A 288,358-nucleotide genomic window follows, 5' to 3' on the forward strand; every position below is an offset into this window, starting at 1 on the left:
CTCTCTCTCTCTCTGTTTGTTTGTTTGTTTTGTTTTTTGTTTGTTTGGTTGGTTTTTTAATTAGCAGAGACCCATGCTAGTAATTGAAGGTCTTAAGCTTGATGACAGGCTGGAAAGCATTTCTATATACTTAGAATATTGAAGGCTGAGAAACACAGTAGCATCTGTACATGTATCTTTTAAGATCTTTGTACCATTTTCAGTGACAAAGTGAAAATTACAATGACTGAACTTTCATTTTAGAGAGTAGAAAGTATACTTTGGTAAAATCCACTTTGCAACACATACCAAAGAAGAATGAAATCACCTTACAACCATGACATAAAAAATAAATGCATCCATCTCACAACATGGGGGAGCTCTGCCAGACCATCTTCTCTGCCTTATTCACCACCAAGAGCAGACATAGTCTCATTTCAGTCAGTCCACAGCAGGAACAAGTGGAAGGGGCAATGAAGCATCCTTTCCTTCCCAAGAAGCATCAGGAAATACTTTTCTATGGCTGGGGGACACAGCTCTTCTTCCTAAAGGCAGACAGCAACCCTATATGCTCTGCTACCAGCAAGCTCCCTCAGCCATGAAGGCTTCACATTTCTCCCAGTCACGCCCTGCTGGAAGGACTAGGATAGGTGGGGTATCTGCAGACTGCTGTTTCAGAGCATCTCCAGGCCTCTACTGGCACCAATTGTGCTCAGGTGTTATGTTTCCCCTTCCCTCCTAAACCCTGAGGAAAAAATACTTTCTTTTGAGGTGGAAGATGATGATGTAGTTACACAGCTACTGAAGGTGAAGACATTGTGCTGGGTGATAGCTGGGTCCTGAGAATGAGAATCTTTAAAAATACTGCCCTATATTTACCTCAAAGGGAAATCAGTAAACCCTAAATTGTAGCTGTGGATCTAGCTTGTGGGTTTGGGGCTGGTCAGCCAGCTCCTTGATTTTTCTCTGAGCTGGGAGCATCCATGAGATTTTACACATTGCAAATATTTCTCATTGATAGTTTCCACTAATTGTGTTTTATCTTTACAAAATGCAAAACTGTGCACCCATGGTCAAAATCAGCAGAAGCTGGCAAGAGGAGAACATGGCATTCAACGCTGTGAGAAACTAAGTTGTGTTTTTGCACTAGAAAACTAATTTTCTGTATTCCAAGGTAGGCGTGTAGTCATAACAAGGAGAAATGCTAAGTAGGTAAGTAGACAGTAGAAGGCCTCGCTGTTCTAAAATAAGGTAGAAGCTTGAGGAAAACAGGATGAGCAGTGTGAGAACAGCAAAACAAAGATCACAAGTTCTCAAAACATAAGAAAGGAGAAATTAAAGGGTTGAAGAAAAAAAAATCTACATATATGGTATAGAGGAGCACTGAGTAACTTGTGAACCTGTAGTACTCAGGCAATGAGGAAACAGGGGAGGTGATCATGTATTGGGTAATAGGGAATAAAAGGTTTACTAAAATTTTGTTTACTAAATTTGTTTACTAGAATTTGTTTACCAAAATGCACTCCTATTTGCAGTATGCCTACCTTTGCAATTGTGAATAAAATAGCTTCACAGAAGATCCTGTCTGAAGAAAATTATTTGAGATTTTTTTCTCACAACATTTGCTGGGCAGGAAACCGATTGCTCTACTCTCTCTGGTACAACACTGTTTGTTGCCAGTAGACATAATTCATTCTTTTATGAGTTTTGCAGACAAAGGGACATTTTCCTGTGCAAGATTTACTATGACAGGTTTTTTTCCCTCATCCCCATACACTTGCTTCCAGTGGGCCAGCAGCGATGCTCACTGCCACAGCAATCACAACCACAGTCACTCATCTTTTTCCCAAAGAGGACTTTCAAAATGTGTCCCTGAAGGGGATATCTTCAAATAGCTTAGTCAGAATTGAATTTAGCAACTCACTTTTTGACCCTGGGACATGGAGAATGAAAGACTTGAGTCAGCAAGTCTTCTGACCATGTTCCTACAGACTTCTCCACTTAAAGGAACATCATTGACAGCACGAGGTTGGAGAGGGCTACTGAATAGTGACATTAGAGCATCTCCCCTCAAGTATCAGCAAACAGACTGGCAAGGACCACAGCTGATATAGAAATTGCCTTATTTAATTTCTATAGAGTTAAAACAGATATTTAGACCTTCTTTTATTTTTTTTTTCCTTTTTTTTTTTTTTTTTTTTTTTTTATTAGATGTAGTGGCATATTAGAAAAGATGTTCCTTCCCTGGCAGAAGCACAGTATATCAATAGATCAATGTGTTTTCCACTGTGGTTTCTGTTACATCTAATCTAAAGCAGCGTTTTTGCAGATAAAATATCTTTCTGGAGCAAGGGGAGGAGGGCCTTTGGTGTAAGGGCCTTTTCTCCTCTGTTGTTATTCCCTGCAGCCCAGCAATGGAAGCTCACTGCAGCCAAGCCCAAATGCTGCAGCCAAGCACAAGCTGTCCCTTTGTTGGTGCTGTGCCCCAGCAGGGTTTGGAGCTGAGCTGCTGCCCAGCGCTGCAGGACACGTGCCCGCACAGCTGCCGCCAGCGCCCGACTGACCGGGAAATTAAAGACAAGGCTGTGACTCAGCAAAATGCCAGTCAAGCCAGAACAGGCAAAATAATAGGCAAAACAAAGAGCAAACCTCAAGTAAACTCAAAGCCCAGGGGACAACAAACATCCGAGAAAAAAACACCACTTTTCTCTGGAAAGTTATTCTCCATTAAAAAATCATCATTCATCACCAGCTGTTATAGCAACGAAAATAAAAACGGTTATGAATGCATTAATATCTGAGAGGCTACTGCTTATTTCTGTCTTCTTACATGCATAACAATATTTAGATAATAGATAATAAATGTATTAGCACTTGACTTTTAGTGCTATGGTTCCTGCCAGCCCAAGATCCCCTAAAGTGTCTCCATAAAAGCTTTTCTGTGTGTATGCTTCACTAAAGCCTGGCTTTGCCCAGACCACCAGCTACCCTGTGAAATCCCAAGGCCAGAAAGTTTGGCTCATTCCTGATTTGAGATTTGCTTCCAGCTAGCAGAAAAAAATTAAACTTCCCTATGTTGGGTCACCTTATCCAAACAGGAGGGACAGAAATGGCAGGGAGCATGTGGTTTGTCCTTCCTCTCACAGGTTGGTTAATAAATCTGTGAGCCCACTGCAGGGCTAGAAGGCAGCAAGGTGTAAACATGGGTGATATTTGGGAGCTTCACATCCAAGGACCAGCAGAAGCCAAAGACATGTCCATGCACGCAGGGAGGGTGTCTGGCCAGAGCAGTCTGGCTGTTAGCTTCCACCAAGAGCCAAAAGGCACACGGGCTTCACCCCATGCAGCAAAACATGTGAGCTTACTCCCATGCAGCACATAATTAGTCTCAGTGGAGGGCAAATTTCAAAATGTCATTTCCTGCAAGCCACACTGACCTATACTGGTTCAGAATCTGCCTTCTAGAGGCTCTCAAGCGAATATTAATGAATCAGCATACAACATCCTCTGTCACAGATGTTCTAGGTTATTTGTTTCAGCAGTACTCAAATAAGGAGCTGGGAGCCCACTGCAAAACATGATTGTTTCCCACCTGGGTACAGGGCAGCCTGTAACACTGACCACACAAATCTGGCTTTTGCTTGCTTTTTTTTTTTTTTTTTGAGCTAATAAATCTTGTTTAGAGTATCAAGTAATGAACTCTAAGATGAGAGGAAGCACCTAGGCTACCGAGAAAGAGCAAAGAAAAAATAAATCATGAGGAAAGCATTAACAGGATTGTTTCTTTTTGTTATTTTTAGAGTCTCATCTCAACCCTTCTCCTTGTCACATCTTGGTGACACATGGCTTGCATCAGCCTCCATTTCACATTACCAGTGGACAAAGCCAGATGCCCATGCCAACAGCAATCACTGAAAGCTACCACCTGGCTTTAGTACCCCCTACCCAGCAGCAGCTTGTTGGAAAACATCTCTTCAGAGCTTGGCAGTCTGTTGTGCTCAGAAGCATTAAAAAAGGGCACTGTTGCTTCTGTCCTCTCCTAGCACAGACACCTTGCCAGGAGGTGGTGCTGTCAACGATACATGCATGGTAGCATCTTTCACTTTTCCAGCTGCTGACTAGTGCCAAGAGTTTTCCTACATCTTCTCCAAAATGTAGGCAGCAGGGCTGAGCTGTCCCTGCCTCTCTGCTCATCATCTACCCTAAGTGATAGGATGGAGAGAAGGGAAAAAAACCCTGCACATCCCCCCCCCCCCCCCCCCCCCCCCCATTTTCATGTCTGCATTAGGTCCCTGCTGTGGTGCTCAGCTGGCAAGTTAAGGCCAGAAAGGTTGGCAAGCCCCATCCTGCTTCTGAGATCAGCTAACTTTGCAGGTGTGGCTGGTCTCCTGCTTGACTGCAGAAATGAAGGGAAAGCTGCAAAGCAAAGAGGGAACTTCAGTGCCGTAGGCAGCAGAGCTAAAACAGATGGTGGGATACGGAGTGGTGGGAGGTAGAGATAACCATAAGGATTACAGCAGCAAACCACAAGCCCTGACTGCTATCGAATAACCAATGAAGCAGAAGGACCGGTCTAAACCCAAGCGACACACTGGCTAAGGCAGAGGTTCATAAAAGCAGCGCTTTGTCGACACTTCCGTAAGGAGCACAGAGAGGTCAAAGAAAAGAGGTGGCTGGGTGCTTCCGATAGCCTACATTTAAAAAGGATTTGTGGTGTCAGTTTCCAACCACCAGTTTAAAAAGCAGAGGCCTATTACCTCACCAGTGTGTGGGAAATTAGCCTGGATAATAGCCATTTATGCTAATAGATGCACAAATTCCCTCACGAAAGAGATGCCCACCCAAAAAACGCCTGCACACCCGGGGCAGGGAGCAGCAGCAGATGCTTTATTCTCAGAGACCTGAAATTTAAGCGCGTTAACAACTGTGCATTGCTTGGGTCCCATTGACAGTAAGAGTCGTGGTGATTTTTATGGGAATCCTGCCCTCTGTTGACGCCGGTGAAACACTTCACCGAGGCGCTGGCGTGGCTCGCTGGGGTAGCTGCTTTTGTAAGGCATTCTCGTTTAGAAAAGGTTTGTTTGGTTTCTTTTTTAAAGACAGGTTTTGAGTGAACCTGTAACAGACATCTGACAAGGCTTGGGAAGGAATGAACTAACCTGAAAAAGCTTTCCTGGTCACTACTTACAAATAGAGGAAGATTTTTATGATAAGTTTAAACTTCACAAAGCATCCGGATTTCATCATTGTTCTTTCAGATATTTGTCTTCTCCACATCAGGATTATAACGGGTATTTTCTCCCGCCAAAAAAATCAGAGGATGCAATGAAATCATACTTGTTTTACCAAATGAAATACTCCACATGGCAATACAGAATAGCTGCAGCTTTTCTATTCAGTGGTGTTCTTTACACAAGGACCTCTAAGCAGGCTTGCCGTCTCTCAAGCATTTTTCGTTCTGCTAATCAGGTGTGCAAGGCTCTGTCTTGCCTTCTATCAGACACAGCACTACAACACCTGGGCAGCTCCTCCAAGCACTCTTTCAGGCTCCCTGACCTCTGGCCTTTTATGTCTAGACACTAGTGTTGTTTTCTTCAGAGAGATTTTTAGTATTAAAGCCTTTAGTATTAAAGCCTCAAGCCTTTTCTGAAGTCTCACTGCTTAGAGCCAACATTCTCTTATACAGACTTTCTGGATCCCTTTCTTCTACTTACTTTACAGCACCGTTTTCTTTCCAGCTTTTTTCCTAGCTTGTCACACTCACAGCTGTAAAACACCCTTCCCAACATTCAGTCATAGATGTGTTATTTAATATCATCTGATTAACAGAAGTCATTATTTCAGGCACCAAGCTGAAATTTTGATGTGTTTCTTGGATTTGAGCTCCAAGCAGATTGGCAGCACTGTATGCACACAGACACATACTTGCATGGATAAAATTTGAGGAGTTCTATACAGTCTTGCTATTTCTGTCTTATATGTGAATAAGATATTTGTTATGAGCTTGAGACATACAACTTGAAATAAAGATAATGTGGTTCAAACTCACATACTTTAAAGCCAAGACTCTGACATCTGCCCAGTAACAATACTGACTGATGCTCAACAGAAAGAGAAAAGTCCTACAAGTATCCAAGAAACTTTTGAAATGTTAATTAAATGTTGAAGTGAAGATTTTAAGTTGATGCACTTAGTCTGACCCCTTGTGTGCACTGCTGCCAGTGCCAGGCAAGTGACAAAGCAGTCTGTCACGCAGACGCACTGGCTTTCCCAAGCCTCACATTTTTGTCCACCCAGTGAAAACTGTTAACACCTAATGGCCAAAAGGAGAGTCCCTGGAAGGAGAATAACAGTGAAGGCTAATGCTTTCACCTCCTTCCCTTCTTCCCCCCTCATCCTGGGGCAGCTGTGGCTGCTGTTAAGTAGCCTGGGGCTCATCCTGCTCAGACAAGAAACACCAGGCATGAGTAACATGAAGGGAGCCAGCCTCAGATCATATTCCTGCAGATTCATCATAGCCCAAAGGGAAAATGAATATTGATTCCCAATCCTTAGAGACTGAAATGCATGCATATTTATGCTAGATCACCAAGTTACAACCTGACAACAGCTTCATCTGGCACATACAGTGAAATCCAAAAAAAAAAAAAAAAGGATCCTAAATGGTCACCACTGCAATAACATACTGCAGTGCCACCAATAAAACCACTGGGAAGGGACCATCTCTCTGCTCTAATGGAAGAAATCTATTTATGGTATCACAAATATTTGTCAGCAGTGGCACAGGAACTCTGCATTAAGGGGCCTGCTCATAGGAAACAATATTAGAAACAACTTCTTGGCTTCTTGCTTGGCTTATCTTGAAAGTTCATGTAGAAAAGGATATAATCAAACAATATATAATCAAACAATATAAATGACCAATTATTATTGCAGAGCTCATATAATTATTTAAAATAGATAACTACAGCACATCATGCTATATTGTACACCATTAAATATATCAACTGTATATTTATACACTATATATATCTGTAGTAATACTTCACAAATACACATACTGCTTTATTTACAAGATTATGACACGAGAATAATATTTTGGGAGAAGGTATAATAGAGATAAAACAGACTTCCCTTATGACTTTACTTGAGAATATTATGTGCTTTCCCATACTGTGTAATATCTGTCTGATTTCTGCAAACTCAGATTTTCTTTGGAGGTCTAAAGATCTCATAGAATAATTTATCATAAATTATCAATTTACCTCATAGATTAATTCACTAGACTCATAGATTGGAAGAAAAGCCTTGAGGTCTCTAATCCAGTCTACTGAACTCAGTTCTCTGTCTCACCACCCAGGGGAGGCAAATTTGGGCATATTTAGGTGAAGTCCTCATTGAGATGAGAGGAAATACATTTTCATTCACCTAAAACTGCATTTTCAGTCACAAGTTCTGATTACTGTTGACTTTTAGGAATTTTGATTTTAAATATCAAATCAATTAATTTGATTAAACATTGGTTATGTTCACCTCTTCCTATTCTGGGCCCAAAATGGGAGCACGAGCACCTGCAGGGCACCAAACACTGTGATCTGTGTTGCTTCCAGTTCAGTCAAACCCAGGAAAAAGTGATTTTCTCTGAGGATGAGACTTCTCCCTGAGGCTAGAGAAGTCAGCCTCAGTAACATCCATCAAGAAGATACAGCTACAGTCTGAAAAACAGGATTCTTTCAAGTTCTGTGTTTCTTCAGCAGAACTTGCACATTCTCTACATCTGTAGTGCCCCTAGTCCTGCATTTCCGTGCCTCAATGGGGAAATACACTTGGGGGAAAGAAATGGGCACTTGATTTATAACCTTTTTGGAGAAAGAACTGCCTTTCTTGTACTTTCCATATACCACCAAGCAGTCTGTCAGCTCTTATACTAGAGGCAGTTGTATTTCTAGGCATATATGATAAAGTCCTCTTGCCTTACACCAACAGCAAGCAGTGGTTCAACCCTCCTTTAAAATAAATCTCACTAATTTTAACATTGAGTTATTAGTTTGGGCCTTTTCCCTTGTTTCCTCTAGAACAGAAACTGCTACAGCATTTCTCCATCAACTGTACGTCTGCTCCTTGTGTTGTAAATGCCACAAATGTACATTCAGATTTCTGTAGAATTTTAGATATCTACATTGTGATTCTTTAAAAGGGAAAAAAATATCCCATGCAGTATTAATAGTGGTCATTACTGCAATGAGGAATTGATCAGAGTTTACTTTTAAAAATGTTGTTTTGCAGATTTTGGACCAAGTGCTGTGACAGTACAGATCCTTGGGGCTAGGCACAGGAGTCCATCACCTCCCATGTTCATGGGACCACACTGGCTTCTTGGGTCTGTAGGCTCCTGGAAAGGGTGTGGAACAGCCAGATTTCCCCCTTACATCTATATCAAGCACTTCCCAGTCTCTCATCCCTGAAAAAATAGTTGTGCTTTTCCTTGTAAAACTCTGATGGCTCTTGGATATGACAGTGATATGCAGCCAAGCATTCACACATATCTTTGGCATGTGACAGACCAATTAAAGTACCACCAGTCCTCTCAAAATAGGCATTATTTCACCCAGGTCTCCTTTTAGTTCCTTCTTTTACTTAAACTTCATTAAAGGCATAGGTGAATATCAAAATAGGTGAATATCAAAATTGCCCACAACACAGCAATGCAGCATAGACAGTATGTCAGGGAGTGCAGTGATAGGACAAGGAGACTAATGGTTTTGAATTTAAAAAGGGCAGATTTAAGTTAGATATAAGGAAGAAATTCTTCACTTGGAGGGTGGTGAGACACTGGCACAGGTTGACCAGAGAAGTTGTGGATGCCTAATCCCTGTAACTGTTCAAGACTCGGTTGGATGTAGCTTTGAGAAACTTGGTAAAGTGTGAGGTGTCCCTGCTCATGGCAGAGAGAGTGGAATTAGCTGGTCTTTAGTGTCCCTTCCAACCCAAACCATTCTATGTTTCTACAATTCTAATGTAACCATCTACTAATATTTTGCATTGCAAGTGCCCTATTAAATAGCACACAGACATGTCAGGTCTTGGTCTGTCTGCTGTCAGTTTTTCAATCAACAGCCACTAGATAAACTTCAGGGCTGATGGTCAGGATTAAGGAAACTTCTAACTTTTTGTTTGTTTGTTTGTTGTTGTTGTTTTTTAAGTTTGGGAGATGTTGGTTGTTTGGTAGGTTTTATGGAAAAAAAAAAAAAAAAAGAGAAAAAAAAAAAAAAGAAAAAAAAGTTTCACTGACAGGATTTGAAGCTGTTAGATTCTAAAGAAAGAAAATACTATCTCTTGTAACAGCCCAGCAACTGAGCTTGCTCGTTGCTCTCATCAGAGCCCAGCCTGGGGATGAGGGCAGGGACCCACATCCTGCTGGGGCCCAGGAACCTCCTGTTCCCATGGCTCTCTGCCTGTGATTATCCTTCTTTCTCCTTTGTTCACCTTCAGGCACTCTTGCATTCTCATTGCTGAAATTGCTAAAGTTTCTAAAATACCCACTTCCTTCCTAACCACTTCTGTCTTTTCCTCTTTCTACCACTCTATTGTGTTCTCTCAGCAAGTTTGCAGATGACACCAAGCTAAGTGGTGCATTTGATACAACAGAAGGAAGGGATGCCACCCAAAGGGACCTGGACAAGTGAGATAAGCAGGCCCATGAGAACCTAATGAGGTTCAACAATTCTAAGTGCAAGGTGCTGCACCTGGGCCAGGACAATCCCAGCCATGAGCACAGGCTGGGTGAAGAACTCACTGAGAGCAACCCTGCGGAGAAAGACTTGGGGGTTCTAGTGGACAATGTATTCTTTTGGGGGGTTTGGTTGTTTCTGTGTTTTGTTTGTTTGATTGTTAGTTTGGTTTTGGTTTTGCTTTGGTTTTAATTTTGGGGCAATGCAAATGCCTGTAACTCTGTTTTGTCTTATTTTGTATCAGACGCGTATCACTAATGCTATCTTTATATGCTTCTAGCAATTATACAGTTCACAATTACTATTTGAAAAAACATATTTTGTATTTTGATAGTTGTAACACCCAGGAGGCATTTTAATTTGGTTTATAAAGGCCAAGTATTAAGATATATTTTTAAATGAAGTGTTACAATTCAGTAAACCTGTGTGCAGCTGGTAGCAGTCACATCAGCAAAAATCACCTCTAACACATAAGCTAACTTACAAAATTGCTGGTGAATCCCTTCCTTCCTTCCTTCCTTCCTTCCTTCCTTCCTTCCTTCCTTCCTTCCTTCCTTCCTTCCTTCCTTCCTTCCTTCCTTCCTTCCTTCCTTCCTTCCCTCCTTCCCTCCTTCCCTCCTTCCCTCCTTCCTTCCTTCCTTCCTTCCTTCCTTCCTTCCTTCCTTCCTTCCTTCCTTCCTTCCTTCCTTCCTTCCTTCCTTCCTTCCTTCCTTCCTTCCTTCCTTCCTTCCTTCCTTCCTTCCAGAGATGCTTATTTAGCTACCTTCCAGCAGTGATGTTTCTACATGTATGTGATTAAACTGGACTTATAGTTCCCCTTGACTTCTTTGGTTGTCTGGCTTCAGGGCTAAAATCTGTAAGACCCAAAATTAATTTACGGTGTTTTTATTGCCTGAAATCTCATCAGTAAAGGAGTCCGAATAAGACTCCAGAACTGCTGGATATGTCAGCTCTGTTAAATAAACAGCATGTGGCTGGAGAGCAAGTATATCTCAAGATTGCAATTTGAGCAGAGGTATCTCAGTGAAGATCTACGTTACCTCAGAATACTGTACAAGCCAAAAAAGAAGTTTACATACTGGGAAGGCACCAGTGACATCAGGGGGTATTGCTCCAAAATTCTTCAGCCTAATTGGAGGTGGTAAATTCTGTCCCTTGATTTAAGTGAAGCAATTTCCATAAGTAAGTGTGGGAACAACAGAAAAACAGAATCTTTGCACATCTACAATAAATGACCATGAGAGTACAAGGTAGTAAGTTTCAGTTTCATCAGCTTAATCTATCATAATCTATCACCATTTGCATGGATTTATTTTAAACACTTGATTTGTGAGCTGGTATTTTAAGCAGTGATGGCAGAATCATTTGATAAGGCTACTGCTGCCCTTCAATGGGAGTTACTAATATAACACTGGAATATAATTATTTTTCTTCATTATTAGAAACAGATTATTGGGGGGGGGGAGGGAAGGGGGAGAAAAGGAGAGGGGTGAAGAAGGTACTACAAAACAGAACAAAACTGTAGTGAAAAGTCTGCTGCCAAAAAGTAAAAAACCAGTAGAGCTTGAAAACATTCCTCCCCAAGCATTCCTCCATGCAGCGCTTGACAAAACAAACCACGCAGTTAGAAATACTGAACTTCCCTCTGTAAAGACCTTATATGGCAAATGATAACAGAAGGGTGGTTTTGGTAGTACCAATGAAGAAAAACTTTGGAAACTTAAAGCATTTTGGGTACTTGCTGAAGTATTGCAGCACTTTTCAATAGTGTTACAAAGCAGAATCTATTCTTTTGGGTGTAGGCTTTTGTTTATTTTCTACAATAGAAGATTTATTACATTCATTTATTGTACTGGTCACTTTCTGAGGCTCTCAGGATTACAGCAGAAAACCCAAAGCCTTCTCAGCTTTTTCTTGGCAAACACAGAGGAATGGGAAACATGAGCAGATGAGGCACAAACGGATTTCTCAGAGCATGTGTGTAGAAGAATATATGGCCACAGAGTCTGACAAGTAACACACACATAAAAACACTCAGTGTTACCAAGCTCATACTTTGGAGGGCATATTTGCCCAAAGGCTTACTGTATAAGCCAGTTATACTCATTTATTAAGGGGACAGGGGTAAATATTTAAACAATAGCCTCAGTAGTGTTAATTGTAGAAAAATATGGGACATATTAGGACATCCATTGAAGGTAAACACCCCACATGATGTTGAAATGAGGTTCACTAAATTGTCACAGTTGTTGAGTTTTCAGAGACTCCAGAAGTACAAATTGCTGTTGCTGGCAGCAGAGAACATCCCCTTGAGAAGAAGCAACATCTTGAACCTGGATGAAGAGGAACCACATCGTGACTGCACAAAGGTCACCCAAAACCTAGAAGAGGTAAGAGCAGACCTTACAGACATAACCCTGTCAACTCCAGATTTGACTCAGAGAAGGGGAGCTGCTTCACAGCTCAGGTTTTTAGAAGTGATGTTACTTATATGAAACATCAGGTATCACCCAACAACTGCGTAACTCTATCACGTATAATCATCAGGGAAAATTGAAAGAATGAAACAGGGCCTGAACCGTGCTGTATCTAAAATTTGTGTAGAAACCAGTCTGACGTGGCCAGATGTCTCACCAGTCACTTCAATGCACAGAAGACAGAGGCCAAACCAGATAGCATTAATGCCAGCTGAGGTACTATTTGGGAGAAATCTGGAGATTCTGAATACTTATGTTGTGGCAAAGACCAGCTTGTTGGAACGGGATGAAAGGTTAACTCGATGCGGTGGAGCTCCAGAGGAAGATAAAACCCTCCCAACACCAAGTTCAGCTACAGCAACCAGTGCTGTCAGAAGGGCAAATACACCTCTGTGAACCAGCAGATTACATGCAGGTGAAAGTACATGAAAGGAAAAGCCAGGTAAGCCCTAGATGGGAAAGCCTCTTTTTTGGTATTAACTTCCTTTTTCTGCAGTACATGTGAAAGGGAAAAACACTTGAATACATCACTCTCACATGACATTTGCCAGAACTGAAGACATGAAGGATCTGTTAAAAATTGGATTGGGAAAAAAAAAAAAAAAAAAAAAAAAAAAAAAAAAAAAAAACAAGCATGTTTCAAGGTAAGTGAAATAGACCCAACATTAATTGTAATACTGTTAAGACTGTATCTACTATTAGAAATGCTATTGATCATTCTTAATTTTTGCTGAGAATTAAGGCAAAGGGAGAGATAAATGCTACTTGTTTATGAAAACAGACAAAAACAAACACAAAAAGAAGCAAAAAAAAATAACAAAGAAAAAATATTTTTCTGTAATCAAGAGCTGGCAAAGCACCATCTAAAATGCTGTTTGGAAATGGGAAATTCGATTCAAAACTGCTTGTAAATCAAGCAATTTTTACAAAACACCACAGCTATATTATCTTTAAGAAATATTCAAACAAGGCCACTGTAATGTTGCATTTAGCAATACATTTAACTCTGTTCATTTTAAGAACAGAATTACAACAATGAAAGGGTGAAACTCTCCCTCTCATTTCCCTAATGGAAGAAGGGTCTCATGATGAGGACTAACCTTTAGCAACAACTTTGCAAATCTTCTCTTGGGTCCTGTTTCTTCCTTGGTCATAGAACCTCGTGAGTCATTTTTGCCTGTCCTGGATGAATATATCGGCCCATCCATGGTAATAATGTTCTGCCCCACACTCCACTCTTCACAGGTTTTAAACAGCTTGGCTCCAGGGGCATAGGGATGCTCAAACCTCTGTCCTTTTCAAGGATGGAATTTTTGTTTTCTCTTTCTTCCAGAGTGTCTTCTTGATGCTGAGATACAAGCCTGCTTTGTCCTCACAGCTTCACTTGTGCTGCAAACACTGTGCACTGTCTGGAGGGGAGCATGGTGCACAATGGCAGAGGTGCAAAAAGCCAGATGAGGACTACAGAGGGTCAGCTGAATGGAAACAAATCCCAGGAAACTTCTTAAGAGCTTACAGTGATACAAAACATACGTGATACAAAAGTGGTGCCCAGAGGCAAGCTCTGGCACAAGAGCAAGGCACTCCCCGATAGACATGGGTATGGGCCCTAGCACAAAAACATCAGTGGGATGAAGCAGAAAGCACACTGCACACTTATCCCAAGGCACAAGCACCCAGCTGTGAGTTTTGCTGCAGCTCTTTGGTGACCATTGCTATGGGTGGGAGTGCAACAAGGACAGCAAAAAAAATGCACCCAGGGATATTCTAAACAGCATATTGTTTAAGCAGGTTCCTGTCTATTTGCTTTCCTGATATTCAGCCAGGAAAACCTGAGCTTAAGCAAACTTTTGTAGGCAGCATTTTTCAAACTACTCGTTCATTTGATTATGGAATAAAAATTGGATTTCCATGGAAATGATGTCAGAGCAGACGAAAAGAGGACGTCATTGAGCAGCATACAGGATGCCAAAACTGACAAGTAAATATTAATAATAATAATAAATAATAATAATAAAAAGATCCCATGAGAGATGTCTGCATCTATTTTAGGGTCTTAAATGAGATTAAAACATGAATCAAATGAAGTGTGTGATCAGAATCTTCCACCCTGGGCCCCACTCCTGCTGTTTAAAAGCAGGCAATGGCAAGCAAAAAGCAAGTCCTACCACAAAGAGTTTTTTCTTGTCCCAAGCCTTCCCTGCCAGAGGATGACAGTTGCCTGAGCTCACAGACCCTCACCTGCCAAAGGCCATGTGGCTGCATAGATCTTTGGTGGTAAGGCTCTCCATTTCATTTTTATTAGTCCCAAGAAAATCCCCCTTCATGGTAAAAGATCTGCATATTTCTTCTCTTATTCCCAGTGATGCTGGAGATAAGGCACTACTTACACACACAGAGGTCACTTCAGCACTTAATAAAATGGTTTAGAAAAGTTAGTTTGCCCAGCCAGCAAACAGAAGCCCGACCACATGACACAGAGGTAGGAATGAGCTTGTTCAAACACCTATTGCACTAAGAAACTTTGCAATCAAGAGTTTACAAATCAAGCCTTTAGTGAAGCATGCAAGGTTCACTAGAAGCTGCACAAGAAGGACAAGGATTGGGCATCCCTGACGTGGGGGAAGGCAGTCCTGTGGTTCATCTGTGGGGTCACTCTGGCCCCAAATGAGACCCAAATGACTGTCACCATTTTCAAGGTTCAGCTTCAAACAGAGCTAATCTTAGTGCAGAGCTTTCTATGAGAGGCAAAGCTGATATTACAAGAGCTGCTGTATCAAGAAAATCAAGATACCTGCAGAGGACAGAAGTAAGGAAACTAGAAATGTTTCCATCTGAGCATATATTACATACAAGTACAGCAAAACACTGCACGCCATAAGTTCTGATACCTCGCACTGGTGGTTAATGCACCTGCTCACGTATTCTTTTAAATCCAGCAAGTCAGTGCCTGTAGAGTGGCTCTCGCTTGTCAGAGACATAGGATGGTGGCAGCTGGTTCTTCTCCTTTCTTTTTAAATATTTTATAATGTTGTGCTAGGTGAACTTCTATCAGCTTCTGCATGCACACAGCTATTGCATGGCAATATTTATAAAAATAAGTGTATATGGTACTGAAATCATCCCAGTTTGAGGTCACCTTGCCCTAGCTCTGAAACCAAGTTTTCATATAAGCAGTAACTTCACTTCTGCAAGCCAGTAACTTACTCAGAAAACCAGCTAATGTCCCCTGCCACAGCCCCTCTGTCCCAAGGAAGCCACTGGTGTGTACTCTCAGGGCAGCTTATTAGTGGCAGCAGTGCCTCAAGTCTTCTTGCTCTGCCTGCCAGGCACACCACTTTACCCTGTTTTTGTTCTTGCAAAATGCATCACTAGGTATGTGCCCAGAAAAAGCAAAAAACCTGAGTCAATTTGCATGGAGAATTGCCCCAGGGAAAGAGCAATGTACTGACAAATGTTAATCTTGAGGGTAACGTGCAACTTAGCCTTCATCACTGCTGTATCATGAACCTGTTGTAGAACCAAGCCCTCCTCAGGCCAAGGTCCTTGGGAGGCAGGATACCCTCACCCAGCACGCTGCAGAGATAAAATTCACGGCTTCTGGAGTATGAGAGCCTGTGTGTAATTCTGTCTTATATCCACAGGTGTCAGTGAAAGACCAATACTTCTGAGATGTCTGCAGAAAAAAAATAAGAGAAATGAGTGGAGTTACAGATTAACACAGATAATTCCAAGGTCATAGGCCCATTGCTGAGAAAACATGCAAGATAAGAAGGATTTCAAAAGGCACAGCTCCCTGACAACTCAGGGAAGGCCATTCCTGAAATGTGCAGGGCTGCACACACCAGCAGAGCAGTTCCTTACCACACCAGCTCTGGTGCCACAAAACCCTGTCTGATTTCTCTTTATTCCTCAGGCAAGACACCTCCAGTTTTCCCATCCCGCAGCTCCTTTCAGGCATTAACACAGTGCGTTTTCTCTTCCCTCCACTGGGCCTTGCAGGGAACCAGCCTCCTCCAAGTTCACCTTACCCATCCGTGATGGGTAACTCCTGCCTCACTTGTGCTTTTCCACATCAACCCCACCAAGCTTGTAGCTAGTAACTACAACAACCTCAGGAATGGGCAGGAGGTACTGCTGTCTGCTGCCAGTACCAAAGTGAGCTCTCTGTAGCAATGTGCTATGGCCTGGCATGATTCACCCCAGAGCTATGTGGAAGAAACCTATGGGGCATGCCCAGGGGCAGCTGGTGGTGAGGTAGGTGTGTGGGCTCCCGGGGAAGACCCTGCTCATGTGGACTTAGGTACAGCAGGAGAGGGTGTGACCCATGATGAAATATGGTAAGTTTCCAAAGAAAAGTAACGTTTGTGAAATGGCTCCATTTTCCATCAAATGTAAGCAAGGGAAGAATTACACCATGCCAACTGCAGTATGTTTTGAAAACTTTACATCCAACTGCTCAGAACTACTTAGGGAGCCTCTGGAAAAGCCACCAGAGACTCAGCTGACATTACAGTCTGCACTAGTCTGTGCTATTTACTGGTAGTGAAGCTTTGCCGTGTTTTGCAATTTACTGGTTACAACTATTTTGCTGGTTAGAACACCTAACTTCATTGAAATCTATACTAATCGGTTTAGTTTACCCAGTGATAAAGGTTTCTTCCGTTTCTGAAACTGGCATAAGCTACAATTATTCTGTGCTGTTCCACTGAGTTGATTTGGTTTGGGGTGATTTTTTTTTTTTTTTTTTTTGAGGGAAAATGTTGTCAAATCTAGCCATACTCCATCAACCTTGCAGACTGGTCCTATCACACGGGAAGAGGTATTTGGTGCTCAGATTTGCATTAAAGACAACGAAACACAATCCCTGTAGCATACATGTGAAGGGGGGAAGACTCATCACCAAAGCCATCTTACTTCCATTCTGTGTCCCAGGCAAACTTTCAGAGGACCTTGAGTGGGTATGCAGTGTGTGACCATGCGTAGGCAGTGGTAGCTCCCATCTGCTTAAGGTTGTTCTTGAGCCAGCCCTGGATTTGTGGGATTTCAGGAAGCTGGTTTAATTTCAAAGGTGTTATTGCTGGAAATTTTACAGCTCCTTTTCTGGTGTGATTGGTTCAGGCACCATTAGGTAAGTATGAGAAAACCCCACACAAAAGTACAGATATTGGAGAAGCACAAAGCCTACTGCTTATGGGTTGTGAAGAGGAGGTAAGGTATGAGAGTATGGGAGGCTGAACACTAGGGAGCTCTCCAGCCTGGAAATTACAGTCACTCTTGCCTGTGTGGCAAATGGCCCTTGTAGTTGCTGGTGCTTGCTGATATTTGGGAAACTCAGTTCCAGCTAAATAATAAGTATTTAAGGAGTTATAATTAGATTTGTTTTACCTCTAGCAAATTTCCTGCATAATGAATCTTGAAGAGAAAACAAGCCTAAGTCATGCAGGAACAGGTAAGTACTGTGCAGCTTCACTCATGGAAAGAGTGAGTGTTGAATTTTCATGTTTTACTTTGAGAGGTTTGCTAAAGGGCTTATGGACTCTGCACTTAATCAGACAAGGTTTCTGATGAAGCGAGGACTGAGTTAGGATTCATGGATTGCCTGTGTTTAGGATAAACAAATAGTAGAGAATCTGTCAGCTACTGCTGGCTCTTGCAATCTGTGAACATATGCCAAGCCCTTAGCAGGGAAAAGTCACCTCTGTGCATGCAAACAAACATGCATGCCAGGAGACATATAAGCAAACTACATTATTTTGCAACAATAGGGGGTGATTTATTTTGCATCCGTGTTTTGGAAAATTACACATGCATGTACCTGAATGAGCTGCACGCACTCTCTCACCCAGCATCCACCCTCCATGTATGTGTCATGATATTTGGACTTGAAAGGGTTCCTAGCACAACCACTGCTAACAGTGCTGCTATTTACAAATCCACCACCAACAAGCTCTGGCAGCTCTCCCAGACGCTTTGGCTGCTGACACGACTGGCAGATGGTGTGCCGAGCTTGCTGATGCCCACCCTCTCCACACCCAGCAGTTGGTGGACAAGGGGAGCCCCACCATGACCACCTGCCCACTCTGTCTGACACCTACCTTGGGTGTCAGACAGAGGTACCCCAAGGTCACAACTGTACCTTTGGGTACAGTTTGTGATTCATTGGCACATGGGCTGGTTCTTCTCCTTTGTGTGTTCCTGTTTGGAAAATAGTGTTTTCTGACTCAGTAGTTCACTGTTGGGTCCATGCCCAGCCAGCAGGAATAACTGACACCACCCGACTCACAAGTTTCTCCAAAACCCCAAGTGAAAACTACCTGCTAATAACATCTCCCTCATGTGTCAGACTCAGTCTGTGAGAAGTGGGTAGGATACAAGCTGGTGATGTTCAGCTGTAGGATCAGCCCCAAAGCTCTGCAGGCAAACAAACACATCCAGCACATGATCTTTACGACATCTCTGCTGTAAGGGTGCAAGTGGAGACTATATTCTACACAGACCTTGAGGGTACACTCTAGGGACATTTACAAGAAGGTCATTATAAATGGCTTGACCCAATGCCTGCTGAGCTGACAAGAGTCTCTCCTTGTGCTTCAGAGATTTTAAAATCAGCATCCTCACACACATCCTAAGCAACCCTGATACAAAGACTCACACACTTGTAATGCACCGCTAACATCTGCCTCATTTCATATGAAGGAATTTTGCCAACAGAGATCCACAGACAGGATCCTTGCTAGCTAAAATATACATGAAGTCAACCAGAGGGGAGAAAAAAATAAAAATTTTTTCTTTGAACCCAAAAGCTTGTTCAGAGACACATTTTATAACAGTCATTTATCAATCACATACAAATAAAGACATTTCTCAGACAACTATGCACAACTTACGTGACCCAAACATCATCTGTCTAATTATTGTGAACTGATGGGAAAGCAAAATAGAGTCCTTTTGTAACCTGGCTTTATTCTTTTGCATATTACATAAACAGCATATGGAATTTCTCTTAATTCTTCTGTTTTTCAAGCTTTTTTCTTTCTTAGTTTCAAAACCAAAGCTAAGGCCAACCTTTGCCTGACTTCATCTTCCTTCCTACCTATCTATGTCCTGTAACTCAAACATGCATTCTCCCTTTCAGCTAATGAGCACAAATGTATCAATATGTGTGTGCAAAAGCTGCATTGCATCTACCAATAATCCATTATCAAAGATTCATTGATTATCAAGGTTAAAATCTTCCTCATAGAGAGCAGAAGAGAATTACAATTTAGCTAGACTGCATATTAGGACTATTGCTTATAACTCCGTTTGTGAAGGTGTTAGCCTCCATTATGTGTTGCACATAGCTAATGTCTTTCATCCTGTATTTAGACAGACATTTCTCTGGTTCAAGAACATTTTCTTTACCTCATGTTTATGCAGTGCCTCACGGCATTCACATGAGGCCAGAGTTGTTACATTGGAAACTGCATGGAGTGAAAAGAGGCTAGCACTGTATGGAAATATGGATTGAGAAAACACAATTTCAGGTTAGTGGGAAAAGTGATTGAAAAATTGCAAGGTAACATATTGTCAAGAACATTGCTTTCAAGTTGCTATTGAAAAGGTGATGATTAAGAAAGAGAGATGAAACTCTTGAAATGGGCATACACTTCTATAAATGACATTAAACAATTTAATTCTCAATTTATTTTGCTCACTGCAGAAGATAAAATACTCTCATGATTATGTTTTTCCAAAGCAATGGCTCTAGGCACACTAAAACAGCCCTTTTTTTTTTTTTTTCCCTTTGCCTCAACTTGAAACATTTAGATTAATTTCCATCCACCATGTTAAAAAAAATAATCTTAATTAAAACAAGAAATGTGAGGTGGGTGAGGAGGAAGCTTGGTTTAGAAGGCCATATCCTGCATACAGATGAGTAAATAGGCTGCAGCAGATGTGGTTTGCCTTTATCGCTGCAAGATGACTAACTCTCTTCAGATAAATATGCACACATAACACAACAGAGCCTTAACACTAAAGTTGTCATGAGCAGCTCAAGATGTTTTGAGTTACATGAAAGGAAATAGATCTCACAGTGACATCAGAAGTTGCACAGTCCAAAGATTGGATTTGTCATTGCACAGTTGTGAGGGAAAAAATAAAAAAATAAAAAAATAAAAAATAAATAAATAAAAAATTATTAAAGTTGCATTACAAGAAAAGAGACAAAAAATAAAAATTTCTCTTCTATTCCATCCTTACCCCAGCTGCCACCCAAGGAAAAAGACTTAAACAGCAACAAACGTTCTTTGAACGAATATGTTTGTGCTGTACATAGTACTGTGTGAGTGATAGAGCACTAGACTAGGTTGCCCAGAGAGGCTATTCTTCTCCTTGAAGAACTTCAAAACCCATGTGGGCATGGTCTTGGTCCACCTGCTCTGGGTGTCCTGGCTTGGCAGGGGGTTGTAACAGATGGCCTCCAGAGGTCCCTTCCAGCCTCAGCCAATCTGTGATTCTGTGGTTCTGTTTTTTTCAGAGATAAAAATAGAATAGGGTATATTGAAATTAAAATCAAGGTGTGAAGAAGAAGACACATTGGACAGGGGAACCCATGCTATTTATGTACTGCAGTGACCCCATCTCTATTTCTCATGATACATAGCCAGATTGGAGGATGTCAGAGAGACAACCATCTCCCTTTGGCACCACAGAGTTGAGACACAAGGAAGCAACACGCTTGTCAGTGTCATGAAAAGCTGGATAGTCCCTGGTTCTGGTCTGTGCTCACAGATTTACTCTTTACTTGTATCTGGCTGTTTTACTGTGAGATTCAGGCAGGTTGCATGTGGAGCCTCCCTCCAGGCCCTTTGAACCAGTGGACAGAAGGAGGCAGAAATACAGTGATCTCTATGAAAGGTCATGGTTGTCTAAAAAGGCAGAAGAAACTCATAGAAAAGAGGGAGGGAAGAGAATAAAGGCAGAAATGTACGACCAGAAGGAAGGGGGAGGAAGGTAAGAGACAAAAGGCAGTGATATGGGTCTGGAAACAGCAAAGCAGATAAGGAAAAAGGTACCTACTTTCTAAAAGTAGTAACACTTGCACCTAGCTCACTAAATATGTAGCAAACAATCCCAATGCATAGCAAAAGCTATATTTTTAGAAGACTTTCACAGCATTTAATAAAGCAAACTCCAACTGGCTTGCAGTCTTTGGCTGGCACCTTCCAGCATGAGCTGGGATATCTGAGCTGCCTGCAGCGTGGTCTGAATTAGATGGAAGAGGGCATTTGGGTTCAGACTGCAGGTCATTTCCTGCTCTGGATGCTTGGCAGGCTTATCTTGCTTGCTCTGCAGTCTTATTACTCATGAGAAGTGCGGCCAAACCCCAGGTAATGCACTGGTAGCAAGGTTTGTTTTACTCATAGCTAGTAGCAGACTTACAGAAGTGAGTCATGATAATCATCAACATTTTAAAAACGGGGTGCCACTGGCAGAATGCAATATTGTATTTATGGTGAAAAGGCAGTCCTCTGTGTTCTTCCCTTCTCACCAATTCATCTCATCTGCTCATGTCTGTGGCTTCTGGGATCTGCACCCACACCTGTGCTTGAATACTTTGATCCAAGGAGCAGCTTTAGAAAGAGAGGCAACTAGAGACTTGTCACTGTGCTAACTGGTACGGCACTTTGAATCATGGTACGTGTTCAAGATAAGAAATATCTATGGACATCTCTTCCTTCAGTCAGACCTTACACTATTTTCCTTCTAAGTAAAAAAACACATGAACAAGCTTCCATTGTGAAGTGACTTGGAGGATCCAAACCCAGTCCCTATTAGGCAGATTTCAGAAGTTCATCACCAACTGATAATCATCTCAAGTCTGTAGCACAGCCTTCAAAGCTCTGTTATGTCAGCAAGTGGATTGTTATGATCGTGTGAGCACCATCTCCTAAACTAGTGCTTCATGGCTGCCCATTTTACTCAGGCAGTACAGTGATTTGATTTCAGTTCACTTTTCAGTTTTAAAAATAATTCTACCAAAACACAGTATTAGGAACTTCCTGTTTTGAAAATTATGGGGACAGAGGTAAGAGCAAAAATGTAGATGGGTCATGACTCTGTATTTCTTTAATTGCAGAGAAAAGACACCAAGTCAAAAGACTGAAGGTGGAAATATTGAAGTACAACTGGGAAATAAGTTGTATGTTCTTATCAATAGAACAAATAATTATCATGTTTCTTAAAGAAAAGTAAATCAATCATCACTTCAGTTTTCTAAAATTAGAGTAGAATATATGTTTGAGATACATAGTATAGCTTCATCTTTTTCTATTAGAATCTTAGAATCATAGAGTGGTTTGGGTTGGAAAGGACCTTAAAATCATCTAGCTCCTAACCCCCGCCATAAGCAGGGATGTTACTCAGTAAAACTGCACCAAAGAATAACTGAAGCTAGAAGGTGCCTCCTTGGATCATGTCCCCCATGTCCCCTGTTCAGAGCAGCATCAGCTAGAGCAGTTTGTATAAGACTGTGTCCAGCTGGGTTTTTAACATCTCCACTTATGGAGAATTCACAATATGCTTGGGCAACCTATGTCAGTGACCTCATCTACTCGGTCTTCCTGATCGGAAGGTCTATAGCAGATACCCACAACATCACTGATATTTGTCTGTCTGCTCATTTTGACTTAGAAGCTCTCAACTAGCTCCTCACCACTCCCAAGGCTCTATGCATCCCTGCTCCTAACACACATAAAGGGCAGATCCTTCTCCTCACCTTCCCAGCCTGCCCTTCTGAATGGGTGTCTATCTATCTATTGCAGTGCTCTGACCATATTAGCCACTCCCCGACACCTCTGTTAACCCAGTAAAGTCAGACCCATGTAACTCATACAGATTCCTAATTAATTCCTCCTTCATTCCCTATGCTACATGCATTGGTGTAGAGACACTTCAGAAGGGCACCCAAGTGTGATGACTCCCAGGAAAGGTCATGGGAGTGCTGCCCATAAGGCTGTTCCCTAGGTACTTCCTTCTGTACATGCTTATGCTTGAGGTGATTGTAACGTCCTTTCTGTTTAAATTCTACAGCTTTTTGAATATAGACTATATTGGATTAAATAGATGTTTTCTGGCTTGTTTGGGCTACTTCCAGTTTGTATTTCTATCACATTGATATGCATTTTTGTGTAGTTCATGATGACAATGATCTCCACAACCACATTTTCCAGTTTTATTTTACAAGGGAGCATGAGACGTTAAAAAACAAAACAAAACAAAACAAAAACAAAAACAAACAAACAAACAAACAAAAACCAGCTGTTTGGTATGTGCTACAACTTCCTTGAGTTCAGCTCATTCCTCTGAAGAGATCACTAAAAATCTACAAACCACTTGCATCCATCACTGTGGTGCGTGCCTCTGTGAGGAGCTGCACTAGTGCTGGTGCTATTGTGGCTGTGGGTAGCATGGATCAGTGGTGGTGGGAACTTACTTACGCCTGTGTTGCTGCTGAAAAGCTGTTTGTGAAACCAGACCATCACATGTGGCAGCAGAGATGCTTTGCTCTGCCTTTCTAGCTGTTTTTCAGCTGGCTCAGCTTAGCTAGTTAATGTCCTCTATGCATGAATAGGTGTGCTGGCATGCTGGAGAATAGTGGGGTGGGAGGGCAGCAGTGTGCTGCCAGAGGGATGGGAAAGCTGCAACCACTCAGGTTGCTTCTGCAGACACAGACATATGCTGCAATAAGAGTGTACTGCCAAAAAAAAAAAAAAAAAAAAAAAAAAAAAAAAAAAAAAAAAACAAAACAAAACAAACTTCCCAAGTGCTGGCAGAAGTGCAGATTTTTAGTTTTTGTATCCTGTAAGACATTTCACAAATGCTTATGTATCATCAACCCCCACATATGTATACACATTTACATCATAAAAATCTCTGTGTTCAAACATGTTTTTTCATCCTTTGTGCCTCATAGAAGAGGATTTTTTGTACTACTTGCAATGTGAATAACTCATTAAATTGATCAGTATTTTATCACTTTCACTCAGAAGCCTGAAATAGCTCTGAATGGAAAGCTTTCATTTTCAGCTATTTTTTTACTAGAGCTGGGATATTTGTACTGTGGCCATTGTACTGAAATCCGATTAGCATACAATTCTCTAACTTCTTCACATCCTTCACATTCCCAGAAAAAAAAAAAAAAACAAAAAAAAAAAAAAAACAAAAAAAACCAAAAAAAAAAAAAAAAAAAAAAAAAAAAAGAAACGTAATTTAAAAAAACACCAAAGTTTATCATTTGTTTGTGAGTATGAAATCTAGGGTATTAGGTGCAGACTTAGTGCTGAGGCTGTGATACATTTTTGACTGCAATGACCAGTAAAGTCTTTTGAAGGGTTTGAGCATTTTTCCTTTTCTCTCTTCTTTACTGCTCATTGTTTTATTCATGTACTTTGCAGAAACTGGAATGCAGCCAGTTTGTTACAGATAGTGCTATATTATTACTCTTCTCACTGTTTCACAAATTATATGTTTTTTTCTTCAGAAAGGAGGGAGGCAGGAGGAGTCTTTCTGGCACACTTTGATTCTAATATTCTTTTTTTTTTTTTTCTCCTCCATTTGTGTGGGAAGGACACATGATCCTCAACCTCACAGGCCTTGTGAATCTCACAGTACCTCACTCTGTGGGGAGAAGCATCATATATTACTCTGACTGTACACAAACCAGAACCATTGCAATGCCTATACAAATGTACGCATATCGTGTATAAAATAATTGTTGACAAAAACAGCTGTTAATAGTGGTCTTAAAAAAAATAAAAATGAAAAAGAGAAAATACCATCAATAGAGAGTGGCACTCAGCAAGCATCACAAAGTTGGAAAGTTGGAATAATATAGGGAGCTATCAAACAATCACCCTTCCCCTAGCTTTTTCTGATACGACATAAACCCCAACTACTACTATTTGAGTCATGCATAGCTAAACTTATTCAACATCTTTGACATGTGTTATAAAGGAGGGAACCAAACTGAACACTATTTTTGACAGACTTGAAATTTTATTATTTTCAAAGAGCAATGCATCAGTGATAAAGGAAGAAGTTGATTTTGCAAAGAGAATTGGGTAATAGGGAGGAAAACTTCAGAGATCTGAAAAAAAAAAAAAAAGAAAAAAAGAAAACAAAAGTGGGGGAAAAAAAAGAGAAGCAAGCAAGAATGAGAGGTAGAGAGTAGCAATTATGTCTAAGAAATAATTAAACAAACAAACAAACAAACAAACAAAAACCTTACACATCATTACGCACTGTTTCTCCTGTGGGTTTATATTCAACACATATCCAGCAGCCAAAAAGTAAAGTTCAGCCTTTTTTTCTGCCTCATCTGCACAGATCTAGCTGTTTCTTCATTTGAATCCAGGAGCTGAGCAGCTGAACTACATAAGGGGAAAAAAAGAGAAAAAAGTAGTTCACATTGTGGCCATTTGAACATGATTGCTGCAGCAAATGGGAGGGAGAGGTAGAGGATCTGAGAAGTACACAGGCAGTGATTGTGACCCAGGAGGTACAAATATAATTTCCTGAGGGAGGATTATGAAGTTTATGCTGGCTGAAGAGACATACTATTATCCTGGAAGCCAAGTTCCTTCTGCACAATATTTAAGAGGAGCCAGGGAGTAAACATGCAGGATTTCAATTCCGCTTCTCATCCAAGGTTGTATCATTAACAACTCTGAAGGATACCCAAACCTGCAAGTTCGAGGTGCTGAGTTGCAGAACCACAGAATAGTTAGGGCTTGGAATGAGGAACCTCTGGAGGCCATCTGGTCCAAACCCCAGGCCAAGCACAGACACACAGAGCAGGTTGCCCAGGACCATGTCGAGGCAGCTTTTGAAGAATGTGAATGAATGGATTGGGATATGATAGTAAAGGTAACATGTCAGGTGTCAAGGACAACCTACTTAAACGACCTAGGACAGGTCAGATGGATAAAAACTGTTATCGGTTCTGGAGAAGGGTGCTAGCTGGAATTGTCATCTGGGGAGAGGGAACTGGGGACAGAGCTCCCAAGTTAGCTGGGAAAAGGAAGCATTATCTGGGAAGCTCATGGGAAGAGTTATGCAAGTATACAGCTACAGGCCTGTATTTTTCTCAGCAAAAGAGAATGAAAATTCTGACACAATGAGTTGGAAACCAGGTTCACCTTAAACTTTTCAGGTAAAATTCTTCTAATAAAGCTTCTCATCTTCCTGCTTTGGAGGAAACTTGCTGAGAAGGAAAGAGGAAAATGGACATTATTTTTCTCAAAGACAACACTTGTTTTATTTAGAGTACATTATATGAGTTTACAAGACAGTAAACTGTAGTTTGGGTTCATCTATTAATACCAATGAGTGAACTTCCTAATTATTTACACAAACTGTCTTGGGAATACTGGACATGGAAACTAGTCACTGCGGATGAGCATTCCCTCCCTTTTAAGATACTTTAATGACTGTTACTTTTTTTTTCCCCGCTTCTGATTGTGAAATTAATATGGGATTTCCCTCGTCTAAGCCTACCCATTTCCAGACTAATTTCTTCCTGTCTATTTTTGTGTATTTTTTTCTTGTGTTTCCATCACTTATAGCTTTATTTGTCCTTTATTCCCCCTTAGTTCTCACTTGATGATGATTAATAGACAGCAATGATGTTGCCTCTCAGCCTTCATTTTGGCAAGTACAATATGTCCAGCACTTCCATTTGCTTCCTGTGCAATGGGCTCTTGAGTCTCCTATTTGTTTAGAAATGCATCTGTGCACCTACTCCAGGCTCAAAGGATACATGACTGGGATAATGTAAGATATAAATGGTATTATAGTTGAGGCCATTATTGCCTTTAAGTACACATGTTAATGCTTTTCTGCCCCTGCAGGAGAGATCTTTCCTGATGCCTCCTACAGTCCTATCTTGTTTGTATTGTGGCTGTACCACCATTCTATGACTATCTTCACCAGTACCCCAGGTTTATTCCCTCCCCTCTGGTGAAGCCATATATATTCTCTTTGAATTGTTTATCTTGTCCTGTATAGAGCTGTTACTTCCTTGAGACAACACATTCAGAAAACTTGAGACAACACATTCAGTACAACACATTCCTTGCCTCTTCTGCTCCCCACTAAAAGCACTTTTTGATACTGTCTGTATTTACTCTTTAGTTCCTTTTAAATCATAAGGTCAAGGTGGAGTCATTGTTGTCTCATCCAGGCATTGCTTTTGGTAGAGATTTATTTTCCCATAAAAGCTCCTTTTCCTTAACTCACTCTTTCTTCCCCATTTTCTGTTGCTACTTCTTTCTGTGATTGTGTTCTCAATCAAAAGTAGTGGCTCTCTAACCTTGTTCTTGAGCATCATTGTATCATCCACAAGATCAACACCTTGAAAAAATTCTCCCCTCTTCCTGCCTTCCCCCAAATAAATAAATAAATGAATATTTGGTTGCACACTGGAACAGGCTCCCCAGGGAAGTGGTCACTGCACCGAGCCTGTCTGAATTTAAGAAGAGATTGGACTGTGAACTTAGGCACATGGTCTGAACTTTTGGGTAGACCTGTGCGGTGTCGAGAGTTGGACTTGATGATCCTTAAGGGTCCCTTCCAACTCAGGATATTCTATGATTCTATGATTCTATGAATAAATAAATTGTGTAACACGTTATGGTCTCACTGCTACTGGTTCTACTTTCATCATCACAAAGAGCTCTGATCCTACCCAGGTTTTCTAGTAGTAGGCTCATCAGCTATACTGTTTAAAATCTACAGGAATTTTATCTCCAAAAGAACAATGGTGGAAGAGGAAAGCAGAGGGCTGCTGGACCACAAGCACAGTTGCTACCTGTCTAGAAAGTCATCAAGGTCAAAGAAATAGCAACTGGAGTTAGTGATCCATTTCAACCCTATGACATACCTGCACCTCCATGCTGTTGCATAACAGGTTGTATCTTAGATATGCGTAGATCAGTCTGTACCATCTCCCTTTCCAGAGACAGTATTCACTTGTTATCTAGCTTCTCTCCCACAAGTGATGGAAGAGTTCAGCCAATGCTTACAAAACAGCCCCACCTCTTTCCTGCAGACAGTGGTGACCATTTTAACTGACCCCTTTGCATCATACATTATACATGGTGCAAAGTGCTCATTAATCTTCTCTAAGTTAGCATCTGTGGTCTACAAAGGAGGTAGAGTTTGCATGTGAATTCAGTGGCACTGGAGATGTTACTGCATCCTACATATGTGAGAGCATCAAATTATGATAAGTGATGCCAGTATAACATTCTGTATCAGCCTGCAAAGAGAAGGGCAATCCTTCCTGCAGGCATGGGGTTAGCTGGCTTTTGCAGTTGGAGCATCATCCAACATGTGCATCCATCATGTGCATCTGCTTGTGGTGCATTTCAGATCCTGCAGTCAGCTAAGACATTTCTCCTTCAAAATTCAAGAGTATACCAGAACTTGTATTCCATTTTCTCATATAGGAGCCATCACTGTTTATTTTTTTTATTATTTTATTTTATTTTTTTTTTCCTTAAGCTCCCCTTCTTTTCATGCTTTCTGAAAAGAACATAGAGCAAACTCTTGCTCTGACTTTTGATAGCATTGATTTCACTAATTGCAAATGTCAGTACACAGATTATCCATTGTGGATTATATGTGAATTCACAGATTATCCTATGAATTATCCACTAACCTGCTCTCAGTCCTTCCTGACAACTCTCTGAGGTAGCAGTCTTGCTTTTACCTGTACCTCCTTCCATTGAAATGGCTTGGATCAAAAGGTTGAGGTTCCCCCACGGCCAGGAAATCTGTATGCATATTTCTCTTCAGCTAGCTTCATGTGGTTTGGAATTTTTCAGTATACTATTCTAGACCACAGATAGAGATAAAGAGCTATTAACAATACCACTTCTTGTTCTTCTTTTGTAGGTGTCTCATCACAAGTCATTCCATTGTGGCTAATATTCTTCATAACCTCTTCAACTAATCAAACCTCCTTCATCTCCAAGCTTGTGGATCTGCAACAATTTTATATTTTCTTGTGATTTTTCACATCTTACATTTGCTTTGTCAAATCAAGGATGCACCAAGTGTTGAAAATCTGCTCCTTCATAAATGACAGACAGTCATTCCTTCCTCAAACTCCTAAGAATCCAATCGATTCAATACAGAGATATCCAATACAGAACCATTTCAAACAAACGTACACATCAAAACATGGACTGTAGTTATGAAAACAAACATAGATAATTGTCATTTCTGAGACCATGTTCACTCTTGAAAATGATTACTACAAATGTTTTGAAGGTTTTGTACCTAGGACCATTTGCTGTTTTTCTGAAACTCAGAATATTTTCATCATTTCTAGGGCAAGTTAAGATTACTTAAAATTCTAAAAAGTCACAGTTACAACAATTAATTTCTAATGACCTGTTTCTTTCTGACATTAAATTGTAGAGTTTAGCCAATCTGTTTGAATGACGTCAAATGAGAAGGATTTCAGGAGGTTCATGCTAATCACATTGTAATATTTAACCTCATTTGAAAGCAAATAGGAACTCTTGCTTTAATATTAAACTTTCCAGCATAGACAAACAGCTGGTTGTAAGCTCTTTGTGCTTTGTTAGAACAAGAGGTCTCAGCTGTTCCTCTAAAGTTCACTTTTAAATTGCTTTTGATAAAACTGATGAAGTCTTACAGCCAAGCCTGAAGACCTGACTTTGCTCCTGCTGCCAATGACTAGTAAGCATCTGTGGGAACACAATGCGCTTCCCTGTCTTCCTCAGCATAAAATTAAAGATTTAGAAAAAGGTAAATTACACAAGTGAACAGAGTAATCCTCACTTTTACTGAAGGAGTGCAACACCTTTCACACAGACTATGTCATACATCATATGTCTGAGCCTTGTTTTGAAGGACTTGTGTCAAGGCATATGTCTTGCTTTAATTCCTTGCTCAAAAACATATTTAAATCTCAACTTAAAGCAAGGAAGCTTAACCTTAAGAAAGCTGTTTTCTGTGTGAATAAAATTATGTAGTAGGAGTGGAATTTTTTATTTTTTTTTTTAAATTGAATATAGGCTTTGAAAGGAAAAATAATGTTTTCACTTTTTCTCCCCTAGAACATTTTATCTCTGTGTTGTTTTGAAGTGTCATGAAACAATAATCAGCTAATTATATGTGATAGTACTGCTTTCTTTTCTTACCTGTTGATTACCTATCAATACCTGATTAGAGGTCAGCCATATCTTGTGTATGTAATGATGAATCCTTGAGACAAACCTGTCAGTTGGCATACCATCTCTGGTTTCACCACATGAAGAAGAGGAAGCTTCTCTCCCATGCCATGGATCTTTGTTAAGCAGAGCTGTAAAAGAGTTTCCTACTAAGAAGACATGCAAGTGCTGCCCCCAGGACGCCATGATGTAGCAGAGTTGGTAAAGATCAAAATGGAAATGGTCGCTCTACAAACCCTTTGACTCACACCACACGTTCAGTCACCATTTTACCTGTGGCTGTAGCCCTGAGTTTGGTGAGGTCTTGGTGTTTTATAAGCTTTCCTTTTTAGTGTGCATGTGACAATTTTTAACCCTTAATTCTACAGAAAGGGACATGATATCTCTGGCTTGATAATAGTGTGTATGCTGTTCACAGCTTTCCCAGGCTCTTGGGTATCATGGAAGATGTGATATTTTAAAGACGTGAACATTGGACAAACACAGCATGCCTGTATTTCCACTGGTACATTCTTTCTTTGTAATTTTTCCTGACAGAAGAACATAAACCTACATATTATCTTTATATATATACTTCTGTATGTATGTGTATATATATATATATATGTATATATTTATTACTTTAACATACTATATATGTATATGGAAGTCGAGTTTTGTGGGTTTTTTTTGGCAGCAATAAATGGAAAAAGAAACCACCACATAGGCTGAGAAGTCCTCTTCTCTTCTCTTCTCTTCTCTTCTCTTCTCTTCTCTTCTCTTCTCTTCTCTTCTCTTCTCTTCTCTTCTCTTCTCTTCTCTTCTCTTCTCTTCTCTTCTCTTCTCTTCTCTTCTCTTCTCTTCTCTTCTCTTCTCTTCTCTTCTCTTCTCTTCTCTTCTCTTCTCTTCTCTTCTCTTCTCTTCTCTTCTCTTCTCTTCTCTTCTCTTCTCTCCTCTCCTCTCCTCTCCTCTCCTCTCCTCTCCTCTCCTCTCCTCTCCTCTCCTCTCCTCTCCTCTCCTCTCCTCTCCTCTCCTCTCCTCTCCTCTCCTCTCCTCTCCTCTCCTCTCCTCTCCTCTCCTCTCCTCTCCTCTCCTCTCCTCTCCTCTCCTCTCCTCTCCTCTCCTCTCCTCTCCTCTCCTCTCCTCTCCTCTCCTCTCCTCTCCTCTCCTCTCCTCTCCTCTCCTCTCCTCTCCTCTCCTCTCCTCTCCTCTCCTCTCCTCTCCTCTCCTCTCCTCTCCTCTCCTCCTCTCCTCTCCTCTCCTCTCCTCTCCTCTCCTCTCCTCTCCTCTCCTCTCCTCTCCTCTCCTCTCCTCTCCTCTCCTCTCCTCTCCTCTCCTCTCCTCTCCTCTCCTCTCCTCTCCTCTCCTCTCCTCTCCTCTCCTCTCCTCTCCTCTCCTCTCCTCTCCTCTCCTCTCCTCTCCTCTTCTCTTCTCTTCTCTTCTCTTCTCTTCTTTTTTTTTTAAAGAAATTTTGCTAAATTTATTAACAGTGAGTTAAGGCAGAGATACTTTCACATTATTTAGGAAACTATCTCCTCTTGTGTGTGATCTTCCTGACTAAGCACCCCAAAACAACACTGTAAACTATTAAAATGTTATCACAACTATGTATTGCTTGAAATTTTTGCACCAATTCTTCCACAGGATTTGGAGTCTGGTAAGTAGGTAAGTAATCTCAATTTTCATTCTTTCGGTAAATAATCAAAACAGAATTTCTGACCGTAAAATTTGGGAAGAATATCTGGAAAATCTAAATACATGAGTTACAAGAAAATAACAACAACAAAAAAAATGGAGTATAAGTTAAAACTCAAGATTTCTCGGTGTCTTAAAACTTTGTGTCTAACTTCTGCTTATTAGTCACCCTATTGTTCTGCCCCATTCTGGTGTAGGCTATTTTCAACAGTTTTAGGAAATTTCTCAGTAAAAATCCTGCACTTGCTACTCTCAATCAAATCATTTCATGCCTGCTTCTTTAGATTTTTTTGTAGAATAAATTTAACTCAATTACTTCAGTTCAGTCATATGTTCATGATTAACATCTCGATCTCATAAGGCTACAATATCTTCAAAGAAAAAAAGTAGCCCTGATTGGGTTCACAATTCTAGGTTTGCACAGATATCATCAAATTCACAGGCTAGGAACAGGTCTGTGAAATCTGATTTTGACGTTCGAATTGCCTCTGCTCTCATTCACTCTTAAACTTTCATATGTTCTCAAAGCCATTGTAATTAGTTGCAGGTATGATTTGGAAAGGAGACAGCATCTGCAGAGGTTGAAGTCATTTCCCATGCCCTAAAATGTAAATTTTAATCAAAACTAGAACTGATAAATAAAGGTCTATTGGCAAAATTGCACTGAATTACTGATAAGGATGTGCAATGTTCCTTGAGTCATTCCTTACCAATACATCATGTCAGCCAAGGTTAATAGAAGGGGAAGAATAAAACTGGTTTGAATTCTGAGCTTTCACTTCATAAAAAATAACACATTTAAGACTAGAACAAAACTGATAGTTTTGAAGTTTCTGGTAAAATATCACTATTTACTAGCAGCACTATATGTGACTTGTAATGTGATATTATCTTTGTGGAGAATAGTCAGAGTTGTTAGTGTCACTGATAATCATCAGCCTTGGGCAAAGGGGGAGTTGAGCAGCTTTCTCCTGCTCATCTCTAGAAAGACCTTAGGGTGTCTTCCAAACCAGGCCATTCTATGATTCTATGATTCCACGATTCTAAGATAATGAGCTTAGTGAAGCACATGCTAAACATATGACTATAGTTCTCAACTCTCCACCCAAATCAAGATAAATGCTACACAATGGGAGGGAACAGAAAAGGCTAGGATATAAAGGAAAAGAGGAAAGTGTAGAAACTGTTAGTGTTAGGAAAAGAGAATTAGAAAAAAAGAAGAATGGGGGGTAGAAAGAATAAATTTGAGACCTAGAAGACACAGCCAATGCTCTGTGCTCTTTATCCTCCACCAAGACAGAGATACCTTCTTGGTAAGCTTTGTGCCTTCACTTTTTGGTAAGGAGTACCCAGGACAGCATTTTTCTAGTGTTATTATCATATATCAGCACTATTGTAGTAATGTATTTATTTATCAACAGTAATTTTCAATCTGCTATATCTGTTGCCTTATTAAATACTCACAACTTTGCAAAACTGTCTTAGCAAAAGTCGTTAGCAGGGCTCTGAAAAAGGTAGATGTTTGACTCTGATAAGCCATTTATCATGAAGTATTTTTATCATACAGTATCATTTCATATACAACTGCTTCTGCTGTATTCTACATATTTCAATTAAAATTTCCATATAAGTTTTCCTTTTAAAAATTTCTGTTATAAAGAAAGTCCATTTAAGAATATTAATAACAATTATGTTCGTGTTACACAAGTTTTATTAAAATCTGTATGATTTCATAACTTTCTTTTTGAGTAGCACAATTCTAGCAACTGGTTTATGTGAAAACTGCCTTACAGGTTTCAACAGGATACAGGATAAGCATTGACCTTTCAAGTGAAATACTGATTGCAAAACAGACACAGTGGTCAAACCGCCCAGTGGAACATCCATTAAGTTCATTCTCAGTTGGACTTCCTAAGAAATGCTTTTTCTGTGTGTGGACTGCTACCTTTTGACCTTGGTCTTCAGCCAGTTCTACTCTGCAACCTTTATGCTGTGTTAGTTATTCCCTTTTCCCACCTGACCCTCATTAACAGCAACTTTCTTCCTGTTTTGTAAGAGAAAAAGGAAATCTGTTCATCCAGCCTGATGCAGCCTAAGGTACTCATTGCCAATAAAACAGCCTAGCTGCAAAACAGTAGGGGAATAGAAAAAGACCAAGAACAACATAGAAGAAAATTTCAAGTGACAGAAAATTAGAAAATATAACAGAACACTGACTATTAAACTTATATGCATAAATTCCAGCCTCTCATCCTCTCTTCCTTCTTCCTTATATGCCTGCTATGTAAGATGCAGTACTTTGGAGTACAGTGTTATGTTCAGGGACAAGATAGCCACAGCTTGCAGACACTGAGTTGACTGATCCCTTGCAGAAACCTCCGAACTTCTACAGCTTGCAAAAATATGAAGACCTGTAAATGTGGAACAACTGGCGGATCTGCAGATTCCCCTGGCCAAGAGCTCCTTTACTACTCCTCCTTTCCCTGCTGCTCCAAGTTTATCAAGCAAAGCAGTTCTTCCCCTCTGTGCAATGTGCATAGATTAGCCCCTGCCTTTGGTTCTTTTGGCAGCTATAGAGATTATTTTAACCTTTGTAACTTCTTCATTAGACATCTTTCAGAATATTTCTTCTTGACTCTAGTATAGAAAGGGCATATATCTGAACTCTTAACAGGCTTCATATAGAGCCAGAGTATTACTTCTTGACCAGCTTTTTCTATAGCAATTAACCTAGCTTATGTCCACACAGATAAGATGCTATCGTGCTCAAGTTATAAAATTAAAACATACAGATTAAAAAAAAAAAAAAAAAAAAAAAAAGCAAGAAGTAAGGGCTGTTTTCATCAACAGTTATTTCAGTGTGTACTATGTGGAAGATGAAAGAAAGTGTTACAGAAGATATGAATTGCAGTAATTACATAAGCTTTGGATAGCAATCATGAATAGCTAAGTGTTTCTACATGTGGATAGTCTGCAAGATCTGAAATTTCAAAAAACAACAAAAGTAAGGATGATGATTTTGCAAAGTGTGTTTAACACATTGGGAGAAAGTAAAAATTATACTCGAAAAATACCATTGTAAATTCATCTGGATCTGCTAGCCTGTGGGGGAAAACAAATTGAAGGAAGAACATCCATTAGTATTTGGAACAAGGAAGTACGAAGTAAAGGCGGTCCGGGAAATGGCCCTGAGCATGGTTTGGCCCCTCCTGGGCGAGGCGACCTCTGCTTTCATCTGTCACAACTGCTGGAATGCTTTTGGGAGAATTGAGTCTGTACAACCAGTGGCTGAAAAAGAAAGATACAAATGAAGAGCTCTAAAGATGGAGAGCCTAGTTTTTGTCTCCATTACGATGCTGAGCCTTAAGGATGAAGCATTACCTCAATAGTTTCACTAGTGAAGCACAGCAAAGCACCATGACACATATCTATTATGTTTTGAAGGTGTTTAATTGCCTAAATAAGATGTTTAATTAATTAAAGTGTTTAATTAAACAACTGGATTATATAATTAACCTTGCAACAACAAATGGCTCAGTTTCTTTTATAGATGAAAGGTGTCTAGAATCCTAAGCTCCAATTTTATTGAAAATTATGCTCTCATGAGAGAAAATAACTAAAATGAAGATTGAAATGATACAAATTCTTGATTGTTCAGCCTTTTATATACCCTTTCAAAATAGAGGCCACGTCTCTGGAAATTTTTTTAAGGTGGTTTATTAGCTGGGACAGATAACAATACTGATGCAATAGCTTCTATCTTACTGCTTGATATAAAGTACTGCATCCTGAACATGATGTTCATTTCGTGAAGTTTTTACCACATTGCAGTGGAACTTTCTTGTCCTTCCCCACACAGTGTGAACCAACTTTCACAGCCACGAGAGAGTACCTGTGTGATAACTGTGGCTGTGGTGGTGGGCACTGACAGCTCTGCAAGGGAGGCACAGTCTTCTGAAAGCAACTGGAGCAGGGATAAGCTTTCACCTTACAAATCCTAGCCAGATGTGTCTGCAGAAAGACATCAAGTCAGTAGTTCTTGAGTCTTACGTGATGGCAACTCCTGCCTGGGCACATGGCTGAATGTGAAAGGTGCACACATCTGTGCAAGTTATCTAGGCACCACCTCCCAGCTGAGCATGCAGCTGCAAGCAATGCATGCTTGCGTAACCCACCCTTTCCTCCTGGTGTACCAGTTCGAGGAGATGCTCAGACCTGTAGTAGAAACACAGAGCATACAGGTGCTCAGTTAGCTTCTCCATCCCTATGTGCTGTCAGTTTGACAAACCACAGCAACTCCATGACATCCTTCAGTGTCGCCTTGTCTTGATAAGACCAAGGCAGCAAGCAAGGTGATAGCTTCTCTTTGTGTAGCTCCGCAGACAGAACAGAGTGCAGCAGGTGTTGTCTCGGAATGTCTATTTCCCTCTCATGTCAAAGTCTGGATAAATATGGCATGAGTATGTCCAGATATGGATCTGTCACACAACCTCTCTATCATGGAATTAAAGAATGGCTTGGGCTGGAAGGGTCCTTAAAGATAATTTAGTTCCTATCCCCCTGCCATAGGCAGGGACACCTTCCACTAGGCCAGGTTGCTCAGGACCTTGTCCAACATGGTCTTGGGCACCCCCAAGGATGGGGCATCCACAGCTTCTCTGGCAACTTGTTCCAGTGCCTCACCACCTTCTGAGTGAATAATTTCCTCCTAACATCTGATCTAAATCTCCCCTCTTTTAGTTTAAAACCATTCTCCTTTAATATCTTAAGGAGCAAAAAGTTACTCTCTATCTTTTTTATAAGCCCCTTTTAAGTACTGAAAAGCTGCAATGAGGTCACCCCTGAGCCTTCTCTTCTTTAGGCTAGACAGTCCCAACTTTCTCAGCCTTTTTTCACAGGAGAGGTGCTCCAACTTCTGATCATCTTTGTGGCCCTCCTCTGGACCCACTCTAACACCCCACAACCTTCTTATACTGGGGACCCCAGACCTGGGTGCAGCACTGCAGGTGGGGCCTCACAAGGGCAGAGCAGAGGGGTGCAATTCCCTCCCTCAACCTTCTGGCCACCCCTCCGTTAGTGCAACCCAGGATGCAGCTGGCCTTCTGGGCTGCAAGCACACACTGCTGGCTCATGTCGAGCTTTTCATCCACCAGAACACCCAGGTGCTTCTCCGCAGGGCAGCTCTCAGTGAGTTCTTCTCCCCATCTGTGCTCATGGCTGGGATTGACCCGACCACGGTGCAGCACCTTGCACTTGGCCTTGTTAAACCTCATTAGGTTCACATGGGCCCAGTTATGCAGCTCATCCAGCTCCCTTTAGATAGCATCCCTTCCTTCTGTTTTACCAACTGCTCCACTCAGCTTGGTGTCGTCTGTAAACTTGCTGAGGGTGTACATGATCCTATGGTCTATATTGTTGATGAAAATATTAAACAGTAACCGTCCCAGGACAGAACCCTGAGGGACACCACTTGTCACCAGCTTCCACCTCAACAGTCATTGACTGCTACTCTTTGGGTGTGAACCCCCAAGCCAATTCCTTATCCAGCTAATGGCCCACCCATCAAATCCATATCTCCCCAATTTGGAGATCAGGACGTCATTAAAGACCTTGCAGAAGTCCAGGTAGATGACATCGGTTGGTCTTACCTTGACACCTGAAGCAGTCACTCCATCATAGAAGGTTACCAGATTGGTCAGGCACTGTTTACCCACGGTGAAGCCATGCTGGCTGTCTTGGATCACCCCCTTGTCCTGCATGTGCCTTAACATTGCCTCCAGGAGGATTCATTCCATGCCCTTGCCAGGCACAGAGGCAAGGCTCACTGGTCTTTAGTTCTCTGGCTCCTCCTTTCTACACTTTACACTTTTTAAAAATGGGAGTGATATTTCCCTTTTTCCAGTGTTCTCCATGTCTGTCATTACCAGTTCACACTTCTAATCTGTCAGAGGGGGGACACTCTCCTTGGTCCTTCTTTTCTGAGCATTGTACCTATAGAAACCCTTCTTGTTATTCATTGCATCCCTTGCCAAGCTCAGTTCCATCTGTGTATGCCCATCCTAGCTTTGAAAAAACTTTAAGATCAGGCTTGTGAGTTTATCTCCAAGGGCTGCTGGAACACAGCTTCCAGAAACTGTGCCGGCTCACAGCATGGATGGTGAGGGGCTGGGGAGCCTCCCCACAGTGGTGCAGGCAGATGAACAGAGAGTATGTGGAAAATGGAATTACTATTATTATTATTATTATTATTACAGAATAGCTCAGCAAGGGCTAGCACACAGTGCAGAACCCCTTAGATGAATGCACAGGCACAGCTCCCCTGTGTATCTATCAGTGTTCTGCTAAAATGCTGCCCCAACACAATGAAGGGCCTTGCTGTGAGCTGTAGGGTGGATCTCTGTCCTTACTGTGTTCCCAGGAACGTGGGATAAGATAGGAAAAGGATAGGATAAGATAATGGATGAGAAAAGATGCAGACTTTACATCCACAGGCGGGGATTTTAGCCATAGCAGGTGCGGATCACTAAGGGCAGGTGGAGGCTGGAGCAAGCTGCCAGTTTTGAAGCAGGATCAGAGCTCCTGACCAGCACGGTGACACAGCCTTGGATCCGGGACAACTGGGTGAGGACAAGTGCATTCCTGGAGAGGCAACAGGATCTTAGTTTGACCTTTCAGGGACATGCCAAGCATGCAGCACTGAGAACCAGGTTGCTATTGCTATACAAAATCTGCTAACCACTTCCCCAGCTGAAAGGAATTACTAGAAACCTGCAGCAGTGGCACTGAATGAAGCACAAGCTTCAGAGAGGGAGCTTTACTGAGCAGTTATCATTTCTATCCATCCATGAGCAGGCAAGACAATTAATTTCCCAAAATACCAGAAGTTTTCTTGCAAGATAACCGAAGCCAGAGAGATAAGCAGACAAACAATATCTGATTCCTGAATTGCATTAAATTAAAATATAAGAAGGAAAGATTTAACATTGTACAGATAGAGATCAGAGGCTCAAGATACCTAGGTGGAACTGTACAACAGTTTTGTGCATTCAAGGCACTCTGGAGATTTGGTGCATTTGAGCACGTCTGTGAATTGCTACTGCATAAGCTGATCCTGAGATATTAGTCTGTGATGTCCTCACACCAGAGATTCGAAAGAGCATTATCAGCCTAAAAAATCACTGGGGAAATAATTTCCTTGTCAGCATAATTAAACAGAGAAAACACAGTACATGAAACTATGTGTGGCCATGAGTTTCAGGAAACTATGTGCAAAAATGAGTTTTGAACACCCAGATCATAAAAAAAAAAATCAACTGGCAATAGAAAATATATCCAGAAGGACTTGTGAGAAGGCACTGGAGAGTGGGAAGCACTTGGCTCACTTCACCTGGTTTATCACATCAGCCCCAGGATCGTTGGCACTTGCTCATGCCCTTATTGGCTTTGGAGGAGGCACTGCTCTTTTCCAGAGCTGTGCAGGTGGCTGCAGCACGCTGTCCAGGGTATGGGATTATTTCAGCTTTGGCACAGCTGTGCTCTGAAAGGAAGGCTGCCCCAAGTGACTTTTCACTTTTGTTGTGATTTAAGAGTGGTCCACCCCAGAAAAATCCTGTCCAGTGATGACTTTTTTACAGGGTTCGTTCTTTGTGTTGACCTTTTGATAGACCCTCAAGCTAGAAAGTCTTCACAGACCTTCTGAAAACTAAAGAAACACTGATGGTAGTTGGAGCTCTAATTAATTGCAACTTATCAGAATGCATGGCAGCTTTGCACCAGCTGCTGTTCCTTGTGGTTTGTTGTAAATGACATTTGGACAAAGCTAGGGTAGAAAATTGCAGTGCTAGTAGAGTAGACATGAAATGCCACATGAGATACCGTAGAGCTTTTATGAGAGGTAATGTGAGGCTTCGTGCCATGGTGAGACAAAGATGACCGGGTATTTCCAGAACTCCTGGATGGACAGAAATATCCTCAGAGGCCAGTCTCCTCCTGGCCAGTAGAAGAAAGGGATCTTGAGTGCCCCCCTGGAAGAGCCTGTGAAGAGCTCCCCCACCAGACCTGCAGGAATCTCACCAGCAGCAGGAGCTGGAGCCCTTCTTGTCTTGACAAAATTCTTGTAATTAGCTTTCATTACCCATACATAACCTGTTGCATGGTTTATCATGCAGCAGGTCTTGCATTAAACTCAGTAATACCATAAAGATTTTAGTCTGAGACTATTTTTTTGGACCAGTCCTCTGCTCTGCTTTGCTCACTGACTGCAATAGAGATTTTACTACACAGCTGGGCGTGGTCAGATTAATCTCTCCACCGAGGAAAATATTTAAAATGATAATTGATAATGTTACAACTAAGGTAGCATTAATAGATGAGTGAGGTTCTGATTATGGAGTTTGTTATTTCCTGTCAAAAATTAGTAAGTATACTCTCCAGGGGAGAATCCATGGATTCGGCTAATTCCAAAAACTAATTTTTGTATTGGAGGTAGCAGTACTTAGACCTAAAATCTGTGTTGGCATTTCTGACATATATATATATATATATACACACACACACATATACACATATATACATATACATGTATATGTATATGTATATATATATATCAGTAAGCATCTCTATGAATTTTAGATGTTTAATTATACTCAGAAAATAAGTCTAGGTGTTTCTGTACAGGTTTAAGAACGGAACATTTTGAAAATCAGTTAGAAAGTCAATAAAAATTGATGGAAGAAAGAAGACAAGCCAATGAAAAGGAATGATCTTATGATTTAAATTACAAACAAAGTATGAGATTTTCTGTATGCCTATGTCATTTTTTTACATTATACAGTCTGTTTTTTCTATTTTCATTTTATATGATAAATTCATTGATGATATCAGGTTGCAAACTAGAAATCTATCCTTTTTTTCAAAGGACTGCTAAAAATATCAAGGCAGTTGAATAACCTGTCAAAGACAAAAAAAAAAAAAAAAAAGATCAAATTCCACTGGGATATGAAAATGCATGATTATGAAAGAAGTATGTTTTCCCTTCAAACTTTTAAGGTGAAGTTATGAGCAGAGTTTTGTGTTGCTTTCTTCTTCATTAGGACAGATGGATACGGAGGTTGTCCTTCATAAGCCAGCAAAGTGTATAAACCACTGCAAATTGTAGCATGTAATGAACGCAGCAGTCCAGTAAGCGCTCCAGAGATAACAGTGGCAAAGAAGTGGTGCTGGAAGTTTCTGTTTCTTTCCTGTTAGTAGGTTTCAGATAACAAATTAATCTCAAAAGAGATTATGAGTATCTTAAAGAGTTAATGAGTATCTTAAAATTGTCTGCTTCTTGTAATTGTCCAAAGGCCAATTGATCCTGAAGTGTATAAAACACTGATGCGTGAAGATGAGAAGCAGAGCTGAGACAGCCAGCAAACAAACAACATACAGGAGCTCAGTGCTGTGTCTGTGGGCAAAGATGAAGTTCGTTTTTTGCTTCATTCGTGTTTCTGTGCTTTTGCTCAGTTTCTCCATCATTTGTCTGGGAGTCCTTTGCATTTACACCAGTTCCTCTGTGTGCAGATGCGGGAACAACAAGCTGGTTGTTTATTTCCTGCTAGCTGTGGGGCTCTTGCTCCTCGTGGCTGGTGTTTTCTGGAGCACAGTCCATGAAGCCATGAAATACAGGGGCCTCAGCAGCATCTTCATGAGAAATCCCAGCCTTAGAGACCTCCGTGTCAGCACCATAGACAGGTATGTGTTACATGTGTTACAATACAAAGTTTTCATCCAAAATAATAATAATTAAAAAAAAATCCATTGAGGACAATTTTACTTTGCTTTTTTTTTTTTTTTTTTTTTTTTTTTTTTTTTTTTTTTTTTTTTAACAGACATCAATCTGTATAATACACACCAGTGCATAATGTAAGGCTTATTTTTGAAAACAGGACAGGTTGCCCAGCATGGTGCAAATCCGTTCATGGGGAGAGCAGGTGCAACTGCATTGACATCTGTGGAGAGCCTGCGGGAGCATCTCTAGTTTCACCCCACGAGACAGCTCAGGATGTGCTGCTGCAGGCTGTGTTCTCACAGTGCTTGTTCCAGCCACATTGCTCCATGGTGTGTGCAACAAGCTCCCCATATGGCCCCAGCTAATGTTTTCTTGCATAACTGTCCCTGCTATTTCTGAGCAGAGTCTGGTGCTCTGAGAGAGAGAGTTTCTTAAACTGGTTGGTGTGAGGCCTGACAAAGTTTTTAACAGGGTCACTGCATACACATTACTTTCCCCAGACTGTTGTGGAAACCACATCAGAAACACTGGCAATGGGTGCTCTGAAAGCACTCAGGGTACAACATTTGGCACATTTTGGTGAGATAAGCAGGAACACACAATGCATACTTTAAAAGTGTGGAAAACAATGATTATTGTAATAATAAATAAGTTACTAATTTAACCTACTCCAGACAGTGACCTCTTTTTTTTTTTTTTTTTTTTTCTATTTTTTTTTTCCGAATCAAGCTTTTCTCTGGCACTTGCTGAAATACTTACGTGTGTAAGAGTCTGTATGCCAGGGGTGGGAACTCGCATGGTGAAGGTTCTTCTTTCTCTAAATTTTGTGCTTTAATAAAAGATTTTGGAGAAGGACATAGGTAATGACCCCAGCTCTTTTGTGCTTACATATTGCACTGATCCAGCCCTGCTTAGGTTTCTACTTACAGCTTAAGCTTCAGCTAAACTCTGGAAATATGGCAGACCTCACCAAGCTCCCTGAGACAAATCGTGTTTCACCTCAGTGTACTTCATGTTGGCTTGCTGTGTTTTCAGGCCGGACTTCTACCCCCCGTCCTATGAGGACAGCACAGATCCTGCAAAGCAGACCTTCCCGTTGCCAGCAGTCCCCACTCCTAAGGAGCAAGAAGTCATCAACATCCCCCCGCCGCTGTACAGCGAGTGCAGTGCAGCATCCTCCAGTGAAAATATCGAGGGAGAGCAGCCCCCACCCTATGAATTGGCTGCTGGCCAGGACTCGAGCCCAGGGAGGGAGCCAAATCCTGGTGCACCAACACAAGAATGTGTTTGCTGACAGCGTGGAAGCTGCCAAGGGACCTTGGAGAGAGCGGGGGAAACCTGGACAGAGCTATGTGTTGGTGCTGCCTGACACCATACCACAAAGCTGCCCCGGAAAAGCGCTGACCATCCATCCTGGTGTTTGGGTGAATTTGGAGGGGTTTCAAAGCAGCAGGAGGGTCTCTGTCCTGCAGGGGTTTGCTGAGTGAGGAGGTGCCTCCTGTCATGGTCATGGTGCTCATTCAGCTGGGAACAGACACCAGAGCATGATGCCCTGTGTGGCCACTCGGCCTGCCTGCAGGACTCAGAGCTGCCACAGCGCTTATAAGAGCAAACAAGCTGTCCACAGCATTCAGAAAACCAGGCAATAAGGTGCACATGAGAGTTGTGTTCACTGTTACTGCACAGCCTGAGGGAAGCCTCTGCTGGGGGCTGCTGCTCCCCTGGTGCATCAAGGAGAGACCCCATCCCTCCCCCTAGGCATGAGGGTTTGCAGCTCTGATGATCTGTGCCTTAAAATGCTGCGTGAAATTGCAGATTCTTTGGGAAGAAATGTAACAGTAAATGGGTCTGAGAGCCAGAGTTTGTCCCTGTAAAGGTCAGTTGGAAATCATCTGTCGGTTTCATAACAGTGCCGTTTTAATAACAGTGCCGTTTTAAAGCTTGATACCAAAGCAGTTCTACCCAAAAGGCACAATGGGCTTTGCTGATGAATCTCTGATGTCTGATATTTTCAGCCTGATACAGAACTATGCATGCAAGACTACTAAACTTACAAAATCAAATGATATACTGTGTTGCTCCATTGAGAATCATACTCAACAGGAAAATAAATAAATACATAAATAAATAAATAAAGATCCCACTGCTTACTATTTTTTTTAAATGGCCAGAAATGAAAAGCCCAACTAGCAATTGCCATTTTCATAAAAAGTCCTAATGTTTTTCTGCCTCTCAAACAACAGAGGTAGTCTTGAGATAGAAACTGTTGCACTGTATCTTAGAAAAGTCAACCTCACAGGTAATACAAGTCATTTCCTATGCTGCTAGGTGGGTGCTAGTGATGGAACTTTGTGCTGCTATCAATCTTAAAATGTCTTCTGCCTCACGAGGAGTTTTGGCTGAAAGTCCTCATCTGTGTTTTTATAACATTAGCTGACTTGCAAAATGTATTAACTCCTGAGCTTTTGTCTGGAATTTTTAACATTTGCAGTAATTGAGTATTTTTGTAGCATATGTCTTTGAAGCTACTTGTTTTATCTCTAGGTAATAATAGCAGGTATTTTACTACTGAATTCATGAATAAATTTTGTATTTAAAACTAACAATGTCATGTATTTGCCTATAAGATACAAGGTGTTCATGGTTCAAGAAAACCACACAGTAGGAAACCTTAGTACACATCCTAACTGCTACAGGGACAACACTCATTACGCCCACAGCTCCTCAAATGGAATGGACAGTTGTGGCAGGAAAATCTGTTCAGGCTCATTCCTCTGAGCTGTCTCTAAACACAGTTGCTTCCACTGCTGCTTACTCAAGAGCTGAGAGAGCTAGAAAGAGGGTCCTGTATCCTGTTTCTGATAAAAGTGGCCTTGTGGTTAGAAAAAGAGTACCGGATAGAGGACAGGCTTGGACTCATCCTTCCTCTGCTACATGGTTCCTTCCTTCCGCAAAATCACAGACAAAAGCTTGCATCCAGTCCGCTGTAGTCTGTAATGCCAGATACAAGAAAAATGTTACAGAGGTTCACCCATTTGGACCTTCAACAGTGACTATAACCAGAGCCTTGTTTTTGGTTGCAAAAGCAGCAAATCAGAAGAGCTTCCAGATGCCCGGATGCCACAAGATAAGAAGTTTAACATTATGTTTGCATTTATATTAGAAATGCAAACCATGTTGGTGGTGGTGATAATGGCTAAGTCCAGAGAAGTGAGGAATTTTTTCTTCCAAAGAACTTCATCTCTTATGGGAAGGGCCTGTAAACCTCCACTTGATGTAAGGAGAAAGGAAATCAGGACAAAATGATGTGGAGAAACTGCAGGGAGAGGAAAATCCATGCAAGGCACGTGGAGGAAAAGGAATGTGTTAAAACAAACAGATATTTTTAAATAGTCTCTGAGATAGATAAAAGCAGACAAAAAATTCTATCATTATGTAGAGACTTTGCAAAGTTACTGAGAAGCTGCACAGCACAGTAAAAGCTAGAACACTGCATGTTATTTCCAAAACATCTGGAGTGAGGGTGTCATGTGTCAAGTGACCTTGATAAAGTCAGTCCGACATTCAGTTTACATCCTATAAAAACTCAGACACTAAAAGGAAGTGCACAAGAGGTGGAAGCAGGGACAGGTAACCACATGGAATAAGAAATGCTGTCTGATCATGGGATGTATGTACTGTGCTGAAAAAGTTGGGCCATGCCTTTACAAGGCCAGTCTTTGTTATCTTTCGGAAGGTTGTGGTGGCTGGGAGAGCTTCCTGAGGACTGGAAGAGATCAAAGGTCACTCCTGCCTTCAGAAATGGACAGGCTGGAGAACTGGCCTGACAGAAACCTCAAGAACTTCCGTGAAGGGAAATTCAAAGTCCTCCCTTTAGCGAAGAATGATCCCTGGCACCAGTACATGCTGGGGCCAGTGGACTGCAATGCAGCTTTACAGACCTGTGGGTCATGATGGACAAGTTGACCACTCATCAGTAATTCACCCTCATAGCAAGGATGACCAATGGCACTCTGAGCAGCATTAGGAAAAGCATCACCAGCAGGTCAAGGTTAGTGACCTTTCCTCTCTGCTCAGCACTGATGAGACACATCCCGGAGTGCTAGATCCAGATGGGCTCCTCAGTGCAATGGAAACATGGACGTACTGGAGTATATCCAGCAAAAAGGCCACAAATATCATTAAGAGATTGGAGCATTTGTCTTATGAAGAGAGACTGAGTGAGCTGGGAGTGTTCAGCCTGGAGAAAGTTTAGGGGGATCTTGTCGATATTTATAAGTACCTGATGGGAGACGAAGAAAATGGAGCTCTTCTCAGTGATGCCTGGTGACAGCATGAAGCAATAGTCACAAATTAAAACACACAGAACTCCATCACAACAGTCAAGAAAGTTTCTGTTTGCCTGTTTTACTGTGGCAGTGGTCAAACACTTGAACAGGTTGCCAAGAGAGGTTGTGGAGTCTCCTCCTTTGGAGACAGTCAACACTGGACTGGACACAGCTCTGGGCAACCTGCTCCTCCTGGCCCTGTGCTGAGCCAAGGGGTGGAGTGGGTGATCCTAGTTCTGATGGACTTGATAGTCCCTACCAACCTCAATGATTCTGTGAGTCTAATGAGCACTGCTGCCATCCAAGTTGTCTCTGAACACCACGTGCTTTTCATCCTGCCACTAACTTTTACATTGCTCCCAAGGAAAAATGCAACAACCATTCAGCCGTGCTAGGTAGTAAATCTGCTTGTATTTTATGACTTAGCTCATACCACATGATGCTGAAGAGCAGATGCTAGTACAGCAAACAGCTACGACCGTGCTCATCCCTTGAAACTGCTCGAAACAATCTGTTGCTTCCAGTCACATGTGCACTACACTCTCCTATTGTTTTCAGTAATTCATTCTTAGCTATTGTGATTTGTAAACTGTTAAAGTTATGTCAGCCACCATTTTATACTGTTCCAAGGTTGGCTTTATTTCCCCCCCCGTAGACTATTTATCATAGATCATGACAGTAATTACTACAATACACTGTCAATAAATGGATGAGATTACAGACAATTTTCTTTAATATTGTATATTATTATATAATTCTTAAATTATGCTCCCTTGTATCTATTTCCTTTCTCTCTCTTTCCATCCCTCAAGCCCATTGTTGTGCTATTAACATTTTTCATCATCTCTCTGTTTTCAGTGGAATCCAGCAATCTGTGCTTTCTTAGTCCTCTCCTTCTACCTGCTGCCTCTTTATTCATGGGACCCACCCAAGCCCCATCTTGGTTAGCCCTCTACTAATATACCTTGAAATAGTTTTTCTCACTGATGTCTGTGAACTCCTCCCTCTCTATTGTGTTGCCAGTATATCTTCCTATCAATGGATACAGAAAAAATCTTGTTTTTGAAGACTGAATTACTGTACGTCAGTGCTAACACAATCACAGTCAAACAACATGGAAACCTTGCAATTTCCAGACCTGATAAAACTGCTAATTCAATAATAGCAACAGAGGGGTCTAGGTCTCCATCAAAAACCTCAGACACTGTGATAAGGCAGATATAATTAATAATAGTTTTCTTTCTACTAGATTTATACATGTATACTGTTTTAGGAGCCTTGCATCTTTGTATAAACACATGTATGTTGCTCCTTTTCCTCATAACAACATCCAACCATTCATCTCTTACATGAATAAGTAAAAGACCTGAGCAAACACAGCACACTTTGAGATAATGGCTACAGTCCTTCCCCAGAGACATTAAAGATATACACTGTACTTCAACCTTACAAAGTTTTATGCATCTTCTTGCCCAGAAAAGCAATTTGTTACATTTTATCAACATTGCCAATCATCATTAAAAAGGGGCGGTGAGTGGATTTGGGGTTAGGCTGGTTTTGCTCAACAGTTATTCCAAGTCACACACAGTCTTTTTCTCCATTTCAGTACTGAGGCAAAACTGTTTCAGAACAAAGTCAGTACTGAACTTTTGAAACATACCCTTTGTTCACAAAGGCAGCCTTCACAAAAGCAGACTGCCATCTACTGCAGCTAGTGCTCCAGTAACTTTCTGATAAAAGCATAAGTATGATCAGACCACCATGTGATCAAAAATGATTACATTTTCAGAGAACATGTAAGAGATTTTAGAAGTTCTTGGACTGTCCCTGTCAGAACATCCATCCACACAGCACAGTAATTTGAATTTAAGTGTCATAATCTTGAGTATGTCTATGCTTGACCACCTGTAATACACTACAGTTAGGAACTCACTAGCCCACACCTAGAGGATTTTGATTTATAGGAAAACTGAAAGAATAGTTAAACAATTCTTCTCTAAAGATGACGATTCTTACATTCAAAAGATGTCCAAAGTATGTGAGAATGCCATGGTCTTCTCCAAAAAAAGGTCTGTAGAAAAAGAACTGAAGCCTTACAATTTCTTTTGGCTTATCGGAACACTTAATAGTAAGGTGAGATGCTTTGTGAAAACATGAGTGCCTCATCTGTTTAGAGTCAATTAAGTAGATAGCATATTTGTATTAAAGACAGTTTTATTAGGATGCTTGAAAGTGCAGTGTGTCTTGTTAACAATTGCATATTAAGACAGAAATACAGCATACCTCTTTATTGTGTACTCAGTGTCATAGAAATTTTTTGACAGAAGTGTTGAAAGAAATCAAAACAATTTCATTTGCTGCAATGTCATATAAATTGCACTAAAATTTGACAACCACAATGAATTGAAACACACTGCAAAGAGGCAAGTTGCACAAAGCCACCTTGACAAATGATACAAGTGACCACACTGTTCCCAAGGAAGCAAAGCTTTCAAACAAGTCACATGCATAAAGTGTTTGTGTTCTTATTCAGAGCACAGTACTGTAGCTAGAACTGCCATATCACTTCACAAGCAGAAAAATGCTGATGTCTGTATCCCCAGTGTCCTTCTCAGATTTATGCCAGGTCATCTCTTCTCTCTTTGTGCTCCCCAACATTTTATTTCATAATCCACTGGAACACAGAATCTAACAAAAGCTGAGTCCAGCTGGTGTATCAAACAAGTTATTTCTATTTAATTCATTAGTGTTTGTTTTCATTTCCTCTTCACTACACAATTGACTTACCACTTTGTGGTAAGTAGAATGTCACTGCTCCAAAGACTTAAAAAACTTCCGTAATAACTTCTTCATGAAAAACTGCTGAACTTTCAATGTTTATCTTTCAAAAACAGTAAGCACCAATATCATCTGCTGACATGAGGAATACTGCAAAAGACAGCCAAAATTCCACACCCAACATATTGCTGGAAGGACACAATCAGCTTCCATAGCACAACTGCCTCCCTCTGGAGGTAAAAAAAGAGTCTCAAAATTCAGGAGGATGTAAAGGCACAGGTCACATTGATATGCTTTAAAAGAAGGGTAAAAAAATATATAGGATGACCCTTTCTTTAGGAGCATGTGCAAGTGTGTACACAGCACTGCTGCCAGCGTGTATTTGTGAGCAATGGGAGAGACTGGTGAGGAGAAGTGGTGTCAGGTTAGTAAACACACCCTTTGCAAAGTTTAATATAAAGCTCTTAAGCCCCAGACTTGCTTTGTATGTCTCCATAAAGCAACCATAAGATGACAAGGTTCACAAACAATATTCACCAAACATGTCTGTGCTTTGCAACCTCTCCTCCTCTCTCCTTAACTGAAATTCCCCCAACCTTTACAATAGCATTCAAAAATAAGCAGTTTGTCTTTTCTGTAACATTGCTGGCAACATTTGAGAGTTAAGGCCTTTTCTGTGGTTATATTGCTATCTGAAATAAAGATATTGCAGGTAAAACAAAGAAGTCAATACACGACTGTCTTTGGAGATCGATGCAACTGAATATGCTCAATATCATATTGATTTTTTCTTCCCACCTCCCTCTATCCCCACAAAAAGTTTTAAAATCATACAAGGCACAAACAGCTAAAATGTTTCAGCAAGGTCCCGTCTCTTCCTTGCTGTTCCTCCTTTGGCCCTGGTTTAACAATCCTCTGTGGCTTCAGGTGATGACAGTGGGTCCCTTTCGCCCTGTCCTCTCATGAATCTGAGATATTTTCAGTGCGATTGCTATAAGAGGACTCAGCACAGCCTGAAGAGGAAGAAATGCAATGGATTACATAGAGAAGAAATATCAAGAGACAACTTGTATTTATGCATTCCCCTCTTTACTGTAACATTATATAATAGTAAATTATTAAGTGCAATTATAACAAAAAACCTTATGCATTTACTCTGTGTTGTACTTGATACACCACAATATCATGTCATTTAGTGAAGTGTTACACTGTAAATACCTAAGAGGCGCATAAAAGAGAAACCAGTATATATACCAAAATGGCAATGTCTCAGTGTGACAGGAATCTTGGAGCTCTTCTGAAATCTGCTGTACAAAACAGTTTAGAAATAACATATGTTGAATTATTTCTGTTCTGACGAGTGATGTATTAAACAGGATAAAAGCCACAGAAGCAGCATGAACTCTCAAGTTTCAGGCTACTGACCTTACTAAATGGCTTTATGTATGAAACTGCCCATATGAGTAAGTGCAGATAACAGCTGTGATAGTACAATATGAAAACCAAGTAAAATACAATTTTTCAAATGACAACTGAATCTTCTCTCAGTTAATTATATGGTATGGAAAGTTAAAGAGCTGAGTTTTGGCAGAGCTGAGTTTTGTACAAAAACATATTTTAAGAGAATAATACATTTTATTGCTGAACTAGGATTTTAATTTTCTGACCCTCAAAAATCATTTTTCCCCTGTCTCAAATAAACTACTTTCAGGTTTAAAAATCAAATCAAATCTGTGGCTCTGAAGAGCTTAACAGATATCTTTTTGCAAGCTTAATATAATTAATTCTTTAAATCAGTTTTTCACCTAACAATTTCTGATAGTATGATTTGCTTTATTGATGCAAATGATCAGATGGTTAAATGGTAGTGGGGAGACAAACTAAGTGTGCAGGCAGAGTCATGATACAACACCAACCATGCCATTATCAAGAGAGTTGATGATCAAACTTATTTGTGTACAAGTGTGAGTGGTCTGACGTTATTATTCAACAACCTCCACATTTGTAGATATCTATCAACTGAAAAATTATTAAACAATATACAAGCCCATTAAACTCAAACTTGCTTAGACAGTTTAACACATGGAGCATGAATTTGCCTCGTGGACAAATCATGCAGAAATAAATAGTAAAATGTGCCAACGTATAGGGTCTGGATCATGTTATTCCTTCTTTCTTGCACCATGAATTAAGGAAAACTGAAAGAATGAAGCATCTGAACACTCTGGCACTCTCCTGAGAACCTTCTTCCATATCTATACTAAAAAGCATGGGAAAATTTAACAAAAAAACCTACTGAACTAGCTTTACTTGACTCTCATGTCTCAATCAACTAATTCACTCTGAAGAAACAAGAAGAAAAACAAAGCTCTACCCAGTGCTTTGAACAAAAAAAAAAAAAAAAAAATCAAATCAGTTTATGTGACACCCATTTACATAAACATTTTAGCTGCTGTTGTTTTGCCAAGTGGTTCCAATTACCATTAAAATATTCTGTTTCTTATATCACACTTGTCAAAAGAGAAAAGCCTATTTTAGTTTTGTCCTCTCATACTTAATTTAGCTACACTTTCTTCATCCTGCAGATGTTAAAAAAGTGCATTCTTTTTGGAATACCAAAAGCAGAGCAGAACAAGGAAGAAGAGCTGTATATGCCTTTTAAAAACTCCTTATCTCTGCAATGACCAGTTTACATTTCAGTTGCAAAATATAAATCTCAGACAGCAGTCATTTATAGTTAATATTAACCTATAAAGACTTCTTAAAGGTACTATCTTAAAGAGATCTTGATTTTAAAATACTTTCCAAATGCTCATTTTACTTGAGAAGTTCTAAAACCTTTCTGTTATCAGGTCAACTTGCAATTGCAATCACTCTCTAACTTTAGAACATATTTATTCTTTATAAACTATTTGTAAGGTATAAAATGTCATCCTCATGTCATCCTCTATGTAATATTTAAGAAGAGAACTGCAAATTAGCAGAACTAGTGGCTTTAATCAGAAAAAAAAATAAAAAATAAAAAAAATTAAAAAAAATTTGTTTTGTAAGAACAAATAGAAGTTATACCTTTTAAAAAAAGTAACTAGGATAATTAAGGATAATTATTCATATGAGAAAATGCTTCAAACATGCAGCTATCTAACGTAAGGCAAAACATTATTCAAAGCATTTTGCATGGGAATAGGCAGCAGCAGGACTGTGTGAGGTGTGTTATTCCTGCTTGGCTGATGCAGTATTTTGGCTCTCTGTGACCTTGTAAAAAAATTCTGTTCAACTACCTTTCTCGTAGTCAAACTAGATAAGATTTGTCCCATGATGCAGCTAGTTTATTAAAAGCTCAGGCAGGGCTGAAGTGTACCTGATTGCATGCTAAAAGGTCAGCAGGTGCCTGGACTTCGGCTTTAGACAAAAAAATTTCTCAGTGTGGTCAAGCATCAAGAAACACCTTGTTAAAACCTTTGTAGCACATGTTACAACTTGCCAACTTTCATCAAAAAATCATGCAGTTCTGATGCCAAATTCATAATCTGTTCAGACTTTGCCTGGAAAGCTCACAAGTCTTTTCTCTCAAGTCTCTTGCTTAGTCTGTGCTGAATTTCAGTCTTGCTAGGGAAAACCACATATAGATGAGTTTTACATAGTCTAGGCATGGACATTTTCCGTAAGGTCTTAAAATCACATTTGTCAATCCACTACAAGTCTCAAAAACAAGTTGCCTGAGCAGTTGTATCAGTTAAAAGAATTCTGCAGAACCTATCTGTGAAAAATAAAGCAGAAAACGCTCAGAGAATGGTAATAATCTCAGCAGGACCCAAAGCATTTTAATGAACACAAGTAACTACAACTCTCTTTGATGGTTCTCAAATTTTTGCTATGTCTTCTCTTCCTGCATTGATCTGCATTTTGCACACAGCATCATGTCTATCAGCATTATTTTGGGCTCTCTCAGCTTTAAACGTACCCAAGCAAATAAGCAAGGTGTAATAATAAAAACATGGGGTAGAGTTATTTGTTTACATATTGGCATTTGTAAAACATGAAGCACTATCCCATTTGTTCCTTATATTCTGGGACCACAGAGAGAGATAATGGAAAGCCACTTGAATTAGCCACTCATTAAAAGAATGCCCTGCTGGAGGCAAAGATCCAGCATCAATCAGCTAATCCTTGTGTGACTATTACATGGTATACATGTATAAGCATTTAGGCACCTGAATTACTAATAACCAAAAGGACACTCTGGACAGTAATTATTTCAAAACAAATGCTCATGCCTTGCTACAGATTTCTAAGCAGAACTGGCACAAAAAGAATTCACTTTCCTGGAACAATTTTTAATGCCTCAAAATTAAAGAGATTTAAACAAGTCAGTACAGTATGAAGTCATCAAAGAAGGGCTATAGTTTAACATTTGGAGCTCTGCCAAGATAGCAGATGTGCCAAGTGTTTTCCATCTTTGCATTCTCCCTTTCTAAAAACTGCTGTCAAATCCAAAATTCTACCTCTTCAGCTGCTTGTCTATCAGATTTGATATCAATTAAAGTAGTTTTCTAATTCCTCAAGGTAGCATTCAGAAAAACATGCTTGCAGATTGTTTTGAAGTCACCAAAAGCTGTTCTTGCTAGGTGTTGCTGTTATTGTTTTATAAATTATGGTAAACCTTGAAGCTTCATAGGAATCCTTTTTACTTATAACACTTAAATTCATTCTAAGTCCTTCTCATCATTTACACATTATACAGAAGACAGCTCAGAGATCAGGGTAACTGAAATAGCTCTAAGTCCAAGAACAAGGACACAGAGGAATTATGAAATAACTCCTTCCTTTTTTACCTGTCCCTGCTCCCATGTCATTTCCCTTGTTTCATGTGACTGCTTACAGCTGCTGTTACCCCTTTTCAACCTGGGGCAGCAAAATCAGTCTTACTTGAACTCAGGGAAGAGAAAAAGAAAGGCAGAAGAGAGTGGGGAATCCCCCAAACATGTTTTGATGGCCTTACTTGCCAGAAGGATCTTTTCCTTTGGCTGTAATGTATTTTGAAAATCAAACCAATATGCTTACAAAGCAACACTTAAGTGACGGAAGAGACATATGGAATGGACTAAAACAGCTGCAAAGTGAGCTCAGCATTAGCAAGCACTCAGCACTAACCACATAGCCTGGCACCATATTGTATATCCTGCATATGGGGTAAATACACAGCTCATCTCAGAATGCCTGCCTGGTGGACAGATAGCTGTTGGGTCTTGTATTGCAAAAAAAGCAGAATTATTTGGAAAAGTTTATGCTACAGCCACCATTCTTAGAAGATCTAAGCAATGTGGATAACCTGGTTAATCATGGAACAGGCTGACTGGGTCTCTAACATCCACAGCACTGGTCGTGGTCATCTCATTACAATGAAGCTACATGTGATATGGGAAAAGGGAACTGCCATCTCTAACTAACTACTTCTACTGACTACTAACTACTGCTTGCTAACTCAAATAAAGCAACAGAAAGGGCCAAGAGGCCAGCTGTTCTGCCCTGGGCAGTAGAGGAGGGCATGCATGAGGCATGAAAAAGACAGGAGGAAAACGTATCCTGAGTGGTGCTTGGAAATATGTATGTTTGCAACAGATCGGTTCTTTTCTAGCATATCCAAAGAGCTCAGATTGAAGCTTAGGTTTAATGAACTCATTTCCTTGATTCAGGAAATATTTTATTATTACTATCACATGATTTATTTTTCCAAGATAACATGAAAACAAACTAGCCCTTCTAGTTCCAACTTAGAGTGAATGTTGTTCACTCTAAAGCTTCAGGCAGAACTTGACGTTAAATTATTTGAATAGCATACACAAAGAATTTTGATCAAACTGATAGAAATCTCCACTTCCCACATTCCTTCAAAGAAAATCTATGAACAGTAAAAGCAAAACTTTATATGAACTCTTTGACCCATACTGTACATTTAATAGCCAACCAGAGGCATGTTAAAAGACCCAATGCTTCAAAAATAAATGAAGAGGCAATCACTCTCAAGTAAACTGCACTTGTGCAAAGGCGTTGTTAAGAACATTTTGATAGAACCATATAGAAACTTTTCAATTTATCTCTGTTAAATAATATTGAGCAAAAGGGCTTCCACGTTATTGATTCCAGTTCCATGCTCTGAGACAAACTTAGGTTTCTGAGTGATAAACAATCCCTTTATACAATCACCACATATATATAATCATACATAATCCCAATTTTTTTATATAGGTCCTTACAAAGGTCCACCTGAAAATGAGTTTCTGTTTTCCTCTCCTATTTGCTATTCAAAAATTTTTTCAGAAATTCAGTCTTTGATGGTGAAGAAACTTTTTATGTCAATGACTTTTTTAGTTGGCATGTCTTTTTGGACAAAGCACAATGAAACAACTCTTGCTCCAAAATCACTGTGTGGTTGCTGTTAATCTACTGATTCTTTAGGTAACTTGCACCTAATTCAGCAGACTCTGGCTATAGTAATTGTAGCATTTGTGATTCACTGTATCCCAGTTAAGGAGTACTTCATATGGACTGAATGGATGTATGACAACACCTATTTATTTCTATTGCAATTCAAGTAATGAATAATAACATACTGTAAACAAAGCTGGTTAGTTAATACATAGAACAATCCAAATTATTCACTACACTCCTTCCGAGATGTTTAGCCTGCAACAACAGCAAAATCATGTTGTTGGAGAGAACACTGTTTTCACGAATAAAACAACTGAAAGCAATTCTGCATAATGAGTCATTTCATTTTTGGTCTTTGTATATGAATCTTCCTGTTTGGATTTTATCCAAGTTCAATAATGTATCCAGGTGGCTAGAAAAAGGACAAGTAGATATTAACCATCTGTTGGGATCCATAAATCGGGAACAACTAGTTGATCTGTAAAGCAAAGCTATAAATGAATTTAAAGGTCAAAAACCTCATATTTTAATTCTTTGTGCCCATTCATCTATTCATCTCTAGATTTTTCATCTGTGTTTGATTTAGCATAGCTATTAACTCTATTAAATTTATACAAAGAACTATTCCAATGCATAAAGGTCCAAGACTTTACATAAAGAAGTTTGTTGTGTATTATAAAGCAATAAAACTCCAGAAATTGTTAGTTGAATGCCTATTTGACTGATGACAGCCCACGAAATCATCTTTTTTAAGAATATGTTCCAAGGTAGCTAGAAAGCAGCCTTCTAATGTACAGTGATGTAGTGCATCACCAGTGATAAGAAGCAGCAACAGACTGTTATTCCATTTTAAGGTGAGCATTCACATTTTAGAAAAGTGTTGGGCATTGTTTTAAATACTTGGTTTTAGCCCGCATAGAACCAGATGCCATCATAATTATAAACTGTGATTTTAAAATGCTGACAGCAAATTGCTTTTAATGTACTTTTGCACAGAACTTGATAGTCATTTACCATTAATCACTCCTGATTTTTATTCCTGTTGATACTGGCTTGTAGGAGGAACTGAACTAGTCATGGAAATGGAGTAACCATTCCTTAATTCCCAGGTGATCATAAAGCTGCTCCTGCCAATTTCCTTGAACTGATCATAGAGCAGGCAGTGACCACAGCTATTCACACTTACCCATGACTTTGGACTTCTAATCACTAGCATGTTTTACTACTTTCCCTTGGACTTTTATGTTGTTGATCAAGCAGTTGGCTATGCTTTATTTGTTCCAAGGTGGAAAGTATTAACCAATTAATTGTATGAAGATGCTACTAAAATAACATTTGGGTGACCCTTACATTCATTAATAGCTACTGTTTGGCCCACACATGAATTGGAACAAAAGGCCCTTATGAGCCTTGCTTCTCTCTAGTTACAAGAATGCTCTTACAGAAGCTCTGAGGGTGGAAAGTAAACACTTACAGGCCATGAGACCTGAAAATCAGCTCTTAGTCTGAGAGTCGTGGAGACATAGATAGAATTGAAGCACAATGAGGTATGAAGAAAGCCTCACTTGAGCACAAGTCATTAAAGTGGCCCCATGGTGCAAAAATTGTGCCAAACAAAAGTCACAAGTTCAAGCATCCTAAACAGTACTTCAGAGTATGTCAGGTTTTGAAACCAAACACATTCTGGCACTCTCCAATTAGTTGAATCTTGATGATATCAAGTTGAATCTTGATATCATCAAGATTCAAGATTCAACTTGATATCATCAAGATACAATACACTTTTTTCAAATTGTATTCCGGACAAGTGTTGCTCATACAGCACCCTTGCTTCTTATGCAGCAATGGCTGCTCCACAAGCAAATGATAGGTACTGCAAATGAGGGAAAAAGAGTCACAGTGGAATGAGAACAAAGACATTCAAGCAATGCTATGACTGGTTAGCTATATACCATGTATATACAAGGTTATGCTAAAACATCACAAGCATTTCTATTTACTGCTGATTCTACACCTAGAACTGAATATTCTAGTCTGTCCAAATTGCAAATTTGTCTACCCAAGAAATCAGATGAAATGTGAGGTAACTAGGTCTGCCCCTTGCCTTCATTCAGAAGATATGAACAAACACACCAAGAAAAGCATATAAAACTTTTTCATGCACAATCTTCTAACATTTCGCACACAGAATCATTATACTTGGCTGAATAAGTAAGGCTACTGAGCTGTCCTAAAAGTTTAACAAGCTTGTTGATTTTATGGCATAAATCATATCCTACTTTCACAATAAGAACTGAGAAAAAGTTCACAGAAGAGGTTTCTTTTTTTTTTTTTTTTTGAGAAGTTTTCCCAAATTCCCATTATTTGACTTTTAAAATTACAAAGAAAAATAAATTCAATTGTAATGGTGCAGATGTACTAAATATGGGTGATTTCATTCACATTTAGAGAAACAATTTATACTAAACATGGGAATGTTTTCAATCACACCCTGTGGATAGCCACCTTGCTTATGAAGGGCATTTCTTACAGAATCACAGAATTTCTAGGTTGGAAGAGACCTCAAGATCATCGAGTCCAACCTCTGACCTAACGCTAGCAGTCCCCACTAAACCATATCCCTAAGCTCTACATCTAAATGTCTTTTGAAGACTTCCAGGGATGGTGACTCCACCACTTCCCTGGGCAGCCTGTTCCAATGCCTCACAACCCTTTCAGTGAAGAAGTTCTTCCTAACATCTAACCTAAAACTCCCCTGGCTCAACTTAAGCCCATTCCCCCTCATCCTGTCACCAGGCAGGTGGGAGAACAGGCCAACCCCCACCTCGCTACAGCCTCCCTTGAGGTACCTATAGAGAGCGATAAGGTCGCCCCTGAGCCTCCTCTTCTCCAGGCTGAACAAGCCCAGCTCCCTCAGCTGCTCCTCGTAGGACTTGTTCTCCAGGCCCCTCACCAGCTTCGTCGCCCTTCTCTGCACCCGCTCAAGCACCTCGATGTCCTTCTTGTAGCGAGGGGCCCAAAACTGAACACAGTACTCGAGGTGCGGCCTCACCAGAGCCGAGTACAGGGGGACGATCACCTCCCTAGCCCCCCGGTCACACTGTTTCTTATGCAAGCCAGGATGCCGTTGGCCTTCTTGGCCACCTGAGCACACTGCTGGCTCATATTCAGCTGACTATCAACCATCACTCCCAGGTCCTTCTCTGCCTGGCAGCTCTCCAACCATTCCTCTCCCAGCCTATAGCTCTGCTTGGGGTTATTGCGCCCCAGGTGCAGGACCCGGCACTTGGCCTTGTTGAACTTCATGCAGTTGACCTCAGCCCATCGGTGCAGCCTATCCAGATCCTCCTGCAGAGCCTTCCTACCCTCAAGCAGATCGACACACGCACCTAGTTGATTTGTGAAAATCAACTTACAAAAAACAAGAAAAGATTTCTGCTTGAGCTTGCCGGATTTTTGAACAATAATTTTAAGATCAGATATACATGGTAAATTAACACTCAAACATCAGAACCACACAAGGGCAAAACTCATCAATTTCACAGAGGTTTGGTTTTAGTTCAGAGAACCATGTAACTTCTCCATCACCTGGCCAGCAGAGCTGGTCCTAAACACAGTTACTGTGGGCAGAGCCCAGAACAGTAAGGCAAACCTGACATTGACTAAAAAACTTGAATTGTCACAAAGCTTGATCTGTTGCCAGATTTCTACCGCATTCTTTAATTTTAAAAATCCCCTCGCTCTTTAATCAGTACAGTGTAATTATAACTAAAAACAATTAAAATAATTAATTGAGAAATACTGCTGATACAGAAAACATTTTTATTTCTTCCCAGCTGATTCAGAATCAAGACTGAGCTTATGTTTGTATTCAACATGTTTAGATTCAGGTGGAAGAAACTCAGACTTGAAAGAAGAGGCCATAAAATGGCACTGTTATTTGAGACAATTAGTTGAAATGCATATGTGTTGCGTAGCATGAAACAGATTGTCACATACCCAAAGAACTGCAAACTGTCCTAAAATGAGTTATAGCTTTAATGGGTTATAGTTTTAATGCATGGGTTTTTTATTTTAAGAGAAGTGAGATGATACTCTCCCTGGAACATGAAAATAAAGGTGAGATTCATCTCTCCATAAAATATAGCATCTGTTTTGAGTTACCTCCTTCCACCCCCTCCTAGTGGCAGTGGAGATAAAACCACTTAAAGGGAGCAATTTGTCTCAGTCTAACACAGGGGGCTATGTAAGGTTAGATACTGAAGGATATGTAGAACTGTCTTCTAGATATGCTTTCACTCACTGGGGACAGAGTACTAAAGACTAAATTAGATGAATACAGTTAACTGAGATTAATCTCACTCTAACAATACAGTATAACAATTTCACAGGAAAGCCTGCTTTTCTTTTGACACTGTCAGTTACTAAAATGTGTTAAATTACTGATCTAAAAAAAGCAAATGTCAAGCTGAAGAGAAAGTACTAATTCATACTAAATTATTTGTTGGATATAAAGATTTGTGTATCTTAATTATTGGGCAATAAAAATGCCTAGTTCTTGTAAAAACATATTAAATACTTTTATGTTGCTCTACATCCCACAGCAGATTTCACCAATTCAAGTTTTGTCAAGTCAGTAGTAAGTGTCCATGTTTGAACATCAGTTTTAGTGGGATCTGAGTACCCTCAGAACAGTTTCACTATACAGACTCACTCTAAGGATAACATATCAGTGAACACTGAATAAGACTTTCACAGATACTTTCTCTTACAGAAAAATACCAGCACTTGGAAGTTGTACTTTTGTTTTTATCTGTAATAGCAACTGAAACTTGGGGGGGGGGGGGGAGAGGTTAGCAACCTGATGTTACAATCCTATTTTTGAAAATTTTGATTAATTTGCTTGTTTGCTGTAGTCAAATGAAAACTGAATAGTATCCCAGGAATTATGATTATCCAAAGAAGTAGAATCAACTGGAATTTTCAACAGGCAAAAAGGTGATCGAGTGCACCCTCGGTAAGTTTGAAGACAACACCAAGTTAGGTGCATGTGTTGATCTGCTTAAGGGTAGGAAGGCTCTGCAGGAGGATCTGGATAGGCTGAACCAATGGGCTGAGGCCAACTGTATGAAGTTCAACAAAGCCAAGTGCCGGGTCCTGCACCTGAGGCACAACAACCCCACACAATGCTGTAGGCTGGGCAAAGAGTCGCTGGAAAGCTGCCTGGCAGAAAGGAACCCAGGGGTATTTGTTGATAGTCAGCTGAACATGAGCCAGCAGTGTGCTCAGGTGGCCAAGAAGGCCAACAGCATCCTGGCTTGTATCAGAAGTAGTGTGTCCAGCAGGACTAGAGAAGTGATTGTCCCTCTGTACTTGGCTCTGGTGAGGTCTCACCTTGAGCACTGTGCTCAGTGTTGGGCCCCTCACTACAAGAAGGACATCGAGGTGCTGGAGTATGTCTAAAGAAGAGCAACAAGGCTGGTGAGGGGTCTAGAGAACAGGTCTTATGAGGAGCAGCTGAGGAGCTGAGAGAGCTGGGATTGTTTAGCCTGAAGAAAAAGAGGCTCGGGAGAGACCTTATCATGCTCTACAGTTACCTGAAAGGAGGCTATAGCGAGGTGGGGATCAGTCTCTTCTCCCAAGCACCAAATGATAAGACAAGACGAAATGACCTTAGGTTGCACCAGGGGAGGTTTAGGTTGGATATTAGGAAATATTTCTTCACTGAAAGTGTTGTGAAGTATTGGAACAGGCTGCCCACAAAAGTAGTTGAGTCCTTGAGGTCTTCAAAAAACATGTGGATGTACTTGATGACCTTTGGAGGTCCCTTCCAACCTCAACTGTTCTGTGATTCTGTAATAATTCCTTTTAATTTTATGACAAGATGAGATGTAGAGCTTAATGACATGGTTTAATGATGGACTTGGCAGTGCAAGGATAAAGGTTGGACTAGATCATCTTAGATGTCTTTTCGAAACTTAATGATTCTACAGTTCTATGATTCTATATAGCAAATATATTCTATATATTCGCGATTCTATATGCCTGTGGGATACAACCTATGACCCTGAAGTTCATAATGTCCCACTGCTGGCGGCAATGTAACCAGAGGGAAAGGAAAGAGGAGTAGTGGGAACTGTGCTATATACAATAGGAAACTAGATGAAGAATTCATTGCATTAATCAATCTGAAATGACCATCTGTCCCTGCGTTTTGCACATGGCAAGAGATAAGAAGGATGTCTACAAGACTTATTTCTTAAGGCTGTCCGAATGTTAAAACACCTACCTGTCTTCACTGTGCAGTAAAGTTCCTGCAGCAAGTTTCAAGATAATGCCATTTCTTCCCCTGGAATTACCTACACTAGTGAATATCACTATCACAATTACACTAGTGAATATCTTGGATAAACAGACAGAAATATAACAATCAGAAAATCTCTGGCACATGTATATAAAAAGACGTACAGCCTTTTTTCTGTTTCTAGGAGTAACAGACACTTTTGATGTTTTGAAAAAAAGAAGACCAGACTCTAAAATCCCTGAGGACCCTGATAAGGCTTACTGGTCCTGACCATCTCCCCTGAGGACTTCCCCTGTACCCTTTCCATGGGCACACAAGGCCCATTTCAGCTCACTCCAGTGGTGCTAGTTCCTGCCTGAGCAACTCCATGGATGTGCGCAGCTCCAGACCCATCTCTGGATCTGCAAAATTTCTGGGGAAACTGAAGCACTTTTACAAGTCTGATAGACAATTGTTTAATAACATAAAAATAAACTCACTAAATTTATGGTAGGAATTTGATGAAGAAACAATGTGAAACATTCCCCTAGGGTTCAAAATTATTTCACAACACTTATCATAGAATCATGGAATGGCTTGGGTTGGAAGGAACCTTACAGATCATCTAACTCCAACTTCACTGCCATAAGCAGGGATACACTTCTGTTTGGTGAAATTTGCATTTGCATTCTACTCATGAATACAAAACTACATATACAAAAATACAGGGGGTTTATTTATTACAAACGAAATGCTTATCCATTCTTCCATTGAACATCCTTAGCCCTCTCTTGTTTTATTTCACAACATGTGTTTGAGATGGAAAAACCTTAGAGGTGGATATATAATTTATATTATTAATTGGTTTATCTGTCTTCTGAATTGTACTGTAACTTATTCACAACCTTCTGTCTTCCTAGGAAAGTGTCTGGTTATGATGTAAGATAATTCTTGGACAGCTGAAAGTCTTTCCCTTACAAGGAATCCCTACACTGTTTAGACTCAGGCATCCATGCTTCCTAAGTTTACTCTCATCACAAAGAATCGCTGGTATACCCTAAGTAAGCGATCACCAGACAACCTGCCTGAAAATTAATTACATTTTTAAAATATAGTTTAAAAACTCAGAATACAACATTTACAAAATCTGAGTGAAAAAATAAAAAATCTCTTGAAGGACTACAACTTATTCTGCAGCTCTTATCACTCAGACATCTCAGCCCTTGACATTCCTGTTGTGTTAGATATTACATAAACATGTACTAAAACTGCTAGTCCTGCCTCGGAATGTTGTCACACACTTAGGAAAATTATCCACAAGCACAAAAAACAGAGGTTGGAGTGTTGAGTGTTCCTTGTGATTCAGGATGAAAATCTGTGGTGATTGCTACAGTTGGGAAGCGTGTTACATATACACTCACTTCAAATGAATTAAATATATATTTAAAAAAAAAAAAAAAAACAAAAACATTCCATTAATGCAATGTGTAAAGTTTCTTCTTCCCCATTCCAGCAGTTATGAGCAGAGGGGGACTGTCCTCTCCAGAAGCCTGTCAGAAGGTCATCAGTTTGCTCTGACAGCACCCATGATAAAACTAACCTTCAGCCCGTACTGCAAAGAAGTATCCCTAATGTCCCAATGGATTCAGAGAGCTGCACCTAGGGTAGAATCGGGCATAGATTGATTACCCATATGGCAGGGCTGAAAGAAGACTATGGAAGAGTCAAGCTGGGGGTGACAGAAGGAGATGGAAGCATCGCAAACAAGACAGATACTGTCAGGAGGTTGCAAGGCTGGCTGCTCCCTCAGTGCCAGGGACTGCAACATAGGCTGGCAGGGCAGGGCTAAGGTCCACATTACCCAAGTCAGGCAAGCATGACAGACACAGAAATTGTACCAAGGTTCAACTAACAGTCCAGATCAACAGACAAGCTCATGGCAATGAGACAGGTCCAAGGTCAAACTGGGAATTCAATCCACAAGTCAGGTCCAGTGATTGCCAACAGGACCACAGCAACAAGTTCTAGTTCAAGCCAGGAGGCACTTGGATAGAAGCTTTTCTTGGACAGAAAATCTGTAAATGCTGGATTAACGCTTCTTTATCTGGAAGATGGACCTCACACCAGAGGAGCTACACAGGAAGCAAGGCACATCCAGTTCTACAGGCTGAGGTGATGCATGAAATTGTTTGGAATTGTATGAAAACAAGTAGTTGTCAAGGAAAAAGCTGAGATGCAGAACACATGCCCTCTCCTCTCCAAGAGCCCTGAAACTGCACTCGAGGTACCTGAAGCTTCACTACTATTCCCACCAGCATAAAATGGCTGCATCTAAACCAGTATCCTGTCTGAGAGTGGCACACTGGATACTTAGAGAAAGAGTACAGGAACAGAACGAGTATAAAGCAACCCTTCCACAGCACATATTCAAGTATCTAACAATCACTTGCTAGGAACCGACTTGGCAGTTACATCTGCAGCTCTGCTTCATGTCCCAGTAAATCAGTCTTATTCATCGTCCCAACCTGCTTATTCTTTTTCTTGACCATTTCCAGATGTGAGCAGCCTATCACTGGTTGCAATGCAACTAAGTAGGCCTGCAAAACCTTCCAGAGTAAAAAGGACACCCTCTGTGCTTCTTCCACAGGCCATGAATGAGTGTCTAGTCATGCTAGCACAAGTGACAGTATATAGTAAAAGCCAGGACTAATCCAGGACTCCTTATGAGTCTAGTAAATTCCATAGATGTGAAAAGATAGCGTTAAAAAAACTTGAACAAAGCCAACATACCCTTCAAAGTTAAGGCAATATTTGGTGCTTTAGATGTCACTGTCTTTCTGGCATTCCACTTACACCACTAACATCTGCATTTTATACAAAAAATGGGCTTTCTCTGGGTGTGATATTTTCTAGTGTTGTCTGGACTGATTGACTGAATGCATGAATATTCACATAGCACTTCTTTCCTTTTTACCCTTTGGCTCTCTGCTTCAATGTTCCTCACTGAATTGATGATTTCCAAATTATCTTCTTTGCAAATTATCCTATTTTCAAAACATCCTTTTACACTTTCAATCCACATCATTCCAACTAATGTAAATTCTTCAGCCTCTTATTGTATCCCTGATATTTCCTTTCCAAGATCAAGAAGCAGCTTTCCCAAACCAAGCACAGATCTAGTGATGCTTCCTGAGCACTTTTAGCAGTTTTGGCACGGCGCTCAGGTATTCTACATTTAGCACTTCACAAAACAATACTGATAGTGTATTTCAGGCTAAGAGCATCTGCTGAAATCTGACTTCCAGACAATTACAAATGGCTGATTTTTACAGGTCTTAATACAATGTTATTACATTACCTGTGGTTCCTTATTGTGTTGGCTAGGATCCTTCTCATAACTCTCTGCATAGATCCGGAGAGTAGCTCTCACATGGCTAGAAGCACTCATTCTGAAGATAAGCCTGGAAGCATCTGAAAAAATAATCCGCAGGCCCTATGGGAGAATAATAAGTGGCATATATGTAAGTTGGCAATACCTTTTACAGATGTACTGTGTTTACTTGGCAAGGTTTCAGTAGCAGGGGACTTCTGTGAGAAGAGTCCAGAACATGTTCCATGTTAGATAAGGGTCGGTTTCATCCAGCTCCAAAGGGACCCAGTGCTGGCCAGAACTGAGCCAGTAAGTGATGTTTATGCCTCTGTGAGAGCAGATTTAAGAAAGGGGAAAAAACAAAAAACACTGGGCATTAGCAGCTGGGAGAGAGGAGTGAGAAGCTGCCCTGCAGCCCCCCAGGTGAGTGCAGCAGGAGGGCAGGAGGTGCTCCAGGCAGGCAGCAGCACTTCCCCTGTGGCCTGTGCAGGGAGAGGCCCCTGGTGGAGCAGGCTGTCCCCCTGCAGCCCATGGGTCCCACATGGAGCAGATCTCCACACTGCAGCCCCCCCATGGGTGGAGGAGCCCCCAGTGGAGCAGGTGGATGTTACTGTGAAGGAGTGACAGAGACAAAGCATTAGGGACACAGCCACCATTCCCCATCCTCCTGTGCCACTTGTCAGGAGGAGGTAGAGAGTGTGGATGGGGGGAAGGTGTTTGAAGTTTGTTTTGTTTCTCACTTCTCCAGCTTGTTTATAATAGGCAATACATTTCCCTAATCTCCCTGTGCTGAATCTGTTTTGCCCGTGACAAAAAGATTGTTGAGCAATCTCCCCTTGAGCCCTTGTATTGTATTTTCTCCCCCTTTCCCTTTGGGAACAGGAAGTGAGAGAGTGGCTGTGGTGGAACTCAGCTGCCCACCTGAGTATAACCACCACAACAAATCACAGCTTACTGCCCTAAAATAAAACACAAAAGGAAGAGTCATTTGGATGCAATTCCACTTTCTCTATAACTTTGGACAACTCATTTATTACCTTCTTCCCTTCTCAAGACCAGAAATGATCTTGTCTTTTCCCTCCCACTCGTAACAAGGGCTTTTTTTACTGTTGTTTTTAATTTCTTTCAATGATTTGTTCTTGTTCTGTTTGTTAGAGCAAAAAATCAATGGCCTGAGAAATATTTATGAGATCAGCAAAGTGTTAGAAGCAACTACAGAAGCAAAAAAACGTTGTTGGTAGTGAGAACAAAAGACAGCATCAGTTCTCTTATAGACCACACATATAGATTTGATTACAAAGATTTCAACAAGTATGTGAAACAATTCAGGAACTTAACCTATGGAGTTAATTTCAATATACTAATTAACACACAATAAATGCATGTAGAATAAAAATGATTTATTATTATTAAACTGGAATTTGCTTTTTGCCTCCATCTTCATCTCTTTTTCTTTACTCCTTCCTGCTTTCATACTGTATGTATGAACACATTCTTCCACAGACTACAGTCAATGTACCCAGTTCCACAGTCAACAGATTTTCTGTACAGGAAGGCCATAAAGTAAGCAAGAAGGTCAGACAGATAAACTTGCTCCCATTAAAACTAAAGGACTAAATTGAACAGTTAAATAGTTGCAGTGTTTAATACTCTACTAATTCTGCACTAACACACATCCTAGTTCCCTTTCTGTAAATAGCACTCCTAGGCCAAATGCCACCCCTGTTCTACTACTGAACTTTATTTCCCATTTTAGTCCTGCTGTTGAAAAATGCCTAGTGCATAAATTGAGATCCTTGCTAATTTTAATGGGCAGCAAACTATTCAAAAATGAGAGAAGAGAATTAAGGGAGAAGTATTTTATTCTTCCATTTTTATCAGCAGCTTGAGAAGACTCTGTTATTGACACAGTGCTTCAGCATTCTGAAATACAGGTGGAAAACCTTTGTTTTCTCAGGTAGACGTCAAAATATCTTCAGCCCTGAGTAAAGAACTGTCTGGATGATACTATCCATTAACACTAGGAAATACGAAAATATCACACATGGATAAAGGGTTGGATCAGATGGCCTAAGAAATATTATCCATCTCTAACTTTGGTGATAACATGAACCTCTATTTCACTGGTATGAGAGTAATACAAATTAATTTTAACATGCACCAACACTTTGAATGGTAATCAAACATAGGACCAGCATCTCAAGTATGTAACATTAACGTCAAACAGGTTTAAGAAGGAAGGGAGTATAACATGCACAAAATGAAACCATAACTATCATGAGCATGAGCATGAGCTTGTCTTCCTATTCAATTACGAAGTGGACATTCTGTATGTTCCTGGTAGGCCAAACCACCCCCGCAACGACATGACTAGCAGCACCAACTTGAACACTCTTCTGCATACTCCCTGTTTATCTGTCAATAATAACAATAACACATTGCTACTTCTCCTAGAATATTAGATTCTGAAATCTCATCACTCACTAACTTAAGGTCTTTTGGAACAAAAAAGCCTTATAAACACTCCCCATAACTCTGCCTTCAACTTTATGATGCCAAAATATTCTACCAAACTACAGCATCTGTAGCCACTTTGATGGTTTTATGGTACATGGGATTTTTGTGTAACATACACACACACACAACCAGCATTCAGACAGTTCACTGTACTATTTCTGAGCTTGTTATTTTCTCCATTTCACATTTCTCAGGGACACATGACCAACGGTATTGATTTTTACACAAGAGTGATGACAGCTGATATTTGTCTATAAGACTACAAGTCCTGCCATACAACTTACAATAGTCTGGCAAAAGGGAATTACAGAAACACAGAGGCTGTACCCATTAAAAACAATAATCTCCTAAGTGCCAGGCAGAAATTGTATGGTAGGGAAAAAAAGAAAGAGTAGCACACTGACAAGTACACAGGAGAGAAACTTGCACTTTTAATAAGACAGGGCACACTATTTGTCACAAACATATTTTCTTGTGGGAACTGATAAGTCGTTTTTCCAGGAGAAAGCATATGAGAATGTTCTGTACAGCTCCCACACTGGACATCTGCAGATATTTATGCTAGGCAAATTAGGCCTGCTAATGGATATTAATGAGTTGTGTGGAAACTCTGAAAATTCTGTTCCATGGTTAACTCACTGGCTTGGGAGGTAGTATGACAGACAGAGCTTCACAGGGATTTCTCCCTTCTGCATTATAATCTGGTTAAGCTGCAAATTTACTAGGATCTGTGAAGCACCCAGAAAACTAAACTTAATGCATATTGTACTATGCAAATTTGGTTTCTAGCAGTTTTGTTGTGTGCTTTTTTTTTTTTTTTTTTTTTTCAGTTAACATATTAATATTTAATGAGTAGGAATTAACCAGCATAGTAAGTTAGGATGAACAAGGCTACATAGCCAACTTAAAGCAAAATGGCTTAGGATTTTGAAAACCATTATTAAAGTATAGCAGCAGAGTATGCAATACCAGTAGAAAATATAGCCTATCAGTAATATATTAAACAGAGACACGTACATAAATTAAGTACATGTAAAATAGCTACATCTTTCTTCATAATACTGTGGTTATCATAATTTCTATTCATCCCTCTATGGACCCTTGAGTGTCTCCAAGGCATAGCAGACCACTGTTCTGACAGGAAATACCTTATTGCTTGTACAGGATTGAAACAATCGTTCTGAATAGAAAAGAATTTTTGCCTTATCTCTGGAGTTATATGAAAAAACTTTCTTCCAGCTTGTCCAATGCCTTTTTCCTGACTCTTGCTTAAACTAAAAAAAAAAAAGAAACAAAACCAAAAAGCCACCAGACCATATGCAGAGCCTCTTGAATCTTAAATCTAAAAAAAGGAGCAAGAAAACGTTAAAATTTAAATAATAAAGCTCAGGAGTTTTATTCTGTGAATCTCAGAATATGATAGGTCTTACAATGGTCAATTTCTGGTCCTTCTAATTCAAATTCCATAGACAAATGCAAATGGTCCTGTTTCTAGATTGCAGGATCCTCAGGAGCATCACTGTTATGTGCTAATGTTTGTGCAAAAGCTAGCACAATAAGACTTCAGAAATGAAAACAGTCTTCAAGAACAGCAGAATGTTTAATTTTATACCTTATTGCACTGTGATAAACAATATTCATGGGTTTCAATAGTCAGAATAAATTAGAACGTACAGTCTGGGTGTATTGTTATCTGCCTGTTTTGTTGTTGCTGTGTTTGTTTTCTGTTGCTGTGTCTGTTCTTGCTGTTTATTAACACTGATTTGTTAGTATGAGGCCAGCTTCTCATTCATGAGAAGTTGCTTAGTTACTCTGAATGTAAATGTCTATCCACATACTGCTTTGGAACAAAACTTTGAACGGGTTCCTGAAAACATAGCTTGAAAATCTACATGAAACTCATAACAGTCATAATGAGGCATCTGTATTTACACAAGAGAAAGCTACCTGAGGGAAATGGCAGCAGGAACTGTTGTTTCATTTGTCCAGGTTAGTGGCCTTTCTTATTTTATTGTGCTTGGAGAATCCCACTGAGGCTGCAGATACACAGAGATAGGAATGTAACCTTGTATGAAGACAATCTGGTTGAACTGTACTCTCAATAACTGAGTGCTTTTGCCTATGAAAACATATGCTCTCTGGTTTTATGGACTCAGAGTCCATCTAAAAACAGTCCAAGTCATGCTTCTCTATTTGTGTTACATTGTGATTTGATTAGCAATTATGTTCCAATTTAGGACAGGGCTTTGGATGCAAAGTAAGGGAAAGAAAAATACACTAAACATTTACTAGCTATTTTTTAAAAGGACAAGGGCCATAAGCCTGCTGTGCCTGTAATTTTCCAGTGGACTTGGATATGACAATATCCTCATGTATTGTTTCAACAGCAAAAAGCACAAAGAGAATAGCTCACTGGCAGGTGGGCTGCTTATATTATCTGGATGCAATGATAAATGGAAACTATAAATATGCTGAGCAGAATGGCATGACAATAGTTTTAATGGCTCGTAATATCATTTGTAAGGGTCTGGTCAGGTCAAGTAATTTACAAACCACAGAAACTGGGACAATAAAAATAAACAGCATAAAATCAGAACACATTTAAATATGAACCATAGTTCATATTCAAGATGTTTTAATAAACATTTAACCAGTACATCATTAGTTTTGAGTACATCATGAAACACTGAAGGCTCAGTTTGAGTTGCAAAACTTGATAGCCAAGGAATCTTACTGACACAGACTACAGTCAGCCGAGAAGGACCAAAGAAGCAGTCATTTTGGCTAGAGAAGTCAAACATGCCCACATATGGTACAATCTACTTAAGTCTTCTGCATGCTGTTGGCCACAAGAGAATAATGTGCCTTAATAATGCAAATACTGTACACCACTGAAAGCAAGAAAATTTGACCTTTTTTTTCTTTTTTTAAGGTGTAGATTTCAGATAGAAAATAGGAAAAGCAAAGACTCTCTTTCTACAGGACACTTTCCATTGTTCAGGAAAGGGAACCCTCACTATACTTGCATTGCTGTCAACAGGGACTCCATACCTTCCCACATTCCCAGTGACACTACAGCTGGCCTCCATCTACGCACAGCAAGGGCAAGCTAAACCAGAGGTATATTATCTTATCCTGTCTGAGCTAATCTTAAGTAGGAAATGTGGTGTCTATCAGAGCAAAGAAATCACCATCCAATAAATAAATGGTGAGGCTTGTCACCTGAATGTTAGAAACAACATTTTAAGAGACATGTTGAAAGCTCCAAAACATTGCTACTCCATCACTACAGCCATACCTGTCTTTTGGTCACAGTGCCATCCACAGGATCTATGTACTCAAAGCTGTCTGTTCTTTCCACACTGTAGATATTGTTGCCCACAGCAAACTGCTGATGGCTGAATGATTTGTCAGTGATCAAAGCTTCGAGGTCTCTCATTATGAAATACGCTGTTCTGGGCTCCAATGCTTCATAATCAAACCTTTCATATATATAAGAAAAGTAGAAGTAAAAAGTAAGTCCTGAACAGCTTAGGGAAAAATAAATAAATAAATAAATAAGCTCACTATGTGCACAGTTAGCAATTTACTGCTTACTTCAAAAATTAGAGGTGGACCATTGAAGTACTTCATTGCAAATCGAACTAGCACATACATGCAGTTCTGTGCAACCTGCCCGTGATGTGCGAGTACCACAGTTCTACACTGGCCACTTAGCTCTGAGGCAAGAGAAACCCCATTTAGAAAATGCATGGTTTCTAAAGTAATACAGAAAACATAATCAATACACTGACAGCTTTCTGAAATTAAGAACACAATCAGCCCAGTGCTCAAAAGAAACTGAAATAGATGAATTTTTGCTAAAATTTTTGAGGAACAGCTGTGGGCAGAAGATGTTACAGATATGTTAGCTCCTCTGGATTAAGTATATTCTGGGAAAAAAAAAAAAAAAAAAAAAAAAAGAGAGAGAGAGACAGAGACTAAGATAAGGTATGTATCATGGAAACACCAGTTAGAATTCACCTTTCCCAGACCTTAATAAAAATGAGTAAACATCTAGATCTTTGGAAGAGTTCTTCTGACTTAAAAGTAGACATAGTCCAAGTTCTCACAAAAACATTTTCATGTGGAAGCACAGACAGAAACAAATACATGAGTAACTTGTGCTGAGATTTTGATTTTTTTCAATACCATGTAGCTAACTACTCCCATGGATTCCACGTGTAAGTGATTTGAACATTTCTGCATTTGATGTCAGAAAAATCAATTATCCATACACTGTAAGTGACATAAACACACTGCTCCTTCAGTAAGTAAGTAAATTCTCAACATAAAAAAACTGCGTGCAGAACAATGGCAATCTGTAGCAGATTTTCATTGTGCAGACATAGCAAACACCCACCTGCAGTAGTAGTGCCGGCCAAATTTTGCCCAATGATCCCTGACAATCTCCTCGACACTTTGCTTTCGAGCTGCTAGGATTGACAGCCAGACTAGCACTGCCCATAATCCATCTTTCTCTCGCAGGTGATCAGACCCTAAGGAGAGATATGTAAAGCACATTATTTGCTATTCCTGCATATCAGAAAACAAGGTAAGGAGGCTGGGCTTATTCAACTTGTACGTCACCTAACAGTAATCTGTAAGGTAGTAATCTCCACAACTATGGTAGCTCCTAGACAGACAAGCAGAACTAATGTTTAAAATGTGATTCATTTACATATGACAAAGTCTGTACTTCTACGGTTAAATAAAAAAGATACTCAAGTACTTGGATAAAAGTAGTAGTAGCAGTAAAACATTTTTAATCATTGCTCCCGCTCACAGCCATGCAGGGTATTTTCACACCTCTGGTACCCTTTCCTAGAACTGGGCCAGATATGCAACCTCTTGGCCATGAAGCAGAATGTTCTGAGTTATACGAGTCAAGTTCAACTGCATCTCCTTATTTGCACAGACGTTCATCCATCAAGCTGTGGAGAAAGAATTTTCCCATTTCATAAAAAAATGAAGATTTCCAGAATGTTCATGACCAAAAAAAAAAAAAAAAAGAAAAAAAAAAAAACAAACTATGATGAGCATGATAAGTCTGGCGAAAAAAGTAGAAAATAACACTTCACTTTTCCCCTTTCTGCATTTCTCTGTACTTCTCAGTGATAAAACTGTTTGAATGTTCATATCTAAGTCCTTTCCTAGCTTTTTATTTATGAAGACAGAAATTGATACAACAGTGGGGACTGAGAACTATTTTGGACTACCCCCAAAGGATTTAGCACATACTCTGAGATGCAGGAAGCACAAGTTCAAGTCTACTGTCTGAATTCAAACAAGCATGGACTTGCATTTCCCATGTCCAAAACCAAAATGCCAACTTGGAGTAATGGCCTGCTCTGCAATAGACATGTAACATATATCATACCTTGACTAGAAACATTTCTATGAAGCTAAACTCTGCCTGTTAAAACAAGAATGCATAAAGTTTCAATAATCAGCATTTTCTAACAAAGGAGTATTTCATAGGAAAGGTCTTGGCCACTTCAGCTAGTGCCCTCTACTTTTGGATAATTTACAGCAAAATTTTGAGGCAATCTGTACTTAATTCAGATGATAAAAATTCATAACAAAGCATGGATTACTGATAATTAATATAAAGTAAGATCTCATACACCTGACGCTCAGTAGATATGGAAGATTACTACTTAAGCTAATAAACTCAAAAAACTTGATAGGTTAAATCTGTGGCCATTATTCTAGCACAATAATACTAGATTTGGCTGAAGTTTGTTAGCTGTACTGTTACCATTTTTTATCTAGTCACAAAATACAGAAACCCTAGGTACAAAATAAATACATTAAATCACAAGTTTTGTTTCCTCCATCAATTACTATCAAATCAGTGGCAACCAGCTGGACTATCCATGCTCCTTGAAATTACTTAGCAAGAATAATCCACAGAGAAATCTAAACATAATTAGCTTCAAAACCTGCTGCCTGACATATCCTCCTTCATCAAACACAAAAACCTTGTTGTGCAGAATAGCCTGAAAGTTCTGTACACTCATTTGTTAAAATGGCTGTGTATTCCTACTGGCAGCAAACGTGGATCCCATAATATAAATCGATACACTGAAGCTATTAATCCTGTGAAAAGTCAACAGAAAATTAAAGACATATAAGGAAAACAGTAAGACCTGCCTGGAGCCACCATGGTTCCTGGGTTCCACTCTTGACAGTCACTGCTGCTGTCTTCAACTTGCAGTCCCTCTTCTTGAGAGACAGCAGCAGTCAGGCTAACAGATGCTATTCTTACAAATTTGCTAAGAGCCCATCATTCTGGGCTTGCCACAACTCTGTCTGCCGCTTAGGCTCCTTTGCTTTCATTCACCCCTGGGGTGTAGACCCTCAGCCCCCTGAATCTAACACACAACAACAACAACAACAACAACAAAGACCACAAAGTTAACTACATGTAAATGACTATTTCAGCACAATACTAGAGCTGTATAAAATTATTGAAGAGTTTTTAAGGAAAAATATGTTTCTAGAAAGCATAACAAACAAGCCATATGAAGATAATGCTTGTGTCTGTGAGTTTGGTAACATAGAAAACAGGGACACTGAATAGCACAGATGGATTTAAAAACTGAGACAGGCAGTAATATTCCTTCATGTTTGCAAAGTAGCTGTCATGATACTGAGAATATGTCTTTTCTCCTCTTTTTATCTGCCTTGGTCTGCAGCCTGTGAGCTCTCTGCAACAAGAACAGTCTCCTAATACAATGCCTAGAGCAATCGGATGGTCCTCGAGCAGCTGCTATAAAAACAGCAAGAGCTTACTGTGTTCCCTGGTTCAGAGCCTCCGGGCGCTATCAAAGTATGGAGTGCCGACTAATCAGAAGAAAGAGGGCAGGGTTATTTATGAGCTCTCAGAGCTTTGCAAATAGCTTCAGATAAAAAAGGAAAACAAATGTCCCTCCACAGGAAATCAGCCCTTCAGATAATCAGGTCCTCAGCTCTTCTACTCCCTTGTTATGATAACACACTAGGTCAGCTGAAGGATGCCTTCCACAGAAACTCCAACATTAAGACCTACAGATAATAAAGTCATCTTTGCTCATATGAAAAGCAGATGGCATGGTCGTGATCATTTTTACTTTAGCCAAGAGTCTGTTCCAGATAATGCTGCCAGTGCAGGTTTCTGCCAGTACCACCAAAAAGGAGATCTGGAAGAGACCTGTCACTTCCCTCCAGTGTCTGCATTCCTTGTCATGTCACCAGCTGTTGGGTCACCACAGGGACTGGGGGCTCCCTGGGGACCAGAAGCAGCTTGTCAGGGCCAACGTCTGGGCAGGACAGGAGCATAGGGAGCTGGAGACCAGCCCTACTGTGGTGTTGCTGGGGCAGGGGCTGATACGGGGTCCTAGGTGTTGGGCAGGGCCGGGGAGCCCTGAGAGGCTGGGCATGGCCCTAGCAGTCGTGAGCATGCCCCACCATGGCTGCTCCTTTCCTTCTTAACCTTCCTGGCTCTTCTTTTAGTCATTCATCCTTAACACTGGAAAAGTCAATTTTGCCTAAAAAATTATCACTACTGCTGCTATTACCAGTAACTTAACTTGCTTACGTATCTCCACAGATACTAACAACAAGTGGAGACACAGAATTAAACTAAACACCTGGACAATTAGTTCTAATATAAGCAATCATTTATTCTCTGATTGTATAACACTCTGCAGACTACAAGCCATCAAATCATGCAGTGAAAAATAAATTATTCAGTCAGCAAAATGGTCAATATATCAAGACTTCTGTGCAAACGTCTGAAATAAACACCAAAGAAGAGATGCATTTTGATTTAACAAACGGTTTGAGCATGTTTCATTGAACCAAAATGGTCCAGTGAAACATGGAGAGAAGAATTTTTGGAAAGGTCTGTGTCATGCTCCAAGCCTTGTTCTGGCATGACTTAAGCTTATAAATCTCTATGAAGAAGGATGAGTGTACACATGTATCAGATCCATTTAGCAGCTTTGGCATGTGCTGTGTCCTTGTGTGTCCTTCAGAACAACAGACAGACTGATATTTCTCTGGAAAGAGAAAGCGTTGAAAAAAAAGCAACCCAGAGGCAAAAGTCTTGATGGAGAAACCTGGAAACCACACAACAATTCCAGAATTAAAAATCACTGATTAAAAATGCTAGCCTAATGTGGATATAGCAACAATAATCCTGTGTGTCCATGAAACGTCTCAGTTCATTGTTCTTACTAGAAGGAAAATTGGCAACTGGGATTTCTCAGAACTTCTTTATTCCACCTCTTTTATTATACCAGTATATCCATCAGTTGAGCTACTATTTGCACCTATGTGTGAATGTATTGCCTTTATTTCTTTTAGCAGATTAAAATTCACTGCCACAACTCAGACAACTCTGGTTTTCACCTGCTGCACCTTTGTTTGTACATGTCTTTGCTTTTTTCCCTCTTTTATTTCTACCTCTCCACTTACATGTTAGAAAGATTAGGCAGGAAGCTAGTTCTGCCTCAGCTCAGCTAACAGTTTTTTGTTTATATACCCAGTATCTCTTGTGGATTTGCAGAGGCAGAGCTGGTCTGTACAAAGTGATCAAGATGATTCACAACTATGTATTCCTGGAATTACAATACTAACAGTTGTCCTGTCTTGCTGAGGGAATTTATCAATCTCAGGATAATCCTGAGCTATACTTTTTACTGAAAAACCAACACATTAATGAATTCCAGGCCCTGTGTAAGGAGCTGAAGCAGAAAGAACAGTGGAGTCAATAAATATTTTTCCAATTATCCCATTATATCTATTTTGACATTGTTAAGGAAAATTATAAGAACAAGTACTTTCACAGTTTATTTTTTGAATTAATTTGTCACGTATTTCTCCACATAATAGTAGCAAAAGGTTTTTCTTTTACTACTGTAACAGTTAATTGCTAAGGCCAGACTCAGAGTAAACAATCTGGGAAAAACTGTCAGAGCATGTTCCCATTCAGAAATAAGTACTCAGCTTAGACAGGCTTAAACTGAAGTAAAGACTTGAGAGTCAGTAGCTTGAGAGACAAAGTAAGATCATAGAAAATATGTTCATATTATGATTTTTCTGATGTTGTAAAGCTGTTGGGCATGCAAGCATTTATATGTCTCATCTGTTCTTTATCTGAAATGACTTGCAATTTTGATTGAGAGAGTGAGCCCTGAGGGACATATGCATGAAGACAACATATTTGCTTTTCCCTAGACTAGCTAACTCTGTCTAGCGTATTGTATTTTGTAAATACATTTTCAAAGCAAAAATAAGATTGAGGCAAGTTCACAAACTCATAGTACAACATTTTTTGTTTGCACACAGTTCTAGTCTTACAGACTTATCATCCAGGAATCTGAATTCTGGTGATATTTTAGGCAAATGGAGATTTAGGGACATTCTGATCTGTTCTTTTACTCAAGTTAACAGGATTATTTCAGATTTGTGTTACTGTCATAGATACCACCATATGGGTTTTTTAAGGCTTTCATTATTTCCAACACCAGACCACCTTTATATTCTCCACTAGTTCTTTCACATTATCTTGCAGGATAAGACAGTTGGTGTTAATGGCATCTGAAAATTTGGAGATGAAGCGTGCAAGTTTATGAAAGATGCAGCAATTACTGAAGGGGCTTAAACTGCAGAAAGATAAATCAACCACACAGCTCTCCTAATCCTGATTAATAGTTTGCTGATGAAACTTAGAAACTAATTGCTGCTGCTGACGCCCTTCTCTGAACTGTGTCCTGGGCATTAGTCACAGAACCAGAAAGCTACTAACCTCATCTGACAAGCTCCCCACACTGCTACAAAAATGGAAGAAGTTTTTAAAGCATTGGTTGAGCTCCAAGATCAGCTGCCAAAAAACAAGTCTGGGAAACACAGCCATATGGGATGTTTTCAAAACCTTTTTTCCTTTTATAGCAGAAATTTTTGCTTTTATTTACTTGCCAGTGCAAAATCCCTTATATTATAAAACTAGGGCTCTGTATTGTTTGGAAATTCCAGCTGGGCTGGATTACCTGGGTACACAACCAATCAATCTCCAATGCTGTTCAGTTAGTTTGACAATAGAACAAGGATCTATAAAACTCCATTCTCTTGCACAGAACAACAATTTTACCACTCTGTGATGTAATGTGCTGTATGGCACATTTCTTGAAAAATCCCACACTGAAAGCTAAAAAAGTACTAAGTTTCAGTTCCCTAAATAGGTACGATGGAGGGGAAAGATGTAAAATTGATTCAAATGCCCAATAGTGGCAGAAACTTGTGAAGGTCATGCAGCTTAGGACATTAGCAAAAGGTTCGCAATAAGGTAAATATTTATTGCTAAAAACAGCTCACATCGCTAACGTGTTGGTCATCTACAGACCAGCCTGTGTTTTACAAATAAACCTCCTGGCATATGAGATATTTTCAGACAGCTGCACTGAACTGAAAGATGATAAGAAAACTGAGGCAGGGAATAAAACAAACTTTAGACATCACTGTAAGTGCCCTGTAGGCACTGTCACAATCCATTTACACAGCAACTACCTACACACTGATCCAGTGCTCCAAGTTGTCTGAATGCCCATGGGCTTCAATCCTGACAGTTTATACCAGCATTTAGATGGCATTGTCAAAACTGGAAGGCCAGAAGGCCTTCCAGCACTGCCAGTGAAGTGCTGCAGGTACCAGGAAGCCCATCTGACCAGAATGGCCTGAGATGCATAGGTTGAGTGCTGCTGTAGAGCAGCTCTCCATACTGGCCAGAAATGTGTTGGTCAAGGAATCTTAAAACTCACAAGAGACAGAATTTATCAGAAATGTGAAGAATTAATGACAGGATAGGAGAAACAGATTCAGACAGGAACACAGAGAGTGTTAGGAATGCAGAGCTGGTGTGAGGTTAGGAGATGCAAGCTTCAAAATTAGAAGAGAGGCTGTTGTACAAAACACAATTGTTTTAGTGCCCTACAGCAAAACCCTAGTGAAGGAAAAGAAGTCAGGTGCAGGGATAGAGAGGAATTGTAACTATCTTGCCCACCCTGAAGTACAGGCAAAACCCAAAGGCCCTTTATCTCTGTTAGACAACTGCCCCTCTTTCCCAATCTCAACAAGCAACTGCTAACTCTGGGTAATAAAGAAGTTAGGCCAACACAAAGCATAATGCCCTTAGTGCTTCAGTAGATCAAGCCCTGAAACCACTTCTTCTAATTTCTATAAAAGTGATCTGCAGGCTTGAAGTCCATCAACTCTTCAGAGAGCCTACTTAGGAAGACCTGAACATGGATATAGGCCATGCCTTTTCAAGGTGCCAGGGAAATTTGGTGTTTGGTCTTTTTCACAATGGCTTGTAGTGGGTTTACATGGCACGATTTTGGTAGCGTGGGGCCATAGGGGTGGCTTCTGAGAGAAGAATCAAGAAGCTGTTCCATGTTAAGGGCCCCACCACTGGCCAGAGCCAAGCTAATAAGTAATGCTGTTTGCACCTCCGTGAGAACAGGTTTAAGAAAGGAAGAAAAAACTTCTGGGGAACAGCAGCTGGGAGAGATGAGTGAGAAGCAGCCCTGAATCCCCCCAGCTGAATGCAGCAGGAGGGCAGGAGGTGCTCCAGGCAGGCAGCAGCACTTCCCCTGTGGCCTGTGCAGGGAGAGGCCCCTGGTGGAGCAGGCTGTCCCCCTGCAGCCCATGGGTCCCACATGGAGCAGATCTCCACGCTGCAGCCCCCCCATGGGTGGAGGAGCCCCCGGTGGAGCAGGTGGATGTGGCCTGGAGGAGGCTGCGGCCCATGGAGAGCCCCTGCAGGAGCAGGCCCCGGGCCGGAGCTGCAGCCCGTGGAGAGGAACCCATGCAGGAGCAGGGGTCTTGGGGGAGCTGCTGCCCACCCATGGGGGACCCGTGCTGGAGCAGTTTGCTCCTGGGGGATGGATGGACCCCATGGGACGGAGCCGTGTGGGAGCAGTGCTTGGAAAGCTGCTGCCTGTGGGCAGCCCCCACAGGATCAGTTCGGGAAGGATGGCATCCCATGGGAGGGACCCCACAGGGAGCAGGGGAAAAGAGTGACTGTGAAGGAGTGGTGGAGACGAAGTGCTGAAGACTGACTGCAGACCCATTTGCCCATTCCCCTGTGCCACTTGGGGAGGGAGGAGGAGGGTAGATGGGGGAAGGTGTTTTCGGTTTCTTTCCTTTGTTTCCCACTTCTCTAGATTATTAGTAATAGGCAATAAATTTCTCTAATCTCCCTATGCTGAGACTGTTTTGCCCGTCATGATAGTTATTGAGCAATCTCCCCATCCTTATCTTAGCCCCTGAGCCCTTTGCATTGTATTTTCTTCCCCTTTTCTTTTGAGGAGGGGCAGTGAAAGAAAGGATGTGATGGAGCTCAGCTGCCCACCTGAATAAAACAATGACACTGAACCATAATTTTTTCCTGACAATTGTCCTTTGAAGCCAGTCTCTATTAAGCAAGCAAAGATTCCTCTCTTCTCCCTGAGAAAAGAAACATCTACAAGAATCATAATCAACACCATTGCCCAGTAAAGACCTCTCATAGGTAAATGGAGATGTGGTCTAAAAGCATATGGCAGCAAATGACAGTACATTCCGAAAAGAACAGGACCTCCCTACTTCTAGAAACACCCTTCTCTCCAAGCTAGAACTGTCACTCAATGACCCTGCAAAAGACCATTAGAAAATATCCATTCAAAAGATACACCCAAGGCAATACAAATCTCTGCTCCTCACAGAAGTTAAGACAAGGCAGCTAGGTTTCCTATCTTGGGACAGTCATTCACATTCAGAACAGAAAGCAAAATACACATTCATTGTTCATTTAATTTCTTTTACTTCCTACAGACAGGCACCCAAAGAAACCTAACATTTTATTATTTTTTTTCTCTATCATAATCCAGATACCTACAGGAAAGTTAATGACAGTCTACTGTATAAAGTGACATGTGTATGGCTTAAAGAAGTCTTCATTTTTAAACAAGCAGCATTCTGCTCTAATTAACCTCAACTAATACTAAATACTAGAGTCATCTAAATCAAAGTGACATGAAATTTGTAAACCAAACTTCAGTGCATGACAAATAATTTTCTGTGAAAAGCTGTAGCCAATGAATTACAAACCAAAAAATCAAACTCCATGGAACTCACATCAAAATACAGAAAAAATTAGCCAGGGAATAAGTCAAGTAATTCTGATATGTGATTATTCAAAAACATTTACAACATAACCCTACTAATACGAAGTAGAAAAAAATTATGTGGCAGAATCTAGAAAAGAAAAACCAAACACTGTAAAATGTATTCAGTTTCCCTCATAATCCAAAACTATGTTTGTGTAGATTTACAGAGTAAAGACTCTACTGGTTTGCTCTGACTGAATCCCATCAGTACTGAATTCTTGAGGACTGCTCAGATTTGTCTTGAGTTCTGCACTCTGTTGTTGACTGGTCTTGGGACAGATGAGAGACAAATACTTAGGGAAAACAGGTGCTGACATGCAGCTGAATTTATTCTAGGGATGATTTTATCTTCATCTGACTTTCCAGTAATTGTGATGTTCTAAACATGGGATGTTTGGAACAGGTATGCTAGATATGCCATTAGACATACCGATCTTCATGCTTTGTAGACTCATCCACAAGTCCACAAGAACCATGTGCATGCAGGCAACATTCCTCAAAAGGTTGTTGCAGTCTGTGAAAAATACTATTATAGTGTGACCAATGAGATCCTTCCACATAACGTTCAAGTCAGAAGAGTGGCAGACACCTCTGAAAACTGTCTGGGCAGTGATAGGATTGCCTATGGCTTCACAATGTCCATCTTTCACATGTTTCTTACTCCAAAAGCAGATGAACACCAGAGATTGCAAGAAGATGTTCAAGATACAACATCTGACAGTCCTCTGTTCAAGCACAATATCGAGTTAATTTGATGATTTTTTTTGGCTTTGACTCATTTAACTTTGAAAAAATATTGTCATTAAAAGTCTGTGGAAATCTTTGATTATGTATTACTTACCGGTGCCAAAGCTTTCCTCTCCACAGAGTGAACAACGTCCAGAATCCATGAGATTGGAAAAATATCTCCATCCTGTTGGTGTTTCATACACAGGAACCTTCATTACTTTTGCCACTCTATAGAAGACAGAATAAAACACCAACAATTAAGACAGTGCTTTGTTTTGTTTTGTTTTGTTTTGTTTTTTGTTTTTTGTTTTTTTTTTTTTTTTTTTTCATATATGGCTTGAGATCACAGAATCACAGAATCACAGAATGGTTTAGGTTGGAAGGGATCTCTGAAGTTCATCTGGTCCAACCCCGCTGCCAAGCAAGATCACCTAGAGCACATTGTGCAGGATGGCATCGAGGAGTGTTTTGAATATCTCCAGAGAAGGAGACTCCACAACCTCTCTTGGCAACTTGTGCCAGTGCTCTGTCACCTTCACAGTAAGGAAGTGTCCTCACATATTCAGCTGGAACCTCCTGTGCATCAGTCTGTGCCCTTTGCCTCTCATCCTCTCACTAGGCACAACTGAAAAGAGACTGGCTCCATCCTCTTGACACTCTCCCCTCAGATATTTATACACATTGATGAGGTCTCTCCTCATTCTTCTCTTTTCCAGACTAGACAGGCCCAGCTCTCTCAGCCTGTCCTCGTATGACTGGTGCTCCGGTTCCCTAATCATCTTCATAGCCCTACTCTGAACTCAATCGCTCTATCTCCCTCTTTTAAGAGTGAGCCCAGAAATGGACACAATACTCCAGGTGTGGCCTCACCAGGGCTGAGCAGAGGGGGAGGATCACCTCCTTGACCTGCTGGCAACTTCTTAAGTTGAGGAATACTGTAGGTTTCACTGTCTCCTGACAGTTAGACTATGAAGGAAAATACAACATGGCAGACCAACAGCACCATTCAGAACTGATCCTTGTCTCAGAAACCAGTCTCAGTCAGGACACAAGTATGTTTACACTGTAGTATTTTCATGTATTCTAGGAACAGGTGTTTATTTTTGTATCTATATGTTACACCTTAAAAAGGGTGTTTATAAATGAGATCAAGTAAGAGTTGCTGATGCTTATTTGAAAAGAGCTAGAGAGGTACTTGGAGTAAGAAGAATTATCAGAATGTTTTATCTTAAACTTGGCTTTCATGTCTGTGTAGAGTTAGAGGCAAGTATACCTCTTGTGTTTATACAGCACTAGCTGTATTACTGACCCTTAGATATATCACTGCATAATAGATGTTATACAGTGCAGAGCTGAAAAGGGTTCTAGCTGGCTCTGCAGAAAATAAAAAACATAAAAGGATTTAATCTCTGTGTGACAATAACTGCAGGCTGGGAACGGGACAATCCTGCCAAAAAGTAGAAAACAATCAAACAGAAAACAATGACTAACATGCTGGAAGAGCAAAACTAATACTCTTGAGGTAGCCTAATAATACACCAGGAATATTTCTGTTTGCAGAAATGTTCCAATATCCTGGTACTGTTAATAGAGAAGAAAATCTCTTCCCTTTCACTTTTCTGTATTCCTCTAGTCTGGGGACAAACAGCCTCAGATAGACCTATCTTGATGAGCATGAGAGTCTTCCAGAGACTGTTATGCTTGTTGAAAGTTTTCTGTTTACTAGGCCAGCTCTGAAAAGGCAGATAATGAAATCATTATGGTATTGGGTTTAATTTAGACTATGTCTTTCAAACAAACAAATGTAATATAAATATAAATACATGTGTATAAAGTTTATAGTGAAATATGAGACAGTTTCTAGCAATTATTTTTTGTTTGTTCTTTATTCTCACAGACTTAAACAGAGTAAACAGTTAGACTTTAACAGAGTAAATAGTTAGAAGCAGCAAATTCAGGCCAGCTTTAGGTACTACTGTTCAGTAGTGCTGTAGGGAAGACAGTTACATTATATTATGCAACAAACAAAAGATCTAGTAAATAAGGTACTCAACAATATATGATATTCTAAACCAAAATGATTTCTGCTATAATTTGTGTACAGAGGAGATTCGCTTTCCTCTCTCTGTCTGTTTCCCGCATTTAGACTGTCACTTTTTGAGCAAGGACTAGTACTGTTTTCAAAGCTCTGAATAAACAAAAGGCTTCAGTCCCAGCTGAGTAACCCAAACCACAATAACCTTCATAAAAATATTTCTTTGACCTCCAAGCCTCAGAAAAGCAGTACTATTTAATAAACCAACAGTCTGTCTGAATTAACATGCAATTATTATAATATCTGACAAGACTGGCATCTCATCAAAGCAGCACTGCAAAGAGCCCCATCCTCAGTGTAGGGGTGTTACAATGACTAGAGGGTACAAACTGGAAAAATATAAGGCTATTCTTACTGTCCCCAGCCCAAGATTATCCCTGCCTTGCCCATAAATCTGTGCCTATGGTCAGGAATCTGAGGAGAATGTACACTTTAAATATGACAACTTTAAAAAATCAGTATCTACCAGTCACAGTTATTGGCAGCATAGCATAAATATCAGTGAGCAAAGGAAGGACAGATCACTAAACACTGAAGATGAGAGCTATTAAAAGCACACTAAAAAAATAGAGCGTCATTTTTTCAGTTTACTGAAATAAAGTGGAAGTCCCAATAAATAGAGCATGTGCCTTTGTGCTACCTAGAGACATTTTCAGCCGATGACCACTGTGGAAAATATAGATGATTTTCCACAGGAAGATGAACAAAATTCTCAAAACTGCAGATTAAGAGCAATAATGTATTGTGTCAGATCAAACAAAAAATAACACAAGCTATAGGAAAATAACTCTCAGAAGATGGAAAAAAATATTTTGTAATTGGGAAATTACTAAATCTTCGAAACCATGGAAAATAGAGATTGAATGGTGGTGGAGGAGGAGGGATTTTCAGTACATCTACATCATTTGAAACAAGAAGCAAGACAGGTATCACACGAGTGTTAACAAAATAAAATAAAATAAAATAAAATAAAATAAAATAAAATAAAATAAAATAAAATAAAATAAAATAAAATAAAATAAAATAAAATAAAATAAAATAAAATAAAATAAAATAAAATAAAATAATACATCTTCCATAAACCAAATTTTTTTTCAGCCAAACTGCTTTCTTGTAGACATGACAAAATCAGAGCTTTCAGTCACTGCAAAGCCAGATACATAAAAAAGAAGTGCCATCTGAAAATAAGCATTGCATTTCTTGTGGTCCAAAATTTGGCAGTTAGTTTCTACAAACTAATGAAGATTCCAGCACTCTCTCATACAGCGTAAGACTTCATGACAAGTTTAAAAAACACTAAGACATTTATTCCACTAGGCAAAAAAAAAGCTTATGATGAAGATTCCTGGAACGTGTAATTCTGCAAGAACAATTGGTCATAGTAATTGTACTCGATCACAGATCCAAAATAACAATCAATCTATGATGTTTTTAGCAATGCACCTTTACAGGACAGTTCAAACAAGTCTACGTACACGTATATGCAGCTTTTAAAGTTTTTCTTCTTCTTTCTGCATATTTAAACTGGAGTCTGAGTTCTTGAATCCCTAAATTTTGGGGAGTTAGACAGGTGATTACTAAGTTTTTGCTGTCTACATAAGATCTCATGGTCAGACAGAATACTATTTCTCTCAGAAAATAAGTTTTGGAACTGCTGCTGCAAAGAGATTATAACTTGTAGAGGTCATGGACACACTGTCCCACTCTTCTGAGGAAATTTTGTATGTTATTATTTACATTTGAATGATGAATCATCACCAAGATACTGATGCAGTGGTGCTTCTGTAAGGACAGTACCTAACCCTCTGAGTTCTCTGGGTGTAAGTGTCAACTGTCAAGAGTTCTGACTCAATGGTTGGAATGTATCTCCAGAGCAATTCAAAAGAAAATCTGGAAGAAAACATGCCATATGAATAGGTTTATTTTCCTAGTCTGTTTGAAGCAAAGGCTTTCTATTTATGTCTAACCACACAGTTGATATACCTGTGTTTATATGTTCTGTGAGTATGAACTATGTGGAAGGAATACAGAAAACCCCGGGCATTCTGGTTCTTCTCACCTCAGACATTTAATGGGACTGACTTCAAAGAGTATTCATGCTTGCCTTCTCTCAGCGTAAAAGCTCACTACATCAATGAGATTACGCAGTAAAGTTTCTTGTGTCTGTGTGTCGCACTAAGTAGCTCTAGCTAGACTGGGACATAGGGCATTTACACTTCCACCTATATTGTAAGGCAGTCACTTCAGTTATTCTGCCCATATCAGAGCTAAAGACATTTAGGGTCGCCGTATGCTGAAATACAAAGGAAAAATTCCAAGAAATAGTAGACTGTACTTTTTACAGTTATACATACTATTTAGAACTATGTGTGCTTTGTAAATTAAAAAAAAAAAACTGTTTTTACTGTTTTTATAAGGGGAGATAATAAAGTGAGTTACAATAAGAACGTAATTACTGTAAGGCTATGTAGCAACATTTACCCTTCTACTGCACAACTCGATTCTCATTTTTATTTTCAGGATTTATTCCCACACTACCTATACTTGCCATCCATTTTTAATTAAAACATAAAAATGCACACAATTCAACTATAAGAAGTAGCTTGAGTTATTTCATCAATGAAAAGCAGAATTACTGAAAAGTTTAGTACCAACCAAGAACTGTTAAGCCAATTCTTAAGCTCTACAGTACAGCTCACCAAAGAATGACCTGGCTAGTTCGTAAAGAAGGTAATAATGAACATAGTAACAGGCTTCATAAGGAAGATCAGGACTTCTGAAAATTTTCTGTCAGGAAAAAAGAATTAATAGCTAATTGTTCAAATTGCTTCTGAAAGCCTTGAGAAACAAATGTGGAAAATTTGCCTGTTCTGCACCAGGCAAGTGGATAAATCATCTTACAGTTGAACATCTGAATGTCCCAGATCTTCCTTGTACTTCATTAACCATATGCAGATCATCTAACTATGAAAACAGAGGATACAGGACTCTCCATAGTCCAAAACATTTTCCTTGGCACAGCAGTAAAAATGCTATCCTGCTTAAACTGTGTAAAAAGGTACCTCTCCATTGCGAAGAAAATAAATAAATAAATAAACAGATAGATAAATAAATTCTTTTATTTCAAAAAGTTAAAGGAATAACCTTGTGAGACTGTTCTTTCAGTTTCCCATCCAGTGAAGACAATGAACTACTTTTCACAAATGTCCAAACAAGGCAATGTGGTCCTTGAGGGTACCTCTCAGTTACTGTGGTTTTGCACTAACACCACTGGTTTAAGCAGAATTATCCATATGTTCACAAAAGTTAGACGGTTTACTCCAACCTATTCTCTACAATGCCACAGAAAGACCTGATGAACACACATCATTCAGATACAGCAAATGGCCTGGGGCAAGCTGACTTTCTTGTGCATGGTGAAACGTTTATAACTTCTGAGAATAGATCAGTCAATCAAACAAAATTATCCTGCCAGAGTCATAATGTCTGTTCACTGCAAAGATAAAGGTCACAATACTGGAGGAAGGGCTTTCTTTGACAGGCCTCATGAACTGGTCTAAATAACTGGCTAGAGTTTTGCATTGTAGGTTTAATGCTCGCTAGGGTAAATGCTCGCTAGTGTTGCATTCATTCTGTAGTCTTAACCTGGAGGAAGAAAAAAAAAAAAAAAAAAAAAAAAAGATTTCAATAAAATAATTACTAAAGAAGTAACTATTACATGTCTTCCTCTCATCTTCCAGCACCTACAGGTGTCAGCTGCACATCTGAAGTACGCTCACAGACACTTGGGTGAGCAGACATGAAAATACAGACTTGCATTTCACGGACATATTTTTTTCAAGCCTATTCCCCTATGTGGAGCCAGTGCTGAGGTAGACAAGGTGCTATAACTTAGGCAGCAAAGAGCCCCATTCTGCAGGAGGGTAAGCACCCTCAAAGCCCTAACAAAGTCAACTGGAATAGAAAGAATCTGAGAGGCAGGCATACGGGTCATTGCAGGGAAGCGTGTGGTAGTGGCATTTCTCAAAGGATACCTGTAAGATCTTCTTTCAGAGTTGCTGGCTAAAAAAGAAGAATCGTTCACAATGAGTCTTCTAAACCTCTATTTTAGCCACTGAAATATACTCTGCATTATCTGATCTCCAGCTGATTAAAAACCTCATTTCATTTAACGCCTAAAGTGTATTTTATTTTAAAGTAAAGACTATGGTTTAACTGAAGCTAAGAAAGATAGTTTTTCTTCCCACTTCTGTAGTCTTTTTTCACACAAAGCACAAAAAATATCTCAGGTAAGGATCTGCATATGATTTATCAAGAAAATCATTTCTCTAGCTGAAATAAAGTCTTCTGGCACAGTCAAACTTTGCTGCACAAATGCTGTATTTTATTTGATATTTTATTTACTCAGATGCTTCAAAATGTTTGTAACTCCCTGGACACTTCTGTGATCATAATAACTGACTTATGTTTGTCTACATCAATTTTTCTGATCCTTTCTTAGAGATCCTGTTTTACCGTTTTTTAGCCACATCGTACAGCCTTTGCCTTCACAGGCTTACTTAAGTTTCCTTCAACCAGACCTAAAATCTCATTTGTCTGGAGTACTGAGATGACATCCAGAATTGAACTCCTATCATGCTGCCACACTTTCTTCTCCATCCAATTTTTGCATTAGTTAGTTCACTCCCTCTCCAACTTTCTAAATCCCTTTGTTAAGGATTTTTTTTTAAACTTCCTTGAAAATTTAGGCAAAATATTCATTGTGTTTTCAGCCACAGAGTCCCTATTCCATTCTCACTGCATGATGTTTACACGTAAGTGTTCTCTTCTCATTGATGCTGCAGAACTCCTTGCTGCTTTGTTTCTCAACTCTGGAAGTCTAATTCTGCTCGTCTCTGGTCAGCTTCCTCTTCATTATTATTTCTCAAGCTGCTGGAGCCATGAACTAAACAGTTTTAACTTTCTTCTGTAGTCTGATCTGCAAGTCTCCCCCTTTCCTCTTCAGCTCTGAAACTCGTATCAGCCTGTGAGAAATTCACAGCAGTAGCAATGACAGCACCAGCACTGGCACCAACTATAATGTGAAATAGATGTTCTGCTTCTGGATGTTTTCACTCTGTCTGAACCACCTTCCCTTAAAAGGCTTCAACTGCATATTGTGCAAGGAGCAGAACTAAAACAACAGTCACCTCCCTTATACGGTCAAGTATTACAGTGTTACTCCCTCCCAGGCTTTAATTTATTAAGCAAAAAGCAGTGGAATGCTAAGTGCTCACACACAACACAGATAACCAGGACATGTCACTAAGATAAGATGTAAACTGCTATGGTTGGCAGAGAGGCTGTCAGGAGCACAAGGCAGGGGAAAAAAAAAAAAAAAAAAAAAAAAAGTACTTACAAGACAGCAAATTAATTTTCAAGTTAATTTTCTTTCTGCTTTCAAGTATGCTGCATCTCACAGAGAAAGATTACAGTAACTGAAACTGATAAACAAAAAGCACCTGAAGACACTTTAACTACAAAGGATCTAAAAATGTTTGGCTTTTTTTGTTTTTGCCACCTCCCCACCCCCTTCAAAGTTTTAACTCTAAGATGCTTCTGTGGGTAGACTATAAGTGCACTAAATCAATATCAGGTGTTCAAGGTAGTTTCTGTCTTGAAAATTGGCAACTTCAGGTGATTTTTTTCACCTGGCCACAGTTCTGAGTATGGTTACAAATTGCTGATAACTGCAGAAATCCTATTACTGCTAAATTTTATTCAAGACAGTTTGAATTCCCTTTCTATCAATGGAGTCTCCTGGCACTCGTGCAGCATTAAGCGTGGTGCCAACTCACTGTTCTAATAATCTCTTCTGTTTCTTAGTCTCACATTGGCCTTTCCCTGTGTTTAATTGCTTTCAGCAACACAAACTAAAAATTATCCCAGCTGAAACGGAAAGTCATATAAACACTACCTACTTTCATAGAATCATAGAATCACAGAATCATTATGGTTGGAAAAGATCTCCAAGATCATCTAGTCCAACCATTCCCCTATCACCAATGTCACCCACTAAACCATGTCCCTAAGCACCACGTCCAACCTTTCCTTGAACACCCCCAGGGATGGTGACTCCACCACCTCCCTAGGCAACCCATCCCAATGCCTGACTGCTCCTTCTGAGCAGAAATGTCTCTTCATCTCCAACCTGAACCTTCCCTGGTGCAACTTGAGGCCATTCCCTCTAGTCCTATCACTAGTTACCTGTGAAAAGAGGCTGACCCCCAGCTCCCCACAGCTTCCTTTTAGGCAGTTGTACAGACCAATAATGTCTCCCCTAAGCCTCCTCTTCTCCAGACTAAACAACCCCAGTGCCCTCAGCCGCTCCTCACAGGACTTATGCTCCAAGCCCTTCACCAGCTTCGTAGCCCTTCTCTGGACATGCTCCAGGGCCTCTATGTCCTTCTGGTACTGAGGGGCCCAAAGCTGAACACAGCACTCAAGGTGCGGCCTCACCAGACCTGAGTACAAGGGGACAATCACCTCCCTGGTCCTACTGGATACACTATTCCTGATCCAAGCCAGGATGCCGTTGGCCTTCTTGGCCACCTGGGCACACTGCCAGCTCACATTGAGGTGAGCATCAACCAACTCCCCCAGATCTTTTTCCTCTGCACAGCTTTTCAGCCACTCTGCCCCAGGCCTGTAGCGTTGCATGGGGTTGTTGTGGCCAAAGTACAGGACCCGGCACTTAGCCATGTTGAACCTCATCCCATTGGCTTCTGCCCATCGATACAATCTGCCCAGGTCCCTCTGCAGGGCCTTCCTGCCCTCTGACAGATTGACACTTCCCCTCAACTTGGTGTCATCTGCAAATGTACTGAGGGTGGTCTGAATTCCCTCATCCACGTCATCAATAAAGATATTAAAGAGATTAATTTCCCAACACTGACCCTTGGGGAACACCACTGGTGTCATCTGGATTTAGCTACATTCACCACCCCTCTCTGGGCCTGGCTGTCCAATCACTTTTTAATTTAGGAAAGCATGTGCCTGTCCAAGCCATGGGCTGCCAGCTTCTCCAGGAGAATACTGTGGGAGACATGCCTTGTAACACACAGCAACCATACATACCAGAAACTTATTTGATCTACATGAAACATGTTCATTTTCACCACTATACTGCATGGACATGAAGTATTGCATGCAAGATAAGCACCTTGGCAATAAATTCCTAAAACAAATTATTTAAAAAATTAATATCTCCCCTGGGCCTTTGAAGTTCACTGGATTTTTTATTTTATTTATTTATTTATTTATTTTAAATAAAAAGAAGGACTCTTTGTCAGGGAGCATAGTGATAGGACAAGGAGTAATGTCTTTAAACTTAAAAAAAAAAAAAAAAAAAAAAAAAAAAAAAAAAAGTAGATTTAGGTAAAGTAGATTTAGGTTATATATTGGAAAGAAATTCTTCACTCGGAGGGTGATGAGGCACTGGAACAGTTCGCCCAGTGAAGCTGTGGATGCCCCATCCCTGGAAGTGCTCAAGGCCAGGCTAGATGTGGCTTTGAGCAGCCTGTTCTGGAGGGAGGTATCCCTGCCCATGGCAGGGGGGTTGGTGAGCTACAATCACTGGCTGATCTTTAAGGTCCGTTCCAACCCAAACCATTCTGTGACAATGATTCCATGACTCCTGTAGGAGCAGACTTGAGGAGAGTTGAGAAGGGAACTCAGGATCAAAAACATGCACACAGTGGGGCCTTGGCATAACTTACTTTGCTTGTTGCCACCTGTAGGCCATGGTGTGAACACACAGTTCAATGTTTCACACTGCCCAGTTTTCTTGCATACATTCTGTAACACCTCAGTCAAATTTTACAAGCCCCTTGTGAAAAATAAATAAATAAATAAAGACAAACAAAAAGACAGAAAGACAGCAATTTCTGAAGTACCTGAGACACTTTACAAAACAGTGTTAAACTAATTTGTGTCCCAAGCGCAACAGGCAACTTCGTGATTCAGTCACAGGCGGTAGAAGTAAATTTCTGTGTCAGCTTCATAGCCAGCTGTGGAGCACTGCCAAACTGAAACATGTTTCTAAGCAGGACAGCAGATGCGGAGATGCAGCACAGCTCTACTTGCAAACTCTGCCAAAAGGCTGCAGAAAGCCTCTTCCTCTTCTTCACTTTTCAGGGAGTAAGTGATAAAAGGGAAAATGGCCAGCAGAGCTCCTTATGGTGTATGCTTTTGCCTTCAGAACTGACAGGATACTCCTGTCCACTGTGTAACTACACTTTTTATGGATACCATACTTCAGACCAGCCTCCCTAATTTGCTCTAGAATGAAATGCCATTAACTGGTGACTAGGCACGGTAAATGCACTTTTAATGAATAAAATAGAGAGCATTCAAAGATGAAATTTTTCACCCCACATTTGCATGTGCTGCAACTTCATTATTGTTGTAGCTATTGAGATATGAAATTACTGCCAATGTTAAAACTACCAAACAGTAGTTACATGCATATTATCGCAGTGAGATTGTTACCATCTCCAATTTGTGGCTAAGGGGATTATGAGGCATTAAAGTATCTCTTTCCGAGAAGTTAAATCACTTTTAAGAAGTTGCCCTAAGGGAGACCTGATAGGCTTAGGTTTTAAGGCCTTTAAATACAGCTTTGGTTAATAAGTTCCCCTGTAAAGTTTGGATGATATCAAAGCGTCCTAGTAATGAGATTCTATGGGAGACAAAAGTTCTCTGAAGAGTTACGTGTTTAATTCAATTTAACTGAAGTTTGTGCATATGTTATCTACCTAAGTTTCCTTCTTTTCAAGTAAATAGAGCATTAAAGAAATCCTACCAAGTAAAACTGAACTTTGTTAGAAACCCGTCCTTCAGACAGGAAACCAGCCAATGAACCTACAACATCTGTTTCTGCTCATCCAGGCTATCATGGTATGGACAGTGCTGTCAGCAACAAATCAGTGTAGCTCAGAGTACAAAACACACAATTCTTTGCAGTCTCCAGAATCCCTCCCCAAATCTCCTCCATCAGCCTTTTAAAAAAATTCTCAACACTTTGACAAATTTTAGCATGTTCAGAAAAAAATCATAAACAGACACAACTGCTAGATGCTAGACTTTTGCACAATAATACTAAAATAGAACCAGATAAATACTGACTTGGTTGTGTTTTCTACAAGCAGAGTAATTAAGAAGCACTTTCTTGAAACTGCATTTAAAATTAGAATACTCCAATAATAAGCATGTTCAAAGGTCAAGAGAAAAAAAATAATCATCCAATTGTTTAAAATAAAAATTAATTTAATTATAATTATAATTCACTACAAAATAAATATTTTTGCTGTTATTACAGGTGGGGGAACCAGACCTTATGTGAATTCACATCTAACTGCTAGAAATGATTCTCAGATACTTTTTGTTAGGAATTAGATAAATGGAAAATCCTGTTTCCAAACTACTAAGAATTTTACCTGTGTTGGGTTCCTCACATGACCAACTTCTCTTCCATTTCTCTCCCATTGAATGTTACAAGCCAAAATGAATCTACTGTGTTTAAATGCAGACTGACCATCAGCCCTAATGTCTATATCTGCACTGAGTTTGCTAATAGAAAGTGTTGGTCTTAGAATTTATACTGGTGTTCTTTTCTGCTGTGTATGAAAGAAAACATAGTCATGGCTGGACAAGAAACAAGAAAAAAGGACAAGAAATAAGTCTACTGCACTTCTCAGGTTCACCTCCACAAAGCCATCCTGCTCTGAAGGTGCAAGTGATAGATAGTAAAGTATGTCATACTGTGCAACACAGCATGGTTCAGGGATTACTAACCTCACTGTGAAGAAGCTTCTCTGTTAGGCAGGAAGCAGTCTGGTCTCATCAGTAGGGCACTGTTCTTCTGCTGGTTGGTCTCCTGGTGCCTTGCTAGCACAAACATACATGCAGTGGGACTCCCGCTAGTGTCTCTGCACTGCTCTGTATTATACCATATAGACATATGGGCTTACTTAGGCTTCCAGAAAAAAAACACTGCACTGAGTGATGTAGGCATGATACAGGCACTCTTCCCTGAGATGGAGAAACTTCACAGATTTTATATGCTTTCAAACTAGAATACTGTCTGTGAACAAGCAACCCAGCTTTCTGAGTTGTGTTCCACACCATTTCCATGTCTTCTTATGTCTTCTCAGCCCTGCTTGAGTGTGCCACCCATGCTGAGATTTATGAAGAGAAGCAATCTGGGAGGTTTATGCTAAGAGAATGCTGACCCGGTCACGGTACAACTGCAGCTTCTACTATACAGAACAACAAGTGTTTTATAGAAAGGCTCAGAGCCAAAAAGTAACAAGGATAGCACATAATAAAATGGAGGAAAAGATAAAAACATTGAAGTCATGGAAAAAAGAGTGCTTTGTGATTTTTTTTTTTTAATTCTCTATTTTTATTTTTTTTTTTAAATAAACTATTAAAAAGGTCTTTCATATTTCCATTCAAATCTCTGGGGTTTCTCACAAGCCTGAAAGTTAAGTGTATGCTTAAGTATTTTGCTGAACTGGTGCCAAAAGGCAAAAGTCAACTATTTTCCTTTATTGAGTATTAAGCACCCACTAAAAATCAAGACTAGTTACTTGCACTGTAAAGCCTGCTTCCAAGAAATCTGCTAACAAATCCAGCACCTTGCAGATAGAAATACTGTTCCTTATGAAGAGAAAAAAATAAAATAAAATTATGCCAAGGTGGATAGGTCTGTGTAAATAAAGATAAGTTCAAAGGTTTATTATTTTAAGGGGAGGGAAGAGGTACTTCTAATGCACAAAAATGGTTGTGTTCATCCTCTTGCTCCTGATTTCTCCTCATTGTGTACATCTATATAGAAAAACAGGATACTGTGAACACACACCCTATAAGGAACCCCAGCAATTCTTTAGTGTTACTGGAAAGAGTTGAGATATTTGTCTGTGCTGAGACTAGATATTGCATGCGTTCCTCCTGCCTAGACCCTGCAGGTCCCTCATTTTCATGCCTGATACCAATCAGGCATGAACAGACTCCAGGGTTTGAGGGAGGAAGGGCATCTCATCACATCCACATGGGGAAAGAAAACATTCTAGAATGAACACTTAATTAATGTTAATAAGTTATTTTAGTCCTCTCAGTCTCTGCCCACATGGATTTGCCTCACTTATTATAGCTTGGAGCAGTCTCCCAAGTTAAAGGGTGATGTTTAAAAGATCCTAAAGATAGCAGGTTAAATAAAGGGTGTATAAATAAGGGGCTGTCCTTAAATTGGGACATGAGCAATGGGCACAGGAGGAATTAAATAGACCCCTTGCCTATTTTATCTCAGGTATGGAAATACTCTGAGGCATACTGAAGCGTTACAGGGACTCTCAGCCATTCATGATTAACAAACTGTAATGTGCTGAATGATCCTTCTGAAGAATTTCTAAGAAGATACTGCAAGGCTTTCCACAACGTTCTTCAGTACCACAAAGAATGGATTCATCTGGTACAAGTAACAAAATGTTACTCTGAAAACATACGATATGTGGAGCTTGATTCTTCCTGCATTTGATGGTGGCTATAAGAATAGAAAAGGAAGAGTCTGATGGGTTAGTCTAAGCTACAGTTAAACATTGTTATGGTAAGCTCAGCATGACATTCTACCAACACTTCAAGCCAGTGAGTTATAGAAACTTCAGTTCAGTCTCTCTAATTATACTGTCTGAGTGATACCCACTGCAAAGCCAATTTTTGCAAAGCAGAGAAGTAGTCAGATGTAAACTGTATGATGAGCACACAGCTCAAAATGGTAACAAACTCAGTAAGATCCTAGAATTGGCAAAGGCAAGCATGAATCAGGCCTTAAACATTGCTAAATTATGGGAGAAAGAACAAAACAAATTACGTTTGTACAGAAGTTTGACAAAAAGAAATTGAGATCTTTTGATGTACCTGACTCATTTGAATAAGAAGCAATGTTACTGTTGCATCAGATCATGGCATGCTTGCCGTGAACTCATAGACTAATATGGTGTTAGACCAAAATTTCTTGTGCTTCTGTAGAACTATCTAAGTAAGATTCAAATAGCAAGGAGGGGTATAGAATTAGCTCTCAGTTCCAGAAGACTCAAGAACCAAGAGCTGGTGTGGACAATCAATGCTGTCTGGCCCACAGGAGAGCAATCCTTAGGATTGCATCATGCCCAATCTTCCCTAAGAAGTCAATATTCACATGGGAAAAAAAAGAGACTGAAAAAATATGACATGGAATTACTGCAGAGGTAAAACAATTCAGCAAACTACCCTAGCACTAATGATCAGCCAGTTTGCAACAGCTGCAAAAGAACACTAATTCTCCAATTTACAAATAGATCTATGACCAAGCTCATTTCACACAACCCAGCAATAAATGTCCAGAGACACTTGCTACATAGGTATTTGGTCACTCCCCAGAATCACAGAAAGATTCTGCAGGCCAGACAAACCGCCTGTGATGTCTGGACATTGACTTCAAGCAAGGAGGCTCTCTGGCATACTACAGGAGACATGTAGCATGCTGTGAGTCTACATCTCTAAAAAACATTAAGAGTTACTGGGGAAAAAAGGTATGGAATGATACCTTTAGTATGCCACCTTGTACCTTGGAGTGTATCTGTAGATACACTCGAAGTGTATCCGTAGAGACTACATTCTGTCAGTTTCAAGGAGGGAGAGGAGAGGATAATTTTACTGTCTAGGGTCACAATATTTGTAGTGGCAATTTGTGGCAGAAAACACACAAAGTGTGGAGTTGCTCTCTCACTCTTCCTAGACAAAAAGTACACAGTAGAAGTACACAGTAAAAAGAAAATATGAAAAATGTGAAGAAAATTGAAGCATGGAGCAAAAAACAATTCCTGAAAATCCCATAAAGAATGTGAATTACAATGATTACAGATGTCTCTTAACCTATATTAGCTATAAAGATTAGTTATGTTTATGTCATTTGAGTAAAAGGGCATAGTGGAGTAGCAGGAAGGTACTGATGAACTTTGCTAATTGGAGAGGGAAATAAATGCCAATTTGATATAAAAGCTTTCTAGAGCACACACAGATGCAGCACAGGCTCTTATGGTACTGTAGTTGTATGCATGCCACATCTGAGATCCACAGTACCAAGCAAAAGAAACAGAATGGAGCAATCCTTAAAGGAAATCTATGGGCTGTGATTTAGTTCACACTGTAACATCTTGGCAACTTCATGATGTTGTTTTAGTGACAATAAACACTACTGCTACACCAAAACCTTAATAAAAACACCAATATTAATGTGGGTTCATCAACAACAAAGTCCATACTTCTCAGAATATCAAATGAGTAATAAAAGCAATATAATGATAAAAACATGAAACTTCGTACTGGTCTCACAGGCAAATCAGCTAGGGTAAACATTATTTATGCATTACAGTAGTCAGCTACATATATAGGAAACTATTCCTCTTTATATATGCATATATATGTATGATGTCTGGGATGAGGCTTAACACAGCTAAGTGCCAGGTCCTGCACTTTGGCCACAACAATCCCATGCAACGCTACAGGCCTGGGGCAGAATGGCTGGAAAGCTGTGTAGAGGAAAGGGATCTGGGGGTCCTGGTTGATGCTCACCTGAACATGAGCCGGCAGTGTGCCCAGGTGGCCAAGAAGGCCAACGGCATCCTGGCTTGGATCAGAAACAGTGTATCCAGCAGGACCAGGGAGGTGATCAGCCCCTGTACTCAGCTCTGGTAAGGCTGCACCCTGAATACCAAGTTCAGCTTTGGGCCCCTCAGTACCAGAAGGACATAGAGGCCCTGGAGCATGTCCAGAGAAGGGCTACGAAGCTGGTGAACTTCCTGAAAGGAAGGTGTGGGGAGCTGAGTGTCGGCCTCTTCTGGCAGATAACCAGTGATAGGACTAGAGGGAAAGGCCTCAAGTTGCGCCAGGGGAGGTTCAGGTTGGAAATGAGGAGACATTTCTTCTCAGAAACAGTAGTCAGGCCTTGGAACGGTTGCCCAGGGAGGTGGAGGAGTCACCATCCCTGGGAGTCGTTTAAAGGAAAGTTGGACATGTTGCTTAGGGACATGGTTTAGTGGGTGATACTGGTCATAGGGGAATGGTTGGACCAGATGATCTTGGAGGTGTCTTCCAACCTTAATAACTCTATGATTCTACATGAAAATGTCATCATTCTGACATTAAACTGTGCAATATTTCCATGAACTCAAACTTTTGAGTTTGAAAACTTCTGACAAACAGTATTACAGTAACTAATGCTGTTTCTGTCTGTTTCTCTTGGTTACAAATGTATTGGAAAGCTTTTCATATGAAGCAGTCTGTGTAACTCTATTATGGATTTGTTTTCTTCATTGTGTGGGATGCTAACAGGTGTACCCATCATAATGTTCCATACCAGATGCTGTTCTCATGTTGCTTTAGTCATCAGTTTGAGATTCAAATCCAAAATGTGTAACTTCGCACCCTCTTTCATAAATGTTTTAAGAGTCAGCTCCCAAAGGAAGTATAACCTTCAGGACAGAGAGCCTGTGACTCCCTGCCATGTGAAAACTTCATTGTCCCCTTCATACCAACTCTAATAGAATCACTAGAAACAGCTGTTCATATATACAGTATCTAAATACACATATGCTAAAAGCAAGGATAAAGCAAGAGATGAAAGTTGCTCTGGTAAAATCAACTTGCAAATACAAGCATTTGTGTGAGTATATAATAAGAGAGAGATGTGCTTTGGCAGCAACATAAGCTAACAGAATTTTGTCTTTCACATAATAAAACCAGTTGGCACATTGCTCAGAGTCTCTGTGAGGTGAAATTGCTCACACATGTGCTGTAGATCCACACAGAATCCGAGGTTTGATGGCAGAGGGTTCATAGTACCGATGACTGAAAAGTCCAACCATCTGGTAAGCATGTGACCACGTTCTCCAGATGTATTGCAGTAATACTTAACGTTATTCATGCCCTTCCTTGCTGAGACACAAAAAATCACTTTTCATTACTATTTCTGCATTCATATGCATATATATGTTTAACATCTATATATGTACATATCTAGTTAAGACATGGAGAAGGCTGAGGTCCTCAACAAGTTCTTTGCATCAGTCTTCACTGCCAGTCAGGCTTCCCACATCTCTCAAGTCCCTCACCCTCTATGCGAGGGCTGGGAGAGCAAAGTCCCTCCAACTATAAGCAAAGAGCACATTTGAGACCACCTGATGAAACTGAACAGGTACAAGCCTATGGGACCCAATGCCATGTATCCCAGGGTCCTGAGGGAACTGGCTGATGGAGATGCCAAGCCTCTCTCCAGCATATTTGAAAAGTCCTGGCACTCAGGTGAAGTCCCCGGTGACTGGGAAAGGGGAAACATCACTCCAATTTTTAAAAAGGGTAGAAAGGAAGTCCCAGAGAACTACAGATCAGTGAGTGTCACCTCTGTGCCTGGCAAGAGCACGGAACAAATCCTCCTGGAAGCAATGTCAAGGCACATGCAGGAAAAGGAGGTGATCCAAGACAGCCAGCATGGTTTTACCAAGGGAAAACAGTGCCTGACCCATCTGGTGACCTTCTATGTTGGAGTGACTGCATCAGTTGTCAAAGCAAGCCTGACCAATGTCATTTACCTGGACTTCTGCAAGGCCTTTGACACAGTCCTACATGATATCCTGATCTCCAAACTGGAGAAAAATAGATTTCAAGGGTGGGCCATTCACTGGATTGAAGGACTGACTTGAAAGCCACACCCAGACAGTGGTGGTCAATGACTGTCCAGGTGGATGCTGGTGATGACTGGCGTCCCTCAAGTCTTGGGACCACTGCTGTTTAATATCTTCAACAGTGATGCAGACAGTGGGACTGAGTGCACCCCTGGCAAGTTTGCAGATGATACGTAGCTGAGTGGTACAGTTAATAGGCCAGAAGGAAAAGATGCCTTCAGAAGGGACCTGGACAAGCATGAGAAGTGGGCCCATGCGAATTGCATGAGGTTCAACAAGTCTAACAGCAAGGTGCTGCACGTGGGTCGAGGCAGTTCCAGACATGAGCACAGACTGGGAGAAGAACTCATTGAGAGCAGCCCTGCAGAGAAGGACTTGGGGGTTCTGGTGGACAAAAAGCTCATCATGAGCCAGCAGTGCACACTTGCAGCCCAAAAGGCCAACTGCATCATGGGCTGCATCGGCGGAGGAGTGGCCAGCAGGTTGAGGGAGGGGATTGTCACCCTCTGCTCTGCCCTTGTGAGGCCCAACCAGGAGTGCTGCCTGCAGGTCTGGGGTTTCCAGTACAGGAAAGATGTGGGGCTGTTAGAGTGGGTCCAGAGGAGGGTTAAGAAATTTATCTGAGGGCTGGAGCACCTCTCCTATGAAGAAAGGCTGAGAGAGCTGGGGATATTCAGCCTGAAGAGAAGGCTCCAAGGTGATGTCATTGCGTCTTTTCAATATTTAAGGAGGGCTTATAAAAAAGACGGAGAGAAACTTTTTGCTAAGGCAGATAATGACAGGACAAGGGAGAATGCTTTTAAACTAAAAGAGGAGAGATTTGGATTAGATGATAAGAGGAAATTCTTCACTCAGGTGGTGGTGAGGCACTGGAACAGGTTGCCCAGAGACGATGTGGATGCCTCATCCCTGGAGGTGTTCAAGGCCCAGCTGGATGAGGCTTTGAGCAGCCTGGTGTCGTGGGAGGTGTCCCTGCCCATGGCAGGGGGATTGGAACTAGGTGGTCTTTAATATCAGTACTGGACTTTGCCTATTTAAGGATTTGGCAAGAATTTCATACTGAGTATAAAAATGAAATGTCAATAGGACCCATAAGATATGCATGCTACAGGGAAAGGAAATAAAATTTCGTAGCCTACAGCTTTCTCATGAGAGGCGTAGAGGGGCACATGTCTCACATTATTCTGAAAATCCTTACTGAGGTTGTTGTCCATATGTTCATGCCCGTAGGTGAGTCTCAGTAAGGACATCATTAACAATTGGCAAGACCCGTGACCTTTTACGAAAAAAAAACAAGAATCCTATGAATCAACTACAGGGAAAAGACTCTTCAGTAATTTGGAGTACACATGTGACCAATGATATTTAGCCTGTTTAGGCCTATTACAGTGAGGTCAGCTGTTAAAAAAGGCACTGTGCCTATGCTCATTAATAAAGATACAAAACAGATATTAATATAACTACAACCTGTGACACCAAACTGTGCTTTGACAGCTATTCAGGATGGAGTTTCAGTACTTTGAATTGTCCAAGTAACAGAGAAACAACAGTCTTAGGTACTTGTCAGAAGTTACTGGCTAATTCCACAGCCTTTTCTTCCTCACTTCCCAACTACTGTAATACTGCACACATCCTCTCAGAGTCAGCAGGATAGCTCAGACAATTATCAGGAGAAAAAAAAAAAAAAAAGAAAAAAAAAAAGAAAAAAAAAGGGAAAAAAAGTGCAGCTTCTACAGCTGGCGAATCTCTTTGATTTAAAAGAGAACAAAAAGTGAAAGAAGTGAAACTAAGAAGTTTTCTGTACATCACTTTGCTGATAATCATGTTAACTACCGGACTGCAAGAATGCTGGCAATCTTAACAATCCTGCAGCACCAGAATGTTCCAGCAATGGTTTCTTCATAGGGCCACAGCACAATAAAAAAAAAGTTCAGACTGTAAGGTATCATGGGAGGTCTCTAGTCCAACCTCCTGACCAAGTCAGGGTCAAATACGAGATAAGACTAGGTTGCTCATTATTTTATCCAGATGGGTTTGGAACAACACCCTTGTTCCAAAGTATGTGTTGTCTCTTGTCCTCTAACCATACATAGCTGTGACATGCTCCATCCTGACAACATTTATATAGGTGGATACTACAGGTGGCTGCTATTATGTCTTGACAAACACATCCCTTCTCCAGGCTGAACAAACCCACAGCTCCCAACACTTCTTTAAGGGCCTGTGCTCCAACCCCCAGCTGTCTTGGCGACCCTTCACTGAATTCATTCCAGCTTGAGATCTTTCCTGTGTTGGGGATCCCTGGTCCAGACACAGTATGTGGAAGTGTTTTCAAAAGTGCTGAGAATAATTGATTCCAACTGGCTCTGGGCCATGCTCTCATTCATACATCCAAGACTGCTGTTGATTCTGGGATACACAGGTGGCCCTCATCCAGCTCACTGCACACCAGGACCCAAGAGCAGGTCTTCACAGAGCTGCTCTACAGCTCCTCTGCCTGTAGCCTGCATCACTGCAGGGCTCTGCCATTTTAGGGACAGGATTCATCACTTGTCCTTGCAGAACTTCATCAGGTCCATGTCTGTCCTTCCCAGCTGTCCAGGCCCCTCTGATACCTTCTGGCATAACAACAGACCGCTTTCCAATTTGGTATCATCTGCAAACTTGGTTAGAGTGCCCTCCATCCCCTTCTCCTGATCACTGATAAACATATATACAGGACAGGTCACAGGTAGACTCCTGCACTATCCTTCTATTTTTATTTCAGTCTGTACCCACTGCCTCTTGTCCTGTCACTGGGCACCACTGGAAAGAACCCAGCTCTGTCTTCTTTATATTTGGAATACTGGATTTGGATACTGGATTTTCTTTCTATCTGGAATCTGGAATATTCTTATAGTAGAAATTACCAGAGTATTCCAGCACTTTTCATATATTCTGCTTATAGAAAGAATTTAATTAAGTTTTGACTGCAGCGTACTATGTGAAATTAAGTGATTTCTCAGACTCTTACTAAAAACAGAGCTTCAATGGTAACTTAGAAGACTATTAAGAAAGGGAACCTCCATTCTCCATTAATACTAGGTTCTCCTAAGAGCACTCTCTCTCACACACACATAACTTTCACCTCCTTATTCTGATTCTGGAAAGATCATAGGCCTCTTTCATTACTCCACAAAAGGAAGCGGAAGACAATGTTTCTGCTCCTCCAAAATAAATCTGACAATTCAAGCGACTAAGTCTTAAAGTAAGATCTGTTCTTACAGGAATCCTGTATTTCTCTGAAGGGTGTAAAGTACCATGGCTCTATCACAGTTCTACAGAGAACTTCTTCCAAACCAACAGAATGTAAAGAACAATTTTCTGTCTTCTTAATTTGTAAACAATCTAATCTATTAATTTACCAGAAGATCACACTTTAAAAAATACTTATAAGAAATAGAATTTTAAACATACTGTTCTGAAATTCTGTGCCAGAAAGGTTTTCTTTGATATCAGCAGGAAGCCTTCTCCATGAAGGTCACCAATTTACAAAAATCCTTTGATGGGAGAGGTCACTCTTGGGCTGATACCAGCTGTGCTGCCTGATACAGATGAAACTTGTTCAGACATGCTAATCCACATGGGAGCCTTTCAAGGTTAAAGCCAAAAATAAGACTACATAAATTCTTGAAAGTAAAAGGGGACTTTATTTTAAACTCTTTTTTAGTAGTCACAAAGTCTTCAAGTGACTTGCTGAGCAATGCCTCAGATTGTTTTAATTAGAATGCTTTTGGACTTTTTTATCAAGACATTTGTATAAATTCTTGTTGCTTATTCATATTTACATACATTTTCAGATATAAGACAGATGTGTCACTAAGAAGACTGGACTTTACTGTGGACTTTACTAGGGCAACTCTGGACTATTTCCCAACATCTGTCCATTGCAAAGTGCAAGACCTGCTCAAAATGATTTGCAAAAAATTGTGTTTTTGCTTCAGGTAGTTTTCAGATGTGGCAGAGGAAGTCCAGACAAAAGTTTGTTTGTTAAGACTCCAGATAAACTTATTTCTTAATAAATCAGTCACAGTTACAGAATATGTTTATGTCCCACCAAGCACAAAATCTTGTTCTCTCTAAGTTTGGCAGACAAGCTATACAAGTAGACCTAATTTACAGTCATAACTTAAGCTGGAAACAGAGCACAGTAAAGCTTTCAACTCATCTTTTCATCGATAAATGTCGAGAGTTTTCAATACAACTTTCTGCACTCAGTCCTGAAAACTGTTCACTGTACAACCAATGAACCTGTTCGTTCCAGGCTCAGGGCCATAGCTGCCCACTTCAAGCACAGGCCAGAAGGCAACTAACTGCATAACTGCAACCCACCATTCTTAGTAGGGTCGGTTGCCTCAGGGTCAGAATTGGCCAGTGAATCTCTTTCAGATTCAAAATCTAAGCTGTGTGCAAAGTAAAGATGTAAGCCACAGGACCTTTCAGCCATAGAGGACAACACAGGGTTTCCTACAGATATTTCCTAGTACACAGACATGCTTTCTGTACGCTTCTTTCCAAGAAATGAAATGCAGCCACTGAGAAACACAAAAACACAATTCATTCTGTCCCGGAAAGTTCAAAAATACACAATACATTGAGGGTAACAGTTAGATTACAAGTGCATTGTAGAAATGAAACTAAGGCAGAACTAATGAAAGGATTGCAGTGCCTTGTAACAATAATTGCTGTTTTTTCCTCCACAAAGCTTTTGAATCATGGCATATTTATATAAATAAAACATTTAGCTGCATAATATATTTGAAAGTTAGAAGGGAAAAAACGCTATTCTTTACCAGATACACAAGCACACAAAGGACATATACAGACATTTTTATTGCAGTGTTGTTTAAAAAGTTGCAAATCCTGAACAAATTTCCCATAACACAGTGCTCAACAAATCTGTATTATACTTCTAACATGTTAAATTATATTTATGAAGGTTTTATGCAGTTGTTCTTCTGCAGCATTCCAGAACAGACCTTAAACTTGTCCTTCTGCTTCGTCTAATTTAAAAACTGCTTACATGTGACATGGATTCAGCTTGACAGAGGTGTTTTAAAAAATCTACAAGCCTATTCCAGATAAGAGAAAGTGAGACTGACTTATCCCACTGAAGGAAGATAAAAAGAGCAGTGTCACAACTGGCAGAACTTAAACAAATCACAGTTACAGCAAGTGAATGCTCCATCAACCAAGTAGAAGGCTGTATTTATAACTTGGAGAAGTCATTATTTTGGAAGAATCCCTTAGAACTCAAGAGTGAAGGACATCCATGTGGGGAAAGGAATGCAGGGTACCTATCCTGCTTCTTTCACAAATTTTGTCATTAAAACAAATCATCAAGAATACAGATGTAAAGCATGTGGTTGCAATGAAACAAGATACTATGTTACAGAAACTTCATAAAAAAGTTACAAAAACTTCAACAAAATTCATACAACATTTGTAAATGAAGAACTTGGGGAAATACAAAGGCACAAGTAGAATTTGGTACGTTGTTCTCCATGGCAACTAAGAGTTGCATGTTTCTTTAATTGCTACTGCCTGATAAACAGCAATAAAAGGCCACATGCATTAGCATCCAAAAATGTGTTGGTTTTTTTTGGTGTTTACGTAGGGAACTTTAACCTTGGTCTATGATTAAAGCACAGGAAACCTTAAGTCTCTGCTTCACGGTAGACTCATCTTAACTTACATACATCATTTAGACTTAATTTTTTCAAACATGGTATATAATTAAAAAAGACTAACAGTCAAATGGCCAAGGTCAAACTTACAATGTAAAAGCTATCAATGGAAACAACCAGTTCTCAGAATCCTTTGAAAGATCAGACAAGGAAAAGAAAAGCTGATAGTCTCCAAGCTGGAGACCACTTTTGAAAAAAAACAGCCTTTAATTTCCTGGTCTACAATAACTTATTTATAATGAACTTGTTGGGAGCCTATTTCCTGATTACATAAGCAATTTCTCTCTTCACTTGCTTATTGCAAGACCGTATTTGTCCCTATGAAATCATACAAGAAGGGCTGAGGTTTGATCAATGCCTTTGTGTCTGTGAAGTATTCAAGATCTTCACACTGAAGATGTGAACAGTGTCACTAAACCTGTTTGAGTTATACCTACCTGAGTGTTGATAGGCAGATTGCACAATGGCTTTTAATAGCAAACATGTTGGAATAGATTCTCTTTCAGAGATCAGACACTACAGAAATTCTTTTAGTTAGAAAAGCCTGAAGTTAAACTGCAGATTGAAACCACGTAGTAACAGAGTCAAGGGAATATGCTATAGTCCAATTTTATGAGTAGCTGTAATCATACAGATGGGGCCTTTTTAAGCTTGCTTGAGTAGAGATCCTTCAACTGACTCAGTTAGATTCAGGAGAAGTGGCAGAACTTAGAGAGACCCTCCTCACTCCAGCCTAGTTAAGACTTGTGCATTAGGCACTAGTTGAAGGCCTGAGTCCCTTACTCCTTCAAAATAATTCTTACAGCATAGTGCCTATTTTCACCTATTCAGTCTGTGATCTGCTGCAAATGGTGTCTCAGCTGATTATGCTCTGTACTTAAATCCATTCCTTCATATGTACACTTTTCTGTAAAGACACATACTTAGTGGCTACGCTACTAGATACTATTCAGTCAACAAAGAACGTACCCACAGAGCTATTATCAAAAGCAATCACACTCTCTGGTTGGAAAAGTCAGCTTCTTAACTTTTTCAAGTTTATGAGATTATATATGTAACTATTTAGAGTTGTCCAGAGATGAAATAACATCTATTTTCAGCAGGCTCTGTGATCTCCTGTATTCCTACTTGCTTTCAGGATTCAGGAACTAACAATGCATGCACTCTGTTGCACACGTACATTAATTGTCCTCAGGAATACTAAATCCTACATATAATGGAATGATTATAGCACAGCAGGAAAGAATACATATGCAGCACAGATTTCTGAGGAAGACACTATTTAAATTTTTATTTGTTTCCCTAACAGTTTCCTGCTGTGTCAGGGAACTGGAGGATGGGAAGCAGGGGACAAGAAGCAGCACAGGCACTTTACAGTGGACAATACTCTCCCACGAAAAATGTACAGAGAGAGTCCAGTGTTTCAAGGGGAAAGTAGGTCTGCATAGGGCTGTATCCTCCAGCTGAGACTTGGGTTTAGAGCACTGCCTCCCAGTAGCTCTGTCCTTGCTGGGAATCACATTCAGGGGAACATTCAGTCCTTCTTTCTTGGCCATCTCATCAGCCTGTATCAATTTTTGTGCATAATTTGACTCTGACATAACACAGTAAGCACTAAGTCATCATTCAAACTTCATTATGCCTTCGTGGTTTCTTTCTATTACAACTGTTTTCAATGCCAAAGAAAAATGTTCAATATTTGCTAGTGGAAACAACGTTGTAATGTTGGGTGCTTCTGTCCTACAGGAACAAAACAGGCAGAGCCATTTCAGCAAACCTTTTTGCTGAGCTTTGGACAAAACCAATCCCCCTTCAAATCATCGTCAGCACTATGAATTTAAGAGTTTCTTGCTAACAGGAATTGCCTCCTCCTGCACCCAACATAATTTATTCAGAGCCATCACATCTCTACCCCTTGCTGCATGCGGATATTTAAGTCAGAACAGTCACTACCACTGTAGGCCCCCTCAAAACCTGCTTCTAGCCAACCAGCCAGTAAACGGACAATCAGCATACAGAAAACTAAGGTGTCAGAACTGCATTAAAAGATGGACTATCAGATGTACAGCAGACACTGAGGTGACTAGTTCTGTTCAGGATAAATATAATCTGAGCAACTAAATGTTGTTATATGGACCTGGCCATAGAAACAAGGTATTAGATAATGTTAGCCATAAAAGAACTCTCTAAACAATCCTCTCTTCCTGTACCAACTTGATTGTTATTTTCCACACCCACCCAACTTCATAATTCCTACAGAAACAACTTTTGCTCACTCTTGTGATTCCCATTTTGTGGACCATTAGCTAACATCTCAGTATTCCATTTCCTTTTCTGTTAAGCAGACATCAGATAAACCAGAATACAAGGATATGAAAAAGAATAGTTTCTTCAACAGTGTACACAGCTTCACATTCCCCACAAGAAAAAGAATACCAGCCTAAGGTTATGTATTGCCAGAGAATTGAAGTCTGGCGACCGACCGCCACAATCCTGTTGATGTTGGAGCATATTAAAGCAGATGTTTCCTGTCAAATGCTATACTCTTCCTACAGTACATACAAGTATACCCCAGCAGTCACTTCAAGGAAACACATGTAAATGTTAGACATCTCAAGTGAATTCTCTTGTAATCCACTGCTTCATCTGCTATTGGTGTATTCCTAAGCAACATTTAAGTCCTCTAGATTATTGCTTCCATTAAATGCACACTGAAAAACTATTAAACAACACATCATCATACATAAAAATGAACAAACTACTAGATTTTATATATATTTTCTTTCAAGTACTATGCATGGCATTTTTAATAGCTGAAGCTATTAAAAGCTCTAATATAATTTTAGTCTATACAATGACCACATAATATGGATGCACCATAAGAAGACGTGTTTTTTCTTTGCTTTACAGATAAGATTCCAGGTAAGAGAGGTCCCATGACCTCATAAGACAGTAGTTCTATTGAGCCAATTCTCTCCTGTGAGAGAACCACTGTTAGCACTGAGATCCAGAAGCAGGCCCAAAAAGACAGTTGGGTTACACAACAATAAACTAATTCATTTTGTAGACACAGATCAAATCATACCTTTCAGTCATTAGTGGGGCTCTGAAAACCTAAGTGCTCTTTCAGAGACATAGTTACACCATCAAATACATGATACATCAAATATATCAAATACATCAAAAGCATGCCTAGCAGAATCCATCTGTGTCTCATAAAAAAAAATAATAATAATAATGTTCACATCCTTCTGACCATCATTAGCTCCCATTTTCTTACTTGTAACATCAACTGGGAAAACATTTCCATGTGTTTTATTTTTTTATGGAGTAGTGACTGCATTTTTAAATCCCACATAGATACGCTTGCAGTTAGCATTTCCTAACTTCTTCAGGAAGACTGAGACATAGCAAGTAGGAAACGAGTTTTGCTTCATTTCTATGTGCTATTTCTTCTAACCTACTGCACGTAGCATTAAAAATACTGCCATTTCCTTTTCAGTAATATTTTTTAACATTGTTTCTCATTTTTTAGTATCAGAATGTCAAAATATAAAAAAATCAGGAATATCAGCATTCAACATCACAGTAGAAGTGTTTTCTAAGTACTCAGTTTATTAACTGTGCTCTTCCTCCTTCGTTAATGAAGTCATATTCTTATTCTCCTCAAGAAAATGAAATCGGTAACTTTATGACTTTTTCAAGCATAGGCTGCTGTACATACTATCACGTTGTAGATTACAGTTGGCCCTGATTTTCCTTTTCCTTTATTTGTTTCTTCTAATTTAGTAACAAAAAAAGACTTTTGAAAGTATTTTTAAATACATGCATTCAAAGACATGCATTCAAAGCCAAATTATGACTAATTCAAGTTATCAAACTTCAAGATTAAATCTAGCAAGGTGAGACGTCTAAGCAACTTATTAAACTGGTATGAATAGGAAAAAAATTTACTACTTAATCTTTGTCTATAAGATCTGCTCTAGGTTCAACTATTTCAAATGGAATACATGCAAACTTGAATGAATGACAGTCTAGATGTGAGTGAAATATTTAGGCGTTTAAGGGATTTGTTTTAGTGGTTACACTGGGTGTAGCCATGCAGGTGTTGGCAGCAAGAGCATGGGTCCTCACGCTGGACCCAGATAGTTTCAAACAGCTCCAAAAAGGACAAAGCACAGGGCACAGCTAAGACCAGCAGGTGGTGGCAATTCAGATGAAACAAACATTTGAAAGCGTAAAATGCTGCCCAGCAATGAGGGCTTGGGAATATAAAGCCCAAAAAACAACTCTACAAACACCAAGGTCTGTGAAGAAGGACTGGGAGGAGATTCCCCCACAGACCACAGAGAAAACAACAGTGAAGGAATATCCATAGTGCATGCTGTGGGTAACCCCGTGCCATAAACCAGTGGATATTCCCTGACAAGGACTGCCATGTGTGGAGAGCCCACACGGGACAAACTTTTTCCTGAAGGACTACAGCCCATATGGAGACCCCATGCTACTTTAGGGCAGAAGTGTAAGAAAAAAGGAGTGCCAGAAATGAGCTGCCATGAACTGACTGCAATCTCTACTCCCCATCCCCTTGTGCTGCTTGAGAGAAAAAGGTCAAAGAGTTGAGAACAAAGGAGTAAAGTTAAGCCTCCAAAAAAAGTGGGATGTAGGAGGAAGGTATTGTTTTAATATTTGTGGGTTTTTTGTTTCTCACTACCCGAATCTGTTTTGATTGGCAATAAATTTCCTCAAGTCAAGTGTGTTTTGCCCATAATTGGTAAGAGATCTCCCTGTCTTTAGTTTGACCCATGAGCTCTTTCATCCTATTTTCTCTGCCCATTCTGTTGAGGATAGGGAGAAAGCAGCTGTATGAGCATTTATTAGCTGCCAAGGTCAAGACCCACCATAAAAAAATTGATGCATATTTTGATGTCCATTTTAGAAACAAACAAAATATTTAGTACTAGCATAACAGCAAATAGTTAATAGCTAGAAGAAAGGCAGAAGCCGAGCAGTTTTGGAAAGTTAGGCAAACAAGACAGATTACAGCTAACATCAGACGAAGAACTGTGACATTCAAAACTTTTACAGTTTTCATTAAAATCATTATTTGGAAGTTTATTAGGATTTAATTCAGCAAGTCCATTTTAACCAATACTTCAGTTAAAGCTTTATCTGTCAGACCTTTCACTCACCTTAACAATTCACACTTTCTACTGTAACTATAACTATGTAACACAAGAGCCTTTTTCTAAGGACAAATATAAGATGAGGGATGAGTGAAAAATTCTTAAGCAAGGAATACTTTCCTTCAGTAGAGGGGAAGCACAACAGGGAACATTTAAACAAGACATGCACAAGTACATGAGACCTCAGATCCTGAGAGAGCCAGCCAATGTCATTGACAGGCTGCTCTCAGTTATATTCAAAAGGTCATGGCAACTGGGGGAGCCTTTGGTGGACAGAAAGCAAGCAAATATCAATCCTAGGTTCAAGAGGGACAACAAAAATGATCTAGAGAAGTACAGACCAGTCAGCCTCACCTTAATCCCTGGAAGGTAGATGGAGTACCTAGTCTGGAAATCACTTCCAAACCTATGAAGGACAAGAAGGTGACTGCAAGTAATCAACACAAATTTATAAAGAGGAAATCATGCCTAATCAATCAGTTAGCCTTCTACAGTTAGGTGACTAGCTCACTGGATGAGGGAAGAATAGCAGATTTTGTCTATATAGACTTCAGCAACGCTTTCAACTCTCTCTCCCTTAATATCTTCGTAGACAAAATGATGAAACACACAGCAGATAACTTGACAGTGAAGCAGATTGAAAACTGGCAGAAAAAAAAAAGCTCAAGCAGATGTGATCAGCAGCACAAATTCCATCTGAAGACCTAGGGGTGTCCCCCAGGGGTCTATATCATGGCTTTATTTATGACCTGGACAACTGGGTAGAGTGTACCCTCCACAAGTCTGCAGATGATACAACACTCAAAGGAGTGGATAATATACCAGGTGGCTATGCAGCCACTCCAAGGGACCTTAACAGGCTTGAGATACTGGCAAACAGGAACCCCATAAGGGTCAACACAGGGCAATGCCAAACCCTGTACAAGGGCAGGAATAATCCCAGGCACTCCAGTACATACTGGGGGCCAAAGAGCTGAAAAGCAACTCTGCAGAAAAGGACCTGGGGTCCTATTGGATGATGACTTGACCACATACCAGCAATAAGCCTTTGTGTCAAAGAAGACCAATAACATGCTAGGCAGCATTAGAAAAAGCACTGCCAGCAGATCAAGTGAGTCTTCCTCACTACTTAGTACTGGTGCAGCAGGATTTGTGATCCTGTCTCCACTTCTGGGCTCTCCAGGACAAGAAAAATACAGACGTACTAGAGTAGTTCTAGCAAAGGGCCACAAAGAAGTCTATGGAATTGGAGCTTTTGTCATACTAGGAGAGGCTGAGAGAAATGGAATTTTTAAACCTTGAGGAGAGAAGGTTCAGGAGGGAACCTTACCAATGTGCATAAACACCTGATGAAAGGGAGGAATGAAGATGGAGACAGACTCTTCTAGTGGTGCCCTGTGACAGGCCAGGAGTCAATGGGCACAAACGGAAATACAGGAAATTTTGTTTCAGTACAAAAAATAAACGTTTAATGTGAGAGTGGTGAGACACAGGAAGAGGTTGTCCAGAAAGGCTGAAGAGTCTCTTATTCTCAGGGGCACTCAAAGCCCAGTGGACATGTCTCTTAGCAACACACTCTAGTTGATCCTGATTTGAACGGGGGTATTAAACTAAAGGATGTCCAGGCATCCTTTTCAGCCTCAACTATGCCATGATTACTTCCTTCTTTTCTGTCAGGATTAATATTCACAGTACACTTAATTTTCAGTGGTTTCTTTCCAGTCCATGGTTGCAGCATGAGCTGTATGGGCAGATATAGAATGGACTTCTATGACAATTGTCCCTGGAGCACAGAAGACAGTCTTATCAAAAAGGAATAAAAAGGATCAAGAAACAAAAAAGACAATAGATTAAAAGCATGCACAAGTAAGTAGCAACTTGAAACCTACTCCAGAATTTAAAGAAGCAGTGTTATATTTTCTTTTCTGAATGTTCTACTGAGAACACAAAATATTTTCCACATTGACTTAATTATATCAGAGATGAGATACACAGCAGAAAACAGAGATGGTAGTGTCACTCATACTAAACAACATGCTGTCTGTTATCAGCTGTCATAATCTTGAAGATAAAAGATTTGCCTTTCCTTTGTGGAGCGTCCAGGTTTCTAATACTAAACACTATACTAGTGTGCTAATTCTACATGGAACTGCTTGGTCTTGCTTTTTTCTTTTTGCCTCAGTGCAGTGGGAACATATTCTTGTCCTTCAAAAGTACAACTCACAAAATATACATTTATTTATTTTTTCTTGTAAGTTAGCTTTTTAGTCCATGAGAATGGAATCATAAATGCTTTAAGCATTTTATTTTATATCCAGTATCCCATACAAAGATTTCACTGGCACCAGTAAAACTGTGCCTTATGTATAGAGATATATGAAATCAGAATCCAATTCAACATGAAACTCCTTTAGACAATATACTGGATTTCAGACAATGGCATTCTACAATTTTTTGGGAAAATAGCTCTTATAGACAACAATTTTTCCTGGATGTTAAGCAGTTCCCTAAGGTGGGCTCCAATAGGAATCCTGGAAGGCATGGTGGTTCAATAATTCTTCTAGCTGACCTTTGAGGAAGGTATTTATAATATTGCTTATTGTATGTCAATACATGTAGCCAGCCCATATATAGAAAAAGTGACTTGCTTAAGATTATCTACTGTGTGTGATTTCATGACTAAGCTGGGCTGCTGGGCTCTTCAAGGGCTGAGTTCAGCACTGGCACATGGAAGTTAAGCAACTTACAGAATTTTGGCCACCAAAGCATGTGAATATCTGGATATCATTATGGCATTATTAAAGAAACTTCAGAATTCAGGTATTTTGGATTGTCATGAATCTAAATGAAGAGTCACAAAACAAAAGTAACCATCTTTGAAAAGATGCAGCTTTTAGATCCTCAGGAAAATACAGACAACCTCAAAACAAATGAGAAAAGAAAAAACAAAAGTGTCCTGGATACAAGCAGCAAACATCATTATAATATAATAAATATTTCTAAGAATGACTAGGACAATATTTACATCCTCCCATCATTATCAATTGCTCAGTTTTATTTAATAATAAGACTTAGTTCCATCGAACTAAAAAAGGCAGTAATGACTAGGAGACAATCTGTACTCCAGAAGGTCAAATAAACATTGTCAAGAACATATGTCAAGTAGTCACAGTGTTATTGAAGGGGACTTCAGTACATTCATACTTTCTGACGTATTTACCAGCTTTAAGAAAGACAAACATATTTAAAAGTCACAGAGTCTTCAAGTCTTCCAAGAATGTACATACTCTGGGTTGTAGAACCAAAATGAACCTCTATTTATTTCATGTAGTATCTTAATATAATAGTAGCTTTCACTTAAAAAATGATATTTTCAGATTGCTAAATGGATAAGGTAAAATACAGCAAACCCCATCCTAATGGTATTTTCTTAAAACAGACCATCTACCTACAAGTAAGGAATATTTCCTTGAAGATTCAGACAATCATTATATGAAGCCTTATATGAACCTTTCAATTTAGTAAATTTTCAAAATTTTCCAAATAGGGAAGCACCCTAATATTCTTGCTTTTCAAACAACAGTGATCAATCTCTTCATGTAAGTTACATTTCATTTTAAAATGACTGTTTCCTGATTAGACAAATTTAATAGGAGCAACAGATCATTCTGTTAGTAAAGCTATGCAGCCAGATTAATACTGAGACACAATTATCACTGTGAACACTTTACACACGGAAAATCTAAGGCAATAACATTTAGCTTAATCCTCTAAGGAGGAGATTTATAGAAAATTTAGGCCTGGATGAGACTTGTTTAAAATCGAGCTGCTAACATAGGATACACCTTCAGCAGGTTTTTTTTGGAGCAGATTGGCCTTACCAGAAATAGCTTAAGTATACTTTCAACTGGCCTTGATTAGGCTGTAAACCATTATTTATTATGAAAAACAGTGAAGTTATTTGGAAAATGAATTACTACTCAGTGTTCATACTTTCGGAAAGATTTTACCGACTTATTTCCTTTTCACATTGTATTAAACTTTCTTCATTCAAGTAAAGGTAATATTAATCTAGGTAAGATCAAGACATCCTTGAAACTAGTTAAAACAATCAAGCACATCGAGGTTGTGAAAATTAGAAGCTCTAATCAAAAGAGTTAATAATTTTGGTATTGCTATATAATACAAAACAGAGAGATAACTAATGAAATGACCAAGGTGATAGAGATAGATGTTTTGTCTTACTTGTCCAGGGCTGTGCTGGTGGGCATGCTCCTACCAAATCCTCGGACACCCATCTGACAGAAGTATGGAATGCAAGACAGATTGGCAGCAATAATTGCCAACGAATCAGATGCGTTAACAAAGAAACCATTTTGGCCAAGAATCATGTAGCGGTCCTGAAGAAGACAAGAGATACAAAAGAGTGTCTTAAATCTTACGTTTTGGGGAAAGATAATTTCTTCTCTTAGATCCACTGTAGATACAGTAAAAAAGGAACAGGGTTTGGGTTACCTCGACCCCTGTTTGGGCAGAATAATTTATTGGCATTGTCCTGAAAGCTTTATAATTTCACTATCACACCATAATTCTCTCAAGCCCTACAAACAAAAGTTCCAAATCAGTCCCTAGCATCAGCCTCCTACACGATACTTTAGTAGATCTGTTCCTGCCAGGGAATGCTTGTGTAGGAGAATCTTTCTGCCAATGTCATGCACTATACAGGGAGTAGGAGGAGATTTTGTGTATAAGGACAACAAATAACAGCTTCTGTTCTTCACAGCCTTTTCATCATTCCCACATCCTGTCAGGTCAGAAAGCTGTTTCTGTAACACTTTGTTGGTAGGCTGATTATATGACATAAAAAAAAATAAAAATAAAAATAAAAATAAAAATAAAAATAAAAATAAAAATAAAAATAAAAATAAAAATAAAAAGATTAGGATTAAGTGCTTTATTTAGCTAAAAAATCTTCAGTTTGCAATGTTAACCAAAACTGACTTCATTTAGTTACTTAGTTACTACTTAACTGTGACTAGTCAATATTATCTGTATATGCTGCCTTTTCTCACCTGAGGAAGTTTTACACTAATACAGAAAAAAAATAAAATAAAAAAAAAATAAAGAATTCTCATTCTGGACTCACATCCTGTTCAGTTTGCAAACATCTGCAGGGCCAAATTACCCCATATGTGTCTGATTTATGAGTACAAATACTATAATCTTTGCTTTTAGGTATCATCACTCCATTTTGAGGACTTACTGAAAAGCAAATAAATTACACTTACATGTCCCATATCTGACCCCAGATAAAACAACAACTTCAGTGAAACCTCCAAATGGATTAAAATACTTACTCCATCAGCATCAAAAGCAGCTCCAAATCCATACTCTCCACCTCTCATAGCCTCCAGCAAGGCAGTTGCATATGTTAAATTGGGATCAGGACGCTGTCCACCAAAATCCTCCAGAGGAACACAGTTTATGGCAGAATTTGCAGGAGCTCCTAATTCATCACACAGGATTCTTCTCACATACGGTCCCATAACTGTAAAAACAGAAATCTGCCATGCAATCGCAAGCGCATATGCTTGACATTTAAATTTTTCACAGTACCGTGGAGACTTCATACAAAACATACTTTCAGAAACTCTATACATCTTACCAACAGAAGTTTGTCTTACCAACAGAAGACAAACTATTATTTCATATAAAAGTATGTGATCATCCCCACAGTAAATGATCAATTGGCAAGTCAGCATCAAAAACACACTGCCCCACTAGTGAAAGTGAGAAAGTAATCTACTGAAGAGTGAAAGATCAAAGTTTTATTTAGCTATTATTAGGGAAAGAAATTATCATATACATTTAGGGGCATTCCTTACTAAAATAAAAATGAGATGCTATTTTGGGTGTCCCAGAATGCAAGTAACAAATTAACAAACATACTAGCAAAGAAAGCAAACAATAGGGGAATACAAATGGGGAATAAGCTCCTCAAAGGTTTCTAATTCTAATTGAAATTACAACAGATTTGTCCACCAATGAATTCTACCACATTTTTTCTACTCTCATGTAGATAATAAATGAAAGTTTTCTTTCAACTAACTTCAAAATAACTCCTCTATTTTTACTATATAGCCAAATAAGACCCCAGTTCATGAGATTATATCATAATTAATATATGTAATACTGTGGACTATCCAAAAGCAACACCGAGTTTCATTTTGGAACAGCTTTTTATTTCTCCTACATTCCACATTAAAATCTCATGTCTTTTCTTAATTCCCTAGTAGGACTTACCCATCCTAATTTTACTTACTGAACAAAAGCATATAAATTTACATTCTTCAACCCATGAGTCTTCATCTTAAATAACTAGAAGGAATATTTTATAACCTTTAATAGTAAATGTCTATCATTTCAGCCCAGAAATAAAAGGAACCTAAACACACATGCACCTTGAAATGCAGTCATTATCAAATTGTATGAAATATTAGTCCATCCCACAATTAAATCTTTTCTTCTGTGGAGAAACTGTAATGTTAGTTGTGTCTGAAATCTACACTAGAGCATTCAATGGCTGAACAGACACCAACAACTGATTGAGCTCTCTGCATTCCTGGTGCAAGTGTGAACAGGTCACACAGGTCACACAGAGGTAAAAAAAAACACAAGCGACTGCTTGCTCACTTGCTCTTGCTTCCTCTTTCTCCACACATGACACACATTATTGCAAGAAATTTGTGTTCAAGAAAATTTAGATGCCAGTTCCATAAGCATACTATAAATGATGATGATTCAGGTTCTTATCAAGAGTAGACTCATGATAGATTATTCTTTTCTATGCCAATGTTAAACTACCAATCTCTACATGCATAAAAGCATATTCCAGAGTTGAAGAGCTAGTTTGTAACTAGCTTTTAGTTTGTAACTAGCTTTTAGTTTGTAACTAACTCTTTTATAGTTTGTAACTCTATTATGGTTGGTGTTTCACTTTTGGCTAATGCACTTCATGCAGGAAGGAGTATTGATGGGTTGCCACCAAAAATGACAAATCCCAACTCCTTTGATTCCAGTGATTAACCACCATAACCCACAAACATGTGTGCTACATTTCAAATTGAATTTGTTTGGCCTCAGATTTCTACTGCTGATTCTTCTTGGTATTTGGAAAGAGTCATGATTTTGCTGAACAAAAATGAGAAAAAAAAAATTTCTGTTGCACAAACTTCTTGTATATGCTACCGCATGTGTACGGTGTATTTATATTATGGCTACTTCTCCAACACAATACAAAGTCATAAGTTCTTATTACCTTACAACCTTGTAAACAAAGTGAACAAACCTCGTCCTTTATATTTCTTATGATTAATCAGTTTTTCTAACCCTTAGCCAGATCATGCATCTTTTTGGCCACCATTTCCATTTTTCAGTACTCTATAATAGATGTGGGCATCAGAGCTCTACAAACTATTTCAATAACATTCTCTCCAAAAATGTATATGACACGAAGCATTCCATTCTTTATTGCTCATCCAACTCTTTGAGGACTCTTGGGTTCAATTTGTTCATGTTTAAATAATTTTATACCATTTACCTGCAGGACAGTAGAGACTGTCCTGCAACATCCTTGGTAACTATACACTGCAAATACTTCATCACCCTTTCATAGCAAGATTAGCTCATCCTGCTTGTTTCCAAATGCAGAGAGAAAAGAAAAAAAAATAAAATTAAAAAAAAATATATATATATACATATATATTATACATATATATATATATATTATTGGATACATATGCCTTTAATTCTTATCAAGAAATATCTACCTCCTCACCTAGTAAGGAGCCTAACCAGTTGCTAAGATTGCCTTTGTCACTAGCCTAATGCTCAAATCCTGTCTTATTACTTCAAGTTGTTTTTCTAAAAAGACTGACTATTATACACTGTACCTTTATTGGCAAACCACTGCAGTGTACTCACAGTTTTGTCGTGACAGTAACTTAAATTCATACCTCCATTCATGGCATCAATCCTTATTTTAATCTGGTTGGGTCCAGTCAGCAAATTTCTGATTGCATTGAAGTCAAATATATTTCGGAGGAGATTGAGGTAGATATCCACAGAATCAACAATTTCCACTGGAAAAAATAAGGTTAAAAAACTGTACAATTCACATATGGGAACACATCTCCCAGAACAGTTTCACAACCCATGCACCTGAACAACAATTGGAGCGTGCAACCTCTAATATTATATAGATTTGCTCTGAAGTCCACAGAGGCAAAGAAAAAGATTTCTACTGATTTCAGTGTGGCTTCCATCAGGCTTTAAGCCTTGCACAGGTTAGCAGCTTTACCTACTAAAGGACTGCAGAAGATGGAAGATGTCTGTGTGGATATAAAGTCACAGTTTCTATTGTCTGACAGCAGTATCTATATCACCCTATCAGGAGAGACATACAGACTGTTCTTCTCATTTTTTTGGCACCTAGAAAATCTATCTCCAGATTGTTGTCAATTCACTACTATACTTTTGCATTTTATATCTTACTGATTCGGGAAAGTTAGGTTCAAACACAACATCTGTTTTTTTGCTAAGGTCTTGCTAATCTGAATTGTGAATTCATAAAGGCACAGAGATACAATTTTTCTAGTTCTGTCAGATGTAAAACAGATCAAACTAAAATGAATTAATGAAAGTAAGTCTGTCATAATCAAAGCAGTTATCAAGCACCTGTCAAAAGCCATGCTTTTCAGTCATCTTGGAACATATTACTTTTCCTAATTAAATTAAAAAGCATATGTTATACAAATGCCTTTTTATCTGGTTAAATGAGTATCTTGAAATAATTTAGTTACAAGTTAAATTATTACTTAGAATATCAGCCAGTTTTCCTCAGAAACACTGACCTCACCCCACTGCTCTTCTTCAGCGTAACATGAAAATGACACAGATATTTTTGTGCCTAAGAAAAAAGCTTAGAATAGATTAGGAAAATACACTTGAACTGAGAAACAAACCAAAAAAAAAAAAAAAAAAAAAAAAAGTTCCCAAGGCTGAAAAGTAATCTGTAAAGCCTATTTGAAAAAGAGTCAATTCTGTGGTATAAAGTTACATTCTCAAAAATTCACTAAAAGACAGTTTTGTATACCTTCTTAGCCCTGCTCCTAATAAAGCATATGTAGGATCTAAGCTTCCCACAAATGAACAAATGCCTCAAATTCATGGAACTGCTTACACATATTAAGGTAAAGTGCATGTAAGTTTAAAATCTAAAAATTATTTTCATTCCTGCCGAATCCAACTGACTTATTCTCAGTTGTTTCAACACCTCTGTAGCCTTGATTTGCAGGAGTTAGTTCATACAACTGAGTAATGAGAAGTTCGAAATACATCAGATAAAATCTTAAAATACTTCTTAAATTATTTTCATTCTTTCTGCAATTTGATTTTGCATTCAGACCTGTGTAAATTATATTTATTCATGTACCTGTAGGCCAATTGCAGGAGGGTTCTCTGGCAGCTATATTGTCCCAGAATGATGCATTCTGGGGAGAGATGATTGGGAAACAATTTTTCCTCAGAAGAAAATTCAATAAAATTAAAGTTATTTTTAATCTATTTTTATGCTACTTGTCATGTATTTTGTAGTGTGTTTCTTTTAATTTTCATTTTGAAAAATACAATTTGGAGAGACTAAAATACTGGAAAGTCAAAATTTAGCAATCTAATATGACTCTAGAGTGGTGTTAAGGGATGAATTTTCTTTGCTTTTTGTTTGCCATAGAAGCCAAAAAGAACATGTTATTTTAAAGGACAACAGAAACAAACAAAAAAAAAATTAAAATTTGTATTTAAATCACAAACTTCATCTATCAAAATGTACTTTCCCTCTGAAAATGTTTTCTGGAAAAGCAAGTGGCTTTAATTCTAGACCATCAAGAATGAGGAATAGTTCCCAAGGCCACACAGAAGTTTTACGCTATTTGGAATATTCCTCTTCTGGAGTTCTTCCTTTGCTTTTGACTCCTTCAGAACAAAATGGCAGTGTTATCTCATTTTAAATTAAACATAGGCGTAAAATTATTAATATGCTTAAAATTAAACATGTGCTTCATGTTACTTCACATTTTAAGTTACTCCTTCTGCATCTCACAACTTTTCAGAAAGGAAGCATGAGCAAAGAATGAGTAAAGATTCTCATGAACTGTTCTGCCAATAAGATTTACATGAGCAAATTATTCCTAGCCCAAAAATGTGCTTTGTGTTTAACCACTAGTTAGCTAGTTTAACCATTAGCGCATATATTCCGCAAAGGTATTTGACTAAATGGTAAGTCCCAACGCACTTGCAGTCCATGCCTCAGCTCCCTTGTGTGCAAAATAAATGCAACACTTACCTGTACTGCTTAATATTTTGAGAACTGCTAGTAGTAAAGCATTCTGAAGAAATTAAGATTTGTTTAAATAGTTACCAATAAGCATTCTGCAGCAACTGCAGTATCTAGAATAAACAAATGTAGCATGCATAAAAGCCTATGCCTATACCTCGGAAAGGTTTGAATTTGTTCTCCAGATCAAACTCCTGTCTTCCTAAGCGAGATAAATCAACTCTGAGATCAGGACAAATGGTATATTCCTCCAAGGTTTTGCTGATTTGATAAATTTTGTCTGAAACTGCATCTGGAGCAGGTCCTGTAAGAAAAGAAAATGTGTTATTTTTTTTTTTTTTTTTCAAATCTTAAGATTTACCAAAAAAAAAATGTACTACATTAAAAATAAATTCAATATTGTATCAGCATTATTGAAGAATAAGCCCCAAAAAAGAACATTGCAGTAAGATACAGTCTTCTCTTACACTGTAACACATTTAACACATCTTAAAAAAAAAAAAAAAAAAAAAAAGGAAATACAGTATAATCTCACTCAATACATTAATAAAACTTACTTAAATCAATAATTACCCAGGGAAAAACAATTACAGCAATTACAGCCAACTTCCCTTGGCTTTATTGCTCAAAGATTTTGACATTTTTTCTTCTACAACAAATCTCAACATATACATTAATGGACAAACTGCCAGTAGCAGTTTCTGGTATTTTGTAGGGCTTTTTGTAAATGCACACCTGTGAAGCTAAGGTAGTTTCATGTTACACTTCACAGAATCACAGAATTGTAGGGGTTGGAACAGACCTCCAGAGATGATCGGGTACAACCCCGCTGCCAAGGTATGTTCCCTAGAGCAGGTTGCACAGGTAGGCATCCAGATGGCTCTTGAATATCTCCAGAGAAGGAGATTCCACTTAATTTCATTAGGCATAGATTATCATTAATGAATACTTTACCAGATTAACAGTGTTATTCTCTTGCAGCTTTCCTCCAATGGCTTAATGAAATATACATGTATCTTTGTTAGAATTCAAAATAACTTAATCGCTTGACAAGCAATTCTGACCTGCTACAGGTAGGTAATTGAAAAAGAGAAATCACATCTTACTCGTGAAGCACTTTTATTACCAAATCCTGAAGATTGACTGTATTTTACAAAATTTACTGACAATCTGATAAAAATTACAGGTTTGAAAAATTTATTACCATATAAATGGTAATAAAAAAAATCTTGCATGTAATGCAAGATTTCAGTCAAAGTTACAACAAAAGACCATTCTGGCTTATCTGACTCTTCTTCTCCTACACTTCCACTGTGAAAATGACTTCCTATACTCTCTTTTATGTTCACTCTCTCCTGATCCAATGTCTCAGTCTTTTCACCACTAAATTCCCACCTCCCCTAGCAATGCTGCTGTATTCAATGCAGTTTTGCCACATGAATTGCCTTGCCACATCTCAGATCCAGTACATCAGACAGTCCAGGGCAATACAAGTAACAGTCACTTAACTCTTTACTTGGCTTAGAAAATGATTTCTTATTGGTCTATTCCAAACCTACCCATAGGGTTTAATTCACTCTAGATCATTCTCAATGAATGGATATTTCATCTAGTAATATTTCCAGCTAAGGCAATCCCATAGTATCGCTCTGCATTCTCTCCTACAACTACAGAAATAAGCCTGTTTGCCTAGCCAGGATCTGCAAAATAGACTGCATGAGAACACTGAGCAACAGTAGCCTCCCCTAGGAGCTTGTTGTGGTGCTCAGCTATTCTCTGAGACAAAAAGTCTTGCCTGGTGCTTAACTCACATTTTCTCAATGGCAACTTAAACCAACTACTTTTCATTTTGTCCTCACAGATTATCATAAATAATTGAACCCTGTGACCTGTGCTTGAGGTATATATACAGGTATATATATTTATATACTTATAAAGGTTTACATTTAAAGTTTAATAGCCTGTTTGAATTTTCTTTAAAAAGGCAAAATACACCACAAAAAAATGCCCCACCAACTTCTACTTACTTATCAAACAGATTTTAGGTGGTACATGGTATTTTGAAGTTCACAGAGTGCTAAAGCATTTAACAGTTTGGTTCTGGTGTGTTCATGCTCTGCCCCTGGCTTTCTCACTGCCTGCCCTTACATAGTCCCTTTAATCTCTCTAGGATTCAAGCCTGTTCTGTTTATAAAATCCCACTGGTTTAACTATGCATGTTTTTCAGTCAAACAACATACAAGGGAGAAGTATCCCTTTGTCAAGTCTTCCCAGCTTCAAAATAGGCAAGAAAACACTATTTTAAGGGCACTTTGAGATTTTCAAAAGGAACGCACTCTATGTTTATGAATTATACATGATATCAGCAATTGTCACTGTGGTGCTTTATGCGTGTGCACAGATCTACAACATAAAACATATACAATGTGTAACATAACTACATGTGTCAACTTGTGGATTTCAGAAAATGAGACATCAGTTGTATATACAAATTAAATTATTCAAGAGTGAAATTTTAACTATTTAACAATAGTGTTAAACAATAGTTAACTAAAGTGGTACAACTCTCCTTTGATAAATGCAGTTATTTTCTGGGTAAACATGAGAAGTTCTTTCTTCTATATAAGACATTAAGTTTTGCTGCTTACAGCACTTCTGAAATTAAAAGTTTTAAAGTAAATGCCAAGACAAGCAATACAGAAATACAAGCAAAACAAAGTTCCTTCAAAGGCATCTTTATAAAAGGAAGAAAATTGTTACAATGGTCTGGCAGACTAAGTAAAATGTAATAAAAATATGACAGTAAACCTCCATTGTAGAAATCTTACCAATATTGCAACGACTTTAATGAATGCTTAATACTTATTGTACATACGCATGCTAACAAAGACACTCCTACCCATGAGGAAAAAAAATAAAATATATAGTGTTCCTTATAGTTCTAACAGAATAACCAAAAGCACTCACAGTTAAAATCAGTTGGACTCTAGTTTCATCAAACTGAGATGCAATGTGGTAAACACATTAATAAAAGAAGACCCACCTCCATTAGCAACCTCAAACTTGACTCCAAATTCTCCTCCAGGTCCCCCAGGACTGTGGCTAGCTGTTAGAATAATACCTCCAGCTGCTTTGATCTTTCGAATAATACATGAAACAGCAGGTGTGGATAAGATACCATTCTGCCCAATAACCAATCTGCCAATCTAGGTGAAAAAAGAAGTTAAAATATTCTGAATGGTACTAAATTCTTGAACATTAATAAGCAAACACAAACACACACAATATACACACACAGTATAGATGTATACACTGGCTAAGATGGAAATTTAAATTCCTGCTATGGAACCTATTCTCTTGCAGAAAAAAACACATACACGGGTTGGTTGGATGCTACTCTGGAGTGTGAACAAACATTGTATCTTGTAGCCCCAGTGCAGCAAGCATGAGCATAGGCACAACAGTGATTTGCAAAGCTTCCAAGCACAGTACCAGGGCACAATCCTGCTATCAGACTTTTCAAGATACCCCTATGAATCAGCAAAGACCTTCAAATATCATTATAGTTTAGGGCTGACTATGTGGATACAGTGTGTACAGGGCTGGAGCTTCAACAAGCTAAGAGAGAACAGCAAGCAACTTGCCTTTCATGGAGGAGCCTTTCAGTGCAATCACAAACACTGAACATACTAAAACTTGTAATCTCTAAATCACATCTCTGTAACCCAAATACCCTTAGATGTCCTGCCCCATAGAAAATACGATTTCTTCTTCAGTCATTATTTACTCTTTCCAGATGAACAGGCTGCATTTCCCAGGGCAGAGCTGAGCAGAAGTTCTCACCATTCTTAAACTAAAAAAAAAAATGCTTTCAGGTGGTGTTATTAAACACTGACTCAATGTGTTTGGTATTATGTGCAGCCCTACTGTGTGGTTCCAATTTCAAAACCTTGCCTTCATCACCTACACATACTGCAGTTTCAACTCAACATAAATAAACTAGGAGCCGACCAGAAATTTACTTACAAAGAAATACGGAAAGGTTCTAGTTCCTGTGAAACAGGCAAGTAAAAAAAAACATTGATGAGAGGGGAAGGTTAATATTAAAGATGAGAACTGAGGCAGCTCTATATAGAGCTTAAGAAGATACTGCAAAATATTTTAATAGCCTTACCAAAACAAAACAAAACAAAACAAACAAACAAACAAAAACTATTCTGTAACAGTTCAGGAAGGTTAAAAACAGAAAGGGGGGAAAGAAGGAGGGAAAGAGGGAGAATTCCAAATACTTCACACTCACTACCTAAAAACAGGGAGTTCAACCTCAGATTTCTTGTTCTACTTTAAGGGAGATTTGATGGCTTTACAGTCTGTGTGGAAAAGCAACGGCACATGAGATGTCACTACCTGACTCCTCTGTAGAAAGATCTGTTCCCTACATAGATGATCTTCTTCTGGGTCCAGCATTTGTTTGAGACCTTTAACAGTTATTTACAGGTGGGATTCCAAATAATTTCAGGAAAGCAAAGGATAGACAATTTATTAAGCCTGTTACTGTTAACCATTTTAATAATTAAGAAAGACTTCCAAATTGAAACAATCAGCTTCTAAATGAAAAATAAGTTGTTGTTTTTTCTAACTCTCACAAAACACAGAACTACGGTTAGCTATTTCTCTTCAACTGAGAATGACAAGACCTGTTTTCAAATATGAAAAAATATTAACTGAGATTTCTATCTCAAGATCTGATGTTAGGATGATGTGTTTATCCACCCTGATCTCTTTTCACAGTTTTTGCAGATAATGTTGTTGCTTTTGGATCTTTTTGCTAGAAAACAGGAAAGCTATCTAAATCATAAGTAAAGTTAATTGAAAACCTTCAGGGTTCATTTGATTCACTGTTGCTACTACTAGGAAAATGTTTTGTCTCACTGCCTTTTTTTATCCCCAGTAGGGGCAATTATGAAGGAAACGATAAGAAATAAATGTAAGAAACCAAAAAATATGGTTTCTCATTATCCTACTTTAATTACAATATTTTCCAGGGAAACATGTATGCTGTGGGGGAAAAATTATCCAAATAACAAAATCCACATTTTGTGTTTCAAGAGATATTTTTTTCTAATTCATTATTCCATAGCCATGGTCAATTGGTCAGGGTGGAGCATACACATGGTTAACACATGTACCAGATGGCTGAACCTCATTTTTGCTCAGTTCAGTGGTATTGAACAATCTTATTTCTTATTCAAGACTCATAATATGGTTTCATTAGCCTAAGATTGAATGATTAAGAACAATACTGTCTTCCTATTTGCAGAACCTGAGGCCAACATATGATTATTCGTGGAAAAAGAACAAAACACAGTAGTGATTAGCTTTCCCTGGAGAACAGACTAAATGTTATGCTAGTGCACTGTGACAGCATTTGCTCCTGGCAGACTCGGTATTGCTTTCTGGCTCTCTGGCTCTCCGGCCTTCCCACTCATGCTTCTCCCTGCAGGTAAAACTAAACAGCAATTTACAGTACATGTATTTGTCAATCTCTCAATTTATCACAATTTACAGATCTTAGGAGCAACAATAAAGGTATCTTTCTTCTGCTTCTATCCCCAGGCTTAGTGAAGTGGCTGATTAAACGTTATTTCACTGATTACAGAACAAAACTGGTATCTCTCTTACTGATTAGACAACATAGCATGCATGTAATGTTATTACCATCTCTTACAACTACTTTAAATCTCCCAATGTTACATTTGCATTTCCTTTGTTCAACTGTTTTGAATACTGAACTACTTCTAAAATACTTTCTATACAATGCTACTTGTTACTGCAGAAATGTTGTGGAACGAGGAAGACTCTTTTTTGTAAAGCAGAAGTGTTTCTAGTTGTTGTGGGCTGACTTTGATGAGTCAGCCTCAGAAAACACATAGGGTAAAACACCTTCAAAACTCCTCCAGGAGGGGCACTGAAATAACTAGCAGCTCAAGCACATGCCTTGAGGCACTTTCAAAATAAAGCTCAAGACAGAAAACTTCCAGTTAGCCACATTACTTACTGTTTTATTTATACCAGTGCCATGTAAGTAATTTGAAAGAGAAATACAGATTTTTTTCAAATTACTTTGAATTTGAAAGTGTCCTTTTATGGGTTCTTTTTCAGTCTATGAAGCAGCTTTTGGACAAGATGTCATTTCTTGCAAGATTGCTGTGTTAGTACTGTCATTTAACCATTATTGCCAATTGTACCAAAGCTTTGGAAAAAACACAGAACATTAGTTAACAGGCTTTAACAAACATTCTTCCAGACTATACCAGTACATTTATTATGAGAAGGAAAGCATAATGAAAATAAATATTGAAAGAAAAAAAAATGTTTTGAACATTTTCTGTCCCTTTTTTAAACCATGAAGCATGTAGAACACTAGAGCAATGACTCAATCTTCCAAATACAGCTGTCAGAAATGGGTGCCAACTCTTAGAACAGAATTGTATATGGGTAAGCAAAAGGACAAGAATTATATTTTGAAAAATGTTTGAAAACAACAGAGCTGAATCCATGTTGAGGTATTCAAGTACAAATGCATTTATATTTGAAAATAGGGTATATCATGAATTGTTCTGTACTTCTAGGCAAGGTTTAGATTTGTGCTTTCAAGCACACAGAAACTACTGTTTTGAAGTACGCAAAATATGTAGAGTATTCAGAATGCACAAATTACCTGGCACTCTCTCTTCACTGTATCTCCATTTTTTCCTGTTCAACAGAAACTATCTTTCTCATTTTTCTGGATGCCACAAATTAATATGAACAGGACTACTTTGCTTTTCCTTCAGCATTTGTCACAATGTTATTGTGCGTATTCTAATTAGAAATGTTATTCATTAGACTGAATTCCATACTGTAAAAATACTGTAATATTTAGGATTGTAATTTAAAGATGAAAGTGAAATTATATGTTATAGTACACAGATTTTTTTTTTGTGGTGACTGTTGCAAAGAGCTTCAGTCTATATGAATGTCTTCAGTGTTTCTGTGAAATTCCCTGAAGACACTCCTTCTAAGTGTACACATCTTCCTCTCTTCTCTTCATTTTGGTGGCAGGAATGCACAGCCTCATCCACTCTTGGCCCAGTTGCTGTTCATTTTGTCTCTGAATCAAATATTAAACTGACATCTAATTAATTTTAAGTAATGGACTCAGATTTACAGACTTCACACAAGCTGGGCTAGAACAGAAATGAAATAGTGTCTGTATACTGACTCACAATTAAAGTTCCAGTAATATCCTTCTGAAAATCTTGGACAGTTTCATAGCAGGGAAATACTATCTTTGGAATTCAAAAACTTGCATGGCTACAAGATCACAGGCATGTAATGGCTCTTCTAATACTGTGCCCCACGCCACATTCTATTTTGTCACTCTGCTTTTAGTGGCAACAGCAGCAACAAAGACCATGATCCTCAGCAAACTCAAATGGCCACAAGAATAGTCACCCTAACAAGTACTTTACAGGAACATTTTTATGCAATATCACCACGTGCAGCTGTGCATTTGCAGACAATTCAGTAGATCAACATGGAGTCACTTAATGCTTTTTTATTATTTCTTTTTCCAGTAATCTCTCCCTCACATGCCGCAGTCAATTAAACTTGAAAGAATATAAGAGAGTAGATTATATCCTGAACAGCATGGGGCAATGCTGTCCTATCTTTCAGTATAATATCTCAGTGATAACTGACTGCCAGGCTCAACAAAGAAGCAAATATGTCAGTCATACAGGTGCAGGGAGGAAAGGCAAGATTTGCACAGAAGACCATGGGAAATACAAACAACATGATATTATAAAGACAACTGGAAAATTCTTTGCCACTTCAAACCTTCACAGAGTTATTAGCAGTACTCTGTGATTTCTCTGCAATGTTGCTATGACTTTCCATAGACAAATTATGATCATCAGTTCATCTGCTTCTGATCAGACCCTGATATAATTGTTTTGCATTTAAATTTATCCTAAGTTTTGCACCAAAAATAAAGTGCACATGCAGTTGATGGGTCTAATGGAATATTTGCATTGAATTTGTATTGGAACTGTGTTACATGTCATGGAGTTTTCTGCCTCAGTTCTTTCTGATAAGACACACAGATACTGCTACTGTCAGGACACGGGTAAAAAGGAAGAAAGAACCTCAGATATTCTCCTACAATCTCACTTTGCAAAAGTGGCTACTGCAGCCTGGAATAAGACAGGACCTATCTGGCTTTCTTTATACTCCCCCACGCTCCTGTGACATGCAGTCCCTTACCTAAATGAGTTTGCTGCAAACCCATCCATGCACTCCATCAACGGGTGACTGCTTCCAGCTAGTCTATACCCATTTTTCTGAACAGAAAGATGCGGTGAACTGTGTGCAGACTACAGTTGCATGGCACAGACCACCCTGTAGCTGTTGCCAACAAGCTGCAGCTGTGGAGTGTATACCTGCAACCCCAACTTGGAGGGTGTGAGCGCGAGGGCCCACCGATGACAGGGAGGCAGGGCAAGCAGTGGCAGCTGACTGGGCAGGGGGCCTCAGCTCATTCCTTGTCCTGGGGCCGATGCCAACTGTGCTCGGCTGCTAACACAGGGAGAATGCGGGGTGAGTCACCGAATTAGAACAAGGGGAACCTAGTGACTCTAAAGGGCAATACATTTACAGTTGATAATAGAAAATCCCCTTTATTTTTATACTCAGCAGGCACAACTAACCATACATCTCAGTACATGTCTTGCAGGACAGAGACTCAGGTTCAGTTTCTGAGCACTATTTGGCCATCACTCTGCTGGAATTCTGCTGCAGGTAAAGGTTTTAAGCACAGCTTCAAGGCTTCCACACATTTCATATCATCCTGTCTATGCCAGCTCACTTTGTTTCCCCCTGTGATATTGGCCACACTCCTTTTAGTGACATTTCACCTCACCCAAAGGGAAAGATATTTGCCCTCAGGAGTATTCCCTCTCTCTCCCTCCCGTTATACAGCACAGCACTGAACAATACGTTTAAGGGAGGTTCAGATAATTTCCCAGCTGTCACATTTTAACAGTCAAAGAATAAAATGTGCAATTAGTATTCACTGAGGAAAAGAAATTTAAAACAGAAAAAAAAAAAAAAAAAAAAAAAAAAAGAGGCTTATGCACTTACAGTGTGCTGTAGAGACAAGGAAGAGGGTGCACAAGGTGGGGTTGGCAGAGAGGGGATGGAGCACACAGAAACAGGAAGACTTTTCAATGTCAGTGTCACCCCACCAACCAGCTTCCTGAATCTCTAAGGACTGTATCATTAGTAAGAGTATCATGCTTTAATTCACATATTGTGGGAACTGTTGAGCACAAAAACTTTGTTTCTTGGCTTCAGAAAACAGTCAGGAGAAACTGTTTCCAAGAAAGTTGCAGTAACTTAAGAAAAGAGGAAGTACTATTACAGCAAAGTGCCAGCGATCTGTCAAACTGGAAACCTCCTGAGGTCAAAAAGGCTTAATCTGCAGGGGAATGGGGAATGTGACAGAAGTTGGAAGGAGGCAAGCTGACAGGAAAATTAGCCAGGAAGGAGTCTGGAATACAGCACAGTCTGGCTGAGAACCCCCTGCTCTCCTAAGCCCTCAACTTCTTGCCTCCCTCAGCACTTCAGTCCTTGTGGTCACCTTGCAGCCCTAACTCACACTGTCCGCACAAGGGACACGCACGACCTCAGGACCGGCAAAGCAGCTCTCGCTGTAGGGCTGCCACTTTAGCTTTCACTGCGCTTTACCCTGCCCTGTCAGCAGACACTTCCAGCGGCTTCCCTCGCTGAGCCAGCTGGGAGAGGGGCCAGGGGAAAGGGCTCCTCTGGGCCTCCCAGCATCAAGCTGCAACACCCTGCTGCTCCCCACAGCCGGTGCTCGCTCCCTGTGCCACATACCGCGGCGAGTGCCCTGAGAGCCTTCCTCACGCCCGGTGCCACTGAGGCTCTGTCCCGTGCCAAGCCCTGCGTGAACAGCAAGCTTACAAAGGCACCTGATACGCAAGGCAGCCAGGCTCCCTGGAACCTCAGGTGCTGCTCAGCATGTGTTTGGCAGCATTGCACTGGCGAGACCATGATTTAGGGATAAATTAAAAGTGTTCTTTGTTTGCACTGGGCTGGCTACACCACACAGCTCGCACTTGACAGTAATGAGAAGGGAAAATTCAGACACCTGGAAATTTGATGTTGGAAGACCTTCTGGTTGTGAAACTGGACTGAAGTAAAGACCTCTGGGGTAATTAAAAAAATAAAAATAAAAATCAATTCACTAAAAAAAAATGCAATAGCATTATATTTCTTCTTTTTCCTGACCTGAAGAATCAAATTGGCCATCCTAACAAAGAGACAGCAGTTTAACTCTGCTTTGAAGTGAAAACTTGGAGCCTATGTTAGCTGATATTTCCAGCTAGAAAGCTGGAAATAAGTACAAATACATACAAATTGAGTGTGTGCTATCAGAAGATATCAGTTCTCTTACTTATTTTCAAAACTGAACCAAAAAAGCTGTAACCCATCAGATTACAATTATCTGCCACTGTTGTCTTCTCGCATTTCGTGATTTGTTCAGTATGTGAACAGTGAAGAACATTTTTTGCTAAAATGCACCCAAGGTGCTGAATTTCTCCCGTTTCGGCAACATTTTCCCGCTATGTCTCTAGAAGACCGCGAGCACACGCCTGACACCTCCGTTTCCCACACAAGTATATTTCTAATCCCGCCGCATTTCCCTGCCGCGGGGTCAAACGCGTTCTCCTGCTCCCGTGCGGGGCGAGGCGTCAAGCGGGGCCGGCCGCCCCCCGGGGCTCTCAGGGACCCCCCGGCTACACCCGGGGGCACCGCAGCCTTAGGGGCCGGCACAGCCCGGGGCTGAACGGCGCCGAGCCCGAGCCCTCCGCGCAGAGAGAGGCTCGCTGTTCTTACCCCGTTGGCCGCCGCCATCTGGACGACGATCTCGATGGCCGCCCGGCTGAAGTACCTGCCGTCGCTGCCCACCACCATGGTGCAGCCCTGGCGGTCGCGGAGGTCGACGGAGGAGAGGAGGCTCTGCACGAAGTTGGGCAGGTAGTTGCGCTGGCTCTCGAACAGCCCCGTGGGGCGCCGCAGCCCCCCGCCGCCCGTCGGCCGCTGGTCCTCGTAGGGCGCCGTCTGCACGGTCAGCACCGGGATCGGGGTCCTCTCCATGCCGGCGCCCCGCCGCCGCCGCCGCCCGCCCGGCTGTGGCTCGGCTGGCGAGCGGCAGCCTCTGGCGGCCGGGCTGGTGCCGCTCCCCCGGGCGGCCGCGGGGTCGGGCTCCCTCACGGCCGGCCCCCCGGGGCGGAGGCGGGCTCGGGGCCCCCGCGGCACCTCTGCCGCCGGCCAAAAATAGCCCTGCAAGGCGCCGCCGCCTCCTGCCAGGGCTGTAACTGGAGGCTGGGGGGGCAGAGGGGCGGCCAGCGCGGCACACTTGCGCGGGGGGATCACGCTCTGTCAGCGCCGCAGCCGGCCCCGGCAGGCACGGGTAGCCCCGGGAGGCAGCCCCGGCAGCCGGCCCGGGGGAGCACAGCCCGCTGCGGGTGCCAGGAGCACCTGCATCTGAGCCCCAGCCCGCTGGAGGTGGTGGTGCCCCGTTTTGCGGGCGAGAAAAGAGAGGAGCAAGGAGGAATTAACGCATGAAAACCTTCTGTCTCTGCAGCGCCTGAAGTGAGGCGAAGGGATTTTTTCCCCCGTGTTACTCACGAACAAGTTTTTTGTGTAATAAGAAAGTTCACAGAAGGGTTTTCTTTTGTTTGTTTTCACAGCAGGAGTTGAGTACCACAGAAAGAGTCTGGTCTGACAGAAAGATAACCGAGCATGCAAGTTTCCATCCAGGCATCTTTCCTGTGAGGCTAAGCATCCCTCTGAAACAGTCTTTCACTTTGAAAAAAAATGTCAGATATTATGCATTTCCTAGGGATGTTCATTGACTCGGTCCATTCACGTGAGTGTTCATTCTGCTTAAAATAAATGCAGAGGTGCTAGCACTATTGCAGGGATGTCTGACATTTCCCAGTATAAAAGCAGTGTTTACAGATGCCTATGGCTGTCAAACATCAGATGAAATTTTCCATCCAAATGCTTGCTTCACACTAGGTCCACACAACAGTGTTGTGTGTGTGTGTGTTTTGTTTCGTTTTGTTGTTCTTGCCAGGGCAGCTCTGTTGGCTGAAGAACTGTTAAAAAATAATAATAAAAATAATTAAAAAAAAAAAAAAAGAGAGAGAGAGACATGCAACCTAAATGTCATTCTTGTGCTTATGAAATCCCTGGGTAAGTGCACCTGAGCAGATTAAAAAAAAATTGTAGTTTACTGGGCTCACTTTCATGGAAGTATTCTCAAGGTCTCCGCTAAAGAGGCTGCTCAGAAACTGCTCAGAAACTTGACGGAGTGTCAAGGCTCAACAAGACATGCTAGCAGCACTACAAGAGGTGACCAGGTGAACAAGGAGTAAAATACTTCTGTCTATTACATAGTCTAAGTGCTCATGAAGTGAGACTCATGAGAGTAAGACTCAGGGAGACTCACCTGATGAATGGGAACTGCAGTAACTCAGTCACACTTTTGAGCCATCTCTGCAGACCTCTTGGTGGATCAGGCAGACAGTGTATGGCATTTTTAAAATATGATTGTCTACTACTCATCCATGCCATTGTGAGTGATCGCCACCTTCACAGCAGAACGCTCTCCATGCCACAGTAGGCAAGGCCTAACAGTTTAAATAAACTTACCCACTGAAGCAGGTAGGAATTTTAGCTCTCTTGAAGGGTCACTTACATTCTGGCAGAGGGCCAGTATTGCAGAACAGATAGAAGGAAGCAGTCATCTGTTCTCTGTTAGATCTCCTAGAGCTTATGTACTGCAGTCTATAGTACAGCTATGTCAGCAAAGCCAGTATTGCAGGGATCTCCCTGTTTAGATGAGCCCATGTGCTGGCCTTTTTGTGACAGTGGGTGATTTAATAGATAAATCATTTCTGAAAGGGAAGAAGGAGAAAATGTTTTTCCTTAAGAAAAGTCCTAAATATACCAGTGCTTGAGAAATTCTAGTGCTCCCGTGCTCTGGAACAACAGTAGAAATGCGGTAATAATATATTTCCAGAGGGTCATCCACGCGTTTAAGCCTGTGAACTAGGTTAATGGTTGGTTGGTTGGTTTTGTTTGTTTGTTTGTTTGTTTTGAATTCAGAAATCAATGGAAGAAAAACTAAAAGAAAAGTAAATGTATCCAGTATTTCTTAGAAATACTAATTCCGCAGAAAATAGTGACATTTATGGCTGTCTGTTCCAATCAGAATGCATGTTAAATAGCAAAAGGAAAGTATAGAAATGCCAGTTCTCACACCCCTAATGTAAACAAGGCACAGTTATAGATGAGGTGGTTACACCTTAAATAATTTTGGGCATTACCACTAATGCAGCCACAATATATAGGCTGCAATAGTGAGAACTGAAATTGAATCAGGTAACTGACATTTATCACAGCAACAACTCAAAGAGGAAACAGCAACAAAGGTAGAAAGTGTTAGAAACAATGGATGATAAGTTCCAAATATCAAATAAAGGAATACACAGGATCAAAGTAAGAAGCAAAGTACTAGTCTCCAAAACAGGGAAATGACGGCACATTTTGTACTTGTAGGGGAAATGCATTCACCGTTTGGAAAAAAAAAATACATCAATTTGAAGAATGCCACAAACACTGAAATTCCCAGAATATACATGTTTTAGAGGCACTGCTAGTGACAGTTTCCCAGAAGTGTTTGTCTTCAGTCATTTCCTCTACATAAACAATGTTAAAAAAATAAAGAAAAATAGTGTTTTGGAGGTTTTTTGTTTGTTTGTTTTGTTTTTGTTTTTTTTTTTTTTTTTCAGGTATCACCTTGAAATTGTCTCTACCAAGAGTATAATGGATTATAAAGAGCACTGTAAATTTTTAAATTCAAAGTCAGTCTCTCCTAGAAAAGTATCTTCAGGCAAAAGTCTTCATGATCCCTGTGATTCCTTTAATAATTTGCAAAACTCAAGTTCCTGAAGTCATACTGTTTCCTGAGAAGCTCAGTTGTTGTTGTTGTTTTTTAAATTAAAAAACTCACCAGCCCAGAGAACTAGAGAATGTATAGAACTAGAAAACATTCTAGCACAAGAACTGACTAAAAGGAGCCTTTTTTATATATAAGTTCCTAATTTTTCAAGCACCTGGATTAGCATTTCGTTGGTGTATTTATACCTGGGAAAGCTCTTCAAATTCTCTTTTATAGCAATGTGAGTCCCACAAGTGGCTCTGCTCTCAGCAAATTTCATTCAAAAGTGGAGGTCTCTGTAAATGACCTCTGTTGCAGTACATTAAGTGTACTGCTACGTATCTCTTAACAAAGGAACAACTATCAGTATGGAATGATATTAAATCCTTGGAATGCCTTCAAGGAAAACAACAGCTAAATATATTCTTAGAATTACCATAGTGTGTTGTGATTTAGTCTCTAAATGGTGGTAAAATGAGAAACAACTTAATGGAGTGATAGAATACATGCTCAGTTTGCTCCATTTCCAAGTAAAACAATTAGCTTTCTGACTGCCAACTTTGGAGGCTGGCTTTGACATACATTATCCAGCTCAGGAGCATTTTCAACCTTTAATGTGATTAACACTTGTTAATTTCTGGGCCTTATAATGTTTACAATAACTCACTTGTGTTCTGCAATTAAATGAGTCAATGTTGTAAGAGACGTAATTTTTACATTTCGTTATTTTTTTCCAGCATTATACTGATGTCTGTTCTTGTGCCTTCAGCTCCAATTTTTTCATCGACTTAGCTGGACACTGGGTTCTTGTCTGGTTGACTCACAGGAAAGAAATCACTCCCACAGAAGTCCTCTGTAGCCATGTAATTACTTCTGCGTCAGTGGCCTGGTGAACGTAAGTGTCCCCTCTGCAAGACAACAGAAACTGCAAAGGAATCTGCTTAAAGGCTGGTTAGTGAAGCCCAGCCCAGATGTGATTTGATGCAAATATACAAAAAAATTGCTATGGACCTGATGCTTATTTCCTGTTAAAAAAAAGAATATTCTTTTTTATTGACTTGCAAACGTTGCTTCAGCAGCAGAACTGTTAGTACCCTTAGCAAACAAGTTTTGCTCCTTCATTTGCATTACTAGTTGTAATTCAGTGCTTGCATACCTAAGTTTTGGACAGAAACATACTTTTACAACAGTTCCATGCAGTACGTGCTTGTGATAGAAATGCAGTTAGATACTCAAAATTAAGCCATGCACCAAGGTGCCATATTTTGCATTTCAAATTCTTATTCTAGCATGCAGCTGGATTTTCCAATTACTGTTAAAGTGCAGTGATCATCTGAAGAACAGTATACAGTTTTCTTATTATCAAATGAAAAATGCTAATCTGACATATAAAAAAAAAAAAAACATTTTGCAGAAAAGTCATCATAAAATGTTGGCACATCAAAATCAAAACATAGAAAGAAAATAGTTAATTCCAATCCGTGTACTGTTTTGCAAATAAAAGCAAAAACAATTTTTAAAACACAGTGCTTCTAGATGAGGCATTTTATTCTTCTGAGTACTTCATTTTCTTTGGCTTTAATGACCTCATTTCAAAATGTAAGTCACTTTGGAGTTAAAAAAAAATAAAAGAGTAAATCAAAATGAAAGATTTTTAAGTAGCTTGAGCTGTCCTTTCTTTCACAATAAACAATGAAAATGAGTTCACAAATGGAAGATTTTCTATGTAAGCCCTGCTACAAACTGTTTAGAAAAGGTCAAAAAGTGTATTTTTATAGACGTGTAGGAAAATGAGTTCCCTTGTAGCAGAACTTTATTGAGAAATTGTATTTATAATAGTGTGGATATCACAACTCAGTGAAGTTGTTTTCTGGAAATTACTCTTAATCACCGGAAAAGGCTATATTTCACCACAGCTGTAAGCTTCTAATTATTATGAAACAGGGCTATTGTTCTAAGGGACATTTTCACACAAACTCACATGCAAATTGATTTACAGAGTCCACACAGAAAAAGTTCCCTAAAAAAAAATAATTCTCATAACTGGCAACTACTTTACTGCTATGTCAGCAACTCACAATGTTGTATAGACCAGGTATGACTTAAAAAATTGCCCATCACTAAGCATCAAATTAGGAAAAACAAGGAAGCAAGGGAGTGAGGAAGGAAGATCACTTATCATTAACGTAACAGAGAAAGAAACTTTTGTAAAAATAACATCCCCTCAAATGTGGAAAGTTTATTTAAATATTTTTGTGGATAACTGAGAAAATCAGGATAAGCATCCATTTCAAAACTATAACAATATGCCTACTCAAATTAGAGCTTTCAATTCTCTGAGTATCTTGGCATCACTAGCAATTTTTCTTTTTCCAGTACTATGAATAGACCAATCAGTTATTCATATTTTCAATAAATAAATCCATAAACACTCAGGCATGCACATTGAATTCTAGTCCATGAGTCATGGAAAAGTAAGGGCATTTACCCATTCAGCCCTTGCTAGTCTGGGGAAGAGGCAGAACCTGAATGTCGGCCCAAGCAACTTTCTTTGTCCCCACTCTGCCACAGCTCACAAGCTCCATTGCTGTCAGGACTGGAGCAAGCAGGAGAAGCAGCTGAAACTAATTCTCCTATTACCTTAACAGGGACGTGGAATGTGACTCACCAGCATGGGAGAGGAAACAAAATACAATGCCTGGGAGTCGAAGTAAGCCCTCTCCAGTCCTGCAAGGGGACATGCAAAGCTTCTGTGCATGTATTGCCATGCTATGCATGTATTGCAAGAACACCATTATACTTACTTACACTGCCTTCTTAGGTCATCAACTATTATGCACTCCATGTACATTAAAAGAATTAAAATGTATTCAAGTCTTGGTCTGCATACATGCTAGGTTTGCTGTCTAGTCCAAAACAAGTGCTGCCATACAGACGATTTGGCTAGATGTCTGAAATCAGGATGTAGTGGATATGTTTCTGAACAAATTACAGCTTCTCATTAGGCAGCCTGGCTGGGCTCATACACCCAGGAAAAAGGGGTGGAATAAATGCTGTGTTGATAATAAGACTGAAAGTAATATACTGTTCAAGTTTTTCTCAGTATTGTTCAATAACTCCTGTTTAACAGCTGCTAGATTCAATCATTCAAGTAAGCTCTAAAATGTGTATAACTCTTTGTGCACACACTAGCTACCAACATTAGGAGTCTGGACATCTGCAGAGGACATCTTCTGGGAACATTTCAGTATTCTTAACTTGAGTTCATGCTGGGGTTTATGTAGAGATGTGAGATTATTCTTCTCTGTGTGGGAATTAAAAATGAATGTATACCAAAAAATTCAGCATGAAATGATGAACCATCAACATATTCAATGTTTGTTCTTGTCCTTTAATTAAATACAGATGGGAAGTCACTTGATTCAAGGGTAGAGAGAGCTGTGATGGGGATAGGGAAGAGAAAGGCTAGGGACAAGAAAGATCTGTGCAGAACAGTGGTCTCCTTCTTTTCAGCAGGAGAGGGCACTTGAGAGAAGGCACTGTGCAGTACAAGTCCTTCCTACTACCCTATAAAAATGCTTCAGGGCAGTCAGTGCCCAGAATGAACAAAGCCCACATGCAAACCAAAGAAGGACTTCTGACATGGATCTTCTGGAAGTTAGTCACAGAATCTGGAAATGTATTTAAACTATCTAAAACACTAATGTCATCAAATGTTAACATTTTGCAATTACCTAATTAAATTCTTGTTCAGGAAGTGACAGATTCTCTGAGTCCAGCAGAAACTCTTCCTATATTTGTTTCTGTAGGAATATGTCTTTTCCTTCTGGAAGTGCTTAATATGGAGCAATGCTTCATACTCTTAGTTTTGCCCACTGTTAAGAGATTTGTAGTCTTTCTAACACAAATAAGTAAGTTAATTAATCCTTCTACATGTAAGATTACATGTGCAATCACCACAATCTTGTTAGCCTGTGTAGTAAAGATCCTTATATTCTGTTTAAGAAACTGTTTGTGTTGCCAAGTAAGCAACATGCCGTCAAGTCCTGATTTAGCAAGAGCTTACTCCGTATATGCTGTGGAAGCCTTCCACTTCCATTTATGGCTATTTACCATTTGTGTCACAAGTTACGAGTGAAAAATTCATGCATAGGATTGACATTCTGGCAGGTGACATTCAAAGAATAAAGCACCACCTGCAAACTGCTCTGACTGCAAGACTTGCAGATTTCAGGTCCGATGTTCCAAGGTGCAAGAAATAGGTACTATCACTGCAACCAATGAGAATGACATGAGACCAAGCTGTTATGCTATGACATCATGTTCTATAACTGTTACCAAATAATCCGCACAGATACTGCCAACTGGATGGCCTCTTCACCATCGTTTCCCACTTTTGCACTTCAGAAACCTGGCAGATAAATTGCTTCATGGCCCAGAGTTTGCTCCTTACAAGCTAGCATATTCTCTATGTATGCTGATGCTTTTCAATGGAATTGCTGAGTAAAATGAAACAAAACTAACCAAAATCTCACCTGAGGACCAGCAGTTTGATACTGGGAGCTGGGCGGTGATAACAGAGAAGTGAAATGTACATTCTGATATATATTCTGGCTATCTTTTTGAGCCACCAGCACCAGAGATGCTGATTAATAATGTTAACAGAGAAAACACTGGTTTTCTCACTGTTCTGGCAGATTGGTGTACAAAGCTGAGACACCAGTTATAGTACAGATCTGCTGCCCACACAATTAAAAAGTTCTGGAATTTTTAACTTGTAGTGAAAGCGTATATAAAGCTGAAAAATGCACAGCAGGAAAGACTCTTCCTCAGCCATTCTGAAAGCAAACACCTTTGAAGGGAGATACACAATATTACGACTGTTTGGTTCAGGGACTCCTTGTTGTATATACGCTGGCTTCCACAACAAGGTATCAAGGTAGGAAAAGCAAAGAAGGGGTTGTCATCTCTGCTCCAAGTCACAGTCTCTCTGACAAGGGCTCAAGACTTGAAAACTATTCAGGAATGAAACAGAGATGGAAGGAGAAAGCAACATGGAAAACCAGCTCCTCGGAATGAGGGGAGGGGGGGGGAAATAATACCAAGTTTACTTTCTGAGTTTTGGGTAAAGTCACATTTGTTTAAGTCCCTCAGTTCACATGCTTTAGAAAGCTCTTCAAGACCTTGGGATTAGAAAGCCACCCTAGGTATATTTTCAGGAAGGGTCCCAGGCAGAATTCCATCAATTCCTTAAAAAGTATCAATATCATGGTTAGATCACTTTGTATAGTTGATTAAAGAATTTCTCTGCTCCTCTTTGAACCTAGTGAAAACGACATTGTTAACTTCACTTTTCACTGTCTGCTGCTTCTGGCCCTGCCGTTCCAGGTAATATTACTGGTTAAAGCATGGGAGATTTTTCTCTTTTTATGAATTTCCCTCTCTTTCGTCTCAAGGATCAAGAAAGTTTTCAGCATAAATACTCTAAATTCTAGCTCACAGACAGATTTTCACAGCAAATGTATTTTATCATCTGTCGTTTATATTATCTGCCACTATAACTGGTGGCAAGAAGAGAAATGTCTTATGGTAATGTGCTGTGTCTGTTACACAGCTTCTCTGAACTCAGGTGGCTCTGACTGTTTCTTTGACCACTAACAAGCTTAGATAGACATAAAAGCAGTACCTTAAAGGGATTAAAATAATCCAGACAAAAAAAATGCTGAGTTTAAGTTCTGAACCGACCTTACACTCCAGAAAAATCAGACAGAACCGAGTCAAAGGTGTAATTCCGAGGTGCTTCAGACATACATGGAGCTGCTCGAGACCTGAGAACCCCAGCCAGCTTTTAGCAGTGATGCGCAAACTGATCGAGCAGCGCCTCCTTCTGCAGTCGTTCCCTGTGTCTGCTCCTCAACAGCCCGTTTTTCCGCAGGAAAAGCTGCTTTATTTTCCCCTTCCTTAGCCTGCCACGTCCTGCTGCTTGTCTCCGAGACTCCCGCAAGCCCGGCAGGGTGCTTTGCTGGGCATCCCCGCTTGGAGGAGCGCCTCCGGGCGCTTGCAGTCAGAAAAGCTAGCTTTTCCATTGCACTGCCTCTTCCCTCCCGGTCTTCCCTGCCCTTTCATTTGGCCTCAGATGAATCCAGGGTCACTTCAGATTTTCTTGTCTAGATGCTTTGCAAGCACAAGTGGAATCAATATTTGATGCACTTTGGAAAACGAGTCTGTGGTTGGCAATTGCGATACAAAGTAAACTAAAATACTAATATAAGCGAAGTATCAATTGCAGGTGTTTAATAGGTAGTTTCCCTGCAGATTTCCAAGGCACTGAGTTAATGTACCTAGTGTTTCTGTGGTTGTAGAGGCACAGAGAGAATAAAATAATAAAATTTCTCTTTCCAAACAACTGGAAGGCTGAATTGTTATTTTTATTGGGCTGTAAACTACTCAGCTGTTCTGTTTCCTGTTTGAGGATCTCTGAGCACTTAAGGAAAGAAATGAACATGTTTCCACGTAATAGAGCAACAGACCATAAATTATCAGCTTAAATTGTAAGCAGGGTGATACAGGTGACCTTTGTGCGACCATGGGGGATAATTCCTTTAATTCCTGCTAAACATAAAACAATTCATTTTATGCAAGCAGTCTAGGTCTGGATTGAGGTCTTCAGAGCCTAATGTTTCAGAAATAAATCTGCCTTGAGCAAGTTTGTCTTATTTAGTCCATGAAGCTTTTTTAAAGAAGTAACATGCTGCTTAATTTCTTCATTCTAGAGCTACAAGTTCATTTTCCTGGGAGGCTCCCCTTGCACAGAAGTGAAGGTCTGTGTGTGCATACCAAGCTGTTTTGACTTGCTCGCATAAGGCTCTAATTTGAATCCCATTGTCTTTGATGCTACTTCCCTTCCAGCTTCTCTTGCAGATAATTAACAAGTAAATGTCCTACCAAAGTGTTGGTGTCCTGGGGTTTCTGGACTTTGAATATTTTAGCTTTTCTTCAGCCAGTCTTGACCTAATACAAAAATATTCAACCATAGTTCACAAGCATTTCTCTCTCAGCCTCAGCCCCACGGCAATGACTTTTTATTCACAGAATCACATTTGAGTGAAAAGGACTGGAAGCATACTTGAAAACATGACAAATTATCCTTCCCCTTCACAACACACAATGTTAAAATACAGATAGTTAAAAAGAGGTTAGGACAAACTCGGAAGTGGTGCCTGTGGACACCGCACCCCTTCTTCTTAGTGGTGTCTCTTAATCAAGGGTGTATTGCAGAATAGTCTCTTTTGTCTTCCATCCTGCCCTTTCCCAGCAGTGATGTGTACATCATTTCCTGCACGCTTAAACAAGGACAAAATGCAACTTCACACATTTAACATCCATGATTTTCCTGTTTTTCTGCTACGTTATTGGACTGCCTCATCCAGAGCATGTGTTGTCTAGCAGCCTTCAGCACAAATGTCTGCCAGTGATGTGAAGCAGGGCTGCCTGATCTGGCAGTTCCTCAAAGAGTACAAATTGCTATTGATTAGTACCTACAGAGCTAAAGCAAGGAAGAGCAGCTGTAACTCAGCACGCCATCCATGGCATGTAATAGATGCGAGTGATCCCTCAGGAATTCACACAGCGGCATCCACCCAGTAGCAGCAAGAATATCACCTAGAAGCCTCCTTAGGAATTATATATTCAAAAAGTCCTAATCTTTTCGTGGTATGATATAAACATTACCCATGCAATTGCTTGGTTTTAGATAGAGGGTTTTGTTTGTTTTGTTTTGGATACATCTCCCTCCTTCCTTCCTCCCTTCCTTCCTTCCTTCCTTCCTTCCTTCCTTCCTTCCTTCCTTCCTTCCTTCCTTCCTTCCTTCCTTCCTTCCTTCCTTCCCTCCTTCCTTCCCTCCTTCCTTCCTTCCTTCCCTCCTTCCTTCCTTCCTTCCTTCCTTCCTTCCTTCCTTCCCTCCTTCCTTCCTTCCTTCCCTCCTTCCTTCCTTCCTTCCTTCCTTCCTTCCTTCCTTCCTTCCTTCCTTCCTTCCTTCCTTCCTTCCTTCCTTCCTTCCTTCCTTCCTTCCTTCCTTCCTTCCTTCCTTCCTTCCTTCCTTCCTTTCAGGAGGAGGGGGGGAATGAGTTCAATTGTACTGAGAAAATATTGCTTTTAAATTCTTCACAATATCAACCAGTTCTTTTTAGTTGTGATTAAAGTTATCCCTCCTCTGTTGGTGCTCATGTTAGTAAGCTAAAGCTTAGCTTCTCAGGCACCTTTGATGCAGTCAGAGGTTCTTGCAATAAGGTCAGTAAAGTTGCTCATCAAAAAACTGGTCAGAATTCTCATAGTTTTACAAGACAGCGGTATCCTGGTTTTGGCTAGGATAGAGTTCATTTTCCTCCTAGTAGAGGTATGGTGTTGTGTTTTGGATTTAAACCATAACAAGAGGAAAGCATTTAATAAGAAAAAAATAATAATAATAATTACCACTAAAAAGACGTAGGCTTTCTCCCCCTCACCTTTACTGCCTGAAAAAGACAGTAAATCCAAGATCAGCTTTAGAACCCTGTATGAGAAAACATAGGAACATTGCTGCAGCTAAGCTCAAATAGTTGCTAAAATAAGTGTTACCAGTAGATGACAGCAAATACTAGTTTTCTGCCATATTTTATTTTCTTTGGTCTGTATAATCTTCAAAAACGCTCCCCTCCCCCAACCTTCCTACCCCCCCCATGGAGAAAGTTTTTTTTTTCTAAGTCTTCAACGATGTAAATCATAGCGAATGACATTAAAAAGCTCAGTTTCACAAACACACTTGATTTCCTAGCTCTGTGCTGCTCCTCTTGCACATGAGGTTCCCAAACCAGGTTCCAAAAGGCCGGAGCAGCCCTCACAACGAGAGGTGCCCTGTCACGCAGCGGCATTTTGGCCTTTACAGGAAAATGTTTGACGGCCGCTGCATTGCACAGCAACCGGTGCTGCTCCCCGATGATGAATGTTGTTGGTTTATGATGTACAGAGGTTCATCTGACTCCTCAGCTAAGGGTGACTGAGGCAGATGGGCGGTCTCTTTCCACCTCCGGAGAAGAAGGAGCAAGTTGCTTCACTAAGAAAAGTAGTGCCACTGCAAGGCCCAAGGGCCTCGTGAAACTGCCCCACGTCTCTCTGTGTGTGTAGAAAGACTGAAAGTCCCATTAAAGTGACTACAGAAAACGTGCAAGCTCCTTCTTCTGGCACTGAGGCTCAGCCTGCCTTTCTTGGCTGCAGATCTGTGAGTGGACAAGGCCCAGGCTTTGGGTGACAGCCCAAGGCATGGACAGGGCTCAGTCCCACCCAGGCCCAGCATCCTGGGGCACATGTGGAAGAAGGAGGGTAACACCAGTCGGTGGCAGTAAGAAGCACAGGCCCTGGCAGCCCGGTGCCACAGCCAGTGCCCACCCGTGTGAGCATGGTGTGTTTTGGGAGCAGGCAGCACCCCTCCAGCTGGGGGGGGCACATGGTGTTCCTCAGCGGGTGGACTGTAAGCCCATTTTATTGGGCTGAATAACAAAGTTCTGGGAATGGGTGTTCTGACATACTCAACCAGAGCAATAGGAAAACACAGCTGCCCATGCTGTGTTAGCAAAAGAGCCGGAATCCGTTCTCCTCCCACCTCTCATCCCCTCCATCACACTCTGCATCATGAGGTCTTTTGTAACATAAAGACTATGAGGACCAGGTAAGAAAACAGTTCACCCAACAGACAGGAGGGTAGGAAGCGGCCAAGATCAGTTTCAGCAGAAATGCAAAGTGATGCGGCACCTTCTGATTAAAATGAGGTGGTGGGCTTCCTTACCGACCCGAGCGGGGCACGGGAGCAGATACTACTCCTCCCACCACTCCTGGGGAACACAGGGATGAAGAGATTTGGAGTTCTGGTTAGTCGTATTGTAGTGCTTACTCTGAATTGGCTACTGTGAATTATGTAGTGTATTTTTTCACAGTAAAACCATTTTTTTTCCTTTCCCCTGTAGCTAATAGATGCAACATGGAACACTGATGTCAGACACCCCATGAACCTGTCAGTATTTGTTTTTCAGACGACTGTAATTTATGTATTTTTGTCATAGTTTAACCTGGCCAGCAGCTAAACACCACGCAGCCGTTCGCTCCCCCTCCCCCCTCCCTCTCTGGGATGGGGGAGAGAAATGGAAAGTGAAGCCCGTGAGTTGAGATAAAGACAGTTTAATAAGACAAAATAATAATAATAATAATAATAATAATAATAATAATAATAATAATAATAATAATAGTACTACTACTAATATTATAATACTACTAATATTATAATACTACTATTATAATAATAGTACTACTACTAATAATGTGTACAAACAAGTGATGCACAATGCAATTGCTCACCACCCGCTGACCAATGCCCAGCCTAACCCCAAGCAGTCCGGGGCACCTCCCATGGCTAGCCACCCCTATATATTGTTTAGCATGACGTCAGATGGTATGGAATACCCCTTTGGCTAGTTTGGGTCACCTGTCCTGGGTCTGTCCCCTCCCAGCTCTTACTGCACCCCCAGCCTGCCTGTTGGCAGGACAGAGCAAGAAGCTGAGATGTCCTTGGCTTGGTATAAGCACTGCTCTGCTACAATTAAAACATCCGGGTGTTATCAGCACTCTTCTCATCCTAAGCCAAAACATAGCATTCTACCAGCTACTAGGAAGAAAATTAACTCTGTTCTAACTGAAACCAGGACAATTTTACAGTCAAAATTATAGAATTCAATTCTTAAAAAATGTTGATAGGTAAAGGAAAAAAAAAAAAAAAAAAAGAAAAGAAAAGAAAAGAAAAAGACATATGTTCTTATGGTCAAAAAAGATAGCTATATGATTGCCTGTTCTGACTTTCCTGCATGTTAAATAACCTGTGATATATCTTAGAATCACAGAATTTGGAAGATACTCACAGAGATCGAGTCCAGCTCCTTGCTCCACATAGGACCACCACAAAATCAAACCATAGAATCACAGAATATCCAGAAACTCCGGGAATATGATGTCAAGGAAAGTGAACTACAGTGCATACTCTGGAAGGATGTCCTTCTTTGATTTAAGGAGCCTAGGTAACTGAGACTTCAGGTTGCTTCAAATAGTTAAATATCTGAAAGAGAACATCTTTCCACTACTCAGTCTTCGTATAGATCCAGCCCTTGGCTTCAGCTCTGGTTGTGACCTTGTCTGCTAAACTGAGAACACTTCAGTCTGTGAAAAGCCTCTCACAGCAATGATAAAAGTAACTGGCAAAAGGTGGAGTGCAAACATAAAAGCATGGTGTTAAAAAGGAGAGTAAATATTAAAAGCATAAGCCTTCAGGTGACTGTGACAACTAAAGGTTACGTCTAAAGCTGTGAATTCCTCGTAGCTCCTGGCAGAAACAAGCAGAGAGAAGCACACTCTGCTTTGGGAAGGTGTGAAATTTCTAGTTTCTTCACCACGTTGCACCATTTCCCAAGGGGTATTTCAGTATGAGCAACAGAAAAAAAAATCTAACAAACTTAAACATGCTACCTTCCAAAAGTCTGATCTTTGTTTTATGCTCTCTTCTGACAAAGAGAGGTTCCAGAAAACATGCTGCTTTTAAAAATTGCCTCTGCTAACAACAACACAAAGAGAACTGTGCAGTTTCAGTGTATTAACTTATTGGAAGGTAGACTCTGTGCTCTGCAGCTAGCACAGCTGAAGACATCGAGATATCTAGGTGCTTGTTTCTGTTCAACAACAGGAGGGGTTGTGTTTTTATTGCATTTTAAAAGAAAAACAAACAAACAAAAACCACAGCAAAACGTTTTCCATAAGGAAAGATTTAATGCAGTAAATCCAAGCAGCCTATTGTGAAATAAAATAAAATCACACATCCTGTGTAATTCCTGAAAATGGTACGCAATAGGTGACACAATCCAATGGTGCTTTGGTTAGTCCAAGGAAAGAGATCATTTTAGTTTTTTTGGGGTTACCTAAAAAAAAATGTGGGAAGTAAAATGCAGTAGAGAAAATGCTTCTTTGGAAAGGTGATTCCATGTAAGAACTATTTGTGACGGTGCAGAGGGTACCAACCTGTTGGGATTTTACAGTGTTGTAAAATGCCTCCTCCGCTTCTGCTGGGGAGATAAGTGTGATTTTATTGGTAAGACTGATGCCAAGTGCGTACCTAGTATCTTGCATGGTTTAGTCTTGTTTAGCAGAGGCAGAAGTGTGGGGAGACCCTGCACCTGAGGAGGTGCAACCCTGCTGGGGCAGGTTGGGCCATGAGGCATGCCAGGCTGTGGGTGGCTCCTGCCCCACAGTGGGCACAACTTCCTAATGAGCGAGGCATGGCTGCTCACTGCTGCGCCCCTCCTGGGACCCCCACAGGGGGAATCATAGAAGGGAATCATTAAGGTTGCCCCACAGGTGGACCTGCCCCTGCACTCACGCCCTCTACATGCAGTCTCGGTCATGAACCTGCAGGTAACACCTCACTGTAACACAGGTTCCATGCCAGGATGAGGGCATCCTTGATGTTACTGCCAGTAACACAAAGCAAATAGCAAAAATGTTCAACCATCGGTTCATAAAACATCGTTTTTATTGGAGCTCAGACATATACTTTTCTTCTTTTCATTCTGGTGTGATGCAAGAGCGAGCACCCCAACCTGGACATAAGAGACAAGAAAAAGTCCCTCCAACAAATACCCCCTCCCCCCCAAAAAAAAAAAAAAAGAATACAATAATCTTCCTGGGAGGAGAGAATAAGGAGCAGACCCTTGACAGTACTACTAATATGTCAATAGAGCAGACAAGGACACGACATAGCAGGCAAACTGATGGCCAGAAAGGATAAACAGGTGCATCATCTCTCCCTGCCTGACAATCTTTCTATGGGCCAGTGGCTCCCTTCAGACCTATGGGAAGAAACAGTTTATAGGAGACAGTGGGAGATAAGAGCTGCTTACAGCGACTAAGTTCCCCTAGAGCTACCTTTGCAAAAGATAAGGGCCTGCAGAGGAAGAGTAATAGCAAGATGAGCTGTACAGAAGTAGATTGCTAGCTGCAGAGATGCCCCACTAATCTCATCAACACAAACTAGGATATTGACAGTACTTGTGGAATCTCTGGAATACGTAATTGGGAAGCAAATGTAAAAATAATGCATTTAAAATGTGATGATAAATGTGTCAGGTATCCATGGCTTGCTCTGTTATGATTCGTGGTTGAAGTTCTTATTAGATCTCTGGACACTTTTTTCAAGTTGAAAATGAACAATCAGTTGGGCACTTCAGAGAATATCAATTCATGTTTCTAAAAGTAACAGACTTCTTTAAGTATATAAGGTATTTATATGATAAAAGATATTTGATTGCTTTCTCTACGAGAAAAAAAAAAATCTTTCTTTTTATAAACTTCAGTTTATAGTTTATGGAAACTTCTTCAAGCTACCTAAAACTACTTACGAATCAATTCATGTCTGCTTGTCTATCCACTGGTAGACTGAAGGCCTCCATCTTAGTGGACACATGACTTCATATATTAATCAAATGAGACAACAACATCTGGCAGTGAAAGATTAACCATGTCTACCATGTCTCCTTCTTCAGGCCTTTGGAAACTGATTGTTTCCCTAAGGTCATTTGTAATAGTAGAAGCAAAAGAAATTTTTAAGGCTGCTATTCAGGAAATGGCATTTTATTTTTACTTTGATGCACCTTTGCTCCTGAAGTGCACATTATGTGCATGACACGTGACACACCCTAGTACTGAAAACTAACTTCTGTTTACCCTATTCTTCAGACTGTTCACCGCATATGATGTAATTATCTTTTTGAAATATTTTTAATTTCATCTTATTTCCTTCCATCCACTCTCTTTGCATTCACCCAGCTGTGGTGAACTTACCCTTCTAAAGCTAGGAGGTGTACAATGGCTGCTAGAGAAGTCAGAGAGCAAGAAATTCAGCTTTATCTTCTACAAGCAACGAGCACAGAAATAGAAACTTCAAACGAGGTTTACAAGGCAGCAACTGCAGTGTCAGAGAACCCCGTAACAAATTGTGCAGGGCAGTCTGGATAACACAGTGAAAATGTCCTGTCCCCCGCCCCCCAGATTCCTGAACTGGCAAGGTCAAGGCCTAGACCTATGAGGCCAGTTACATCTTTCAACACTTCGACTACATGACTGAATGCTGCAGAATTATGTGGACTACATTTTCCAAGTGGTCTTGATCCTCTGCTATTTATGTATTTTTAATTTCATTTAATACAACAGATTTAGTGTTACCTAGGATAGATGGGTGCGTTCAAAAATCAAGGAACAAGTAGAAAGTAAGGCAAGAGAGTTTAATAGTAAACATTAAATACTTTTTATTGTAATTACATGACTGGTAAAAATCAATACTACTTAATTTCCAGTACTACAAGAAAATTAGCAGGAGAAAGAACTAGGTTTCAAACATGTTTACTACATGCCTATTGGAATTTATGGCTTCTTTTCACATACAGCATAATAAAGTCTTTTGCATATCTGTATTTCTGCAAATCTAAATGATGTTACTGATGTAACTTAAGCCAAATCCAACATGCTAGAATTCTTTGTGTTTGATTCTAGACCATAATAGCTAATCTTTAAGCAGTAGGTGAGCTGGATTTCTCAGGAGAACTTCAGAGTTTAACTGTTCTGTAAATTGCAAAACGAAAACAGAGCAACTACACTGCATGTCATTCAGTCTTTTTTATCATAAAAGGCTCACAAGGCTAAGCAGAGGCTTTTCAACTTGTTTTTTATGGTCTGATGTCAACCGTTTCCGTGTTTCTCTGTCACAGTGGCTATGAACACTTCTTTGAGGATGGCCTTATCCAAGTGCCTACCTGTAAAGAGAAAAAAAGGTTAGCTATTTGTATTTCACAAAAAGCTATGCATGAACCTGCAAGTCTTCTCAACAAAAAAAATATTTATTTTATCTGAGTGAAAACAGAATTTTTTTAAAATTAAACTGCTGGTAACAAGCTTAATTTTACGTTTTACATGCAACAATGCATTTTGAGCTGTACGTGGAAAAGAGGAAAGAAAACTAGGAGTTTTTTTGGTCATAAAAATACTTTGCAAAGCACAGCATCAAGCCGGAAATAAGAAACATACAACCCCAGTGTTAACAGCTTATCAGAAACAAATCATATTTTGTACACTTCAATGACTATAATCTCCTTCCTCACCACTAATAAATGTGCTCAAATAATCAAACTTTTCCCAACAACATGTTTATATTTAAGTATTTTCAAAATAGTCTTCAATATGCCTATATAATTAATGAATACTTATTATGTTTTTTTATATCACTAAAAAGGATGGCACAGATTCTCCTCAGCTGCAATAAAAAAAACAGGAGGTCTTCACATATAAACCTTGGAGTGAAGGTTATACTGAACATCCTCTCACTGCTATTATTCTGGCTAGTTTAGGCTGGTTGCTTTTTACTGGACAGGTCCCAGGACCGCCTGCTGAAAGAAACAGCTCCCTAAACTTACATGAAGAGATGCATAATTTATTCTTACCTATTAAAACCAGTCTATTTGTTCTCTTCTCATCTTCCTTCCATTCTACTGCAGTCTCCTCCAGATCGTAGAGCTCATGGACACCTTGGATTATCACTTGATGAGATTTGCCTTGAATAGATACCAGTCCCTTATCAGAAAAATAACTGTTAGGGTATATAAACAAACCTTTACAGAGGAAGTACTTAAGGGAGGGAAAAACAACTTTGAAAGCAGGCAAACAGGGAAAAGTATTTTTGTAAACTATGAACCAGTTAATCCAAATGACAATGAAGTACAGTCACCTCTTGTAACATCCATTTTCCTATCTTTTTAGTTTGTTGAAGACTAACAATTACACTCTGACATACTCTACCTGTATTTGGACAGTTACCTACTATGTTTGAGTAAAATAAAACATCATATGCTACCATGCCACTTTAAATATACGCATGAGGTATGTTCCTACAAAAGACTGATTGCCAGCCAAAGATGATGTAAAATGAGCAAAAATGTTGAGATAATTCTGATTAAGCTCTCATGCTTAGCATTAACACTATTCTGAAAAAGAACCTCTGGAAACTGGAGAAAGAACTAACATCTATGAGGTAAAATGGATTTAGCAATGGGATTAGAATGGATTCCTGTCAGACTGAGCCCATTAACCCACATTCTAGAAGTTGCATTAAAGAGTTTTCATCACTTTGTGTAAAAATTTGTAAAATATCCCAGCATTCTGTCAAACACTTCTATGCTTCCCTAAGGAAGTAAAAAAAATATTGAGCTAAGAATATTTCATGAAAAAAAGAACTGCATTTGAGAAACTAGTTGGAATTGTATGACCATAACTGCCAAAAGGATTGTCACTGCAGGCAAAATATAGTCACAGAATCATAGAATATCCCGAGTTGGAAGGGACCCATAAGGATCATCAAATCCAACTCCTGGCACTGCACAGGCCTACCTAAAGAGTCAGACCATGTGACTAAGTGCACAGTCCAAACGCTTCTTAAATTCAGACAGGCTTGCTGAAGTGACTACTTCACTGGGAAACCTGTTCCAATGTGCAACCACCCTCTCGGTGAAGAACCTCTTCCTCATGTCCAGCCTAAACTTCCCCTGCCTCAGTTTGACACCATTCCCACAGGTCCTATCACTGGTGTTTACAGAGAATAGGTCACCTGCCTCTCCACTCCGTCTCACAAGGAAGTTGTAGACTGCGATGACGTCCCCCCTCAGCCTCCTCTTCTCCAGGATGAACAGGCCCAGTGACCTCAGCCACTCCTCTTATGTCTTCCCCTCTAGGTCCTTCACCATCTTCGTCACCCTCCTCTGGACACTCTCCAGCAGCTTAATGTCCTTTTTGTACTGTGGTGCCCAGCACTGCACACAATACTTGAGGTGAGGCCGCACCAGCGCAGAGCAGAGCTGGACAATCACCTCCCTCGACCGACTGGTAATGCCCTGCTTGATGCACCCCAGGATATGGGTGGCCCTCCTGGCTGCCAGGGCACACTGCTGGCTCATGTTCAGCTTGCTGTCAACCACAACCCTCAGATCCCTCTTTGCAGGGCTGCTCTCCAGCATCTCATCACTCAGTCTGTACATATAGCCAGGGTTGCTGTGTCCCAGGTGCAGGACCCAGCACTTGCCTTTGTTAAACTTCATGGGGTTGGTGATCACCCAGCTCTCCAATCTGTCCAGGTCTCTCTGCAAGGCCTTTCCACCCTCATCTGAGTCTACAATGCCTCCAAATTTGGTGTTGTCAGCAAATTTGCTCAGAACACCTTCTAGTCCTACATCCAAATCTATAAGAACATTGAAGAGGACTGGCCCTAAAATGGAGCCTTGAGGGACCCCACCAGTGACCATCTGCCAGCCTGACGTGGCCCCATTTACCACAAACCTTTGAGCCCTGCCTGTCAGCCAACTGCTCACCCATCGTATGATGTTTTTGTTTAGTTGTATGCTGGACAGTTTGTCCAGTAAGATCCTATGGGCAACAGTGTCAAAAGCCTTGCCGAAGTGCAAAATGATTACATCATCTGGTTTCCCTTGATCGACAAGACAGGTGATCTTATCATGAAAGGAACTCCTGCCAACTCCTGGGCCAAAATCCTTACCCCTCTCTGAGAGAGGCACATCCCACCTGGTGCCAGCAGGCCCGGTGTTGCGTAGACCTTCCCATGACTGAAGAACCCGAAGTTCTGCTGCTTGCACCAGTCCCGAAGCCACGTGTTAGTTGAGCCCAATTGTCAGCATTGATCCTCCCTATCGGAAGGACAAGAGGCATACACAACCTGTGCCCCTGATCCTTTAAGTAGTCACCCCAAAGCCCTAAAGTCCCTTTTGATCGCTCTCAGACTTCTCCTTGCTACCTCGTCATTACCAGCCTGAAAGACCAGCAGCGGGTGGTAGTCACTGGGCAGTACCATGCGCTTGGCTTTCTTAGCAAAGTCTCGCACCCAAGCCCTGGGGAGGCAACAGACCTCCCTGTGGGTTGGGTCCAGTCGGCATATCGGGCCCTCTGTCCCTTTCAGAAGGGAGTCCCCCATGACAGTAACCTTTCTGTCTTTCTTGACAGACGATGTAGCAATGCGGGGGGTAGGCTGCCGTGCCTCAGGCACCCTCTCCAGCTGGGATGGGCTTTTGTCTCCTTCATTGTTCTGTCGTGTTCTAGACCCTCATATCTGTTACATACAGGTAGATGGGAAGGTGAGGTGGGCAGGGACAGGGCTCGCCTACCACCCCAAACAGGAACCTGCCTCCATTCCCCTCCTTGGCCTAAGTCTCCTCCTGCTGCCTGGCGGGATGAGGGAACTTTTGTCTTCTGCATGGCAGGGGACATTTGGCTGGAGAGGCCGCAAGAGATGCGGAGGCCATGGTTTTCTGCCTGGTTGATGCCATGGCCAGGCTCTTCGCAAGCAGGTTACAAGTACGGATGGGAAAGACCAGTGTGGAGAAGCATCGAGGCGCCCTCCCTGCTCACCCTGCCTGCATGAACTGCCACACAAACTGCCACGCCCCACCTTTATATTTTATACAAATATAAAAGCAATAAAATTTGGAACCCGTTCTATAATTAATTATTTGTTTGCTTTGGTGTGTTTGTCTATGACTGAGGCTCAGCACACAGTATGTTATTTGCCTCGGATCTCCTGAAGAATTACTTTGATTCCAATGCTCAGTACAACAAAAGCATACTTGAGCTCAGCAGTACTGTTTTCAGACAGCTTAAAATGCATCAGTGGCTAGTTCCTTCTATTTTTTATGAGGGGGAAGACAAGAATCTTCAGTTTTGATGCTGAAAGATCAAAGAATACAACCTTTCTTCCAATGAAGTAAAAATAATTATGTTACTACCCATGACACACAAGTATTCTCAGAAAATAAACCAGAGAATGTTTTCATGTATTTCTCACACCTTACTAAATTACAAACTTGATTTTTACTTTTTAATGATAGTGCTTTGGTTTAAGGAAAATGAAAATATATACTAATGTAAGTAATGTTCCAGCAATTCGTGTCAACAGAGGGCTTGAAGGGTAAACCTTGAGTCTCTGATGTCCGGGGATAAGAGAACAAAGGGGTTTCAGAATAACTGCTAATTACTGTGACTATTGCATGGGACACTACACAAGTTTCTCATATCTGGCCAAGAGATTAAGGAGAAAGGGGAAGCTGAAGGACGACTAAAAGACAAGAAGCTTGCATGGGACGCTGTGCAAATCTTTGACACCCAGCCAAGATGGACAAAGGAGGACAAGGACAAAGCCTGGGAGGAAGACTATGAGCCTTCAGCACAAGAGACCCCTGGAGGTTCCAGAGGGACCACTGGAAACTGATACACATGTGCCAGTGGGAGGGTTTGGATTCTGGGAACTAATTATAATAACCCTGCCTTTTCTAGAAGTAGTAATGAATATGTATTAGTCTAGGAGCATAAAAACCAGCCGCCTGATGTAACGTGTGCACGTGTTGGAGGAGCCCAGACTCCCCGCACACCCAGCACTGTTTACTTGCCTTTTATTAACCCCATAAATAAATCTTATAAAGCTAAATTGACTCAGAATTTATAACACTAAAATGTCACCTATGTTCACCTCAAAACCATGCAACAGACTCACATATGAAGTGTTCATGAAGACAAATACACATCCACCTTTAAGACTGTAGTTTGACATATTAGAAAAAGTTTTTAAGTGTAGACCACAACTAGTATTGTGCTGCTTTGTTACGTTTGAATTCAACTTCTGCATATTATGTCAATAACTATAACTGCAGATAGCAACCTATAGTTACAACCCTAGGTAAAGAGACATTTATGTGAGACGGATGAAACCTTTTGGAGCAAAGCAGGTGAAAAATGAAGGACTGACTTTGTTATGTCCTGCTCATTAATCCTGCCACACTTTTGTGTTGGGGATGTTTGGGATTGCAAGTCTTCCCTCTGAGTTCACAACATGTAGGATCAATGTTTGCCTCTCTGTCAGCTATCTCCTTTTGAGTTGCTTCACTGGCCAGCAAAGAACAAGCTGTCTCCACATGGAAGAATGACGAATTGCTATTCTCCCTTTTGTCTGCTCTGCTCCAGCAGTGCCTTTGACAGCTCTGTAACTGACAGTACATTTTAAATGTAAAAGAGGGAAAGGACAAAACAAATAAGTCGGTCATTTCAGACTAACCTTCAGTCTTATAACATCCATGGCATGTCCAGTCCTATCTTTCACATTCTTCTCCCATAGAAGATTCTATAAAGAGGAAAAATGTTTTCGTGAACAGAACAGTGTGGGATGACTTTCTATAAAAAGTCACAATGACTGTTCAGTTGACCGTGATGTATTATTTACCTGTATAAAGAGATTCAGGTTTTCTTCTTTTATGTCTCCTAGAACTTCAAATGTTACTGTCATTATACCCTGCAAATGGAAAGACCAAGTTATTATTACTGAATGGCATGAACATTAATTTTAAAAGTTAGCAATCTTTATAACTTGGCCTTATAGAAAAAAAAGTAACTTTCTACTACTCCTTCCCAAATTACAACAAAATAAAATAATATCTCCATTTCTCTTTTGCCCTAATATGCTGGATTTTTTGGTTCTGTCTGGGTGTGCACTTAGGGGGCATAACCAATACTCTAGACAGGCTAATACCATCATATTCTATGGCAAAACTCTTTGCTGTAGGTGATGTTAGTTCTCAAAGACAGCCTAACAATTTTAATGCTTAAAGGTTAGTAATACTTAAAGGTTAGTAAGCTCAATCATATAACTAAATTTAAAAATGCTATTTTCTTGGCCTACTAATCTTTGTCATTTCTGCTTCTCATCACATTTCTATCAGATGAAAAATCACTAATATACTTTTAATCTATGACTACTTTCATAAAAAGCTTTTTACAAATAAACTGTGTAGGAATAGATTCTGGAAGTAAAGATGTCTGAAGTTTTATTCCAAAACAACCACCAGCTACCACTCAAAGCAGCTATTGTAACAGAAGATGACAGTAAGAATGCAGTTTGGAATTTACATTTTGTTCAAAAATAAAGGAAATCGTACGTGGTCTGTTCTGAAAGTAGTAGGACTCATTTTTTAAAAAAAATCTATTCATGAGAATAGAACAAACAATTAGAATTTTTCAAAGTAGCACCCTTCCGCATCTACACACTGCTGCCAATGAGTTTTCCAGTTTTCGTATGCCTCCAGGAACGCCTGGACCGGAATGCTGTTTAGCTCCCTCGTCACGGCCTCCTGAAGCGCCTCTACCAATGTGTGACGCTTCCCCTTGAGCATTGATTTTATTCTTGGGAATAGAAAAAAGTCTGGCGGGGCCAAGTCAGGGCTGTAGGGGGGCTGAGGCAGTGTTGCCACCTTGTGCTGGGCAAGATACTCCACTACGCATACCGCTGTGTGGCTCGGCACGGTGTCGGTGCAGCTGCCAATTGTTGACGATGGCTGGGCGGACACGAGCAATGCGTTTTCGCAGTCTTGTGAGGACTTCCACGTAAATTTTTCACTTGCAACACATTTTCGTTGGTCTTGCTGGTCGAAGGGCATCCGGAGCGGTCATCGTCTTCCACTCTCCCTGCCTTCTCGGAACAGCTTGTGCCACTCAAAAACACCCGATCTACCCATGGAAGCATCACCGTAGGCCTCCTTAATCATGTTGTGAGTCTCTTTGCCCGTTTTACCAAGCTTTACACAAAATTTGATCGTGTATCGCTGCTCCAGTAAACGCTCCATGATTCTCCATGACGAGGCGTTTCGACAGGTGTTCACAGTACAAGCGACCTGCTCTCTTCAATGGCCAACAGCCGACTGCCGATTTTTCCCAGTGTTCCCAATATCCCCCTCCACCGATCCTGCGCGCGCAGACCGCCCGTTCGCCCAGGAAAAAGCCAGTCCTACTACTTTCAGAACAGACCATGTATGTCTTAATGTATTTTTGCAAGTAAAACCTCTCAATGGCACACAAGCACACAGAGAATGTTTTCTGTACAACCTAAAAATCTTTCAGCTTAGTACTTTCAGAAGATTGCTTGTTCAATTTAACAAATAAAAGCAACAAGCAGCAAATCTACATGTTTATCCAATGCCCAAGAAATCTCACCAAAACATCCAATCACTAACACACTTCAGGCAACTTCAAAACAAGATAGATAGCAGTGCACTACTTTGTGCACAGTGCAGTACTGTTTCCGTTGACCTTCCACATAAAGTCAATAAACACACTTTATCACCCAACAGGGACTTACAGCCTGCTGTGAGAGAAGTGTTCTGCTCTCATTTATGCCTCATTTGTCCCACCAGCTATCTTAAAACTGTGGTTGTTGAACTAAACAGAGATAATAACAATGAATTCTGTTTCCTGCTGGTTGAATGGCTCCACGCTACAAAACCAGCAAGAAATCTCCATGATGATACAAGTGCACTATGAAAATTGCAACATTCAGGAAGGCTTCTACTTTACTTCAGACTTTTATTACAATAGCTGAACACTGTTAAGATGAATTTAAGTTTTTATTAAACAAAAACCTACGAATTTAAGATTCAGATCATAATTATAGTTCAGCAAGAAACTCTTTTTATATTTAATCTTTAGTTCCAAGAGAAAACTATAACCATCTTTGATATTTTTGAGACTATCAATTTCACAGTCAAGACTTGCAGTTCAAAAGGAAACTACAGGTATCGTATGTATTGCATTTTAACTTGAAAATTAAATTCAATCATAACAACTTTCTAAAAAGATGGCACACTTTTCTATTCTACTGCATAAAAATAGAAGTTTTTTGTTGTTGTTTTTGTTTTTTTTCCAGCCCCTTAGAGAGCTGTTGTAAGTGGGTGAAGTGCACCAGACTGGGGATACCTTGAAGATATTGGTGGCCATCACTAATCCATAGAGCAGGGTACCTGTACATAGACTGGGGTCGTGGGTGACCCACGGAGCAGGCGTAATAAGGAACTGAGCAGTGAAAAAAAAAAAAAAGCATTACGCAAAAAACAGCAGAAAACTACAATGCCATATCTCCATTCCTCCACGGAGAAATGTTGACGGACTCAAAAACCTACTGGGAAGGTAAGAAAATTTCACACTTGGAAACAGAGAGGATAGGTGTTTAATCATCCATACATTTCTTTTGCTCCAAACAAGGTATCAGTAACTTTTTACTGACTAACACAATATTACGTGAAAGTCCCCAACAACAGTTGAGGAACAGGTTGCCTAGAGAAGCTGTGGATGCCCAGCTTAACATCCCTGGAGACATTCAAGGCTGGATGCCCAGGCTGGACAGGGCTTTGAGCAACCTGGTCTCGTGGGAGGTGTCCCTGCTCATGGCAGGGGGGTTGGAACTAGGTGATCTTTAAGGTCTCTTCCAACCCAAACCATTGTGTGATTCTCTAACTGATGGGAGGGGTATGTTGAGCTCAATCCTTCCAAACACACAAACATGACCTCTGTCAAGGGACTGGGCAGAAGTGGCAATTTGTCCGCAGTTGCTTGAACTACCACTTGACTTTACAGGAGAGGGGTAAAGGACCCTGACAAGGTTTTATCACTGAAGCCATGGCTCCAAAGCTCTGACAACTGGGCACTGCCACTCTTGACTCTCTCGTATTACCTACCACCTGATAAAACAGTGGGACATCATATAGGCACCTGAGTGACCAACAGCATCGCACTATGGGGAGCATGCAGGTGCAAGATCAGCCTCACAGCAAAGCATGACAAAGCTGCAGCAGCAAAAGTGACGGTAGGGGATGAAAAACCTCCCTGCTCCCACCCTACAAACTGTGACTTAGAGGTGGCACGAAGTGCTGCAAAGATCTAGATATCTGAGTTAAGTAATTGCAAGCTGTGGAGAAAGATCTGAGCTCAGTTAGAATGATTACAGGATGTGGAGTAAACTCTGGGAAATTTAAGTCGTAGGATATATCATTTTACTCCTCGACTGGGGCAATGTCCATGCTGTATCAAATGAACATTGTTCACCACACATTTTGAGTCCTGAATGAAACTACAGCTCCTAGACCCAGACATACTGGATATCCAGTAGTGATGTTACTCTTTCTTTGTACCTTTTAATGGTTTTGTTTGAGTATTTGTTCATATACTAAGGTATGGTGAATAAACTAAACAGTTGAGTGTCTCGGTTTGGTGTTTTACAAAAATAGGGCCTAAACCTTGGAGTAAGCAATACTAATCTCTGCAACATACAGCAAAGGGGAAAAGGGTGAAGTCTACAGTAGAAATAAGCAAACCATTCCAGTGCTAACCCCCACAATCCAGCTGAAGGAGTATGCAGTGGAATTTTTCAAGTGTATATTCAGACTGCTACATTTTTATACCTATGCTCTGATTCTCAGAGGCAACAGGTGAAACATGATGTAGGTATGAACTCAATTCCTGACGATATGAGGGGTGGAGCATATAACCAATGTATGTTCACAGAGCTCTTAAACAAGTGTTTCTAATATGTGTAAGCTTACAAGACTTGTGTAGCGGGAGGCTGCACTGGTTAGGTATGTGGGTGGAGGCCATCAGCTGCCTGGTGTCTCTTAGGACCTGTTCCAGTCAGCTTTGAAACGGTACAACAGTGAAAAATAATTAAAAAAAATAATCCCACTAAATCTTTAGCCATTCAGAGAAGTATATGGCACCCTGTTTCAACAGAGAGAGGCAACTCCAGTCATGTGGAACAGCAGATTCTTTGGAGGAGGCACGGTGTGCCAAAGGGGTTGGTTACACATACCCCTGAGGGATTGCAGCCTGTGCTTTATCCACAGCACGAGAGAACTCCACAGGGACTGGGGCACTTGGGTGAACCAGAGGGCAGTAGCACCACAGAACACTGAGGCACAGGAAAGTCATTGAACAAACATCCCCAACCTCTTATGCCAGTCATGGCCTTGCTGGATGAGCTTGATTTGACTAAGTGCAACCCCCTGAAAAAAAATAGGGCAAGCTGAGGGAGAGAGGGGCAGAGAAAGTGGTATTCATTTAAGCATTTGTGTAACTGTTTTGAAGTCATTTTTTTTGTTGGTGTTGGTGTTGCTTTGTTTGTTGTTTTGTTTTGTTTTTCCCAGTACTAAATCAGTAGGCTTTTGTTGCCTCACAATAAACTCTATAGTTCCCTTTAAAAACAAAAAAAAAAGTTTTGCTTTTGGCAAGGTTAAGCAAAACAAAACAAAAAGACTGATTACAGCAGTTGGAAAACCAAAAAGAAACCAGAAAAAAAAAAAGAAAATGAAAAGCGAGCTTTACTAGTAAAACCTGTGTATCAAGAATAAGAGAGATGCTTGAAAGCAGCATTTAGCCCAAAACCATTTGTATTCTGTAGGGATGACAGACCAGATCCTTTTTCCTTGAGCCTGTGTTAGAAATCCAATTTGCAAACCACAAAGAATACTTCATTTGTTCTGTATATAAACAAAAGCCATGAAGGCAGAAATGCATTTTACAGCTGTATTATGCAAGCATCATTTTATTACACACAGGGATTCTGCATTGACATAAATACTCATTGGGTTGCAGATCTGGAAAAACAAAACATTTTAGAGTTTGACAAACTAAAAATAGTATCAACATAACTGTTCCTAATTTCTACCATACACATAATAGTAAAATTTACAACTAGTTTCAGGTAAAATCTACTTGACTGTTACAAGTCAAACTGTTGCTATTCCTTGTGAAAGCTATGGGTAGCACTCAGAACAGGAATATACACCTCCTAGATAAGTTTTAATAAAGCTTCAAAAAAAATGCAGAGTACGTACATAGACTGTTTGGACACAAAACCTACAGGATAGAGATCTGCTATAAATTCATGACTCAATTCTGCAAATATTGAAGAGTAGTGTTGTTTGTCTGTTTCAATAACTGTCTCCAATATACACAAATAAATGATGTGACTGCCTGCAACAGTGTAACTCTAAGCAATTTCTGATAGTGTAATTTACTATATACATTTAGAATGTATCCACAAAGTACACTGAAGCAGACATTCAATGTAATCTTCTGGAGATATTAAAGCATTCTACTACCTACCTGAAACTTTCTGAAAAAGTAAGATGATTAGCATGCAATGGTTGCAATTATCCTGAACAATCTTCTTACAAACAGACTAAAGCAGTGTCTTTGGCAGTTACCTTATCTAAATGCGCACGTGTTGTCTTCACATGCTCAAGCTTTTTCTGCAAACTGAAAATAAGTAAAATTAAATGTCACATTTTAATAGCATGGATATAATGTCATTATTTCGAAGTTTACAAAAACTCTTCAGCATTGCAAAGCAAAACTAGAATACCAAATATCAGTTAAACTGTTAATTTCATATTAATCTCAAAATAGTTACATTTAATTACATGGTTTGATCTCATTAATGGTTTGTGTTAGAAAGTTTGTCATAGTTTGACTGTTGGCTTTCCACTCAACACATTACTGTTAAGATTACATAATCTTATTTTTATCATGTACAAAACAGTAACAGATTTTTTTTCTACATGAGAAGAAATTTTGAAGAAGTGTGATAGAGCAAGGAGTGATTGATGTCCCAGCCTATCTGGTCAACATATTCTTGTTTGAAGTTGTAGGATTAAAGCTGAGCATCAGCTAAAGAGCTAACAAAGTTCTCTAATCACAACAGACTAACTCAACTGTCACACTGACTTCAGAATTTGGAGATCCATTTTTATAAACAGGGTAACAGTATGGCCCTCTAATCCATTTTTAACAATCATGTGTCACTGTGTAACTTCTATTGAGAATAGGTAATAGTTTGAATTAAAAATACTGTCGTGAAACAGCAAATCACATTAAACACATTGAAGTTCACAAACATTTTTCTGACAAGAACAGTTGCAACACTATACAGTACTCACTCAAAAATAAATTCATTGTAACTATGGATTCAACATCATGGAGTCACACACTGTACAGGTGTGCTGAGGTTCAAATGCAAGAAAACACAACCTCAGAAACAAACTATTTTACATGAAAAAAGGATCGCAATATTGGCGTTGTGACTTCAGTCACAGCAAAAAGACGAAGATTTTTGGAAATCTGATGAAAGGAGACAGAGGAAATAAGTGAAATTTGTACACTGGTATGAATGAGCTTAAAAAGGTTCAAAAAGTTCACATGGAAATACACTGTTTAGCCAAGTTAATCCTCCAGGTGTCTTGACAGTGATAGAGTTCAATGTAATGCTCTTCTCCTCCCTTTTTTGGTTCTTCAGAAAATAAAGCTCATGAATAAACAATCAAAATACCAGTTTTAAATTATGCTCACAAGCACACCAGCACATTTTATACTTTTGTAGTTTTATGAAAGAAAATTAAAAACTTCTGGTGTCAGGGGGATGTTTACTACTGTCAGTGATACAGAACTTTAAAAAATAAACTTAAGTATTAAATTATCACTCAAGGCATTCACCAATCTGAAACATGCCTGAATTCCTTGTTTGTTTGTTTAAAATATAAACACAGATTATAGTAAGAATTAACAGTATGCTTATTTGAAGTATTTATAATTCAAATAATAACAATGTTGAATACTCCTTTGTGTATGAGCAAAAGTAGAAGCTTGCATCATTAGTGCAAGCAGGGAAAACTAACTAGAATCCGTCCATGTAGTGGACATCAGTTATTGAAAGTACTTTAGCAGAAAAAAGTACAAAACTATTGCCTGTGAGAATAGTTTTCATTGAAATTAGTACTATAACGCTAACTGAAAATACTACATGCCAGCTTCTATTCAACTCCAGTGAACAGCTCACTTTTACTGCAGAGCGTGTCTTCTAATTCAAAATTGGTCTTCTCTTCAACATTAAAGAACCTGGGGACTTCAGGGAACCAGGAACACATTATACCATTTGTAGTGGCTTCGAATGCTACGGCACTTCAGTCCCTCTTGGTTTTCTGTGAAAACTAAGGTCTCCAGTTCTTCATGATATGAAGTGAGAAAATTTTTCAAAATCCTCTTAAGTTTTAAGAGAAACTTACAAGTCAGAAAAAAAAATCCAAATCTGATTCATTATTAGTAGTATTAAAGCAAAACTTAAATTGTTGCATGCATGTCTAGTGGAAAAAAACACTTATTTATAAAGTGACAATGTTACACAACTGACCGAACTAGAATTTGTACCAGAAACTCTGATGTAGCCTTTGCCAGCATATGTCTATTTCATGCCTGCATTTATACAATGAACACTATTTCTGATAAACAACAGTGAAATTCTTGCCATACCTTATTCCAGATAGACTGTCAAAAGCATGCAGGTCCAACACATTTGAGAGATCAACTCTACACAAGGGAACAACAACAAAAAAAGAAAGTTTTGTATTTTTACTGCACTTAACCATTTTGCATAGTTCAATGAATCATCTTTGAAATAGCTAGTGTTGTTTTTTGTTTCTTCTGGTTTATTATTTTAATGCCACCAAACACAAGTAGCTAGCCTTAATTTTGGACTTTGGTGGTTGGCGTTCTTTACTACAGTGAAAAGCAACTTTTAGTTACACAGTCATATGTAAGCACAAAAACGGAATTTTGAACAATATAGTTTAAAAAAATAAAGGTCAAGAAAGTATTTCCAGAAATATAAAATCCCTCATAATGGATGCCTGAATAATATAATGTTCCTCTGCGAGAAAAGGAATCTTGAGGTTCTTCCTGCAATTATTCTGCACCCTTAATATTTACTAACATAGTTCTTCAACACGCGTGTGCACTAAAAATCTGGCAGATACACAAAATACCGCTGAAATACATGCAGTTGTACTGGCACACAGCCAAGAGAGCTGAAGTTTTCAAGTTTACATCTTGAGCTGAGTATATTCCCCTTCATTAAACCACTGACTGTCCCTTTCTGTGCTGGATTCCTGGAGCTTTATTAAAATAAGAATCTGTATCTATTTTTTAAACTTTTCAGTGCAAGCGTATCTGGCATGTACCACTGTGAGACCAAAGCAGCAACTTCAGCATTTGCTGCCCTGGACATGAGCTGGCTGAGAAAAATCCACATTGCTTGGCCACTGAATTCTCTGAACTAGAAAACCATGAGTACTTATAGGCTGTCATTTTCAGTGAGTGGATTTCAGGAGAACATAAAAGCCATACACCTAGAAACACAGTTATTTAAAAGCTACTCTATCCAGAGACTATGTTTGAGAACACAGGATGCTGGGACTTCTTTTCAGAAATGGCCATAGTTTAATTTTATTTTTCAAATACTGGTGGAACAAGGTGGAATACCAAAACTTCATTCAACAGAACCACCAAGCTGTGTCTGCTGAAATAATCACTAGCAACATGCTATGATGTAAATGTTACTATGAAGAATTTCAGCTCTAGCATCTGAAGCTAAGACAGATGAAAAAACATAATTTGAAATAGGCAGCACTGATCATATTTACTTGTAAGAATAGATACCTGCAACACCTGCATAAAAATATTTTGTTTTACAAAAGAAATATACTCATTTGATTTGTAACAAAGGTTTCACTGCTCATAGCAACTGACAGCTTTATAAACATATTTAACGTGGCTGAAGACAAGGAATACATTTACAGACAAGACATTAAAAAGATTTCTGGAGTGTAGCCAGTATTATTATGAAACTTTTATACCCAACAGTAGCTTTACAAAGCTGTATCTAAGATGAAAGGTTTATAATGTAAAATGCATAACAAACCCTCTATAAAGTTCAAGATTAGCTTCAGTGCAAACAGTTCGCAGCAGTCTTCTGAAAACTTGTATTTGGTTTATAGAAACACAAGTAATTGTTTTTACATGTTGGATTTTGAGAGACAAAAGCCCAAAGAAAAATGTTTTCAAATAGCATGATGATAAATTATTTTGGTGCCTGTTTCACTTCTGAAAGGTATCACTCACTAAAGAGTATTTATTGGTAAAATAACAGTTATCACTGAGGATTGTACCTGACGTCCACTTAATCTAATCTCTCTAACATTGGATGGCACCAAAAACTCACGGGAAGTACAGATGTGAGCATTACACCTCACACACAGGATTTCTCTAACCCCCCATGGACAGATATTAATTCAAGACCCAAAGCAGTAAATTTAGTATGCTCTTCAAAATTGCTAGCCACTATAGATTTTTTTTTTGGCACATTACAAAAATCTTGGCCCCGAAGTTGTAATCATCTCCTTCAGGGAATTAGACCGATACACATTAATAAAGTTATATCCTGCATAAATTGTGTAAGAGCTTTCTTCTCACCCCCAAACACAAAGAATTCTGTTGATGATTTCTGTTCTCTGCCTTGCAGCAAAAGAACATGGAACTCTTAATCTGCTTTCTCAATATCACTATTTTCACTAAAACTCTCATGTTGTCCCTTCTTTGATTTCAGCTTGAACAATCTATTACAAGTCTTCTTTCATAAAGACTTCTTTCCTAAGCCCTAATTTACTTCCCCACTCATTGCCATGCGTAAAATTTCCCATTCCTCCTAAGATGAAATCCAGGATTTTAAAAATTAATATAATGTTCCAAAATGCTTACTTAACAGGAGAAAAGGGAAATGCTACAATTGCATCTCTGCAACTCCATCACTTCACAGCAATTTTACACTTGCTCTTAACCTTAAGGAAGATGCTAATATCTTTCAATCTTTTAATATAGAATCACAGAAGGGACCTTAAAGATCACCCAGTTCCAACCCCCTGCCATGGGTAGGGCCACCTCCCACCACACCAGGTTGCCCAAAGCCCCACCCAGCCTGGCCTTGAACACCTCCAGGGATGGGGCATCCACAGCTTCTCTGGCGAGCCTGTACCAGTGCCTCACCACCTCCTGAGTGAAGAATTTCCTCCAACCATCTAATCTAAATCTCCCCTCTTTTAGTTTAAAGCCATTCTCACTTGTCCTGTCACTGTCTGCCTGAGCAAAAAGTTGCTTTCCATCTTTCTTGTAAGCTCATTTTAAGTACTGAAAAGCTGCACTGAGGTGTCCCCAGAGCCTTCTCATCTGCAGGCTGAACATCCCCAGCTCTCTCTGCCTTTCTTCACAGGAGAGGTGCTCCAGCCTTCTCATCAGCTCTGTGTCCCTCCTCCAGAGTCGTTCTAACACATCCATGTCCTTATTGTTCTGGGGAGCTCAGACCTGGATGCAGCTCTTCACGTGGGGTCTTCATTGGGCAGAGCAGAGGGGCACAATCCCCTCCCTCTGCCTGCTGGCCACTCTGTTAATGCAGCCCTGGATGCAGTTGGCCTTTTGGGCTGCAAGGACACACTGCTGGCTCATGTTGAGCTTTTCGTCCACCAGAACCCCCAAGTCCTTCTCTGCAGGGCTGTTCCCAATGAGTCCTTTACCCAGATGCTACACTTAGGCTATACTTAAAAGTACATACACACATTAGATGAAGAAATGTCACTGCACAGAGGTCATGTAAATTGTGAATAATACAGAGATCTCAAAAATAAGATACTCAAATGTGGATATTATAAAATCTGTGACCAGCGTTTACCTCAGAAACAACTGGGCCTCACAAGTTACTCTAAACACAAGATCTGGGTCACAGTGTAGGAGAATAACTGAATTCCTGCCTGTAACACTCCCTTAAGAATCTGCTACATTTTTGGAATATACTGAAGCCAGTAAATTATGTCTGCATTAGCATTTCTCAGGGAATAATAACATTTGGAAAGTTTCTAAGTAACAGCATTACTAAAAAGCAATTTTAATTATTAAAAGTTACATTCATATTAAACTTAGACCAAAATGCAGGTTTTGCTAAAACAACACCCATGAAACAGGATTTGGTACCTAGTAATACTGGCCAATCTAATACCTTGATCTCTGCGTCTCTAGAATTTTGACAAGTCCATTTATTGACCTAAAATAAAACAGAAAAAAAGCAGAAGTGTAAAAGCAATTGTAATAGACAGATTTTTGACCAACAATTTTTTGAACAATTTGACCACGTAAAGAAGCTCAAGAAAGAGCACCACAACAACTTCAATGCCATTATTAACAAATCAAACAATCCCATAGATACCCCAAAAGGCTTTGCTTTTGTGACTTTTTTATATCTTAAGATTGAACTTCACAAGTTCTAACAACAAAATTAGTGAATAGTGTTTTCTTATGCAAGACTCCTGATACACACTGAAACACATTTTTACTTTTTTTTTTTTTTTTTTTTTTTTTTAAAGAGGAACCATTAATAAAGTAGCAAGGTATTACTCCATTTTAGTATTTTCTTTACCGGTTTATTGAGAAAGATGGTACAAGCCTTTGATCGCTCATTCAGTTCAAACCACTGGTTCTTTCATACCCAAGACAATTATTTGGAATACATTCTATAACCCTTTTGTATTTGCTAATGAACACATATTTACTAAGAGATTCTCCTCCTCCTACAAATGGTTACTCAGAAAAATGGGAACAGCTGCCCCAAAATAAAAGAAAGTAGACACTTAAGACAAAGGCCTTCCCTTATTAGATAATATCAGATCTTATGCAGGCAAGCTGTTAAGACTGTGGAAGCTCATAAATGTAATGGGCATGACTTTAAAGGTCTGTTTTGCAGTCTCTTTTTCACTGCTGACTAAATGATGTATCGGAATAATCATGAGATCTAATTTCTGGATTAACAGCAAGAACTAACAGTGGTTACGTAGTAAAACAACACTTGAACCAGTATGGCATTACAGTTATACCAGAAGTTTCATACCTGATAGATGTTCTGACTTTATTCAATTCTTCCCCTGAAACCAAATCTGTTTTATTGATGATTATAAGATCAGCTAATGCAACCTGCCTATATGTTAAGAAAAAAATAAAAGACACTTGAACAAACAGATTATTTCTGTAAGGCAGAAGCAACATCTCTCCCATGTGAACATAGAAGTATTATATTGTTAGTACAGAAGGGCAAGCATTAATCAAACAAGAACATCATGGAGTATAACTACAACACTATTGACTTCACCTCCATGTAACTCCTCTCCTTTGACAGAATTGAGTCTACGAAGCTACAAAGGCTTGATGTAGAAAGGTTAAAAAAAGTGATCTACTCCAAAGTGTTTGGTGATTTATGAACCTAATTCTCTTGCATGTACTCTTCATAAAGTCATATTTGAAGACCCTGCTTTATGAGGACTGCTATTACTACAATTACATTTATTCATTGTGGCTCCACATTTAATAAACAAAATATTTCTCTATCTCCCATTCTACTTTGACTACCTGACAGATCCTAACATGTCATTCTTTTTTGCCCCCAGTACACGTTATTTCCCCGTATTTTATGTAAAATTCCATCTCTCTTAAAACATCTATCAGAAGAGTTAAGATGGAACATGAACTCACTTTCGCTTTCTAACTCATTAAATCAATGTAGATTGGTGTAAAAGAACCAAAAAGCTTTATTAAAAAAAATAATTAAATATTTAATGACCTTCCATACAGCGCAGTTGCAGACAACAATAAAAAAAAAAGAGTCTTTATATCCATACCGAGATGCTTCATTGACAAGGCCTTCTGGTTTCTCCTCTGTCAAGTGCTAGACAAACAATTGGATTAAGGATGTTCAAATAACGGTTAAATTCATTTGCACATAAAGCAAGCCAAAACCATTTCAGCCAAGGTATGATTTTCAACAAGAAATAAGGAAGACTACATCTTGGTTATTTTAATTACTTTTGAAAAGTTTATATATTCATCATTACAGAAGCTTAACATTTCTTTAATGAAAACTTTTTAAAAATTATTTTTAACTAGAATGCCAGAGAGTTGGAAAATTATAGTATAGTATTTATATTTAGTTAACTATATATACTCTGTGTATATTTATATACACATATACACACATACTATCAGTGTGCTGTTGTTTTGTTTTTTAAACAAACAAAAAACACAACAAACAAAAACTATTTCCTGATTGTGCACAACCTAAGCAGATCATAACAGGATGACTGGAAGGAAACCTCTCCTCTGACCCTTCATTTCTAAGCTTCTGCATATTGATTCTATCAAATCAAACATGGCCAGATTTGTTGCCCTGAAAAGGACAGTGCCAGTATCCCAAATGTCTAGACCTGAAAATGGAGAATTATCACTTCAACTTGTCCAACTGTTTGTCCTTGATTTAAAAAAAAATGGCTATTTCAGGCTGTTGGGTGACAATCCTATTAGAGTGACAGCCCACAATACCAATTATAACTTCAGTTTCTGTCTGACTGACTGGTCACAAGGTACTATTTGTCTTTTTAATGATGTATTGTGTTTTTGAAGCATGACACCCTTAAATTTCTGCCTATTACCTCAACGCCCCTACTTGTATTGCTTTCAGAATTCTGTGAATTACAAGAAGCTCCTGAGGTCAAGCTTTGTAACCAGAGAAACTGCAAAAGGTATCAAGTCCGTAATGTAAAGCAGAAGTTATTTGCTTGGCATATAACTCAAAAGTCTGAAGTTCTATCATTCTGGGCAGATGTCAAGATTGCACAGAGCTAATGAAAAATAATATAAGAGTTTTAATTGAGCTCGCAAAGTTAATAATACATAGAAAAGCTGAATTTTTCAATTTTTGGTTTTGTTTTCTGGCATATTACATATAAGTTTAAACATCAAAAATTTGTTTTCCTTAAAAATTAAGTACAGCCCTGTACCACACAAGTCTATTTTATTCAAGCCAATAAATCAGCATTGCGCAAGGAGAAAGTTAAACACAACATTTTTGCAAGTAATAAAACACATCTAAATCAATACAAGGGCGCCCAACTGACAAGTGGAGTGATTTAAAACATCGTGACTTGTTCTAATAGTTGATCTTATTTTAAAAGTGGATCCTTTCTGTGATGGCAAGCTAGCTCTCAGACCCTCCCCTTCATTCTTCCACCATTTCCTTTGCAAAAGACCATGCAGAACACAGTGTCTTAAATTCACTGAGCTAGCTGCTAGGGGACTACAAGAGTACCATGCTAGTTAGTGCAACATAAATTGGTAAGATGATAGGTCTGCACCCTTTTGCTAAGCCAGCTACTGGATCAGCTCAACTAAAACAAGAAACCAAATAGCATGAACAAAATGAATCCTTAGAAAGGAGGGATCATTTCCTTATTTTTAACTTTCTTCTTCAGTTTTCTCAGTTTCTTGCAGCCATTGTTGAAATACAAAATAGAGACACCAAAAACACTAGCAGAGCTAGAATACTAAAGGCATTTTTATATCATAGGGGCATCTTTTCTTATGATCATTTTCTTTTTGAATCCTACAAAATCAATACCTAGTCAAAGTTGTCACTGCTTAAGTTAATGAATTACAAATATAATCAGCTGTTAATGAAAAAGGTAAGCTATTTGTATTATTTGTATTTTGTATTAATCATAATTTCTGCTCTTAGCCAGCCTCACTCTATAGGTCTGTAGGTTCTATGTAGGTTCTATCTGATAGGGTGCCTCATCATCAGGCTCTCCAATTTCTCCTCCCCAAAGTTGCAATTATGCTAGCACCTTCCCCTAGTTTACAGCCTTAACTCACTTGTTACCACACTAGTATCAGAGTTCTACTCTTACCCCTCTACCTTCAGGTAACTTGGACCGATGGTGCTCTGTAAGCCAAATTTCTCCCACCGCTTTCACAATAATACAGAAGTATATTTGGAATACAACTAAGATACCTGGGTGAAATGACGTAACCTGTAAGGAACTAAATATTTAGCAACCTGACAACACTCAGTAGACACGTTGCTGCACTTGCAGGTAAGGACCTGGGAACTACTTGTGTATTGGTACTTTCTTATTTCCATTCAAAATACAGCACTAAATATAACTGATGATTACTTATAGTAACTGAAATATATCCTCATCCATTTTAAGAATTAAAGCAATTGTTAAAAATTAATTTGTCAAAATGAACAATATTGCAACAGCTTTTTTATCAGTGCAATTTTTTTCAAATATGTAACAAAGCCAGTATCTTACCTGCAGTCCATACTTTGCATCAACAACAGATATAATGCCTAAAAGAGAATATCAAAATGGAGTAAAACCATTAGCCGTTTTCAGCGAATTTAACAATGTTAGCTTCATGTACAACTAGTAAAGTGACAGTAAATGACAGTATCATCACACTTAAAATTGCTCACAATACTTTCAGTGCTTCCAGTGCATCTCAACATTAGACTCGACACTTGTGTTGTGTTTCGTTTTTGGTTTCTTTTTTTTTTTTTTTTTTTTTTTTTTTTTAAAGTCTACTAAGCCAGGTAAGAGAAATTCATACCAGACGGATGCCTCTCCTTCTCCTTCCAGGCCAAAGCAAATTGGCAGAGAGATACTTCCACAGATCATTAAAATAAATTAAGGGGACTGACTGAAGTACACAGTTATTTGAAGTGACCAGGAATCTGCAGTTGTCTAGCAGAAACTTTGGAAGCTGTTTCCTACACAACTGAACAGTTCCTTGACTAGCTGGCTGCTTCACAGCCTAACCAAATTGGTTCAGGGACTTTTTTTTCATCCAAAACCTAGAAGTTTTTTTCTAGCTAAAAACAACAACATTCAACATGCTCTTAACTACTAACAGATTGTATTACAGTAAACTCAGATATTTAATAGAACACAGCAAATGTTAAAGTAAACAAGAGTACAAAAGGCAAAAACAACACAAAAGACAGATAATGAAACATTGAATAAAAATAATAGAAACTGAATAGAAACCATAATATCACTCCTAAATAATGTTTAATTACATTTAACTAATGAGGTGTTTTCTTTTTTATTTATTCCCCCTGGTATCAAAATCAAGATCTCTCATTATCTGATCCCTCTGCAAAACATACACAACTTTTGCTGGCTTTAGTGAACTAAAACAGCTCATCAAGTATACAAGCATCACAGCAAGAAAATGGGTCTTTGTTGTTAAATCTGGGGATGCGAGAACCAAGATTATGTCTTTCAAACATCTTCTGAAATCTTGCCTTAAATTATAAGAATACATTACACTAAACACAGGTAGTACAAGCTTGCGCTGCTTACCATCAAGATAAATGTCACTTCCCAGCTCAGAATCAACCCAGAACACGGAGGCCACAGCTCCTAAGAAGTACAGTAAATTTAGCTGCAAAATTAACATTAATAGTACTGTATTTAAAATTCTTCTCTTCCAAATTCAGATAGCATCATAGAGGTCAAGTACCCAACCACGTGTTTTATCCATCAGCTGCTACATTATGTTTGTGTGCAAATCAACAGCTATGACTAAGAAAAGCTTTAAAAACCCCATACAGATGCATGTAAGTTGTCTGAACTAGCTTAGTACCTCAATAGTATTAACCCAGTGCCATTACTGTACTCATTACATGGCTCCCTCATTTTTAAAGACTTCAGCGCTACTCCCTTCACCCACTGTTTCTCGGTCACCGTCCACACATTTTATAGTAAAAAAAGGGGGGCATTTAAGAGATAAAACAGTTAAAGGAAAATGGTATTGGGACGTGTGGGAGAAATCAGCTCCCTCCCAGGGATCTTTTCCGCTTCACCAGCTTTTCTGAACTTTTCTATGCAGCTTCTTTCATCACAAATCAACAGTGTGAAGAAAGTCAAGAATAACTGAAGACAGAGAAGAATGTTTTCCGTATCTCTGATCTGCACAGGAAAACCTCTGGCCTAAAGTATTTTAGGATAAATTAGGTTAACAAATCTCTAATGTAGGTTCAAATTGCAGACAGGTATTATGCTGGAGGTTTAACAGTGTAAATCATGACTGACCCATCTGTCAAGGCCATGCCTGGCCTTCTTTTCTAATGAGCATTTTATCTGTGGACCAGGGCAGTGCACTGCATGCCATTTACCTCAACTCCAGCAAAGTTCTCAACGCTGTATTCTAAGACATTCTTGTAAACACAATGCAGCATTACCAACCTAAGCAGAAACACAACTAGACAAAACTGGTTGGCCAGCAAGATCTGAAGGCTGCAGTTAATGGGTCACATCCTATTTGGAAGCCAGTATAAGCAGGGTATTGCAGGGGTCTATCCTTGCACCTGTCCCTTTTTCTAACCTCTTTAGTAGCAGTCCAGAGAAGGAGATAGAGGACACGCCTGCCAAGCTCACATAGAGCATCAAACTGGGAAATGAAAAGTTGCTTAAGTGTAGCCCTACCACTTAAGGGTAGGGCTGTCTTTCAGAGGGGCAGTCAGAAAGGAAAGGGCAATCGGAACCTGATGAAATTCAGCAAGAAGAAAGGTCAAGCCACACACTCAGGAAAAGCCTGCCCCTTGCAACAATACAGGCTGGGGAGCTGGTCTATGGAAATGGCCCTTGGGATCGTGATCACCAGAAGCTGTGCGATCAGTATACCATGAGAATAAAGAAGGCCAACAGCATCCCAAGCTGTTGGAACAGGAGCATAGCTGAGGCAGGTCATTTTCCTCGATTTAGCATTTTTAAGACCATACCTGGATAGCACTTCCAGCACAGGGATCCCATGTACACAAAAAATGTCAGTAGACGTGTATGAGTTCAGCATACGATCACAGGAATAAGGGGTTCAGACCACATATACCAGAAATATGCTTTTTCACCATGAAAAGGCAGGCACAGAACAGGTTGACTGGAGTTGTTCTATCACTACCATTCTCTGACTGAATATCCTGCAACCTGATCTTATATCTTACCCTGCTTTGAGCAGGAAGTTGGACTAAAGACCTCCCAGCATCCTTTCCAACCTGAAATAGTCTGTGATTGTGTAATTTCAACATTTGTATTTCTTTATAATGTAAAACAGAACATACTAAGCTGATAAGCCTAGAGGAAAAAGAATCCAAAAGCATTTGAACCACTGTGGTCACATTCTATCAAGGATTTAGAAATTTGTGACCTGCAACCTGTGTGATATATATGGCCCAAGAGCACGCTGCTCCTTGCTTTCTGCTAAAAAGACCCTGTGAAATAGATTCTAGCAACTGTAGGATGTGCTGCATATTTACAAAAAAAAAATCACAAGTTGTCATGAAACAAACCAATTTAGCATGTATCAGTGCTACAACATGAAAGACAGAAGGAGCTAACAGCAGCGACAGTACTCGTATTTTTCAATTATCAGACTCTTCATTACTGACAGACTGTCTAAGCAAATAAATCACAGAAGAAAACAATAACTGAACTTATTCTAATGCCTAGAGCTGTCCAGCTGAACTGACAAGATGCAGTCCTCCAAACATCACTCTGTAACACCACCAAATACCTGTCAATCGTTTACAGGACTTACTCATGCAGGCTATAGCAAAGGCCGCAAGATCTAATGGTTTTCTGGTATCTATTGATTTTTTCCAAAAAGCTTAATAGTTTTCCAATTTGACTCAAATAGGACGTGTGAGTAACAGAGGCCAAATCAATGTCCTTCCTTCAAAAAAAAAAAAAAAAATTACTTTACTATGACAACTATTTAGCTTTGAGCTGGAAAGTGTCAATCTACTAAACGGGAAACAACTGAATTGCCAGTAAGAATTTCCTCCACTCTCAATCAACGACACATTTTTAATTGGTATGGCTCAGAGACAACCATTTAGATAGTTATTACTAACATGAACTCCACCTGAAACACCTTTTTATAATAAGTATCATTAAACAGTACACAAGGAATTTGTAAGATCTATTACTGCCCTCTATATACCAAACCAATGTATAAGTTTACTTATAAATGTACTGTTTGGCAGTACATTTTATGACTTCACAGAATACAAGGCTTATGACAACCAATGTAACACTAAACTAGATGATAATAATCTATACTTTCAAAGGAGAAACACAAGTCAGAAAAGACTACTGAAAGCTAGCTCTTCTCCAAGCCTTACCAGTTATTTTGTTGAAAGACATATATTCTAACTGGATTTCTGTTAGGCTTTAGAGTCAATCTAAAGGTTAAAAGTTTAAGAACAACAACAAAAAACACTACAACCTCTTGGTGCACCAATTCCCTTCACCAGTTCAGTTTCAGCCTATACAGAAACCAAAGCATGTGACTGATGAGTCACCACTTTATAATACATTCTGAATGGTGAACTGACTGGTGAGCAAATGAACACTTCATAAAAACAGGATAATTATAATGGTTATGAAAAACAAGCATAATGCGAACTACCTGGATCTGCCAAACCAGTTGTTTCTAACAATATATAGTCAAATTTTCCTCTCTTTTGCATGAGGTTCTCAATAGCCTTCACACCATTGTCCCTATAAGAAGAAACAATTAAACCTGAGAATAGAGAATACAAGTAAAACATATATAGACATGTTTTATGTAAACATATTTATCTTCTGATGCAGAACACAGTAAGAGTATCATCAAAGCAAAGGTCTGAGTCAGGACTTACAGTCTACACTTAAAATTCAGTCATCAAGATGCTGTTCCACTATCAGGTAAATAGCAGTTTTCTGTTTTGTTTTAGTCTGAAAATACTATTTGCCCACTCCCAAGGGTGTAACAATGGTCATTTGAATGAATATTCATTTTCAAACACTGAAATAACTGTAAAGCACAGCTGTATGAATCTATAACTTTTTTTATTTGTAAACTGAGATTTTAAAATGAAGGGGGGGGGGGGGCAGTGGAGACCGATCAATGTTCTCCTGTCTTTCTCTATCACATATAGCAAAATCAAGATGTGTAACTGAATCAGCTGGTGAAGTCAAAACATATGGTATTTTACATAGGAAACCAATGTATGTAAAAAAAAGTAGTAATGGCAGCATTCTTTACATCCCGCCATACAACACAGTACAATAGGATCTTTGTTTTCCCCTTACTATCCCGTTTGTAAGACTAGTTCTTCAAATTTTCTGGACAAATAAATTTATAAGAAAGGTGATGGTTTATCAAAAACAATCCAGCATTCAAATGAACATGGGAACAAAACATAACAAAACCAAATGCACTATTACTTTTCAACATAACCATCAGTTTACAATTCAGAATATCACATTTCATTAGGCCACCAAGCTCACCCTCTACCCTTTCTGATGAATAAAACATTCAAGTGTTAATCAAGATAGAGTAAGAAACACCATGTAAGGATTTGAACTGGAAATTAGTTCACCTGAGTCCTAGTTCCAGCCTTCCTGTTTAATAGCATGTACTAGTAACAGAAGACAGAGAGCTCCTTACCTTACAATACCCAACTGGTGCTTATATCAACGCATTTCTAAAATACATTTCTACCTATCAAATTCCAGTTCTCGTTTTAACTGACAAAAAGAGGTCACAGTCAACACTACCATCAGTTCTACGAATCTAGACCTCGGTCTCCTCAGTTCCCCAAAAACCATTTGTAAGAACTCGCGTAACAGTCCTTCCTTACTTTACTGAACAGCACAGGCAGCCATTTCTGAGCTCTAGCCATTCTTCATACAGTTCTCCCCCTTGACTGATTGCCAGGGATTTCTCCAATGCGCTGCCTGGAAAAAGAGGAAGTACTGTAATTTGAATCCAAAAATCTGTGAAAGAATGCCTGCAAAGGAGATATGAAAGAATCAGGTTGGCATACATTTCACTCTTAAATTACATTTTGTTTTCAGAAACTGTTTCTAATACACTGTTCATAAGTCAGTATTTTCCATTTTTTGAGACAGTTAAATAACAAAGTCAGACTGGTTCTACAAACACCAAAACCCAAAGGATAAACATGACAGCGCAACTGCAACTAACTCTGCTAAAAGCAAGGGAAAAGGCTATGTTATTTTAGGCTCCATGACTAGAAGTGACATGCATATAGAAAAAACATCACCACTAAAGGAAAACAACACTACCACAGTGCAAACTGTAAGCAACACTGACCATTATATATAAAAGTTTACCCACCAACAGTTCATTTTAATTTCCATCTGCTTCAGAATGAGAAGGCCAAATGGAGGTACAGCACTTGCAGCAGCATAATATATTCATTTACTTGACTTCAAGGAATTGAAGTGATGTACAAAACTGATTAGCACATAGTAATTTTCCATTAATACCAACCAAAAGACTTTTTGCCATTTTCTAGGATGTCATAACAATAATCTCAGCAATGAGATGTTCTTGATTTCCAGCAATTTTATATATATTTTACAGGCAGAAATAAATAAAAATAATGTTTCTACAGGTCTACATACCTTCTCCAAACTCATTGAGTATCACTGCGATTTTTTTACTATGTTGCTCTGTCAGTATGTAATTTAAAAGAGTTGTCTTCCCAGCACCTAGAACACAAACATCATTTCTGATATGGTTTTAAAAGTGGCTAAATTTTCAAATTAAAAGCAAATACTACTGTGGGCACACATACATCAGACAAATCTAATCTCTTCTGAAATAAAAGTTTTCAGTCTCGCATCCTGCATTCTGTTATAACACCGTAAAAATTAAACTGAAGGAGATTAAACTGAAAAAATTAAACTGAAGGAGATTAAAAAATTTGAAGGAGACTTCAAAGACTATTAGCTCATTTTATCTGAGCTTAAAAACAAACAAACCAAAAAAACAGAGTCTTCTCTTCACAAAGTGCCAGTGCTCAAGTAATTTACAAGCCCTTACAAGCTGGGCAGCCTTTTCCTAGAAAATTCATGTTTACTGTGTTAACAGAATAAGCATTTATTCTTCTACCTCTCGTTGCTTCTTCAAAGCAGCGGTTTTGTCATCAGTAGTGACTGTGCTCTACGTGCCATGGGACGAGGCACCATTAAGCAACCAGCAACACCACACTCTCAGGAGTTTCATCCCACAAGAAAACAGGGGTTTGGTGAGACAACCCTCCTTTGCGTCCTCGTTTTTTTTGGGGGGGAGAGGACAACGAAGTGCAAAGTTTTAAGACAAGTTTCGGAAGGGGGTGTGCAGTCCCAGTCCTTTACTGCACACACCTTTATGCCGTGTTCCCAATCACCGCGTTGGTTTAAGAGAGGGAGAGCAAACCTTTGGTTCGCAAAAGGAACCAAAGAAACCGCGACCAACCAACCTAGCACCTCGCTGAGACGTTAAATGGGGTCGCCATTAACCGGGGACACCCCCACGGGGCGCCGAGCCCGCAGCGCAGCGCCTCACCCAGGTAGCCCGTGATGATCGTCACGGGGATCCTCCTGCCGGCGTCGGGCCCCTCCGAGCCGCCGCCGGCGATGGGCACCAGGGCCGGGCACTCCTCGTCCTCCATCACAGCGCGGCTAATGGCGGATGCGCCGCACCCCCTCAGCCCGCCGCCGCCACCCTCCCCCTTCCCCCCGCCATCCTCCTCCTCCTCCTCCTCCTCCCCCACTGCCACGCGCCCGCCTCCCGTCACGGCTCGCCGCGGGCATGCGCTGCCCGCTTAGGAGCATGCGCGTCTGGCTGCCAAGGCTGGTGAGACAGGCGTTAGTGAGACGGGTTTTAGTACGAATTAATAAAACGAGTGTCTTAATCGTGTTTGTGTGCTTGTTTACTTCTGTGGGCGGTACACACGCTTAGTGTTTGCCTTTGAATCCTCTTACGTTTTTACAGGTTAAAACATCCCTGTGATGTGAACGATATTCAATGATATTTCCCTGTAGCTAAATAGTTTGACTTTACTTCAGTCACAAACGTGTAAAAATCTGATCTAAAAGTGATCAAATTAGTTACATGATGCATTAATTTAGCTTGTCCATGCACGTACAATTACTTATTCCAACAGAAATACCTATAACTATGCGATCGTCTAGATACTAAGGTAATAAGGAAAGCTCAAATGCAAATTATTATGCTCTTGATTTTTTACAGAAATGCAGGGCTTGATTTTTTTTTTTTTGATTGTTTGTTTATTTTTGTTCTGCTTGTAGTTAAAATAATTCAGGTTGCTCAATATTATAAATCTTCTGCCTGTTTGATAGAATTTCAGTAAAGGCCTGAGGATGAAAGCCTTGAGTTTAACAAGGTGACAGGCCTAGGTACCTTTAATAAATGAGGATATCTGACAGAAATTAGTTGTGGAGTTAGTGTTGCCTGAATTGTGAAAGACAGTAAATCTCATCCATTCCTTATATCGTATAAGCTTGCAATTTAGGACCAATACAAGATGTGATACATCTGTTTGCAGTCTTGTTTCGGTCAGGTAAATGTTACAGATCCTGTTTTAAAGGAAAAAACTTGCCCGTTTTTCAAAACTCTTTGTTTGCACTCTGAAAGTGAATTCCAATGGCACATGTTTCTGCTGTGCTGAGACTGCTCAGTTTTTCATAGCTCTGCTATTAGGGCATTAATTAACAAAAATTGTAAAGATTTCCACTGTGAGAAAGCTGTGGACAAAAGGAAGAAAATAATCAGAGAGGTGTTGGAAACTGACATGTTAGCATGACAGAACATTAAAAAAAAAAAAAAATAAAAAAAAAGTTATAATACTGAAATTTCATTTACATGTCAGTGAGACATACTGGGGAAAAAAGATATGATGAGACCAGTGTCCTGGCTCTGCAAGTTGTTTTGCTTTTCATTAGTTCACATGTGCCAGGTATTACGTTTCTCTGGAACAAAATTACCCAAAATAAATAATGTGGTTTCTGGGTTTCCTTTCAAATTTCTTGAAAGTTTACATTCAAACATCAGAAATTTGCTGTATTAGCTGTCCTTGGATTTCTGTTGAACTTTGTAATAAGGCCTACTATGTGAATTTAAATGCAAAGCCTGCATATTTTGTTGTGGTGGCCACTAAAATGAACACAGCAAACTGGGTGGCATAGTCAGAGTGGTTTATTCTAAGGCATTTCTCTTCCAGTCACACCATTAGAAAGTGGTGAAGTGTTGATAGGTTGGAGGAAGTCATATTTAACTGTTAGTTTAGGTGGTTTTGGCTGCAGTTGAAGTAAGCTAGTACCTCCCAAAATTCTGAAGATCTCAGTGCAAGCAAGTAGTTTGTTTCAGACTGATTTCAACAAAGGATAAAAATGTTTATTTAGGCTGTTACTCTTTGAGGAGAATTAGGGAACAAGACTGTAAGAGCCATGAAAGTAAGGAAAAAGATGCACTGAAGAATGTCGCAAGATGTTGCAAATGCTGTTGTATCATGTATCAATAATGGGAACATGATGTGATTTAAACAACAGGAAAATAAAAACGTTGACATTTCAGTGGTATATAGACTATAACAGTCTTAAAGCATCATGCCTTCTGGAGAAGGAGGTTTCTGTACGGTATTAATAGTGTATATAGTAAAGTGTAGTTCAGCATCCCAGAGAAAGGTGTTGCTGCAAATCAATACAACAATACCTTTTTTGTTTGTTTGTTTTGTTTTGTTTTGTTTTGATGTTGTTTAATCTGCAAAACAATGAAGGAACTGAAATTTTCATTTTTGTGATGAGTTCAGTAGCTGCTTAACAGCCCCATGTATCTCAAAATACAAACTGGTAAGCAGAGGCATAACCTTAGTGTGATTTGCACACTGCCCTGGGTACATTAACTTCTTTCTTGCTTGTGAATGCTGTTTAAGTATTTCTGTTAAGCTTTCTCTATTTTCTTATCTATATTTAGATTCTATTTTCTTATTTGTATGTACATTGAGAACTTCTCATGGCAACTGTTATGAATGTACTTGTGGATGTTTCTGCTACACCCAGTGTGGACACACAAGAAATAAACAGATCAATAAAGAAGGTTTGAAAGCCTTTTGCTTGAGCAGTCTTCTGAGAAACGATGTCCAGTAATAACTGGTAAAAAAAACTACAATAGGTAAAAGATGTAATGCTGGCCCAGATCTTGCAAATACTGTGATAGATTCCTATAGATTCCTGGCACAGTGTATGTGGAGAGTCGGTGTCATCAGCACGTGCTGACCTGAATCAGGGAAGCAATTCAGGTGCTGTCAGACCTCTGTAGCTGCTGCATTGTAGTGAGATTCAATAATGAAGTAAGGTTCTGCCCATGTGAAGCTCTGAAAATGACTTGTATATTGAAATATTAACTCCCTGATAAAAGGAGATTGTCGGATTATTTTATTTTATTTTATTATTTTTTTTTAGTGAACACATCATTAACATGGAATATAAGACGTGGAAATGCTTTTAAAACCAACAGTGTTACTTCAGTTAGTACACCTACTTTTTGACACTTCTGCTTTTTATGACTGGAGTGTAGTACGGTGTTATGCTTTAATTTGTTTTAGTGAAACACAATATTTGAATAGAGGCATGGCCTATAGTCAGAATTTGAATATCAACATATACAACCTAGCAGGTTCCCTAATTGTACGTAAGAGGATGGTGGTTATAATGGAAAATATTATCTATCAGCGTTGCCTCCACCTAAGTGCTGTTTATGTGAGCATTCTGTTGAGAGTTCAGCCTATAATATTTATATTTCTACAGAAGAATTTATATAGATTAGTGGTAAATGAATGGAAAAAAAAAGAAGATTCACATAGGCTATTGCTTTGTTTCTAGAATCAAACGTTCTGTGAAAAGGCAGCTCCAGTGTGGTCTAAGTTCCCTTTCCTATGTTTCACCAACACAGAAATGAAACTTAAAGATAGAAGTGTTTTGTTGTTGTTGTTGGGTGGGTGGGTTTTTTGGTTTGTTTGTTTTTTAAAGGATGGTTGAGAATTTCTTTGCCAATTTCTTTCATACATCAGTAGGAGTAGTAGAAAAGTACACTTTTCTTAGATTTAGCCTCCTAATTTTCATATAAGAGTTTTTGTTTTATTAAACTTGAAGTGATCTTAGACATTACTGAGATTTATGCCAGTGAGAGCACTGCACATGACCAGATTCAGCTTCCCTTAGCAAGAGTGTGTAGTGGCACTGGCTAGATGAGCCAGCAGCATTGTAGGATGGTGTAATGTTGGCAAACATTGGCAGTCATTGTGTGCTGCTGGCAGGTACTGAGATCATCACAGTTCTCCTGTCGACGTGAACCTCCAATACTCTAATGAGATGATCAGGTAATGGTTATTCTTTACTGAAATTGCGTATTACTGGTGTATTTTGCCAAGGATGCAAGGTTACCCTTCTAAAAGATACTGATAATATTCCTGTGGACTTAATTCAGCTTTTGATAAAGCATCAAAGGCGTATCCTCCGCAAAGAGCAAGGGACGCTCAGAGCCTCACCAGGGCTTCATCATCCCCGACTGTCCTGGGCCATAAAGTTGGGTTTAGTGGTAGGCACCCTGCCATGCCATACCGTTTTTTTTCAGGTATATGACTGCCAGTAAACAAGTGACTCCTAATTTACACTTCTAAGGAAAAAGTTTTTTGAAAATGCTTGTCATTACAGAAAAAAGCCCCCGGTAGATGGCGCATAGACACGCTGTTTATTGTCCCTGCCAGTGCTTCCCAATCCCGTTTGCCTGTTCTCTGACAATTTCACAAAACATTGGGTACAGTAGCTGCTCTGGCAGTACCACCAGTCAGCAGCACCTCGCTGCCCTTGGAGGCTGGCCTTGCAGCTCCTCACCCTGCCCAGCTGCTGGTGTCCTACCTCCTTCTGGCCAGGTTGCAGGAGCGAGACCAAAGCGGAGTGAGACCAAAGCAGGGTGAGAACATTTGAAAATGCAGTGGAGTTCAGAGGATGCACGCCTTTATGACAGATTCTAGGGCTGAAATGTGGTGGTGAGTGAGGAAGCAATCATTAGGATCACAGTCTGGGATGCTTGTGTCTGTGACTGGAGGATGGGGAGATGGGGAATGAAAGCATGCTTCCTTCCAGTGTGTTGTATGCAAGACCCCCCAGCATCTGCTGACATCCAAGCAAGCCAGGTCTGGAAAATCACGATGTGTTACAAACTGCATTTTCTTTGCTTTATCTTGATTTTGTGCTCACTTCACTCACACTTGGTTTGATGGCTTTTTTCACCTCTTGACTGGAAAGACCTTCCTACTTCTATTTCTAAAGACATGACTAGACTTCACGGCCTTGTATGCAGTAGGTCTGTTAGTTGCAGGAATTCAAACAATGACAGGCTTTAATAATAAGCTGAAGCAACAGTATTGACAAAATTTTATTGGATCAGATAGTGTAAAAAGTCCATCTATTAACATCTCATCTGATAGTAATCCAACGAGCTAAAAATATGTAAACTTGCATGACAGAATTCCTTCCCCCCCCTTTTTTTTTTCAGAAACAAACAAAAAAAAGTGCTGAAATAATAGATGAAACAGAATACTTGATGACTTTTGCTTCTCATATGATGAAGTAGGCTGATGATAATTCAGTTCATGCAAAAAAAAAAAAATGAAAACTTCTAATGATCTAAATGTTTGGGATGTAGCTGCTGAACATACTAGCAGCCATGGAAACCGTCTGTCATGGTTTTGACTGGGATAGAGTTAGTTTTCTTTATAGAGGCTTGTATGGTGCTATGGTTTGGATTTTTCATGAAAACAATGTTGATAACACACTGATGTTTTAGTTGTTGAGGAGCAGTGGTTACACAGAGCCAAGGACTTTTCAGCTTCTCATGCTGCCCTGCCTGCAAGGAGGCTGTGGGTGCACAAGGACCTGGGAGGGCCAGGACAGTGGATCCCAACTGACCACAGGGGTGTACCACACTATATGATGTCCTGTTCGGCAATAAAAGCTGATGTGAAGAAGGAGGATGAGCAGGGACATTTGGGGTGATGCTATTTGTCTTCCATTCCAAGTGATGACCCTTGCTTCTTGGAAGTGACCGAACACCCGCCTACTGACGGGAAGTTGGGGAACCTTATCTCAACCCATGATTTCTTGCACTTTTATCCTTCCAACTCTCTCCCCCATCCCACCTGTGGAGTGTGAGTGAGCAACTGTGGTGCTCAGCTGGGAACATTTTGCTAACAGCTGTGACCATGTGCCCAGGCTGGCAGATGACCAGGGCATCGCTGCTGTTCCTGTGCGGCTCTACTGGACAGGCTGGGGCTCCAGAAGAGAAGACTCAAGTCAGAAGGATGGAGACCTGTGGGTGAGCCCACATGGGAGACGTACACCCCAAAGCATCTCTGGCCATGGAGGAGCCTGCTCTGGAGCAAGTGAACCTTTAGGCATCTGTGGCTGTGGCGATGTCTGTGCCACAGCAGGTGCACCTTGCAGTGTCCATGCCCATGGATAAGGCCATGACAAAAGGCACCTCAAAGTGTCTGTGGCCGTGGGTGAGACCACAACACAGGAGGTGTCTGAAGGGGCCCCTGAAGGTCCCATGTCACCGTGCCAGCGCAGGTACACCTTGAGCTGTGGCTGTGGCTGTGGATATGTCCATGCCACTGCAGGCAGGGAACAGTGGCTGTGGACAAGGCCATGATGCAGCGGGTAGGCCTCTGAAGAATCTGTGGCTCCTGGGTAAGGCCATGATGGAGCAGGTGCACCTCTAAGGGACTGTGGGCAGTGGACAAGCCCAGGCTGGAGCAGGGGCGAGGGAAGGTGTTCATTGCAATGTCAAACCCTATGGCTTGGTCCAAAAGCACAAAGCGTAGAGATTGTAATGGATATGCCTTCAAACTGCTGTAACCCATGATTTGAGCTGCATTTTATAGGGAGCGCTATAGGAGGAAACCTCTGCTGCTAGCCAGGCAAGGGGCAAAGGGAGGAGCTCATTGCAATATGGAACCCTGCAGCCTGGTCGGAGGGGACCAAGGGTGGAGATTTTGATGGATATATCTTAAAATTTTTGTAACCCGTTCAACCCGATATGAGTCACACGTTATAGGAAGTCCTATAGCAGGAACCACTCAAACCAATGGAGGATGTCTCACAAGAAGCAGTGCAAGTGCAGCAGTGACCCAACCTGAGCTGGCCTTGGTGTCCAGTAACTCCATGCAGCACACCACCTCTCCTGTCCTGAGCAGCCACCACAACAGGTAGAATCTAAGTCATGGACTGAAAAAACTCAGTGGACATTTTATGAAAATTTTAAGGGCATTTCATGGGGGTCGTCCACAGACTAAGTGAACAATATCTGTGTATTAATTGAAGGGAGGTGATTAATTAAAAGGTGTGGTACTTAGCTGCCTGCTGGGGTTAAACCACAACACCCTAGTTTTGTGTTTCTCTTCAGGTGCTTTTTCCCACATGTGACAAATTATTTTTGAATTATCCTTTTGTCCTTGTTCACAAGAAAAAAAAAAAAAAAAAGAAAGAAAAAAAAAAGTGGAAACTGCAAAATTAAGAGTTGTGTGAGATTGAGATGTTATATGCATTACTGCCAATTTTTATTGTAATATGCATTACTGTCAATTTGTGTGGCCAAATTTGGCAATCAAAGAAGGTACCACGTGAGCTGTTAAGATAAAGCCTATACTATTTTTATAGCATAAAAGTTGAGGTAATGATTTCTTCTTGAATAGTTAGCAGTTCTGAAGATACAGCTAGTAATAGAACCATGGTCCTGTCGTCAAACAAAAAAACAAACAACAGAACCAACACCCCAAGCCCAATTAACCATACACTGCAGTAAAGGAAGAGTGAGAAAGTCCTATTCCTTCAATTGGGCCTGCAGTGAACAGAAAGATGGGTGTGAAACCTATTTATTGCCAAAACTTTTGTCCTGCTGTCTCTACATCCAGACAATGTACAGAATGGTTAAGGGAGCTACTTGCTTATTTTTCATTGCTTACTTTTCTCCTCCTTTGCTTGTAAGCTGCTAGAAACAGACTCATAGTTAGAAAACACATAGCACTTCATGAACGCTTTAGAAATTAAACAGCGAAAAGGATGGTTATGGTTTTCAGAAGCAATATTTTGAGAAACAAGAGACCTGACTTCTGTGGACAAGTAGCTCTTCTAATGACAGGCAATCTATAATGCAGGTTTAAGCTACCTGAAAACAATTGCACATGATAGCAGTGACCTTCTACTGGTGAAAAACTGCAAATGGAGTTTTTTCTCCACTACTCCTTTTACAGAGGGGTTAGAATGCAGCTGAGCTGAGAGAGACTATCTCAACATGTGTGAAGAGGACATAAGTAATGTCTCCTGTCTGTTCTGCAGTGAGTCTGGACAGCACGGAAAATGCACAAACTGGTGTTTATTTCATGGCATCTTAAGAAGAATGTGTTTTTTATTAATATCTAAACTAAATTTCTGAAAAAAAAAAAAAAAAAGCAAATAAGAGAAAATAAAGTTATTTATATACCAGTTTTGAGTAATATATTAAAAAAAAAAAAAAAAAAAAAAGTAATCTAGAGAGGCCAGGATACTAAAGTAAATATTTCAGCTCATTTCTGATGCATAGCTTTCAAAGGTGCTGAGGCCCTTGACTCCAACTAGAGTAGGTAAGAAATGCATGTGAAGTGCTCCAAGAAAAATCAAGCATTGGGTGTTTTGTGTCAATTGTGTGTTTATTTTATCTCAAATTAAGCTCTCAAAAAATAGGCTTATCAATTAAAATTGCATGGGTCTATTAAAAAATGTTTAATTGTTCTTGATTTTTCACTGTTGACACAATGAGATTGCAAATGGCCTGTCAGAGTGCAGGTTGCACATCTGGAGTTTCTTGCATGTTAGTAAAATATCTATTAAACCCACAGCTGGGTTGAGCACTGGAAACAGTTTGGAAGGAGTGATCAAGTTTCAACAGACATGCACAAGTGCGCAGAAATAAGGCAGTGCAAAGCATTATCTTGCCTCGTCCAGTATCTCTGACACTCAACAGTTTTCTTGAGACCAACACACATGCCGGATCACTGTTATGAGTGATTTGTAACCAAGTGATAACTAAGTTGAAATTACAAGTAGGTAAGTGGCGCTAGCTTTATCTTTGTGACATAAAGAAAGGATGGGTGTGGTGGGTAAGTTCTGTCCAAAAAAGTTTCTAATGTATTCTTCCTAAAGCAATTGTTTTCCAGTTAATAAGTGTATTAATAGTAGATTTCAATATTTTATTTCTAAGTTTTTCAAACCTTTCTCCAAGATCTCATTTTGCTGTAGATCTTTGCATGTTTTTCCCCTAAACATGTCTGTATTTGTTTCCATTTTCAAATTTAGTTTTAATAAAGTTTTATTCTTTTTATTCTTCCATTCCTTGCTTCAGTTGACTTATGCTGTTTACCTGTAGATACCCTTCAGCTCACTGGGAATGGAGAAACAAGCTGTGACTGCCTTTCAACAACTGAATCCTAACATTGTTGTCTCCAAGGCAATGATTTAATAAAGACTGCCTAAACTGAATTGCCTCTTCTACCCAGAATTCATTTACAGAAACCATTTCTGGCTTCTGTTTCCCCTTTCAATGAAGCTCAAGTTCTGCTTATTGCAGAAGCAGTGAAATCTGCACCAAGGCCAAGAGAAGCATACCAGTCAGGAAACATCGCTTTGCAACACAACCACAAGATACTTACTAAAAATGGCTGTCTAAAAGAGTCAAGCTGCAAGTGAAGGTAAAAAGTACAGTAGTGGTGCCTGCTTAGAGCCAAACTTATTGGTAGTTGTAGGTTTTCCTTACTAGTCAAGTACTTAAGGGGTAAGAGGGTGATATATCCAGGGTGCATGTGTGTATCGGCAAAATATCATCACAGGTCAAGAAGTGACATCTATTCACATCTTAATCCTTGGTTTCACAGACTTTAAAACTGTGTTTCATTGTGGTGAGGTGTGCTCCTCCTTGTAGATGTGGCTTGTGGCTTGCATGTATTCAATAACCAGGTATTGACCTTCATGTGCTTCCAACCTTGCCACCTCCACCTGTCTGAACCCTTCCATCACCGTGCTGGGGGGACGGAGAAGCGACCCCAGCTATTCCCACACATGCAAAGGGCAGTGTGTGGGTGTGCAACACCAACACCACGGCTCCACAGTGACAGGGGCTGGGGGTGTTGGCAGGGATGCTCAACACCTTCCACAGGTCTTCGCCTGCAGGTGCGAGGCAAATTCTCCACGGCAAATTCTCCCGGTCCAGTTCCTGCTTTCTCCACTGATCCCCTCCGGATCCTTCGGAAGGATCCGGGAGGGAGCAGGGTCGGGAGCGGGGGCTGCGGGGCGCGGCGGGGTCGCCGGAGCCCCCCGTCCCGGGGGAGCGGGGCGAGAAGCCGTCGGTGCGGAGCGGCAGAGCCCTCCCACTGGGGCCGATTTCGGTAAGGAAGGTAAATGCGGAAGTTGCCACCCAAGAGCTGTCAGACGGCCGCCGGCTCCGTAGCCCGCAGCATGCAATAAGTAGTAGCATTAATAACAATAATAATAATAAGTAATAACACAGGCGCCCGACGTGCGTGCAGCCGGCTTCTGCCCTCCTCGGCGGCCGCATGGCGACTCTGCCCGCCGCAGAGAGGAGGGCGTTTGCCCTGAAAATCAACAGGTGAGAGAGAGACCCCCGCGGTGGGACGGGACGGGACGGGACGGGGCGGGTCGCAGCCCCCCGGCCGCGGAGCCGCCTGCCCGCCGCTGGCAGCCGGGCTCTGCCGCCGCCCCCGAGCCTGCCGAGGGCAGGTGGGGGCTCCTCTTCTTCCTCCCTCTCCTTCTCCTCTTTCTCCTCCTTCTCCTCTCCGCACGCAGCGGCAAAAAGATCTGAGGCTGAAAGCGTCGCACCTGGCAAAAGGAGGGTTTATGTAGGGCGTCCGTACTGCGGTAGTATCCCCCCGTGCGCTTTTTTTTTTTTTTTTTTTTTTCCCTCTTACCCTTTCATCTATGAAAAGAAAAAGTCCTTCTGATTAGAAATAAATGTATCTTTCTCTCCCCCGTTGAATCGAGTGGGTGAGTTAGCTGTTGAACACCAAAGTCTGAGCTTGCAGACTGCTAGACTCTGCTGTCTCTTCCCAGGGAAGTGGTGACTCTCAGCTGGTCTCTGCTCTGCAGCAGCAGTAGGAAAGCAGACAATTATTTTCACACTGTTAAAGGGAAACACGGGCCAGCTTTTCAAGAGCATTGTTGTTTGAGACAAAATCTCTGTTTCCAGGGTGTTGATGTAAGTACAAGGTAACTGAGTTTGCTGACACGTAAAAGAGCAAATAGCACAATGGTAATACATGTATAAACTGAGGATAAGGCCAATCTCTGAGCCAGAGAGAAAAGTATGCATAGAAATTCCACCTCCCCGGCAATTTATTGGAAGACTTGGGTTTTCAGTTACAGAGGATAAAATTAGCTCCACTGCGATATGCCTTTCCCATGGCAGAGTACACATCAGTGTACCTTTCCTTGTCCCTTGAGAATTCATTTTAAATTTATGGGGAACATACACAAGGGTGAGATATCATATTGAGAAGCCATCAGATGAGTGGTTCCCTGCAGGGTCCTGCCATGTTTTCTGATCATTTGGAAGCTTGTTTGAATATACTGTAACTGGCTTGGATTTAGAGGGCTTGGATTATTTTTTTTCTTCCTATTTTTAGGGTCAGCTTTCTGGCAGCTTTTCCCAGCTGTGGTGATGGTCACTGTATGTCTGTGTGACTAAAGCCTTGCAAAGGAGTGCAGTACTACCAATTAATCTGGCATTGTTTTACAAGAGCTGACAAAAGTTTCACTAGTAAGAACTGTTGTTAAATTAAACCATTTGGATTTTATTTTTATTTATTTTTATTTTGATCTGATAGCAAAATATTCAGTATTTTTGGTAGTAAGTCAAATGCTCAAATATGTTACTCATCATGTTCTGGCTGCAATTCCATTTTAACAACCTGCATGTTTATTTGGCAAGAAAGAATGTTCTCTTTTACACTTTGGTAGGAATTATGTGTATTTGCTAGCAGAACATCATGTTTCCCTTTCTTCAGAAGGACCAGGCCATTTTTGCATGACCCTTGGTTTGTTTTACTGACAGTAGAGTAGTATGTTTCACAAGAAGCTCTTTTTTTTTTTTTTTTTTTTTTTTTTTTTTTAATCTTCAAAATAAGAGGAATATAAAGTCACTGTCTAAATAATTTACTTGTCTGTGCACAAAAGGCTGTTCTACAGCTATAAAATTGTGTTCCCCTTTCTTCAGAGTTCCTGAGCTTACTTCTTCAAAATACAACTCTTAATGAAAGTTGGTCATTACTGGCAAGGCATCATTTACAAGAGCTATTACATTGTCTGTATAATTACTCTCCATCCACTACCAATACATATGCAATCTCTTCTCTTTCTTGCTCTTTCTCTCACCAGTGGCTTGACTAAGCTATACAGTTTTCAGCGAGGACCAGTAGAGTTTTACTGGTTCCTAAGTACAACAACACTGGCTGTCTCCATGATCTTATGGGTGAGCCTTTTGTGTTTGTGGAAAACATGATAGATATGCAACCATCTTACAAGCTGTGCTGACCAAAGTTCTGTAAAAAAAATAGCACTGGCATAATCCAAAATGTTGTGTTAGTGCTCTGGTGTCATGATTTAAAGTTAGCATGAGTCCTTGATCATGTGCAATGGGGGTTGCAGCTGCTTCAGGAATGACTATTACATGACAAGCATCACAATTGCTTAAAATAAGGTCAAACTTTAAAATCAGGCTTTAAAATAAGTACGGATTTGTAGGCTGCATATGCAACCTACATAACCCACATAACCACATCTTCCTATAATTTTATTTTTCCTTCCACCCATCCTGTGTTTGTTGCCCCAACCTGTTGCTTCCTGCCTTTTTTAATCCTGCAAAGACTTGCACATGTGTTTTTAATGCACGCATGTGTGAGTAGTTCCTTCTGTTTTAATGGGATAACTTTTATATATAACAATGTTCATCTTATATGCAGAGTGAAGGAGCAAGCCCTTAAATTAGTGTCCCTCATGCTAGGCAACATTCTTAAAACCTACTTGTGTACTACCTAGAGCTGAGTGGCTGAAAACTGAGCAAGACCACAGAAAACATCCTATTCAAATAATATTTATTACTGTTACATGAGAAATTAAATTTGTTTACAACTTAGACTTCATTTCAAAGAATGTATAAAGGTATCACTTAAAAGAAAATAAGCTATATGTGTCTTTCCAAATGGCTTCCTGCACAAGGCAAAGGAAGGGGAATAAAACCCTCCTAATTGTGCACTACTGGGAGATGTTTTTGGTGCTGTCTGAGAGTGCTAGGGGTACAAAGTTTTCAGAAACCACCATGGAACATGAAAAAGTTGTTTGTCCATGCTGAATTGAGTAACTCCTAGATAATAACTTAAAGGTACCTGGACTGCATGTTGTAAATGTTTCTGCTTTTCAATCACAAAATTTCTAACCAGAAACCAAGAAAATTTATTTAAAAAAAAATTATTAAAGTGCTGAAGAAAGCAATTCTGCTGAAGAAAGAAATCATTGGCAAAAGTGTGGGCTCTAACATGTAGCAATTGAGCAATGTATGTCTGAGAGGCAATATAAGCTGAATTTTAAGCAGCTTGCCTCAGCAGTGGGTTAGGATAAACATAACATTCATTAAAGAAATTTCTATTTTTGTTACTTTTATTTAGCTAGTATAGTTTATTATTTTATCTTCCACATAGATCTTTCAGTAGTAGTACTTTGTTTTGACTTCAAGTGAATAAAATTATGCTTTAGGCACCTACCTGAACAATCAAAACATTTCAACAGATACATTACAAAACAGAAAGCTATATCAAGAGCAGCACTACAACCCCTTAACATATCACTTAATTTCATCATGTGACCCATGCATTTAAAACCCTTGCAATAGACATGTTTCTGAACTCTCTCTGCAGACCACCGATGTTTGCATTTGTGAGTGATACAAAACATTATCAGTATTTAGTCCTACCATTTAATTTCTGTGCTCTTGAAATTGTCCAGTTGCCAAACTTTTTTTTTTTTTTTAATTTTTTTAAGAAGTATACTTAAGGATGAGTTTAGAGTTGTAGATCTATATTTAAAAATATATATAAATTAAGGCAAACCTTTGGCTCAAGAAATCCTATTAAAAATAAAATTTAAGGTTACAGTCAAAACCTTATCTCATTCTCAAATAGTACCATGAACTCTACACTAATAACAACAATACATTAAAGTTACTCCTACCTGACACAATAAAGCCAGCTTAACCTCTTGTATTGTACAGAGTCTTATCTCTGAAGGTTCAGAAGAAATTACCTTAAATGGCAAAGCCTAGTGCAGAGGGGTCAGGTACAGCACAGAATGGTTCCAGTGGCAGAACAGGCCATTTCCTACCTATTCTGACAGCAGATTTCTGTTCACTGCATCACCTTGATAGGATTGAAGCATGTATTTTTTGATTGAATTTCAATAGAACTCTTACTGAATGGATATAATAAACTGATAATTACTTAGAATAGTTTTCCAGACTTCATTGCATAGGCCGAGATATTTCTTTTCATTATTTTTTTGTTCATTTTATTTTAAATATATTCAATAAGCTGCAGAGAGATCCTCAATTCTTTTATATTCTGTATGTACAACAGGCTCATGTGGTAAGTATAAAGATGCACTTTTCAAAAACTCAGAAATTTTCCTAGTCAGCTTTTTACATAAAGTAGTGCATGATAGAAAACTCAATAAAATAACAGTATGTTAATAGTTAAGACGGGGTTTTTGCTGTAAACCTAAAACACACATTCATGGCTTCTCAACTTTTAAAAGCTACTTGTTATCTATTTCTTATCAAATATGACCTCTGAACCATTGTTTGAGCATATGTCAGAACAGTGGTAGTATTAAAAATCCTGTATTCATTTTTACTGAATCAACCTAATTCAGGAAAGACAGTCACAAGGGAAAAGCACACTTGATCAAAGTTCTGAATCCTGTTTTACTCAAATGAGTTGCACAATGGGAATCTGAGTGATGACAACTCTGATTAATAAGCCCTTGCAAGCTTATATTCAAAAGAGTTTTTTCAAACAATCAAATAGCAATCTGTCTGAATTAGTCTGAGATCCAAAGCATAAATATACATATACGTATGGCTTTTAAGAGAAGCTAAAAAAAAACTAATCTGTAATTACTATGGCAACAGATTGCTTTTTATGTACTACATGTGTGAAATAAGTGGTTTTATATTTTGTGTGGAGAATATTAAGCAGTAATAACAAATTAAAGATAAAAATGGCATGTACATAAGTTTTGTATCTTATGTGTAGCAGCTTCTTACTAACAGTTTATATTAAAATGACAGTTTACATAGACTTCCATGAAATTAAATGAGAAGATGACTTTTGAAATTGCTTTGATTTGCACATGCAGGGAGCATAAAGAACAGGCTATCATCTTGCTTCTGCATGTTAGTTTTGTTTGACAGCCTTTTAATTTGGCTATAGGAAATATCTGGGCAGTTGTCTTTAGAGGTTATCACTACACTGTTTTCACCTTTCATTAATTTTATTTTTTTTACATTTTTTCATCTGGGTTCAACATGCATTTTTTTCTCAATTGCCAGAGCATGTGTAACCTATTCCCAGTTTACAGGGTAGAGTGTGAACCGATCAAATTATCAGCTCATTTTTTTTGCAGTATCACACAATGGCTGATGTTGAAAGGGGCCTCTGGGGGTCATCTGGTCCAACCCCGCCACATTCAGGCAGGGTCAATTACAGCAGGTTGCCCAGGACCATGCCCAGACCATGGACCATGTCCTTCATCAACCTGCTGGCAATACTTTGCTTAATGCAGCCCAGAATACCACCAGCCTTCTTTGCAACAAGAACACATTGCTAGTTCGTGTTCAGCTTGGTGTCTGCTAGGACCCTCAGGTCCTTTTCTGCCAGGCTGCTTTCCAGCTGGGTGGCCACCAGCATGTTCTGACACCTGGAATTGTTCCTCCTCATGTGCAGGACTTTGCACATCTCCTTGCTGACAGGTTCCTGTCAGTCTATGTCTTCATCCTGTCCAGGTCACTCTGGAGGGATGGCAGCAAGACATGGAGGGTCTGGTGTACACAAAAGCAAGCCACTCCTCTCAGTTTGGTGTCATCTGCAAATCTGCTGAGGGTACACTCTGCCCCATGTGTCTTGATCATTAAAGAAGATGTTAGACAGGATTGGAAGCAGCATTGACCCCTGGGGTACACAGCTCGTTACTGGCCTCCAGCGAGACTGCAGGCCACTGAGCTTCCTCTGTGCCCAGCCGTTCAGCCAGTTCTCAAAGTACCTCACTGTCTGTTCATCCAACACGTAATTCATTGGCTTTAGACATGTTTCCTTTATACATATGAAAAACCTGATTTCTGAAGAATTACTTCTTCCCAGGAAAGGTCACTCCTTTCTTCCTGACTTACTGCAAGCTGATTTGCCCTATCTTTATTTTTATTTTTAAGTTATCATTGTTTTTGTGTCTTCTGGATTTGTATTCAGCACAAGGAATAGATTGCACATGCATCTAGAGCAGGGGTGGAGAAGAGAGATGACAGGGAAGTCTGCTCCTTCATGTGCTATTCACAAAGGCCAATCCCTGCTGTAGCCTCTGCATATAGGTTCTTTACCTCCCATCCCACTACTTCCTGGGTTCTGGACAATCTGAGTGAGCAGAAAAATTGAGGAGGACTTCTGACCACAGTTTCATCCCTGTTGTATCAGCTATGACTGCTCACTGCATGTGAAAGGCTAAGCAACATCCATTAGATGTCTCAGGTGGCTATTTCCTTTGGTATTGTATCCTGTCTCTCTTATTTGGGACATGTTTACAGGTACTCTTCCACTCCAAGGGGGAGATGTAACCTGCAGGAACAATGACCTAAATCTACCATATAGTTTAAAATATTAAAGCAGGCTTGGTAGGGATCCTGTCTATAGTAAGTAGTTCTGCAGTTAATAGAGGGAACTTCTTAATGCCTGTGTGTTTATCTTTTCATCAGCCCTGAAGATAATTCATTTGCCTTTGCTAGGAAATGAAACTTTCCAGTGAGTAGTCAAACTGGACTAAATCTACATCAGTGCACTGCTTCTAAACTTGCTTTACAGCCATACTTGAGCAAACGACAAACGTAGGTGGTGCAGTTCGGCTGGTCATTATGTGTAATATAACCAGTATCCGCTGATTTGCATATAAAATTTTTGCAATTAATAGTTGTTGCATTTAAGTGCAACTATATCAGAGCCTGTATGCATCCACACAATCAGACTGCACCTGGGAGTGAGCTGTGCTGTAGACCATGTGAGCTAGAACCTAGCTGGAGGCCACAGGAGAGACAACTGCATGTAAAGACGAACATGGTTATACAGTTTTTCTCAAATTCCGATAAACATGTTATAGACTCAGATTAGATTGCAAGCTGTCAGATTTTGTACAAGCACAGAGTTAATGAAAAGCAAACAATTTGCAAAAACACATGTGCCCATGCAACACCATGTGAATCCTTTAGAAGTACTTGGTCCTGGTGGGAACTGTGAACAGTTAGTTCTGACAGAGGTGGATTGTAAATCAGTTACAGTAGTGAGTTTGCAAAGTGATCAACATTATATACCAAGATCATGCCATAGGATATAAATTCATAGTGCTGAGATAAATGTCTATAAGTATCCATTCATTGTTTCAAAGATAAGATTATTCAGAACACTCTTATTAGATTTGACATCCTATTGTCCATTACAAAGACTAAATACACAGACCTTTCTTATGGTGCAAAAGACTACATTTCCTGCTTGGAAAAAAATAATAATAATAAAAAATAAATAAAATTATATTAAAAAAAAAAAAAAAACACCTTTTAGGAAGTAGAATAGAAAGAGTGAGAAAATGCCATTCTCCTACTTTTTGAGGATGCTAATGACTTTTGTACTTTTGTACTGTTTACCCTAAATTTTATGATTACCTTTTCTGGAGTGGTCTGCCTGCTATAGAACCAAGGTAATAGCAGCCACTTGTCAGCAAACAGCCCCTGTAGAAACAAAGCCTTTAGAGAACATTTGGCCATGCAAGCAGAATACTGTTGTTACTGCAGAGACAGATGTTATTGACAGCTGTTGTTAGCTGGAAGGTAATCTCTTCATATGACTGGGTATACAAATTGTCTTTAAAATACAGCTATTTTCTATAACAGTTGTTGAAGACTGGATTTATATTGTACATATATCTGTGCAGTCACTAAGCCAGGCATGATAATCTGTGCTGCATGATTAGAATACTGTGGGTTTTGGTTTATCTCTGGAAGATGAGCAAGAAATGGACTTTAGGCTCTGCACAAAAGCTGCATTTAGAATCCATTTCAAAAATCTTATGTCACTCTCAGACTTCAAACATTTACATGTGTTGGAAAGTCTAAGCTGCAGTCTGAGATGAGGTTCGTTTTTTGTGGCACAGGAAATGCTAAGTTTACATACAAAAAAAGTGAAGTTGCAAAAGAGAAGCATCTTTACATCCACCAGTTTCCACATATGAACATTCCTGATTTTACCTTTCCAGGTATTTTGAATTTTCAGACATGATTTTCTGCAAAGAATAATATTTAATGTTGTATTTCATTAAAAAGAAAAAAAGAAAAAAAAAAAAAAACATGAAACCTATCTTAGGCTTTATGGTCATTAAAACTATTGTACATGAGCATAGTCGAGCATCGTTTTCTTTATTTCTATTCTAACTTCATAACCTGTTTTTTAAAAAAACAAAACAAATCGAAACAAAACAGACAACTGTATTGTTTGTAGCAGCAGGTAAATTCCACTCTCTGAAAAGCGCTTACTAGATACCATACCCATCCTGAATGTTTGCTACCAAGAATGCAGTTACATCAGAATAGATCTAGGACTAAACCAGCTGTTTAGCCAAATTCACCAAAACAAAACCACTTCAACAGCATTTTTTCTATTGACCATTGTAGAGCAATACCTGCATGTGATAAGTCATGCAGTTACCTAACTCCAATAATAATGACCTTGAGATTTTTTATAAAAGAGTTAGCACACCTGGTCCCAGTATTAATATTTTTACCTAAAGTCAAGCAATCTGGATTTGGTATGAATAAATTTTATTTCAGTAGTCACATGAGCTGAGCTTTACAATCATTATAATAACAAAATCTCATGTCTAGAACACTGTTAGAATAACATTTAAACTTTTTCAAAGCTTGACATTTTACAGATGAATTAAGAATTGAAATGCAGTTTTCATGATGCAACATCCCAATCTGTGTGTGTGAGTGTGTATAGCATAATTTCTATAGAATTTGTACCTCTAGCAATAGCCAGCAAATACAAAAATATATTATTTTTAACATCTTTGTTGTTAATGTGCAAAATTCTTTGGACTTTTTTTATTTATAAGAGTGGGAGCAGAAGATCCGTCTTTCACTTGTATCTTAGTTATTGCTCTCTATTCTGTTGAAATCAAAATTCTCTGTTCTAAAGATGGCAGTACCTCCCCATGTACTTGAAATTGTGCCAAGTCTTTCAGGTACACAGACCTAATAGAAGATCCTTTTGTTTTCCTTTAAATTTAAAGCTGTAAGGAAAAAAATATAAATTTTATTCTAAGAAATAACTGGGGGAAAAAAAAAAAAACACCCAAGGATTTTATTTTTGTTACTGATCTAGTGTGTTAGCTTGGTTGGGCAAGATTTGTATGTTTTTATGTGTTATCCCAGTGCCAGCTCCAATATCAATCACTGCTTTTAGGCATATTTGAGAGGCAGAAGTTAGATAACCATCAGCATTATGAGCTTCCCATCAATACTGGGTTGTAAAGAGCTTACATCTACAGTAAGACCCAGCAGCATCTTCCAGAGTGAGTTGTGGTAGCATAGGCCACAAGGAGAGGAGGAGGCTCAGGGGCGACCTTATCGCTCTTTATAGGTACCTCAAGGGAGGCTGTAGCGAGGTGGGGGTTGGCCTGTTCTCCCACCTGCCTGGTGACAGGACGAGGGGGAATGGGCTTAAGTTGAGCCAGGGGAGTTTTAGGTTAGATGTTAGGAAGAACTTCTTCACTGAAAGGGTTGTGAGGCACTGGAACAGGCTGCCCAGGGAAGTGGTGGAGTCACCATCCCTGGAGGTCTTTAAAAGACGTTTAGATGTAGAGCTTAGGGAAATGGTTTAGTGGGGACTGTTAGCGTTAGGTCAGAGGTTGGACTAGATGACCTTGAGGTCTCTTCCAACCTAGAAATTCTGTGATTCTGTGAGAGGAGTTGAAGATGCCAGTCTAACAATATCAACATAAGTCCCACATTATGTCATTAGCAACATCACAGCAGGGCTCTGCTGCTTCCTCATGAACCAAATGAAAGGTCACCCACAGAAAGGTCACACCAAAGTTCTACAAATCAGTATTCTTAGGAAATGAGGGGCCAAAATATTAACTTATTAACTTTTTTTTTTTTTTTTTTTCCAGTTTGGTGTTGTTTTCATTATCTCTTCCACTGGCTTGTGAAATAATTACATTATTGCAGTATGAAAGACTCATCTGTAATATGTTGTGAATTTGATTTGAAGTACGTCATGAAAGATACAAAATACACATTCTTTCCTTCTTGATAAAAATTACAATCTTGGTCTTGGAAAGAAAAGAAGTGACAAAATAACCAACCCTGTCATAAAAAAAATGGAAATTTCCCCAAGAATAACTTTAAAGTGCTCTGTAAAGTGCTCTGTATAATTATCTTTAATATCTGACATTCTTTCACTTACTATTAATAATTGTTATTTAGGAGGAAAGTGGAAACAAAGCATGGCAACTAGTATGATTATGGGTTTCTATAAAATTATGAGTATTACAGTAGCACTTTTGTAATGAAGTCTTTGTGAAGCTCAGGTAATATGCATGAGCTGAAAGATAAATCCTTACATTTATGCCATAATCAGCTTGTTTTGAGTTGGTAGAACTGTGTAGAACAAATGAAAATCCAGAAGGACACGCTGATGCTGTTCCATTACATTTCAGTCACAGTATAAAAGCTAGCACATGTGATCACTAATGTTTCTGAAATTGCCCTTTTTGTTGTAGATGATCCAGGATTTTGGAAGCCATTTAAACAGTTCAGCAAAGAACAAACGTATAAACAAAAAACTAAGCACAGCCACAAAGTATTGCCCAGGAATACCCACACAGTCTTCTGTAGAGATCAGGGGACACTTGTTAGAACGCTGTTCTTCAGCCCTCTCAGTTGAAATGGCTATTTAGAGAAGCCCTAATGTGAGCTTTAGCACACACAGAAAGTTCTCTTGAGACAACCATGGAAAATTATCCTTAGATGAATTGAGGTTAATCCCTTCAGAATGAAAGATTTGTGTACATAATGCAGAATGCCATCAGATTTTAAGCCAATGGGTACATTTAAAAAAAAAAAAAAAAAAAAAGTTTCCATGCAGATTTATCTTCTGTTAGCATTGCTAATTAGCATCATGTGAAATATTCATTAAAAATTTTGTATTGAGTATATAAACTCTCATGATCAGTTTAAACCTATACTAAAATGAACAGGTAAGATTAATTTATATACCTTGCTTTCCAGGAGGTACCAGTATACTGTCACATGAAACGTTACACCTACAAACACTCCAATTGCAATAGGCAACCAGTCAACAATGTACAATCTTTTCTCAAATGTTATATTTTGCATATTATCCACAGAACATCGTGATTAAAATGCACATAAAAGTGTGGTTCATCAGGGCCACATCCTAAGTCTTCTGTTTCTTTGTATGGCAAGAAAATATGGTTGTCCTTTTTCTCCACTGCTAGGATTAGAAAATATTTATTATTAGTAGAGTATTATTATTGTTTGTATGCTTATGTCTGTCTCTTCCTGAGGGAGAAACAGCAAAGCCAAGCTGCAGTGAAAAATCTTCACTGAATGAATGGCATACATGACCCGGGACAAAAATAAAAAGTGACCTCTTGCCTGTTTTTCAGTGTAACAAGCTGCCAGTGTAATGAAGTCAATTTCCTCTCCTAGACTTCTCTCTTCGTTCCTGCACCATCTCTTTTGGGAAGATTGTGGTTAAACTTCAGCCAAATTGAATAGGATCGTTATTGCCTTAGTTGATACACACTTAATGCGGTAGACCCCTAAGAAAGAGCATGCTGAAGGATGCACAGCCTACCTGAGTCACCAATTAGCTGCTAGTTCAGATCAGCCACTGCTGTAAACAGTGAGTAGCAAAGCCAGCCTCTGGTGCCTTAAGGACTAATTATAAACTTAAAAGAACAGGCAGTTCCACTGGCAGCAAGAGAAGAACTTCTAAGCAAGGTTCCCATATTTGCTAGTTAAAGATCTGGATTGCTGCCCAAAAATCTCTGTGTTTGTATGTGGGAGTGGAGAAGAGGGGTAGGTATTTGATAGCTTTTTCTCTTCCAGAATTTTTGGTTCCATGTTTTTGAGTTGTAACTAGAGAAATTGTATGTTGAAGCCTCAGAAAAAGAACAAAAGCTAGCTGAGAAGCTTCTGCACCAGCAACAGATGGAAGGGATTACTTCTCAGGGTAGCTAAGGATTAACACTTTACCTGTTAAGCCAAACTTTTCACTGTCTTACTTTATGACTCTCCCATCTATATACATTTACGTATAAATGTTTCTCCATCCTTGGAGGTTTTTCTTATAGTCCCTTTTTATTTATTTATTTTTTTTCATCTTTTCTTGATGTCATATTACGTAGGCAGCTCTTGCAGAAGACTGTTCCTCAGAATCTGCTGACAGAGATCGTCAGGGTGTTAAAATTTTCTCTTCATACCCCATTCTAGTACATAATATTTAATTTTCTTTGGATAACTGGATTGGTAGGTATATGAAGCATACTTTTAAGATTTTTTCCCATTACATACCTTCTGTTTTCCAATTAATAGATGATCTTTAAAACTATTTTCTTTGTGTTTTCTTTTCTCTGTAAATCCCTCATTCTGTGTTCAAGATTTTGTATGATATCCGTACTAGCAAAATCCTTATTGTCTCTTCTTTTAAACATGTTTCAAAGAACTACAGAACTAGCTTCCTGCATAATGTGTATTCATATCATTTTAATTATAGAAGTTACCAGTGTTCAACCACAGTATTACATGTTAGAGAGAGAAAGTATATGACAATGTTACCTTTCTTTCCCAACACCTCATCTAGGCCCAAGCACTACCCCAAACTTCCAGGTCCCCAAACCTGCAATGAGTTCTGTACTGAGACACATCTCAGAATTTGACCTACAAGTTAGATTTAATTTTAAAAACCCACAGGTACAGTCTGTTACATCAGTTGCAGTATTGGTTTAATATATTATACAAACTGTACTCTTTGCATTGGAGAGTATTTTTTCAATAAAAAGTTGAATGTTTCAACTTTTTTTTTTCAGCAATTCAGGAGAATTGCTAGAGGATTGTATCAATGAGTGAGGCAGATGCTGTCAAAAATCTGATTAAGCAGAACAGCACTGGTATATTTTTTGGGCTATCTTGTAGTCATATTTGGGTGGTTCAGAAAATCTGGTGAGCTCCAGCTTTTTCAAGATTTGCACCAAGGAGTACTGCATCATCATTCATGAAGGGACACATCAATACAGAGTGAAGCAATGAATTCCAACTGACATTATTTTACGCCAACACTGTGGAGCAACCAAGGATTGAAAAAAAAAAAAAAAAAACAGGAAAGCCTTAGGCTGCAATCATCTCCCATCTTTCTCTAGGTTTATACTGTCTTGCAACATAACATGGGACTACTGACTAACTGTGAATTCCAACATGACTTTTGTGGGGAAGAAAAAAAAAAACTCATTCAAATCTACACTTTTATTTTTCAGGCGGCTTTCTCCTACGCAAAAAAAAAAAAAAAAAAAAAAAAAAAGGAGTGGAGTAGAAGGGAGGGAAGAAGGAAGGAGGAGGAGAAGGAAGGGAAGAGGGGAACATGTACCAAAATGATAGCTCTGTAGAGCTGTTAGAGCTGTAGCAGCTGTTAATGCTGCTGGTGCCACTTCTGCTCTGTAAAAGGCTTGCAGCTGCTGAGCTGTTGCCTCTTGTTAGTTCTTGGTAGTCTTCACTGCAGTGCCAGTATGCTCTCATCACTGTGGCATCACCAGATAGCTTCTTCCAGTGTCCCATTACCTTTGAAGTGGGAATATTTTTCCCATTTGCTTATTAAACATTTTGTATTTTAGTTTAAGATTACTTTTTTTTTCATTAATGGACATGTATTGCTCACTGTTTTCTTTATGGTTTGCTATCCTTAACATAGTTGGGGACAACTGCTCCGTCTCCCCTCACTCATCTGTTTTGGAATCTGGACACCACTTTTTTAAGTCTTACCAGGTGGATCATCCTTTACAAAACATCAAGCATTCTCACTGCTTTCTTTTGGAGCCTTTTCAATGTGATTGCATATTCCTCTGAGGTATTCTTAGTGTGTACATCAGCTTTAACACTTTCATTGGCTTAAATACATGTAAATAGAAAAAACTTCCCCTTTTTTCTGCACTTTTAGTACTCTGTTAATAAGTGGCTTGGTCTTCTCTCTCAGATTGTCTGCAGCGTGGTTATTTATTTAGACAGTTCATCTCCCTTTTTGTATTTCTGTGTTTGATGGGCTTTCTTCTTCCTACATTTAGGGTTTTACATTTATTCTTATTGAATTTAATTGTGCTGATTAGACAGTTTCTAAATGTGAGATCATGTTAAGTATAGCCCTCTTTTTCAGTACTTACAATTTCTTCCAGTCTGATGTCATCCACGAATTTCATTACTATGTTATCTATACCATCATCTGTGTTCTTGAATAAAATAGTAGGCTGGAGATAGGCTGAAGAGAAATTACTCACTTACAGTACATTCTTTGAAATCTGTTCACAATCTTCTTCTAAACTTTTGATGACTACACCTTGAATAAGAGTGGGGGTAGTTTTTTTTGTTTGGTTTGTTTGTTTGAATTTTTTTAACCAAGTTTGGAAACAGTTGTGTTGATTCCATCTAGACATTATGTCTTTAATTTGCTTATGGGAATGCCATGAGAGATACTAACAAGAGCCTTACTGAAACCAGTTAACTAAGAGAAAAGTATTACAAAACTTCATATGACTGCCATTTGATAAATCCATAATCATCATTATATAATTTTTCTTTTCTATACCAATAAATCACAAACTTTTCAGACCTTGGGGTTCTACACAACTTTTAGTTGCTCACTGTGCAATTCTTTGTCAGGCTAATAATAAACAGGCATTGTTATGGTGATTAATGATTAAAATTGATTTCATGGCCCGTGCTTCGATTGGAGGTTATAGTTTGGGACCTGGACCAGTTCCAGATGGTTATCAGTTGATTGCCCAGTAATTTGCTTTGCTATCTTTTTGAGTGTCAGAGACAAGCTGACTGATCCATGATTGTTTGAGTCCTCCCAAAAATGGAGAACTCAAATAATCATGAAGGGGCTCTAGAATGTCCATCTCTTCCCAGCCTGGTACTCAGGTTTTCAAAACTCTCCATGCCAATCTCTGATTGTAGCACCCACCTTTTCTCCATGTTGGGTAGCTGACTTGTACCTTGGGTTTAATGGCTCTTAGCAGCTGTGTCTTTCCTCTACTTATTCCCATTAGATCCTGCCCATCTTTTCTGTGTCAGATCAAACAAACCTGCTGTCTTCTGTAACTATTACTGTATTTCTTCTCTCATTCTTCCTTCAAAGATAAGAAAAATGTGAAATCAATCAATTAAACTACTCTTAAACTTTTTGAAATTCACCTTTATAGATTATGGGCTTATTCTTCAGTTGAAGCAATTTATTTTGCAAATTCTTTCTTTTGCATATTGGGGGGCCTCTGGAACTAATTTTGAGAAACTTGTTTCCTCTCAGTTAGCTGGGTTTGTACAGGCTTTTACCAGACAGCAAATTAGCCCCTCTGTCCACATGCAGGCTTCCTCTTTTGTGGATGAAAGTTCATACCATTTCCTTTTCAAAAATGACCCCGTAACTGGTGTAATTTTTTTTTTTTTAATTTTTTTAAATTTTTTTTTCCTAGCAGCAGCTTCTGCAATACACTGTAACACAGGTTTATGAATACATCTGCTACTAGACTTTTATTTACATCAGTAACAGGTATTTCTGCATGGGATGGAAACTGACTTACTCTGTTCAAAGGAAAATAATATTTTTTAATAATCTGAGGTTTATTTTATGCTTTGTTACATACATTCATAATCAGAGATTGTCTGTAGTGGGAAGATGAAAAAAAAAATAACTTTGATATACAAATAGATTTGCTTTTCAAGACAGGGCAATAATAATGAGGAGATCTGCAGACTTCCTTACTCTCCCTCCATGGCTTCTTTCTTATATAACTATTGAATCACCTTAAAAAAAAAAAAAAATTGTCCTGCCTGAGATTTGGGATACCAGTATTGACAAGGAATTTCTCTTCCAAATGGATCCCTTTTTTTTCTCTGTAACTCTGGCTTTGCTCTGTCTGCAGTTGCTGCTGCCTTTATAGTGTAGTCATGACCCCATTCATGCCAGGCCTTGACCTCCAAGCACCTACTCTTAGTTATTCATCTTATGCATCTATACTTTGGAAATAAGGCCAAAAATGTGAATATCTTTTGTGAGATGCCTGTCCCTTAACAAGAGTATAACTGCATTCAGCAAAATTTGTTTTTTTGTCATATGTGTGAGCAACAGCAGTAGCCAGAAACTACATGCAGCAGAATACATGTAGGTCAAGCAGTCATGGAAACCAAGAGGAGAGAACGTGCACACGAAATAAGGAGACTGTGGCATCTGGTAGTTCGAAGACACCTATGAATGCTTGCTGGATTTGGAAGAGAGTCTCATATAGAAGAGAAGGTCTTCTTGCCTCTGTGTTTTCCTGTCTGAGTGTTGGTTGTCCTGGTAGGCTGGCTGCCAGAACGTTTTTGTTCAGGGCTGGAATCTGCTTAATTGCCTCTTTTTTTTTTTAAAGTCTTGTCCTGAATATTCATGGAGAAATATATTGTAAATGTTTTGTTATCACTTCATGTCTGATTAGTCTTAAATAATATTAAATATTTATCGATTTATTTCCTCAAAGAATGAGCAAGCTACTCTGTTTTGCACTCTGGGTATATGCAACTGTATTACCACTCTGGGATTTCCAAAGAACTCAGGACTGGCCTTTTTGTTCCCATTGAAATCAATTAATTACCACTTAAGTTGTCTTTTCCTCAAATGTTCAGCTGTCACAGTTCAGAGTGTATTTTAAAATCATACTTGGGTTTCTCTTGTGTTGTTCAGAACAGATGACACTATTAGAATAAATCTGTGCTTACACTGTTCAATGAGCAGTCCTACTTTAATTTTATCCATTGGTCAGTTACTAGCTCATTAAAATATATTCCTCTCTGATGTTCATTCTTCTTTCTTTGCTCTGTTATTCTTTAATTCTTTTTTACAGAAACAAATCTGCAGGTATCACTGCCACAGGTTGCAGTCATACTTCACTTAAGGGCAAGGTAATTCTTTCTTGCTTAATCCTTCCCAGTTGCAAGGATACATAATGATATAAATGCGTTGAAAGAGAGTCAGAATATTAATTACTTAGGACTGCAAATGTTGTTGTTTGTTTGTTTGTTTGTTTGTTTTGAGATTTGTGGGAATTAAAAAACAAGAGGAGTCTAGGACATACTCAAAAGATGTTTCCAAACACTGGGACATGAGGCTAGATTGGATGAAGTGTAGGATTTGACATATGTGTGTGTATAACTGTAATTATAGGGGTTTTCTCTGCTTAATTAAAGGTACTCCTCTGCAGAAATAAGAAAGCAATTTACTCTCCAACCAGGCTTTGCACAGTTCTGTCAACGAAGTTTAAGCACACCTGGCTTTTCTACTCTTCATCTGGTAAGTTCTGGGTTTGTCTTCTATGTGCAAGTTTGTAATCTTAAGCCATTTTTATTTCACCTGTCTTCTGCCTCAAGCTGTTAAAAATGTTCCCTGGAAAGTTGAGGATATTACACACTTAAAAGAACTAGGAATGGTCCTTGGAGCCTGAAATAGTCGTTCTGCATACTACTGAGAATCAAAGTTAAATAGTGTTGGAATATATAACAGCCTTACTTTGTCTTGCCAGAAATGTTCAACTCCACAACCAACTAAACACATTGTGTGGTGGCCACAGATGTTTTGCAAAAGGAGATCAACAAGAAAAAAATTAAAAGAAAGGTGGAGGCTCAGCTAGCATGGCTTATTTCACAGTTCCCAGAGCTAGCAGCAGAGACAGCATGCCAGCCTGCCTTTCAGTGATGTTGAGTAAGTGTGCTAAGTGAGAAATGCCAAAGTGTGCCCTGATTGGCATAGACCTGAGTCAATGGTTATGTGGCTCCAAATTCAGTCTTGCACAGTTAATCCTTTTCCCCACCCCCAAAATCAGACTATATGACATTGCCCTTATGACAAAGGGAAAAAATACCAGATTTTCTTAATTGCATTTCAGGAAGACGGGGGTTCTGCAAACATGCTATTAAAAAAAAAAAAAAAAAAAAAAACACAGACCCCGAGAGAAAGAGAAAGACTTTTTTTTTTTTTTTTTTTTTTTTTTTTTTTGATGAGACTCAATAAGTAGGAGCAGAAAAAGTGTCTATGCACCAGTGATTGTGGAAAAATGAAAAACACTAGATGTAAGCGTTTACTTCCTGTGTGTCAGGGCCTCTCGCCACCCCGCCACTGCTCACTTCCTTAATCTGAAATGCTGTGGTGTGCTTTAACTTGTTCGTTGTGGTTATTCTGACAGTGGAGGCTGGGTTCTCTTCTGCATGCATAAAGTTGCTTTTGCTCTTAAGAAACTCGGTAACATTTCATTTCCTGGGTATTGCACCGTAGCTGCCATTTTGTGCGCTGTTGCAATCTCCATGCCTCTAGTCCACCCTCCTTAAAAAGGTATGTTTGTAGTAATGATTTGTGGCTTTTTTTTTTTTTTTTTGTAGTAGTAGTAGAATGATTGTTTTGCACACTTCTGTGATGTGTGAATACGAGTGTAGGCTTCTGGATTGAAACAGTATCTCTCCTTGTTTCCTTTGATAATTTGCACAGTTAGGGAGACCATTACCGTCCACCTGTATTTACCTTTTCCACCATCTTTTCCATTTGTATCTCATTCACAATAGTCAAAAACGCACAGTTCCATTAATTAAAGATTATTACTATCAATTCATCTAGAAAAAGTTACAAGACATAATGAATTGTGATGTATTTGACTTGTTGGAATGACAAAGTGTGGTATCTGAAAGGAAATGCAATGCTTAATTGAAAATTAGATTGCAATAAGCAACATTATTTTGCATGCAAAACACTACACTACATCTTCAGCAACTGAAAGGACATATGTGTTTATATATATATATAATTTAAACTGTGTTTTGCTTTAATTTTTTGCAAATTATTTTTGTACAGATTGCTAATATATATTTATGCATTAACACAGAATGTTTTACCTACTAGCAAGACAGTACAGTAAATGAGCTTCAAGGACTATTCAAGTCCTAGGACATTAATAGTCCTAGAACTATTAATGAAAAGTCAATAGCTAATAAAGATTCCTATTTACTCATAACTGTTGACCCAGTATACCCAGTCAGTGTTAGGTTTTCCTTTTGGGTAAGAAGAGCAAAAAATGTTTTTCCAAAACTGGCTTCAGAGAATTCAATAGATCATTTAAATGTACAGGCAGATGGGCAAGTTCTGACACTTCGCTCATGTAGAGACCACTGTAGTTTCCCTATAAAAGAGGAATATGTGGGTTTTTTCGGGGTGTGCTCAATGGTCTCCACAGCATCATTTGCCACATCTATTTTTCAAAAATGTTTAAAATTCTTTGCATCTCCTAGATGTTTCTAGAGTATTTCTCCAAAATATGCTTCACTTTCTGTTATGTTTTTGGATTTTCATTAGCTGAATAAATTCCTTACTTAAGTTTCCAGAACGCTAATAAGCCTCCAATATTTGTAGTTATACCACTAACCATTTTTAACTCATCTCCTTATCTACAGTAACTGATGTGATGTGGCATGGTACGCGTGAGCCATTTTATTTCAGAGCTACCCAGACCTTTGTTACTGCTGTGCACCTTTGTACTTTTCATAAGTTGCAGAATTCTTCATTGTCCTGTTAAGATAAAATTCCTGGGTACGACACTGTCACTGAAAGAAATAAATTCATACTCGGGTGAAAATCCAGCCAACTCCCATGAGAGTCTTCCATGAGTAGGTCTCAGTAATAATGAGTGAAAACTTCATGGTTTTGACCTGCAGACTTTATTTGTGGAGAAGAAGACTGAAACGTAAAGAGAATAGTTTGAGACTATACCTTGGATGAGACAATTGTCACAGTAACATTGCATATAACGGCAGTATTGTTATCAGGGACATCAGGTGCCTTATTTTCCCCACGCCCCATTAACAGAACCATAGAGATAGATTATCTTATCAAGTTTCAGACTAACTATTGTTGGAAGCTTCAGAAAGCCATTGTGTGAAGTGTGTTTGGGTTAGCTGGTGCTATAGAGTTGTATATACTTGTTCTTCACAGTCAAGGATGATTAGATACCTTATCTACTAGGAGGAAGAATTTTAGCCAAAAAATAGGTATTTCAGTGTTATTGTTTTAATGCTCTAACTATATTTCATTGATATTACTGCATTTAGGTATCCATGGCCTTTCTGGAACTCACAAAACATAAACCAGAGTTTTCTAAATCTGTACTTTTTAGAACTCTTAATTACTTGTCAAGACAGTAATATGAGATGCTGGTCTCTGCACACAACTAGACAGATATTTTATTTTCTACACATATACAATCTATTTTTATTGACCATATAGAAAGTGAAAATAAATGTCATTTTTATATACAAATGGAAAAATATATCAACAGTAATATATGAAGTTACATTTATGTGTAACAATTCTAGATATGATATCAAAAAATGTTTACTGCTTCTGTTTTTGAGACTAACCAAATAAAAAGAGCCAGACAGTTTCACAGCATGTACAAGTGGCAGAGCTTCCACTTTTTGAACTTTGTTGTGGATTGAATGTTCTGTGTAAGAATGGCTGATAAAATAAAATCAAATACTTTTGTTCTCTATCAAGGTGCAATGCCACATGCCATAGAAATGGTGGTTATCTAAGGTTTGTAATAATTACTTTAGTAGTTCCATGTAATATGTTGTATAGTTATTTTACTAACTGTTGAAAAATCCAATAAAATTAAAACTCAAGTAAAACTAAAATCCCAAACAATTTAAAACCAACAACATTCGGAGAAGGAAAATAATTTCTTCTTATTTTGAGTAAATCTTGCCCTCAACTTTGGAGCTGTAAGCACATAGCATTTCTAATAGCCAGTACCCTTCAGGCACAACACCCCAATTGAGAGGCATCTTAGTGATGGCAGCCATGGTGCTGGCATTTAGCTCGGTGTATCCTACCAGACTTACTGCCTTAGTCTTGTTATTTCTAGTGCCTTTCATCACACGTGGCTCAGTCCATTGGCAACTCCCTGCATGCTGGCCACTGTCATGTTGGTTGCCTTGCCCTTATATCCTACTTTCTGCTGCTAGTTCTATCACTCCAATGAACACCATAGACTGGACAAGAGGGACCGGGTATGCTTCACAGGGATCCAGCAGAGTATATCTGTGGGCATCCAAAATGTACTTCAGACAGCACTACTCCTACCAACATCTGTGAAAGCTTAAAAAGAAAAATAGGTGCAAATATGGATTTAGCTGTTTTTTGTTTTGTTTTGTTTTGTTTTGTTTTTTATCATTTGTTTTTGTTTTACATTAAATCTTTTCTTTCTTTGTTTCATCATTTCTTTTATAGCTACATGTTTTGTTAGCAACTTTTCCCTGCATTCAATGCAATGGCACACTACATTAGGCGAGATAGCTCTTATTTTTAACAAAAATGGGACAATGACAAGAATTAAATAAGGAAGCCCAAGTTACACTATTATGAATACCTCTGTTACTAAAACAAAGTTCTTTCTTTCTTTCTTTAGCCTTCCTTTTATGACGCAGTAGACCCACTAGACTTTGAAGGCTTCCTAATGATGCAACTGAACAACTTGGACTCAGAACTGGCACATGAACTTGGTGATTTTCCTGAAGATGACTTGGACGTTGTCTTTACACCCAAAGAGTGCAGGACTTTACAACCTTCTATGCCAGAAGATGGGTAAGGAGACTTTGTCTCTCTCTGAAATGCTGCAGGTTTAAAAATAGTTTTGAGCATAAAGATATTGGTCCAGACACTTCACTCTGCTATCCATCCAGCCATCATGTACATGCTCAGCTTTAAACATCTGAACTTTGTCATTGATTCTGTTAGGCCTGTTGTCACAGTTAAAGTTATGCAAGAACTTAGACAACTTCCTGCTCTGGCTGGTAGCTGCAGATGGGAGGTAAGGGTAGACCAGGACAAAGAGGGAAGAAGGGCAGGAGGCTAGGATGAAAAACAATTCTATAGCTGTGACTCTTGGAGGTGGAGGTTGATTTTGATCATGTAGTAACCACAGGACCAAGCTTTTTTTTTCCCTTTTTTTCTTTCCCACGAGCTACATGTTACATGGCACTGATCAGATCACTAGGCATCTTTTTCTCAGTATCTTCCTTGCTTAATATTCAGAAAGTTTGGGGGAAGGAAAAAAAAAAAAAAAAAAACTGTCAATTTCTAGTGTAGAAGTCAATTCTGGGCCCAGGTATATATCACTGAAATAATTAGGAAGCTTTGCACTATTTTCAATGGTTTTTAAATTATAATAGTTAGCATGAGTTGATACTGGTACTTATCTATCCTGGAAATACTAATGTTGGTTTGATAAACAAGGAAGATATGAGCAAAAGAATTTTTCAGAATGAGGAAAAGCACTGTGTTGGAGAATTTTCTTCTGTGGTTTAGGAGAGTCCTGTGCACTGTATGCAAAATACTCTCCATGGATTGTATGGCTGTAAATGTTACCCTTGAGTAGAACCACAAAGGTGTAGCAAGGTTTGCAAGCAGCAAGAGCCAGATAAACCCGAACTCAGCACCAGTTTAGCCCCAAGCTGTTGTGTTTGCAAAGATGGCTAACTGTGTAGGAGTGTTTGGGACACAGCTTGGCTCCTCTGCTGTGCTGAACCCGAGTGCTGAAGGCATGAACAGGCTTAGCTTATGGTGTCCTGGCTCAGGGCAGACATGCATCCCCCTCTGCTCCTGCATGGGATGTAACATCCTGTCCTAATTTATACCAGCTATCTATATGAGTTAGAGCCCTATACTACAACCATATCCCTTCATTGCTTTCTGCTCAGCACACCAAACATGATGAGGCTTAGTGGGACTGACAATTCAGGTGACTTTCACTGTCTGTGGACTAGCTGAGTTCCCCTAGGTAGGTTCTCAGCCTGAAAATTCCTTCCCGGCCTAATCTAACTCTCAGGAAGCTCAGAAGTGCGAAAGTGGTAGAGAAGATGCCACACTAATCATGCAGATCCTGAGAGCTCTTTGAATCATAAAGATCCTATGAGATTTTGTAAAATTTGCACAAAATGTGATTTTGACTTAAAGTTGCACATGAAGTCACTCATAGAAAATGTTCTAGACTTTCTTATGAACTCATGTTTTCTTGTAGCTGGGGAAAGAGAACAGATATCAAAAGACAATATTTTGATGCTTGGAGTTCACATTCAGTATATAAATACACTACTAATAAGACAGGAAGACAGGATGAAAATAGTAAAAAAATATGCAACTTAAGTTTATTGTTATTCACAGCAAGTGAGTAAGTGAAATTATTGTTATTAGCAACTCAAGTTGTTATTCAACTTGATTTTAAAGGAGAAAATGATTCCCATACACACACATTTCCAGGACCGTCTCCCAGTATAACTGTTATTTAAAACAGCAGTTATTTTTTCCCACCACAGTGGTATTAAAAAACACTTAAAGGCATCCGTGGCATAGCGTGGGGAGACAGTAGCAACAAAATTGTATTCAGCTGACTTTTTTATACAACAGCACCCTGCTTAGCCATTTACACTGCCACTATGGATATTAACACCACATGGAAAATCCTGGTCAAGGATGCATGGCATGTTAGGGAGGGAGGTGAGCGCTTGGGAAGGGCATACACTGGAAATCTGCGTGCAGGCAATGCAGCTTTTGGTATCTTCCTGTGCCGAAAGCAGGAAGCAGACACCACCAACCAGATGAGGTTACCCTCATCTGTGCAGGCTGCTGACAAAAGCATGTTCTTCTGATGCAGGAAGTCAACACGTGCTGCCTCAGCCCACTCGTGGCACAGGGTGGTCTCAACCCCGATCCATTGTTACCCAGCCTGGGCTGCAAATCTGTTTGAGCACTGGGTGGAAAGTGCTAACATTCAGTTTTGGTACAGGTCACTAACTTTCTTCAGAATAGAGGTGGGGTAATTGTGCTACAACATCATGATAGCATGTTCATGACCACTAACATTGACTATAGCTTATAATATTTCAGTGCCAATAGGTATCCAGCCTCTCAGGCAGCATTGACAACTTTCTACATTAGATGAGACATTTCAGAATCACAAAGTTGTGAAGTATTTTCATATCTCACGTGTGTTTTTTTTTTTTTTGAGCTGTCTGATTAAATATTTAAGGTCCATTTCTGCAATTTTCTCCATTTCTATGAGAAAGAAAGTTATACCAAAGTCTTACAAAGAGACTATGTATTTGCAAGAGTACAGGAGCTGAGGCCTCTGGAAAAATATCTCTATTGGAAAAACACAAAGATGGGTACCTGGTACACTATTTTATTTTGCAGTACTTTATAGCAACACCAGTCTTATATTCATGGCAAGTGGTTATCTCTGTTAAATGTATGTTTGTTAATTTATAAACACAGCAACCAAAACCTGCATAAGGTACTCATACAGTACACATATTCTTTAAAACTCAAACAATAGCTTAGCAATAAATAAACATACAGGAGAGAACTAATAGTGAGGCCTTTATCTGAACAGCATGTTTTGATAAATTTCTCTGTCCTTAAGGCATGATCTAGTTACTAATATATTTACTATGTGTTGCTTTTTCCACAGGGTTGAACTGGATTCACATGTCAGAGATTGTGTTCAGACATATATCCGGGACTGGCTGATTGTGAATAGAAAGTAAGCTACCTACAAGTAAATGAAGTAGAAAACATTTTGCATCCTATTTGACAGAGAGAAGATGCATGTTGTTAGTAATTTTAAAAAATAATTTGAATCAGAACTGACTTATCAGTCATTTTACTCTACTGTTTTGTTTGAGCCAATGGGATAAATAATTTTGTACCTGTTTCTTATATTCAGGTTCTCTAAGAATTAATCAGGAAGTAATTCACATCACGTGTTTGTAATGATGATTTATCTAAATAAGGATTAATTCAGGATACATTCATTGTGCTTCCTTGTATTCTCAGGGGCAAGTATAACATACTTGGTGGAACATGATCTTCAGAAAAACAAAGCTTAGTTCTTGAATGCCTGGTAGTTAAAATTTCTGTGTCATAAATTCATGAACAAATTACAAATGAACTAATTCAAATATATTCTAATTTTATTCCTCAACCATGTTGTCCAAGTGGGTGTCAGGTCAATCCCTTGCTTTCAGAATACCTTTCTAATCTGATTCATCTCCATTTTAAAGCAGTATCTTAGTAGTAAGTAGTAGTAGCTGTTACTACAGTTGTCCTAAAACTTCACTCATCTAAAACTTGCAGTCATTTTCCAGATCCCAGCCTAAACATTTTGACAGCCATGTGTGCCACTTCTTCTTAGGCCAATGCTATGCCGTTTCTTCTCTCCTTACTCTTTCACCTCTTTGCACACTGAGGAACAGCAATCATATCCTGCCCCAGCTTTCAAACTGATGGGCTAAACAAGCCAAGCTCTTTTAATCTCTTCTCTTACCGTAATAGCTTTGGTGTCTACTCAGTGTTTATGTGGTGAGTAGTTGATCTTTCATTGTGACCTCTTATACCTTTATTTTCTTATCCCTTCTTTTTCTCCTTTTATTTGATTTTTGAAATTTATTTTTTTTAAGGTTTTGTGCTTTTATGCAAGGACTATTGCAGTTTAAATTTTGTCAGTTTTCACTCTACCCATTCATACCAGGCTTTTAATATGCAGCTGTTAGCTGTCTAGTCTTCAGTCTTTTCAGGCTCTTTGATTACTGCTGTACACTATTTACTTTGTACAGTTTGGGGCACCAGAATACAAAAAGGACATTAAGCTATTAGTGAGCATCCAATGGAGTGCTATGAAGATAGTGTAGGGACTAGAGGACAAGATGTATGAGGGGCAGCTGAGGCCCCTTGGTTTGCTCAGCCCCGAGCAGAGCAGGCTGAGGGGAGGCCTCATGGCAGCCTGCAGCTCCCTCACGAGGGGAGCGGAGGGGCAGGCGCTGAGCTCTGCTCTCTGGGGACAGCGACAGGACCCGAGGGAACGGCATGGAGCTGGGACAGGGGAGGGTCAGGCTGGGGGTTAGTGAAAGGGTCTGCACCCAGAGGGTGGTCGGGCACTGGGACAGCTCCCCAGGGAAGTAACTGGTCGGGCACTGGTACTGCTGGAGTTCAAGAAGGATTTGGACAACACTCTCAGACGTGGTCAGATTGTTGGGTGGTCCTGTGTGGAGCCAGGAGTTGGACCTAATGATCCTTGTGGGTCCCTTCCAAATCAGGGTATTCTATGATTCTATATATAAAGTTTTTGTAATTATGTTTTGCAAATGCTATAGATTTCCTGAAGATCCACAGCTTCCAAAACTTTCTGAATTTCTTGTCAGAAAACAGGAGATCTAAAGAATCACCTTAAGCAGAAACAGGACAGATTTCTGCTCATGGCTAAATTTTCAGATGCTACCAGAACATGTCCCTGCACTGAAAATGCCATCATTTTATTAAAGGTCAAAACTATACACTGTACAATTGACAGTGCAGGGAAAGCGCATTTCCCATTTTTATTACATTTGTTGCTAAAATAACCAGGCTGCATTAACTTGGATTTATGCTAACTTCCTATTTCATAACACTAAAAGGAATGAGAACAGGGATAAATATGTGTGGACCATCTCTTTCCTCTACATGCCCTGAAAACTCTACATGATTTGATTTCTAGTGGTGTGTGAAAAGGAAGTGTAGTCCTAGTACCAAAAAAAAAAAAAAAAAAATCATGGGCTTTCCTGGCAGAGATTTCCATTTTACATAGAATCTAGTGAAGGATTTCTGCATTTTGGGTCAGTGTAATTCAACACAGAGAATTGGATCTATGCATTACAGGATTTTATTTTATTTTATTTTATTTTATTTTATTTTATTTTATTTTATTTTATTTTATTTTATTTTATTATGTCCTGTGCCATCCTTATCCTTGTCCTGTCCTGTCCTCCTCTCCTTTTTTTTTCTTCTCTTATCTGTTATTTATTTAATAATTAATTATTTATTTAATATTTATTTAATTTCATTCAATTTCACATGTTAAATATGAAGGGAACTTTCAGCACATGCTTGCTGTGCAGGGGAGCCCATCCCCACATTCTTGGGGTTGTGGTGTGGCAGTGGAGCGCTCCTCCTTCCCCAGCAGCCCCTCCTGTTCAGTTCCTCAGAAAGACCTTTCTGGGGCTCCAGTTTTCTGCAGCACTTCCTGTTCACCTCCTCATGTGCTCATACCCTCCCTCTTCATGAGGAGCAATGTGGCATATTTGCTGTCCTTGTGGTGTGCCCAGTCACCCAGCTACTTGTTTTACTAATGAGAGGGTACGTCAGCAACCATGCATTGTGGATGATCTCCCGCTGGCCGTACAGAATTTGCATTGTTCAGTTTTGCCACCTGTGTGGGGAGGGAGCAGCTTCCGAGAGCTGTGAGGAGACTTCCTCCAGGGCTGCTTATGAAATTGGTTCAGTTCTCAGAAGTGCTCTACAGTGAGTCACCAGAAAGAAGCTGGTTGGTTTTGCAGCCTCACTACACACACTGTGCAGAGCACATTGCTTGGGCTTTCACACAGCGCAGCTCTGAGTGCACTGTAAAGAGCCAGCATTGTCTCTGCACACAAATAGGAACTGAGCAGTCAAGTACATGCAGCGAACAATAAATAGCACATGGCTATTTTTGCTCTTATGTGTGCATGCACAAATGTGAATGAAGCCAGAGAAATACACACACATGAAAAGACTTTTGGGGTGTTTTATTTTTTCACTGTTTCAGGTGAGGCAAATTTGAATTCAGACACTTTACTAAGTCTGAACCCTCCCCAAAAGCTGACCTTTGAAGGCTAACAAAGTAAACAATTAAAAACTTGAAAAGAACAAGATAACATAAAAGATGCTTCAGTGTTGGGAAAACCAGTGGTTGCTATTGGGAGTCTCATGGTATGCTGGGGCACTATTCTGAACAGGTATGAGGAGGCAAAGAAGATAAGGGAGGAGAAAGTACTCGTAGACACCTTTCCACTGTATTGAGAAAGTCTGAAAAGGATGTGGTTGTCAACCTGAGAGATAAAGATTTGTAGGACAGGGAACTGAACTTATGGTCTGGAGAGCTGTGGATGACAGAAATGTGTGTGTGGCTTTCATCCATTTCTGGATGGGAAAGTTAAAGGCAGAAGAGTGACAAAAGTTTGGTGGGTGGCACGAGGAGCAAAGACTGAGGAGGTCTCATGGTCCTCGTGCCTCTGAGCAGAGGGACATATGCAATAGGGGCTAGGTGCAGCTGAGGGGTCTTTGTGGTTGTATTGTGTTGGTACTGCATTAACTTTCCCTGCAGCAGCCCATACAGTGCTGTGCTCTGCACCTGTAGCTAGAAGAGTACTGGTATCACATCAGTGTTGTGTCTCTTGTTGAGCAGCACTGGCATAGCACCCAGACCCCCTGCAAACCCCCTAGAGCCAGCAGGGAGTGGGCAAGGGGTGAGAAAGGGACATCATGAGGGCAGCTGACCTAAACCAACCAAAGGGATATTCCTTATCTTGTGGTGTCACACTAAAATAAAAGGTGGGAACGGGGAAAAAGAGAGGGAGGCTGACATTATATCTGTCCTCCCAAACAACTGGTACATGTATTGAGGTCCTGCTTCTCAGGACATGACTAAATATCCTTTAATTTTTTTATCTTTATTTCAGCTAGTGAGTATTTGGGTTGTTTTTGGTTTTGGTTTCCTCATCATATTTTCTCCTGCACTCCTTACTTTGAGGAGGGGCGATTGAAAGAGCAGTGTGGTGCAGTTTGTTTTGCCATCAGTCTGATTTTGGTATAGGCCAAGGTGAGGTGAGTTCCTGTGCCTGTTGGTTTCTCCCTTCAGTTGTCCTTTATTTCTTTTCCTTGTCCTGCTTTTAGAATTCAACCATTAATGTGAACATGTCTGTTAAAAACAGAGTTTGCCTCCTGGTGAGTTGTAATTGCTATGATCCTTTTAAAAATAAGTAAAATGAATGATTTTCCAAGAACACTTTAGGGGAAGGGCATCTTTAGTATAGCTTGTGCCTCACAGGGCAAGCATGATCTCAGGTAAGCAAATCTCTGCATTTATCGTTGGATTGACACTAGAAGTAGTGAAAAATAAATCAACAAAACCTCTTATGAATGCTAAATTGTCTCTAACTTGTGTTGAATTTCTGTCTTTCATTCTGGATGATTAATGGAGTTCCAAAATAAGGTAATAACCAAGGAGAGATGAGGTTATCTGTTTTATGACTTCAGTTTTCATTTGCAGTGACCTGGTAAAATTCAAATGATTAAAATTAATACGCGTCAGATGATATAATTCAGTTGCTCTCGAAATGTAACAAAAAAGTGTCTCCCTGGTCAATAATTACATATTGTGACATCTTTATGAAAGTACTGAGATATTTAGATGTTGCTTTTTGAGCGCTATGGAAAGGAAAATGAACAGAGCATGATACTGTAACTAAGGAGACTGATTCCAAAAATGCCACTACAGAATTTAGCAGATTGTTTATAAGGAATAAATAGTTTTATATACTTAATTTGCTTAATTGCTTAATTTTTAGTTTTTCCTTTTCTGTTTTATTTTCCTTTAATTCATTCTTTGCTCCATCCTGACATCCTGAAAGGAACCAAGGGAATTCAGATACTTGTAATCTGAAAAATAAGGGATCCCGAAAAGATTTTCACAAGCGTCTTCAGAAGCAAACATTTGAATCAGAAACTTTGGACTCTAGTGAAGCAACCTTTCAGGTATCTTTTCTTTTCTCTGGGAAAAGTTATTAGATATAGTAGCTTCACTCAAAAGAAGCCAAGGTGCAGCATACTGGGATCTCTGTAGCAGGTGGCTTGTCTTTATGAGGAGTTTCTGTAACCGTTGCTTGTAGAACATGGAGGTATGAGTGCTGGGGCTGGTGTGGCTGTGTAACTCCCCCTGCCACCCCCTGATAAGGGAAGTGTGAGCAACAAAGTAGGCCATGCGCTGTTGGAGGTCCCCCCAGCCTGCTTGTTCTCAATGTGGATGTAGTCAGGCTCAGAGACCTGAAGAATTGCAATAGCTTACAGCCTCAGCTTGCTCTGCTTTGACTTCAGCAATGTCCACCTAGAAAACTGGAGGTGTGCTGCCCTTTTCTTTGTTCCCCTGCACGCGGAGAAGCACAAAGTGGAGGACAGTATTGCCATCATCTCCCACTTGCTGGGCCTCCTGGTAGAGGTGAAAGATAGTCAAGAGAAACCTCACAAAGTCCAAGCCACATTGGGCTGTAAGAGGTTTTGCTTTGCCTTCATTTTCCAACAGACAGGGCCCAGACATGTGCCCACGCTCCCCGAGGACACCTCCAGGACTGCCCTGGCCTCCTGCGACTTTGACCTGCGCAGCCTGCAGCCCGATCCCCGCCTGGAGAACCTGCTGCGGCATGTCAGCGCTGAGGAGTTTGAGAGGCAGAACGAGGAAGCCCGGCGAACCAACAGGCATGCTGAGCTCCTTGCCCTCTACCCGTCCGTGGATGAGGTGAGCTTGGAGGACTTCCCATGCACAAGCTGTGCTTTGCTGCAATGGGGCGTTCCTGGCGTGTTGATGGATGTCTGCTCCACATTCAAACATGGGGCTCCTGGCCTGGATCTCTGCCTCTTCTGCTTTTGCATGTCAAGCTTGGGTAATGACACAGTGAAGGGACACCACCATGGGCTCCACAAGCTATTTTGTGTGTGCATTCAAGAGTTTGTACCAGACTCATGGTGTTGCCTGAGGTCTTGCTACTCTCATTTAGTGTGGGTCAAGCCACATTCTGTTAAAATATTTGTGTCAGAACAAGCAACAGATGCCTGGGAAACACACCAGATGACAGTCAGAAGTGTAGATATTTGGGAATATATATCAATTTTCTTTCTGGCTGAAGAGGTGAAATGGTTGCTGAGTGAGGGAACGTTGTTTTGTAGCAGCAGCCAAGTTACATCACATAAAGCTGTTATGTAAGCATGTAAATTTACAATTACTTTAACAGTATATGAATAGAATAACTGTTTAATGATAGGAGGATGCAGTGGAGATACGACCAGTGCCAGATCGCCCAAAGGAACACCTGGGTAACAGGATTTTGGTAAAGCTGCAGTCTCTGAAGTAAGTATCCTTACATGCTCCAGTTCTGGCAGGCCTCAGTTACAGCTCTCATTTGGTTTCTTAATTTATTTGATTATATTGCTACAGACATGTTACACTGCATGTTCCCTGTTCAACAAGCATTTACATGCTTGCTTGTTCTTGCCATGGTGTAATTTTGGCAGAAAACTGTTTCTATCTATATTTACAGAAGTCTTTATATTGTCATGGTGAAAAGGATTTGGAGATGATGCCAGTTATATATTTTGAGTAAAACTGGGTTGGTCTCTGTACATGCTAGTGGACTTGATAAATAGAAAAAAAAATCAAGAATGGTATGATCATCTTAACTGATATCTGACACCAGTTTTCAGACCCATTTAGAAAATACGTTGACAGCAGTTTACTCCCTTTTTTTTTTTTTTTCCCCCTCTTGAAATCATCTAGTGAAAGGCACTATTAAAAAAAAAATCCTCCAGATTTTGGGAGAGCCAGACTCTGAAACTAAATATTTTTCATCACTTCCTAATGGAAATACCAGTGAAAATATATCCCTCCCCCCCCCCCCCTTTTTTTTTTTTTTGTTATGCAGAGTCTTAGGAGTAAAATATCAATGAGTGTACTGTGTGTCTTTCCTTAACAGGTTTGATATAGAGATTGAACCTTTGTTTGCATGCATAGCTCTCTATGATATAAAAGAAAGAAAAAAGGTAAGTATGCACTACAGCTTAAAAAATGAGTGGAATAATAATTGTTTATTCATTTACTTTTTTCAGATTAATTTCATTATTGTTTGAAAATTCTAGGCTGTTTATCTTGTTTTCTGTTTCTTTTTTTCAATTGGCTTGGATTTTACCTCTTATTTATATCTTTTAACTCTAAAAGCTATTTAGAATAGCTTACAAAAAGTACACAACTTTTGCACATGTGCAACCTGGTCCAGGTTTCTTTTTATTCAAACTACCACATTTGCAATTGTTTATTCTGTAGTTCCAGTTACTTCTTTTGACTTACGTTAAAACAAAATTCAATGCATTTCAATTTTGCAATACATTTTAAATCTTTTTCTTTTCAAGATCTCTGAAAATTTTCACTGTGACCTGAACCCTGATTCATTAAGAGGATTCTTGCGTTCTCATACACCCTCCATTGACCTGTCTACTCAGGCAAGATCAGCAGTATTTTCTGTCACTTATCCCTCATCGGATATATACCTAGTAATAAAGGTATGTTACAGTGCTACCTCAACAACATGCTTCCTGTTCCCAGCCGTGCCTGTTGTCTGAGTTTGTGGAGTTGACAAATAGTTAACAAACATAAGTTTCCCATGGCTGAGATGAGGTATTCTGATAATTTTTAATCATACAGGTGTACGTATATCTCACTCCCAAGCTAAGAAGTTATATCAATACTCTGTGTTCCAGTTCTAGTAGGTAGAGTTTCCTCTCTTTGTTAGGAAAATTTAAAGTAAAGTGAAATAAATCATTTTTAATTTTGAATAATATTGGGGGGTGAGGGGAAGAAGGGCCTTTGGTTTAGTACACTTCGCATTGTTTTGTATATTTAAGTCTGAAACTAAGTTAGCCTGAACCATTTCATTTGGAATGTGTTAATTTTCTTAATTTCAGTGAAAACTCAGTCATACTTGATGGACAGTGTTGTCACATACAGTTTTTCTGCTTTATAACTAAACAGATGGAAAACTGGGAGGAGTTTTATTGTACATTAGTCCATAAAGACTGCTTTAAGAGTTGTGTATTGTAAATTTAGGCTGGCTCTTTTGTATTGCTAGACAAGCAATGTGTTAATTATGGTGACTTTTTTCCTTTCTGAGTGACTTATTTTATTGTTATTTGTAGATAGAAAAAGTACTTCAGCAAGGAGAAATTGGAGACTGTGCAGAACCCTACATGATTCTTAAGGAAAGTGAAGCTGGCAAGGTAAGTCAACAACCATGAAGAATGTTTAGATCAAAAAATGCACACACATGGAATTGGACAGAACCCAAAGAACAGAACAATGGGAAGGAAGTCAGTTGGTGCATCCATGAGACAAGCAATTTGGTGTCATTGATTGACATAAAGAAGTCAGGAGAAGACAAGACACAAAGAAGACTTTGCTTCCTGGGCACTTTGAAAATCTGTACTGATTCCAAAGTCTTGAGCCACAAAGCAGCTAGGGATTTACAAAAGAGATGACAATGCAAAATGGAGTTAGCACAAATATTTGTACCTCAGAGACAAGCTGATTTAGATAGACAACTAACCTGTTGTGTTGTGTGCATGACCATTTCATTGCTGACATCACTAGATAGCGTGAGTTTTATTCAGGGAATACATGGTTGTTTACCTCCCCTGGAGCAGGCTGATAGTGTTTCCTAGAATCCCACCGCATCTCTCACCTTTTAGATATCACTTTCAATAGAATATTGTCTGTGTATCTGTTGAAGGAATTAAACCTGCTAACATTTTATTGTGGTTGCTCATGATGGACATAAGGGTCACTGCAAAAAGATCTGCATACTCATTTTTTATAATAAAAATGAACTTGTTAAAAGAAATGGGAAGTGAATTACAAATTAAAACAGCTATGATCCTGGCAGTAATGTAAAAAGAAAATGCAAGAGATAAGAGTGCAATTTACTGATCTCTAAATTATTTTTTTTCTCTTAACTGAGTTAAACTAACTGATTGCTTTTAACACATTCATTATTTTCTTTGTCTTAGACAAAAGAAAAGATTGAAAAACTGAAAGCACAAGCTGAATCCTTCTGTCAGCGGCTGGGGAAATACAGAATGCCATTTGCCTGGATTCCCATAAGCCTAACGAATTTCTTCAATGTTTCCACACTTGAACGAGAAATACCTGAGACTGAAGGTTTAAACGGTAGTCATCTAAGTTTTCTAACTAACACAAAGCAGCTCTTAGGTGGTTTTGTGCATAGAAAACAGTGTCATTCACTCTGGCCTCAAGAATGACTGGCAGATTCAAGTTCACACCTTCTCAGCCTTCAAGTACAATTTAATATTCTCACTATTTCATCTCTGCTTATGTATTTTTATGTATTCTAAATATTCTTCCATGTTTTAGAGTCAATTTTGGTTGAACACTGGCTTTGTGGTAGGGAAAGTGTCTTTACTACATCGAGTCCATTTGCAATATATAGGAATCAAAATACATAGTTTCTGGAGTGTACAAGTGATGTTTTTAAGCTGCACCCAACATTGACCAAAGGGGGTTATAAAACCCATTAAATAAAAATTTAAATAAGCTTGTGCACTGCAGCAGAAATAATGTCACACTAGGTGTGTCCCAGCTTTCCATTATGTCACATAGTTCGAAATACGAGTAGTGGGAAATACAGGCAAAAGGTAGTAGGTACTGTTCTCTGTCCTCTGACATTACCAGGAACTTCTGTATTTCTAGTGTATCCTTATAGTCTTCGTAGAGAAACAATACAAAGCAAGCTGGTATTTTATTTAATTTCCTTTTGAAGGGAAAGGATCAACTAGTGACAAGAAGGCAACACTGCTACAGGCAAGAAGACTTTCTGAGAGAAGTCTCAGCTCTGAGGACAATTATCCAGCATCAAACTTCAAAACAATCTCTCTGACACTCAGCACCTTCTTTAAACAGGTACAAGAGGCTCTTTATTTCTGATTGCCTAGGACATATTTCATATGTGTCATGTGAGCTGTGTTGGGAAAAATTACCCAGTAATGTTAGTGGGGGTACAAAGGATAATTGCTGTTGAGTTGGCAGTAGCCCACCTGCTTTGGATGCCTCAAGGTTATGTTTTACTCAGAAATTTTTCTCAGTGTCATGGAGTATTGTTATAAGAATACTGATTTTTGTCTTTCTACTGTAGGAAGGTGACAGGCTTAGTGATGAAGATCTGTTCAAATTTTTAGCTGATTTCAAAAGATCATCTTCCTTGCAGAGAAGAATTAAGACTTTACCAGGTATATAATTAATTTTGGATGGAATAGAATATACATAGTTTTCTCCTCTAAATTGCTCTATCAACTACAAGCCCAAAATATAATAAACTTTTTTTTTTCTTTTTCTTTCTTTTTTTTTTTCTTTTTTTTTTTTTTTTTAACTCTATATTATACTATTGTGGAACTCTCTGGGTTCCTTGGGTCCACATGAGTGGGTATGAAGATTCATATTTAGCCTGATACTCTCCAGTGATTTGCTTTCCTCCCTAATTATAGGTGTATTTACTGGATGCCTTTTATTATTATTCAAGCTGTTTGAAGACAGTGCTTTCAAAGGAGTTTTTCCCTGCAGTGTTTTTTAATGGGTCATATTTTACAGAAGGAGATTAAAATGTGTACATATTTCATCTTGTATTTGGGTCAGTGTTAGCTAACAAAGTAGAGATGTGAAGATAGAGTTTAGCTACATTCAAACACTTGACCAGCTGATTTTTACTTTTTACATAAATTATGGTTTGAACTCCTCTGGACTGTAGAGAAACCTCAGAAAACATGAACTGAGTGCAAAGCTTATTTTGCCTTTTTAGCTGACAGAAATGCCAAGTCTGTGTTCCCCCAAAAGTGTTCACTTACCAAAACTTAAATTGAAGGCCTAGTTAATTTTTGTGTCAATGTTATCAGTAGTAATTATTTAATTGCTGACCACAGCAAATGTGTCGTTCCCATTGGGTAGTGTCTGCTTTGGCAGATATTAATCAAAGCAGAATCTTCATGGAGAGGAACAGAACTCTGCTAGACAGCACCTTTTTTCAGCTCCCTGTGTATCCTTTTACATGCATGTTTTTTATTGTTATGTAGGCCTCAAACCAAAGATCCAGTTCTTACTTCTCCTTACTTCTATGCTTTAGTTATTTTTGGTATTTTTTTTCTGAAATATTATGATTTCTTTAAAGGAACACTTAAACTGGAGATCTCCCCAGCTCCAGAAAACCTTGGCTATTGCCTGACACCAGAATTACTACCAGTGAAGCCATTTCCAGAAAACCGTAGTCGTCCTCACAAAGAGATTTTGGAATTCCCAATTAGAGAAGTGTATGTTCCCCATACCATTTATAGGTAAGATTATTTTTCTTTCATTCTTAAGATCCATTTGCAAAGATAATTGTGATTTATTTTTTCAGAAATATTTTTTAAATACTTAAAACTATGTGTTATGCTGATGATTTGATATTGTTAGCCATTACAAGGTCAGATACCTGCTGGATACTCTATTTCGTTACGTAGTTACCTTGTCCCATGCAAAATATTTCTAAAATGTCCAAAAACCTAACAGCTTTCATTGACTCGACATACACATTGAATGTGCTTCAATGTGTTTGTGCAGAATAGTGTTCTAATAAGTAGTGATACTGGAAATAGCTAACTAGCAATAATTCAAAAGGTGTTTATTGCAGTATTAAAGATAAAAAATACTTTCATGTGACCGTTTTGTTAGTGAAAACATGGAAGAAAAGCAGCGGTAGTTCTTACGCAATTGAAAATGCAAATGTAAACGAACTTGTGTAACAATACCTTTTTTAATGAAAAAAAATAGGCTGAAGCTTTAACTTTCCTTTTCATTGTCTGTCCCCAAAACTGAGCAGCACTTTCTAGCTCTAGTGTTGAGCCCTGTAGTGTATAAAGGTTTATTTTTGAAAACAAAAAGCGTTGGCAACCACTGTGAGTTCCTGAGCTAGAAAGGGAATTGAGTCCACACAGAATGTTCTCTTTAATTCTCACCAGGGTAAATTTCTGCAGCTAGACATCCTGAATACCAGAGTCACCATGTTAAAAATTAATTTGTGGATCTCCAGAAGCAAGTTGGTGTGTCTTCACGCATCTTCAGTAGTTAGGCATCTGTGTTGCATAAACACGTCTACCTTAGAAGAAACTCTTGCTGTTGCTCAACAGTTGTTCACACCCAGCATGCATAGCCTGTTCAGATTTTTTTTTGAGCTCTGTTTTGATTTCACATTAAGTAAAAGTTGTGGCAACAAAATGGATGCTGTTCTGCCTAACTAGTAGTAATAAAGAGAAGATCTATTTAGTATATTTGCCTTAGGTAATCTTTAACTTAATTAATGAATCAATGGTGATGACACAACAGACATGCCATAAATAGTATTATGCCATGAACTGTAAACTCAATCAGTTAATACCTCAATTTAACCCTGGAGACAGCTTTTTTAGTACACTGGGGGAAAGGTAAAAAAAAAAAATGCCAGAATACTAGGTTGTGTTCTGACAGCTTTGTGAGTGCAACCATGTTTGGAGTCAGACAAGGGAGTTGCCAATAAAGGCTGCTGAAATAGTTAATAATTCTGAACTCCAGAAATAGTTCCGCAGAAAGTCAAATGAGGCAGCTTTGCAAACCTTACAAAACGCGGACTTGGTGGGGCCAGGAAATAGCATCTGGGTTTGTGCAGCAACATTGAAAACACCTCCTTTTCCTACAAGCTAGAATAACCTAGCTGTGTCTGAGATGCTTTTCCTACACCATATACACCAGTGCTCCTTTTGGTGAGCATAAGTGTTGATAGGGAGTACAGGCCAATTATCTGTTTAAATTAACCACCATCCAAGCCTCCTTGTTTAGTTCTCTCCATGGTAAATATTGTTCTGATGTTGAGACAAAGCTACCCCCTGCGAAGTTAACTTGAACAAAGCCAGTTTTGTATGTTATTTTATTATTTTTCCTCTATCTCAAGAACCATAGAATCATAGAACCATAGCTTCATAAAACAATGTGCTAGCATATAGTCATAACTGAATTGAAATGTGACAGCCTGCTGGTGTGCTGAAGTCAGTTTAATGCTTCCTAATTTTCACTGTAAGTCTACAAACCAGTTTTATTTACCCATGCTATGGATTTAGGTATTAAAAGAATGAAAAATGAATGAAGTTATTAGCTGTTTCCTATTAACATGTTACCGTGAATGTAGGAGAGGGTTACATATAGAAATCTATTTGAATAACAAATCAATGAAAGCTTTTAAAAATACAGTCTGGTAAGATTTTACTAACATAATAATACTTCTGCACATGTCCAGACAATACTAATGAAATATCCACCTTCAGTTTGTTGCCTGGATGTTTAAAAGAGATCCAGAGACTGAGTTTACTTTTTTTTTAATTTATTTCTTTTTTTTTCCAGTGTAAGATACTTGAGGGGGGAAAAAAAGTCTGTTTTTTTTTTTTGTTGTTGTTGTTGTTGTTGTTGTTTTTTTTAGTAATAGTTTTTTCTCTATTGTAGGAAAAACAGAGTCCTCCGTAGTACTCTTTGAACTTGGCTCTTGCTAGTTTTTATACCAGTGTAATGCCATTATTTTAGGTAATTCTATTTCTGATTTATGCCAGAGAGATCAGCCAGCCCACTTTCTTTGTGCATTGAGAAATTGAACACTTCTTTTTGTTGTGTACCTACAATTCTTTAATAAAAATAGCTCCCTGAAAATGTCAAAACATTCAAAGATTTATTTCTTTCAATACCTTTCTTTCTATTCTTAATAGGAAAATCCGTATAATTTAAAGTTTGTTTATCATTTTATTTTCTTGTGAAGTATAAATTAAAATGGTGATGCTTACTGCCCCTGTGAGGTGTTGGTTCTGAGAAAGAGGGATGGTTAAGTCCCATCACCTCGGCAGTAACTCAGCTTAACCAGACATGGAAAGTCTGCACTTTGGTAGGGGAAGTGCCTAGTGTTTAAAGGATTTTTAAGGGGACGGGGGGAAAAAAAGCTTTTCTTTGCTGTTTTATTTCATACAATTGCACACCACTTGGCAGTGTGCTCAGATTTGCTCTAGTCTGCAGTCTGCAGTGTTAGTTGGAGGCTTTTCTGTGGTAATCATTCCACCCCTGTCTTTAAGTAGTGTTGAGTGAGGAAAGGCTGTAGGTAAATGATGCTCTGTGATTCCCCTGTTACTACTAGAGCGGAACCTGGGGATATTGGTTGATAGTTGGCTGAGTACAAGCTGGCAGTGTGCTCAGGTGGCCAAGAAGGCCAACAGCATCCTGGCTTATATCAGGACTAGGGAAATGATTTTCCTTCTATACTTGGTCTGGTGAGGCTGCCTCTCGAGTACCGTGTTCAGCTTGGGCCCCTCACTGCAAGAAGGACATCGAGGCTCTGGAGTGTGTCCAGAGAAGGACTATGAAGCTGGTGAAGGGCCTGGAACACAAGTCCTGTGAGGAGCAGCTGAGGGCACTGGGGCTGTTTAATCTGGAGAAGAGGAAGCTCAGGGCAGACCTTATTGCTTTCCACAACTACCTGAAAGGAAGGTGTGGGGAGCTGGGGGTCGGCCTCTTCTGGCAGATAACCAGTGATAGGACTAGAGGGAAAGGCCTCAAGTTGCGCCAGGGGAGGTTCAGGTTGGAAATGAGGAGATATTTCTTCTCAGAAACAGTAGTCAGGCCTTGGAACGGTTGCCCAGGGAGGTGGAGGAGTCACCATCCCTGGGAGTCGTTTAAAGGAAAGTTGGACATGTTGCTTAGGGACATGGTTTAGTGGGTGATACTGGTCATAGGGGAATGGTTGGACCAGATGATCTTGGAGGTCTTTTACAATCTTAATGATTCAGTGATTCTGTGAGTCTATGATTGATGAGATTTAGAGGGGGAAGTTAAGACTTTCCATGGAAGGTTTCATAAAATTTCCTCTGCTTATTACGCAGGTAAAAATGACTTTGTCAAATACTTTATAACAAAGCAAAAACAAGACAAAAACTTCACAGACAGGATTGTGGGAGCACATGCCCCACTCCCATAGACAGCTTGTTTTTCATGACAATCCACATTAGTACTGGCACAGAGAAAAACATGCCACCATGGCATGGTAATCATTGCATATTCACTGAGCAGAGAATCTGAATAAAATATGTATTTGCCTAAACTTCCAGACAAAAGCAAAGCCTCTAAAGAAAAGAAGAAAAGTGTTTTATTATTAAAAAAAAAAAAAAAAAAAAAAAAAAAAAAAGCAAGTACTTTACTTAAAGGGTTTTTGGGGGTTGCTCAAAACATTTTGGGTAATTGTAATTTAACAGCATAAATTAGATTCATAAATACAGTTTTGAGTTGGCTGTTAAGCAAGTATGATTTGAAATGCAATAGCATTTAACCAAATCTTGACAATTTGGTGTCTTAAATAGCTGCTCTATATGAAAATCATTAGTATAGTATCTGTTTGCACATTCTATTTTGTACTACTTTTTATAGCACTTTTATACTATTTAAAATCTACCATGTAGTGTCACATCTTACATAAATGTTGTGATTTGCCTCCAAACATAGCTGATGTTTTATTCTTTATGCCTTTGTTCTTCAGCTTCAGTATTATTTCTTCAGTCTGATGTGTGGAAACAAAAGAGCACTATCAGCAAGAAAATCTTGTTGAAGTCAGCTTTGAAATTAAGAGAGAGTAAATGTAAATCATTTATAATGTAGACCAAAGAAAAAAGTGTTCGTGTCTTTTGCAAGTAAAATTGAGTCTTCCAGAGACCTACAGGGATTAAAGACTGCATGGATTTAACATGTAGGTATCTCAGTCCAAACAGCATCCTAAAGTATAAGAAATATGGGACTGAATGGCTCTTCCTAAATTCAGTTCCAATTCTGCCACTGACTTCTGCAAAACCTTGTTTTAATGGTTGTATCTCATATTCTCCAACTGCGTGGTCACATCCACAGCTAGATGCCTATCATGCAGGAATGTCAGAAGGTTTACACTATTTGTATATTATGTTCAGTCAGTCCTGGGAATTTGTTGTGGTTTGATTCCCCAAAATTGAGGCTGGTTTTTTTTCCCACTTCTGTGTCTTGTAAAAGGTATGACTATTGCTTCTACTCTAGGATGTTAAGATAAGAGCGCTCTGTCAAGCACTCCCAGAAAAATTGAACTGCTCATTTATTATTATCGATACCAGTTAGTGCAACACCAAATGCTCACCATCCTCACAAGAGAGAAGTTATACTGACAACACAAAAAAAAAAAACTACTGAAAACACAGAAGAAACAACTACTAGGAGGCATCTACCTTTCCAGCTGGTTTTGAATGGAAGCATCCTCTTCACTGTTTTGGTCTAGCTGTAGCTCCACTTCAGCAGGCCGTGGCTTATACTTGTGTGAAGGTGTTGGAGAGAAATAATGAAGCTACTCTGATCACTGATACTAACCCTGGTTTAGTAGTGTGAGCCTGAGAGATACTGACTGAATCTGTTTCTATGGTAAAGAGCTCTCTGCCAAGACTCTCAGAACTGAAAGAATTCCTTTCCAAGCCTGTAGATCTTGTTGGTGACCTCAGGACACTGTGCCTTCTTCTTCAGACCATTTGTTTGCTTTCCACCAAAATGAACATGCTTGAACTTCACCCAAGAATTGTTAAGGTGTTGGATTACTGGTGGTAGTAGTAGGTGGCTTCCCATTTGGTAAGACAGGTGACTTCTTTAGCCTAGTTCTGCCGGGCTTCCTGCGGAGACCATATCATTTTTCTCAATGCATTTCTATTCTTGCTTGCTAGATACCTTGAGGCAAACACTTTAGAGAAGAGGGATCACTGAAGAGCATTGCAGCTTTTCAGTATAAATTCTAGCCTTCCAGATCAGGATATAGGGAGGGTGGGGAGGTGGTGGTGGTGAATGCAATCAACACGTCAATTTAGACAAATCCAACTTCCACTTGTTGGCTCCTGGCTGCACAAATCTTGTGTGCTAGGTTTACTGCTGAATCCTACGGCCACCATTAAGTTTTTTAAGTTTCCAACTGAAATTTTAAAAGCCAAAATTTTCCCATCACAATTCTCAACCATACCACTATATTTTGAATAGGTTGACTATCGTGTAAAAATCTGGTATGTCCTTGATTATCAGGGATTCACTCACTACAAATAATTTTGAGATAGAACTTTGACTAGGTTTACAAAGCTAGAGGAATTGCACGTTCTGGGATGGTGAATGGATGTAAAAATACAGCTCTAAGTCATGGTTGCTATCTTCCTTTTTTCAGTTTTTCATACTTCAATCAAGTGACAGAGCCATGCCCTATGTATGACCTACCATCTTGTTATTACAGTGTCTTCATATTGCAATAGTCAATACCTTGTAGATATCCACTCACTTTATCCACTTAAATAACATTGCTACTCAGGAAGTTAAGGAAGTGAGATTATCATCAGTGCAGCAGTGGATTTAGTTATGGCAGAGGACTGCAAGGTGAGGGTAGAGATCACAGAAGGTGGTATAATCTCTTTGCTTTTCATATTGGAAAAGTTTAAAGTTGTTTTAAGACTAACTCCTGAAAAAGAAAATGTGAAGTAGACAACTGTGGGTGATAAAGTTCTCTACGTTTGCACACTAGAAAATTATTATGATAGGTAACATTATTTTCTTGGTGTTTTTTATGATTCACAACATCTCTCTTAAATAAGTGTCTTTGGTCATGGTTTGCAATCACATTATGTGATTGACTACTTTTTTGTAATATTTAATTTTTGAAGTAACAGGAAGTCAGTTTAACAATGTGTATAGAATAACTGGATCCTGGAGAGAAAGCTGTTAATATTTTTGTCTGACTTGACTCTAAGCTCTAGATCACATATAGACTTAGGAAGATATACTTTCTTTTCATAATTTTAATGTGATTTGAATCTTCAGGAATGTGATGTTAAGAATCAGCCTTCCACTCCACTCCTCTAGCAACATTTTTTTTAACTAAAAAATTACTAGAATGTTTATTAAGGTTTACACACCAATGCTAATGGACAGATTAAACTGACAATCACTCTCAATCAGAATTTAATGTGGTCTGACCACTGGCTCTTTAATACATCATAATTTTAGCAACATGAGAAAAAATATTCAAACTATTGTCCAAACTAGAGGAAAATTGTTCTAGGATACACAATATATGATATATATACAACCTTTGAGACATGACATGTTGAAGTTCTGTCATTATGCCATTTGTTCCATTCAGGGGCTGGTAAGGTCAGTACTTTAGTACAGTATTTGTGATTTACGTTATCAGTTTCAACTGTTTTTTTCTGAAGATTCACCCAGAAAGAATAGAACAAGAGATATTTTTCAAGAAAGATTGAAAGTTATAACTAATGGGAGTATCAGGTTTTGTTTCTAATACCATAAGTAGCATATAGCAATGCTGATTGATCAATCTCTGTACACATACATACAATTTGTAGTTTTTATCAGTAGTGACTACTTGTTAATATATTGGCATTTGTTATGTACAGTCATCAATGAACATTTCTAATAACAGAAGTTGAGATGCACTTGCAGAAACCTTATATATCATGTAACAGCAAGAAGAAACATTTCATTATATCACACGTATAATACACACCAAATTATTACAGACAAGAATTCTGTCAGATCACAGTCTTGAAAAGTATGCATAGATTTTATTTTGGCAGAATACTGGTCTGCATTGCTTTGGCCATTGGAAGTGATCAAATAAATAAAAAGGACATGAAAAAGGACATGAAACTGTTGGAAAGTGTCCAGAGGAGGGCTACGAAGATGGTGAAAGGCCTTGAGGGGAAGACGTACGAGGAACGGCTGAGGTCACTGGGCCTGTTCAGCCTGGAGAAGAGGAGGCTGAGGGGGGACCTCATCACAGTCTACAACTTCCTCGTAAGGGGTTGTCAAGAGACAGGAGACCTTTTCTCCATTAACACTAGTGACAGGACCCGCGGAAACGGGGTTAAGCTGAGGCAGGGGAAATTTAGGCTGGACGTCAGGAGGGGGTTCTTCACAGAGAGGGTGGTTGCACACTGGAACAGGCTCCCCAGGGAAGTGGTCACTGCACCGAGCCTGTCTGAATTTAAGAAGAGATTGGACTGTGAACTTAGGCACATGGTCTGAACTTTTGGGTAGACCTGTGCGGTGTCAAGAGTTGGACTTGATGATCCTTAAGGGTCCCTTCCAACTCAGGATATTCTATGATTCTATGATTCTATGAAATCATCACTGCTAAGTCTTCTGAAAGTATAGAAAAGTCAGCAAATCCAAATGAGAATTGTTGCATTGAGTCCTGTGTCAATGCTGAAACAGCCTTTTACTTTACAGCCTTTGCTGGGTCAGCCTCAGACCCAGAGAACCTGTCTGAATCAGTGCCTCCCCCAGGACACTGATATCCTTCAGGACTCTAGTGTTGGTGTTGGGTGTTCTGCCATGGCTGTTGTAGATGCCTATGGACTTGTGGGTGGCTCTTTTGTTTTCTGTATGCACTTCTGTCTATGGTTGGAGAAAGACCCCTGCTCTTTCTGTTGAGAGACTGAGAGGAGAAGTTTAATTACAGTATTTGAAAGCAATTGCTATGGCATGCTGTTTGAATACTTCAGCTCAGCACAGAGCCTCAAGGGGGACATGATGCCTCCTGGAGCTCACCATATCCTTAAGGGCATGCTAACTTCTGTGTGGAAATGCCCAGGCTCTGAGGTTTCTGGAGGGCACTGATGCTGGCAGGTAGGAGCACTGTAGGCACTAGTCAACAAAGGATCTACTGTTCATGCCTGTCCCTGTTGCAGTGCCACGAAACCTCGTTCAATCCTCTTCCCAGCTTCCTACTTTCAGAGTCTGCCGTCACTTTCATCTCTTCAGGGTACCCAGAATCAGTGTTTGCCTCTGTTCTTCCTCAGCACTGATGGGTTTAATACACATGTAAGCAAGGTTCCTAAAACTGCTTGAGCATAAATGGCATAAGCTTTAGCTCTTCAGTACAGTACATGCTGGAGTAATGCTTCCTTGGTTGTCAGCAGAGTCAGCAGAGAGCTCTGTTTGTTTGTGATTTTCCATATCTTTCATCTCAAGTCACATCTAAATGTAAAATCCAGTGCTCAGGGATATTATATGGATTTGTGACATCTTTTGCTGGGCTGCAGATTAATGAAGCAACAACTGGATTATGCACCCTCCCTGATATGTATTTCTTCATCTCTGACAGACATAATGTTGATAACATCCTTCATTTAGTATGCCATTCCCCAGACATAATTCAGTGGAGGTTACTGATATATTTCTCACTTTCACTTAGCTTTTGCTAATGTCATGTTGGAAAGAATTTGGTAGAGCAGAAAGTGCATGTAAGAAGGTAAGGAAGAAAGCGCATTAGTGTGGCAGGCAGGAGTGCTATGCTGAGCAAAGGGAAAGGCAAGTCACGTACTGGTCTGTTTGCTACGACATGCCATGGCTCATGTAGCATGTGTTGGTTGGCAAAGTAGCTTGGACCTTGTAACTGAAGAACACTGTCACTTTCTGGCACATGACAGTAAGGAGTTTCAATAAGGAAATTAGTTTTCCGTGTCCTAGAATACAACAACAGGAAGATGGACTATCTGATCTAATGACACTGTTTTCCAAAGCTACTCCGCACAGTTTCAGCTGACAACAGCAATAAGGAGCTCAGGTACAATGATTAAGGACAGGGCAACTTTGTGTGTAGTTTCTGACTGCCACAGACACAAAACAAGGGTGAAAGTCCATCAGTACTGCTCATTGGAAGCCAATATGCTTCCACCAAATATTCATCTTATTTCTTACACTGTAAGGACAAAGAGTGAGAATCCTATACCAAATTGGGAGAATGACACATTACATAGACATAGTCTTGATTCCAGAATGCGTGCAGTCCAGGCCTAGCTGAAATCTCAGACTCGCCAGAGACTTCAGTGGAGAAAAAGCTTTGTATTTTCATTTTGACTTTCATTTTAACTCTTCTGTTGGAATTCTTGGGTCTAGAACTCAGAAGACCATCTGTGCTGCCAAATAGCCCACAGAAATTAATGTTGCGTTTTAAGTTTAGTAATCGGTCAGGGTATAGAAGCAAAAGTATGATGTATTTTAAAGTATTATATGTATTTCTTACTAAAAATTGAGTTCAGAAACTCATTTCCTGTCAGTTTCTAGAATTACAGGTTAAATTTCTTGTTTATATTTATTGTTTATATTTATTTAGCATTATCAATACTGCCTTTCAATTTGCATAATCTAGAAACACATGCCACTTTAGGTGTTATAATCTAGGCACATATATTGTTGGTTATATTTGTGATTCTCTGAGTGATTCCTTTCCCCTTTCAAAATCTGATTCTTTGTATCTGAGAAGGGAGCTGCTTTCTTGAGAGATTCCTACTTTTTATTACATCAAGCAAAGTTATTCATTCATTTGTATCTAGAAATTAGAGTCCCTAACCACAACATGTTTTATGTCACAGAAGGAACTTATCTTTTCCATGCAAACTTTTGGGAAATTGTTCCTGCAAAGCTTTCCCTATATAGGTGGGACTGAAGAACAGGGAGAGAAATGAAAAAAGAAGTGAAAGAGAAGTGGAAAAAAAAAATAGAGAGAAGTGAAAAGCTAGTTTGTGCACTTCATTTTGAAAAGTTTGCCATTTGCCTATTTTATTCTTCTTTCTCTTTCTTTCAGAAATCTCCTCTACGTTTACCCTCAGAGGCTGAATTTTGCTAACAGACCAGCTTCTGCAAGAAACATTACTATCAAGATCCAGTTTATGTGTGGTGAAGACCCATCCTGTGCAATGCCGGTAATAAAAACTGAGCATTTTCAGCAACCTTTTGCTTAGGTGCATTCCTAAGGAACCACTGAAGAGACAACTCACTGTTTACTTTATGTTGCCACAGTTTCTAGTTGGGTCTGAGGAAGGCAAACATCAGAGAGATTGTGAAGCTTGTCATTTCATCGTGAAGCAGAGCTGCAGTCCTGACTCATGCCAGCAAAAAACTGTCTCTTGAGTGGAGCATGGGCATATCCCTCCCTCTTATCTAACTCTTCCTACTTTATTTTCAAAAGAGTGGCAATATGTTAAACCAATGCCATGTTGGAAACTTTGCCGGTATAATTAACTGAGCCTCAGAAACCTTTTAAGAATGACGCATTCTGCCTTCCAGTGTAACCCATCCATATGCACTGTGTGTACACAAAGGATGTAACACTGCTACACAGAAGTTGGAATATTCATTGCATGAATGTGAATGGGTGCACAATCATGCAGCTTAGTTAGAGGGTTTTTTCTGAACCATCGTGTGTGTTAAGGCACATGAATGCACTCCTAGCAGAACAGGCAGTGCTGTCAGTGTTCAGGTCATCCAACATTTCTCACTATAGGATCCTGCCCTCAATTTTACTAAGCTTCAGGTGTTAGGCTTGAAGTGCTTTATCCCTGTAGGCATCAGCTTCACACTGAAATTTTTGGGAAACTTTCAGATCATGTCATTGGCTATTTAAGAATGACATGGGATAACGACTTTTGTGATTTTAGTTATGCTAAAGGGAAAAATAGTGAACGGAAATATTACTTTGAGGAACCCTAATTCAGCAATATGTTGGAGCAGGAACTGACACCTGATCAGCCTTTATGAGTATGCTGGCACAGTGCATACTTTACAGTTGTACATTCCTTACTCCAGATGAGCTCTGAAATTGAAATCAGAGCATCAGCACAATATTTTCCCAAGCCACATTTCTTCTTCTGGAGCTATGCCATACGTGTGTAACACTTATCTTTCACACAATACTGCAGTGTAGGTTTTGTTAAATTTTGCCCATGTCACTAATTAAGTTTTGATGAACACTTAGGACAGAGGCAGTTTGTCTTGCATCACTCTGCACTGTGAGTGTGAGCTTCACCTCAGTGCATATGGGTTTGTGCTGTACAGATATCCTTGTCTGAGCTTATTTCCCTGGTCTCCCTTTAAGGTTGCTGGATTCCAGCACCTTACCACAGAGGCTGAAATGAGAAAAGTGAATCAAACACCATTAAACATAAAGGAGCTGTGGACCTCTAAGGTTAAGGTGAGGTGAACCTCACCCTAAATGGTCAAGATACAACTGAAAAACAAACTTATAAAAGATAATTTAACATTTTAACATTTGATGAAAGGCAATGTGGTAATGTTCAAGAGGCTTATCACAACTTCATTTCTGCAGTTCCTAACTTTTCATAGTGCATGATTGGATGATGTAATATAAGATAATCAGTGCCTTTGCCCCATCTTCCTGGTGTTTTACACTGAATGTTGTGTGGGGAAGATGCCAGGTAATAACACATTTGTTTCAACATGCAAAGATCAAACTGAAGGGTTATTTTCAGCTTTGAGATACTGTCTTAAAATTGATACAGGATGATAACTATTAAATACTTTAGATCTGACTGCTGTTACTTTCTTTTCCTCTTAATGCAGGTAATTTTTGGGAAATCTTCAGGCCCAGAATTTGTGCAGGAGATATACACAGCTATCACATATCATAACAAGTAAGCATTCTTATTATTTGTATGAGGTGAGATCTATTATTCATAAATTCTTTACATAACTCTCAGCCTACACAGTTAATCAAAGAATAATGGTACTAATCCATTTTAAGCTTTATTTTTTATGAGTACTTGTCAGTATTTAATTTGGATTACTACATGCATTTGCGTAAGTGACCATTGCTTTATTTTGTTTGGAGCTCTGTAGTCAAAGGTTAGTCAAAAATATTTGTAGTCTGAAGATTAAGGAATAAAAGCAGGAAGCAGCAGCTCGACTCTGTAATAACATTCACTTTGATGAATTCACAGATCCAAAAGAGCTGAAGGGGCTTTCTCTTATGAATGTGAATTCAAGATTTGTTTTTATACAGTAACAGCTGAAATCCCAAATTAAGATTGAATGGTTTTGAAAGTAAGAAGATTGGTGATAACTTGAAACATTCCAGCTGATACACTCTGCATCTGTGCTTTCCCTGATTCAAAGCTGTAGATAGTTCATATGTATGTCCAGAGATGGGTGTACCCCATTTGCTTAACTTTTCTCAGAGGCTGTCTTCAGTATCTATACTTTTCTTATAAACATCTGGAAGCCTACTGGCAAACACGCCTTCTGCCCAGTCTCATACTTACTCTGGAGATGTGCGTGTCTTTTTTTTAATTTTATTTTATTTTAAACAGGTCTCCTGACTTTTATGAAGAAGTTAAAATTAAACTGCCAGCAAAGCTCACAGAGAAACACCATCTATTGTTCACATTCTATCATATCAGTTGCCAGCCAAAGCAAGGAGCATCTGTGGAAACCGTTGTCGGGTATTCAGTAAGTTTCCTTTAATAAAAATGTGTATATGTGTGGTGGGTAAGTGGGTATGGTGTGCATCCTATGCATATAGACTCTGCTTGTCAAGACTATTGTCACACCTTTCCTTTCTGGTTGTGGTAACACATCAAAAACTGTAGAAGGTCCTCATAGTCAATTCACAGGTAACACAGGCATGTTTGTATGTTCATTAAGTGTACAGGTTTTAAAAATACAGATGAAACTTGTGCTATGTTACATTCTTGTCCTGTATCTTTACATTGGTAAGCATCTTTGAAGTTGATGAATTCACACAAAGCAAGTGAAGTTTGGTATACGCCTAAATATTTTCAACAATAGTGCTTTATAGCATAGCACCTAATTCAGTTAGATTCTATTAACTAGAAAAAAAAATTAAAAAGCAGTTACTGTTATTTACTGTTATCTAACATGGTCATACATGAGGTAACAACTAAAATAATATTTTAAATTAAGCTTTATAATGCATAGTTTATCTTAAAACTGGCCTTTACCCTTGTCAAAATAAAAAACACAAAAAATCCAGAAGCCAAAACGTAATTCTGTCACTTTGGTTTATCTTCATGTTGAACCTAGCATGTTTTAGCATAAGAAATGCATACTGCAGTATAACCTCTTTGACATTTTTCTTTATCAATAGATATTTTTAACTAGAGAGATTTTAAAATGAGACGAAAGCATAAATTATGGTAATACTTTAGATTGGAAAAAGTCCTAGTGCTCTTGTACTGTGGAGGCAGACAAATCCTATCCATTTGTTCTGGTTGTGAAGTATGTGTTTGTTTTTGACTCCAGTACCAATAATCCTTTCAAATGGGCTTGCTTTTGTGGACAGATACAGTTCCAGCAATTCCAATAGTATTGGTAAGAAGTAAATTAGCCTGTGGTTCAAAAGCAAGACTTGACATAGGCGAGGACTTAATTTTTAGGTTTCTACTCACCTAAATATGAAATATTTCTGCACTGTACTACTCAAATGCACAGCCTCTTTCAGATTTAAATAAGAGCAAAAAGAATTGTGTCCAGATATCAATACAGAGTTCAGATGGGTCATTCTGACTCTAATCCTCATGGTGACATTGAGCAAAATGTTCAATTTATCCCTAGCAAAACTTTAACTCTGTTGATTTGCTTCAAAGCCAAAGATCAGCCTATTCAAGACAAGTTATTTTTTAAATAAGAACATGGGCCCTATTAAATCTTTCTGATAGGATTTATTTGAAAAATATGTCACACATTAAAAGCTCTGTGTTTGTTTTCTTCAAAAGAGTTGGTTTGTAAAGCAGTCTTGTACATTTTTCTACAGTAGCTATCAGTGAATTTAAAATGCAAATTACTGTTGAATGGATTGGAGCAGAGAAACTCAGGTCAATATCTCATTTGTTGTTCTGTTGACTGTCCATAACAAATTAGATAAATAGCTCTAATCATATATAGTCATGAATATTGCTGCATTTTCTCTTCATTTGTTTCAGTGGCTGCCAATTCTGCTAAATGATCGCCTTCAAACAGGACATTATTGTCTTCCTGTTGCATTGGATAAGCTGCCTTTTCACTACTCGATTCACTCTCCTGAGGTAACAAAGAAAATTATAAAAAGATAATATTTTCCCAGTGTAGAAGAACATTATGAGTATTTTATGATCTAACATTAGTGTCTGTTTGTAGACAATTGCCCCTTTTTGTACTTTAAAGGGTGAAAGCTCTGGAGAAAAATGTTGTTGTTATTTTTATTGGTGTTATTATTATTTTAAATTGTTATATTGTGTTTTTTAAATTATTAATCCAAACAGATCATTGCAAATTGTCTAACCAGTGATACATCTGTTTAGAGGGCGTCAATTTAATAATTTGCTTTTTCACAGCATGATTTGCTCATTTTTTGTGGCTGCATGGGAAAGGGAGAGGAAATGAAATCAGGTGCTGCTACTAGAGCACAAAACTGCCATCTGAGTAAAATATGGCAACTAGGAAACTGTCAACAGGTTTAGAAAATGTTCATGGCTTTAAAAACTGTCCATGGGTACGACATCACCAATGAGTGCCTTTGGCATTGCGTTAACTGTGAACTTCTAACCTTAAAAAATTCCCGTAAGGTGATGTGCATTCACACTGTCTATGCTAGGCATCCAGCTGAAAAGTTCCACATTTCCCTTTTCAATGCATCAGTTTTAATTCATATAGTCTATAACAGCAAGAAGATGCCTAACTTGGGTCCTCTGTATGGCATTGAATTAGGTATCTGAAGTGAAGTGAACACATGAAGACCCTACAGACCCATGTAAACAGGCTTTCTGTTTGATCATTGAAAGGAAGACAATGATTCCCGTATTTCTTTTCTATCACAGAAAGTTCCACCACAGACACCGCCTATTAAGTGGGTTGAAGGACACAAGGGTGTTTTCAATATTGAAGTGCAAGCTGTTTCATCTGTTCACACCCAGGTAATGCACCAGAAGCAATATGAAGTTGTAGTTTCATTTCAAAGAGAGTTCAGATGTACAGGCTGATTGAAGACTGGAGACATTTAAGCCTCCACAGGTTTGAAAACAACTAAAATGTTCCTACTGCCTTGTAGCTGTGGAAAGAACCTGATATTATCAGTGAATGAAATCCATGGGTTCAGTGAGTGAACAAATGAGCACTCTCAGCAGCCAGTCACATCAAGTGATAGGGAGTCTGATGTCCTCTCATCTCAGCAGAGATCTGCTGAGGCTGTGTTTGAAGGACACTGGCAGGGTGCAGTGCCAGTTTCTTCTGTGTGTGTCTTCTGTTCTGCGAAGTTAGGTCAGACAATGTACCCACATCTGCAGAGAAGCATGGCATCTCCCCTCCTTCAGGGACAGGATGCACTGCCAAAATGCTTTAGGCAGCTCAGCCTTCCATGCCATGTGGTCTAGGGACCCAAGCTTAGTGCTGAATGAGAACTCTAGGAATCTGGTCATTTAAGTGTGATAGAAAATCAGAGCTTTCCCATTTTTGTTGGAATTTGAAGCTCAACAGATTGCTTGTTTCTGGTGTTTTATTGTGTCTCCTACTCCCTTTCTTATTCTGGTTAACTCTGATAGCTATGTCCAAACAACCAGAGATCCTGTGTCTGAAGCAGGTCTGCTACCCTTTTATAGCATACTTTTTACATACAAGTGTGGCTTACTCATAAGGCACATAGCTTGTACATAGCTGGAAGTGAGACTTAGATGCAGGTGTCAGAGGAGCTATAAACTTAGGATGTGACAGGGAGAAGGAACAGCATTATCATGAAATGAAGCAATCACTTTACTGCAGCTGTTAGCTTTTCTGCTTTTAATCTGAGCTGACCACATTCTGAATTTGAACCAGATGAAAAGGAGCAAAGAAATCATTGTGCCAGTTAACTTAGAAATTGGTCTCTAGAGCTAATCACCACTTTAAGTCAGAAGGGTTAAAATATTTTTTCTCCCCATATCAGGCTCTGCTTAGGTAGAAGCAGGCTGACCTATATCAACTTTGTTAACTGTGAGTGCACGGTATTTGCAGGACAATCACCTGGAGAAGTTCTTCACTCTATGCCACTCTCTGGAAAGTCAAGTGACCTTCCCCATTCGACTGATGGACCAGAAGATCACAGAGGCTACACTGGAACATGAACTAAAGCTCAGCATTATCTGTTTGAATTCTTCACGCCTTGAACCTCTTGTTTTGTTTTTACATTTGGTACTAGATAAACTTTTCCAGCTGGCTGTACAGCCCATGGTCATAGCTGGCCAGACAGGTATTTACTGATGCATGGTCATGGAATGGCAGTGTAAGCAAACTAAATATGTGGATGTGGAAAAGCTTGCTAATTATCCAGGCTCAGATTTAGTAGTTGGGTGGTCCACTTCAGAAGGACCACCTTGAGTACTTCTCAAGACAAAATTTCACAACGCAATTTAATCAGGATTGATTAGATTGTCTGTCCTTCTCCCCACACATAAGACTCTTAGAGGTGCCTCTCTTTTAGACATAGTTTTAATTGTAATTGTTTACTCACCTGGAGAGACATGTCAGAAGCAGGTTTGTGGTTTAATTTTGTTTAGAGTTAGTTGCTTTGCAAGGGAAACACTGGCAAAATAACTTATTCTACAGCTGACACTGCTGATTGCACCACTTCCTCTGCCCAAATATTTTTAGACAGAATGGAGTGAACACAAAAACAGAGATGATATAGTCATGCATTTTATGGTTCTGAAGCTGCCAGCTGCCTATTACTTATGTTATATCTGGAAGGAAAGCATACTTGGAGAGAGTGGTGCGGTTGATTTCCTATCTCATTTTGATAATCAGTACTTGTCATTCACTATATTATTTGTGGAAGAGCCTGGTAGCTTGTATTTCCCTGTCAGCTGGAGGAGAATGAGTATTGGTGCCTTTCAAGTAGATATTTTATCGGAAATGCCTGAAGGCTGCTAGAAATGATAATTAACAGTTAGGGTCTGCCTTTATGTAGCACTAAGTGGTGGAGAAGCAGGAAGTAGGTCTATTGAAGATGCGTTATTGGTCTATATACACTTTGATTCTGGCATGGTATAACAACTGCTATCTGTAGCTGTGAATTTGTTAAGGACAGAATTAAAGCATGTATGAATTAGTTGAAATGCCCTGATCTATTTGTGTTACACCCTTCAGGGCTGAGACTAATTCTTGCCTTTTGCTTCACAGCCAACTTCTCGCAATTTGCCTTTGAATCTGTCGTTGCAATAGTGAACAGTCTCCACAACAGCAAAGATCTGAGCAAAGACCAGCATGGGAGAAACTGCCTTCTGGCATCTTATGTCTACTATGTATTTCGACTGCCAGACCCTCAAAGAGAAGTGGCCAAACCAGGTAATATTGATGCAATGGTTGCAAAAGAATTCTTTTTTCTTGGTAAATGCTAGTTAGTGTGCTGCTTCTGAGACATAGGAAACTGACCCATAAAATAGCAAAACAGAACTTCTTATACCCAGACCTTTCAAGCACAGCACCGTTTAGATATATCAGTTTTCTCAGAGGGTCAGGATCTGAGTGCTGCAGAGAGCAACATAGATTTGCCTCCCATAATCTCTCTCTCACTGTCCTTTGTTTAAAATCCAGAGTCTGGGTCAGAGGGTTTTGTGGCTACATGCAACATGTAGCTCCATGGAGACAGAAGTGCAAGACATGTCCTAAACTGAGGTTTTCTTCAAAGAAATTTCCTCCAAAATTAAAATGGCCTTAAGGTGCCAATTTCTTACTGGCCTGTAAATCAGTTAACTGTTTTCCATGCAAATGAACTTACGGCTAAGTGGCACAAGCCCAAGCTTTGCTAATTTCTCCATTGCATTAAACATGTCATCAGAGAATAAAATCCTGTACATTGGCCAACAGGTTGAGGGAGACAATATTTCCCTTTTATTCAGTACTGATGAGGCCACCAATGGAGTGCTGTGTCTAGTTCTGGGTTCCCCAGTACAAGAGAGAGATGGATATAGTGAAAAAGTTGAATGGAGGGCCACCAAGATGATCAGTGAACTGTAGCATCACTCCATGAAGAAAGTCTGAAAGACCTGGGACTGTTCAGCCTGAAGAAGAGGGGGATCTAGGGGTTCTTACCCATTTCTCTAAATAACAATGGAGGGTGCAACAAAGAACAGAGTCAGGCTCTTTTCAGCTGTGCCCAGGACAAGAAGCAAAGGGCACAATCTGGAATACAAGAGATTCCATCTAAACATCAGGAAACGCTTCTGTACTGTACCAGTGACGGAGCAATGGAATAGGTTGCCCAGAAAGGTTGTGGAGTCTTCCTCTTTGTAGATACTCAAAAACCAGGACAGGGACCTTGGTAACCTGCTTGAGGAGGGGTTTGGATGAGATGACCTCAAGAGGACCTTTCTAACCTTAACCGTTCACTGATTCTGTGATTCTGTTGGTGTCCATTGTCCTAAAACCTATAGGATTCATATGATCAATTGCTATGTATTGACTGACATACCACCAAGCAGCTGTGCTGTAGGAACTAAAGATATGGAAGTCTTTTCCAAATACTCATTTAAACCTCCCTTGAGTAACATTTAGGCTGACATTTGGATGGGCTAAAACCTCTAAGTTTGCCTAAAGATTAGTAAATCTTTATCGTGGAAAAATAAGATCCACCGGGAAGCTGAAAACTATGTAATTGTTTAGCGAAATTCCTACAGGCAAATCTACCAGCCTTCTTGGCTACTTTGAGTATGATGTTAAATTTTATCTGTTCAGGCACGTGAATCTTGTCTTGATCTATAGAAAATTAAAAAGAGGTGATAGAGGGAAGAAAGAACTACTACAGTAGTGCTGCTACTCAGATAGTCTTCTTAATCTTTCACAACCACACGCACAGTCACCTTATCGTAGACCCTGTAGTCTCCCAAAATGTCTTTTCCTTGTTATTCAGTGCCTAATTAATTTGTTAACAAAGCTGTTGGTGTTGAGATTTTTGAGAACTCTATACTATTCATACTGCTGATGCTATAGCAGCACCGAGCAGAGATCTCAGTGAATCTCAATAAATATGGCCTTCAGTCTTATTTCAAACATCTCCCCCTGAGCAGGTGCAGGGGGCAGTGCCGTTCTGTCGGAGTCTCGTTATTACACGTTTGGTCGTGCTTCTGCAGTGGCTGTGGGGAGTAAACTTCTGCAGAGCCGGGTTATAAGCTGCAGCAATCCTGACATTACTGTTACACAGGCTGCTACTGATGAGGAGGTCAAAAGCATCATGTCATCTAAGGTAAGAGAAGGAAGTCAAGTATCTGGAGAAGTGTATGGGCCTAAACCTGGGCTGAGAATCTAGATTTGCTCTTTAAGAGTTGGATTTGCTTCTTGTACATATCATTCTGGTGATATGTATACATACTAACCAGAGTTGGATTTGCACCAGAAGCATCTGCTGTTTTTCTGATTTGGCATGTGCATATATTATATCCCCTTTGTTAAATTTTGATGTCTCCTATCAGTAAGTAGAGCAAGAGCTAAGAACTCTGACCAAGTTTGAGGCTTAGCCACCCCGCAGAAAGAATAGCTTTTCCAAGGTGCTTCACTCTCCCATTCTTCATGTTTAAGTTCTGTTCACATTATTTCCTAGAGTGTTCAGGGAGACATGCTCCAGCTTTCAGAAAGCCAGTGTGAAAAAAGACTGCTGTTGATTACAGTGGGAACAGGTTCACTTTCTAAAAGCAGTGAAAGAGTCCTTGAGATGGAAATAGGTTTCCTAAAATACACCGATAATTTATTCTGATTCCTCTTCACTCTTTTTATTGTTATTTTATATTCACAAAACCTGTTTCATGGTAAATAGTTTCCCATTAAATAAAAAATAATTAGGCAATATATATAGCAACAGCCCCATGATTTGATATCATCTACAGTGAAGATGTCTTGTGTGGGTTTTGTAACTGAGTCTTTCCAAATGCTTAATTCACACACAGAGTGAAGTACAATCTTCATCTGTCTTTCTCATCCAGAACTACACATGCCACCAAGAGATTACAGGATAGGAAGGGATGAACTAAGAAGCGTGATTTTGCTTCCCTGATGGGCACCAAGCGCTTGCTGATCTCCAGTGTCCTCTGCTCATCTCAGAGCTTTTTGAAGACAGACGTGTTCATCTCTCTAGGGGAAACAAAATCTAAAGTTCCTCATTCAGCAGAAACTAGGAAGCCTGGGCTCTCACAGCTACAGGATTTTACCCCTGTGCAGGGAGCCTGCTCCAAGCTACAGCCCTGGCAGAGCTCTGCAGCATCTTGGAACCATATGCCCCTTCCTTTTGCTTTGAGTGTTATGTATGTGAAATTCTGCTTCTCAAGAAGGTTATTTTCAGAAACATTTTGAGGTCTTTTTTCCAGTGAATGATCAGGTGCATCTCCAGTTAAAGTGAACAACGGCTTGTCTTTAGCAAACTAAACCATCACTAGTAAGGTGCATAGGCTTTGCTAATCTATTTGGTTTGTTTTTATGGGTATATGCATACATCCAGAGCAATTTTTAATAGTGTAGATTTCAACTTAATAGCCTTACAAATTTTATTCTAAGGTACTGTGTCCTAAACAAACAAAAAAACAAACAAAAAAAACTGATTTCAGGATATTTTTATTTTTTCCAAATTAATACACAGTTAAAACATTTGATATTACAGCTTCATCACATTGATAAATGTAGCAATTTGCAATGCTTGAGTGACTACTGCCATTTCACTGTCTACATTATCATTACTTTTCGTGGAAGGAAGAATCCCAAATGAGAGTTTATTTAGGATGTAGAACTACCGAATATACTTGAAGGACCTTTCAAAAGACTTTCGAGGGTGAAATTTAGAGCTTGCAAAGCACAGCTGCAGTGCTGACGTTGGGCACATGATGTCAGTGTTGGTATTTTCACACTCCTGTGTCTGCCAAATTCAGGTGGTCTTTGGCCTCCCCGAGGGAGGAGGACCGGTGGGAGAGAAAGAAGCAGAAAAGATGTTCAGGTGAACATCTGTATTTACCTGACAAGAAAACACCACTGCTGATTTATTTTCTGGTAATTAGCATGTTCTATGCACTAACTTATTATGTATATATTTCTTCTGGCCATTCTCTTCAGCCTGTGGATCACAGCTCCAGTCGGATGTCTTTTTACATTGAAGGAACAAATGATATGCCAAGCGTTTGTGCAAATCCAAGACCATCCAATAAAAAGGTAGGCAAATTAACAGAGCCTGGAGTCTCTGGGGACAGTGCTGGTAATAAGCACTTCTACACATGGAGAGAGGAGAGGGAGAACAAAATAACAACCAGTTTTGTTGAACAGGGAGTCTGTGGTGGAATACTGAATCTGTGGGTAAATATTGCCCGAACGTTTTTGCCTCTGCTCCAGAGTCTTTAGATTCTTTTTCTGGGACAGATTTAGACAAGTAGCAGCCTGCCCAGATCCTCCCTTTTCTCTCTTTCTCAAGGTGCTAGGGCCTCTGTCTTTTTTCACTGCTTTTTCCCCTTGGATACCTGCCTTTACATGTTACCATAAATTGCATTCAGACACGTTTGCCACCTCAGTCTTCTGTAAGGAATGTTTTACTTCTCCCCTTTTTGTGGCTTTTAGAACCAAGAAATTCCTCCTCATCCTGAGTATGTAACCCCAAATAGCTTTTTGGCAACATAGAAGATACCATATTAGATAGCTAATTCCTCCAGAGCTGCATCTCATGTTTGGCATTAATCAGCAGGAGTGGCTTTGGATGAAGAAGCTAGGGAAAAACTCTACAGTGAGCAGTCCAGAAATTGTGTTGTGGTTAAGAGACACTTGTTCCTTCTTATTCCTGTTTATCATTTTGATTTATGTCAAAAAGCATAGGTTCATACCCATCCTTAATCTTGTCTGCATTATTGTGTTCTATTGAATGTAATAGCCTTAGGAATTTCTTTAGCTTTATTTTTTTGTGTGTCAGAAACAGGCAATAGACACTGCAATAAATGCTTAGTCCAGATCTGAGCTTCCTAAAAGTTGAGATCATTGAGACTATGAGTCTTATGTTAGGATCTCACTGCAAAGAGAGTGGTGTCCAACCAAAAACTTGATGAAGGGTCTGCTGTGGTTGTTTCTGTGTCTGTCTCTCCCACCACAGAGTTAATCTTACTTCTGCCTTCTCTCAGGAAACACAAATGGACTAAATAGCAACACTCAGGAGAGAGCAGAGGATGTGGCTGCTCACTGCCAGGCACACAGCCAACAGGCTGAAGATGGACCAAAGTCATTTTCCAATTTGGTTATCCAAGGTTCTGGATCCACAGAAAAATGGATCCAAAAGCCTGATTGCTGCCATCATTACTTATGTGGCATTTTAGTAAAATCAACCTTCTCATCCTACGGGGATGTCCACATGTCCCCAACCAGCTACTGACTCCAGTATGAGGGATGTTGAAGGTGTGAGTGTTGGGGGTTGGTTGACACTGAAGGAAGAGTTGGATGAAAAGCCATTGACCAACACTTTGTGTTTATTATCTAGCACTTTCATGAGGAGCTGGCACTGCAGATGGTGGTCAGCACGGGTATGGTGAGAGAGACTGTCTTCAAGTACGCCTGGTTCTTCTTTGAACTCCTGGTAAGATATATCAGTGGTGTTTTATATCAAGTTGATGGTGAAATGTAGCATGTACAGCAGTCACAGCTTTAGTTGGACCACAATGTCTTCAGTTATTCAATCCCACTGTGACATTATCTGTGATGTTATCTGTAAAATTCCAGATAATAGAAGTACATGTGAAGAATTCTCCATATTCACTCCCATTCAAATTGACATCCTGTAACACCAAAATCTCACATGAACTACATGCACAGTGGTCTACAGCTACAGAAGTCTGAAAGACTTGTCAAACTGAGCCCTTTCTTCCTTTTCTGTGAATAATTGCTCCCATTTCTTACACTTTGTTAATAACATAGGTGAAGTGGCAAGGCTTCCCAAACTCAGTTTTACAGAGCCCTGAGGTGACAGAGGCCACTGGAAATTTTTTTGACATACTGGTTTCCACTGAAAGCATATAAACAACACAACAGCAGGTCAAGGAGTGGGAATTAACTCCAAAAGTGTCATCATGAGGGCCAGAAGGTACAAACAGCAGAATTTCAGAGCTTCAGGGGCAGGGGACCGGTGAGGGTCATCCCAGCCTCAGTGCTAAGAGCAGCTAGCCAAGTGATCATGAGCAAGAATGAGTGACCATCTACGGTCAAGCCGTAGGCTCTCTGTTGTCATTGCCAATAAAGGTAGGATTTGTCAAGTTACTCTGAGAAGATGACGGTGGCTACATTCAGGGTGAAATAAGTAAAGAATCTTATGAATCTTACTCTCATGAACTAACTTAAAGCAGTAGTTATATCTCCATTATACCTCTGTTTCCTTTTTTTTTTCTTTGCAGATAAAAAGCATGGCTCAGTATGTTCACAATATAGAGAAACAGGACAACCCTCGAAGAAGCCGGTTCTCTGACCGTTTCAAAGATGATATTACCACCATAGTTAGTGTGGTTACTTCAGAGATTGCTGCACTTTTAGTCAAACCACAGAAGGTAAATGTATGAAATAAGCATCATGGCTGGTCATGTTACATTACACTAAGCTGTATTTAATCCTATTTTACCTTCAAGAGTGTCACAAGAATTAGACCAAAACTGAGGCTGTAGTCTTGGTGTGGGAGGGAATCCCTTTTCCTGAAGACAGGAAAGGTTGGACTCCCCCTTTCAGTAGCAGTGTTGCTTTATGTTTGGTTGTTCAGCCTGTGTGTGGCTTTTTTCTTTTATTCCCTTTTCCCATTACCTTCAATCCTACTGCATAGCGCTTCTTTCTATGTTTGACTTCCCTGGTTGTAACATGAATGCAATGTACCTCCTGAGGTCTGCAAAACCTAGCCATGAGTGATATAACCCCAAATATCTCTGAAGATGCATTGGTCACATGAAACTCAAAGACAAGAAATAAATGTAAAACCCATGTAAGTCTTTCTCCCGGTATATTTTAACGTTCCATTAATATAACAGATTATTAAAGCTAAAGGGATCATGAAATGCAATTTGTATTTTAACATCAGTACTGTTAACTGGCATCACTGATGCCACTCCCCACTGGCCATTACATAAAGTGAAGGCCACAGATACCCAGTGGGTGACTTTTGTTCACTCTGTTGTTGCAGCTGGTTTATTTTCATGCCCCAGAGCTGCCAAAGCACTATGCTGGCAGGGCAGTACGTTCTGCCACAGGGCAAACCAGGCTGGAAAGCTGACCTGGTCAATTACTGCTCAACCAGCTTGGGTCCTCAGTCCAGTTCTCCACCTGTGCCCAGCTGTGCTGTCAAGCGGCTGAAACTAGTGAAGGACCACAACCGGACAATTGAGGAGAGGGAATGGCATAGTTGACCATCACTGTCCACCAAAAAGTTGTTTCTGAAGTTATCAGCCTTTGTTCCACTCCATCCTTTGGTGTGCTACTGTGATGGCCACGTGCAGGGAAAGCATTTCATGGAAATGTTCACTTAAGGCATCAGTGATTTTTATTTATTATGTTGTGTGATAAAAAATTGCTACATTAAAATGTTTTAATAGAACTGTAAGTTTTGCCAATATATTAGTATTTTATGGCTTTTTCATGAGAAATACACGAGTTTTTATGGACTGTTAAATCAATTCAATTTTGATTGAGTATACAGAGCCTAATTATATGTTAAAATCTTACTGCAGTGTTTGTAGAATTAAGGTTGATGATTAGTTGTACAGAACAGCAGGAGCTGATACTTGTCTGCTTTTTAAACCCATGAAGTTATAATCTGTATGTTTCGATACATGGTTGGTCATGTTAGATTCAACTGAGGTTTAGAATACCCTGTAAGCTGGTGGGAAACTATTTTTTCAGCACAGTTGAAAAATATTTTGCAGTGTAAATTCATATCATAAAATATATATATATATATGTTCCTGAAAAGCAACAGAAAGGTTGAAAAATGAAAAATTAAGTCATAAGCACCCTGAGGTGCTGCACACCTGCTCTCACTAGTCAGAGATAACAGTAGCAGTAACATTTTTTGCAGTCATCTCCTGTCAGTCTTCAGTTAACCCACCTGAGGGCTATGAGCATTAAGCGCGGGCAGACCCCTTGGGCACCTCCACAAATTCTTCTTGGTGAACAACATATGCTACTGAGCTATTATAATTTAAACTGATATGTTTGGAATAATTGTACCCTTGTTTTAGAGTGTACGTGGAGTTCTTTGTGTGCCTGTGGTAATCAGGCCAATTGTAAATATAAGGGAGTTTAGTTGCCAAGTGTTAGAACCCACAGGTTTATCTTAGAGATAATGTTTTTCTGATCAGCTTTAAACATGAAATTTCTAAACAAAGTACTTGGCATTCCATCAGTATATCCAGAGAATATTTTTATTAATAATATTTTAAAACAATATGTTTAATACCTAAACATTTTTTGCGGCGAGGAGAGGCGAGGAGAGGCAAGGCAAGGAGAGGCGAGGAGAGGCGAGGCGAGGCAAGGAGAGGCGAGGAGAGGCGAGGCGAGGCAAGGAGAGGAGAGGCATATACAATTTTTGAGCTGTTAGGTAGTTCAGAACTGGTTTCAATTTCCATTTCAGTGTTGTCAGCCCAAAGGTTTGCAAAGATAAACTTGGTCATTCTTCCTATTCCAATTTTTCTCTGAAAGCAGAAACAGTTGAAATCATTTACAGGAGTGATTCTGCATAATTCTAACAAGATCATGTAAACTAGGGAAGTGAAACAATTTGTCCAGTCTATTCCATGACATGTTTCTGGGAGCTGTCCCCTGCAGTATTTTTCAGTGATTCTAAAAAGTCTTCCACCTTTGAAGGTGACATTTATATGAAGGTGACATGACATTTATAAATCATAACCGTCTTTCCCCTTCTCTTTCCCCACCCCCTTATTTTTTTAAAGGAAAGTGAACAAGCAGAAAAAATTAATATCAGCTTGGCATTTTTCCTGTATGATCTTCTTTCTTTAATGGACCGAGGATTTGTGTTTAATCTCATCAAACATTATTGTAATCAGGTATGCATCATGCGTGATTGGGATTGTGCTTGGCTTATTGCCAGTCTTGTGTTCTGTTCTGTTTGATTCATTTATCCATCAGGATCCTGTGAGTTGTGTTAAAGGGTAAGGTAATTTTCCTATTCCTACTGCATATACAGAGAGTTTAAACCTCTTGATTTGTGGTCTGCAGGAAACAAAACAAAACAAAACAAAACAAAAGAGTAGAAGTTAGGATTATTTTAGAAATGCCATACTTTACACTGCTGCAGGGCATCCATGGGCTACTTTTCTTCCCTTTCTTTTTTACATCCCTTAGTAGCAGCCCTTGTGATCCTCAAGGCCTGCAGAGTATATAGAGCAGCTTTGGTCTCTCACTAAAACATTGCTGTTATAGGCAATTTTTAGATTTGGGAGGTTCAACCAAAATCATCCACCTCTGTCTTCTTGCTTTACAAGTGTTGTGGTTTATCCTAGCTGAAACCAGGACAAAAAACCTCCAAAAAAAAAAATTAAAAATAAATTATGTTTTCAGGGTAGTAGTATGAAATTATTTGTTATATTTGAGTTGGAAGGTTTTCCTTCTTTCTAGTGAATCAATATACCTGCTGCAGATTTTCTGCCAAAACAAGGCAAAGCTGTCAGCTAATAGGAGATGGGAGAATTCAAGGTGTCTGCCACCCCAGTTTTGTATAGTATGTGCAAAACCCGACTAATATCAGTATTATTATGAAGGGGCATCACAAGACCACTGGTGCTGTGTGCTGACTAGCTGGCCTTTTGATGAATTTGCCACAGACTCAGCAAAGTGTTGTTTGATTTTAATCTTGTTATGTAAAAGGGAAAAAGTATTATGTGTTTTTCTTCTGGGAGGGAAAAAATAAATGACAGTCTCTTGGGAAGTTGGGAAGTCAGCCAGAAGGGAAAAAAAACATCACCCACCATTCCAAACAAACACTACCTAATGGATGGAAACAGTGGTTAGGTACAGGGAAACACTGAGCATTTTAATGCATGCTGGGCTATTTGGCTACTTCTGTTAAATTGGCTGATTCTGTTTCAGGAAGGAGGATATTTTACTGCATGGTAATTTAAATAGCAAACACCAGTCATGAGGCACATTTTTTGGTTTGTTTTTCTAGCTCTCAAACAAGCTGAATTCACTCTCCACCCTGATTTCTATGAGGCTGGAATTCCTGAGAATTCTCTGCAGCCATGAGCACTACCTCAATCTGAACCTCTTCTTCATGACCTCAGCCTCTGCTCCAGCATCCCCCTCCCCCTCTTTGTCCTCCCAGGTAGGCATCCCTCAGGCAATGGTATGTGGACTTCACCTGAACAACAAATGTAGAGAAAGATTTCTGTTGCTCTGTATTACTCTGCTTAGGTTAGAATTACTCAGCCACCACTGGATCAGGAAGAACAACTTCCTTCTTGTAAGAAAAGGGGCAAAAGAGTAAAGACTAAGGAGTGCTACTGCAAAATTTGACCTGTGCAAGTTAAAACTTAGTATGGGACAGATATATTTGTGGTAATTCTTCAGCATAATTCTAGAAACATGTAAGTAGGGAATGACTGTTAAGGTAGACATACAAGGTCTAAAAAGAACATGACTCTGAAGCTACAGAGCTTATTTCTAGGCACACCTATATTCCACACACACACAACCACAAATATGTATTTCAATATCAGTGTCTGGAGACATTATGGAAAATTGTGCATGTGGCAGTGCACAGCAAACTTTCAGTGCATTTGCCTTCTAGCTGAAGTTCCTGTTCTCCAGGTGGATGAAGGTGCTAGCACTATGTGAGTTAGTGACTAAACCACTGTAATTTTCAATATCATTGAAAATGTTTCTGTTGAGCTGTAGTGTTGTTCAGAGAAGGATTATCATTCTTTCCATGTTAAATAGCAGTGGTCTTTTCTTGGACTCCTCCCTACCCCATAGTACAGAATATGCTATGACTTTGCCAGTGATTTCTCTGAGTAATGGAGCAATTTAAATTTGTGGTTTCCTCTTCAAGTGTCATTGCTACAAATATGCTACATCTCATACCTTAAGGGTTCTGACAGGTCAATAATAGTAAATAACATTTTCTTGGAGTTTCTCCTGGTCTTGAAATCAAAGCATGAAAGTCCCAGAGTTTTGCTTAATGCTAATCCTGAATGTCAAAGGGCTAGGATAGGGGTCCACTGCTTGTGGAGGTAGGGGAAATCAGCATAGCTCTTGCAACTAGTTCTAGCAAATCAAAGCTGGGTAGGCACCAATTTGATCATTCTTTCCTTCAAGCAGCATCAACTCTTTTTCTCCTTTAGGAGTAACTTGTGAAGTGCAACCTACACAAATAAATAAAGCTTCCGAGAACCTTGCATGATTTAATACAATAGCTGACCATCCTTGCAATAATTCTGACCTGTCTGCAGGAATGCTACGTAACTACAGTTAGATTTTCAGTAAGAAATGGGGCTTTGTGAATAAATCTTTTGGAATTCCTGGAGAGTAGCCAAATTCACTTTAAGTGGACGTTCTTCACCTTAGTTTTATACCACACAAACAAATCACATCCAGTGCTTGTCTGCTTGAGGTTTAAATGGGAGTAGGTCGAGCTATGTGGATCCAAAATACAGGGCTTCTCAGAGATGTGGGTTTCATTTGATCCAGTATGCTGGAAGACATCTTCCATGATGTGGTATACTGCTTCTCCATGTGTTTGTTTTCTGGGACTATTCCCAGGTGACTGACAGAAATACTGGGGAGAATATTGAACAATATAAATTAAAAGCAAATTTTGGACTCATAAACCCCAGTAGCTGCACTGTGGAGTTGAGTCTAAGAGTTATGCTCACCTGATCAGGGGATAAAAGCATTTTAGGTGACCTATGGCACCTATGATTGGAGAAGCTAAAAAGTTCACAACACATATATAGCAGCAACTTTCCATTCCTGGACTGGCCATATATCAGTCATAGTCATAAGTTACAGCAGTTTGAAGGCTGCTCTAAATTATGCCTGCTGCCAGCTAGCTCAGTCAAGGATTTCCAGGGTGAAAGGAAACACTGTTCACATAACCTTCCTGACCTTACTTCCATGGTAGACATTGTGGATGCTGAAGAGTGCAGAGCTTCTGATTTCCAAAGTCCCCTTCATCTGCTCTGCAACAGTAAGAGCCATGAAGAATCCTGAACATGGAGAAAATTCTGACTTTGTCTCCTACCCAAACTGATAAACACAGTGTATGAATTTTATGTCTCAAAAAATGTCAAATGAGTTTCTGATTTGTGCAGATGGATGCTTTTTTATTTCACTCCCAGGTATTTTCCTCCAAAATGACCGAACTTCTTTTAATGTCTGTACTTCTCTGGTAGGATATTTTGTTGTCTACATGGACTGTCCTACAACATTTTTAAGAAAGTTTCATTTCAGTGATCATCCTTTAACTACTTCTAATATACTTCTGCAGAACTCTAGCTCCTGCTCTAGTTTCCAGGACCAGAAAATTGCTGGTATGTTTGACCTCTCATCAGAATACCGTCAGCAGCACTTTTTGACTGGCTTACTCTTCACAGAATTGTCAGCAGCACTGGATGCAGACAGTGAGGGGTAAGTATCCTAATCTGAAACTTTTAGAATGGAACGCTGTTACACTATTACTACTGGCTAGGACATAGTTTAACTACAGGTTAGTCCTGTTTATCCCCTGGATGCATTGAATATATCATGGCAATGTTGGCTGGAGTTATGAGAAAGAATATTTTCTGTCTTTGGCACAGAGTGGGTGAGTCCTGCAAAGCTTATTTGGTGCTCCCTCCATAAAGAAGCACTACTGCATGAACCTTCCTAAAGGTTCATATAAAAATGTAGTGGATGTTTAGATACCCACTACAGACATTCTCACAAATATTAACAAATCAGTCATTATGAAGAAAAATGATGGTGGAGAAAGGGAAACGAAAGAATGGTCTTCACCATCTTTAAATGAGTCACTTTGTAACACAGCAATAAAACAGTCACTGCTTTATCTGTGGTATGTTGATGGCAGTGAGTGCGAAAGTACTATTTGCTGCAGCATTGTTGGCTAAATAAGCAGACAGATCACAGCTTAAGATTTCAGTTGCTTTCCTCTCTAAAACAGAACTGCATTTGTCTAAGCTTAAGAGTTTAGATTAACTTTCTTCAGGATCTGGTGCTTATCTTTAAGCATCTCTCTTTGCCATTTTGAATTTTTATGAAATGCTTTGAAATACTTGGGTGCTCTGAACTGACTTGGCCTCGTAAGACAGCTATCTTTTGCAGGGAACATGTCTCTCTGCTCAGAGTGGATGTTATTCTATAGTAAATATTGAGGTATTAATTTGTTCCTTCTACCTTCTCCTTGTTTCTTAAATCTTTGATCTAAAAATAATTTCTGCATAATTCATTAATGGAGCTCACGGCTATTTTTTGTGTTAACAGGATTAGCAAGGTACAAAAAAAAGCTGTCAGTGCTATCCTTAGCCTGCTGAGTTCCCATGACCTAGACCCACGTTGCTCCAAAAAAGAGGTGAAGATTAAAATTGCAGCTTTATACCTCCCTTTGGTTGGTATTATTTTGGATTCACTGCCACAGCTCCATGATTTTACAAGTAAGACCCTTACTCGTTTGTCTTTTTCAGGCTCTTCACAGAATCACAATGGTTTGGGTTGGAAGGGACCTTCTAATTCTACCCCCCCTTCCATACATACCTACATACATGCAGGTACACCTCCCAGCAGATCAGGTAGACTCTAGTAGCTTGTCTAAACAATCTGACTTAAACATTTAAAAGTATACCCTAAGCGCTGAAATTCCCCATAGTTCAGCAAGGTTGAATATTTCTTTACTTCCAAGTAAACAGGGTTTTTAAAGATAGGAAAAATTTAAATGTCCTCACTCCATGAACAAACAATAGGCCAGAGATATATATCTGTAGAATCTTGCAAAAAGATTTTGCAAGAAATATTGAGATACAGATAGGTTTAACAGACAGTGGGAAAGAAAACAAGAATGATAGGGACATTGCATTACGTCACAATTAAATAAATTGGATTGTATACCTTCCACATTTTTCTATTGCTCTTTAGGTTTATTAACATGATATCGAAATTAATCTCCAGTAAATTTAACTATCAGTCAGGAAATATGTTCTTATCACCTGTTATAACTTTAAACTTTGCCCTATATTATTAAGCCTTTTAATAAATTTTTATCTAAGTACTTCCTTCTGTTTTTCTACAAGTATGCTCATATGAAGCTGCTCAGAATGACAATTTGACTGTTTATTTGAGAGTAGATCTTTGCAACTTGGAAAACTACCTCTCACTTTCATAAAAATAAAATAAAGAAGACTACAGAGAATAAAAAAGGTGTAATCTTTGAAGAACATACTTTTGTCACTGGTTCTGAAAATATTTTGCATTTTGATGTCTGGACAAAACAATTAATACTATGAATGTATTATTGAGCACTTTCAGTCTAATAACATAAAAGCATTTTTTACACATAGTTTAATCAGGTCTCACTGCATTCTTCTAATATAAGTATTGTCCTTATGCCACAGATGAAAAGGAGTCAGAGTGAAGAAGCCCAGCTGTACTGATATGGCTAGTTTTTAGAGTGCCTTTCATTTTGAATACCTGCAGTATCAGAGGTTGTTGATCTTGTTCTGAACACAGAGACTGGCTGGTCACTTGGTTTCTCTGAAAACCAGTTCTTGCAAAACAGAAATGGACACTCAGAATCAAATGAGATTTTTATGAAGCTTGGTTATAACTAACATCATTTGCTGAAAATTGATTTCAATAACTTGAAGGGAATAGAAGCAGCCAAATAACTGAAATTAAACTTGTCTTTTAACCCGCAGGAAAAATTGCCTGTGTTAGGTGTTAGCAGACTTAGTTACTTTGCTGAATATCCCCAAGTACAGGCATGGCATTTGCATTGATCCTTTCACCTGGAATAGACAGAAATTGAACATCTTTGGCTTAGTTTTGAACTTCAGAGCCAACCTCATGTTTGCTACTGCCTTTGCTTTTAATTCAGCTTCCACGAACACGTGGAGATTTTGGGGAATATCTCCTTTCCCTGTGTTTATTTGAACAATTTGACAGTTTTTGTGAGTGACCCCAAACAATCTTGCTAATGCTATGCCTCTTGCTACTTAGTGCATCAGCCAGACCAACAGTCTCAGGGAAGGAGGTGCCAAACATATTGTTAGGTAATCGCCTAATGGCAGACTGAAATGTGAGCAGCAACAACTGGATTGATGATGAAGTCCCAATTGAATGTTTCAAATCTAGTTTCAGATGCACGCAGTGGAAAGGGACGCACAGGAAACCCAGAAGAAGAACAAGATTCTGCAGGTGCAATCAATCAAAATGTGGCGCTTGCCATTGCGGGGAATCAGTTCAGCCTCAGGAGCTCTGGAATATCGCTAGCATCCTTGGTACGTCCAGGGCTCTGCCAGTCTCCTTTTTTGCATATGTTTTCATCTTTGTATTCTTTTTTAAGACTAATAACTACAGTCATAATAAATTGTTTTCTTCTTTCCTCCATGAATGCTTTGTATTCCTCCTGTTGTCCCCTACTCTTCTGTTCCAATCTTCTAATTGCCTCTTCACCATAAGTGGTTCCATTTTTTTCTTCTGTGTGCCTATTGTTATCTTCACACCCAACCTAGTCACATTTTGACATCAGCAAATGCTACTATAACTTCCCATCTCCCACCCTTCCACCTCCCGGTCCCAGTCTCATCTAAATCCATGGATTTAGGGCTCTGGATCCATCTTTTCATAGAACTATGTAATATCTGAGTTGGAAGAGACCTACAAGGATCATCAAGTCCAACTCCTGGCTCCACACAGGACCACCCAAAAATCAGACCATATGTCTTAGGGGGTTGTCCAAACACTTCTGGAACTCCAGCAGCCTCAGTGTCCTGGGGAGCCTGTCTCAGTGTCTGACCACACTCTTGGAGAAGAACCTTTTCCTAACATCCAGCCTGAACCTCCTCTGTCACAGCTCCATGCAGTTTTTCTCTATAAATCTTTTTCTTTGTGATTGCTTTTGTCTTCTGTGCAATTTGGCTGATGCAACTAAGAAGAGGGGACTAAACAGTTACGGAATATATGCTTACATTAGTCTAAAGAAATTAAAATACAGTCATCTAACAACAGTGGTTCTGTGCTTCTGTCTTTCATGTACATACAACTAGACCTGCTGTCACTAATACGCATGCATAGATTTCAAACATGCAGTTAGTATAACCTGAAAGAGGTTAAACTTACTGAAGACCAACCTTGAGATTTTACTCCACTGAAATTTAAGTAACATTACTTCACTTGAATATCTTCCCTCTTCTTTTTCTTCTTTCAACTGACATTTACCTTATCTGCTTCCAGCCCTACAGACAGAGTGCCACATTAGGTCCTGACACCACTCGCAATCTTTTGATTTGTTTCCTCTGGATCATGAAAAACGCTGATCAGAATCTAATACAGAAATGGATTGCAGACCTTCCATCCATGCAACTGAACAGGATTTTAGACCTCCTTTTCATTTGTGTTTCATGCTTTGAGTATAAGGTAAGTGAAACATAGCCTGATTTTATTGTCACATTTGTTTGTTTGTTTGTTTGTTTTTCCTTCTGGCTGTCCAGGGGAAATTGTTATTGGCAAGTGTTAAATTAGTTCTTGTCTAATCTACACTACAAATGGATAAATTAATTCAGACAAAATAACTGACACCAACATTCAAACATAATGCCATCAAAACCTTTGAGGGCATCTAATAAAGTTGGTTTATTATTTTTTGTATTATTACCCTTATCCTGGCAATTTGAAGGCTATTTTAGGTGGGTAATACACACACAGTATTTACTAGTTACTAGTAAATTACAGTATTGGCTAGTTACTAGTATTTTTTAACCATGAAGGAATGTAAGCAATTGAAGCTGTCACTAATGGAGCTGTTCTCTTTATGCACTACCCATTTAAAGCAAGATCTTGGCAGATGACCCTTCAGCGAAGGGTTGGGTCTGGACATCAGTACTCTCCTCTCTGAAAGAGCCTGTCTGAAATAGGTCAAAAAGCTTTCTCTCTGTGCTTTGATTCCTCTCTCTGTAACACTGAGCTACATCTTTGTGTTTATTAACAGTATATATACTACATCCTTCCTCATCTGCAACCTTTAAGTATATTTGCCAAGCTTTGTATAGTAGTCTATGACATTCGCCTGCTGTCCAAATCTTTCCTGTTGTCTCTGGTTCTGGTGGTGTAACCTGGACTCATGCCAAAAGATGGTAGCACTGATGGTGATTGCTTTGACTTTACTTTCAGGGCAAACAAAGCTCAGATAAAGTTAGCACCCAAGCACTCCAGAAGTCCCGAGACGTGAAGGCCCGATTAGAAGAGGCCTTATTGAGAGGTGAAGGAGCCAGAGGAGAAATGATGAAGCGCTGCAGAATACCAGCTGGTACTTCATGCTCCCTTTCCCCAATGCCTTTTGACAGGATCTCAAGAGGTTGTAGATGTAAATATGTTTGTTGAATTTCATAGAATCATACAATCATTAAGGTTGGAAAAGACCTCCAAGATCATGTGGTCCAACCATCACCCTACCACCACTATCACCCACTAAACCACGTCCCTAAGCACCACATCCAGCCTTTCCTTAAACATCTCCAGGGATGGTGACTCCACCACCTCCCTGGGCAACCCGTTCCAATGCCTGACTGCTGTTTCTGAGGAGAAATATCTCCTCATTTCCAACCTGAAGTTTCATGAAACCTGTGTTTTATGCACACTGCCTGTTCTCATCCTTATCTTTTCCTCCCACAGTCCTTTCTCTTTCCTAGCATTTTATTTTGCTGTGGATAAAAATATTACTAGTTTTTAACTATGCAACAGGTAGCTAGGACTGGCCTCTTCTCAGGTGAAAAATATGAAGGCAAACAAAAAATTTGAAGTTGTTCTGACAAATTGTTGTTAATCAAGAACTATGAAATAGTGTCAGGATTATAAGTGAGAACAAGTTGTTTGTAGCAAAAAAAAAAAATAAATAAATAAAGTTTAATTTAATAAATTGAATAATTCTTTTTTTTTGGTCTTTGAAGACAGCTGTACACAAGCTGATGTTCTAAAAATCCTAGGTGAAAAAATGATCCTGTCCTTTTGCTAGAGCCCTGAGGCCATAAAATCAAATGAGTCTAACAGACTGTTTCAGACATGTAGCTCTTTCTTTCAATGAGCTGCTAGATTTCAGGTGTCCCTCTTTCCTTTAATCTCACTGATATATATTGCACTTTTAGGGAATGACAGGTCAGCGGGGCTAAATGAAAACCTGAGGTGGAGAAAGGAGCAGACTCACTGGCGGCAGGCAAATGAGAGACAAGATAAGTAAGTCATTTAGTAAAAATATATTGTTTTTATCAGAACCAAGCTTTTTTATTATTATTATGTTTTGTTCTTTCTCACAGGGTTGTTGTATTGCAAAATCAGCAGTCTCAATCCTTTCACTCCTCTGTCAAAGGGAAAGAAATAGAAAATGTTTATGTAGTAAAGGTATCCAGCTGTTGCTGTGGCACAACAAAAAGATCACAAATGCTTGAATGAGATGTTTAAATCACTATGCATTTTTTCCTTTTGGTACCAGAGTGAGAAACACTAGTCATTGGTACATGTTATATCAAATACTCCACAGAGGCTTGCTATGATGCTTACTTTGGTGCTGCTATAGCACCTCACTGTGTTTAACACTGTGATATAAGTTTTGCCACATTTAAATAAGTTGAGCTAGGTTTGATGTGCTGTGTTAATGGGAGAGTTATTGGCAGGAATAGGGGAAGGTGATTCCGCAGTGAACATTTTTCTTGTTGCAGTTTGTAAGTTATGATGTACCAATACATTTCACCTTTTCAGCACTTGTAGTAAACAAGTGAGTGTCTAGGCTTATTGAAAACCATATTTTCAAGAAAGATTTTCTACCAACAGTATTTTCACAGGGTATGTGCTAAGTTTCTATAATCATGGAGCTCATTGCTTTTCCCTAAAGAGGCTGTGCATAGATCGTTTTCCATAGATACTTGCTCAAATTTTGACTATCTGACACACAATTGCCTCTCACCAGTCCAGCTGCTCTGAGCTCCCATGATACCCTTCAACGTGTGTGAGCTTGAACTGAGAATACTGGGTTGTGCTCTGCTCAGCAACTGTGTTGCTGCCACGTAGCATTCATCTGTGATTATCACACACATTTTTAACACAAAAATTGTTCATTAGGAATTTATTTGAACCTTAAAAGAGTAATCCTTCTGCTGTCTGTCCAAGACTGGAAGAGGTGCAGATCTTGTGAGGATATTCTTACTTTGCCTTGAAAGCAGCTTGCTTTCTCCCAGTTTCACTGAAGCCAGAGCAAGCCAGTCCTCAAGCAGCAGCTCTACAATATCTATTTGTATTGGTTCAGTTAAACCACTTAAATTACAAATTCTGGTAAATAAGTAAAGCTCTGCATGTTGTCAAGGCACTTCTGCTTCATTGCGCTTGTGACTATGGTATGTGAGATCTTTGCTCTCGTCCTTTGTGCATCTCCATAGAGTACCTCCTGCTGGTAAGGTGTTTGCAGGGCATATGTGGAATAGTGAGTTTGCACTTGGCCACTCAGCCTGTTTCTCCTTGAGCCCAGCGTGGGCTGGGATGGCAGCAGCTGCAGATATAAGCTAAGTGTGGTGTCAAAGAAGATCCATTCAGCGTGGTTACTGTGTAAGACTGTGTGCTTGCTGGAAGTGGTTCAAAGGGCTATGTTTTTTGCTTGATTTGTTCAGTTGTTACTCATATTTAGCAATCCACGGCCAGCTTCTTGGCAGGCCCTTCTGTTCTTCATTGCTTTGAGTCACTGTAATTAATAACTGTACTATTGTCGTGACTTCCTGTCCTGGCCCTCTCCAGATTTACCTGGTTGTGCCCCAAAGAATGGCTCTTTACTTTTCTGGTTTTCTTTTTGGGTGCGACTCCACTGGGCAGAAAGGAGAAGCAAACATAGCAGAAAAGCCACAGATTATGAACTCACTCAGAAGTGCGGTTTTAAGACTGTTCATCTATCCAAGAAACACACCTTTGGGTGCACTTGGCCCAAGTCAGAGCAGCTCTAATCTCAAGCTTTAAAGAGTAGCTTCAGGCCATGCAATAGCCCATTTCTGAGTGGTTTAGGAGGTAGAATAAAATCTCCTCTTTGTGTTTATGGCATGTCTGAAAGTACAGTTGTTAGGAGTTGAGCCCCAAGCTCAGAGTGCTCAGCTGCAGGGGAGCTGTGTGACAGATCTCATCCTTAGGTCTCAACTAAAACGTTGTCACATTGCCATACTTTCTGTCTTAGGGAAGTGCTTCAGACCTCTCTTAGGTGGTCTGTGGCGCTGCTGCACTGACCCTGCAGCCATGGGACCTGCTGTCTTGTATTGTCAACAATTCCAAAAATCAGCTTTCTTGAGTTCTTATATTAAGTACTGCTGCTGTGGCACTGAAGCTGCTATGGCACTGAAGCTGTTTCCCCTCTGCCAAATGCAGCTTTCTTTCCTTTTTTTTTTTTTTTTTTTTCTCTTCATTTTGGGTTTTCATGTCCTGCTGATGCATTCAAAAATATCTGCCTAGGTTATTGAGCAATGGAGTGTGATATTGAGGGTAGAGTAGCCAATAAGGAAGCATCAGCATCTATTTGACCTATCCAGTGGACTATTTTTCAGGTGTTCCCTTTAGAACTTGTAATCTACAGTATCAGCTCTCCTCATTTGACACTGGTTCTTAAGAAACACTGCTGAACACTGTTTTCATTGTTTGCTCTTACAGGATCATTCAGAATACCATCATTCATATTTTGCTTTTTTTTCAATAGAAGTTAATCTAATTCCTGTGATACTTGCTGTGTGCTTTAATTCGAACTCCTTTTTGTAGGACAAAAGCAGAGCTAGATCAAGAAGCTCTGATTAGCGGAAACCTGGCAACTGAAGCTAACCTGATCATTCTTGACATGCAAGAGAACATCATCCAGGTGGGAAACTGCAGAGCTGGCTTTGTACCAATCCCTGCTCCCTCAGAAGTCAGTGGAAGCAAGCCTTTATATTCTTAGGCATTGCAAATTGTTTTCATTAAAGACCTCCTGTAAGCTTGTGTAATTGGGGTGGAGGAGTGGAGTGGAGAGGGTGAAGACAAGGATGAATGAATTCAAAGACAAAACTACTGCTTTACACTGTTGTCACAAGCACTTTCTACTACACAGCATTACACTAGTGTGAATGAAATGGAAAACTACCGCCTTGTCTTCAGCTGATGTGACCAACAGCTATTTCAGCTGTTTTACCGTGACATGGGAGTTTGGAGAGGATGAGAAAAGAAAATTTTTCATTTATGTTAGGAATGTATCTAAAGTTATTAGTAATTTGTAACTGGGCTGGTGGCCAGCCTTAGGTCATACTTTGCCTCTCATGTGATCCTGTGAGAGAAAAGGATTTAGCCTTGACTCCCACAGAGTGCCTGATGCAGGAAAAGATCTTGCTTCTGAAAAGGATGTGCTGATGTTCCCCCCCTACAGCAATGTAAAGAACTTAACTTGCAGGAGTCAGATGAAGAAAAATTTCACAGTGGAACTGTGATAGTTAACTGTGCCGGGAAGGTATAGGAAAGATGCTCCAAATTCATGGGTATTGGAGTACTGTTGTTGGAGCAACATACATATTAATACATAGCAAAGAGAAAACTTTGTTCTTCAAAACTTGCTAGTTGAAAAGCATTTAGCAGATATAGTTGTGGTACCAGGCATGATTTTTGCATGACACTCCTCATAGAGCCTTGTGTTCCCAATATCCAGGGTGCTGGTTTGATCAGAGCATACCAGTATGCCTGTGTAGCTTGTAGGCCCAGGAAATGCATGAGGAAAAAGGCTGGTGCATGGCCAACAAGGAATCATTTCCTAATCCAAGGTGCATGAAAGACTGGACAGAAAGTGGACAGTGCTGCAAGAGTCACTGCAGAAGCTGGCTGAGCTTAAAAGTGCATTGGGGGTCTGTGGATGTTGAGAAATGTTGGAAACATTTTCACTCATCTTTCTGATCACTACAAAACTGTTTTGAGTTTCCTTTTCAGCAGATATTAACAAATTAAAAAAAAAAATCAAAAGAACCTGTGATCTCCAAGCTGCTGGATGTGTCTTGTGGACAGGATAGCAGAACAACCAATTCCTACATGCCAGTTCACTGCTGAATTACCTAATGCAGTTATTGTTGTTTTTCTCCTCCATGTGTAGGCAAGCTTTGCGGCAGAATGCAGAGACAATCTCTTGGGAGGAGTTTTGAAGGTCCTGGTAAATTCTCTTGGCTGCGATCAGAGCACCACTTATTTGACTCACTGCTTTGCTACACTCAGAGCACTCATTGCTAAGGTATGCTCTTGAAATACTTCTGTTTACATGCTTCCAGTCAAGTTATTATAGCAGTATTTCTAGAGCAGAGCTGTGTGCATCCACTCACCATTTTTCCTGTGGCATTCACATATATTCATATGCATATGTTTTGCATATGTAAATACCAATACCTGTCTGTAGGGACATGGAGGGACTTCTCCAGTTGTTGCAAGATTATTTCATTGCCCATAAAAAGTGGACTAACTGAATCAATAATAACTTGGTGGTTCTAGCAGTTTACTCTTAAATACAGAAAATTCACTAATAAAAAAAGGTTACAAAAAATCCATATAATGATTTTAAATATTTTTTATTTTAATTAGGAATCTTAACTCTAGGACTGCACAGATTCCATAAAGTAAAATGAGTTATTATATCATCAGAACCATTTTCCAATCTAAAATCTGGTAAAGATCTATTCACCTACAAAGAAAAACATTTCCAAAAAGGAAAAATCTGTGAAATGCTTTTTTCACCTAAACGTTCCAAAAATGCAAATAATGAACAGGATACTCCTGTCCAATTAATGCCTGTCTGCTGTTAGATGCAGATTGGATGACAAAGCCTAATTATAGGGTATGTATATGAGCAGTTATGAAACTCATAATTATGTTTTCATTGTACTTTATCTTTGAAAGCTAACTTCCAATTAAAATAATGAATTTTGTGAAGCAATCGTTATTTCATTGAAATAGATCTTCCAGTTAAGCTGACTCAGTTCTTTATTTTATGAAGCAATCATTCCAATTATTTCTGTTACACCTTAGGTATATAAATGTTATTTTATAAACAAATGAAAACGATAGAACCCTGTGCCATCAGGCTTGTAATATAAATTAGGCACAAACCACTGAGATAATAAAGTGAAGAAAGTTTGAGGACTGGGAAATACATGTAGTCCTGCAAATGAGAAATAACATCCTCACAATATGTTCACACAACTTTATCAATCCAGTTTATGTACATATGGTACTGGTGCATCTGTGCTGTGTACACTGACATTTCCTTAGGACAAACATCTTGTCCCCTGGGTTTGTTGTGTATGAGGTGCATTGAGGAGATGCTTTAAAGGAGGGTCTGGGTGAAAGCTGGGCAGTTGAAGTTTTGTGGCATACCGTAGGAGGAAGAACATGCTGGAGGGCTGAGGAAGGGTAGGGTGTTGATGCAAAAAGCTAGTAATTGCTCCTTATGCTTAAGGAAATATTTGCATGTTTCATCAACCATTATATATTCTGAAAATAACAACTCTCCATGCTTTTTATGAATTTTGCAATATTTGATCTTTCACAATCTTCTGGATCCATGGGACTCCATAAAAAAATTATTCTTTCTCCATCTGTTGCTCTTTATTTAAACATTAAGTCTATTTTCAAACCTTTCTTTTCTGTAAAAAGGCTTGGAAATGGAACCTACAGAGGCACAGAAATCAGATGTCTGTTTCAAAGGACATAAAATATCTTTTTTACAAATTTTAATCTTTGTCTGAATCCTATGATTTTTGTGTGCTAAGCACAAATTCACATTTTAATGGCCAGAAATGTGAGTAATGAATGATGTATTCTCTGTCTCCCTTAGTTTGGAGATTTCCTGTTTGAAGAGGAGGTGGAACAGTGTGCTGACCTGTGTCAAAGAGTTCTCCACCACTGCAGCAGCAGCATAGATGTTACACGGACTCAAGCGTGTGCTACTCTTTATCTCCTCATGAGATACAGCTTCAGCTCTACCAGTGTAAGATTCTGAGAACAGCAGTATGTTTTGTGACGCCAATTTCCTGACCAAGTGAAAGTAAAACTTAAGTTGTGATAACACATGGGAAGCATCTGCAGATTAATATGTTGTGCTGTTTCACATATTTGAAGTCATAGAGGTGCCTACAAGTGTAGGGGAAAAATAGTTTTGATTATTGTTCTGTGTCTTGTTTAGGAAAATGTGATTTTATTTTTTTGTATGCAGTATCTGTAAATGCATTTTCAAACAGGCTTCTGTTAGCAAGGGCAAGACATGGTCTAGCGATTGGGCTGGGTAGGTCAGGTTGTTGTTTGGACTTGATCTTGAAGGTCTTCTCCAATGTAGATGATTCTACAATCCCGTGATTCTATGGATAAACAACACTCTTCAGTTTTTCTGGTATTCTTTTTCACTCCTGTGTCAGAACTGCTTAAAACTAGACCAGTTCTACTCTAATGCAGTTACAGCCTCAGTAGAACAACTGTATTTTGTTATTAGTGTGAATTTTCCACTTGCCCTTTTGTATTGGGAACAGTAAACTAGGCTCTGATTCTACCCATGCATACAGAGCAAAATGCTTATTTTATGCATATAGACTCCTAATGTCCTAGCCTGTAAGGACATTCATTAGCATTTTGGATAGCATCTGATTTTACACAGTATTTTTCCTCTAGCTTTTACTTTTAAAGCTTTGAACATGTAAAAAGTGTTGGCTTTGCAGGAGCAGAATGTGCCTCTTAGACAGTTAACCAGCAAGGCATGGTATATTACCATGTGAAGCCCTCAGCGGCCTTTTGCTTCCCAGACTTGTTTCCAGAATTCCTACACAGTCCTGCTGCCTCTCCTTCTCTGTGGATGGCCTGACGTATACACCTGCTGACCTGTCCAGAAGGCAGAAAGAAAAGGGCTTCTGACTCTCCTCTGTCTGAAGCAAGCATACGTATTCCAAGGCACATTCTTGCCCCAAAGCATGGACACGTCAAAGTCAGGGTTTGCTGGTTCTTACTTGCAAAGTATTGACTTTATCCACTCAGTGTGGGCAGGGGAAAGTGTGTTTGATTTATGCAGGAGACAGAGATATGTGAACTGATATGCGTGGTGTGGTGTAGCCATCATTCTCTTGTTTTTGTTTTTTTCTTCTGAAAGAATTTTGCAAGAGTGAAGATGCAGGTGACCATGTCACTAGCTTCTTTGGTTGGCAAATCACCCGAATTTAATGAGGAATTCCTTCGACGCTCCTTACGAACCATCCTGGCCTATGCAGAAGAAGATGTGGATATGCAGGCAACACCATTTCCCCTTCAGGTCAAATCTTTTGTGATATCTGTGGCTTTATATCAGAGCTTTCACACAGGAATGTGCTTGGAGCAAGAATCCAAGAATCTTGGTCTTCCGCAGTAATGAAAATAAGGATGCAGGATTTATTGCCTTAGCTTACCTCTTATGCAATAATAAGCAGGACAAAAGTGGAGGATGTAATTTTGTAGAATAAACTCTTGGAAATTTCCATTGGAACCACATTAGAGAAGTTATCTCTTAGCTTTGTGCACAGCTTTTTCCTAGACTCCAGCAGGAATTGTACACTATAAGAGTTTCCCAAGAAGGAATCTGATTAATTATGTTTTCAGACAAGTAGCACTGTGGAAACTTATCTCTGAATTTATAAGGCAGCAGTAGCAATAATGAAAAATACTTCAGACAAGTTCCAGGTACTTTGCTGAAATTCTTAAAATAACTTAGTTTGTGTTGAAGACTTACAAAAACACCTGCTTTGTTATCAGATCACAGTTCAAGTAAAGATGAACTAAATTAGCACGTCGGTTTGTAGTGTTTTACTTTGTTTAATTTTTTCCATTCAGAAATAAACTGATCACAGGGGTCCAACTCATTTTGATTCATCAAAATGTATGTATAAGATTTACTATGTCAGCAGTGTTTGCTCCATTGAGTAGAATTGGAAAAATACACCTAGTAGCAATTCAGCATCCTGTCATTTCCTTGGCTAAGAGGAACTAAATGGGAATAACTTATCATTTGGTGAAGATGCTGGTATTTTTCTAGAAGGGAAAAAAATGCCCGAGAAATTCATGTTGATCTTTGTATTACTGCAGGTAGAGGAGCTGCTATGTAATCTGAACAGCATCCTGTCAGATACGGTGAAAATGAGGGAATTTCAGGAAGATCCAGAGATGCTCATGGATCTCATGTACAGGTGAATCCATTTACAATTGTTTCTGAGGAAATTCTGTACTGAGGTGAGCACAAGAGCTGTGTATGTTAGCAACAAGCTGTGGACAAAACCAATAGCTGTTCTGTATGTACACTGCCACTTCAGCACAGCTGGCCTCTCGCAGGGGCCCAGGCAGGATGGACAGTGTTGCAGTGGAGCCGTGGGAGGTGGCTGGTGGACATGGGCCCGGGGAAGGATGGGAGTCAGGGTCACCAAAGGGTCCAGGATTCAGGAATTTTACTCTCCTCATAATCTCTCTCTGTCCTGGTTCCTCTTCCCTAGTTATTTCTTTTGCCCAGTGCTCAGTGAATCATATTCACAGCATAAAGAGGTGTAAGCTTCCATTTAGCCCGGGTAGAGAATTGTAGAAGTCCTCTCTGTTACTAGAGAAGAAGAGATCAGTCATGTCTCCTTTCTTTCTCACATTGTTAGAATTGCCAAAGGATACCAGACATCGCCTGACTTGAGACTGACTTGGCTGCAGAACATGGCAGAGAAGCACACCAAGAGGAAGTGCTACACAGAAGCAGCCATGTGTCTTGTCCATGCTGCAGCACTGGTGGCCGAGTACCTCAGCATGCTTGAAGATCATAGCTATCTCCCAGTGGGCAGTGTCAGCTTTCAGGTAAGGAGAGGAGCCAAAGTTCTGACAGTATAAGGTTGGGGTGATCTATCATGGCATGTGTATTTCTTCCTGTGTTAAAGCAGAGTAAGAGTGCATGTATGGATAGGAAAAGTTACAGTGAATCCATCAATACTTTTGATAGGTTGTGCTTATGATTTATCACACTCACTGATGAAAACGTACTGTAACATCTCTCTGTCTCTATTTTCTCTTTGCATCCTTTGGATGCTGTAATCTCATGTTTGCCAAATAGAACCCTTCTATTATCATATATCTTTTCCTAGGGTTGTTTCTTAATAACTACAGATGAATGTTTCAGCCTTCTTTCAGATAAGCTAGGTAATTGGAGCTACTGTGTTCTTTTAGATATGTTCTCCGATTCTTTGACTGTCCTCTAGTTACTAACCAACATCCTTCTGAGTAGTGAATGGTATAATCGTATTAGTCTATAAGCAGAAAAAAATGTCCCTTAAGTTCTCTAATCCTGTGAAGTATCTCTCAGTTATATTTCCAGAGACCCCACTGGTTGTATTGGCCTTGTTGAGCTCATTTCTCATTGATACATTGATCTTTTCCAACGAGTTTTGTGGGTTTTGTGTGTTTGTTTATTTGTTTTCTTACACACTTCTTTTCTACATTTCATGGTAAGAAGGTCATTCTTTATTGTCAGAGTTAGACATTGTGAAATGCAAGTATTTATTTGTACATAGTTTATCAGATTGTGTAGTTTAGTTATCCTTACCTGAACTAATTTTTGTGCAAACTTAGTGTATCAAAACTTAGTTTATCACTTTTTTTTTCCACACATAATTAAAAACCAGAAATGACTGGACCCTTAAAATATTCCCATGTGTTGATTCTTCATTTGTGATTATTGTCTAAGACATGTGAAGATCTCTGTAAGACTATTTTTTGTTTGTAACGCTTGCTGCAATGCTTTGGAATCATTCTAAGCAATTAATAGAAATGTTGTGCAGTACTATCTCAGATGTTGTATAGACATCTGCTGTTTGGGTATTTTTGCCTTTGTCAGATTATAGTCACTTTAAAAGTAGAACCTGAGTTTCTATAGTCTGGTGTTGATTAATTGCAATCTCTGATTTTTTTTTCCTTAGTAAAATTTTGTATCAGAATTTCCATTATTTTGTCTGGAATGTAGCCTGATAAACCTACCAATGGTTATCTTGTTTACTGTTTTAAAAACGTAGTCCCCAAAAGACATTTCCTCCCCTGGAACTTCTCCAGTTTTCCAAAACATGCAACAACTAGGTACTAGCTGCCTCAATACCCTTTTGCTTAGTTCACTCAAAGAGTTGAGGGGCACATTTTATGGTCCAGGTGATTTTGAAATGGCTAACACTAGTAGTTGGTACATTCATCATCCCTTGATATAATCACAACACATTTGTTTTTTCCCTTCAGAATAGTAAATGTGAATATTATTGAACCACATGGCATTTTGCATTGAGTTGAGTATGTTGGGGAATAGTATTCACAATTCCACCTTAGCAGTCAGGCAATGCTAGCATTATTAGAATTCCTTTACAATTACTACATTGGTAGTTATCTGTATATACTTTTTACTGGATAATCTTCTGGCCATGGATTTACACTTTTGCATCCCTTATTCTTTTGCATCCCTTATCAGTTTTGCATTCCTAACTTGTAACTTACATTAATTATTTCTATTTTCTTCTTTCCTCCCTATTTGTTTTATATGATTATCATCTGGATATAGATGAAATCTGCATTTCTCTTCCAAGTTCTTGCTGCTCCCAGACTAACATGAACATGTAATCTTGCACACTTGACCTTAATGCAATTCCTTCTTTCATTCCTCCCAAACTGATCAGACGAATGAGTATGGTTCCAGTTATTTTAGAGAATAAAGTCTATTCTACAAGACACTAGAAAAGTTAAAACTTAGGAGTTAAGAGTATCTTAGGCAAATTTGTCTCCCTCATCAAAATGCTTATGTAACTACATTTGCTAAAGGAACAGTTGCTCCATAGGAGAGTGGTAATTAAATGCCTTAATGACCAGAAACCCAATTACAAAACTCTTTAACTGACAGCATAATTTTAAACCTCAATTTGCTCAATGACAATAATTAACTATAATAACACTTTGCATTTTTACAAAGCCTTTCGAGAGAGGAGCTCCCGTTCCTTACAAACAGGTTTGTGTTTTGTAGCGCCTGTGATTACATTCTTCAGATGACCTCTTTAAAGTAGAATAACACTACTCAGAGTGTCCCAGCTTTACCTGGAGTTCCAGATCTCACCCAATGATTCTTTCTGTATCCATTTCTCCACTGAGCTTGAATATGGAATTAACTAGTATTGGTGATATGCGTTCAGTTGTGGAATTGAGATTTATTGTGTATTAAAACTATTGTTCTGAATGAGTAGAAGTGTTATCTTTTACATATGTGTACATATATAAAAGAGTAAAGTGATGTGGCAAAGAATTAAATGAGTTGACCTAGGTCTTTTGCAACGATTCCATTAACATCCAGACAACTGGTTGTCAGTAAAATAACATTTGTCCTTATACTGTGCCAGGCAAAACTGTGTATGCTCCCATCTCTACAATCATAAAACTATCCCTGGAAATCAGCAATTTGTGTTTGCAATAAATCACCCTTACAAGTGATGAGGAGGACTTAAGGAGAGTATGAACTACATATGGACTAACTATAAAGTCACTTTATATTACTACAGACAAGGTCCTAGTATGTGTGTGTCTACCTGCTGAGACACAGGACTAATTAGCCTGAGCCTGGTGTTAGGCTAATTCAGCCATGCTGCTTTGGGGATCTGAGTTCCAGTCTTCCTTAACCTTCCTTAGTTTTAGGGATCTAAGTTGCATCTTTCCTTCCTAACATGGGAATAAGGGCTAATGATCACTGTCAACCCTCTTGAGTTCACAAAAGTGTCTCTTTTCCTTAAAGAAAGATAGGTCCGTGAGGTCCAAAATAATTGCAAATAATATATGACGTAACTTATGTATTGCCTTTATCATATAGTGACTTATAAAATTATTCCATATGGAAGGTAGATTAAGGCTAAAGGTAAATTAGGTATGTCCACTTTGCAAAACGTCATGCTAGCACCAGAGATATGTCATGGAGGTGGCCTCCTATTAGAACATGTGGATTGTAAAACATGGAAATACATGTCTGATATAAGTTTTTACAGATTTAGAGCTAATGAAGAAATAATTAAAGTCTGTGATTTTCTTGGCTTTCTCTTACAAATAAATCACTTCTCTGGACACTTTTTCCATTGCTAAAGAAAACAAAACAAGAAAACCCTCAAAAGCTGCATGCCACTCTGTGAAAACAGTCCTAATGGTTACTGTTACAGAAAAGGAAAGCCAGAAATTGGACTGTAACATGTAGTATGAGTTGCTCTAGATATGTGCCAGGTATGCCAACTGTGGTTTATGTCACTGTCTTCCATGAGACTGGTAGGTCAAAAATGGCAGGCATTGGAATACTAAAAGGTGCTGCAGTTTTCCCTCTGGCTGAAATTCAGACATATACTTAACTCCTGCAAATGCTGTCCTGAACTTTGCACTCACCCTAACAGTGGAGCTTACATTACTGTTAGACACAGTAATGGCAGCATGGCTTGAATAAATTTCACCTATGGAGGAAATAAATACAGCTACAAAACCCATGGGGAAAAGTCCTGTGTTGCTAATGATGCGTGATGCCAATTCTTTATCTGAAATCTGATCAATAGTAACAGCCCTCAGTGTCTCTGCCATTTTATAAAGATGTCTTTCAGGAATCAGATAGCTAGCCAGCTGGCATCTATCCTGCACTCAGACAGGCTGACATTGTCAGTTCTGCTGAAGTGAGACACCATGACACGAAGTTAACTTCTTTTAATCACTAGCAAATTGAACCTTAGGATTTCTGCTGCTCTTGAAAGTCACACATGCTTGTTCCATATTGTATTTGCACATATTTTAATGTGCATTTATATGTAGTTCTGTATATTCTAATATTTTTTATGTTGGTTCTACCCAACGTCATTTATCCAAATGGATCCTGAAGAGCTGCAGACTTGTTACTTTGTGGTCTAGAATCTCAAAGAGTGACTTGACACTGCATAATTTATTTAGTTTTATTTAAACACACGATAAGATCAGTAACTTTAATAAAAAAAAAAAAAAAACGAGTAAATTGTTTAGGATCAAGGTGTAACAGGGTAGAGGCTGAGACAAGAAGGAACATTCCAGTATTGCAGCTTGTAGAATAATATCGTCTGTGTTCTACTTCGTTTGCTGAAGTCGTAAAATTAACAACTTGAAAATTCAGCTTCTTCAAACAGCTCACGGGAGACATGAGGTGCAGCCTGATTTTTTTTCATCTCTGAGGTAATAGAAACTAAAAGGGCATGACTGCCAGTGACCCCTGGAGCATAGGAGATTCTGTGCATTGCAGATCCAGGGGAATCCAGCCACCAGAGGAAAGTCAGTTAGTGATCTACAGGAGTTCGCCTTTTAAACCTGAGGCAAGAAAGCTTGGGATTCTTCTAAAAATCTCCTGATCTGTCATCTGTGAAAATTTATGATGTTCCATTTGCTTCTAAATAAGATTTAACTATGTACCCCCTGGCTGCACTTACATCTCATTCTTCTTTCTGTCATATAAGTATGTTGAAACTGTTTCTGCCTGGGTCTTTACTGTAGACTATTGCTCTTGGATCCTGATTTTTCTACTCTGATTTACTTTAGAACATTTCATCCAATGTGCTGGAGGAATCTGCTGTTTCAGATGATGTTTTGTCCCCAGATGAAGATGGTATATGCTCTGGGAGGTATTTTTCAGAAAGTGGTCTGGTGGGGCTACTGGAACAAGCAGCAGAACTCTTCAGCACGGTGAGTGAGGGCCAAAAGCATGTGGAGATGTAGAGAAGCTATGCAAGCTTGTTTTCCTGCACACAAGGAAGGACAGGCTTACTGTTCAACCTCCACAGATCTGCCCCACTGCAGATAACAAGATGCATCTTGTGGTTGACCCAGCCTTGTCTCAAACAGCTCCACTTAACACACTTTACAAGTAGCCTAGCTCAGCTATGTACCCACCTCTACAGTGGGAATTGCAGGCAGCATCAGCGGAAAGTGATTGACTTTCTGGCTGATATATTTCATGGGATGGTACATCTTAAAAAAGAAGGTCTTGCTTAAGATACAGATTTTATGAAAGATGTGAGAGTTGCTGCTATGCTTTCACACAGAGTACAACTACTGCCCTAAAAATCTACCCTTATTATGTAGAGTCATGGTGTTAATACTCAACTAGCTCATAGTATTGCTGCAGTGGTAAAGAGCATTATTTAGCATCTCTGAAGAAATCATGTGGGTACCTTTTTTGCAGATGCAGGTTTTGTTGCTCATTGGTCTCAATAAAGCCATACACACAAAATAGATCCATTCTCTTCTTCTCACCTAAAATTCTTAACTGTTCTGGTCCATAACCAGAAACCACGTCCTTCACACAGGAATTTTGCATTGAGGGTTCAACAGATCAGAGATCCAAATTTGATCCAGTTTTTGCTTTAGAGCTACTTTCAGAACTACTCTTTTAGTATTACTAGATTTTAGAAAGCTAAAACAAATTACATAACAGATTAAAGTCCCATAAGTACCCTTTTCAGCCTGTCCATTGGTATAGGTCCAATTCCTTTTCAGAGTGCCTGAGGACTCACTTCTTTTCTTCTATGTTTTTAATTTTTTTCCTTTTTTTTTTTTTTTTTTTTTTTCCCAAGGGGGGATTGTATGAAACTGTGAATGAGGTGTACAAAATTGTCATCCCTATACTGGAAGCACATCGAGACTTCAGAAAACTTACCTTGACACACAGCAAGCTACAGAAGGCCTTTGACAGCATTATTAATAAGGTACTTGTAAGGCAAGGCAGCACTAGCAAGACAGGTTGCTGGGCTACACTGTTTATGACTGGTGATAATAAAATGAAAACTGGTATGAACTAGATCCATTTCCTTTTTGTAACAACAGCTTACATATGCTTTGTCTTACCTGTGAAGTACACTCTACAGTGAAACAAGCTCTATTCTCCCTGTAAGAAAAGGAATAAATGAATATAATACTGTTTCAGAGTTACAGAAGGACATTTGAACAAACCTAGAATAAGAAATTGCGTGATTCAACCTGGCCATGTTGACTTAAGAAAAACAACCTTCTTGTCCATTAGCTAGTATTTTCAATGCTTAAACAGAAGAAAGACAAATGCCTGGCTAAATTCTCCACATACATGCTGCCCCTTATTTCTCTACCTCCAGAAGCATTTTACTACTGAGTCTAGTCAGTCTCAAGTTCTTACCAACCTTTGCTCATTGCAAAATTTGAATTTTGTTAAGTTTGATGGACTTAAAGAAACATAGGAATATATTCTTTTGTTTTGTAAAAGTCACTTCATGATCAGCCTAAATTTTTAGTTGGGTTTCAGTCAAATGTCCCCTTCACCTCTATGTTTTCTTCCATGAATACGTGCTTCTAATTCATTGGCATTGAAAACACAGAAAACTAAATATGGCTCTGAAATACGGGAAGGTGTAGGGTTAGTAGGTTTTCTGTTGTTTTCAGTGCATCAAATAAAAAAAAAAAAAATTAGAAGTATTCTATGTTGCCATTGAATAAGAAGTAATTGTAATTTTCCTCTTTGTATCATTTAGGGTCAAAAGCGAATGTTTGGAACTTATTTCCGTGTTGGTTTCTATGGATCCAAATTTGGGGACTTAGATGAACAGGAATTTGTTTATAAGGAGCCTGCGATTACCAAACTTCCCGAGATTTCTCACAGATTAGAGGTAAGGAAAAAAATGTTGTGATAATATAATCTCCTATGCTATGTCATACTTTCTAATGAATGTGCACAACTCTACTATTATTACTGATATATAGAAATCAATCACAATCTGATCTATACAATAGATTATTCCCTATGTATATATCCTTTCTTTTATAGCCTTTTTACAGTGAAATGATGAAAGTGATCTATTCTCAGTACCTTAAGGCCATGTCTCTAACAGGAAGATTCATGATATGTTGAATGATTTGAGCTAAACAGGCCCAATATTTGCTTTGGTACCTTTTCAACTTTTTCTTCAAACTGCAATGTTCTCTTCTTCTCTTTTTAGCTGGATCTTTATATTTTTGTGAGCAGCTCACACTGAGCTTTGTCAGTAAGTTGCCTGAGCCTGGCCAGCTGTTGTTCATGAAGCAGTGTGTTTACTGTACAGAGCCCAGAAATAGTCATAGTTGCTCCTTTTCCCTAGAAACACATAGGTCATTAGCTTTGTATTAAGGACTAAACACACTCTGGAATAATTCCTTTTCTTTTCCAGGGATTTTATGGCCAGTGTTTTGGGGAGGATGCTGTGGAAGTGATTAAAGACTCTGCCCCTGTAGACAAAAGCAAGCTGGATCCTAATAAGGTAGGGAAAGTACTACTGAGTTGAGTACTTGATCACAGAAGAGAAAGGGAGAGAGAGGGATCTCCTTCCTTGAAGCTTTTATACTCAAACAGCAAAGCACAAAAAACAAACAAACAAACAAACAAACAAACAAAAAAACCTACAGCTATACCTGTGTGACTAGGGAGGTCCTTAAAGCCAAGAGAGTGAACCATATTTTTGGGTGCATCAAGGAGATAGCCAGTCAAGTGAAGGAATTGTCCTGCTTTTCTCTGCATTTGGTGTGGCCTCACCTCAAGTAGTTTGGGCACCACAATACAAAAAGGACATAAAACTATTAGAGAGCATCCAAAGGAGTGCTATGAAGATGGTGAGGAGTTTAGATGTATGCAAGATGTATGAGGAGCAGCTGAGGCCCCTTGGTTTGCTCAGCCCCGAGCGGAGCAGGCTGAGGGGAGGCCTCATGGCGGTCTGCAGCTCCCTCACAAGGGGAGCGGAGGGGCAGGCGCTGAGCTCTGCTCTCTGGGGACAGCGACAGAACCCGAGGGAACGGCATGGAGCTGGGACAGGGGAGGGTCAGGCTGGGGGTTAGGGAAAGGGTCTGCACCCAGAGGGTGGTCGGGCACTGGGACAGGCTCCCCAGGGCAGTGGTCATGGCGCTGACTCTGATGGAGTTCAAGAAGCGTTTGGATAACGCTGTCAGACACATGGTGTGACTTTTGGGTAGTCCTTTGGGGACCCAGGAGTTGGACTCAATGGTCCTTGTGGGTCCCTTCCAACTTGGAATATTCTGTGATTCTATGAAATCTTATGTGAAAGGCTCAGTTTGGTAGCTAGTCACAGCAGATGGAAAGTTGAAGCTCTGATCTCCAGTCCCTGCTCTTGCTTTGATTCCCAGAGTTACGCTGTGCCCTCTCCAGAGATGAGTTTTGTCAGCACTGGAGAAAAGAAGGAGCTCTGAAGGATTTGCAGTTCTGTGCAGTTCCAGACCATCCTTAGCCAAGTGTGAACTATGGGATATTTCATATGTACTCTTTTCATTGTAAAGTACTGTAATGATTCTTTCCTCTTCTCTCAGGCATACATACAGATTACTTTTGTGGAGCCATATTTTGATGAGTATGAGATGAAGGACAGGGTAACTTACTTTGAGAAGAACTTCAACCTCTGTCGGTTCATGTACACTACGCCTTTCACCATGGATGGGCGCCCTAGAGGAGAGCTTAGCGAGCAATACAAGAGGAACACCATCTTGACAACAATGCATGCTTTCCCCTACATCAAAACCAGAATAAATATTATCCAAAAAGAAGAGGTAATTGGGTTTTGAGGACAGATCTACTTTCTCAGGGGCTAAAGGAGTCTCTGGGCAGAGGGGAGAGGGTAGAGAGAGAGGGAGATTTTCAAATTCTTTGCTTGACAGAAAAAAAGAAGGCTGAAGTTTTCAGACATTCTCATAAATTGGAATGGCATAGAATAGGTAGAGAAATGCAAGATGAGTACTTACGGTGAAGCAGAGAGGATGGAGGATATACATCCTTCTTTCGACTTCTGAGTTGCTGTGCAGGAGGATACATGGAGCTCTATTTATGGCTGTACTTCAGCTGATAAAGCACAGTTAAAGAATTAAATTGGACTCAGAGCTGCTGTAGAGACAAGGAAACTTTCTTAACAGTAGGAAGTGGAAAACTGTTTAAGACATGAAATCAGTAACTTAGGGCAATAATGAGTATATACAAATAGGGAGTCTGATCCAAATCCTACTCTTGCAAGGTAAGACGCCAAAGAGTTGTGGATCAAATGCAGCATTTATCAAGATGGCATTTAGAAAGAACAGTCTTCCTGGACTTCACAACTACTACTCTAACATGGATTGATTGTGGTTTTATTGCCAGGTTTAGAACAGTTCATCTGTGTATATGGTTCAAATAATGAAGTGTCTCTTCCATTTCCACTAGTTTATTTTAACACCAATTGAAGTTGCTATTGAAGATATGAGGAAAAAAACACAGGAACTAACTGCAGCCACAAACCAAGAGCCACCAGATGCCAAAATGTTACAAATGGTTTTGCAGGGCTCAGTTGGAGCCACTGTAAATCAGGTAAGGGATCAAAATAAGCCAGATTAATATTTCCTTCATAATGCTCTGCACTGTTTCTGCAATCATCTCTTTCACTGGGACAAGTACATTTAGTCAGACACATTTAGTCACAATGTGCATTTACACTTTATCCCTTGATATGTAGTTCTTGTATTCTATCTAGTCATTATCGTTAGGACTTTCTGCTCTTAGACTTAGGGAGCATAAACAGTTTACCCTCCATTCATTTACAGTTTTGTGCACCTGCATATGGTTTCCAAGTCCTGGTTTAAAGCAGAAACACTGAAGTGCTTAGACATTTTGTTTCTGTGATATTGCCATCCCAGGTGATACAAGAAGTGCTAGATACATCTCATGAGAGGTTGGTTCTCAGGTCACGGAGCCTCTAACATGAATTAGATCAGCTGAGGTATGGGTGTCAGGTCTAAGAAATGCTCTAAATTGACATAACATGTCTCTGTTGACAGGAACATGTCTTCCATGCTCCTTCCTGTCCACGGTTCCTTCTTTTCAAACCAATACAGATGCAGAGGATTTCTCTGGCAGAGGGATAAAAAAAAAAAAAAAATCTGATAGGAAAGAATGAAAGTTGGCCTTATTTGCTTTTTCACAGGATTTGGTTTCTTTGCTGAAAGCTTAAATACACTTGGTTTCTCCAGATTCTTCATCAGTCAAAGCCTCCAGTGTGAAGTAAGATGCAGTTTTGAGCCTTGGAGAGTAGCATCTTTCTGCCCTGGGCTTATCTAACTCCCTTGAGGTCTTTGTAATACCAAACATAAGGAACTGTGTTTCTATCATGTAACCAGATTTGGTAGTACAGCTACCCCAGATCTTCTCTACTGACTAGAATTTGTTCTTTCTCTTCTTTGTGGGCCTAGAGGAGAAATAAAAGGAGGGGAGGATAAAATATGATAGGCAAAAACTCTAACAAAAATAAAATAGGAAAAAAAAAAAAAAGTCCTGTTCTCCTGACTGTTCATGTTTTTATTTTCTTTCATAATTCTGCACATGAAATAACAAACAAAATAACCAAACATGTGCTCTGTTTTCAGTCTAAGCAGATGTTTTTCTGATATTTTCCTTTGTTATTCCTATAAGGGACCGCTAGAGGTAGCACAAGTGTTCCTGGCTGAAATTCCAGCAGACCCCAAACTTTATCGACATCACAACAAGCTGAGGTTATGCTTCAAAGAATTTATAATGAGGTCAGTAAAACAAAACTGAAATATTGAATTGCATCAATAATGTCAGTAATGGCAATAATGCAACAGTAATATCACTGTGTAATTAATTATTCAAGCTAAAACCACAAATCCTAACAGCTCACGCTTCAGACACTTGGTACAGAACTTGTCTCTGCTTCATGGTCAGTGCTTTGGTGGGTTTTGCATCCCAAATGAGAGTAAATTTTAACACTTCAAAAGAATTATGTAGAAAATAAGAGATTACATTAGTTTTATCTTCTGATATTTTAGGGAAATTGAGCACTTAAAACTAATGCTTTGATTTTATTAAATGATTTTTATATATAGGAATATAAATGTATAAATATTTCTTATATATATTTATATAAGAAAATGTTTGACCCTCTCAAGACACATTGGTAGTGGTGGACACATACGTCCTTTGCTTGTAAATTTTAATAAGCATACTCATATAGCAAGATACTTATCCTTTTAGTCAAGACAAAGCACAATTACTGAAAGACAACTCTGAATAAAATCAGAATGAGCCTTGTGCGTATGATACTACTGTCAAATACTGTAGCTGCATGTGTTGACAGTAAGTTGGCCAGTTACTCAGTATTCTGCAGCCATTGCATTTATTTAGTACTATTATTGTTTGGTGTTTTGTTATTATTTTTATTAGCTCTTTCATGCATTTCTAATGGTCTTAAAAATATTACCTCAGTTTGTGCACTTGGACAGAGATTTCTTACTAGCCCTTTCTCACTTTCAACTTGACCAGCTATCAGAGGAGTGCCTGGCCTGGAGGAGCCAGCAACTGATCCATTCAAATTACCTAACACAAAGTTACTGAGCGTAGCAGAACTAAGTGATACATTTCATGCCTTCTTTTCTTTCCTTTTGTCTAGGTGTGGTGAAGCAGTGGATAAGAACAAGCGCCTTATAACTGCTGACCAGCGGGAATATCAGCAAGAACTCAAAAAGAACTATGGGAAGCTGAAGGAGAACCTTAGGCCCATGATTGAGAGAAAGATCCCAGAACTGTACAATGCTGTAGTGAAAGTCCACAGCACAAGGTACAGATAGAGCAGGACTTCCTGTTGTGGCTATACAAAAATATGCCTTTTTTTTTTTTTTTTTTTTCGTCAGGAGAAAAGGCAGGTTTCCCAGCAGCAGAAAACAGACTATAATACACAGTATCAAATTCATACTTGATGAAAGAAGTCTGCTGACTCCCACTGGAGCAGAATGTAGTATTAACTGTGTTTCTCAAGCACGTCCATCAGGGGTTAGGGACTGATATCATTTTAATGCATGGTGACGTAACGTTTCCCCTTCAACCTGATCAAGTGTATCTTAACCATTTCTTAAACACTTGAAGCCAGATAAGAACATGTATATTTTGAATGTATGGCACCCTGTGTTGTTAGCCATCATGAAGTAAGAGTGATTTTTTCACTTCCAGATAACATAATCCAGTCTAGTCCCATGACTGCGACAGAAGAGTCTTTACTTCTGTACTTTACTTAAAAATATATGCTTCTTCACAAATCCACTGTGTCCAGTGTGGGGTGGGAGGGGAAGAAGCACTAAGCCTCTGGTCTGCACACATGTAATATGTTTCAGCTGGAGATTTGGAAGCTGCTTCTTTTCACGGGGCAGGTATTTCCTGGATTTTTTTTTAATTTGCAAACTTTATTTCTGGATCCATTTCATTGCAGGGAATCTTTTCATAACCACAGTTTTAAGAAATATGATGCCCAGAGTTCACAAAGCACCTAAGGACTAACTGCTTCAGCCAAGGAAGAGCTTCATGCCAGAAGCAAGAAGTGATGGAGTATTCAACACCAGTGAAATCAGAAATCTCCTCTTACAAGATAGCATGTGCTCTTTCTGGACAGCATGCATTTAAATGAGATATCAGAGAACTGTGGGATGACTTCAAATCAACTATATCTCATGAGGGCTTGGGAAAAAACAGGGAGCTTTTTAGATGCTTTTACATTTATTGTGAAATAGTCATGTAATGCAAAAGGGGCAGACCATTGCAGTGATCAGTGGCATGAGATTGGTCACCACTGGCAGGCTGAGGTTTGGCTGAGGTGTTACATGAATCCAAACAAGATATCTAAGAAACGCTGAGGAATGACATCTATTTATGTTCCTTTTCCAAGGCAGCATTTATCCATGTCCATTTGGCACTAAAACACATTCTGCAAGTTAATCACATGCTTAAATGTTTTCTTAATGAGAAGGGACATGGACCCCTGCTCAGTGTTCACTGAGCTGGAGCTATAGGAAGGAAAAATACCTTCAGTTTCTATCACCAGTTTCCATCACAGTGTTTAACTGCAGAGAGATTTCTGCACAAATTCTCTTGCCAAAGCTCAGAAAGCAAGTAGCAATAAATAATTCTTACAGATTTTCTTTTATTTTTCTTTCTTTTGTATGAAAAGTATGTACATTATTTGTGAGATGTAGAGACAACTACCTGACATGTTGGATTTCTTGTATTTCTTCATAATCAGTGTCATGTTTAGAGGTTGGACTCGATGATCTTGAGGTCTCTTCCAACCTAGACAATTCTGTGATTCTGTGATGTTTAGCAAAGATAACAAGTAATAGCTTAAAAAGAAGGCGCTAAGCTATGACTGATTTTTATTATGTAATGCTCTTACATAGATAACCTTATACAAAATTAACTTCAAAAGCACACAGTGAGGATTTCCTACAAAGCACTTATGCAGGCTTTACTGCATTTTAAGATAAATCAGCATGTAATTTATAATGTCTAATGCTTAGTATTTTCTGAGCCCTGAGCAAGCATCTTACTAAATAGTCTTTACAACACTTCTCTGAAGTAAGGAAATATTATTACTATTTTGCAGATGGGGATGTTGATACACAGCAATATTAAGACTTTAGAACTCATTTAGTGAAGCCATGGTAGAACCACAATTTGCACTGTGACATTGTTTACTGTGTAATGCTTGTGTTTTGAAATAAGTTCCCTGATGTTAGTTCGTTCCCTGCATCTTTTCACAGTTTGGAAATGATAGTTCAATGCTGATTCAAGTAACCAATCCCATTTACCCAAGAACATAATTTAATGTTAAAATTAAATGAAACAGTGAAATTAAGGAGTTTTTTTTTTCTATGTGCATTGTTTTAGAAAAAGTACAGTGAACCTTCTCAAAATTCATGCCATGTGATTCTCAATACAAAGCCTATTCGCTGTGTCAGTATAAGGTAGGCTGAGGCTGCTGCTTTTAGTAGAAACATTTTGACTTTTCGTGTTCATCTGCAGCCTTCCCAGAAGTCCCTAGGAATTCCCTAGGAATTCCCAGCACTTCCACTGACATCTGAGTAAGCCAGATTTTGCATGTAATATGCAGAAGATTCACCAGAAATGGTCTAATAATATGGGATTTGGAAGCAAGTTAAATAAAATGCTGTACTTACAAGCACTTAGAGTGCAAGGAAATACTTCCCTTCTCATTCATAGTCTTGCTAAATGTAAAAATCAGAAATATTCTGTAATTTTGAAGTGAAAGCATCCAAAGTATGTAAAAACATATATATACTATAAAAAGCTCAAAGGAAAAGACACCTCCATGAAGTGGCTTTTCTATATTAAAGCTACTGTGAAACAGTTTTAAGTTAAAAAGATGACTAATTTCCCAAAGCTTTGAAGTCATGAAGTCTCTGCCTGTCAAAGCCTAGCCCCTTATCTTCTTTAACAGCCTATTTTGGAAGAAGGTGAGAATACTGTCACCTCTCCACCCCATAATCCAGCCTCATTGTTTACAAGATATTTATCCTTTACTGCTAACTATCAGAAATGTCAGGTAAACAAAATCAAATAAAATGAAAAAAAATCCTACAGGTGTACAATATAGTATATAAAAGTAATTAAGTGCTTTATATTGCATGGTCCTGTGCAATTCTTCTCCTTCTGTTGTAACAATTCTCTGGGTAATTTGAATACTGAAGGACTCAATGCTCAAGTTTTATGAGCTCAACACCCCTCAAACAATTGGCCAGTCTAGCCCTCAGTTTGTAACCCATGTCATCCCCTCCACAAACGACACATGGTTTTGTACATTTCTTTGAAGAGTTGAACTATATGAAATGTAAATTTTCTACCTTATGATATTCTTTTTTTTTTTCAATAAAGTGACTGTTTCATAGGAAGTTCAGAAGCACCATTTTGTTGTATCTTATACCTTGGAAAAATGTGCCTGAAAGCTTCAGTAGGAGCAACCTTTCCTTGTAGAATCATCCATTCAGCAGAAAGCAAAGATTTGGGATGGGAAAGTGTTGGTCTGTCCTTATGATAAATTGTGTCTGTGCAGTGGTAACAGGTAACAGCTTGCTTTACAACTTCATTTTTCATTCAATTGCCATGAAAAATGGCATGTTGGAAGCTCAATGACCGTAAAGGCCTCCTTTCTTCCTGTGGTGTGTAGGTATAATGCAGAATCACACCTGATTCTTCAATTGCATGCTCTCTGGGCTATTCAAGGTCAGAGAAGGTTGTGTGTGTCCACACATAATAGGTTCAGGGGTAAACTACAGAGACTGTTGCAATCAAAGGCAAACAAAACTATCTCCATCCAGATCCAAAGGTTCCCACTGGTGACTGGGCTGAGAGTTTACCACACCTCATTTCACTCCTTGCATTTACCACCAAGGAGCAGCTTTAAGGAGTGTGGGGCTGACTTTAAGGCTGGAATCCTCTAGCTCAGTGCCAGCATCTGCTTGTTCACAGCCCCTCCTGTGCCCCATCTTGCCGCAACAGCAAGAACTCCTCAAGGTGTTACAATCTCTCAAAGCAGAGATTGTTGCAGAAATGAACCACCTAATAACAGTGTTTTACTGTGTTACAGTGCCACTTCCTTCTGGAAGACAGGACCACATACAAAGTGTTCACAGGATGTTGCAATTACTGCTGCATTTGGAAGTGGGGTGATTTGAGGAGTGGCTCAATTGACTATGTTTTAACAATATTTTAAGCTGGTTAAATTACGTGGTTAAAGTAAGTCATCTCAGCCTGGGTAATGCACTGGTCTAACCAGGAACTGAAAGGAAAAGGGGCCCCTCTAGAAAATTGTTTTTTGATTACATGAATAAAGGCAATGCATGCTCACAGCAGAGCTCAATTACTACTTGGAAAGGTAACAGTAAAACCTGAAGATTGACTGCTTGACAGGGTAAAATGAATATAATTCCGTGGCTGCTTATGCTCTCAGTGAGGGATTGGTTTAAATGAAATGTTTTTATTTAAAAAACTGACTGTTTTCCAAGTGCTGAAGAATTAAAAAGCTAACCTTCCAAGAGGGTGGCTGGGCAGTGGAACAGGCTCCCCAGGGCAGTGGCCATAGCACCAAGCCTGAACCAAGTGGGTTCAAGAAGCAATTTGGATAACATTCTCAGACAAACAATCTGATTTTGGGGTGGTCCTCTGGGGACCCAGGAGTTGGATTCGATGATCCTTGTGGGTCCCTTCCAACACGAATATTTACTTTATGAAGTTTTTCACAAATAATAGTCATGCAATCCTGCTTAATAAAACTCTTGAGAATATCAAACAAAATGTTCAGCTGATCAGGACACACAAAAAAAAATGCCAATGACCCTGGATCCCTGGATTTTATTATTATTATTATTATTTATTTTTTTTTAGGATTAGTTTAGAAAACCTTCCTGCTTTGTACCATTCAAAACAAAAATTTCCCTTTCCAAAAAAAATTGCAAACCTGAATTCTACGTTTTTTTTTTTTTTGTTTGTTTGTTTGTTTGTTTGTTTGTTTTAATTTTTAAATCTTCCCTATAGTGAGTTTATGCAGCATGTGCTGTTATACAGACCTAGGCATGGATTACCTCTTGTTTACTACACACTTTTAACAAACTATATGCCTTCTCAATGAAAATTGTGAGGAAAAATTGGTATGTACTTATTTAAATTCCATGTGTATAGAAATAGAAGATACATAAATACAATTGTAAGTATTCTAAATCATTACACATGTTTTTTCCTAACTTACAAAGTTGACTTTGAATTTTATGGCACAGAAAAATATCTATGTAATAATTCATATTATTTATTTTGATAGGAATAAGTTTTTTGTTTGTTTGTTTGTTTGTTTTTCCTGTATTTACCTGTATTTGTGGAATATATCTAAACATGTATTGGATGCCTACTGGTGAAATCTAAATTATAAAGTAAGTGAAACTCTAATAATTGGAGGAAGACGGAATTTCAGCTGGATAACAGGGGAACTATGTTTCATGCTATTTAGCAAACATCTGTAAAACTGGAAGGGATGATTTCCTACTGCACATTTCTGACTTTTGAAATGTGAATGACTGTGCAAATTGTAGTTTCCCAAAGAAATCTCTGCAGAAAAGAAAAACAAAACAAAACAAAACAACAACAACAAAAAAAAGCAACAGCAACAGCAGCAGCAACAACAAAAGCTTATTATCACTGATACATCCAAAACTTCAGAGTGCCAGAAAGTGATCTTCAAACCCCAAGCAAACAAGTGTTTTGGGACTTAATAAGAGGATGAAGTAGGCAACACCAAACAAAACAAACAAACAAAAAACATATGATTTTCTTTGTTTGTAGGTCAACTGCAAGAGAAATGTACAACCCCTTTTCAGGTATCAAGAAAAGGTTGGAAGTGCTCCCAAAAGTCTACCTTCCTTCTTGAGCGAAGGCATAAAATCCTGGACTTAAAACTGAGCCCTTGGGGTGACATTTTCCCTACCTGATACTACAATTAAAAACAAAACAAAAATAATAAATAAAATAAAATAAAATAAAATAAAATAAAATAAAATAAAATGCAAGAATAACTTCACAAAAACTAAGCTGATGTTTCTTACCTGAAAGATTGAAGTTGTCTCGAAATGATGTCACCTCCACTGTAACTTTATGCTTCCAGTTTTTAACATGGGGAGAATATCTCACAGGGTCTAGAAGATTTCAACTAAATCTGCTCATGTATCAGTCTTCAGCCACTCATTACAATAGAAAGAGCAAAACTCTTGTAATGCATGGCAAATTAAAGAGAATACAGCCGGTCCTTCATAACTAGGTAGGCTCGGGTTGTAGAGAAACCCAGTAGCACCCATGACCTGTTTCGGCATGGGGCAAAGGTTGCAGCTCAGTGAAAGAAATCCACCCATAATGAAATAAATAAGTGGTAGGAGGGCAAAAGATGAAAACCCAGCACCCTGAAAGGAACAAAGGGAGAAAGAAGTAAGATGCACCTCACTTTCTAGACTGCCTGGGGCAATGAGCACCAAACCCAGGGTGTTGTCCTTTCATGGGAACTGCCAGGCAAATAGCATTTACAGAAGATTAAAAAATGAGAAAACAGGGAAGAAATTGTATATTTTTTTCTATATTCTTCTTGGGGGGTTCTTTTTGGTTTGGTTTGGTGTTTTTTTTTTTTACTGTTGGATTTTCTTGGTGCTGGTGGTGGTGTATATTTTTTACTGATTGCCTGGCTTTTTCTAGTTTCCCACAAGACCTGGAAGACTAAAAAAGCAGCAAACAAAAGGCACCCGGTGCTTTCCTTGGAGGGTTCAGAGCAGGTTCCTGAACTGTGCATGCAGTGCAGGATCCAGGCAGCTGGGCAGCAGCATCACAGCTCCACACACCTCCTGCAGCAATGGTTGTGAAGAGTGACCGCCGTCTGCATGGCCTGTGCACACAAGGGACGCCGCGGGTGAAAATGAGTCACCCTGGAAACATGGGTATTCGGGGAGATGTTGCTGGTGTGCATCATGAATTGCACAGAGAAGGTGAACAAGGGCTGCCTTATACACATGGCACGAGAGTGATAATGATAGGGTAGCAAGTTTAGGGCAAACAGAGGGAGACCTTTTCTACACCAGAATAGGAACTTGAACTAGATTTGGAACTCCTTGCCCCAAGAGAGTCTGTATTTCAGAAATATAAATAGACTCAATAGGTAGTTCTACCGATCTACAGAAGGAAGGTACAGTGAAATCAGTTAAACCCAGTGTTGAAGGCGAAACCCAGCTTAGGAAGTCTTTGCACTGCAGTGTTCCAGGAGATGGATGTGTACAGTGACAGAAGTATTTTCCTATACTTGCTATGTTTTTGTCCTGTCTCCTAGGCATCTGCTTTTAGCTCCCATCAGAGACAGGAATCTGGCCAAGGTGACTTCATGCCATTAAAAGTTCAAAGCAGAGGATTTGCTGTCAGCATTTCCAAGCACGTACATAGCGTGGTGTGCTGCTGCCCTCGCCATCGAGCGCCAGATAAGGAAGCAAGAACATGGCTGCATTGCATTGCACTCCTTTCATGGAGTGCTGCTGGTTGAAAAGGGAGCACCAGGCTCATGCTTTGCTGCTTTCCTGCTTCTCACCAATCTTGTCCTCATGAGGGGCTGGGAAATCTGTATCTGTATTTCCAGCTTGCACTGCTCTTTGCACACATACCAGTTCACAGAACAGTCTGAGGAAAGAGAGGGCAAAGGCAGAAAGCCCTGACATTCCCTTTAGTTTAGATTCACTGCTGATCTCTCTTACTAGCTGATGGGGGCTTTACCCAAGTGCACCCACTGGGGTCGTGCTGGCAACCCAGGCACCCTCAGAGGGGCACTGACCCTCTGGCCCCAGCTGGCAGGCAGAACATTTCACAGGAGGAGGCCATTTTCCTAGAAAGGTCAGCTATGCCTTCCTTCCCTGCTGATCGCTCCCACAGCCCACTAAAGGAAAGCATTCAGGACATGGTATTTGTGCTTGTTTAATCCCATGTTTAACTTCAGCAGCTTGTTTTTAAATATTTCCCATCTCCGCCCTCCGTGATGCTGTTCTAGTTTTTGCCATGTACCAAGACACCTCAACA

At 39.4% G+C, this 288,358-nt stretch overlaps 4 protein-coding genes across 7 annotated transcripts; 2 read left to right on the top strand and 2 right to left on the bottom strand.

Moving 5' to 3' along the window:
* The first annotated feature begins 41,569 nt into the window (after positions 1–41,569).
* TMEM252 (transmembrane protein 252) lies at positions 41,570–43,175 on the top strand. Its single transcript, XM_032205618.1, has 2 exons — positions 41,570–41,844; positions 42,917–43,175. The coding sequence occupies exons 1-2, from the start codon at positions 41,570–41,572 to the stop codon at positions 43,173–43,175; spliced, it is 534 nt and encodes a 177-aa protein (XP_032061509.1).
* Positions 43,176–48,419: 5,244 nt separating this feature from the next.
* On the bottom strand, positions 48,420–131,994 carry PGM5 (phosphoglucomutase 5). 2 transcript variants are annotated; one of them, XM_032206408.1, is made up of 11 exons: positions 131,674–131,994; positions 123,755–123,917; positions 120,869–121,015; positions 118,334–118,459; positions 115,676–115,866; positions 114,564–114,718; positions 81,663–81,778; positions 71,992–72,127; positions 70,888–71,071; positions 65,061–65,195; positions 48,420–50,000 (listed from the first exon to the last, which is right to left on the bottom strand). In XM_032206408.1, the coding sequence occupies exons 1-11, from the start codon at positions 131,932–131,934 to the stop codon at positions 49,911–49,913; spliced, it is 1,704 nt and encodes a 567-aa protein (XP_032062299.1). In that variant the 5' UTR covers positions 131,935–131,994; the 3' UTR covers positions 48,420–49,910. The 2 variants fall into 2 exon arrangements, 1 of the variants encoding a protein (XP_032062299.1); XR_004254361.1 differs by lacking the exons at positions 48,420–50,000; positions 65,061–65,195 and adding exons at positions 68,830–68,863; positions 69,537–69,625.
* A 17,153-nt stretch (positions 131,995–149,147) lies between these two features.
* Positions 149,148–178,019, bottom strand: LOC116501069 (COBW domain-containing protein 1-like). 3 transcript variants are annotated; one of them, XM_032206446.1, is made up of 15 exons: positions 177,878–178,019; positions 176,953–177,039; positions 176,163–176,259; positions 174,947–175,038; positions 171,841–171,900; positions 170,788–170,825; positions 168,319–168,365; positions 167,535–167,621; positions 166,650–166,694; positions 163,079–163,135; positions 160,981–161,032; positions 155,178–155,246; positions 155,013–155,078; positions 150,349–150,478; positions 149,148–149,664 (listed from the first exon to the last, which is right to left on the bottom strand). In XM_032206446.1, exons 1-15 carry the CDS (start codon positions 177,981–177,983, stop codon positions 149,591–149,593), a joined length of 1,107 nt encoding a protein of 368 aa, XP_032062337.1. In that variant the 5' UTR covers positions 177,984–178,019; the 3' UTR covers positions 149,148–149,590. The 3 variants fall into 3 exon arrangements, with proteins under 3 accessions (XP_032062337.1, XP_032062338.1, XP_032062339.1); XM_032206447.1 differs by lacking the exon at positions 149,148–149,664 and having other exon boundaries at positions 150,375–150,459; XM_032206448.1 differs by lacking the exon at positions 149,148–149,664 and having other exon boundaries at positions 150,460–150,494.
* A 27,279-nt stretch (positions 178,020–205,298) lies between these two features.
* Positions 205,299–281,501, top strand: DOCK8 (dedicator of cytokinesis 8). Its single transcript, XM_032205806.1, has 47 exons — positions 205,299–205,367; positions 209,524–209,699; positions 212,584–212,655; positions 217,595–217,718; positions 218,263–218,475; positions 218,999–219,084; positions 219,707–219,773; positions 220,140–220,289; positions 220,923–221,003; positions 221,790–221,952; positions 222,566–222,699; positions 222,932–223,025; positions 223,958–224,120; positions 234,479–234,596; positions 236,254–236,324; positions 237,000–237,138; positions 238,632–238,733; positions 239,505–239,600; positions 240,673–240,907; positions 241,837–242,001; positions 243,723–243,898; positions 245,749–245,844; positions 247,148–247,243; positions 248,055–248,204; positions 250,590–250,703; positions 251,825–251,980; positions 254,144–254,283; positions 255,136–255,305; positions 256,999–257,144; positions 258,100–258,282; positions 259,036–259,171; positions 260,007–260,094; positions 262,642–262,738; positions 263,990–264,124; positions 265,721–265,873; positions 267,020–267,178; positions 267,985–268,085; positions 268,536–268,728; positions 273,478–273,621; positions 274,512–274,643; positions 275,439–275,573; positions 276,111–276,200; positions 277,258–277,494; positions 278,138–278,281; positions 279,380–279,486; positions 280,377–280,544; positions 281,190–281,501. Exons 2-47 carry the CDS (start codon positions 209,572–209,574, stop codon positions 281,248–281,250), a joined length of 6,108 nt encoding a protein of 2,035 aa, XP_032061697.1. The 5' UTR covers positions 205,299–205,367; positions 209,524–209,571; the 3' UTR covers positions 281,251–281,501.
* Positions 281,502–288,358: the final 6,857 nt, after the last annotated feature.

The sequence above is a fragment of the Aythya fuligula genome, chromosome Z (assembly GCF_009819795.1).
Source record: "Aythya fuligula isolate bAytFul2 chromosome Z, bAytFul2.pri, whole genome shotgun sequence".
NCBI lineage: Eukaryota > Metazoa > Chordata > Aves > Anseriformes > Anatidae > Aythya > Aythya fuligula.

Coding starts and splice junctions, on each gene's coding strand:
- TMEM252 (XM_032205618.1), top strand. CDS start 41,570: ATGAAGTTCGTTTTTTGCTTCATTCGTGTTTCTGTGCTTTTGCTCAGT. Junction 41,845..42,916: donor CGTGTCAGCACCATAGACAG/GTATGTGTTACA, acceptor CTGTGTTTTCAG/GCCGGACTTCTACCCCCCGT.
- LOC116501069 (XM_032206446.1), bottom strand. CDS start 177,983: ATGGAGGACGAGGAGTGCCCGGCCCTGGTGCCCATCGCCGGCGGCGGC. Junction 163,136..166,649: donor CTAGAGACGCAGAGATCAAG/GTATTAGATTGG, acceptor TCCCTTGTGTAG/AGTTGATCTCTCAAATGTGT. Junction 155,247..160,980: donor CACGTGCGCATTTAGATAAG/GTAACTGCCAAA, acceptor TTCCATTTGCAG/GGTATAATGACAGTAACATT.
- DOCK8 (XM_032205806.1), top strand. CDS start 209,572: ATGATGCAACTGAACAACTTGGACTCAGAACTGGCACATGAACTTGGT. Junction 219,085..219,706: donor GTAAAGCTGCAGTCTCTGAA/GTAAGTATCCTT, acceptor TTTCCTTAACAG/GTTTGATATAGAGATTGAAC. Junction 278,282..279,379: donor TTGGAGCCACTGTAAATCAG/GTAAGGGATCAA, acceptor TATTCCTATAAG/GGACCGCTAGAGGTAGCACA.
- PGM5 (XM_032206408.1), bottom strand. CDS start 131,934: ATGGAGAGGACCCCGATCCCGGTGCTGACCGTGCAGACGGCGCCCTAC. Junction 81,779..114,563: donor ACCAGCACAGCCCTGGACAA/GTAAGACAAAAC, acceptor TGTCTTCTATAG/AGTGGCAAAAGTAATGAAGG. Junction 72,128..81,662: donor AGAGGAAAGCTTTGGCACCG/GTAAGTAATACA, acceptor ATCTCTCCTTAG/GGTCTGATCACCTGCGAGAG.